General features: G+C 42.5%; 1 protein-coding gene across 1 annotated transcript; it reads right to left on the bottom strand.

Annotated features, from left to right (window-relative positions):
• Positions 1-75833: 75833 nt before the first annotated feature.
• Positions 75834-237391, bottom strand: TDO2 (tryptophan 2,3-dioxygenase). Its single transcript, XM_085641715.1, has 12 exons — positions 237288-237391; positions 236917-237025; positions 225798-225888; positions 201703-201773; positions 190387-190514; positions 148318-148504; positions 140401-140508; positions 118707-118818; positions 116174-116231; positions 90838-90917; positions 87937-88027; positions 75834-76408 (listed from the first exon to the last, which is right to left on the bottom strand). Exons 1-12 carry the CDS (start codon positions 237386-237388, stop codon positions 76249-76251), a joined length of 1296 nt encoding a protein of 431 aa, XP_085497841.1. The 5' UTR covers positions 237389-237391; the 3' UTR covers positions 75834-76248.
• Between the last annotated feature and the right edge of the window lie 8556 nt (positions 237392-245947).

Raw genomic sequence — 245947 nt, 5'->3', positions numbered from 1 at the left:
GGAGGGAAGTCCAACAGAACAGAATTAATTACTACTGAATCCTTTTTACAGCAAGAGTATGCTTTTTAGAATTAGCAACATAGTTGCCAAAAATGTACCTTCACAATTGAGCTAATTTTTGATAAATATCAAAAAGGAAGTTTAAAACAAAATCTTAGCATTCTTCTAGCCAAAATTAGAAAATATTTTAATTGTTACTTATCCTCTCCATAGGAAAGTGCCGGTTTGCCTATGCAGTCAAAACAGCATTTTGTAGTTTTTCACTTTAAGGAATAATTTATTTAATATTTAGATTGTCCACCTTTGATATATTATGCACCCAAGCATATATACTACAGAGCACACATTGGAGGTCTTATCTAATGCATAAAAGTAGACTTTTCACAATTTAGAGCACTTTCTTCTGACTGGTTTTACTACCCTATTTCAAGCTGTCTTAAGCTAGGCCAAAATGCTCAACTTCCTGTACTCACTTACTATGTCGTTACTACCTAAAAATAGGCCAGTTGCGCATAGACAGTTTTTCTCAAGTTATAGCGAGAGATCACATGCAATGTGGGATTGAATGGTAGTGTGTCAGAGAAGCACAATACCAGCAAGAAAAGCAGTCCATACAAATGAACAAATCTAGGAAGACCAAAAAGAAAAGGCAATATTGCTACAGGTTATTTTTTAGTCTTTCATCTAAATGTAATCTCTGTGATGACAGTAAAATTGTATCATTTTATTTTCAAGTAATGTTTGCAAGGATATCTGTTGTCTCTTTGCAGCCTTTTTATGTGTCGAATGTTTGTAAACCCAGGGCTTTAAGTGAGAAGAAAAAATGGGCGGTCTCTCAAAGGGGCATAGCTGATGTAATTAAGCATGTTGCTTAAAAACACGCGAGCTAAAAATCTGTGCTGAGCATAGTGTGCCGCCCGGCTGGTGTTTTGTTGCTTCTGTCATTGCATCCAGATATATAATACAACAAGTAACTTTACACTTACTAGCCAGGACTATTGGCTTTGTCACTGGTTGTTAGATGCATAAGATAGATAAGCAACAACTATTGCTTCATTGTTTATAATATTGAAAATGCTTCATTTCTGAAATGATGAGACTGAAATAACTATAACGAGTCTCTTTGAAGTTGCATCAAAGGCATTGAACGGCGTTACTGCTGCAGAATACGTTTTATTTTCTCTCACATCAAGGGTGAGGGCAAAATTGGAGAGCTCGATAGGGACCCGTCTCAGCACCTGTTTTTTTAGAAATGCCAGTGATGAGCACTGGCAGGACCCGACCCACTTAATGCCCTGAGTTTACCTCTGTTGCTTGCCAGGGGAACTGCAGCATTTTATCCCCATTAACTATAGAGTGCTTCCCTAGCCACAGTGGCAGCAGATCATTTTGCATTTAAAAATTCAGTTACCCTAGAACTTCTTCATAATTTCAGCTTCCAGCTGTTTGTTATGGAATGAGCATAGATTGTATATAGCTTCAACGCAGGTGATTACTATAGTTCAGAAAGCCTGAAAAGGTGCATTTTACAATGGTTTTAGAAGGTAAAGAGTTTTCGATTTTTTTCTTTTGGATTCAGGCATCTGGGGCCATAGTCTAGGGTTAGGTGGGTAAAGATGCCAACAAGGGATTTACTTAAAAAACATAATTTCCGATGCATTTATTATTCATTCATGATGCCTAGAAATGACATCTCAAATCAATTAAAGATTGTTTAACCTATATATAGTAATTAGAAAAAGAAGAAATCAATCTGAGATGTAGGTGTATGTATTTGCAGATTTATATTACACAAGACCGATATTTAAACAAAAATTCATAGGGCTTTAAAACAAGTATCATTGTACATTGACAATGTTTGTTACAATGTATTTAAAGAGTTTTAAATAACGTATGTCGATGTACTTTATGCCCACTTTCTGACATAAAGATAGAGACAGTTTTTTTTAAATACGCGACGCTTAGTAGGTGTTAACAATGTCTAAAAGAAAGTTGAGTTATGGGACAACGTTTCTGTCTCGGTTATTGCACATCTGTGAGACCTTCTTCAGCACTGGATCTTTTAATGAAGATGAAGAAACCCCCTGTAAATATTTTAAAAAGGAACATGACAAACCTAGAAAAAGCTCATCAAGCTTTAACCTTAAAAATGTACATCTGCAGTGAAACGAGCAATGATTGCTCGAAAGAAGGTGAGGATACAAAACCGGTACCGTATTTATAGTTCATTAAAACTGAGTTATCTATAGAACACCTTCACCAGACTACTCCGGCCCAGATCTATTGCATATTGTGTTAATGTGTAAAGAGTGCATTAATGTTTACTATGAGGCGAAAAAGGTTGGTGCTTGGCTGGGACTGACAAGGCACAATTGTCAAAAGTCACATAGTTTAGAGTCCTGAAAGTTCAATACTCTCTGTAAAAATTAAACCAAGGATTACACAATATATTATAGAGGGTACCCTGGAGTATCGCATCTCATTGAGCCAAAAATGATTGGGGTATTTACATAAGATTGGCGGTCCCTGGTCACTCTTAGTGATGTTCAGTGGTATTTAGATGTGTAGGGCAGCGTTTACTTGCTTCAATGGTATCCCATTTAGATATACGGTTATATGTAAATGACATGTATTGGTTAGAGGGTGTTTCATATGGTAGCGTAGATTGCTGATGCTTAATGTCGTAACTCGATCTAATAAAAGCAATACAGATGCTAGCCAAACATTAAATTAACAGTAAACTCAATGCTCATTAGTGAGAAATATCAGCGTCTGTTTGACAATGAATCGCATTGTTTTTTGAAAACCATAATGGTGCATTATGTGCAATCCACCAGTGCTTTAGGATACTTGAAGCTAATAATAGGCCTAAGGATACATGGTGCATAGTTATAGTGGTGTAACCCTGGATCTCATAAGGAGACACCATGTCTTTTAAGAAACAAATGCTAGTGAGACATTGAATTAGCAGAGAACTCAATGTCTGTATTTCAATTATCAATGTCTCATTTCAAATAGAACACGGTTATAAAAACAGGCTGTGATGATACATGGTGGGTATGTTAAGCACAGTGAATCACCAGCGCTTTAAGTCCGTTTAAAGAGAATCAAAGGCATAAAAATATTTAGATGCATCTTTTACTAACTTGGCAGATAGTCACAAAATAAGGTTGGCAAATCTAAAGGAAAGCAAATGTGACAATGCATAAGTATTGCTTCAGGAAGTGTCATATCAAGTGACATTAAAGATTCGGATCATAACTTACTTGTCCAAGAGTCAAAGTGGAAACACCTTTTGCTTTCCCTCAGTGTTGTCCCATGTTTGATTCTGTAGTAGAGCACGGGAACCAAATGGGTTTCTATAGTTACAACACTAACAGTGCTAACTCTAGTCGGACATATTTGAAGTATATTTTTAGTGACATTAGACTGAACCATCAGCAAGATTATTAATGTAATGACGGAGAACCATATTTAAATTGCATAGCAGAGTCCAAAAACAGTCATACCATGTCCGTGGGCCCTTAATAAAAGGGGCTGCCAGGTGTTTGTAACTAGAAGATATGTTGGTAGTCAAACACCAAGGTGTACAGTTGTGAGTTATCTTAAGCATATATAATGGTCATGTTCAGGGATGGCAAGACAAGTTTAACTTCTTCATACAAACTGTGACATAACAAATACAACTTAACATAAATAACATTGTGAGCATGGTAAACAACTTCAGTAAAATGATACGTTCATTCAATCAGTTATACTCTAAGGCCAACAGACATTGTATAGAGACATACTTCATGTTATACATACTCCCAGTTGAAATAACGTCATCTTAAATTGCAAATGAACATTCATTTTTTGCATATCCATATCTCAAGTACATCACTTTTATTTCATTGGTATAAAGATGATATTCCTAGGAGATATAAAGACAATGTCTCTATTTCTATACATTGTATTCAGTGTGAGAAAGGTAGCACAAAGCACGTTTTGACAGTGTGGCTAACGTTTGACATTGCACAGATACATTGAAACCTTTTTTGACACTGTCCATTTTCCAAAACCACAAATTTTCGTTGATCGTTAGAATATGGTCAACTTTAGGGGACCCCAAGGCTTTTAGCGGGCCGAGTCTGTCCGGGTCTGAGCACCTGCAGTTTTTTTCAGGGGGCATCGAAATGGGTCTCTGTCGGGCTCTATTTTCGGGCCTTGCAAAGGTAGTCCGTTTTTTTTTTTTTTTTCCCCTGGACCGCAGTGAGAGCATGCACATCGAAGTGCACATGCTCATTTTCCTCCCTTCTAAGTAGTTGAGGTTACAGCATGACGTCCACGGCACACCGGCATAATGTCATGCAAGGTGAGTATTGTAGGAGGAAGGGAAATCCTTTAAAGAGAGCAATTTTCGCTCTCAGGATTTCCCTTCTCTTTTTTCAGCGCAGGAGCAACGTCGTCATGGTGCCAGCCTTGGGAGTGAAGGCATTGTGGGATGATTAAAAACTGAAGAGGCAGACGACCACAGGCAGCCTGCTCCAGCACGAACTACACCTAATGATTTGTATGCCGTGTTTTCCGAAGGTAGGATCATTGGAGGGGTCAGGGAAATAATTGTTTTCAGCATTTCTCACCTGTGGAGCCGCATCTTGATAGGTAAGTGCATTGGATTATCACCAGTTTGATTACGGTTGTTTTTCACCCCACCCTGTCGCTTATTTACTGTAGTCTTGTTATCTGCACTGTTTAGCTGGATAGGCTGTTCTATGCTTAGTCTTCATTGGATTTGTGCACAATAAGCCAGGACCACCCCTCATTTCTCCTTCTTAATTTTCCCCATATTGGATGCTATGGCGTCAGTATATGCTGCATGTATCCGTCTCTTTTCTTTGTAGAGCTCTCTTTAGCTTCCTCATATGTGTGCTAATGTTTCTTTCTATTCAGCCAGGATCCCTTCCTGAGCGGGAGTTTTTCCATTAGAGGTTTTTACCGGGCTAGGTTTTCTTTTGTCTTTCTAAGGCATCGCTTCTTGTTTTGGTTTTCAGACCCCAGCGATTCGTGCTTTTCTGTATTTGCCCTGAATTGATACCTTATCAGCCCGGCCTTTGACTTCACCACCTGATTACCCACGTGTAGTGTGCTTCCATATGTTTAGGTAGTATCTGAGGGCCTTCGTTCATTTGTTCTATGTATCTAGCTGTGCTGCAGCTAGACAGTACACACACTGTAGCAGGTGGCCCTCATCTTTTCATGTATCGGTCTATTGATTCTTTTATTGTATGAATGTGTTAGTGAGACAGTAGAATGAATGCGACTTTGGTATGCTTGATTGTTTAGTTTGTGTGAGGATGCTTTGATTGACTTGCCGCAATTTATCTTGTTGGGGGAGTCATACATTTGTCCATTTGTTCGTGTCAGGTCTGCACGAGACAGAACATACTTGTGTCATTAAGCTGATTGTGTTGTTTTGATTTTTATGCCTCGTCAGGGGTAGTAAGTGTTACATAAATCAAAATACAATACATCTGACCTTAGCAGGGAGTATGTGTGTGAGAGAAGTGTGCAGGCAGTGTGTACTGGTATCTGTGTGTGAGGCAGCGAACAAGCCCAGTGTATGCAAATCAGGATGGAGTAAGTAGACTGGAGTAGAGTACATACAGCTTTGTATGTACAACAGCAGAAAAACTGTGCGCAGAGTGGAAGTGTGTGTGGCAGCAGAGTGTGTTTCTGTGCAAGAGGAAGACCGCAATAATGTGTGTGTTTTTGGAAGTGGCTATGTGGGATACTCGGGGAGTACATTCAGCTGTGTGGCCTGGTGATCAGAGTGTGTGTGTGTCTGTTTTTTTTAAGTTAGCGAGGCTCGTTCCATATTGTTATATTGGGCCTTCTACCTCTGCCTAGGATATTAATCCAGTGGAGATGTGTACTAAGCAATCACCAATGCCATAATATAAGATAAAATTGAAATAAATAGCTATAAGATAAACAGCTTCTTCATTGAAAGCAGGATGTTCACACAAATAAGAGTGACAAGGGAAGCCAACGAATGGAAAGCAATGGGCGGCTCTGAGCCTCTCTATGTTTCATGGTGAGCCACAGTTTACTTTGCAACAGACTTAGCATGCACTGCCTAGAAGGCTTGACCTAAACACAGCAGGCCACTGATGCATTGCGGTGCCCATAATCTGCAGTCCTCCAGTCCCCTCTGTGCCCTGTTAATGTATGCTATGGATAAAGCAATGGAGTCTGCAGAAAAGTAGAGAAGAAGGGTTTTGATCGGTCTTATTTACTATCAGTCACGAAAATGTAACACTATTGATTCATTAAAAGTTTTTAGGATGTGATACAGGTCCTCCTAACATGGGAATATTGACCTCCTAAAATGTGTGTAGGCTGAACTAGTCAAAATCGGTTGCAATCCACAGTTTGGGAAACACTTATTTAGAGTGCAGTTGCTAAACTAATACATGTCCAAGTGTTTTGAGTGCCATTGTGTGATAAGTCTGGTTATATGTACCAATGCCATCTTAAGGACTTTTGGAGACCCGGGCAAGACATATTGTGGGGCCTCCAGATCAGGAAAACCTTACAACTCCACTGCACAATGAGAGATCCTTTCAGGAGCAGCATAAAATGAAGAGTAACATCTGCCTGCCAAATGACACTTCAATTAAACATTGTTGATCACTGGAGTAAATTTTTGTTGCAGATAAGAGACTAAATATTCTTGTTGCGTGACACAAGGCCTTATCACCTGGACACCAAAATCAGGAGAGGAAGATTTTCTTTTCTTTTTCAGATATACCTGTCCAGCCTTCAAGAAGAAAGTTCTAGATTTTAACATGGCTACTAGTGGCTTATCTGCTTTTGCTCTGAAGCGCAAGTCTATGCAGTCTTCAGTGATTGATTTCCTACCGTCACTGAAGCACCAGCGTCTTACAGGTGAGTCTTGTCCAGCACAACCAACTAGTGATGAGGCTAGTAAAACTCGACAACAGTCTGCCAAGGAAAGTCCACCTTTACAAAGACTTCAACGTGTGCCAGGGAAACAAACAGTCAAACTCCCTGACTGCTGGAACACTAAACATTACTTTAAATAGGAATATAAATGGTTGGATCTTAAGTCAGGCAATATTGGATGTTCTTCCTGCAAAGAGGCTAAATCAACAGTTCTTTCAGTGCACAATAACACCCAGGGCATGCGCATAAGTAAAGTGTGGGCAGATGGCAAGGTTGGTCCTTCCGATGACGAGAAAGCTTTCAGGCAGAAACAGCTCAGGAGGAAGATTATGGAGCATAAGGCGAGCGCTGGTCACTTGGCAGCTGGAGACATTCTTACAGCTCAGCAGAAAAATACATTGGTGGTGACAGTACACAAAAGTAAAGCAAAACATATGTAGAGCACATGCAGGGTATTTGACACTGCCTACTACTTGGCAAAAAAAGATCGCCCTTTCACGGACCACCCTGATCTAATTCTCCTTCAGACAAAGAATGGCAGTGCAATGGGCCGTAATTTGCACAGCAATGTGACTGCAACTGAAATAATAAAACACATGGCACTGGAAATGCAATACAGATTGGTCTGTTATATCAGACAACACAAACCAAAGATCACAGTATTAATTAATGAGAGCACTTCTATTAGCAATTCCTCTACCTTAATCATCTACCGCCGTAGCAAATTTGGAAATTAAAGTACCCCATTGACCATCTATTTCGGCCTTCTGGAGCTGGCAGAAACAAATGCCCTAGGCATAAAGACAGCTCTCCTAAGCTACTTCGAAAAAGTTTGACTTACAAAAAGTCTGCTACATGATATCTTGATTGCGGTATGTTCAGATGGAGCAACAGTAATGTTTTGTAAAAAAAGGAGGAGGAGTAGCATTGCTGAAATCAGAATTTCCACATCTTGTACTGACTTGGCACTGTTTGGCTCACAGACTAGAACTTGCTGTGGCAGATACAGTTGATTAGGTTGCAGGGGTCAATCACTTCAAGATTTTCATGAACTCACGGTATGCCACATACAGCATGTCACCAAAAAAACAGAGAGAGCTAAATCTGGCCGCCAACGAGCTATGTGTACAGCTTCAGAACATAGGGAAAATGTTTGATACTAGATGGGTAGCATCCAGTTACAGGTCTGTGAAAGCTGTTTGGAACTGCTTCCCTGCCTTGTGCAAACATTTTGAGAATGCTTCTAAAGACCCATCCAGACCCATAAGAGACCAGAAGTATGAAGGTCTCTTGAAGAATCTTGCATCCTGTTCTTTTATTTGGAGTAATGTGTGATGCACTTCAAGAGCTCAAAGACTTATCACTCTCCTTACAGAGGAGGGACGGTACAATTGTTAATGCCCACAGACTTTTGGTTAGTCAAGTACGTATATTTAGAGCAATGAAGGTCTCTCCAGGGCAGTTTGCTTCTGCGGCTCAGAGGGCAGTTGACGAGGGCAAATTCGAGAATATTCCTCTTTCCCATGGTAGAAGTAACTCTGTTGCCCATAATCAAAACCCGTTTTACCAAAGTCTGTCTGTAAATATCAATAAACGATGTGCCCTGTATTCTGAGAAAGAACTTATAGCCAGCTTCAGTATGCTAGATGCAGGCAACTTGCCTTCTAGTGATGAATGCATTCTTTATATTGAAACCAGTATCCAGAAGCTGTATTCAGAGTTTCAGCTGCCAGCAAGAGATACTATCCAAGCTTTTAGAATTTTTAAAGATTTTGGTGGAAAGAAAACCCCTGAAGCATTAAAAAAGATAGTAGTTTGCATGGAAACCCTACCAGCAAGTAATACGGATTGCGAGAGAGGTTTCAGCGCAATTAACTTAATTGCTTATCCAATAAGGGCCTTTCTTCTTGTAGAGACCATTTCTTCATGCTTATGGGTGAAACCCAAATGTCCTCCATTTGAAACATTTGACGCAAAGCTGTATGTAAAGAGTTGGCTGGCAAAAGGTAGAAGGTCTGCTTAAGAAAATTGTTGGGAGAAACCCCAGCAAAATACACACAGTGAATATCTTCAAGGGTTTTGGGAAATCCTGCAATAGATTTCTAAGTAATGTAAATCATTTTTACATATTTTTTAAAGTGTTTGTTATTTTTGTGGCTTATACTTAATAAATATACCTTTTTGCCTATTGTATTATCCTTTACTGGATGCGACTTCATGATTTTCTTAAGCACACAATGCTAGTTATTTTGATTTAGACCACGCTCCTACTTGGATAGGCCACACCCCTTTAAGAGATTTGCCATGCCCCTTTTAGAGCATCCCCAGTTTTTTTCCCCACTTAAAGCCCTGGGGGACCCTATTGTGGGGTAGTTATATCTATGACCCACCAGGTATTCTTTCTCAGAGTGTTTGAATTTTACAATGTGTTCAACAATCTGGGCATGTTCAGCTCTGCATCTAATTCTAGATTGATGTTGTGTCATATGTTGTTTTACTGGCTGACTTATCATTCCTATGTAAGAAAGCCCACGCAGATATTCAATGTAGTAAATTACGTTGCTTGTATTACAGGTGAAGAAGTGTTTCATAGAAAACTGCTGACCATTAATGCTAAAGTTTTTCACTGTCTTTGTAGTGCTCCAGGCTACAAAACTATAACATCTACAATGACCTAGGACAGGAGTGAGTTGAAACAGCTGTTGGATGGTGAATGATGTGGGCTCACAATATGCTTGAACCAATCTGTCTCTCAGATAAGGACATCTCTTGAAGGCTAATAACAGTTTCTCACGAAGCGTTGGGTCTCCAGCTAGTAAATTCCAGTGTTTACAAATGAGTTTCTTTATTTTGTTGAAGAGAGTGCTGAAGTTGGAAACACATACCAGTTTTGAATTTTCGGGCTGTTCCCTGATCTCTAATAGGGTTTCTCTATTGTTATACCTTGCCCATTTCAGCGAACTGCTGAGGAGCTTGGATGGATAACCTCGAGATCATAGTCTTTCTTTAAGTTTATACGCTTCTGTGAAAAAGTCATCTTTTTTGTAACAATTCTGTCTTAAACAAAGGAATTGATCAAATGGAAGATTGTCTATGAGTGCTTGTGGGAGGTGATCATTATAATTTAAGAGTGTATTTCTAGCAGTTGGTTTTGTAAATAGCGTGTAATGTAGCTAACTTGCCTCTGTCTTGATGGTTGTATCTAGAAAATTCATGCTTGTGCTGTTGTATTCCATTGTAAATTTTAAATTAGAATTTTGAATATTAATCTGAGAAATATATTACCTGATGTGTCATAGATCTTGCCAAACCCACAATATGGTCTCCCAATGTTGACCGTATTCTAATGATCAAAGAAATACGCTGGATCTTGAAAATTGACAATGTCAAAAAAGGCCTCTACGTATCTATGGAATGGCAGACATTAGCCACAGTGTGAAAACACGCTTTGAGCTACCTTTCTCACACTGTATGCAATGTGTAGAAATAGCTACATTGTCTTTAAATCTACTAAGAATATCATCTTTAGACCAATTAAAAAAAGTGATGTGCTTGAGATATGGATATATAATATAGGAATGTTTGTTTACAATTTAAGATGAAGTTACATCAACTGCGAGAATGTATAACATTAAGCAAATCTATACGATATTTGTTGATCCTACAGTATTACTGATTGACTTAACATATCAATTTTCCAAAGGTTTTCACCATGCTCACAATGTTTTTAATGTCTTAGTTATGACACAATTTGTATGAAGAAGTTAGACTTGTCTTGCCATCTTTGAACACGAACATTATATATGCTTAACCTAACTCACAACTGTACACCTTGATGTCTTATTACTAGCATATCTTCTAATTACAAACACCTGACAGCACTTTCTATTAAGGGCCCGCGGCCACAGTATTTGCTGTCTGTGGGGTCTGCTATGCAATTTAAATATGGTCCTCAGTCATCAAATTAATCTTGCTGATGAATCAGTCTACTCCCCTGCGTGGCTCTAGACGTAGGTGTCACTAAAAATATGCTTCAAATATGGCTGACTATACATAGCACTCGAGTGTGATAACCATATAAACCCATTCGGTTCTCGTGCTCCCCTACACCTACAGTGTCAAACACTTGACAACACTAAGGGAAATTAGACGGTGTTACCGCTTTGACTGTGGGACACGTAAGTTATGATCCGAATCTCTAATATCACTTGATATGGCACTCACTGAAGCAATAAATATGCAGTGTTACATCTGCTGTCCTTTAGATTTACACAACCTTATTTTGGTAATTGTCCGCCAAGTAAGTGAAAGACGCATCTTAATATTTTTACAACATTGATTTTCTTTAAGCTGACATCAAGTGCTGGATTCATGGTGCTTCACGCACCCGTCATGTATTTCCCTCGTTTACAACCAATGTGTTCTAGTGCCAATGAGAGGCTGATATTTGAAATAACGGACATTGTGTTCTCTGTTAATTCAATACCTCACTAGCATATGCACCTCATAAAACATAGCGTTTTCCTATGAGATCCAGGGTTAAGCCACTAGAACTGTATTCCAAGTATCCTTTTGCCATTGATTTGCTTTAGGTAGAATAAAGCGCTAGTGAATTACTGTATTTGGAACATAATACACCATTACGGTTTTTAAAAAGCAATGCAATTAATTTTTAACCATCCGCTAATATTTTAAATTATGGGCTCTGAGTTCACTGTTAATTTAATGTTTGGGTATCATTTGTATCCCAAAAACAGAGCACTTTAATTAAAGTAAACCACAGTAAATGCGGTTTCACTTTCTGCAGCCACAATTAACCATTCCTATGCTATCTGGAAAGGATGTTCAGCTCGGACAACTCCAAACTATGTGTTCATATAAAGCCAATAACTGATTTTGGAGCGTTATCTCTATTCCATAGACAATAGGTACAGTGAAGCACATACTAATGAGCATCTGCAATCTATGCTGCCATACGAAACACCATCTATCCAAATGCGTAGTTTACATAAGACCATATAACTAAAGGGGATACCATTGAAGCAAGTAAACACTACCCTTAGAACTCAAAATGCATTTCCTAATAATAATGTATTATTTTTAGGATTTTTGTCTATATACTGAATTTCCAGCAATAATTGCCCATCGCGTCTAAATACCACTGAACATCGCTAAGTGTGTCCCAGGATCGCAGTTATGCGAGTACCCCATTACTTGTTGGCCCAATGGGATTTGATACTCCAGGATCCCTCCTCGAATATATTAGTGTAAGCCTTAATTTTATTCTTACAGAGAGTATCAAACCTCTCAGGATTCTAAACTGCACGACTTGAGCATTGTGCCTTATCAGTCCCAGACAAACACAAATCTGCTGGCCTCATAGTAAATATTAATGCAATCTTTATGCATTTACACAATATGCAATAGATCTGGGAAGGTAGTCTAAATTCATTTTCTTATTCATTCGCTTGGCTATAGCTCTGAAAATCAAGATGCTATGCACCTTACGCTTTTTCTCCGGCTTCTTTCTAAATGTTGCTCTGATAACTCTTACATGCTGGGCACAATTGTTATCCATCACAAGAAATTGTCACTGTATTTATAGTTCATAAAAATCGAGTAATCTATACTCGATTTTTATGAACTATAAATACAGTGACGATTTTCTATCATCACCGTCTTTTGAAAAATCGTTGCTCGTTTCACTGCAGGTGTATATTTTAATGGTTAAAGTTTGATGAGCTTTTTCTCTGTTTATCATATTCCCTTTGGAAATAGTTACAGTGGGGTCCTTCATTTTCATTAAAAGAAACAGTTCTGATGTCTCCCAAATTGGCAACAACCAAGACTGAAACATTGACGCATATGCCAACTTTTTTTTAGAAATTGTTAACCCCTACTAAGAGTCTTGTTTTAAAAAAAAATCACATAACTGTTTTTAGTTTTATGTCAGAAAGTGGGCATTAAGTACATCAACATATGTTATTTAAGACTTTAAATACATTGTAACAAACATTGTCAATGTACAATTACATAACTGTTTTGAAGCCTTGTAAATATTTGTTTAAATATCTTTCTAGTCTATTATAAATCAAAAAATACATACATCTGCATCTCAGATTGATTTCTTCTTTTCTTATTACTATATATAGGTTAAATAATCTTTAATTGATTTGAGATGTCATTTCTAGGCATCATAAATGAATAATAAATCTATCGGAAAGATTGTTTTTCAGTGAATCCCTTGTTGGCATCTTTACTTACCTAACTGTAGTTACCCAAGCCCATAAGGGTACATTGGGTTGCTCTTTTGTGCTCAGTAGTCTAGGGTTAGACATAAAAAGGCCTGTGTAAGTCACACTTTTCATTTTGTCGTCTTCCTTCTTGTGTTTTTTTCTTGCAGATAGAATTTTAGCCCCAAGTGTGCAGACCTATGAGTTATGCAGTCAATCATAACATTGATATGTGCTCTTATTGCTGCCCAAAAGAGTTGTTTTATGGTCTGTGTTATATGTTCTGATTTCATTATCTTTGCTGGCAACTATGATGTAGCTTATGGGGTACCTTTATGTGTTGAAATTAAGCATGTAAGTAACTCTGCTTAAAGGGTGCTGTTGATAGCTATATGAGAGAATACTAAGCCTTCAGAAGGGGATTTGAAGTACTCTGTTGGGGTGGAATTTGTTTAAAAAGTGCAGATGATAGGTCTAAAAGGTGCAGATGATATGTAACTTTTCACATCAGCCTTTTAGCCTGTTCGGTGAATTCAGAACCCTTTTCCCGGCTAGAAGCATTTTCTAAAGATGTGTCATTGTTTTCCTGATGATTGAATATATTTCCAATTATACATGCATGCATACACTTAATACTCAGGACGTTTTTAACAGATTTGGAAGGCATTCGTATTTATGATACAGTGACATTTTTTGTATACTAATGGAATTATGTATTTTTTTATTTCTAGTAACCACTTTTTATGTAATAAAAAAGAAATAAAGCATCTTTTTAGTGAATCACAATTATTTTGCTACCAGGTCAAGTCTATGTCATATGTTATATTTCTAGTGGGCCAGAGATTTAAGATAAGGCGTTTTTAAACAAGTGAGTGAGTGTCTTTGGAATGAAGAATAAGAAATTGATCTTGTTAAGTCTTTTGCCTGCTATGCCTTTTCCCCCTAGAATGCTAGGTTCTTTTTTGGCTATTTAGGGTAGGTCCCACTTAGCCTTCCATAACTTTACTCCTACCTAAGGTATCCATGCAACATTTGCATCCTTTTTTTCTCCACCATCCTTGGGATTCCCAAGGTACCCAGGGTCTGTTGACTCCCATGAAAGGGACTGAGAAAATAGCAAATATAGCTACATTTTGGGGAAAACAGGAAAAAAGTGCTCTGCAGAAAAGTGTCAGGTTTTTTTCTCCCTAAAATAGCCTCAATGAGAGGTTTGCTGTGCTAAAGTCACAATGTCCCGGCTTTCAGGAAGATGCAGAGCTGAATCAGAAACCTATTTTTCTTACCACAGTCTTGGGATTCTTCAAAGAGGTAGCCCTTCCGAATTTTTGTGATTTCATCCTACTTCCACTGTGTGGTGGAACCCAGGGGGAAGCCCATGGGAAAGCTAAAGATATCTGAAAATTAGACAACATTATGAATTCAGCAAGAGGTCATTTGTGTCCCTGACCTAGCTCTCCCTCATGCTGCCTGCCTTCGTTCCTGCTTAATTTTTGTGCGTCTCTCTCATTCTTTTGCCTCTCTCCCACTCTGCTAAAACTCAGCTCTTTTTCATCTTACATTCTCTTTTAACTACTCTGGTGATTATTTTATTCTCGTCAACTACTCTTGTGCATTTTTAATTCTTGTGCTGGTTTGGCTCTATTGTCATGCTCCCAACTGTTTTGCCGCCTCCTGCCAAACTCCTCTCCCGATCGCTGCTGCCTCCCACTTAGCCCCACCCGCTGCCACCCAACGCCCTTTCCTCATTACAAGACCTACTTAATTAAGGTTGCAGAGGGGCCGCATGCCACAGGCAAGCCTGTTGGCACCAGTCTGACCTAGACTGTGTCCAGCGCCAGCCCACCTACCGGTACAATGTCACTGTCCTATGCATCCTGAACACCACTCGACCCAGCGAACACTGCTGCAATGCCAAATGGCGCTCTATGGTAGGGCAGTTCTCCCGTGCTAGATGCACCTTCTGCACCAGCACAACCACTGTAACACCACAGAGCACCACACTGACCTCTCATCACACCAGAAGTGACCCACCGGCTACACTGCCTACTAAACACATACTCTGTGTGCAAGCATTCCACCGAGTTATGGAACCTCATCGCCCCCTCACCTCGACATTGTCTTCCTCACTGAGACCTGGTTCTGCCCTGCATCAAACCCTGACCTTGCCGCAGCAATCTGATGGACATGGAATCATTCACCAAGACCGCACTTACAAGCCGGGAGGAGGAACAACCATCATCCACAAAGAGACCATACAGTGCTCCACCACCACTGGCAATACCACCACCCCCATGGAACACCTCAAATTCAAGCTCTACACTGATGACTAGACAGCCATAAGAGGCACGCTCGCATGCCAACCCCCAAGCCCACACTCCAGTTTCTGCAACTCCATCGCAGACTTCATTGCGCCTCTAGCCCTGGACTCCAAAAACGACATTTTCCTCGACGACCTCAACTTCCACATCGATGACCCCCAACAACAAACTGACCTAGATTGTCTGCAACCCTACACACACTGCAAGACAGACACAGGACCCCATCTTTACCTCCAGCAACAGCGTCAATTACAGAAACTTTAGAACTCACATGGACCGATCACTCCATCGTCCACTGCAGCATCTCCAGCCCCCACATCACCACCCGCAGGAGGGCCTGTGCCCCCCCACCACAACTGAAGCAAAACATCAGAGACCAGCTGGACGGACACCCTCAAAACCTCCAACCCAGCTGCCACCACCAACCTGGAACAGGGAAGTAAGAACTTCAACATCTGGATCACCAACGTCGCTGACATTGCCCTATCAAGAGCAACAAACCAAGAAGAGCCTTCAAAATGGCCAGCTGGTATACCCAGGAACTCAGAATAGTGAAGTATGCAGCAGACAGCTTGAGAGGAGATGGCTTTACTGCAGGAACACCAAAAGGGTATCCTTCAAGACCTCCATCAACCTCTACCACCGCCTGTTGAGGGCAGCAAAGAAGAGAGCACTAGCTGCACACATTGAAACCAGCACCAACAACAGCAAGTTCTCACAGACCCATGGCCGCACCACATCTTCAGCTCTGGAAACCGAAGGATTGGCCGGGATCTCACCACTATGCTTAATACCTCAATCATCAACGCAACATTTCCCAACACCTAGAAATGCACTGAAGTCTGGCCACTACTCAAGAAACACCTCCGCCAACCCCAGCGAAGTCAAAAACTACAAGCCAATCTCATTGCTTCCATTCACAGCCAAGGCACTGAAAATTATTATCAACAAACAATTCACAGACACTTGGAGCAGAACCATCTACTCAATGTCTCCCAATCCAGTTTCTGCAGCAATCTAGCACTGTGTCCCCCAATTGCAGGCTCTGATGACATCTGTACCCTCCTCGACTGAGGAGAAATAGAAGTTCTGATCCTCCTCAACCTCTCGGCGGCCATCAACACTGTTTCCTGTCACACACTTATCGACAAACTCCACCATGTCTGCATCCAAGGTGATGCACTCCGATGTTATGTTAAAAGATTTATACAGCGCATAGCTGCCCCAGCAACGGGGCGTCTCAGCGCTAGTAATAAAAGAGCACACTGCATAAAGCGACCTATTGTAAGGTGTTGCAGGAAGCAGCTAAGAAGAGAATAAACAGGTCTTCAGCATTTTCCTGAAAGACAAGTGGTTCTGGACACTCCTAATGGACAGACGGATTGGGGCCTTGCTGTGGAAAGAACAGCTTCCCACTCCGACTCTTAACGCGTGGACAGAAGCCAAATTACGATCGAATGAATGCACTGCCTGGAAGGGCATGTACCGGGACACTAGATTAGACAGGATGCAAGGACCCTTGGGGGAAAAAGATCTTATGGGTTTCAAAAACCATGCGCACACGGAGACAATGCAATTTGCAAATAAGACCATAGGTAGGACAATACTTAAGAAGTGAGACCAGCAGCTTGTGGTGTTTAGGATGCGGTGTTTAGAGCCAGCTGAAGACTGCGAATCACAGCCTTGTTGGTTCCCAGATAGAGGATGTTACAGTAGTCTAGCTGGGAAAGGATAGCTGCCTGAATAATTACTTGTCTGTTGTGAGGGTCAAAAATCCAAAATGTGTTTAAGCCCACGCATAAGTCCAAAGCACATGCTTACCACTGATTTTGCCTGTGCTTCAAAAGTTAATGCATTGTTTACCCAGACACCTAATTTTTTGACCACAGACTTACAATGAAGGGGGAGACCAAGTAAGGGAGGCCACCAGTCGTCGCCCGAAGAGTGGATGACTTTCCCTAGAAGGAGAATCTCAGTCTTGCTTGTATTCAATTGTAAACAATTAGCATCCATCCATTCTGCAATAACCAACATACCCCTTTGAAAATTAGCCATATCTCACACGGGGTTCTTAGAGAAGGAGGGCATGATGGATCACCTCTTTCATCAGAAGAACACAGAGGGTCCACCCTCCACCATTCACCTCCAAACCCAAGAACATTGTCTGTGGTGTCTCGCAGGGCCCCTCACCTCAACGCTCTTCAGTGCATATATGACCCACTGGCCAACATCGTCAGATCTCATGATCTCAGCATAATATCCTACACAGATGACCCCCAACTCATCCTCTTACTCACCGAGGACCCAACCACCACCAAGACCAACTTCCACAGATGCATGACAAGTGTCATCAACTGGATGAAGAACAAATGCCTGAAGGTGAAGAATGACAAGACGGAGGTAATGATCTTCAGCAAGAACAGCAACCCATGGAACAACTCCTGCTGGCCATCAGACCTACAACCCACATCCTTCTACCTTTTACTTGCACACATTCCCCACATCTTTTGAGGCAGAAATGGGGGACACTCCTTCTCCTACATGACAGCATGGACCTGGAACAGCCTCCCCATGCAGCTCTGCACCATCACCTCTCTTTCAGAATTCCAAAGACCCCTCAAGCCCTGGCTGTTCGAATGAGCCTTCTGGAACCTGCAAGCGCCTGGATACCATATCTGGTGATTAGCTGCACATTATAAATCCTGATTCATTGATTGTGTAGATGCCTCAAGCTTTTCCCAAAGAAACTAAGTGCTCAAATAAAAACATTTTGAAAATGAGTAGAAAAAAGGCAATTGTTGACAACGTTTTCACTTGTAACTTCTTTTCACAATGGCTGATTAACAAAAACAATATGTTTGGCTTTGCTAAAACTATCTTCCAAATTCCTAAATGTTATCTACAGTGCTTCCGCAATATATCAACAGCTCCTGAGAAACATCTACAGCTCAATACTGAAATCAATCATTGTCAATCAATCATTGTACTTATAAAGCGCGCTACTTACCCGTGAGCGTCTCAAGGCGCTGGGGGTGGGGAGGGGGGGTGCTGCTACTGCTCGAAGGGCCATGTCTTGAGGAGTCTTCTGAAGGTGAGCAGGTCTTGGGTCTGTCGTAGGTGGGTAGGGAGGGTGTTCAAAGTTTTGGCGGCAAGGAAGGAGAAGGATCTGCTGCCGGAGGTCGTTCGTTGGATGCGGGGGACAGTGGCGAGGGCGAGGCTCGCAGGGGGTGTAGAAGCTGAGTCTGCTGTTGAGGTAGGCTGGTCCAGTGTTGTGGAGTGCTTTATGAGCGTGGGTGAGCATCTTGAAGGTGATCCTCTTGTCGATGGGGAGCCAGTGTAGGTCTTTCAGGTGGGGGGGGGTGATGTGGCTGCGGCAAAAGACATTGAGGATCAGTCGGGCGGAGGCGTTTTGGATGCGTTGCAGTCGTCGCAGGTGTTTGGCGGGGATTCCTGCATAGAGTGCTTTGCCGTAGTCCAACCTGCTGCTGATGAGGGCCTGTACCACCGTTCTTCTAGTTTCGGTGGGGATTCACTTGTAGATCCTGCGGAGCATGCGGAGGGTGTTGTAGCAGGAGGAGGAGACTGCGTTGATCTGTTTTGACATGGAGAGGGAGGAGTCGAGGATGATTCCTAGTTTGTGTGCGTGGTCGGTGGGTGTCGGTGCTGTTCCCAGCGTGGTCGCTCACCAGGAGTCATCCCAGGCTGAGGGGGTGGATCTGAGGATGAGGAACTCCATCTTGTCCGAGTTCAGCTTCAGTCGGCTGCCTCTCATCCCTTCGGCGACGGCCTTCATTCCCTCGTGGAGGTTGGTTTTGGCGGTGTGGCCGACTATGAACCAAACACCATACCTCAATCAATCATTCGATTTGTAGAGCACTTCATTTCACCTGTGAGGGTATCCAGGCACTGGCAGGGTCCAGGCGATCAGTCGAAGAACCAGGTCTTCAGCACCTTATTGAACTCCGGAAGGGATTCGGAGAATCATATATGTAGGGGTAGTTGACTCCATGTTTTCGCTGCCAAGTAGGAGAAGGAGAGCCCGCCACTCCTGCATACTCTCAACTAAGCGTGAATAGACACTACTGTTCATCACATATAGCACTTAATTTTATTAATATTTTATATTTTCAACAGCAACAATCACAATGAAGTAAATATATTTTAAAAATAGAAAAGTTTAATTACTTCCAGTACAATACCTCCAGAAAACTAATAAGTTTACATTTTTTGGGGCATTTATATTTTTTGAATATACTTTTAATTATTAAAGATTTTGCCAAGTACAGCTTAAATCTGATAAATAATAATCACTCCCTTAATAAGTATGTCATTTAAAAATATATTCTTTAACTCTGAAGTCACAATCTCCATACATTATTTATACTATAGTTTAAAGTCCCTGCAAAAGAAGCTGTATCTTCAAGGTAAATGAGTACTGCCAAATCAAATCACTTCAGGCCACGCCCTTCATCGGGAGCTTGCTCACGATAATTTCATGATGCGGTATGACCAGTTCCCATCGGTTTTAAACCTGTGGCAGGTCATTGTAAAGTTTCTGCGCGTATCCCGAAATGGTGTAAAATCGAAATGTGTCCGAAATGCATTGGGCCCATTTATGTTAAGGACAACTATATTTATTAACGTATAATCAGGATAGATTCTATGAGATGAATAAGAACATTATTCATGAAAGAAAGATGAAATGAAATAAAATTTCACTTGATTACCTGAATACATATGGCGAATTGATTCTCATTGAGTGCAGATTGGGGATGCTCCCTACTAGTTAGGGATAGCGCTACTACTACATTTTCACTTACCTCATACTCAGGAGGATTTAAAACCTGCACCAACAGTTTGGTTTAAAAGATTAATTGGTATAACAGAGCGTGTGAGTCATACCCACGGGTCAAATTGTGAACCTTTAGAAAGTTGACATTTCTCTGCTCTTAATAATAACAATAATAATAATAATATCATTTATAAAGCGCATGATTACGTCGGATGGTGTGTCCCCACGCTGGACCCTAAATTTTCATTGGAGATAAAATAGTAGAGATTCTTAGAATCAAAAGAGAATGCCATAAACATAGTTAATTACATTTGAAAGTTGTTACTAAAGATCCAGGTTTTCAATTTCTTCCTAATGTCAGTTTCCAAGGGCGAGTCTCTAAGAACCCTGAGAAGGGAGTTCCATAGTTTGGGCACAATATAGGTAAATTATTTAGCTCCCATTCTAGCCCTCCTGACCTTAGGCACACTTGCCAGATTGACAGAGGATCTGAGATTGCGAGTAGGAACATATTTTTGGACTAAAGAATGAAGGTAGCTGGGGCCCTGTTTCTTTAAGATGCAGCGGCAAATGCATAAAGCTTTGAAGTGGATTATTTTCGTAACTGGAAGCCAATGTAACAAATTAAGTGCGCTGGAAGCTGACAATCTTTTTAGGAGATTTAGAATCCGTCTAGCTGCTTCATTCTGAACTCGTTGCAACAATCTGAGACTCCCTTAGGGGGTACCCAAGTAAAGTACATTCCATAGTCCAGCTGGGAGGTGATAAGTACATGAAGTATGGTTTTCCGAGATCTGGTTGGAATTAGATTGAGGATTTGTCTAAGAATCTTAAGGGTGCCAAAGCATTTCCCTGCTGTTTTCCTAATTTGGTCTTCAAAAGTTTACTCCCAGGGTCTTGGCCTTGAGTTTAGTAGCTGGGGCTTCCCCAAAGGCCACTGGCCACCAGGCAGATGTCCAAATAGAGGGAGTTCTTCCGACTAGTAAGATCTCTTTTTTGTTAGCGTTCAGTTTTAGGCATTTGCTGGTCATCCAAGCTGCAACCTCAGATAAACAGGCCTTAAACCTATCGGCTGTTATGGCAGTGGGGTCTGACAAATTTACTATTAGTTGGTTGTCGTCTGCATATGACCACTTGAACCAAATGCCTTTTAATGAAGTCAGTCAGGGGTGGAACTGATCTGACACACAGGATTTAAATGTAACTTGAAAGATTCTGTCCTGTAGGAAGGAGCTAAACCATTTTAGGGCATAATTCTGGCCTCCTGAGACCTATGGATTAGTATGTCATGTGACACTGTGTTAAAGGTTGCACTCGGGTAAAGTAATATCAGAGCCGAAGTCTGACACTTGTCGACATTCTGTTTTAATATTTCTTCCGATAAGAGAAGGGCAGATTCAGTGGAGAATGTGGATTAAAAAAATTATTTAGCAGGGTCTAACTACTCATTGGTTTCCATGAAGCTAGTCAGGCAGTTATTAACATCCTTCTCCAGTACTTGTGCCCCAAATGGAAGAAGGGGAATGGGTCTCATATTATCTAATATGGAAGGGTCCATTATAAGATTTTTCCTGATAGGAATTACCATGGCATGTTTCCAGTATTTGGGTACCATGCCAGAACTTATAGATAGCTTTAGAAGCTCTTGTATTGAGGGGGCTATCACTGAGACACCCAAGTGCAAGATTCTGGGTGGGGCTGAGCCGAGTGGAGAGCCTGATTTGATGGATGCAAAGATATTAACTTCCGCCACAGAAGGAATAGGGAGATCTACTAAATCACTAGATTCTCCTATGCACCTATCTGTGCATTCCTTACTAAAATAATTAGAACAATGACTGCTCTGTGTGCCTTGCAGCCTGTCTCCAATACATGTCTGGGGTGGGTGATCGCTTCACTTTGTTCATTCCCGATAGACAGCCGCAAACACAGGAAGGGTAGATATGACAGAGAGCTCATCTGCATTCTCATAGCTCTTCCTAGGCAGGAAGAGAGGCGGGAGCTGATACTTATACATGGATAGGCAGTGTTCTGTTTCCCACACAAATGGCTGATTACCCTCTACTGAGAGTCAGGAGCCAGGGTTGAGAAGAAAGGGGGACCTATGCACTTAAGCAGCCTGCTTTGAAGTCACCCCAACTTCAAAGACACTGGAAGTACTGGTCCTCTGACCCTACCAAGACAGTACACTACTGAGCCTGTGAAGAACTCTGCCCAGAGTAAAGACTGATGTGTTACAAAGATTGCTACTCTGCTTGACTGCTGCTCTGGAGGAACTGCTTTTCTGATTTTCAGTGCTGCCATGCTGATCTCTGCCCTCCTGAGGACAAGGACCAGACCCATCTCACTTGAACCCAGAGCGACTCCAAGGGCTTGCTCCCTCTTCTGACGTCCCAGGGCTATCAAACACATCATTCAACCCTGCAGCAGCACCTGGACTCCGCCATCTGTGAGACCTGTCAAGTGGTGCCAATCAAGTCATGGGCCCTTGAAAGGTGATTTCTGCTGGGTTGATCCATCAAAACCGATGCATCAACAACTCTGCACCAATTAGAGCCGACGCATCGTTCAGCGCCATCGCTTCAACTGACTATGCAGCTTGACGACAACTGACTACTTGAATCATCGACGGTTCGTTGACCAAGCCTTCATCAACGGAACAGATCAGAACTGATGCTTCGCCTCCCTCCACAGGATTGACAACAAAGCGGCACCTCCTTGACTCCACACATAGAATCTTCAACATCGACTCTTCTTCCATCCAAGATACTTTTTAGCTGGACCTGCGTGAGTCAAGTAGCTGGCAAGCCCTCCACTATGGTTGGGCTGAACTTACCCCGGCCTGGTGCGACTAGATTTCCTTGGTTGGCTCTTTATGACTGTATGCACTATATTACCATGAATTCTTTAGAAATATATAACTTCAGTTCTTGTTATTGGATTTTTGTTGTTTGGTCGTATTTTACTCATAACAATAATGTTTTTTCTAACCCTATGTGGAGTGTTTTTTTGGTGTTTTCATTGTGTTACTGTGTGTGTGTTGTACAAATGCTTTACACATTGCCGCTTTAGATAATCCTGACTGCTCTGTGCCAGGCTACCAGATGGTGCTCACAGGTTATCTTTTAGTGTGTATCTGACTTACCTTGAATAGAATGGTGGTTCCTGCTTGTACAGGGTGCATACTCTGACAACCAAAAACCCCAGTTCTAACAACCGTGGTGGCAATGACTTGGGCACAATCACAAGGGTTGGACATAAAATCCAAATGAAGGAGACCTTTTATCAGTTTGTCTTCCTTCCTCATACAGCCTTTGTATATTCAAACATATGTCAAAGGCAAAAATGTCAGTGATCAAAACAATTTTGTCCTAAGATAGAGGAATCCCAGAAGCATGTTATTAAAACAATTTCTGCAATTCTCAGTGACCATGAAATGGGCTCTATTTATCATAATAACATCCATTTTGGTCTTGACCATGGGATGGGCTATATTTATCATAATAGCATCCATTTTGATATGCCAAATCTCTACAGGCGCGATGGAGTTCACTTTACTGCAGAAGCAAACAGAATCTTCCATAATAACATTAAATAATGCATCTAGTTGTACATCCAAATGTACACTACTCACTATAAACAAATCAGGCTCTTTTTAGAGCCTGCCTGCAACTTCACTATCTGATTGTTTTATGTTCTAACTCCCTTTAAAAAAACAAACCTTGGGTAGTTCCAGGGGAGTACCCTCCCACATATATTTGTCCAACTCCTGCAAGAGTCTTGTGGGCTCATACATCTCATCTGCATTAACTGTGTGCAAAGTACATTATGGAAAGGGACTAGCATTTCTACCGAGATCAATTCCCAGTGTGTATATGTAGTAGGCAGTTGAGATGGAATATAGTCCCAGCTGACAACTCTCTCCACGGCAGCAGGTGAGTGGTTCAGGCTGTCAAGAGGGACTAGTCTCTCCAATGACACTTCTCCCCTAGGCAACACATGTGCATAGTAGAATGTTACCACAGACCGGCCTCTTCCAAGACAACAGATGTGCATATTATGGTGTGGGGAGAGACTTGCCTCTCTATGACAAGCTTGTGTAGTAGGATGTGAACAGTGACTAGCCCCTTGACTTACACGCCTCCCCAGAATGACAAGCATGCATAGTAGGGGGTGCTGAGGGACTAGCCTCTCTACAGACAACTCTCTTGAGTGAAAGGTGTGGGCAGGGACTGGCCTCTCCACTGAGACCCCCTCCAAATGTTGACAGATGTGTACAGTAGGGTGTAGGGATGGGCTGCATTCTCTAATGACACATCTCCCTTAGCTGACAGATGTGCATAGTAGGGTGTAAAGAGAGACTGGCCTTTCCTCTGAGACCTCCTTTTTGGATGATGGGTGTGCATTGTACAGTGTGTAAGTGGACTGGTCTCTTCTCTAGCATCTCTTCCCCTAGGCAAGAGGTGTGCTTAGTAGAATGTGCGGAGGGACTGGCCTCTCTGCTGTGACTCATCTGGAGGGTGGCAGGTGTGCATAGTAGGGTGTGGGGAGAGATTGCCTTCTCCACTGACACCCCTCTCCAAGATGAGAGGCATATGTAATAGGGTATGTGAAGGGACTCCCCTCTCCACCAGTGAGGTGTGCAAATAGACTGACCTCTCAGCTGAGACCCCTCTCCAGGATGACACCACAGGGTGTGGTGAGGGACTGGCCTCTCCTCTGAGACTACACTCCAGGGTGACAATAATGTGCATAGTATGGTTTGAAGAGGGACTGGCCTTTCCACTGACACCACTCCCCAGGGTGATAGGAGTGCTTAGTGGGGTTGTGACAGGGACTGTCCTCCATTGAGATCTCTCTATTTGATGACGTGTGCACATTAGGGTGTGGAGAGCATCTGTTCTCCCCACTGCAAACTGTTTCTTGAACAATGGGTATTCCTAGTAGGATGTGGAGACGAACTGGCTTCTCCACTGAGACCTCTGTCTTGGGTGATGTGTGAGGATAGTAGAATATGAGGAGGGACTCTGGCCTGTCTGCTAAGACCCCACCCCAGGGTTTTCATAGTTGGTTATAGGAAAGGACTGGCCTTCTCACTGAGACCTCTCTCTTGAACGACAGGTGTGCATCGAAGGATGTGGGAAGGGATTGGTCTCTTCTCTGAGAACTCTCCCTAGTATAACATGTACACAGTAGGGTGTAGGGAGGGACTTGCCTCTTCACAGACAACTTTACCTAGGTAATGGCTGTGCATGGTAGGATGTGGGGAGGGACTGGTCTCTCCACTGAAACCCCTCGCTTGGCAAATGGGCATATGTAGTACAGTGTGGAGAGGGACTGGCCTCTGCTGAGACCTCTATTTTGGATGATGGTTGTGCATAGTATGATGTGGGAGGAGGCTAGCTTCTCCACTGCAACCTTTCTCTGGAATGATGGGTGTGCGTATTAAGGTGTGGAAAGGGACTAGCCTCTGTGCCAAGAGCTCTACCCATGCTCACAAATAAACGGAAAAGGGTGTGGGAAGGGACTGGCCTCTCTGCTGATACCTCTCTCTTGGGTGACAGGTGTGTGTAGTGGGGTATGAAAAGGGACTGCCCACTGCACTGACACCCCTCTCTTACATAGTAGGGTGTGAGGAAGGACTAGCCTCTCTGCAGAGACCTTTCGTAAATGATGGGTTTGCATAGTAGGGTATAGGGAGGTACTGGCTGCTCCACTAAGACCTCTCCCGAGTGTTATGACAGACGTAGTAGGGTGTCGAAAGGGACTGCCCTTCCTAGAGTAGCAGGAACGGACTGATCTCTCCTCTATGTGACAGATGTGTATATTAGGGTATTGGGAGGATCCATCCACCTCTTACGTTTTTCACTATCTCGTGAGAGTTCCACTGGATTGCAACACATCATCACACTAGTAATTCCTTGTAGACCTCTCAATTAGTAGAGGTACATGATTAATATATCATGCCCTCATCTATAGTTTTTTTTAATAATCATTCTCACAACACTAACAGTTTTTCCTCCAGTTCAGTAATGCTGGACATTTAATTTCTCTTCCTTCAAATGCTAGCCAGTCAGTGCTCTCATGCCCGTGGACTCCCAGGAGACTCTCAGACCCACAGGACCAATGGGACCCTCTCTGTCCCACAGTAGCAGGACAGCCAACAGAGGGAAAAAAAGACCTATCAACTAATCAAATGGCTCAAGTTTTTTATTTGCTCAACCACTGTACTCTTCAAAGAGTATCACAGATCCAAGCATCGAGATATACAAACCTTTTTTTAACCCTAATTTCTCAGAAACTACTGAACAGATTAACATAAAATCACAAAAGGAATGCTTTCCTGTCAAATTTGGTGTAATTCTGTTCATTAATTTTTGTACTATCACTTTCCCAAAACATTTTTTTTGGATTAGGGCCAGATGCAGCATCCTTCCAAAGTTTGTCAAGGAGATGCAGTTAATTACCTTCTGGAGATTTTACACAGGCTCTTCCTCTGCCAGGAAAGACTAATCTAGAAAAAGGCGAAAAGGTCTGTTCAGGAGGATATCGGAATGGCCAGCTGCATAGTAAAGTAATTAACTTGGCCCTACTTACTAACTCTAAGCATGAATTCCATTAAGACTGGCTCAGTGAAAGAGATCCAATTTCGAAAAATGTATCTTAGATAGGTATAGAGTAAAACTAACTCTGTATTTGTGATGTAGGAAATGATAGGACAATTGGTGTGGGTTGCCTTCCTACCTTGTGCCACTTAAATGTTATGGTTAAGGTATACATTGTCCAAAGACAAAAACATTTTAAACACTACCGATTCAGATTATACACCTCAGTTACAAAACTAAGGGAGTATTTCTTTTAAGATTTCCAGTTGAATTGTAAGTCTTTAGTGGGCATTAACCCATTTACGCTGCATCCCACAAGCCCCAGGTGAAAGGCCTTGCATGCTCAGCCTGCGTACATGTGAACAACCCATGTTTACACGCATTCATTCATAACCTACGCATAGCCTGTTGCCCCAGCAGCACAGGAGAGGATGTTATTTTAAATGGTGGTTATAGCCCAGAAGCATTTTAAATTGAGTAATGCTGAGTGAGGTTCCCTAAGAAGGACTCTACGAAAAGCAAAAATAAATCTGTGGATGCTCATGGGTCAGAATCTCTTTCATTACAGTATGGACATATATTGTTTATTGAAAGAGCTGCAATAGCATTTCCACTAAAGACATCTGCCCAAATCAGAAGTTTCAAGGTACATAAACTGCAGTTAGGATGGGAAAAAAAATTGTATTATGGAAGTGATTGCTCGTGGATGTTTGATGCAGACGCAACATAGCTGCTCATGACTGAACAGTGGCAAATCGGAGAGCAGCCTATTATGACTATGACCATCAAGCACAATATCTGAATTGCCTGCTTACCACCAGAAACTGTGGTGATGGATCCTTGTGATATAGTTTCGGACCTTGTCTAATGGGTTAAAAAGTACAGGTTATCAAAATCTAACTCTCTTATTTTGCAGTTAATTTCAGTCTACACAGTGTTTCATTTTTAATGAGTAATTGGCACCTAAGGCACTGGGTCTGATCTTCAAGATTAGTTCTGATTGAGGGTAAGCGTTTTTTCCTTTCACTGTCTCTCTGCTACCAAGGTCTTTACTTTTTTGTGTGCTGGGCCCACATGTGATCTATATTTATTTTCACATGCTCTATAAATCATTCGACCACAGTTTGTCTTCCAATGGACCTTGCTTGTCACATTAAGGGGGTAGAGACTCTGAAAACCCACTATTGGTTATGCAATGAGGACCAGGAATTGGTACCCAATCTAGAAATTGGTAATCACATTTATGTACACTATTCTCAGAACAAGACTGTAGGTATATACAATAATTAAAGGAAACCTGAGCCTCTTGAAGAAGTTCAATCAGACCAAAATCATACAGACCAGACGTTCTGCTGCCGCTGTGCTAAATAATACAAATAAAACCTATTGTTCTGAAAACAACTCAGGATTCTTTCTGTTATGCAAAAAATATACACAGTCTCTGAGAGGAAACTATTAATAAAATTAGAGACGCAGTCAGATTATGGATTTTAGTAAGTTATTGTATTAAATTCAGACACATCAGTTAAATATTGTTTGGTAATTTTGTCAGAATTTGCATTAGCATTAGTATAAACTACATCTCAATGACAGTTTTTCGAGAAATGCTTCATAATCTATACAATCAATTTAAAGAGTCAAAAATTAACCTAACTCTGGTGTAATGGATTTTAGGGATGCTGCAGTTTGGTAGAAGGACTCCATATGAGGTTCGTTCAGCTAGAATCTCTACCACCAGAAAGGGCGGAGGACAGTTCTCTGAGTTCTCTCAAAGGACAGGGGATCTAATAAATTAACTGGGAAGCCTGCTAGTATGAGTCTCTAAAACTAGGGGCAGCAAATGCTCAGGACAAGAAGAGTAGTCGCTAAGCTATCTAGTTCAGTAAGTCCAATTAGTTCGTAAGATGTTCTCTGCACCTGCTCTGCATCAGAAGTGTCAAGAAGGAAATTAGTCTGTGAAGGTCTCCCCACAAAGTAGAGTGAAGAGTCGACAAGAATGAAGAACGAAAGAGGGACCAAAAAGAAGCCGCCCAACCCTCATAGAGAGTAGTCAATATATTTTAGTCAGTCTCAAGGTGATATCAATATTCGCCTCATTATGGTTTGACATTCCAAATGATGATCATCTGCTCAGAGTCTGTAAAGTAGAAAATAAAGTATATAGTTCTATTCAAGAGTGCATGGAACCGGTTGTTTGTCCTTGGTACACAGGTCATTGTATAATAGTCCATTGATGGATCAATGTTTTCATGGGAAAAGTGTGAAAGCTGTAGTCCCATATGAATGTTCTACAGAAGTATACACAAGTAACAGTTGTCACAAGAATGTCTGTGGGAAAATTGCAAAAGTGTTACATGATAAAGCAGAATTGTCATAATTTCCATGAGTCTGACAAGAAGGTGTAATCTTTGCATTTTAAAGATAAAGCTTTTTAATCAAAATTCAAAATACATAAATATAAGTGTACTTTCAGAAAGAAGCAATATAATTCAATTAATACATTAGTTAAATAGAAAATGAAACATCTAACATTTGTTGCTGATAATGGCCAATTACCACATTCAAAGGCTATACTTGGCAACTATAGGTAAACATATAGATAGAAAATGAGTTTTAAGAAATTTAAGTCACTAGGGTTATGCAGAACATGAGTGTGAAGTTTTGCATTTTTATCTCAAAATTGACAGAATTGCACCTATATTTCGAATGGTCAATGATGTATTACAGGGAGAGTAAAAGAATAGGCTTTTGGCCTTTACAGGTTAGTATTTGTCATGAATTGTCGCATAATAATAATCAAGAGAATGTTTTATGATGCATTAATATGTTAATAATTCATAGTTTTTAGAAATGCAGAAAATTAATGTTGTGATTATTCCTTTTAACAAATTCAAACTTAGAAATTGGTAATCACATTTATGTACACTATTCTCAGAACAAGACTGTAGGTATATACAATAATTAAAGGAAACCTGAGCCTCTTGAAGAAGTACAATCAGACCAAAATCATACAGACCAGACGTTCTGCTTCCGCTGTGCTAAATAATACAAATAAAACCTATTGTTCTGAAAACAACTCAGGATTCTTTCTGTTATGCAAAAAATGTACACAGTCTCTGAGAGGAAACTATTAATAAAATTAGAGACGCAGTCAGATTATGGATTTTAGTAAGTTATTGTATTAAATTCAGACACATCAGTTAAATATTGTTTGGTAATTTTGTCAGAATTTGCATTAGCATTAGTATAAACTACATCTCAATGACAGTTTTTCGAGAAATGCTTCATAATCTATACAATCAATTTAAAGAGTCAAAAATTAACCTAACTCTGGTGTAATGGATTTTAGGGATGCTGCAGTTTGGTATAAGGACTCCATATGAGGTTCGTTCAGCTAGAATCTCTACCACCAGAAAGGGCGGAGGACAGTTCTCTGAGTTCTCTCAAAGGACAGGGGATCTAATAAATTAACTGGGAAGCCTGCTAGTATGAGTCTCTAAAACTAGGGGCAGCAAATGCTCAGGACAAGAAGAGTAGTCGCTAAGCTATCTAGTTCAGTAAGTCCAATTAGTTCGTAAGATGTTCTCTGCACCTGCTCTGCATCAGAAGTGTCACCAAGGAAATTAGTCTGTGAAGGTCTCCCCACAAAGTAGAGTGAAGAGTCGACAAGAATGAAGAACGAAAGAGGGACCAAAAAGAAGCCGCCCAACCCTCATAGAGAGTAGTCAATATATTTTAGTCAGTCTCAAGGTGATATCAATATTCGCCTCATTATGGTTTGACATTCCAAATGATGATCATCTGCTCAGAGTCTGTAAAGTAGAAAATAAAGTATATAGTTCTATTCAAGAGTGCATGGAACCGGTTGTTTGTCCTTGGTACACAGGTCATTGTATAATAGTCCATTGATGCATCAATGTTTTCATGGGAAAAGTGTGAAAGCTGTAGTCCCATATGAATGTTCTACAGAAGTATACACAAGTAACAGTTGTCACAAGAATGTCTGTGGGAAAATTGCAAAAGTGTTACATGATAAAGCAGAATTGTCATAATTTCCATGAGTCTGACAAGAAGGTGTAATCTTTGCATTTTAAAGATAAAGCTTTTTAATCAAAATTCAAAATACATAAATATAAGTGTACTTTCAGAAAGAAGCAATATAATTCAATTAATACATTAGTTAAATAGAAAATGAAACATCTAACATTTGTTGCTGATAATGGCCAATTACCACTTTCAAAGGCTATACTTGGCAACTATAGGTAAAAATATAGATAGAAAATGAGTTTTAAGAAATTTAAGTCACTAGGGTTATGCAGAACATGAGTGTGAAGTTTTGCATTTTTATCTCAAAATTGACAGAATTGCACCTATATTTCGAATGGTCAATGATGTATTACAGGGAGAGTAAAAGAATAGGCTTTTGGCCTTTACAGGTTAGTATTTGTCATGAATTGTCGCATAATAATAATCAAGAGAATGTTTTATGATGCATTAATATGTTAATAATTCATCGTTTTTAGAAATGCAGAAAATTAATGTTGTGATTATTCCTTTTAACAAATTCAAACTTATTTGAATGTAAATTGTTAGAAAGTTAGGCACACTCAGTTTATTTTTGTTTTTAAAGCTCAGCATGATTTGACTGTACTTGTACTATAAGTTTCTTCATGTCTTCATTAACTCTTTCTCAACCTCATGCAAAATGCACGTGTAGTTTATGTATGTTTTCAGTGTCACATCCGGGATATATATCATAAAAGGAGAAATCAGTGTTTACGCAGTATCAATCCCCCCTTTGATGGCCAATGAAGCCATCACATTAACACATTCAACATCTAACAGACTCCGCCTTCTTTGCAAGAAGGATGTCTGAAGCAAGTTTATTTTGCTTCAGCATCGAGCAGGCATAAATCATATCAATGTCCACAGCTGTTAGTCCTCCAGCTGTGTTAATCAATAACCTATTACAGTAGAACATTTTCTAATTTTATTAGAGTTTAGTACTACTCCTACAGAAGGTATTAAAAACACCCAAAATAGTTCTCCCTATTTCACTTGTACTCATACCTCTTTTGATTCTCCCAGATAATTCCCTTGTGGAATCTTCAATTTGTTCCACATGATATATGTTATGGACAACAACACCTACGTAACCAGTTCCATACCATCTACTAGGCAATTTATAGAAAGAAATTACCCCACAAATGTAATAAATTCCAAGGAACACAGGATCTACACCTTCTAAAATATGTCCCCGATTTTTGAGAACCTTAAAGATATATTCACTCACTTTTACCACCAAGATTTAGTTTTGTGTATGAATAATTTCCCTTTATGTTGCCAGTTTAATGCTAAGGCAGCTAGGTTTGCCTCATTTATATTCTTATTTTCTCCAGGCATCAAAGATGATTCTTTTGAAAACTTTGTACATTTATTAGTTGTTGTTAGACCTGGCATCTTTTGGTGTGCTTCCCCTGTCTTTTTGCCTTCTGACCTTCCGGTTTCTACTCTGTTTTTGCTGGTTTAGTGTCTCTGCGCACTTTCTCACTGCTATTCAGTGTTAAAGTGGCAGTGCTCCTGTTGAAAATTGTTATTATGGATTGGTTTCCATGATTGGCATATTTGATTTACTGGTAATCCCCTAGTAAAGTGTACTGAGTGTGCCAGGGCCTGTAAATCGAATGCTGCTAGTGAGCCTGCAGCACTGATTGTGCCATCCACATGAGTAGCCCCGTAAAGGTAACTCATACCTGCCACTACAGGGCCTGCACACTGTTTATAACTTCCTTTGTCGTCCTGGCTAGTGCACTTGCCAGGCCCTAATCTTCCCTTTTATTATGTATAAATCAGCTATAAGGTAGGCACAAGGTACCCTTATGGGCAGGGTGCTGTGTATGTTAAAGGTAGGAGATGTACTGTTGTGTGTGGCATGTCCTGGTAGTCAATTACAATGCATTTCGTTTTTCACTATGGAAAGCCGATCTGTCCCATAGGATAGAATGGGAGATTTACATCTTATAAGCATAACTTCTCATTTGGACAAGATGGGGAAATGGAGTTTCATATGCATGGGCTCAGAATGTAAAAATGCATCATTTAGTAAAGATGATTTTTATTTTCTGTGCTTGAAAATACCACTTTTATAAAGTAGGTATTTTCTTGCTCAGCCATCCTGTGTGCCTCTGCTGAGTTTCTAGATTGGCTGTCTGACTTTGACAGGGGCTGGGGATATGCATTCTCTTCAGACAGCCACTTGGGGGGCGAGGTGTGTCCTGCCTTTGCTGGATGAGCCAGGGCTGGACTGAATAGACCTGGGCTGCATTTAGAGTAGTAAGAGGAGATTTCCTTGCACCTGAATTGGCCTGGTCTGCCTTGAACAATGCTGTCTCCACCTCCTGCTAGGAAGCTGGGCCAGAGAGGGCAGAACTAGTTTGGGCTAAGCACAGACACTCTCTGCCTGAGAGAACAAAGGAATTTTGAGTATAAATAATGGGGCCCAGACCCCAGAACTTTAGAACTCCGTGTAATCAAGGAACCTACCAAGAAGAAGAGCTGGAAGAGCTACCAGGAGGAGTACTGCCCCTTTGCTGTGTTGTTGCTTTGTTGGGTTTGCCTGCAGTTGCTGATTTTGCCTTGGGCAGTGAAAGGACTGGATTGAACTTTCTTTGCTTGTGTTGCTGTGTATCTCCAAGTGCTTGAAGTAGAGCTTGTCTCCTGTACTGAAGTCTCAGGGACCGCAAAGACTTCACTAACCTCTGGGTACCACTTCTGGATCCGCTGTTTCAGTTGCCACCGAGAAGGGAAAAGCAACCAACTCCATGTTCTGAAGGCACTGCCAAATCTCGCACCACAACCCCGGTCTCACTGATGACGACAACCGCTGTTGAGCCCCTGCTTGCACCATGACCTGTGGGCACAGCACTCTGCACCGCCTCACTTCACTTTGTCGCATTAGTCTCATCGACGCCGTCACTGCCTGCTGACTTTAACACCTGTGACCATATCATGGCTAGGAGCACCGCACGTAAGATTCACGACACACCACCTCGTCCGACACAGCAGTCTGGGCCGACCGATGCCATCTTCTGCTAACCGGATCTGTCGCTTGCACAGCAACCTGCCAGCACCACATCGAGCACCTCCTCGCCGCGCACAGTAAACCTTGGTTTCACCGATGCCATCTTAACGATCGTCACTGAGCGGCTGCATGCACCGCGTCATGAGGGCACCAAACCCTGCACCACTTCCATTTTGCAACGCAACTGCGATGGTTGCCCTGACCAACTTGCACTAACGTGTCAGCTGCAAAGAGAAAGAGCGGCTGACGAGTCTGTCAACGCTCTAGCTGGTCCGTACTGACGCGTCGGCCAGAACTGTTAGACTCTGTTGTTTTTAGCATCGCAGTAGCGCCGGATGGAGCTGCCGACTTGGAAGAACTGTGTTTATGAGAAATTTTGGCAATTTTAAAGGCTATCTTGCAAAGTTTATATTTTTGAGTTCTGTATGTTGGATTCTTATAATTTTAGTTTTGTTTTGGATATATAAAATATTGGATATTTTTCTAAACTGGTGTGGTGTCCTTTTGTAGTGTTTTCAAGATATTACTGTTAGTTATGTGCAAATGCTTTACAGACTGCCACTGAGATAAGCCTGACTGGTTGTGTCAAGCTACCAAGGGTGTGAGCAGGGGTTATTTTAGAAGTTAAATTATTTCTGTGTGCATAAGCCATATCTTATGATTGAGTGGGTTTGAAGAAATAAAATACACATCGTCTCAGCTGAGGTAGATTTAAACACTTATTTACAGCATTTTCTGAAAAGATCAAGTCATAGTTTGAATAATAAAACTGTAGTTGGTCAGTTGCTAATTCTGGTTGTAATGTATCATCATTTAAAGCAGTTTAATCTATACTAGTTGATGAAAAAGCTTTAAATGATTTGTTAAACTCACCATTTTCTACAGGCATGTAATGTGGTAAATTCAGAACAATAAATAAAGCAACTAGAATTAAGGAAATGATAGCAAAAACGCTAGTAAGTATGCATTTCCGTCTAAATGAGATTGCATGCTAAGCTCCATGAGCTCTCGAAAAAGAAAGATTATTTTATTTAGAATAATTAGCAGCAATTGGTTTGTAGTAGTTGAGCAATTTGGCACAAACAGCAAAGTACAGTTAAAGTGTTTCTAGTTTGTGGCAAAACAGTGTACAAGCCAGCTTCGTTGATGAATACGTTCAGGATAAATGAAGTCAGTCCCTTCAGTGGCACAAAAATTAGAATTTTCAGTTCAGTAACACAGTTCGATTCAAGAAGGTTTAGCTGGGCTTGGAATTATTATAGCAAAAGGTATGGAAGGCTTGTTCCCAATCATTAGCTGCCAAGTAAGTCAGTTCAGGAGAGGAATATCTTTGACTTGGTACTCTGGCTCTTTTTGATCTCCTTACAGCTGGACCTTCATTATCACTGTCACTGTTCAGACTGGCTCGGGTCCTCAGAAATTACTTGCGGAACTCTTCCTTCAGTCAGATAGCATCTTAGTATATTGTTTCTTCTGGGTCAATGGTTTTCAGGTACACCTCAATGTTTTCTTCCACTAGGCCATTTGCTAGGGTCTGTGTCTCTCATAGTCGACTCTACTCGCTGTGACCCTTCTGTACCAACACTGGTCCACTCTTTCTGACCCCCATCAGGCCAAACGAGTTCTGTAGCATCTGTTTACTGGTCCCCAACAGCTTGACTAACCTGATCCCTCTGTCTCACTGTAACCAACAGTACATCAGGAACAGGTGCTGTTATATCACCAAGGGGTCACAGGTCTCTGCAAGTGTGTGCAGTGTTTACCCAGTTCGAGAGACTTCCGCACTTCACAGAGTTGTAATCAGAGTCACCTGATCAGGTCCTCTCCAACAAGGTTCCAGGCACAACGTTTGTACGTGCTTCTTCGTCATTACCAGGACTGAGGTCATGACACTGTTCGTGTTGTGTTGCAGCTGTAACTTCTCCAATCTTCTGAGACACAAAACCAACCACATCAGCCAAACCTTTGCAATAATCCAATATTACAGCATCTGTGATATTCACTAAAGCATTTATAGGCACATCTGGCTGTCTTATCGCCCTTCCCATGATGACTTCATATGGCGATAATCCTGTTCTCCTTTTTGGAGTACTTCGCAGACTCATGAACACCAATGGCAATGAATCAGGTCATCTCAAAGACATAAAAGCACATATTTTTGCCAATCTTGACTTTATTGTGCCATTCATCTGCTCCACCAGCCCAAAAGCCTCTGGATGGTAACTGCATTGGATTTTCTGCTCAACTTGTAATACAGCACATAACATCTTTATGACCTCATAGTTGAAATGAATTCCTCTATGTGACCCAAGAGAAGTCACTAAGCCAAACCTTGGAATCAATTCTCTTTACAAAAGTTCAGCTACTGTGAGGCAGTCATTTCTTATTGATGCATATGATTCCACTCATCTTAAAAGATGCAAACATGACTCATGGTAACATGTGTTTTCTTCCAGTATTTTGTTATTAACACTCTACGCACCTGTCACACAGATTCTCAGCCATCAACCTAAATCTTGGATTGAACAAAGACTATTTGAATGAACATAGTATTGCATCACATCCTATGTTTGCAGGACCATGATAATGTCTATCCATAGGTGGTAGTAAACTATCAGGTAACACAGGTCTTCAATCAGTTGAAACCCAAACGTTATCCTCATCTCTTTTGGTACACCGAGCTCCAATACAACCTTGTTCTGTGTCTGATACTTCCTCCTGCAAGCTCTTGACTTCCTCCTAGGTATTATTAGCTGTTAACAGTAAGTTGCAATTTATGACATCTGAAGTTTCATTAATGAAATCCACATTAAATGTGTGTTTACTGCACAATGTTTGGCTATTTCGTCAGCGTCATGATTGCCAACGGTCATGTATTCAGTGCCTTGCCTGTGGGCTATGCACTTCACTACAGCATTTTGGGTAGGCAGTTGAAATGACTGCAAAAGGTTCCTCAGACTTTCTCAGTTTTGTATTAGCGAACCAGAGGAAGTCAAAAGCCCACACTGTGAACACAATTGCCCAAACTCATGTACGATGCCACATCAGTACTGACTGTGAAAATTGTCACTCTCAATTGGTCTGAGATGCTACAAGCCATTGTCAAGGCAACCAACTTGGCTACTTGCACCAAAAACACACCTTGCAACCATGATGCTTCCACTACTCCAGCAACAGTACCAACAGCATATCCTGCTCTCAAATTTCCTTCATAAACTCTCAAACAGGAGCCATCCACAAACAACACATGATCTGCTTTGGACAATGGTACATCTTGTAGGTCAGGGTCTAGTGCATAATTCAGTCACACCCAAACCATCATGTTCAACTTCATCAGTTTTGATTTTGTTTCCAGGCAGTGGCAGCACAGTGGCAGGATTGAGTATAGTGCACCTTTCAAGGGTAACATTCTCTGTGCCCAGATTCTGGTCATATTTAGTCAAACTGCTATTGGTGAGGTACTGCATCCAAGTACATGTAAGCAACACCACAACTGAATGGGGCACAAACACAGTCAATGGGTGTCCCATGACAATACTCTAACCCTGTTCAAGACTCACACAAGTAGAAGCAACCACTTTCAGACATCTATGCATCCAGGCAATGCGGTGGCAACAGGGTCAGGTGTGGCTGAAAAATAAGCCACTTGTCTGCGGGTACTGCCATGCATTTGAGCCAAGACAGAGCGCAGCCTTTTCTTTGCTGCAAAACAAACAAAACATTTGTTGTAATCGGACATTCCCAGAGCCGGAGCACTGCAGAGGCTTTTTGTAGCTCTGTGAAGGCGCTCATACAACTGTCATCCCATGGCACCAGATCAGCCACATCTGTATGTGTCAACCTCTGGAGAGGTTTTTCTGTCAAGAAAAGTTAAGAGTCCATTTTCTTGAATAGCCCACCATTCCTAGGAACATGAGAACTTCTTTTTGGGTATCTGTCGGACTCATGTCAAGAATCGTAGAGATAATTTTTTGCAACACTTTCCTTGCTCCCTTCTCGATGCAGGAGATACAGGACTTCTTGTTTGCAGAATTGCAACTTAGTCAGGGATACTTTTTGTCCATTCTCAGCTACTTAGGTCAGTAGCGAAATAGTGTCAGTCTCACAAACCTCTTTTGTATTTAACTCCACCCATAGGTTGTCAATATACTGCACTAAAACTGAGTGGTGATGTTGTAGGGATTCTGCTTATGCACAGAACTATGCGCAGGAAACCAGGACCTCAGAGAATTGTGGTGTACCAGAAACTCCCCTCAAAACCAAGAACCCCTATCCGACTAGCTTAGTGTCCCATTCGTTATCCGAGATTTAGCTCGGCGGTCCCAATGTATAGACAACCCAGAACAAGCGACTTAGATACTCTCAGGAGTGGTTGGAATCCGAAATACCCGTTTGTATATATATATCAGTCCACAACAGAATAACAAAGACACGGTAAAGTTTAAAGAGTTTATTTTATAAACCTTGCGTCCTAAGATGCAGTACTTTGGCTAACACAAGCAGACAAATGGTTAAGATCAGAACCATCAGCATTGTTACAATACCATAGAAAATGAAAGGAGCAATCATAATAATAATGACAGTGGAAAGCGACCACCCTCCTTTCTCTAGCAATTAATAAGTTATTATTAGACTAATAGAAGGTCTCTTAGGCTTGCATGGGGGACCCCATACCTTATAGATCAGCTTAGTGGAATCACATCACAGGATCAGCTAGGCTCTCTCCTGCAACAGCTCTTCGTTTCGAATGTGTGTAAAACATGCTGCTCTGCAAAATTAAAGGACTCGTCTTTCAGGTATTGGCAGCTATGTATGTATGTTATGGCTAAGAAGTGGTACGATCAACCTGAACACAACAACCTGCACCGTCTAGTGACCCAGACTCGTTCTTTACACTGTGTACAGACCAAGGTCACTGCTCACTGTTAAGGATGTTAAACAACAGACTGTTCTCATGTGAAGCAAAGTCGATTCAGCAGTTCTCGAATGAATAACATGTAACAACAGTGTCGCGTGCAAAAGCAGCAAAAGCGGCAAGCTGGCTTTCTAACAGCCGACGAGGTTATGCTAACTTAGCGTTGTACATAGGGAGTGGTTAACCCATACTACAGTGAGGCATCACTAGCGACTCTCAATTCTTTTTAAGTATCTGATTGAAAATTGAGGGACTTTACGTAAACCCTTGTGGGACTTGGCACCATGCCAAGACATGACTGCTGAAACGGACAGCAAAAAGAAATTAACTATTCTCATGCAAAGGTATTGAAAAGGAGGCTTGACACAAGTCAATGACTGAGAATCACTTGGCCTCAAATGGAATCTGAACTAAAATCACAGCTAGATTCGGTACCACAGGATAAAAAGGATATTTATGCTAATGATCTTCTAAGGTCCCATACTATCATATATTTGCCATTGGGGTTCTGTAAACCCATGATGGGTGAGCTACATTGACTTCCCTTTATTTTCTTCAATATGCATTGCTCAATAATTGAGTCAATCACAGGAGTAATCTCAGCAATAGTGTTAAGTGTCAAATTATATTGTGGAATTCCTGGAAACTCAGCATTTGACTTCACTGTCATTTGGTCTATTCTACACCTTTAATAAGTCTGATATCTTTTCCTGTGAAGTCCCATACCTAGAGTCTTGTTATTCAATAGGCAAGTCATTCTTGGTCAGCAATGGGTACATTCCAATATCTGATCTCTGTTGGGCAAGCTGGAAGACAACGTCTTCATCATTTGTGTGGAATTCAATTCCATCTGGTGCACAATAAATGGAGCCGACTTCAGAAGTAGACTGAAGACCTGATTGTTCGAGTAGCTCCACTTCACGCAAGAGCCTGGATACCCCTCGGGCGATTAGGGTGCTCTACAAATCTCTGATTGATGTATTGATTGAACAATTTAGCTTACACAGTAGATCTCATCCCAACAAATTCACTGCACTTGAATCACACATTACAAATCGGTGTCGATACTCAAATGACTGTATTTGTACTGGAACTGCTTTTGAATCAGGGGTGGACAAATGTTTATTTGTAACTCCTGCAACTTGGATTCTTTCTCCAGAGAAGGTTAGGGTGGGAGGGCACCTCTGCTGTTCTTACAGTAGATCGGGTAGTACCAGTGTCAAAAAGGAATGAGACCGGAGTCCCATTTACCTCTCCGTCTACATAGGGACCAATCTTGTCTACTCCTCAGGCAGCACCAAGCATGCAGTCCTGTTGCATCATTCCCTGATTTTCAAAATAATTATTATTTACATTATAAACAGAATTTGTATTAAATCTCTGAACTGACGCATTTTGGTGTGCAATGGGTCTTGTGGAATATTAGGATTTCTTGTTTTTTGTTTCTGTTAAGTCTGAACCATATTATTTCCTTGACATTGCACATGTCCTCCATTCTGAGCCTGATTTTCATTACCCACGTTATTATTTGCAGGATTAAATTGGCCTTCGCGTTTCCATTGCCCGAACTTACCATACACATGACAAGGGTTCATCTTTTTGTATGTGTCAGAACCTATTCTCGGACTAACTGGAACACCTTGATCTCTACCCTGTGACTTGAAATTCTGCTGCTGAAACTCTTTTTTCTTTTTACTTCTTTTTATTGAGTGTAAAAGCCATAGCAGACATGTTAACCAAGGTACACAAAGCAGACACATTTACAAACTCTCCAATCTCATATTATAAATAGACAATCAGTAGAACAAATTACTTAGTCCATTTGTACATGATGAATATGATACACAAGATATACAGAAAACAAAAGATAAAGCCTATAGAATATTGAGTCTCATAGTGAAAATGTACACTAATAAAAAAGCACAAATTCACAATTCATATCCCATTTTACATGGTGTGCAATATCAACATTCTAAATAGCAGCTCAGTATTAACATGTGACCCCTACCTTGATGACCTATATGATTACAGCCTTTCCTTTGAGAAGTGGTACTTCATAATTAGTTTGATTCTACATCCTAATCTCCCTCCTGGGGACTGCCCTCCTTTTAACTGTTACAGTACCATACAGAGGTTCGCAACCACTGATAGGTTTATGCAAAAGATCACTTAAATAAATTACATAATATCATTTGTATGCATGGTTGCAGCATAGCCCTCCCATATCATCTCAAATCTCCGCAATGCCCCTATCCTCTTCGTGTAGGCCTCTTCAAATTTGTAGGTCCTCTCCAGCTGAAGTAGCCATTGAGCCAGTGTAGGGGTTTTCTGAGATCTCCAATTCTGTAATATTAAAGATCTGGCTACTGTTATGGCTAAGGAAACAAAGTTGTCTATATAATGAAAGCTGGCCAACTACATAGTAGAAACCATGTAACGCCAACGATGTACATGGAAGGATATCTATTGGCAGACATTTACTAATAAACCTAAACACCTCCTCCCAAAAGTATTGTACTCTCGGACAAGTAAAAAATATATGTGTCCAATACCCCGCCTCTGTCAAATTACATCTAAAACAGTCATTCTGTGTCGTAGGAAAACAACTATGGAGTTTGTAGGCAGTGTAGTAGGCCACCCATCTAGAAAGGAAGGACATTCTTTGAAAATTGGCCACCCTCAACGCCCTGTGGCCAAACTCACAAACTCGTAGCCCCTCCTGGCTATTGAACCAGCAGTTGGTTTCCTGAGCAATTTTTGGGAGCATTGGTTCTTATTCGTCTCCTGGCGTAATAACCTATACCAATTGCCAATACTGGTTGGATTTACCTCAAAGGCTGCTTTTAAAATTAATTTAACTCTCGCACTGATTCCTCTATAGTTGGTCAGGAGAAAGCCTGTAATCTGCCTGAAATTTAGCCAAAGATCGCGGCTCTGAGATTCAAATTGTCTTGCGAAAGCATCCAACCTCATCAGATTAGCACCATTGTAAAAATCGCCTAGCTTAAAAAAAGTTAGCATAGTATAGGGCTTAACCCCTTTTGCGAGATCTTAAGGCCCCATACCTCACAGTCATAAAGAGAGGAATATGCATACATGATGGAATATTATAGTTTTTATTAAACAACTGCATGCATCTTAAGAATGTATTCACAACCTTGTATCTTGTCTTTTTTGGTAACTTTTCAGTACGCAGGAATGCTGGCAGCTTAATTGCACTCTCCATTAACAAAAGATCAAGTAGAAAATGATCAAAATTCGAAATAGGGGCCTATAGCTGAGTTGTTAAGCTAAGTAACACAGCTTGATAATAAGTAGCTAATTGGAGTAATGCAAGACCCCCTGTTCTACATCCAAGAGTAAAATAGATAGCTTAATCCGAGGTTTTTTCTTAGCCCAGATAAACTCCCAAATCACCTTGTCCACTTCATTAAAATACAAGATTGGAATCTTCAGAGGATGATTTAAAAATAGAAATATGAACAAGGGGAGGACCGACATCTTTATCAAAGAGACTCGTCCTATTTTTGACAAGGGTAAAAGTGCCCATCTTTCTAGCAGACTTTTTATTTTATCAAGTGTTCTACCATAATTCAGATGTAAAAGTTGAAGTTAGTCCACTGTCACGTACAGGCCCAGATATCTAATAGGTTTAAGAGGCAAAAATTTTAACTTTTCCGGCTGCTCTATTCCTGGTGCATTAAATAGAAGCTCAGTTTTAGACTGATTAACCCTGTAACCCCCAGTTCTGTAAATGCCTGGAGTTCTCCCAACTCTCTCTGGATGTTTGATTTCTCGGGGTTCAGGTACAGGATCAAATCGTCGGCAAACAACTTAATTTTTGCCATTCCTACTAGGGGAGCTTGGATTAATACATCAGAACACATTTTTATCGCTAGTGGCTCGATACAAAGTGAAAAGAAATGGGGGGGGGAGGGCATCCCTGCCTAGTACCCTGTCTTATCACCACTTCTCCCGGCTCCTCAGAGTTTATCATTATTTTTGCTGTGGCTCCCCTATAAATTCTCTCTAGCATCTCGATCAAATGGCGTGGAAAGCCAAACTCACCCAAGATGAAGAAGAGGGCCTGCCAATCCACCAGATCGAATGCCTTTTCTGCGTCCATCATTAAAATGGCCACATCATCATTTCTAACAGAAAAGTACTCGATGGCCTGGATCAGATAAAAAGTGTTCACAGCCATGGAATTCCCAGGCAGAAACCCTGTTTGATCTGGGTGTACCAGATATTGCACACAGCCCGCAATTCTATTTGCCCAGATTTTCATAAAAAGCTTGTAGTCTACATTTAGTAGACTTTTTGGGCGATAAGAGCTTGGGTCTTTAGGGTCCTTATTCTTCTTTAAAATTGAGATCACAACTGACTCCTTAAATCTATCTGAAACCGCTGTTCCGGCCCTAATTTGATTGTATAGTGATACCAAGAATGGGGCGAGATCGTCTAAAAACAATTTATACACTTCAGCAGGGATCCCATCGTTGCCACTTGCCTTCTCATTTGCCATTTGTTTATTGATTTCGCTTAATTCTGCAATTGTGATCAGTTCACTCTAAAGCATACAGTCCTCCTCGCAGATCGTAGGTAGCTAGAGTGTCATAAAATAATCTGCAAGAGCTCGAGGGTTAACTATCTGTACTTCTGCATATATCTTACTGAACTGAGACACAAAAATTTTGGAAATTTTGTCTTTATCATTCACCAGGCATCTTGTACTCGGATCTCTAATTTGTGGAATAGACTGCTTGCTCTGATGCGTTTTTGTGGACCAGGCTAAAACAATGTCAATGTGCTGGCTCTCTCTGTAAACCTTCTGTCGAGAAGCTTTACTTCCAACAATTTCCTCGAGCATAAAAAAACTTTTCAGCTCCTCCTTTGCCCTTGATAATTCCTGCTGAAGTGCCTCTTCCTCCGGTTCCCCAGTTGACCTACCCCAGAGTTCTCTCCTAGCCCGCTCTACTGCCTCCTGCAATCCAGCAATCTTGAGTTTCCTTAATTTGTGAAGAGTGACCCTGTATGCCACCACCCGTTCCCTAAATGTGACCTTGAAAACGTCCCACACCATAAAACCTGGTGCCGTATTCACATTTTCCTTAAAAAACCACATTATAAAATACTGGGTTTCGTCCATCCATTTTTGATCCAATAGCAATGTTTTATCAAAGTGCCACCTGTTATTTTTTCTCTTGGAAGCGGGCAAGTATAGTATCAAGAAGACCAGAGAGTGATCTGAGAATGTTTTAGAAAGAATCAAGGATTCACCCCTTACAAGATAATGGCTTTTAAAAAAAGATCAAGACAGGATGCTGTTTTAAATCTTGCTGAGTAGCATGTGACCTTGGTGCCGCCTGGGTGATCTACCCTCCATGGGTCTAATAAGGCAAAATCCTCTTTTATAACTTTTAAAAGTCTATTTGGTTTAGGTTTTAATTGCTTTTTCCCTTGTTAGAGGTATCCAGGCTCATTGACACCTTGCATCTTTGTAGTCAGATTACATCCTCCCTGAGATGAAACTATGTTAATAAAACCTATCTGATTCTGACCTTTTTGTACAGCCCTCATTTTTACCAACATTAATTTCTCCTACAATCTCTTATGTTTCACTTCAATTTCATCACCACAATACTGTGGTATCGCAGTATTTCATCATATGGTCTGTTCTGCTTTCAAATTAAATGCTGTTGAATCATCTTAGAAATCTCAAGTCTCAAACCATGCGCAAATCAGTAAACAAAATGTTCGATAACCTTTTCTGCAACATTTTCCATTCCACTGTACTGTCAACCTGGATTAATCTTTTATAATAGGCATTCACCATTTCCTTGAGTTCCTGTTACATTCTGCCAGTCTCAAACAAATTGATTTCTTTAAGAGAACTGTTAGTTTTCAGGAAATTAATCACTTGATTATATTTTCTCAACACCACTGTGGATGCGGCACCTGTTTTCAAATCTCTAGGTGGTTCTGTTTCAGGTCAGTCTACAGATACCTTATATTCAGTCCATAAATCTCCAGGAACAACAATGTCAAACAGTGTTATGGTTTATTCCCAAAAACATTTTACTGGATTCTCTCTCAGTTTCAGGAAATCATTTGTGAAAGACAAAATATCAGCTCTTGTCCAAGGTGCATGTACGTACCCTCCTCCAGGTATCTTTCTCATGGGCAGCATTCACACTTCTTATTCTCCTCCATTGATCACCACAAAAGGTGACTGCACTCTGACCTTCTTCACTTCCTTTTTTTTAGACCATCTAACTTCACAGTTGTCAAATTCACACTACTTAGTAAGTAATGCCATTAGTTCTTTGATTTGTAATTTTATTTCAGACAATCTCGTATTTGCCCAATCCTTGTCACTCAAATCTATCCTGTAGGATTTCTGCAGTGCTTTGGATTTCTGTACATCAATATCATATTTCTGAGCTCATTCAGTCAGCTTTTCATGAGTCTGTTTTGCACAGCTTGTGATGTTTTTGCTAAAGAATGAAATTCCTCATCCTGGTATGCATTTAATCATGATGGACTAAGTGTTTCTGGTATCATTTCTTCTAATTCTACTTTTAATATAACTACATCCAAAAATCATTCTTTCTCTGGTACTGAGGCGGTTGTAGAACTCTTGGCAGTAAGGGGTGTACTTAATACTTTAAGCCAATCATCTGTTTCTTGAGGAGTAAGTCTTAATCTTTCTATTGGAGCCTTTGACGATGACTCTCCCTTGTTCGAATCCTTTCTCACCTCAGGTGAAGAATGTAATAGGCATACATCAGAATCTGGTGATCCCTTGGACACTGTACTGTCTGTACCAGTGAAATCTGTCAGCGGAGGTTCACCTGTTTCGGATTTGTGATGATCTCTTAATCATCATGTTTGTGGTGTCAGACATGGTCTGATTAAATATCGAATTTGCATCAATTGATTGTGTGACAACCCTTTGGGTTTGTTCCATAAGATCACCAGTAAAATCGCTTATTCTTGTATGGACACTATTCCCCCCTGACCCAAAATTATACCGAGGTACAACAGGCCCACTGGTGAAAGGAACAGACAATAGATCTGGAGCATTTAAATTGTTTGGATTTAATGTAGTTACCATTCCTGTTTCTTCCCTTATAGTAGTGCAAATTTTATGTTTGTTCAAATTTGCAGGTTCAGGAGGTACATTCGGTGCTATATGTATAGTAGGGACATCTGAAATGCCTTTCGGATCCTCCTTTTTTGCCCTTCTGATGGGGCCTCATTATAAGGAGGTGGATGATTCAACAATAGGTTATTGAAGAAATCGTCATCCATTTCACTATCCATTATTTACAAAGTCTGTTTTTTCCGATTCCAATTGTTGCCTTTTCTCTTTTCATTTAGAGCTGATCTCATTTCCTACCTCTATGACAGGGTACATTCTCGCTCCTTTCATAATATCAGCTCTCCAAGCTTTCTGTTGTACATCCCACCTAGCATCTGCATAGGAACGCATATCGTTCCTATACCTTCCCTGATAGTTCTCTTTCTGGTGAGCCACATACTCCCAGGTATTAAGTGCTTCGAATTGTCTAGGAGGTGGTCTCATCTTATGTAATTTTCTTCTTAAATTCTCAATAATTCTCACATTAATTTTCTCATACCTAGGAAACTTTAAGGCTTCATCCTTCTCTGTGATCCTATGCCACTGAGTGAGCCATAGACACAGGTGTAATCTTTGTCCATCATTACTATGTATCCTGGTGTACCCTCAGGTGGTACTTCTCCCAATCTAACAGGTATGGTCACATCTCCCTGAACCAATTTTCGTATCGCCCTAATGAATTTCATTTTTGTTGAAATGTTATTCTCTACAAATAATTCTTCAGTAAACCCAGAAAATTGAATTCTCCACAATTTTTTAATTCAGCAATTGCAACCAATCCCAGCACAGCTTTACACCAATTGACCAATACCAGCGCAGTACATTGTGGCGTAGATTTCACTCCTTGCAGCAGTTCACCCACCTTTGCAATTTTCTCAGTGCGTTTTCCAAGCAATACACAACATTCAAATGCAAGTGTTTTCAACAAAAACCTGCCCGCTCCATTAGGAGAAAATAAAGATCTCCTAATTCAAAGGAAATATAAAATATCTTATTTCTATACCTATCTATGACATTCACTTCAAGTGAGACTTCGACCAGCAGAATCTCAGCCAATCCCTGTGCACTGAGATCAACTTTACCAACCACTTCTCAATAACATTCAAGATAAAGTTCCCTATCCTTTAAATGTTGTAGATGATGTCTCATGACTAACACCACAACACAGCAGACAACTTTACTCACTGAGACCACCACGTAGATGTAACTAAATCTATCTTAATCCATGCCGGAACCGATAAACAACTTCAACTTCTTTGCATCAAGTGCCACAACCAAAGCAGGACTTTAACCATTTCTTTTCATCGCTCAATAACATACAGCCATTTGAAAAGCGCTACAATCTAAGCATAAGCAACAATACGCATCCCTATTAATTCTCACACCTCTTTGCTGCTTCCATGTCACCTTCAGTAATTTGGTACAAAAGGGGATGGTGATGGACGGAGCATCAGAACCAATCAAACACTCACACCCAGTGAACAGATCTGGGTTTGATCCATCACCGTTCTTTAGCCCACTCTGCCACCCCCTCTGTTTTTGCATTTGTCACCCCGAGTGGGAAGGGTATGCTCAGACGTGAGTCCCGTGCTCTCCATGCCACTGGAATCAAGCTATCCTGGCTGACGAGGGCTGAAAGCCCGAAACCGGTCCTAGGATGCTTGTTTCCATTAAAGGGAGGACCTGGCTTGGCAGTTCGGGCTGGACTGTTCCCATGGGGCACAGGGTCAAGACTGATTTGCATATGGCTAGGTTCAAACTGGAATGGCATGGTGAGCAAAAAAACGATGGATTTAGACCCAGATCTCTGTACTGGGGTGAATGTATGACATTGTTCTGCATTCTGTCCATCAATTGTTGTTTTTGCATTTGTCACCCCGAGTGGGAAGGGTATGCTCAGACGTGAGTCCCGTGCTCTCCATGCCACTGGAATCAAGCTATCTTGGCTGATGAGGGCTGAAAGCCCGAAACCGGTCCTAGGATGCTTGTTTCCAGTCCAGGGAGGACCTGGCTTGGCAGTTCGGGCTGGACTGTTCCCATGGGGCACAGGGTCAAGACTGATTTGCATATGGCTAGGTTCAAACTGGAATGGCATGGTGAGCAAAAAAACGATGGATTTAGGCCCAGATCTCTGTACTGGGGTGAATGTATGACATTGTTCTGCATTCTGTCCATCAATTGTTGTTTTTGCATTTGTCACCCCAAGTGGGAAGGGTATGCTCAGACGTGAGTCCTGTGCTCTCCATGCCACTGGAATCAAGCTATCCTGGCTGACGAGGGCTGAAAGCCCGAAACCGGTCCTAGGATGCTTGTTTCCAGTCCAGGGAGGACCTGGCTTGGCAGTTCGGGCTGGACTGTTCCCATGGGGCACAGGGTCAAGACTGATTTGCATATGGCTAGGTTCAAACTGGAATGGCATGGTGAGCAAAAAAACGATGGATTTAGGCCCAGATCTCTGTACTGGGGTGAATGTATGACATTGTTCTGCATTCTGTCCATCAATTGTTGATTTTGCATTTGTCACCCCGAGTGGGAAGGGTATGCTCAGACGTGAGTCCCGTGCTCTCCATGCCACTGGAATCAAGCTATCCTGGCTGACGAGGGCTGAAAGCCCGAAACCGGTCCTAGGATGTTTGTTTCCAGTCCAGGGAGGACCTGGCTTGGCAGTTCGGGCTGGACTGTTCCCATGGGGCACAGGGTCAAGACTGATTTGCATATGGCTAGGTTCAAACTGGAATGGCATGGTGAGCAAAAAAACGATGGATTTAGGCCCAGATCTCTGTACTGGGGTGAATGTATGACATTGTTCTGCATTCTGTCCATCAATTGTTGTTTTTGCATTTGTCACCCCGAGTGGGAAGGGTATGCTCAGACGTGAGTCCCGTGCTCTCCATGCCACTGGAATCAAGCTATCCTGGCTGACGAGGGCTGAAAGCCCGAAACCGGTCCTATGATGCTTGTTTCCAGTCCAGGGAGGACCTGGCTTGGCAGTTCGGGCTGGACTGTTCCCATGGGGCACAGGGTCAAGACTGATTTGCATATGGCTAGGTTCAAACTGGAATGGCATGGTGAGCAAAAAAACGATGGATTTAGGCCCAGATCTCTGTACTGGGGTGAATGTATGACATTGTTCTGCATTCTGTCCATCAATTGTTGATTTTGCATTTGTCACCCCGAGTGGGAAGGGTATGCTCAGACGTGAGTCCTGTGCTCTCCATGCCACTGGAATCAAGCTATCCTGGCTGACGAGGGCTGAAAGCCCGAAACCGGTCCTAGGATGCTTGTTTCCAGTCCAGGGAGGACCTGGCTTGGCAGTTCGGGCTGGACTGTTCCCATGGGGCACAGGGTCAAGACTGATTTGCATATGGCTAGGTTCAAACTGGAATGGCATGGTGAGCAAAAAAACGATGGATTTAGGCCCAGATCTCTGTACTGGGGTGAATGTATGACATTGTTCTGCATTCTGTCCATCAATTGTTGTTTTTGCATTTGTCACCCCGAGTGGGAAGGGTATGCTCAGACGTGAGTCCCGTGCTCTCCATGCCACTGGAATCAAGCTATCCTGGCTGACGAGGGCTAAAAGCCCGAAACCGGTCCTAGGATGCTTGTTTCCAGTCCTGGGAGGACCTGGCTTGGCAGTTCGGGCTGGACTGTTCCCATGGGGCACAGGGTCAAGACTGATTTGCATATGGCTAGGTTCAAACTGGAATGGCATGGTGAGCAAAAAAACAATGGATTTAGGCCCAGATCTCTGTACTGGGGTGAATGTATGATATTGTTCTGCATTCTGTCCATCAATTGTTGTTTTTGCATTTGTCACCCCGAGTGGGAAGGGTATGCTCAGACGTGAGTCCCGAGCTCTCCATGCCACTGGAATCAAGCTATCCTGGCTGACGAGGGCTGAAAGCCCGAAACCGGTCCTAGGATGCTTGTTTCCAGTCCAGGGAGGACCTGGCTTGGCAGTTCGGGCTGGACTGTTCCCATGGGGCACAAGGTCAAGACTGATTTGCAGATGGCTAGGTTCAAACTGGAATGGCATGGTGAGCGAAAAAACGATGGGTTTAGGCCCAGATCTTTGTACTGGGGTGAATGTATGGCATTGTTCTGCATTCTGTCCATCAATTGTTGTTTTTGCACCTTCAGTAATTTGGCACTGTTAGAAATGGGTGTCTTTAGTTGGCAATGGTTTGCACCTTTGTCTAAGTGGGGACCCTTCTTCCTAGTCAGGGTAATGGGGGTACACAACTAAAATAACTCCTGCTCATCCCCATGGTAGCTTGGCACGAGCAGACAAGCTTATCTCAGAGGCAGTGTGTAAAGCATTGGTGCACGCACACAGTAATACAGTGAAAACACTACAATTGGACGCAACACCAGTTTAGAAAAATAACCAAAACTTTATCTTAACCAACAAGACCAAAATAAAACAATAATCCAACATACAATACTGTAAAAATTGTTACTTACAACCTACAATTTGCAAGAGTAGCTGTAAAACACAGTTCTTCCGAGTTGGTAGCTCCGTCCCGGGCTACTGCGATGCTGAAAATGACAGTCTAACAATTCCATCCGACTGCGTCGCTACGGGCCACCTAAAGCGTCAAGAGCCTCGTAGACAGTACCTTTCTCAGTGCGGCCGATCCAGTTGGTATGAATCGGTCGGGGCAACTGTTGCATTTGCAAAGTGAAGTAGAAGCCCTGCAGCATGCGGTGCCCTCATGGTGCGGTGCAGGCAGCGGCTTGGTAACAGACATTCAACGGTGTTGATGAGTCCAGGCGACGGAGCCAGTCGATGTTCTGGTCAGACAGCGACAGTGTCGGTAACTTCCGGGACAAGTGAAGCGAGGCGGTGCAGAGTGCGATGCCCACAGGATGCGGTGCAAGCAATGGCTCTGTGATGGTCGCCCATCAGAGACGGTGAGACCAAGGTTGAGGTTCGAAGTGTGGCGGGACCTTCTGCAGTGCCTTCAGGACATGTGACCAGCGACGGACTCGGTGACAGTCGGCTCCTCTTTCCTTCTGCAGCAACTAAAACCAGCTGTACCAGTGACGGTGCCCACAAGGATGGTGAAGTCTTTGATGTACCTGAGACTTCTTGAACAGGGTGAAAGCTCTACCTCAAGCCTTTGGAGATACTCTGTCAAGCAGGATACAACACAGTTCCACTCCGTCTCAGAACAGCTACTGTAGGCAAACCGCAGGCAGCACACAACAAAGGGGCAGTACTTCTTCTCCAGCTTCTTCCAGCTCTTCTCTGTCATAGAGGGTCCTTTTGAATTCCAAAAGTGATCTAAAGTTCAGGGGTCTGGGACTCAACATATATAGTACATTTCTCTCTGTTCTCTGATGTCCGAGAGGCTCTGTACTTAGTCAAAACCAGTTCTGTCCTCTCTGGTGCTGCTTCCCAGCAGGAGGTGGAGACAGCATGGTCCAAGGTAGACCAGGCCCATTAAGGTGTAAAGGAAACCTCCTCCCCCTACTCTAAATGGAGCTCAGGTCTATTCAGCCCGGCCCTGACTCACACTGGAAAGGCAGGACACACCTCACCTCCCCACCCCAAGTGTCTCTCTCAACAGAATGCACATCCCCAGCCCCTGTCTCTCCAAACCATAGCGTCAATACACAAACCTAGCAGATGCACTCTGGGTGGCTATGAAGGAAAATGCCTACTTTCTAAAAGTGGTATTTTCACACCCAGAATGTAAAAATCATCCTTACTAAAAGATGCATCTTTAGATTCTGTGTTCAGGCATACTAAACTCCAGTTTCCCATCTTGTTCCCACGGGCAGTTATACTTATAAGATGTTATAAGCAAACCCCCCATTCTATCCTATGGGACATATAGCATTTCAATAGTGAAAAACAAAATTAGCAGTATTTCACTATCAGGACATGCCACACACATCAGGGCATGTTCTACATTTCACATACACTGCACCCTGCCCACAGGCGTACCTTGGGCATACCTTAGGTGTGACTCACATGTAAGAAAAGGGAAGGTTAGGACCTGGCAAGGGGGTGCACTAGCCAGATCAACATAACAGTGCACACAGACAGTGCAATGGTAGATCAGAGAACCTTTTGCAAGGCTGCTTGTGTGGGTGGCACAACCAGTGCTGCAAGCCCACTAGCACCATTTGATTTACAGGCCATGGGCACACACAGTGCACTGTACTAGGGTCTTAAGAGTGAATCAAATAAGCCAATTATGGAACCACTAATCCATGACAGCATTTTACTGATGGAGCATGTGCACTTTGCCACTGAACAGCAGTGGTAAAGGGCCCAAAGCATCTGGATCAGCACACAGTAAACCAATAACAAAATGTTGTCCCCCATGTTGTTCTTAGTATTTTACTTACTACTTCCACATCATACTTTACACACACTTACATACAATTTACCCAAACTATAAGCCTTATTTTTAGAAAACATATCTCCTCCTTTATTATAAATACTTTCAAATACAACAATACAGTCTGTTTAAAAATATCAATTCATAAAATCTTTGTATAGAAGAGACCACAAAGGTTATTGTGCTGGATTATCCACTTATATACGTAGTAGTCCTTCATCTTCAACTCAGTTTTACTTTGCTCATGCTTGATTTTGCATTATAAACAAAGAACCACATGTCATTTTGTTTCTAGTACATATATAGTAATGGACAAAAGTATTCAGATGGTACATCTAACTGTAAATCTCCAAAGCAAAGACATAAACATAAATAATGAATATGAATAATAATGAAACAAGACAATAAAAGGAGTAAATCAAATAAGCCAATTATGTAACCAGTAATCCATGACAGCAATTTACACTGTGGCACTGAACAGCAGTGACAAAGTGCCCAAAGCATCTGGACCAGCAAAAACGAAGTCCAACACACAGTAGAAACACAGGAAGCAAAGGCAAAAATACAGAGGAAACCCATGCCAAGGTTGCCAGGTCTAACATTCATTGGTGTGCCATGAGTCCTTCAGCTGAACTATGGAACATTTGGGTTTGCGCAGAACTACTAATGGTGCAAATTCTAGACCGGGAATAAAAAATTATCCCTGTGTTAATGAACAAAACCAGCCAACTTGCTACCAAGATCTAATGGTGCGAAAGCGTTTTGTCCTTTCACTGTCTCTGCTGCCAAGGTCTTTAATTTTTCAGTACTGGGCCGACATGTGATTTCTATTTCTTTCCATATGATCTATAAATCATACGACCAGATTTGTTCCTCCGATGGACCTTTCTTTGTTGCATTAAGGGGTAGAGACTCTAGATACCCAGCATTGTTTATGCAATGAGGACCAGGATTTGGTAACCAATCTACAAATCGGTAATTACATTTATATGCATTATTCCTAGAACAAGACTGTAGATATATGAAATAACTACAAGTAATCTGAACCTCCTGAAGAAGTTTAATCGGGCCAAAATCATACAGACCGGAAGTTCTGCTACCACTGTGTTAAATAATGAAAATAACACCTGTTGTTCTGAAAATAACCTAGGATTCTTTCAGTTCTGCATCAAGACCAGCAAAACATGCACACATTCTTTGAGAGGAAAACATTAATAAAATTAGAGACTCAGTCAAATTATGAATTTTAGTAAATTATTGTATTAAATTCAGATGCATCAATTAAATATCATTGTTTAGGTAATTTAGTCAGAATTTGACATAAAAGTAGTAAAACTACATTTCAATTACAGATTTTAGAGAAATGCTTCATAATAAATACAATAAATTTAATGAATCAAAATTTAAACCAATTCTGTTGTAAGGGATTTTAGGGAAGCTGTAGTCTGGTATAAGAAGCCCATAGGAGGTTTACTAAACTAGAATTTCTGCCACCAGCAAGAAAAGAGGACAGTTCTCCGAGTCCTGGCAATAGACAATGGGATCTAATCAATTGGAAGGGAAAATGGGAGTACAAGCAAGCCTGCTAGTATGAGTCCATAAAGCAGCAGGAACAGCAACTGCTTGGGAGAAGAAGAGCAGTGGCTAAGCTATCTAGTTTGGTAAGTCTGCATAGTTCGTAAGGAGATGTTCTCTGCACCTGCTCTGCATCAGAAGTGATGCCAAGGAAGAAGAAGCCACCCAACCCTCCAAGAGCATTGTCAAAATATTTTTGTAGGTCCGGATATGACGTCAATAATCATCTCATTATGGTACGACAATCCAAAGGATGATCATCCAAACATGGTGTGTAAAGTAGCAAATAAAATATATAGTTCTATTCACGGATGCATGGGAACCGGTTGGCACACAGGTCATTGTACAATACTCCATTGATCCATCAACTTTCTCATGGGAAATATTTGAAAATTGCAGTCCCATATGACTGTTTCTCATAATTATACAAAAGTAAGAATTGACACAAGAATGTCCATGGGAAAGGAAAAAAAGTGTTAAATTAGAAAAACGAATTGTCATCATTTCCATGAGTCTGAGAAGAAAGTGTAAGCTTTGCATTTTAAAGTTAAAGCTTTCAAATAAAAATTCACATTACATATATACGTGTACTTTCAGAAATAAGCAATATAATTCAATTAATACATTAGTTAAATAGTAAATGGAAAGTAAGCGATCATTGCTGATTATGGCCCATCCCCATAGTCAAAGTCTATATGGGGCAACTATAGGTAAAGACATTGGCGGTTCGCACAGGTAACGCTGTGGGGCCGGGTGGGGGGTAGTGGATTGTGACATACCATGGAAAAGTGGAGAGTAAAGAAATAAATTGGCGATGCTGCGACCGCAAGGTAAGTGCTTTTATTTATTTATTTCTTTACTCTCCAGTTCCTGTCGTATGTCAAACTCCGCAACCCCCACCCAACCCTGCCTCGTCGCCCTACAGTGTTACCTGTGCAAGCCGCCACTAGGTAAACAAATAGAGGGAAAATGTGTTTTAAGAAATGTAAGTCACTACAGCTATAAAGAACATGTGTGTGAAATTTTACATTTTTATCTCAAAATTGTACAGATTTGCATCAATATTTCGAACCGTCAATGGTGCCTTACAATGAGAGTGAAATAATAGGTTTTTGGCCTTCACGTGTTAATATTTGTTATGATTTTTCGCCTTTACACGTTAATATTTGTCATGAATTTTCAAACAATAATCAAAAGAATGCTTTTGTGGACATTATTACTTTGATAATTCATAGTTTTTATACATATAGAAAATACATTTTCGTGAGTAATTTGTTTTAATAAATTCAAACTTATATCAATGTAAACTGTTAGAGAAGTTAGGCACACTCGGTGTATTTTCATTTTTAACTCTCAGCACCCTTTTGCGGTGCTGGTACGGCAAGTTTCTTCATGTCTTCATGAACTCTTTTTCAACCTCCTGTAAGGTGCACATGTAGTTCATGTATGTTTTCATTGTCACATCCAGGATATATATCATAAAAGGAGATATTTGCATTAAAGCTGTATTACTTCCGAGAATTCTGTGTGAACTGTTATCATTTCAGTTTTATGTATGCAGATGTGCACAGCAGCTCAAGGAACCTTGATGGGATTCACCAGGACAAAGGAGAAAATGATGGACTACACCAATCCCCATTGTACACTTCTACTGCTCCTCCGCAAATGCACATTTTACATTTTTTATTCGAGGTGAGTGGACTCAATCATGAGAGACTGTATATAATTGCTAGTGAGGACCACCTGAGGGGAAGATGAAAAGGTGCATGTACTCCATAATCTAAAATTAGGTGATCCAAAATGACAGACATGTCATAACCTTCACTTGGAGATGGAATTCACCCATAATGATTTGCGCAGAGTCAGCCCTTAACCTACAACAAAAAAGTGTAGTCTGCTGCAGAGCAACTTAATCAAAATCACAGTAGAGTGCTTGTCAGAAGTGTGTGAAATGCTGAGCAGGGAATCTTAACAGTTTGGACTGAAATGGTGAAATAGGGAACAGAGTGGTACATGGTGACTGAGCTGGGACCTTTTGACTCTACAGCATCATAATCCTAAGCTTTTCTATAGCTTTCCTTTGCATAAGGAAATAATTGACTGTTAGCAGAGGGGCAGCTGACAACAGCGGAAGATGAAAGGCACCCATCCTCCTTGATGATAGCTACCTTTTTCTTAAAGGGTACTTCCGTGAAGAACCCTACTTTGTGCAGGAGATGTGGCCCAGTTTTTTCTTTATTATTGATGATGGTGCAGGTTTGGCCTCCTGGCAATTAAATGTGATTAGTCTCTTTCTGGGTTGGCATTGTGCTGACATGGGTGGTTTTCTGGCCTAATGTAGAGGATTCTTGAGGATATTTCTGTCCGTGATGGAGAGCTTTCCATTATTTGGGGGATGAACATGTAGGAGTGGTGGTGCACACTTCGAAAGTCAGACCGCCTTCCTTGTTTTGTTGATATCTCTACACATTGATTTGCATATAGTCAGCCCATATCTTCAGAAGACTAGTGGTCTGCTGCAGAACATCTGAATCAAATTCATAGTGGAGTACTTGACAAAAGCATCTGAAATGTTATGTTATGGGGTATTAGTAAAGCGCACGTACACCAAAAGGTCTCTTGGTGCTAAGGTAGCGAAGGCAGTGACTAGTGATATAGTTTGGCAAAAGCTTGTCTAAACAGCTAGGTTTTTAGGAGTTTCCTAAATCCGGCATAACTGGTTGAAGATCTAATATCATGGGAAAGGTGAAGGGAGCAATTAAGGAAAACCTAAACCCTCCCCGCCTTTTTCTTTTGCTTCTTGAAACAGGAAGTAAATTTAGGCGTGCTGATGTAAGGTGGCGATGGGGGGTGTAGCTTTGAATTCTGGAGGACACAAAGGCCGGGATTTTGCTGTGAATAGATTTCAAAAGAAAACAAGCTGTTTTAAAAACGGTTCTCTGGGCTACAGGAAGCCAGTATAGCTTTTCCATCAGAGACTTTGTGTGGCGGTGTCTGGGTAGACCAAAAACCAGACGGGCTACCTGATTCTGAGCTAGTTGTAACCTGCGGTTTAGGCCAATCCGGAGTCCCACATAAAGAGCGTTACCAGAATCAATCCAGGCCATCACTAAGGCAATGATTATTTGGATGACGGCTTTTTTTGTAAAGTTGATCCTAATTTTCCTAATTCTCAGGAGTTGGAGAAGGCAAGAGGAAGTCACTCCTCCTATCTGATGTTTCAAGGAAAGGTGCTCATCAATGAGGATTCCAAGACTTTTCATAGCCTTCTTGGGCGTAGGGGGAATGCCATCTCAGAGGGCTAAAAGGAGGGATTCCATTGATGAGGTTTGTTCTTGGTAACATCAATTTCTGTTTTATTGGAGTTTATCTTCAACTGGTGACTCTTCATCCAGTCCGAATGAATTGCATAGTATTTTGAAAGAATTCCTTAAATTCCATTGTGTTGTCAATGGTAAAAATCAGCTGCATATCATCAGCATAGTTGTACGTTTTCACAATATACAAGCAGAAATGAGTCTGCTTAGCATGGAAACATACCAGGTTTGAACGAAATGATGAAAGTGGTCGAAAGTGACTTACTCAGAACCTTTTGACCTACTCTGAAACCTTTTTGTAGCCTTTGATCGCATAAGGAAGTAGTTAAAGATTAGTTGAAGGGTGGCTGACAACAATAGAAGATGAAAGGTGTAATAGTGTTTTTAATAATTAGCAAATAATGGATAATGTCACTTTGTTTAAGTTAGCCTGATTAGGCCTTAAATAGCTTGAACTAACATTCATTAACATTTGCAGAAAGAAAGTGCACTTTTATTTTATGGGAACAAGCAGCCTCCAAAAACACATTTTCATCATGGAATTCTTAGAGCAGCATATTCCTCTTGCATATTGACACATGTTGTGGAGGCATCATACATTTGTAATGTAACTTCAGCACATATAGCAGAAGTAATTGTTATTACAAGAGCATGATGCATGGCCAATTAAGTGAGTGTTACGATCCATATAGATAGCCAATATGGTTTTGGTATGGTCCAGGATTTTGACCTACTGTGTTTCCAGCAGGGTTTCATGACATCTGCTCGCACTCCAATAAAAAATGACCCACAGAGTTTTTAATTTATTTGAAGCTTTAAAGTATCAAAATAAAATTGCTGCTGTGAAATGTGCTGCACTCAAGAGTGGAGAAGACATGGTATCATTGGGCAATAACTTCAAAGATGAATTTGCAAAATGCCCGGCTTTTGGTTTCTGGTATATTAGAACTAGATGATAATTCCGAAAACGAAGTGGAAAAGCTATATAGACCTTTTGTGAGTGTCAGTTAAACTGTAAAGGAACTTGTAAATTTGCAAAATGAGACATCACAGCAAGAAATGAAATATCGGGAAAGGAAGGATGTTTTCAAGATAAAGATCGTTTGTGGATATCAACTGATGGGAAAATTCTGTTGACAGATTCAATGCTACTGCAAATAGCAAGATACATGCACGAATCTACACGTATGGGATGTGGTGGTATGTTAGGTATATTCAGGAAGTATTGGTTCAATCCTCATGTTAGATCAATTGAAAACCTCTGTCAAACATGCGTAACCTCTCAGCCATTCAATGTTGGTAGGAAAAACCAAATAACTATGAGTAATGTGGAAAAATCAGAAGGTCCATTCCTTCGGCTTCTGCTGGGCAGGTAAACACAGGTAGGCTTTCCAGCACCACGTCGTGTCACTGCGGATAGAGCATAGTGGGGATGCTAGCCTTACCTGCACCTTCGCACCACCACCTGGAAGGTGACTATAATCCCCAGACTGCCCTAGAAGGAGGGGCCGCACCCGGTCACTGGATCGACGCAACTAAAGTGCACTGCTTTACCATGCTGCATGGACCCCAGTCTTACCTGCACCTTTGCATCACCGCCTACAATCCTCAGACTACCTTATTTAGGCCTTAATAGTGATTTTTCTTGTCTAGTACGACTTTAAAGTAATGGGCTCCTGGGAAAAATGGGAAAGGCCAAGTTACTTAAGCACATCAAAGCTAAGAATGCTACATTGGGTGGGTTTATTGAGTGAGCAGTAGAGGTAATAGACAAAGGGGCAGGTGTACAACCATTTTTTGCACTCGCAAACAGGAATTCGGCCCGTTTGCGACAATTAGTCTGCCCCATGTACAAACCCTATTTTGCGAGTCGGTAACCTATTAACGACTCGCAAAATATGGTTTGGAACTCACTATCTGGAAGGGGCGTGCCAAGGGTGTCCCTTCCTGATAGCGAGTCTAACTGCAATGTATGATTGTTTTGCGACTGCATTTGCGGTTGCAAAACACTCGCAGTTTACCTCCTACTTGAAGAAGGTGGTAAGCCACTCGCAAATGTGAAGGGGTCCCCAGGGGACCCGTTCCCATTTGTGAGTATGTGCGAAAATATTTTTTCAGAGTACCACTCTTAAAAAATTAAACAGAAACGTTTCATTTTCCTATAAAGAAAACGGGCTTCATTTAAAAAATAAAAAAAATCTGCTTTATTTAAAAAGCAGTCACAGACTGACCCCAGCAGGCCACCATCCCTGGGAGTGCTAGCCATTCCTAATGGGGTCGCAAATAGCACCTGCCTCACGAATATTAATGAGGCAGGCAATTTGCGGCCCCATTAAGCATTGCTAACAGTGTCTGTGACACTGTTGTACATTACATTTTGCTTGATCCCTCTTGCTAATCCCACTGATTTACCCGTCCCTGTTGGGATGTCTCAAAGCAATGGTCCAGATAGTCCTGAGGCTTCCAGTCACCTACCCAGGACTGTCTACCACCCACTTTATTAACTTTGCATCTTGTGGACCTTTACTCACCAGTAAAGCGCAACAAATGCAATAGACAAACTATAACAATGCCTACTATGGAGGACCTTATGACATTGCGCCCATACACTCATCTCTGCGCTACTCATTACCCCTCAGAGGGCCGGACCCTGACTATAAAGCCCTCCTTTTCAGGATGTCAGATCTCCGCAACTCAGTCCTAGCTTCTCCCGTGCTTGAGCACCTGTCGGTTATCAAAAGGAAACTGTGTGACTTTGCGGGCCTGGACATGGTGCTTTTGTTAGGGAGCAAACCAATTGTGCCAGGAAACCTTCTGCTGTAATTCTAAATCTCCCATTACGTCCACTTTGACTTTATCAAATGAATGTATTACCAATTGCAATGTGCCTATTAGCGAGCCCACTGTGTCATCTATTAATGATTCAACCCCAGTAGGCTCTAGTAGTGCCCATGTTAGGCCAATGTCGCCATACTTGTGTTCACTAACAAGCTCAAGTTGCTGAATTGCAAAGTAGCCGACTGGCAGCTAAAGTACAAATGGGTCGATTTTATATAGCTGCTTTTTACATTTTTATTTTACCGGAGACCTGGGCCTCTAGCGATTTGTTTTGAGACAGTTATAACTGTTTTCTATCCCTGTTATTCCATCAGGAATGGCAGGGCTAGGGCCGGGCTAGCGGTTTAAGATCACCCTTGACTCTCTTAATCTTGCCTAGCTCCACGAACAGTAGACTGATCCAGGCATTCAGTATTAAGTGGCCCAATTCTCCGAGTTTTGTTTTAATTAACTTTTACAATGATCATTTTTCTACCGACGTTAACCCCAATTGTGTATATTTTTTTTAATTCATTGATAAGTTGGAATCCAGTCCTGCCTACTCAGATTTTGGCTTGAAAATCATTTTGGCAGGAGTTTTGAAGGCCAATCTTGTTACCGAAGCGACAGGACCAGCCAAGTAAGGTTCACAGTCCTTCAGTTATCAACTCCTAGCGACTTCTACTGGCCCAAGAGAACACTGAGGCCTGATGCTGCTTCCCTGTCTGCTCAAAAATGACCTTTGTAACACATTTGAATGGGCTGCGAAAGGGATTCTTATGACCACCACTTTTGATGGAGGTGCAGGTCTGTCAATCATTGACTATATATTTACTAGTAGGAACTTGTTAGATTACATTAAGGATGGGGTGGTCATCCCCAACCCTTTCAGTGATCACAACCCACTGTATATTATGTTGGCATGCACGGTAACCTTGTCCTCAGGCTACTGCAGTGGGATGTTCCAACCTATGTCTGAGAAATGAGGTGCTGAGCCTTGTTTGGAGGTCTGCAAACCTGGATGATGTTCAGTGCTCCGGTCTTGTGAGAGTGAACTCACATAAAATGCTTCAAACCTTCAAAGAAAGGACCGGGAATCACCCCGTGAGTGCCAGTCCTTTCTTTGAGGCTTGAAGCAATTTTTTATTTTTGTTATTTATCAATGACTTGGATTTGAACTTATTTATTAAGTGAAAGTACATTGTAGCTGCTGGTGGGCGGAGCATCCATGTCCTCCATTACACAGACATTGTTGTTCTATTATCCAGAACACCCAACAGTCTTCAGCAACTTATAGATATTTTTGTAAATTTTATGGACAACCTAAGCCTGGGTACAGACTCTACTATGTCTTATGTTATGGCTTGTAGCCCCAAAAATATGAAGCTGCAAACATTAGCATTGAGGAGGCTCCCATTTCCAAAACACATGAATTATTGTATCTAGGGGTAACATTTTACTCCCAGGGAACTTGGGGCCTGTGCTTGAAGCAGAGGAGGCTTACATTTTGTAACTCAATTGGTTCCCTTTGTATTCGTGCCTCTAAATTTGCCTATTGCACCCATGGTGGAGGTTGATAAACAGAAGTGCCTACTAGTTTTAACATATGGAGCTGGCTTGTGGGGCTACAAGAGAAGCAGGTTCCTGCAGGGAGAGAAGAACAGAGTATACAGATGAATCCTTGGCATTTTGTGGGGGTTCATCTATGTACTCAGTACATGAGGAACTTGGTATATCCTATGCAGCTGATGAAATTAGTTTGGCACCACTGATGTTATGGTGTTCAATTTTGAAAAACTCTGAATCCTGCCTAAATAAGGTTATATTGGACTGTCTGTCGTGTGACAGGGGCCTTTGTATCCCTTTGTTTTCTTATATCAAGGACATCTGTATCAAGTTAGGCAGACCCAATATATTTCTTCAGCCATCTAATATTTCAAGCAGTGATAAAACCTGTGTTTAGTCCAGATTGAGGGACCTTAAAAGGAGGGGAAAAGAATTAATGGAGCTGAAGAATCTGGCCAATAGGGAGTATCTGTTGGATCTAAACTGCACTATGGCTGGAAACATATCTGGAGTGGTTGCCAAAATCATAGGACAGAACTCTTGACTAAATTCAGGCTTTGGACTGATAAGGAGTCAGCTTTCATTCCCCCTATGTCAGTATGATCCGAATTTTATTCTGGTATGCCCTTGCTACAGACACTATTTTGCAGTAGATTTTAACGTATTTTTATTAAAAGGTTTTTAATTCCACTCTTTAAATGTGCTTTGATTAACAAGCATGCATTGGCCCTCTTATTCCTACAAAGGCTCCCCTCTCTGGAAGTTTGTCTAGGTCTGGCCACCTTTCTGAAGTGTTCCCTTTAGTGCAGACAATATTGCCACAATGGTCTTGAATTCAAACTTGTTGTTAGTTGGGCTATTCTTGTCGATATGATGTATATTTTTATCATCTTGTTTGCACTCTGTTTGATGATTTGGGGTTTTAGGCTTCAAATCAGATTCTAGCAAGAAGCCATTGGATGCTGTTTTGTAGTTTGCAATATTTCCTTGATTTACAATAGTTTTAAATATTTTATGTGCATGTGCTTTTATGGTTTTGTATCTATGAGCTGAATAAAGTAAGAAGGTCCATTCACAAGGCTACATGTAGATGTTGTAAAATGACAGTTTGCAGTGGTCTAAGATCCATCTTAGTGGTCATTTGTTTGCTCAGTAGATGGGGTAAAGCATACCAGACCAGGCATTGTGATGCCCTCACTGGAGCCAAGCTATTTCTGAGGAAGTTGATTCCTAGATTAGGCCTGCCAGCTCCTTTAGAAGCAGATTGGGGAACTTATTTCAATGATGAGATTACAAGAGTCCTATGCATGACACTGAAAACAACCCAAAAGTTCCATTGTAGTTACCATCCTGAAGCATCAGGGGTAGGGGAGAGTGCAAATAGTATAATGAAATCAAAATTGACTGTGTGCTATTCGATGTAGTTGAAATGGCTGGATGCTGTTCCTGTAGTTATATTCTTGTTACACTCGCATGATAACCACCCCAAATAAAGGCACAGGATTAACACCACGTCAGATGTTAATGGGTAGAGCCATGAGGGTTACTGTTATTTCTTCAGCTGCTTAGCTGAAGTGGTACGCTCTATCAGCAGGTGAAAATAAGTGCAGCTTCAGCAAACAATGAACCCTGCCATGACGTGGAGCCTGGACACTGGGTTGCGGTAAAGGAGCAAATTTGACCTGCCTAGAGCCTCAGAGAAAGGGGCGCAATCAGGTCATATTGATTGACGATCACTGCTGTGCTTTCATTTGTCCCAAATGTCACAATGACAGATTATTGACTACAGACAAAGAAGTAGTTATACAAGCTGCTGATTAACAGAGTGAACCCAAGCTTGCTACATGGATTCAGAGGGGGGAAAAAGAGTTCAATAAGAAAAACAAAAAAATCTAAATCAAGAAAATAAAACCTTTAAAAAACAAAAATCAAATACAAGAGCAGATCAAAATATTTTAGTCACAAAATGTGCAAATGAAGATGAAAATGTGGCAAGTGAAGCAAAAGGAACTTAATACAAGTTGAGTAATCTGAAGATGTGAATTAAATAATGAGAGCTTTGTAAAGATCCAATGGTCTAAAGAGAAACAAAGGGAAATCAGCTGAAGCAGTGACAGATCTGAATGACAGAGTGTGAAATGTCTGAAGTCAGAAGATAAACTAGATTAAGAGTGCTAAACAAGACGTCCACAGCTCTTGAATGGACATATCTGACAAAGATTGAACCAGATGAAATAAACATTGTTCTGTGACATAGTCCGTTTTTGTTTGAACAATCTTCATGAATTGGAATCTGAACGAAGAATGAAGGTAATTGAATGTTTTAAAAGAAAAGTTTAGATTTTTTCCATTTTTGAAATGGGTCTGCTTAACTCTCCTAGATATAAACTTTCAATTTGCCCCCATATTAAGAGTGTGTCCTCATCTTAGAGGACTAATTTTGCACCCACTTAGATATTCCATAGAAAGTAGTTTTGTACCTGCGCAGCCCTTTGTGAACAATTAATTTACTTCTTGCACAGGATGTTGTCCTGCAATGAGCTGTTTATCATTCCTGTATGATTTTGTGACTATCTGACCTGCTGAATTATATGGCCGTATCAATTTAATGTCCTGCTTAAATGTCTGAAGAATTATTTTACTAATGCACACAAGATTTGCCTGCATTTGTTGTTATTTTTGTTAAATGCTGCATTATATTGATTCTAACATTTTGGGAGAATTTTTTAATTTTGGCCTTTTTGTTTTTAGACCACCAAGGTTTTATTAAGAGACTGTTTTTATAGAAGGAAGATGGCCTCTTGTAAAGAAGAATTTTGTCAGCCTTAAAAAATATTTTTGTTTTAATAGTTTGCAATTGGAATCTTCGTGAGCTTATACGACCCTGTAAGACATGCTTTAATATGTATAAATAATACACAATACTAGAGGTAATAGATTAGATTTTAGAAATAGATTTGATGGAAACTTTGGGGAAAATAATTATGCAAATCTTAATGAGTATAATAACAAATGTAATGTTTCTAAATGTTATATCTGCACACACCTGCCTACTTCTGTTTCTGAAGAAGCACTCTAAGTTCAGTTTATCTTTTCTTACTGGTTATCATGTATTAATTTATTTTTCCTTATTATGTAGCAGGAATTTCTGGAAGATTACAAAGTAGATTAGAATTGGTTCTATAAAAAAAATTGCCTTAAATTGTAAAATTGAATTATTCTACTAAATATAATAATCCCATTATATTTTGTAATTGAAAAACATCACAAATGAGGAGTGTGTGTCAACTGACTAATGCAGAACTTAATTTTCTTAGAGAATAATATGAGAGAAGAGTGAACATGCGTATGAGTGATGTTGAAGGAATGGGGTTTCGTACAAAAGGAGGGATTATAATCAAGAATTCACAGGTGCTGTTCAGGCTTTTTCAAGAGAAGAAAGGAGTTGTATGTATGATGTATGCAAGACGTGGTAGATGGAATACTTCAGTTATGACTGGAATAAGTGTACATAGTTATGTTTATATCATTGCTTTAAATTGTATGTTAGGTAAAAGCTCTTTTTAGATGCATTTAACACATCTGTGATAAAACAGCTTATTTTATTATTCTGAGAAACTGTGTTGGATCTTGATGTTTAGCTCTGTGTTCCCTAAAATCGGTCATGTACATAACTTGAATGAAATGAGTAAAGTGACTTATAAAAGAGTGAACAATGGGTTTGGTCAAGTGCTTATAGCTGTGTTTAGTGTATTTATTCCTCCTATTAGCGTGGTTTGAATAATGTGAAAATTACAAAATGTTGCCTATTTTAATGGTGTGTTTGGCTACTAATACTGCAGGTGTAGTAACTAAAATGAATGAAGTAATGATTACCATTTGTGCAATTGTGATCCAAAATGGATTAGCTTTAGGTATGCTTTTGTTAAAGGAAGGTAGGGCATGTCATGTGATTAGGGTTCATCATTGTTGTACATTTGTCCCTTTTTATAGCATGGCCATTAATAAATATATTGATAGTATAACTAACACTGCGAAAGAAGTTCATTCTGTGGGAGAAACTGGTGCTTGGGAAACTGTAGTTTAGTAAGATTGCTTGAGAACTTGGTAAGGTGGGTGAATGCTTTTGAAGTATCTGTTTTGGTAAAACAATTCTAATCCACTACTAATTATCTTTTTTAGTACAATGGGCCTAGTAGTAATTCAAAACTTTTAGAAGGTATTTTTTGTAAGAGAGTTTTATAGTAATGTTGTGACAAGAAGAAGATGATGATCAGACAAAGCGAGGAAGAGGAAATCGAACTTGAAGACCGTAAAGCAGAGATGTTTGATGAATTGAAGGTCTTGCAGAAAAAGAAACTGAAGGATTTGAAAATGATTAATGAAGTATAGTGTAGTGTAGTGTAGTATGATGTTTCAAAAATTATCAGAGGAGGGAGTTGTGGGAACTAGCAAATAATACTTATTTTAGATGCATTTAAGTTACACTGAACGGGCCTCAAACAGCTTTCATTGGCATTCCTCCACATTTGCAGAAAGAAAGTGCACTTTTATTTTATGTACACAAGCATTCTCCAAGTGCATTTTTTTCTCTGCGTACTTTTCATTTAATAAAATCTGTGAAATAGAAGTCTTACTCATGTTAATGTTCATTTTATAAAACATGAATTGTATTATGCTGGCTTCCCCATGAGGAAACTAGGTCAAGGTGTTCTTGTATTTGTAATTGTCGAGGTCCTTTTCCTAGGCTTGAATGAAAGAGCCTTTCATTCACTCAAAGGCTTATTCAGTATTCATTAATATCCTGTAACGTCGTTTTTTTTACATATTTGCCTTATTGAATGTATCTAATATGTTTGAATGCTTATTGACCTATGTGTGTAACAATGCTAGTCCAACCCTGTCAGGCCATTAGAAGTAACTAAATGTGTGTGCCTTACTTTGCCTAAAACCCTGTAAAAGATTGCTTTTGGTGTGTGCCAAAGCTTTGTGTACTAGCATAGAGAGCAGACTCTGTCAGGCTATCTATTAATTTATACTTTGACTTTCTATGCTTTTTTTTACTGTGGCAGCTTATCTATAATTTGGTTATGTCTGATATTTGCTTTACAGATGCTATTTTCTTGCATATTTTAATTTTGATTCAGATTGATTGAATTTTTAATTGCCGATTTCCCATGATTTAACTATTAACTGGTTGCCTTCTGTAATGATGTTAATTTTGAATAAACTTTTATTGCTTTGAATTGAATACGTGTTATTTAATTGCATAGGGCTTAGTGTCCGATTAAGAGTACGGTGGTCCATAGGACCATGGTGGCAGTGCGACCACAGCCACACTGCGGGTCTGCCTGCAGTATTATGAGTGTGGCAGTTGGACCACCACAAGACTGCCACCTCTTCTGGGATCAAAGATTCTGTGCCGAGGAGGTGGTGCTAATAGGGGCAGCAATATGCAGGCAGTGCCACTGCAGCACCACAGAGCATATTACGAGTTGCCTGTTCACCACCCATTTCATGTTGGTGAGCCCGCTAAGAAAAGGGTGGCAAAGAGACAACAGCCCCATGTCGCTCCTGGTGGTACATGTGGGGGGGCACGACATGTGCCCCCCCCTGGATTTGGATTTGCTCTCCCTGTTCCTGCATGGTGTGGTATGCATGCAACACCGTGCAGGAACACTCTGCAGGTGTTGTCTTGGTGGCACGATGCATGTTAGGCTCTCCTATGAGCCTAACAGCCCACAACCTTTAGACCACCGCAGCCTTGGCCACCCGACCAGATTCAAACTCCTAATCAGGCAGGCGGGTGCACCATTGCTTTGGCGGTCCTCCAGCAGTCAGTGCAATGGCAGCGCTGCTCGAGTACCACCATAGTCATAATCAGGTCACTAGTCTTTTAAACACTCAGACAGCCCTGATCCTACTCCTCTACCCTACTTAATTATTTTAATTTGAGCATCGACAAATGCATCCACCCCTCCCCCCATAAGGGTGTTTGCCCTTTTGCTATAGGGGTAAAGATGCCTACTTTGTTACTGAAGGTGTGGCCCAGTGATATTTTTTATTATTGACGATGGTACAGGTTGGTCTTACAGCAATAAAAAGTTATTAGGTTCTTCCTGAATTAGCATTGTGCTATCATGGGTGGCCTTCAAGGTCTACCTGTAAGGATTCTTGAGGATATTTTTGTAAGTGATGGAGAGCTTTCTGCTTTTTTATGAAACACCATGTCTGAGCAGTCGGTGCGGCCCATGCAGGTAAGAGCGGTGGGGCGGTTGCGGCCCATGTAGGTAAGAGCGTTGGGTGGTGGGTCCGGGTTGGAGAGATGTGACAGACGACCACCATAAATAATTAATTTTCCCTTGTGGTCGTATGTCAAATTCCGCGCCCCCCCCACTGGGCTTCACAGCTCTTACCTTAACGGGCCACAGTTGTGAGTGGTGGTGCACATTTTGAAAGTCACAGACTTCCTTTCTTGTTTTCTCAGTATCTCTTCACATTGATTTGCATATAGGCAGCCCTTACCTCCAACAGAATAGTGTTCTCTGCTGCAGAGAAAGTGAATCAAAATCACAGTACTTGTCAGGTGCATGTGAAATGAGGCTACTTAGCAAAGAATCACCAGGTTGGACTGACGAAATAGTGAGCAGGGCGATACAAGGTGACTGTCGAGTACCTTGCAACTCTACAGCGACATAATCTTACGCTTTTCTGTATCATTCAACTGCTTAACCGAGTATCTGAAAATTAGTTGACTGGTCGCTGATAACAATGGAAGATGAAGGATATCCACCACCCTTGTAGACAGATACTTTTTCTTTTAAGGTTGTTTGCCCGTTTGTTGCAGGAGTGAAGAAGCCTAATGTGTTTCGGGAGGTGTGGCCTAGTTTTTATTTTCTTGAGAGTAATGCTGTGGATTGATGTCCTTGCAATAAAATCTGATTAGTTTTATCCTTGGTTGGCATAGTGTTGGCATGGTTGCTTTTAAGGCCTATTTTCGAGTATTCGTGAGGATATTTGTGCCAGTGATGGTGGCTTTCCACTATTTTAGGGTACATTGTGTCTGAGTGGCGGTATACTCTTCAAAGGTTACACACTGGCTTCCTTGTTTGTTGGTGTCTCTTCCTTTTCATCAATGAAATAGTCTTCAGAAGGAACAGGAGTGAATGGTAGGCAGTACACAATTCTAAGAACACATGGGGGTCTCCGTGTCTCATTAGTAGCCGTTTTGCTATTCCTTCACTCTCTTTTGTTGATGTTTTTAGTGTTACATTTTAGTGTTCTTACTGGTGTAAGTGTGTACCTGGAGGAGATGCCATACATTTTGTAAGCAAGGGCCCTCTGATTCTTTAGGGATTCATAAGATAGGAAGGTAAAGATTGTTAAGGGAGCATAATATGCTAACAGAGGGATCTTCTGTGTGGTGACTGTGATTTCATGACAAAAGCAAATGTTGGATCACCCACTCCATCTCGCTCTGAGAACAGTCTCCAGGAAAGGTAATCTTTTAGTATGAATCAACCAATAGCAAGGAGCTCTTATTAAGCTTAGTCTCAGCTGATAAGTCTGGCATTTTCAATTATAATGCAGACCTACTGGCTCTGGTGATGCTTGTCAAAATACCTTAAAAATATGTGAATGTACACATCTGTCAGTACATACTCAGAGATGAAAACTATTGTCCTGATTTATATTTAGGCGGGTAGCCCACCATTCTGCCCTGCAGCAAACAGTATTCTTTTTTTCTATTAAAAAAGAAATTCCCAAAATTAATGCTCCCCCCAACATGGAAAGTTTCTCCCCTGGCATGGGCACTAATAGCATGGTTTTACTGTTCCAAAATCTGGTGGTAAGAAACAGTTAAAAATGGCTATATGTCGGCCCATCTAAATTGGGTTGCTGGACAAGCAGCCATCTCTCTGATGACACTTACTCCCCGGGGCCATTGGAGAAGTTTGGCCACAGTGGAGACAGAGTAGTCTCTGCTGTGGCCAAACTTATGGTCTGCCCAAAATTATATTTGGTGGGCGGGCCAAAATATTGGCTGTCAGGAAACTTTATCATTGTTGCGATAGAGTACCCTTTCTGCAAATATATGTTATTTGCTTCGATTCTGGTGTGTGCATCATGGCCAACTGCACACATTCTCTGTATACACAATAAGTTGTTATTCAGCCCACTAGAAGCCTGCAATATTATGTTGATAGCTAGGCTCGTGGAGCTGTGGAGGGTGTGTGTTCTAGGATCTAGTGCTTATGGTTTTCGTGCTGCTGATGTCCACTGGCCATGTCCTCACCTTCTTGTGTTGAAAATGTAAGCTATGGATGATGTTGCTGTCCTTGCTTCTGGCTGGGCTATGTAGTGGCAGAGGATGAACAAGAATGGTGAAGAGATCCAAAACATGCCTCCTTTTGAATTTCTTGATTGTGACATGAAAAGATCAAAGTAGGTAAGTATTTAAAATACTTTTATTGCCAACAAGACAGGAAATATGCTAGACCCAACCATACAGCTCCTCGTCCCAACCGTTCTGCCGCACCACCATTCTAGAGTTCCCAACACACAGACCTCCTTTGGTGCCACGAGAGACACGAGTAATTAAAGAAGTACAATCCAACACATCTTACCACTTATACAATGAAACATATTAAAAGAAAACAGAAAGGAACAAAACATCATATACACATATCAATGCATAACATAATCAGGAAACTTGTTGGGTAATCTTGTCAACCTAGAAGAAGGAACACGATTAATAATATCATGACATATCACACTCTGATTGGCATGAGTCACAGTTTTCCTAGGAGATTCAAAATGGAGTGACCTGGCAACTGAAACTTTGTTTTTGTTCCACCATTTACCATCTTCCAATTTCACTGCACCTTTGTTGACTTTCCCAACAGTGTTGAGACCAGAAAACTTGAATTCACCCTTAGGTAAGATCCGCAGACTTTTAATCCTAACAAGATCACCAACCTTAACTCTCAGTTGTCTAGTTCCTGGCTAAACATATTTATTCTGAACTTCTACTCTTTTCATCCCAACTTCCTTCACCTACCTTTCTGGTAACTCAAACATACCCATCCACCCTCAGTAAAATGAACGGAGAAACCTCAGTGTCAGAATTGGGAGGGGTGTGCACCGCCCACAACAAACTTTTCAGTTAATTTTTGCAGTTCAATCCACTGGCTTTAGACAATTGTATATTTTCTTTGATCACTCTATTAAACCTCTCAATGAGACAATTGATTCTAGGATGGTAAAGCGAGGTTTTAGTGTGCTTAACTCCCATAAATTCCAAAAACTTCTCAAATTGTAAAGAGGTGAACTGACATCCAGTGTCCAAAACTATTTCCTCAGGAACAACTTTTCTTGCAAAAAGACACTCAAGAAATTCTATCACACAAACAGCGGTGGGAACTTTCACAAATTTTACCTCACGCCAACGACTATAATAATTCATCAGGACTATTCCATACTCAGGAACACCTTTAACATTTAACGTCAAAGGACCAATAATGTCAATGGCTACTTTGGACCAGGCCTTAGAAGGAATGTCTACAGCTTCAACAGGACTAGGCACTGTTACTTGAGATTTATCACTAACAGCACAGGGCATGCAGTCCCTCACAAAGTGTTCAACTTGCCGATCTAAAACAGGCCACCTAAAATGTTCTCAAATTCTTTTTTTTTATGGCACGCATGCCAATGTGACCTTCATGGACTAACCTAAGAACCTTTTCTCTCATGCCCACAGGAACCACAAGTGAAGAAGAACGATAAAGAAGGCCATTAACAACAGTTAATTCATCGAAAACTTGTTTATATTTGTTCATATCATCATCTCGTGAATACTCTCTCGTCCAACCTGTGAACACAAAACTCCTAAGTCTCTTAAAGTCCAGATCTGCTTCATAAGCATCTCTCCATTCACTTTCCAAAATGGCACCATTAAGATGAGATAAAGCATAACCAAAAATCCCAGAATCAGACTTCTTATCTTCATGGTCACACAAATCATCTAAACATCAGGGCAACCTGGACAATCCGCCAAAATGTTTTTTTTCCAGGAACGTACTCAGCATTAAATTTGTGCACTAAAAGTCTGTCTTGCCACTTGGCAATCCAAGGAGTTGCTTGGTCTCCCCCTTTGGTGATGAAAAGCTAGACCAAAGGCTTATGATCCACTCTTACTGTAAATTTGGAGCCCCATAAATATTGTTTAAAAGGAACAATGTCCCACCAGCTGGCTAAAGCTTCTCGTTCGACCACAGAGTACGTTGCATCAGCACATTTAAGGCCCCTGGAAGCGAAAGCTACCACCTCATCCTTGCCATTTCTATGCTGTATGATAACGGCACCCAAAACGTTCTGACTGGCATCAGTCATAATAATGGTATGATCATTAATGTCAAAGGGTTTGAGAGGAATAGCATGTGCAATTTCCTTTTTGATCTATTTAAATTCCTCTGCGCACTCAACACCCCACTTGAAAACTACATTCTTTTAAAGAAGATTCCTCATGTGATAAGTTTTGGCAGAACAGTTGGGGACAAATCTTGCGTAAAACTCAATGAGTCTCATGAAGGATCTCAAATGATCCTTATCACCAGGTGCACTAAATTCTTCAATAGCCTTAACTAAACTGGTTTTAGGTTCTACACCATTGGCAGACAGTTTGTACCCTAAATATTCAACAGAACTCACATTTAACCTGCATTTCTCAAGACTTAGAGTAACACCCTTGTTTTGTAAGATGGAAAAAACAGTATGCAATCTTTCATTGTGTTGCTTTTGATCAGAACCATACACTAACACATCATCTTGGAACACCATCACCCCAGAAATGCCTTTGAACATACTTTCCACAATCCAGATGCAGGTGCAGATGCGAGTCCGAAAGGCATACATTTATATTGGAATAAACCTTCCGGGTGATGAACGCAGTGAAGTGCCTACACTCAGGGTGCAAATTGATTTGATGATAAGCGGAAGTCAAAACTAGTAGACTGAACCACTTACCATCCTTCAGAGTAGAAGTCATCTCTATTATGTTGGGCGAAGGGTGTTTATCAATCCAAATTTGGCAATTCAAATCACGAGGTCAACACAGATGCACAACTACCCATTGGCTTTTCTGGCTAACACAATGGGAAAAACCCAATCAGAAGATTGAATGGGTTCTATGACATCGCTAGAACACAATTTGTCCAATTCTTTTTTAAAGCATCACGCATGGCCAGAGCTACTTTGTGCACCACTAGTTTTGCACCGTCCAGCAATCTAATCTTGTGCTTGAACCCTTTGAATAGGCCTAAACTGTCCTTAAAAATGTCAGGGTATATTGATTCCCATGCTTCTTCCTTGATGGTTTGTTCACAGACAAAATCTTTCTTCAATGCAAGCTGGTGAGGGTCATTGGGGTCCAGTACAAACCCAAATTACCTTGGTCAGGCCGCCCCAGCAAACAAGTATCATCGTTGGCTACATACAAAATACCTTGTGATTTACTGCTTTTAAAACATAAATCGGTATAGAATTCACCTAAAACCTCGATGGTTTTACCACCATAACCAACAGGTCGTATTGATGAGTGCTTGAAAGAAAACCCTTGTGACAGAAATAAATCCTCCCATATCTTATAACTAATGAGTGTAAATGGGGATCCAGAATCAGCCAACATATTGATGTCTAGACCGTTAACATTCAGTAGACACAATGGTCGCCTTGTTTCTTGTGTAATAGCAGTAATTGCATCAGCACATTGAACATGTTCTTGAGATTCAGTTATCATGCAAATTTGGTCTTCTTCACTTGAAGACTACTCTCCTGTAGGTTGGTCAACATTGAGAACTTTCTTGGATGATGAGTCTTTATTGAATGATGACCTACCAGCAGATTTACAAACATTGGCAAAATGTACTCTTTTGAAACATTTGGCACAAGTTTTATCAATGGCAGGAAAGAATCTGGCATTCCCCAGATGAGAAGAACTACCACATCGGTAGCATTCCCAACGCTTGTTTGAGGGTCTGATACTTGTTCTGACATTTCCACTGGGTATTTCTTGGCAAGGCTTGTCTTTAAGCGTTTTGTATTTGCTTTTGACAGTTAAAACATCTTGAGTTGAAGATTTGGCTCTGGAAATTGACATTTGTTCCAGATACGAAGTAGTGCTTTCAATCCTGGTGGCTATCTCCAAAGCTTTTTGTAAAGTCCATTCTGGTTTGGACAGAAGTGCTTCTTGAACTTTCTTATTATTGTTTTTCTCCACTAGTTGAACTCTGATCATCTTTTCTTCAAATGTGTTGTACTCTTAAGAAACAGCTAAAATACGTAAAACACCAACATAGCTGGGAGCAGACTCCCCTGGAAACTGTGCCCTTTTGTAAAATGTGTGCCTTTCTAAAGTAACATTTTTACAAGCTTTAAATCTGGTATCTAGGGATTTAATGGCTGTAGCATATTCATCCTCAATTTCGTCACCATCGCCTTCAATGGACATAACTAAAATTTTAGGAATGTGTTTTAAAATACTACGACCTTCTGATCCTAAACAATGTCTTAGAATGGCAAACTTCTTTTTGTGGGTATATGATTCGCCGTCAAAGGCATCAAGGTATGCCTAAAAACTTTCCTTCCATTTTTCCCAATCTGATTCAGGGGAAGCAGGGTTAGGAGTGAATGCAGCAGGAGGCATGATAACTTGATGCATGGTATAATCTAGACAATAACTAATGGAATGTACAATGTAGACTTTTATAATAAATAGGAACACTGGAAAAAGGATGCTATATACTGCATGAAAATGTGGTGTGCATGTCACCGAAATGAAATTGGGACACACTAGTATGACACCTCTGTGTTAAATGAAGGAAACACAGCAATAGATGACATGCAAAATGTTCTCATAATAATGGTGTATGTGTCACCGAGTTGAAATAAGGACATGTTGTTTTGAGGGTGTGTGTGTCACCGCTGTGTAGGATGAAGGCAAATTAACTAAATGGCAAATTCCAGTCAAAATGCAAGGTTAATGGTGCAGTAATGCAAGTAAAAACAGATGAGACGGAGTCAGGCACAAAGTCGAAGAAAATCGGCTTTTAAAATGACCGTTGCGTGCGTATGTATGCACGTTGTCTTGGAGTGGGGCAGGCAAAGTCAGGCAGAAACAAAATGGCGGCTACGTTGCGTGCGCACGTTAAAGGAGAGCAGGACAGGAAAGGTCAGGCGAGACGCGACGGAGCTTGCGTATGGACTGCAATCACGGTGATTTTTATAAAAATGGTCCACAGTACCTTAAGGGAAGAGCTTGGCTCTGAAGGCGTGTTACAGGCGCTGAAATCCACTTACTTGGCCAGTGGAAACGGAAAAGCACACTGCTGTGAAGAAACAGGGTTCTGGCAAGTCACGCGTGGGAGTCTTGCTGTCAGGAAACTCTTCGCGGGTGAAAAGATGCAAGTAGGTAAGTATTTAAAATACTTTTATTGCCAACAAGACAGGAAATATGCTAGACCCATCCGTCCAGCTCCTCGTCCCAACCGTTCTCCCGCACCACGATTATAGAGTTCCCAACACACTGAACTCCACAGGTGCCATGAGAGACACGAGTAATTAAAGAAGTACAACCCAACATGACACTGTAACATTTAGGCCATAGAATCACCAGTTTCTCCTACCTCTACTTTCGCCTACAGCCTCACCCCCCCGTGCTACTGCTTTTTGCCTTTGTCAGTGCTGGAAAGTAGAGGGCTGTTGCAAGAGAAGAGACCTGTGGCATCCATTGTAAACACTGAGGGTGCTGTGGAAGGAGGGGTCACTGCCTTTCTGACCAATGATGCACTGAGGCTGCAGGAGAGTAAATAGGTAGCATGAGGGGTGCCCACCATTCACAAGCGATGCCCTGAGGTTACTGGAGGTGATGTGGGCAATACCATTCACCAATGGTGCTCAAAGGCGTGAACAGTGGGTGGTCCAAACTATTTCTCTACTGCAAACATTACATGTTCAAATAATAGCTTTACTACCCATTTGTCAATATCCATTCTAACCTTGGAAGGAAATAATATTGAACCCCAAAAATGAATGTCTTTTTGATTTGAATTCATCAATGCAGATTGTTAATATTTTCTTACTTTTGAGTATATCACATTCAATCGAATGTTTAATTGATAATTTGGTTTATTTTAGTGTGCGCATTTCAAACATCAATAGGAATCCTAGAAAATGTTTCATTTTCTTTATTATTTTATGTAGATTTGTTACTCGTTTTGTGCCTATATAGTGCAATAAACATGTTGTGTTTATATTGGAACTGAAAAATGTTATCCAGTCATTTCTTCTACAGGTTTGTACAATATACATCTTATTTACACTAGTATTTCTTTCCGTTAATTTCTATTGACTAAATAATAGTAAATAACTTTCTTTTACATGTAATGTACAGTAACATAGTTGTAAATAATGAATCAAAATGTAATTACAAGATTTTTACATAAATAGATAGCGATATGATATGCAGAAGTGAAACCATACTGAAGTAGTAGTGCTACTTTGAATCCATATATATATGTGATATTTAATCAGAATCCTCACTGCTGCTGCTGAAGTAGGAGCTGTCGCAGCATTCAGCTGTGTAGAGAAATTTATGAATTGACGGGTTCAACTTTGGTATCCAATGTCTTGGCACCAAAAACGTTGAGAGATTAAATAAATCCACGAACACCTTGTACCTGTCACTGAATGAAAAGGAAAAATGTTAGCAGTTGCGTTAAATGAAATTAACACATCCAACTCTTTAAATATTTATGTGCTATATTTAACTGAAGGTAAATAAACATGTTGCAAGCTCACCCCTTCTGTCATGAGTTAATCTTCCTATTTACCACACACTGTCCGATCTAGCCCAGGCACTATTTTTTATTAACTCTTACATGATCAAGCAAAATGAAAACACAAATTTGGAAATTACACATTGCACACATTAGATAGAAAACATCATGGAAAATGAAGTTTAGAGTAGTAGAAGAGTGCTTTTACAATAAGAGATAAGTATTCAGGCAAAGTTATACATTTTGATATAATACATGAAAGAGAAAGCATGGCCTAGTGTTGTTGAAGAGTGCTGTGGGTAAATAACGTGGAGTAGAAAATATGGTGGTATTATTATTAAACAATGTGCAACAAGTTTGTAGTTTTAGGGAATGATCCTAGAAGTGATATAGACTATGAACATGTCAAAACAAATTTTAGATCTTGAAAATAGAAGAATGTGTAGATTCCTAGAATGTATTAATTTTGCAGTAATCAAGCAGACCTAGGCATAAGTACTGCATTATGATAATAGTACATGACTATTAATACTGATTGATGAAAGTTATTATGAATTTATATCATTTTAGTAATACTCGAAAATGCATTAGATGAAATGAATGTGGTCAAGTTAAAGGCTTCGTGTTTGAACATGTCTAGCTTTAACCTTTACTCCAAATTTTAACATTGGCACAGTGACTATGAATATGGTTGCCTTTTCATATTACAAAGTACACATTCTGTGTTCTCTGCATAATTCCAATCCCATGGGAATGGAAGACCATGAACTGAGTTACCTACAACGCTGTGTGTTGCTATTATGTTTATATTTGACAGCCGATATGCACTTGTGAATATTTCTGTTCTCATGGCACACATGGGAAACTTTGCTGATGTTTTTATTCTTTAGATGATTTAATGTGCGTCATGAACTGACTGTGGTCTTTCAATGGTGGAGAGACACCACTTGACTCGAACGCTTCATTATGAACTTATAAATGAACAAACCCTGGAACAGGGGCAACGCATTCAAATTCTTTTTCTTATGAAATGCATCACACTCAGCTGTTTTTTTTTTTGCTCATGGGCGTATTTTGTTTTGTACGCTGACTGAACTTCAAGGATTTTAATTATTTTCACCTTTGGATTTATGGCTCAATGCTTCAGTTGGTAGCAGAAGGACTGAAACTCTTTTTTGCCAAACTTGAACTAGAACTTTTCCCCTTTACTTAGCTTTATGGACAATGCCCCTAAGAGACTTTACATTTCTTTTTCCCAGGTCAGAGTAGGTTATTGCTGTTAGTGGGAGAACCATCCTTTAAGTGGCAGAACGTTGTGACTCTGTAAGTTGATTATGGCTATTGCTGCACAAATGCGGACTGCTCTTATAAAAACTGTTATATCTCTAACTGAAATGCTAAAGAGGTTGTTTATACTAATGAATTTTGATCCTTTCATACAATAATTTCAAATTCTAAGTTTGATTGAGACCTTCCTTTGTGTCTATGTTTCTTCATTGAAACTGTGCATTTGGTGGGAGTTGGTCTTCCGCGAGTACGACATGATGTTTGGGGATTTCTAGAATCACCCCTCCTATCATCAGAAAAAGATTAATCGAGAGAGATTTATGCATTGGGGAATGGATCAACAGCCTAGAAAAATAAAAGTAAATGAGAAATTACTCTAATCATAGAAGGGGGCAGTGCGGTTAGGGTAAACGGAGGATAATAAATATATGCTTCCATGCAGGAGATAATATAGTGAACAGAGTGAAATATAAAATTCTCCAAAAGTCAGCTAGAGTCCATTATTTGAGGAGGGCATTCTATCATTGCTAAACGTTATACTAGAATTATTTAGTAAAGCTAGTTTTTGGACTATATATAAATATATTATTAGGCTTTTTTTTAAATAATGCAACTTTGTAAAACAAAATAGCACATTGTATTACAAACATTTTACTTCACATTAGTGCCTTAATAGACAGAAGACTATGCTAGCTTAAGGGAATTTGGAAGACTTGACAAGTTGTGACAAGCATAGGGGTAGCAGGAAGAACCCTTGTATCAACCGTTATCTGTTTGTAACTAAATCTATTTCTGAATTTGTCTTTGTGGTCACAGAGAATACCCACTGCTGGCCTGCTGAGGGTGATCAGATAAACCATCATCTTGCTTCATTAGGTTGATAGTGATAGAGAACAGGACCTTCTTTAATGCAGAGTGCAAGGCATCATTATTCTAGAAAATCTGTTTGTGTGTGATGTGTTCTATAAATTTCATTCACTCAGAATGAAAATCCCAAAAATAACCTTCTCTACTGATTAAATTCCTAAAATGGAAGCTGATCAGGAGCCGTGGCCAACCCAAATCAATGACCTCATATTTTCTTGGTAGTTAAGTCATTGGGAAAGTCACGGGATCACTTAATCAGCTTATCAAAGGATGCACTTTTTATTGGATGCCCTCACTCCTGCCTCCCTATCAAACAACCTTTGATGTAAGGATAACTTAAAATGGTATAAAGGTAGCTCTTCATCTCCCACATTGCATGGTAGATGATATGACAATTTTCCTTCCCGGATCTGCCCTAAACCTTGAAACAATTAGACCTCCAACACACTTAGATATATTTTAAGACATTAGAATACATCGCATTGTCTATAACAGCTTGCTTAAGATGTAATTTACTTTAAGGCTCTAACCCAAAGTTTTCTATAGTCTACTTGATCCTGTATCAATTGGTAGTGCTCTTTATTCCAAGAGTTGTGGCTAGTCATACATTGATATTCATTTTAGAAAGACAGCTTTCATTGTTTAATTGTGTTATAATTTTTCTTCCACTCCCACCATCTACAGGGATCAATCCTTGATTTCAACCATGCTACCCAATGCTGTGTCATAGATTACTTTGAGACTAGGATCAACTGAGCCCGGCAATATTCAGCTTCTACATGTGGTGGGAGTACAGGTATAGCAATGGTTGATTAACCCGACTAACATAACAACTGTGTTCTATACACACCTAAACTAATTGCTATTACACACACACCGTGCATCACTAACTGATTTTTTGATCTATCTGCTCAGTAAAGTAATTTGTTCCTCTGGAGATGGAGGTAGGATAAATTGAAAAACTAAAATCCACTCTAGTGTGTTTTCCATTAGTGAGTTTCAGTAATGCTGATGATGGTGTTTATCTATAATGTTTCCTGTTTGACAGCTACAAAACAAAACTAGATGCACCTTCTCTGGATCTCTTACCTTTACCTTTTCATGGACAAAAATATCAGCATTCTTCTGTCATATCATGCGTCCTAGTAGAAGAGCTATTGAGCACCACTTTAACTGTTTTTTTTCAAATGCTGTGCTGCATTGTGTTAACATGGATTATTGTTCAAGTGAGAGTAAGGGCACACATATTGCTATATAGTACAGCCACTGTTTCCTTGCAGCATCTATGACATTCTGCTCCATACAAATCAAACTATCCCCCTACCTCTCCCACACACACAAACACTTGGTGGTCTTCATTATTTATTATTGTTTCTATATAAGTAATTGATCATGTAAATTTGTATATTCACACAATGGCACATTTTCATTGAGCTGCATGTTTTTGTCCTTTACTCTGGCTTACGTACTTTAAACGATATTGAAAATGGTTACTGCACACAATAGAAATGTACAGCTTATAAGTGGCAAACACTTTTGACAGCTCAAGACATATGAGGCTGCCTATGTAGTGTGTGCTTGCTAGTGGTTAATAAAATACATTTCAGCGCAGTCACTGTAGTAGATTCACATACTATGACAGTTAGAAACAGAGACTCCAAATGAACTATAAACAAGATTTTATATAAAGTCCTGATTCCCAAAAGCCTCTAGGAAAAATCTGAAATGTATTGGTGTATGCTATTGCCTATGTTTGGAATCTATTTATAACTTTTCTGAATTTAGCTGAGAATTCAGTGATTCTGTGACTCATAGATTACTAGTTCTTCCATTCATAACACTTTCTTCATAGGGTAGCATATCAGATGTACATTTCTCCGTACATAAATGTGAAATGAGAATGGATTTGTCCATGAAAGCATTTTCACCTCTTAAATCAGTTTTCTTTACAACCCTATCCATTTTAGGGTTATTACCTCTCCATTTCTACAGTTCTCAAAATGCATTCATTCCATCACTTGACAGAATTTCATCTATATATTCATTCAAAGAGCAGAATAAGCAGCACTCACATGGATTGTGCCGAAAGTTATTTATTTAATTATTGTGAAAAAAATAATTGCTGTTGAATTTTGACCCTCTCAGGTCTTGGTCACAAAGTGTTTGCCACACCGTAATGAGAACGTGTGGCCTCTTATTTTTATCCCAATAATTTAATAGAAAACTTTGGCCACAACCCCTTTTTGCACCCCTTATTCTTGTTCTTTGGATATTGGAGGTGAAGCCAATCTCGAACAGCCGCCAGCTGAACAAGCGCGCTACATATTTAACAAATGTTAAGGTGATGTTATATTTAGATATGGTAATAAACTCTTCCCTTATGTTAAACCTTCCCTTCCACCCGCCAGGAATTCATTAAAAACAACAAAGGTTAAAGTGGTGTTATAGTTACATCTTGAAATAAGATGAACACTAATGTTTAAAAACAAAAAAAGCCCTGAAATTCATCAGTTTCACCTCACTGAGCTAACTATAACTTGCGCCCTGAAATACTCTGCTTATGACCTCATATATTACATCAGTCATGGCATGTTAAATTACATTACTGATGACATCTCAAATGACATGATTGATAGCACCATATTCATATACCGCATAGAGCTACTGAGTCTACACATGTGGATGCGTTCCATTAAATAGTGTAAGCCCTAGAGGTAAGTGTGGTTGTGCATCTTGAAAGTTATATGGTTCACCATTTACAAATATCTAAAGTTTGGGCTGCAAGTAGAATTCTATGTTAAGGTAAAGGCTGAGTGCACCTAATGTTGGTTGCAGATGCATGTTATAAATTAACTTGTGCCTTAAAGCCAAAGTCTGTTGCAAAAAATCGGAGAGAAAGGCTAAAGCTTTTGTTGACCATAGATAGATTATTCACAAGTGACTAGAAGATGGATTTTATGCATTTAGAATCAAGATATTTTTGTACATCATATATGTATGTTTTCTGTTATCAATGTATGTTTGTTGATTTAATTGTTGTTTTTTCTGTATCCCTATTTCTAATAAAAACGTTTTGGAATATAAAATGACTACTCTTTTGATACACACGTTGATTGTATATGTTGTTTTTATAAATATTTTCTTTTCCTTTTTCTTTTTGAACTAATGTGAGATATCCCATTGAGTGCCATCAGATGACACTATGATTAAGATAGCATTACTTTGATTGATCCATTTTGAAAGAATCCCTTGTTGGCAAGTTTACCTGTTTAGTTTATTACCCAAGCCCACACGGGTTGTTTGAATTGCCCATTACCTTGTCACGCTTTTGTCATGTCCTTACTACAACCATTCTGTCCCTCTTCCTGCCTCTGAATACATGAATACATGTCTGTGTTGGGTGACAGCTGGGCTGTGTGCACCAAGCTGATGAGCCTCCCTGAGGTAGAATGGGAGGGAGTAGCTGACTCTTGCACCTGAATAGGACTGTGCCTATCCCCACACAAAGAGCTGCATACCCCTGTATTGAAACTGGAGACAGGCTAGGGAAGGCAGGGACATTGTGATCTTCAAAGGCCTCTTTGTAGCCCCCCCCCACTTCAAAGGCACATTTGTATACAAATACTGTCCCCTTGATACCATCAAATCAGAACTTTGCTGGAACCAAGGATATTCTGCCTGGAAGAATAGCTGATGTGCGGTAGGAAGGACTGCCACTTTATACCTGCATTGCTGTGTTGGCCTGCTGCCAGCTGATTGCTGTGCTCTAGGAGGGACTGAAAATATTCTACCTGCTCTGCTGTGTTGGCCTGCTGCCTGCTGCTTCTTGCTTGGGAGTGAGAGGGGCTGGACCTGCACTCTGCATCTTTAAACCCAAGTTTCTATAACAGCTTGTTGGCTTGCCTCCTGTTCTATGAAGTCTCAGGGTCACAACAGACTTCTTGCAACTCAGCTGGTGCTGCTGGGCTTCGCCATCTGTGAGTCCTACCCACACCTGAGGTACACCCTCATAGTCCTGGGCCTTAGAAGTCAGTTCTGCAGCAGTGACCCCTTTGCACTGAATGGAACTGATGCAGTGCCCTCAGATGCAGTGCTGATTCGATGACAAGAGGGTCTCAACTAAAAGGTTTGACGACGAGGCAGCACCGATCCAAAGACACTGCTGTGAGGTTCAACTCCAATGCAGTGACGACCCTTCAACACTGACTGCGTGGCTCGACTCTGACGGTGCCCTGACCTTTCGACACCGGTTGCAAGTCTTGACTCAGACTCATCAATCCGACTGCGTGAAGTGGAACTGAGGCAAGGAGTCTTCAACGCTTGCTCTGTATGAGGTACTTTTTCAGCAGGCCCTGCGTGGGTCCTATAGAAGCCTGCCCTCCATCGCGGTCGGCTTGAACTATGTATTTACCCCAATGTAGCACAACCTCAAGTAACCTTTTATCGCTATTGACTTCTAAGCACTGTTTTGGGATTTATTCTTTAAATATTCATATCTCAACTTCTACTGATTGGATTTTTGTCAGTTTGGTCTTGTTTTAGTGGTGTTTTCACCTGGGTTACTGTAATTTAAGTATTACACATATACTTTACATATTGCCTCTTAGGTGAAGCATGACTGCTCTGTGCCAAGTTACCAGAGAGTGAGCACAGATTAATTTAGGTTTTGTATCTGACTTACTCTGGATAGAATTGTGGCTCCTGCTTGGACAGGGTGTATATTCTGCCATCCAGAAACCTCAATTTCTAACAGGGAGTTTAAGGCCTGGCAAGAGGGTTAAAATGCAGTATGAAACTACATTCAGGCTGCAATTGAAAGCCGGGGACACGTTTTAAAGTGCTACCAAAGTGGATGGCACAATAAGTGCTGCTTTAGGGGACCTGATGTGGTATTGGTCAACTTTTAGAACAATGTTTTAATTATACCCGTAGCTCCATGGTTCATACTTTAGGTGCTGTACTGGAAGCTTTCATACATCCAATCCATTCCTATTTTATTGTGATCTGGGCCGGGGATTTTAACATTCAGGGTTGCCCTTTACCTGCATCCCAGGTTTGTGGATAATCTAGCTGTGATGGAGATGATTTGTTGCATTTCTGTCACAATGACTATGGGAAAATATGGAATTCACTTACACTATCCTGCTTATGTTTGGGAGCAAAAGTTGTTGGAATAGGGTACGGATCCCCTCTTTTACTGTTACAGCTGTTTGCACCATAATTGATCATGTGCTGGTGTCTATGGCTGCTAGTAATACATTTAGTACCCCTTGTATTATTCCATCTATACTTAGCGACCATAATGCAATTGTAATACCTTTTTCGTTTTGGGGCAATAAAGGTGTAGACTCATTACAGCTACTGAAATCACCACAACTAGGCCAAATGAGTTCCGTATTAAATGGGCAGGAGTGGAACTTATCAGCTTTCTAGAGAAAATTCTTAAGAGGAATTTAACTGAGGTCAGCTATTGCCTGGGGAGGTGGTAACCCAGGAACATATGCTTAAATGTTTTAGAAAGCATCCTCAGATGTGTTAATATACTCCTGACAAGAAGCTCCAGACACGCACCAGCTAAACTTGGGGGGTGGTTCTATCCACTATGTACTCGGACCGCTCAACAGCTGAGAGAGGCTTTACAGCGCTCACCTAGAGATACCATGGTAATCAAGACTCTCCACAATAACTACACGCAGGCAATTACCAAGAAGAGGCATGGTCCAATATGAGACTAGCTGTCAAAACAAAGGATAGTAAGCTATTTTGGAATACGATTAATGCCCCCTTCCTGAAATCTGATAAGATCCCAGAACTTTATTCCTTTGTAGCCTGCGATCCATGGGTGGAACATTTTCCAATATTTTTAATGATACTATAATCGTGGGCAGAGAAATGGGGACTGACCGAACCTGCAGTTGGCATCCAATCCCACTTAAAATCCATATTGATAAAGTTATTTGTGCTATAAATTCTAGTGTTAGTGAAGGGCCGCAGGACCGGATGGGGTCCCAGTAGATGTTTTTACGGCACCCAAAGAACTATGGGGACCCATTTTAACGAGGGTTTTCAGTGCAGCTGCTGAAAGTATAATTCCCCAGTCCTGGTCTTTGTCAATAATCATCCCCTTTTTAAAAAAGGTGACAAATCAGGTCCTAAATGCTACTGTCCCATTTCCTTCCTAGACTCTTTTGTAAAACTGATGAGCAGGGTTTTGTTACATAGGCTGGAAGAATGGGCCTATTCTTTTCCCAGCCCAATATGGGATCAGAAGGAGACTGGGAACAATGGAACAAGGCGTCAATTTAGACCTGTAATAGGGAAATATACCAGGGCTAAGCCGGGGTCTCTGTACCTCTGCTTTGTAGATGTTAGCAGTGCGTTTGACCTAGTTAATCATTCCATCCAATTATCAACCCTGAATAGCCTTGGTGCTCCCATGGCGATTATTTGTTTCTTGGCTCGCCTTTATGAGAAATTATGGAGCAATGCCCGCTGTTATCCATCAGGTGAATGCACACCTGATTTCATTGTAGGAAAGTGTATTGGACAGGGATGCGTATTAGCTCCTTTATTGTTTTCCCTTTTTATTAATAGAGTGGATGAAACCTTGCAGGCGCTTCCGGCTGATGTACCCCTCATTACAGGATCCCCTTTTCCAGTGTAGTTATACGCCAATGATGCTGTATTAATATTTAGAACCCCCAATGGATTGCACAAATTGATGGTAGCCTTCGGGGAGTATATGGTATCCAAAAAATGATAATCATCAACAAATCAAAGACTTTTACAATGATATGTGGGAAACAACTAACTAAATGTAGACCCTTCTATATCAATGGCTCCCTATTCAACAAAGTGAATACATTTTGCTTTCTGGGGGTCCAGTTTACTAGTAATGGCATATGGCGCAACAGATTGGAAATGCTAAATTTAAAAAGAGCTTGAATTGTGAGGGGATATTACATTTTTCATCTAAACTTGGTCAGCCCCCGTTAAAGAAATGACTGAGATTTACAAGGCTAAAGTAGTACCTGCTGCTATATTTGGGGCTTGTCTGTGGGGGTACACAACTAGAAAATCTTCTTCAAATCAAAGAAAACACCTTTTTAAAATGGCTGCTGTGTTTGCTTGCATCAGCCCAATCCCTAATTGTGCATAATGAGGTGGGGTTGTTTTATATGGAGGATCTTATTTTACTGAAACCATTGTTTATCTGGCTCTCCATCTGGAGGAAAGAAGACACTACCTTTACCAAACTGATTATATTGATTGTCTAAAATTGGATTATACCTTTTGCATCTCATGGCAGGCCTATATAGAGTGCAAGTTTAAGTCTGCATTAACTAAGAGTCACATTAAAGCTACTATCAGTCTGTATAGGCCTGAACCTAGACTTCCTGTAGAGTCAACGAAGATGATGGTTGCTATGTACATGTTCATGGAGGGAAGGGAGAGGTGTCAGGAGTATTTGATGTTTGTTATGTCCTTACTAGATTTAGAAGTGGTAAAGTACACCAATCGGTTGCATTCCCGAAGATGAATGCCTTTGCCTTTGAAAAAACACCTTGTCCTTGTGATGGAATGGGTAAGCAAAGTGCCCAGACCTTAATTTTATTCTGTAAGTGTTATAAGGAGCTGCGGTGTCAATATTTAAAACCTATTTTTAATATGCAGAATACTAGAAACTTTACTTATGCTCTGACATTTCTGCTTGCACTAAACAATCAATGTGTGTGTTTTAGTGTTGCCCCCAATTATTTTAAAAGTTATCCACCTAAGCAAAAGTATTGTGTTGATTCTGTCGAGGGTATATGATTGTTATGTGATGGCATCTTAAAAGATTGAACAATTTTATAAATGACAATGCTTTTATTTGTATGTACTTTAATGGCAGTTTTTACTTACCGAATAAAGTTCTTAGTTTGAATTAAAGTGCTGCAGGCCCACTGGTAGCATTTCATTTACAGGCCCTGGGTATATTTTATACCACACTTATAAGTAAATTAAAGATGCCAATTCGATGCATGCCAATCAAACCATGTTTAGGCGTCATGGGTACAAGCACTTTAGCACTGGTTAGCAGGGGCAAAGTGTACAGAGTCCTCAGACCAACAAAAAATAATTTCAGCAAAAATTGGAGGTAAGTAGGCAAAACGCTTGTAGGACGACCACCCTAAGGCTGACAAGTCTAAAATAATAGTTCTAGCAGAGAACCTGATTTGGTGGCATCCACAAGTGCCAAGTGTTATAGTTAACTCAGTAAACTGTAACTGGTAAATTATTATTATTTTTTTTACTTTACATTCTATCTTATTTCAATGCCTAACTATAATGTCACTATACCTTTGGTGCTGTGCAATGTGGTGGGTTGGCCTCTGACCAGACCATGTGCCCAATCACCTGCTGTGCATGGCCTTTGTCTGTGCACAGTAGAAGGTTAGGCACACAGCCTTGCCTCCATCCACGCCTTGCACCCAACCCCTGTGGGCTGCCACCCCACTGCTGTGCATGGCAGAAGGATATGCACAGCACAGGTTGGCCATACGTTCTTGCCTATGCCCAGACCCTGCCCCATCTCTCTGCAGATGTCTAGTCCCCCACAGATACTAAACACACATTTGTGTTTTTTCTTTTCTTTTCAAAATTTTTCTAGCACAGCAGTGCTCCTACGGTACCCACTTTTTAAGCATCACCTCCATGGTTCTGCAGTATCATGCAAGTTTTCTCAGTAAAGCTTGCATGGTACAGCTGTGCCATGGGCATTGAAGCTTGAGCTCCAACTCCCATAATAGTACCATGGTACCTCACAGTCACAGCCACACAAGGTTCGCTTGAGTACCACAGTATCTGCAGCACAATTCTTTTTTAATTTGGCCCTTGTGGTAGTCCCTCTGGGTCCCTCACTCTTCAAGTGGCTGGTGGTCAGGATGCCCCAGCTCTGCCACCTTACACTACTTTTTAATAACATTTTCAGGAAAAGGGGACTGAATCCCCAAGTCCTGTAATGGCAGAAATTTTGAGCCAGCCGATCATATCATTCCAAAATGGCCGATGGGAGAAAAGGATCCATCAACCAATCAGAGGGCCCTATTTTAAAAAAAATGTTGAACACAGGACTCTCTCACAACCAACCATCTCGATATACCAAACTTTCCAATCTCTTTAAGCCCACCCCAAGCACCTCTGATAATGATTTAGACTACTTACTGAGCTATGTGAAAACATAAGCACCTGTGACAGAGAGAAAGGATTTTAATGAAATCAGGTTGTTTGGTGCTTACCTCACAGTAGAGCGTAAATAGTGGTAACCGGATGAGCCTCCAGTGCCTGTCTTGCTACCAATCATGCGGTGGACCATACACACATGGTTATCTAGAGGAATTAGCAGCATATATGAAAATAGATTGATAACACTATAGGCACTGTTAAAGGTGTCATTATGAAAAATAATAACAAGTGTAATGCATGGTAATAAGGCACACTACCAGAGTATTGACAGACTTTACATCTAGGTGACATAAGCAAAACCATGCACATGTAAACACATACCTACACATATATATTGTTAATATATTACATATCTGAATTTTGTCAGCTTACATGACTTGTGACTTCTTTTTTAAAAAATCATTAAATTCTCTATTGCAGAAAAGTGGTAAGAAATAAGGGCGTTCAATTTTACAGAGTATCATTGCTAACAACATATTTTTCCCAGTAAGAGTGGTCATGGATTCTGCACTTACTGTCTAGTTCAAACCCTTTCCTCCTGACTATATCTATGCATGTGCTGGTCATTCACTGTGGGTCAGCAAACTCCTACAGAACTGTGTGCATGCTTACTGCTCTCTACGTTTAGCATCAGGCTGCCTACTACCCGACAGACAGGTAGAGGTGGCTGGCAATTGTCATGTTAAGATTTTTAAATGGCAAGGGAACTCTATTGAATCACACAGCATATTTTGGTTAAGTTAAGATAAATAATTTATCTTTAAGTAACATTGTTCTTTGTATCCAGTTGCAACCTTGAGAAAGTCTGCTAGGAAGAAACACATGTTGGCTGCTATGATATATGACATTTACCATCAAAGGATAAATTAACTCATGTTAAATGTCTAAGAAAGTTTTAATTTGTGGAGTTTTTCTGGTTGTGCTAATAATTGTTAAGAGTGCTCTAATAAATATGGATCTTATTGTATGAAAGCTTTCCTGAATGTCTAACGTTTGGTGACATTATGACCATCCAAAAAAAGGTTACGGAACCCTTTGTAAAATGTATTTTTGAAAGACTAGCACAAGATGCCAAGCCTCTCCTAAGAATATGCGATCATGGTGTCTGCATCTGTGTGGTTTATCCCAATAGGGTTTTTTTTCTTTGAAATTAGAGTAACTTGCTTCATTGAGTGCTTCACCTAGGCTCTGGTGCTTTCTACAGCTGTAGTTTAGGCAAATTGAAAATTTGTTGATTTCCAGCAATTTTCTAAGTCAGAAAGTAAACTGTTGATCCAAATGAACCACCGACCTTTAACCACAGAGTTTGACTAAGGGGCCTATTACGAGTCTGGTGGTTCTCGGACCAGTAGACTTGTGGTGCCGTGGCACTGGTCCGACTGCACAAATAAAACTCAGGCAGTCAGACTGCCTGCTCTGCAAGGGAACTGCCATTCCCTGGTGTAGCAGTGGTGGTGAGAGTCCGCAATATGCTTGGCGGGACCACCATGGTCCCTCCAAGCATATTACAAGTTTTCTTACAGTCCGGCTTTTCATGGCAGTTCCACAGCCATGAAAAGCCTTGTGGAGAGGAAACAAAGGGGGGGGCCCCTTGTGCCTCAAAACTATGCCGATGCACACAGGGGAGCACAACATGTGCCCCCCTGTGTGCATGCACATAGGTTCCTGCACAGCATGGACTTAAGAATCAATGCCATGCAGGAACCTCGTAGTGCTGTCCCATTGCGGTGCCTCTTTTAATGGCGTTGCCGTCTTTAACATAGGCACAGCCATGGGACCGCCACCCCACCTGCCTGGATAGCTACTGTGTAGTCATAATAGGGCGGGCGGCACGAGTTTCATTGGAGCTGTGGCACAGCGGTTTGCACTGCTGCGCCACTGCTCTGAAGAAAACTCGTAATTGGGGGCTTAGAGTGTTTTAGAGCACCCATAGAATACCATTTAATTTTGATTTATTACATGTTTGTGCAGTTTTTCTACATGGCCTGTAAATATTAGGCTATATTCAAATATGTTTTGGCTTGCATGTTACAGCACTTGTACTACATATATTTTCCTTAAGGACTGCCTTGTTGCTTAGGCTGGCTATCATGGTTGATTCTAGTATTCCACAAAGAAACTAGTTTCAGAGTCAGCTTTGTGTCACAGCTTTCCTCAAGACTGTGATATGTCACCCCCAGGTTAACAATTCAATTTGCTACACTCAGTTGCTAGGGTATTGCCAGAAATCCACCCTCATTATCTAAAGTCAAATTTGGGCTGCTGCAGATTTAGCTGCAAATCAGTGTTGTTCAAACATACGTGCTGGTAAACATTTATTTAACATGGCATGACTTTTCTGAAATTAGAGCTTAAGAGGTGAAATGACAAGAAGTAAAATTAAGTACTTATTAAAAATATATTTGCTCAAAGCGAAATACTGAGATTAGTCATGAGGGATCATCTTGATTCAGGTTCTTTAGGAAGGAGGAAATTACCAAGATGTTGGCCCGGTGATCATAGATATTCGGCATATGATGAATAGAGGATTTGTTTAAATGAAAGTAAGAAATTGCAACAGAATCAAGTTTACTACCACATATAGAAAATCAAGGCCATTGTTAAGTAGGAAGAGTGTATGTTGCTCATCTCTCTCTAAAAACACAGGGGTGTGTATGCAATCTTCAGTTTAGCAAAAGCCCACCAGGGTTTGTTTTGTAGGATGAGAGAATCATTTAAATGCACCAGCAGAAAATGGTGTGCCGAAAAGGGTAGCAAACAGGCATTGACTAAAAAATGCTGTGCAAGCATGACACCAAATAAATAAAATATAGATTATTTCATCAACATGCTGGTAATAAGCCCCCAGTTACCAAAACACTATTGGGCTGCAAATGCTCATTACACAATATGTTTGGGATGTAATATTTCATGATTAATGGAATGGCTTGACAATCAAAAAAAGATAAACTTACATCTCCATTTAGTCAGGAGAGCATCAATGTCCATAAGAGATGTTAGAAGCTGGAATGGAACCTGAAATCTGGGCTCCTCCCTGAAACAAAATGAAAATGGGATGCTTACACTTGTGAAAATGCTGCATTTATGAGGGCAGTGATTTATAATTAGAGCACGTATCAATATGTTTTTCAGTCTAAACACATCTTGGAACTGCACCAAACTGAAGACTTTGTAAAATGCTAATGATATGAGTCTGCATGGATCCCACTGGACCGACAAGATTCTAAGCTTATCATAGTCTCTCTGTAATTGGTCACTTTTTATTCATATACAGTGAATAAACAATTAACACTATCATTACGGATAGCATACCCCATTCATATCATGTGTTACTGTGTACTATTTCCCAAAACATTTTTCTGATTTGTTGGTCTTTCAGTGGGAATTTGTTACGTACTTCACTGCAGTTTCTGCATTTTACGTACAAAGCTTCTCTTATAATGTCAAGGTAAGTTTTCAGAGCAGTATAGCAGTGACATACTGCTAACAATTTTCAATTGTGATGGAAACAGCTCCTCTGTATTAATTCCTTCACGCTCTGCACTGGTGAATGGATGGTGGAAATTGTAAACGTCGAATATGTTAAGTAAGTCTGGCTTCTTGTTACCTTGGCTTTTCCTCATGATTGCTGCAGGTAGCTACATACAATGGGAAGATTATATTACTATATATTCTGTACATCTAACAACCATAGTCAAAAAGACGTTCAGTTCCACTCCATGTATAGTTAGAATATCAAAATGTGGACAGCTCCTTTGAAGACAAAGGAGTAGCACTGGGCCATATATCCTGATGTACGGCCACTGCATCTACATTGCAATGCCATAACCTATAGCATCTGATTTCATTACGTTCAGAGGTTAGCATTATCCATTAAGTCTTTTAATGCCACTCCCACATCAGCTTGTTTAAAGAATGCATATCACCATAACAACAGAATGAGAACAACACCCACTATATAAGCCCATAACTCTGAATCTTCCCCCACTTTTAAATGCTGCCCCAGCAAAGATAAGTAATCTTTTAGTGTGTATATTGTTAAAAGAATGATTGTGTTGGATGGAGTCTTCGAATTTACAGAAGTGTGTGAAAGGTAGAATGATGGTTCGAATATAAAGATGAAGTGGGACAAAAGGTCTTATTGAATTAAATCGTAGAGTTCTTACCTTTCAACATATAGGCAACGCAGTGTATTAACAGTCAGCAATTAATAGGTTTCGCTTTAATTTGTTGTTAAAAGATGACCCTTTTCAGGATAGAAGTCATCCAATTTTAGGTGGATCAGACGTATAGATAGTTTGGTGCTCCTATCTCCTGTAGAAACAAGTGTAACAGCACATGCTTGTGTAATAACGCCAAACGCCAGTAGAAACAAGGCAGAGGGTTAGCCGTGTGCTAACATGTATGATGTTTGGCCAGCCATCTTAGTTTGGGCGATAACCAATAGAAAATAACGGAAATGTGTAGGCGTACAGCATTCCGACAATGAAGAGCCCTTTAAATGGAGAGAATATTTAAAAAAATGACAGTGTTAAAAGAATTTGTGCTTCAGACAAGGGGCTATCTTAGCTGCTTAGAAGGTATTTAAGATGTTTTGATTGGTTAAGGTAGTGTGGTGTAAGGATGTTAGATGAAGGGAAGAGTGAGACAGTGATTCCCAAAGGTGTTCCGTCTCAGCGGATTTTGAGGAGGTATATATAGAGTGAAATGAGGGAGATTATAATTAGTCTAATGAATAAGGAAATACATGTGGACTCATCAGAGGATGAGAGTTGGAATGTTGCTGATGAGGGACGGGTTAAGAGAAGTAAGTGCCTTAAAGAAATGAAACAAATAGGGACAATTCCATTGCCATAAAAACATCTGATTATCTTTAATGCTTGTACAGAGTCTGTAGTCATTAAAGATGACCAGGATAAAGAAGCCCAAAGCGTCAAAAAGGAGAAAGGGGGCTTGTACAGAACAAAAATGAAAGGTGTTCTTAGCGGCATGCATGGAGATACCTTTGGTGGCAGATTGAAGGAGAATGTGGAAGGAGATGTTGTGTATGGGAAATATCAGGAATTTGATTAATTGGGGAAGCGCTCTACAGGTGGGGGATTACCTGTCCTTCTTTTTTGCTTGTGCCAGGAGGTATTGCTGCCATCAGCAGCAGCTGCAGAGGGGAGGAGCTCAACCCCTAGTGCCAGCTCTAGACCCGCAGGGCAGGAAGTGCTATACTGTTGAGGCCTACCTGTCCCTCTTTTCCTTGTGCCAAGAGACACTGCTACCATCAGCCGCACCTGGAGGAGGTAGGAGCTCAACCCCCAAGTGCTTTAGTACCAGCTCTGGACCCCGAGCATGGTAAGCGCTGTACTGCTGGGGACTACCTGTCACATTTTTTTTTTTTTTTGGGTGGTTTTTTTTTTTTTTTAACTTTGTTTATTGAATTTTTACCAAAACATTACAATCATACAATAACCATAAGCGATATTCAGTGGCATTTCAAGTTCGAAATCATCACAGCAGCACATCCATTGCGTGTCCGGGGGGCACATGAACAGCAACACATAAAGTAGCATGAGTCTTGGCGCAGGGACAGGGGGCATGAACAGCTGGCAGTAGAGCAATACACAAGTTAAGCGTTCAATGTAGACGTGGGGGGCCCGCGGGTGGAGCTCCCCCATGCATTATACCTCACCCAAGGCGTGACCGCTACCCATATATCACGTGTAACAGGCCTGCAAACCAATCAACCTGGCATGGGGATCGTGGAAGAGGGATCAGAGTGGCTGCCCAGGGAGAAGGGGAAGCCAGGGGACATGGGAACACAACCCTCACCCCCACAGTTCTGCAACAGTTCATCCGTCACCTTGCACAGGATGTGCGTCAAGAGCACCAGAAGTAGTGTCGTCATGGGCCAGAGGGGGAGCGTCCTCCGTCAGGGCTCCCGGGTATTGCAGCAGGTAACATTGTAATGGTCCCCAAACATCAGCCGGACGGGATCGAGCAGGGAGCAGGTCGGAGTATGTCAGTATCTGCTCTTGGCAGTAGACAAGGTCTTTGAGCCATTCCTTAAATTTCGGGGCCCTCCCCCTACCCCACCGGCATGCTATACGCCGTTTCGCCAACAGCAACGCCATTGTGACAAACTTGCGGCTCGCTCGCGGAATATGTTTGGTATAACCCAATAGCGCCTGCACCGGTTCGGGCTCAAGGGGCAGGTCCACCATCCGCGAAACGGCAGAGTACACTTGGGTCCAGTAGGTCTGAATTGCAGGGCAATCCCAGGATAAGTGTAGAAAGTCTGCATGAGGGGCACGACACCTCCCGCAGTTATCCGAGTTCTGCAGCTGAAATTTGTACTTGGTGACCGGTGTGCAGTACAGGCGGTTCAGGAACTTAAAGTGAATGACACGGTGTCTACTGCTCGCAGAAATCTGCTCTGTCTGTATGCAACAATACGACCACCTGTCATCCCCCAGCTCCAGCCCCAACTCCCGCTCCCACTCCCCACGGGCCCGTGAAGTGTCAAGTGCAGTGTCAGAGCGAACTGTGTGGTACAGTATGGAGACCAAGTGGGAGGGCGAGGACGCCTGTAGGACTCTATGCAATGGACCAGTGATTTCGGGCTCCGCCGGAAATGTCTGCAATATGGACCGCATTCCATGCCTCAGTCTCATGTAGGTGAAAAGCTCCAGAGGGATAGGCGTGTACCCGTCGAAGAAGTGTTCCCGGTCGCGGAAGCGCCCAGCAGAGAATAGATCTCCCCACCTCTGAATCCCCAATTTGCGAATCAAATCTTGGAACAATCTCTCTTGTAGAAGGGGCAGCAGCGGGTGGTAGGCAATGGGGAGAAGGGGCGAGTACAGGAACGAGCTCGCCACTCGCTTAGATATCTCCAGCCACGCCCTCACTGTTCCCTGCAAGGCGTTATAATTCGTGGTATTATGAGGGAGAGTACTATGCAGCAGGCCGCGCAGGGGCAGAGGAGCCGCCAGCCAGTCCTCCGCAGCGAGTTGGGGCATAAATGCAACGGGGTGGAACCAGTAAAACGCATAGTGCGCTTGAGCGCAATAATAATATAACTCCAGGTCCGGTACATCCAAACCCCCCCGCGAGTAGGGAGAGGTCATCACAGCCCACTTCAGCCTAGGTCTCTTCCCACCCCACACAAGCCGAATCAATTCCGAGCGTAAGCGAGTGAAAAAATGCCGGCCCGGGGGGAAGGGAATGTTCATAAACAAATATAAAAGTCGAGGGAGCACTACCATCTTAATCAAGGCGGCACGTCCTGCCATCGAGAGGGGGAGCGTAATCCAGCGGTCCACACAGGAGGAGACGTGTGTCAACGCCGTACCATAATTTGATCGCATCAGTTCCTCCCTATCACGAGAAATCTTAATGCCGAGATATTTTACGTCAGACTCACACCATTCTATGGGATAGTCAAGTGAGAACGTCCGACATCCATCCGTCAGATGGAGGATCTGAGACTTTGACCAATTGATTCGCACGCCCGACATCTCTCCGTACGTTATGAATTCCCGGAGTAGCGGGTTCAGGTTATTTTGGGGGTCACGCACATACAAAGTAATGTCATCTGCGTAAAGCGACAGCAGAAGCTGCCGCTGCTCGCAAAACAGTGCCCTGTGTTGATGACTCTGTCGCAACCGCGAGGCGAGGGGCTCCAGCGCCAGCGCAAACAAGAGAGGGGATAAGGGGCACCCCTGCCTGGTCCCACGGGCGATTCCAAAGGGCTCCGATGTCCTACCGTTGATTAAGACCCTGGCACAGGGGCCACCGTAGAGGATAGCTATCCAGCCCAGGAAAACCAGGGGAAAACCCATACTAGTCAGCACCGCTACCAGGTAATCCCACTCTAGGGAGTCGAACGCTTTCGTCGCGTCCAAAAAGACTGCCACCATCTGGAGGCTGGGGGCCACATTCTGTAAAGTTGCAAACAGCGTGCGCAGGTTGTGCGACGTTGCCCTGCCTGGTATGAAGCCCGACTGATCCGGGAGTACTAGTCCCTCCATAAGGAGCGTCAACCGGTTAGCCAGAGTTTTAAAGAGGATCTTTGCGTCACAGTTAAGGAGGGACAGAGGCCGGTAGGAGTCAGGGGAGGTCGCCGGTTTGCCCGGCTTCAAGAGGGAGGTAATCAAGGCCTCTCTCATGGTAGGGGGAAGTTTTCCCAGCGTGTGGGCTTCTTCAAACACCACTTTCAAAATCGGGGCAAGGATATCTATGTACGATTTATAAAACTCGATCGGGAGCCCGTCGAGTCCCGGGGCCTTCCCCGAGGCCATTTGCCTGATGGCCTCACGAATTTCATCAATCCCAAGCGGTGCCATGAGGAACTTCCTCTGTGCATCAGAGAGCCATCCCAATGTGATCTCACCCAAATAGGGACCCAACTCCGGCGGTTTAGTGTGAACGGAGGAGTATAGTTCAGTATAATGAGCAACGAATGCTTGCATGATAGACCGGGTGTCCCTGTGGAGCTCCCCCGAGCTACCCTGGATCTCGAGGACTTGGTTGTTAAAACGAGGCGGCCGGATTGCCCAAGCCAGGTATTTACCCGGGCGCTCCCCCTCCCCGTAGCTGCGAGCCTGAAAGTATTTCCCCCTGAACCGAACCTCTCTGTCCGCAGTTTCTTTATAGTCGGACAATAGTTCGCGGAATCGGGCCTGCGCCCCAGCATCAGTGTGAAACGTGGGGGCAGTCTCCAAGTCTTTAAGGTCAGTCTCGAGTTTACGAAGGGTACTACGCAGAACCCTGAGGACCCCCACCCCTTTCGAGATGCACAGTCCTCTAATTGTGACTTTAAAAGCCTCCCACACCACTGCAACACTGTCCACCGTGCCACCGTTGCGCTGGAAGAAGCTCTCAATATCCTGTGCAATTTCGGACCGGAAGACGTCGTCCAGCAGGGCAGTTGGCTGCAGTCTCCACGACATCGGAGAGCCAGCGAGGTCAGTCAATTCAACGCTCAGCAGGACCGGGGCATGATCGGAGTATGTACGAGCAAGGTGTTTTACCCAGCCTATCGTGGGAGCAAGCCCCGGGGAAACTAGGATATAGTCCAGTCTCGCCCACGTGGAGTGCGCGGCAGTCCAGTGCGTGCCCTCCCTTGTCGCCGGGTGCCTAGAACGCCACGTGTCCAGCAAATGACGCTCAGTAAGGAGGTCATGCACATATGCCTGCGAGCGGGAGTAGTGGTGTGGGCCAGGATTCGCCCTATCCCTCTCGGGGTCAACAGCTATGTTAAAGTCACCTCCCCACACTAGGTAAGTGGAACCGATACGTAAAATCTCTCCCCATAGCGTTTGAAGGCAAGACGGATCATCTGTGTTGGGACCATAATAGCACGCCAAAGTGAGCGTGTCCACGCCCATGCGCCCCCAAACAACACAATACCTGCCCTCCCGATCAATCCGTTCACCCATTTGCACAAAAGGGGTATGTTTCCTAATGAGGATGGCCACCCCACGCGAATAGGTGGAGTAAGATGAGAAGGTACGGTGCACAGCCCAACGCGACGCAAACAACACAGGCCTGGAGGGGTCCAGGTGCATCTCCTGAAGAAAGGCTACCCCTATGTGATGCCTATCCAGGTATGCCAGGACATGTCTACGCTTTCTGTGGTCTCCCAAGCCCCTCACATTCCAGGTCAAAAAGTTAAGCTGCCCAGTAGAGTCCCTACGTGTCTGCGGATCACTCATGGAAAAGAAGAAGACTCAAACACAGCAATACAATGCAACCACCGCCCCCCGAACAATGTGAAGAAGACAATGCCAACATCGCCACATACCATTCAAAACTAGCATACACACCAAATCCCCAACTCCCCCCCCACCCCCCACCCACAGCAGCATCCCAAACATGCTATCTGGACAGTCCCCCTCCCCCCCACCCCGAAGCAAATCCCCTCTATAGCAAGTGCCATCTGGGAGCAACATGTAAACTTAAAGTCAAGTGGGTAATACCCTTGGGAGGACAGTCTAGGTGAATACACAGTAACCCCTCGAGCCAGAAGAGTGCGCCCAGCCCGAGGGCCGGACCCTCTCCATGGACAAAAGGGCGCCCAGCGAAACAATAGAGTCCTGAGAGTCTAATGCAAGCTAAAGAAGTGTTGAACTCCGCTAACATCCCCTCACAGTGAACACAGCTAGGTCCATGGGTCCCCATGTCAAGTCCCACAATGGCAGACACGCGCAACACCTTACCAGCTGACAAGCAACAGTCTCAGAGTCGACAGGACAACGATCCAGCACCGTCATCCTGGTGCCGGCGAAGAGGGGCAGTCCTGGTCACGTTTCTTGAGTCGCTTCAAGAACTCCTCCGCCTGTTGGGGTTTAGTGCAAAAAATGTGTTTCCCTTGATGAGTGATGCGCAGGCGGGCCGGGTAAAGAAGCGCATAGTCAATTTGTGCAGCTCGCAGTTTGTGCTTGACCTGGACGAATTTCTTCCGCTCCTCCTGAACCACCGGGGTGAAGTCCGGGAATATAGTGAAGGCTGTGCCGCCGTAGGATAGGGTCTTCTTCTCCCTCGCCGTCCGAAGCGCGACATCTCGATCACGGAAGTTCAGCAAGCGTGCGATAATAGGGCGGGGGGAGCCCCCGGCGGCGGTCTCAGGGCCAGAGATCTGTGTGCCCTTTCGACGATGAACTGAGGAGATAGGGAGTCCGTGCCCACCACCTCTCGCAGGAGACCCTCCACATAGTCCTCCATCTTGCCCGTGTGGGTCGATTCTGGAATGCCAATTAAACGGATATTGTTCCTCCGACTGCGCGCTTCCAATTCCTCATTTTTGGCTGCTATTACGTGGAGGACTTTGTCCATGCGCGCCACAGTGGCAGACAGTTCCGTTGTGCGATCTTCGGTGTCTGAGATACGCCTCTCCGTCTCTGTGAGGCGTTCGCCATGGCTGTCAACCTTATGCACAATCGAGTCCATGCGGGATTGCATGGAATCCATTTTGTCCACTATGGTCGCTAGACTTTGCCGCATATCCAGCAGTATGGACTTGACATCCTTCCCCGGTGGGGCCTCCACCGACGTCGACCCCCCCGCAGCGGCCTCCGGCTGCGACCTGGTCTGCTTCTTGGGCTCGAAAGTGAGGCGAGGCTGACGACTGTCCGGCTTCCCCATGGCGGCGCTGTCAAGCTGCCCACAGCAGGATCGAGGGCGCGTCCGGACCGCGAGTCCGGCCACGAGGGCAAAAAGCAAAGGGGTAGTGCGGCAGTGCAGGGGAGGGGGGAAACCTCCAGACCGTGCAGCGGGTCACAGGATCAACCACAGGCACCCAGTTCGACCCCCTCCACCTGCTACGTGGGACCCCGCTGGAGACCAGCCTCCGCACCCGGGACCGATCACGATCACCCAAGCGTAACCCTCACCTCCGCAGCAGGTAGCACCACACCTTGAGCGTCCGGGGCGACCCCTGCGCGGATCGCCAGCAGGGAAGAGCCAGGCAGGCGGGGGTAAGAAGGATCCAAGGCGAGCCCCACACGTAGGTCCCGCAACCGTGACTCGCCAGTCAGGGGGAGACAGCACGCACCGCCGTCCAGCGCCCCCAGGCCAATGGCTCCCTGCTCAGTCCCGTCTCTCCCCAGCGCGGGCTCCACAACGTAGGCTCCGGCGCAGGAGGGCCAGCAATCAGTGCACCAGGCAGGCAGTCCCTCCGGGCCCCGCACCTCCGCCGATCCGCCGATCCGTCGGTCAGTCAATCGCCCCCAGTGGGCAGGCAGCCAGGCACCAGCGGGGGGGGCGAGAGATCCGCACAAACCGGGGCGAGCGAGGCAGCACCACGCCGCAGCAAGGATCAGTTGAGGGCCGGGAAGGCAGCCGCCGCGGCCATGACCTCAGCCGGACACGCCCCTCACCAGCGCCAGCGCCCGCCGGGCACCCCGCTGCCACCTAGGTCATCCCCTCGCCCCCGGCCAGGGGTATCCAGTGTGGGCCACAGCGACCCCCGCAGGCACGCCGCAGGGCCGCCGCCCGCAGCCTCGGATCCGGAGGCGAGGCCTGTCGCCCACGTGGGAAGCACCGGCCTCACGCTACGGCAGCCTCCCGGTCTCGGCTCCAATGGGACGTCCGCCACAGCCGGCGCAGCTCGCAGCGGCTCCCCAGTCCGATATTGCCGGGCCACCAAGGATGAAACAGCGCTCAGGCTGCGGTAGGGATGTCGGGCCGTCCACACAGGTCCGTGCAGGCAGCAAAAGACGACTGTCAGGAAGGATTATGAAGGATTTCGTCGCTGGGCTGCGGGAGCTTCACCCGAAGGCAGCCATTCCGCTGTGCGCCACCTAGCGCCTCGACTACCTGTCACACTTTTCTTTGTGCCGGGAGGTATCGCCGCCATCATCCGCACATGCAGGGTGGAGGAACTCAACCTCCAAGCACTTTTAGTGACAGCACACTTGGTCTCAGGATCGTAGGCTTCTTTCATGAGCTTTTCTCAAACCGGAGATCAGCAGTAAACAGGGGGCAGAAGGTTTCCTCCTGGCCTGTTTCAGTGTCTTGATCATATTACAGGCGTATTTCATTTGTCTGTATTTCAGTCTGTCTCTGTATTGTTTATACTGAAGAGGTTCCTGAGGGCAGCTGCAGGTTTACAGTGCCACCGCTAATCAAGTGCAGAGGGGCCATGCTTCAGTAAGTTTTCTATGATCGTATGCTACTAGTTTCGTAGGACGCATCAATCTGGTAGTTTGAATTGCTTACTGGGTCCCTTTTAAGGAGCAATTCCCTCTGGCCATGACCACTAGCTTGTTTTGCTTTTCCTTGCTTAAAGGGTTGTTCCAAGTCATTGCCTTCCTCCTCATTCAGGCCTCTCATGATCATGGTCATTGCATATCCATCACGGTGAAAGGGAAGGCATCTGGTGCCTGCTTGCCCCTGCCCTCCAATGAAGTGTACCTCAATAGATTGCATATTAGCGAGCGCAGTGGTGGCTATAAGCATGGAAATTGCCCTCACAGAGAGGAGACTGTCCCTAAACTCTTGTAATATTATTGTTCCCTTGGATGAAGCTCACCTGAATCTGTTTATCACTTGTTCAAAGTCAAATCTCCTCAGCTGGTATTGGCAGATAATCCCACCACTGGAGAGCATAAGGAGTCTGTTAAGGTTAACAAATCTAAGAGGGGTCAGCGGTGTGGATTCCCCAAAGCTGTCACTCAGACAGACTTCTCTATAGACAAGATGCCTGCAGCGGTTCAAGGTGGTTTAGCTTTCAATGTCCTCAGAGATAGGCACCTCAATATTTCCACCTGACTTTGGTAGGAAAGAGTTGCCAATCAATTACTACACAGATAAAATCAAGGTTCTGATTCGGTCTTAGCTCACTCCAGTTCTCACTCGTTTGGGAGTTCTTGAAACCCAGCTCATATCCATTTTGGTGCAAAAGTCTCAGGCCCGCTCAATCCTCCAGACGTTAATTTGCCCAACCCCATTGCTCTACTCCTACAACTGAATTTAACGCTGACAGGAGCGCCTTCTTTTGCCCTTCCTGCACCTGGATTGGCCCTGGTCATCAGCATACCAGTCTCCAGTTCTGTGGTGGGGTGTGTAGAGGAACACTTAGCTTACCCAGACCTGTCCCCTAACTGCACTATAACTATCATAAACCTCCCCCTATCTGTATGCCCTTATGTGTTGGTTTTGACTGGCTTATTCCTCTACAAAAACACTTTGAGGAGTCATATGGGGATTTGCACAACAAAGTACTGGATTGGATAGTCCAGAAAAGAGATTTTTCTCTTGCAGACAAAATTCTTTTTACTCAAAGGATCGGCTGGATAGGCCCTGGCCCTATCACCTCTAAAGGGGACTGTGTTATTATCAATTTTAGATCCCTGCTTCAAAAACAGGCAATATTGACCAAGAACCCTAGTCATTTTATCCCAGAAAGCTCCATAGTCCCTGTAACCCTTGAGTTTTTCTATAAGCCACACCCTGTACTGTCCCACTCCCATATCGCTTTGCCCCAGACCACCCATGTTGGTTTAATGCAGACTGTTTAATGGTTAACTGCTGTTTGTGAAAGGCTCTGATGGAGCGACTGAGAGATGCTATGGTGGTCAGCGAGGCAAGGCAGGACTATAAGTGGATACTCACAGATAGGAAGAATCTCTTGAATAAAAAGGACTGGGAAGAGCTGGAGCTAGCAGCTTCTCAGAATTCCAGCAAGGCTAACAGGTTCCCCCAGCGGGATACCCCTCCTAATCAGCTCCTTGTCCAAAACATTTGTGGTCAGGAGTGAGTTAAGCAATTCTCTACAATCTATCAGCTTCCCTCAGATAAGGTGTGTAATGAAAGGCTGAATGTACAGTTAGCATGCTTCCCTGCCCTCCAGATCTCACTTCCGGAAGTGGAGGTAGCGATCAGGCAGAGTAGTAGTGGTAAAACCCTGGGGCCCAATTAGATTCCCTTTGGAACTACCAAAATGTAACCCTGAGTTCTGGGGCCGTGCTCACTAATATATTTAATTATTCATTGTGCAGCATGGTTACTAATTCCTGGGCTTCTCTATAATTCTACCAATATTTAAAAAGGGAGACGAAAATGTTACAGGCCAAAATCCCTAATTGATAGGTCAGTGAAAATCCTAGGGAGGGTTAATTTTAATCATCTGCAGTCTTGGGTTAGTGATAATAACATTCTGTGCCCCTGTCAATATAATTTCTGTCTGGGGCTAGGTACATTGGAGCACGTCCGGAACTTGTATCTAATGATGAGCAAATGCACCATTGCCAGATGCTGCCCGATGTAGCTGGCCTTTATGGTCCTTTTTTCTGCATTTGACTGTGTGCACAGAGCCAAGCTGTGGTTGATTCTCATAAATTTAGGGTTAAAAGCCCCCTTGGTTAATTTTCTGTATTCCCTACATGAAACTGTGGGGTACCGTCGAGCTGGTGAAGTTTCTGTGTTTTTCTATTAGTGAGTGGGGTGCGTCAGGGATGCGTTTTGCCACCTCTGCTATTTATTATTTATATGAATTAACTAAGCACCCACTTGTCTCTGTCTACCAAGGAAGTACAAAAAAGTAATAACGCATTCATCCCAGCTTTATTATACACCAATTATGCTTTTTTGTTGTTGTGGCCCAGGAAGGAGAAATCTGTCATCCTTAAAGTTGTTAGATCACTCCTAATGCTTCGTACAGAATTTTAGTTATCTCGGCATCACTTTTGATTCCTCTAATACCAGGCAATGCCATGCGAAGTCAGCATGCATGAAACTGAAGAGGGCGGCCTAGTCTCTGTTTAACGTCACTGGAAGGGAAGGTAGGGGCGCTATTTGTACCATATCAAGATGTTCACTCTTCAGTGTGTCCCTACAGCTACTTATGGCGCAGGGACTTGGGGGCATCATAATGCCTCCCCCACCCAGGTGAAGGAAAACAGAATTCTAAGGTGGTTACTCAATCTTCCGCCAGCTAGCCCCATTTTGTTTTACACTCTGAACTCAATCTAGAATATGTCTCTGACAGAATTAAATTGGCACCTCTCTTGCTCTGGGGAAGCGTATGGTCAAATACTGAAGTGGGCTTCAACAGAGAAGTTGTTTTAGATCGTCTCAGCCTGGACAATGGTCTCTAAATCCCCTGGTTGAATTTTGTTAGAAAGTTCTTCACTGATATTTGCCTCCCTGAGATATTTACTGCCCCGTACATTTTGAGCTAATGCGACTGGGGGCAGGATAAGTCTTGTCACGCAGAGTTCAGTTTGTCCTGCAGAGTGGAGGAGGTTTTTAACAAGCACTCTGTGTACAGCTACTTTATCACACTTCCCGTAGGAGACATGGCATTTTATCAAACTTTGGAGCTCTCACAATGGGAGAGGTCACTGCTTTTTAGATTTAGGATAGGGACTTATTGGTGCCTGTTGTGATTTTCTGAAGAGACAAATGTGTGGGGCAGTAATTTACCTCCATGCTCCTGTGATGGAACGACAAAGCTATCTTTATTGCACTTCATGTTTTTCAGGAAATGTTATTGTTAATCTTTTTAACTGTCTTAGGCACATTCTGAAATCACTTGTTCGTACAAAGTGTAGGGAGACCTTTACGCACCTTCATATGTTAGGTAGCTCTGACATTTGTTTCAGAGATTCCTGCTTTCTTAAAATGTCTATACGCGATAGGAAATCGATAGAGGGTTAATTCCTAAAGATTTTTATGATGCTGTTTTAAAATTTCTCTGATTAGTTTTTAGACAATACTTTTTGCCCAACCAATGCACTTTATTATTGCTGTTTATTTTGTACTGATGTTATTATTTTTGTTAACATATGTGTATCAATGCCCTAAGCTGTGATTTGTGCTTTTACGATTTGTATTCGAAAATCGAATAAAGACTTTTGACTTGACTTGATTAATATTTGTTAGATCTACAGAATGATGATGATGATGCCTTTGCAGGTGAGGATGAGTAATTGGACAAGCCTTCAAAAACTGAAGAAGTTGTTATGACACAACTAGGTGAGCATACACTTTCAACATATAACATTAGACATCCACTTAGCGCAGATTGGTTCCCTTTAGAACAAGTAGGAAGGTGTATAAAGGAGTGGATTAGGAAAAATTTGGACACAGAAGTATGGACTGAGATGAGAGCAGAATGCTCAAGGCCAACGATAGGGGAAAATCTATGTTATACACCCAATTTTGATGCAGACCAAATTTATTTTATATTCAAGTTGGGAGGAGACCCCAGAAAGGGTCTAGAGTGATCCTTGAAGCAATGTCAGGACAAGTTGTTAGATATGCTCGGGCCACTGGCAGGGATTCTTGATATGGCAGAGGAAGCATATTTAAGGAAAATTCTAGTGAATACAGAGCTATTGAGAGGTTAGAGTCCGAGTGTGATTTGTATCTTTGGGGACGCAAATGCAGTCCTTATTGCTGAGAGGCGTAAGGTCATTTTGATGAAGATAAATCCAAAGTTGGGAGACAAGGTAGGAAGAGGATGTAAAAGGCTAATTGTTTCCAGAGGGTTTGGTGAAAAGCATGAAGTACGTCTCCACCTTTACCACCCTTGATAAGGTGCAAAGCAATATGCAAAGTGTATTCGGAAGTGGTGTATTTGGCAGGGCAGGCAGCCGGAAACTTACTGTTGACCGAGGGTAGACAGGGTCCCATTACTGTAGCCAGACAAGTGGAAACAGTAGAGTTTTCCAGACCTCAAAAGGATTTTTCCTGAGCAGAGGAAGATCAGGGAGAAGCAGGATTAGTAATGGAAGAGTATCAGGCCCTGGAGGAGCACAAGGTCAGAATGGGGATAAATTCTCCTTCTTCCTCAACCATGGTAGGGGGAAGATTGAAGTTTTTTGTGGAGAAATGGCAAACGATTACATGACATCCATGGATATTAGAGGCGGCTCAGGGTTACAAATTGGAATTCGTGGAGAATCCCATCCAAGAAGTATAGCAACAGAAATTGAGTCTGGAGAAGGATTTAGTGGAGGTTGTACACTGTGAGATAAAGCAGATGTAGGAGAAGGGTGTCATATTAAAGGTGAAAGAATGTTGCAGAGGTTTTGTAAGCAACATCTTATTGGAAAAGAAGGACAAGTGTTGGCATCCAATGATAAATTTAAGGATGTTGAAGAGGTTTGTTGTGTTCAGGCATTTCAAGATGGAAGGAATACATTTGTTAAGGGACATTCCACAGGAGAAAGATTGGTTAGTATAACTGGATTTGAAGGATGCATATTTTACAATCTCTATGAGTCGAGGAAGTCAGAAGTATCTGCAGTTCTGTTGAAACCAGCATCTTTACCAGTTTCAGGTAAATCCTTTCGGTCTATCTTCAGCCCCATGGTGCATCTCCAAAATATTGAAACCTGTTGTGGCTTACTTCAGGGAAAGAGGAATACGTCTGGTCATATACCTAGATGAAATACTTTCGTATTGCAATATTTTGGGGGGTTTTAAAAGTGACAAAGGCATGCAGATAAGTCATATACAGTAAGATGTACATGAACAAAAAATAGCAACAGTAATGCTGAATAAAGGAACATTCAACCCAAGGACACAGAACAGAAGTCTCCATGCACAGCATACACAGTAATTGAGTGAAGAGAAAAAGTGGGTTGAGAAAGCTGCCTATGGTAGGTGGAAGAATCTGAGGGGGTGAATCAGAGGTAGACCTCCCCGTCCATAACCCAGTAGGAGACCACCCTCCAACCCTGGCACATCAAAAACCTGATACAGGTGCGGTGTGTGACCTGTTGAACAGGAATGGAAAGAGAAAGAGAATTGAGGTACTCCATGGAGAAGTGTGACGTGGGAGCACCAGTAGCGCCCAGGGGGTAGTATGGCAATGCCCTGGTTGCTTCCTAATGGTAGGAGCCACTTCTGTACTCTAACAAAACAAACTCACAGTGTGTGTATGCCTGCCGGCATTAGCTGAGGAATCGGCACACAGATCCTGTTGTCCCACTGCTTGGGTCCAATCACCACCGTAGGAAGAAGGCCCATACCTCCTTGAAGTTATGCATTTGGTCATTCAATTTGTATATGGTCTTCTCATAAGAGGCCATATCATGTATATCAGACGGTCATGTGTTAAAAGACAGGCTTGGCAATCTTCCAATGACAGAGGATCCCCACTATCGCTCTGACAAAGTTGTGAACAACCATCGCTCCTCTGGGTTAGACAATTTCAGGAGAATCAACAAGTCATGAACAAAGCCAGACAGCTGGGCAGCCACACTGAGCTCGCTCTTCAGCAGATCCCAGACAGAACTCCAATAACGCATGAGCGCAGTGCAGTCCCACAGGGCATGCACTATATAGCAGTCTGGCCCTGCACACCACCAATACTTAGAGCCTGCCTGCATGTGGGCCCTGTGAATTTTCATCATCATCCAATGCCATTAATGAAGGATCTTCAAATAATTAAATTTCAAAACAATATACTTTTGATGTCTCAAGAGAAGGAATTATTGGAGGCACAAGTGAGGATTTTAAGGAATGTTTGGAAGGTTTGGGGTTTTTTGATAAAAGAAGAGAAGTCAATGGTAGTGCATTCAAATGTGCTGAAACTTCTGGGCTTTCAGATAGACACTCTGCAAACAATGCTTATGTAACCAGCGAGGAAGGTGAATTTGATCAAGAAGGAAATAAGACGTGTTGAAGAAGGAGAGTTTGACCTTAAGGGGTTTGGCATGAATGATTGGATTATTGTCCTCTTATATTCAGGCCATTTTGCCAGACCTCTTGAATTATTGGGCTCTGTGAATGGTGAAGGGAGATGCTTTTATGAGAGGTTTATGGTATGGGGACAGGATCATTTTGATGTTGGAAGCGAGAGAGGAGTGGTGGTGGCAAAATCATTTAGAGTCTTTGAATGGCAGGGCAATATTTGACTGTGCTCCAGATTATGTCATGGAAACAAATGTGAGTTTGCAAGTTTGGGGAGCTCATTTGGGAGGTCAGGAAACTGGTGTATGTTGATTGCTGTAGGAGAAGAACTTGCATATAAATTGTTTGGAACTGAAAGCAGGACTTTTTGCATTGAGCAACTTCAAGAGTGTTTTGCAAGGAAGACCAGTGTTGTTGCGCATGGACAATGTTTAGGCTGTTTTGTACATACATTGTTTAGAGGGGAACAAGCTCTAAAGATTTGACAGATTTGACAAAGGAGCTGTGATTTTTTTGTCTGGAGCACAGGATTTCTTTGAAGGCGGAGTGTTTACCTGGGAAGGAGAATTATATAGCGGACTGGAATTCATGTTTCTAAAGGGATTTAAGCGATTGGAAGTTGAATTTCAAGTATTTCAGGAACTTCGGATCTGGGGACCAATGAAGCTGGATTTGTTTGCAAGCAGGTTAACAGCCCAGTTGAAAGAATATTGCAGCTGGTTACCTATCCAGGAGCAGTAGCAGTAGATGCATTCCAGCAAAAATGATTAGAGAAAGGGCTTATACTTTTCCTCCATTTGTGATGTTACAGAGGGTTCTGCTGAAGGTGAAGCAGGAGAAATGTCAGTTGGAACTAGTATTCCTTTTTGGACATATCAGGCATGGTTTACAGGGATGTTAGACCTGCCTGCGAGATTCGTTTGATGCTAAAGGCACAGGGTGTTCTTCTTATCAGAGAAGACAGTCAGAAGCACCCCTTAATAGTGAGCGTAGTGTTGATCCTTCTTGTTTGGAAGGCTTCGGGAGATCTGGAGATTATGAAGGACTTTCGAAAGGGGCCGTTGAGCTTCTCAGGGAGTCCAGGACACCAGAAACGAGGCATAGATAATAAGGGAATTTGGAAAGCAAGTTGAGAAAGGTTTGAAGTACAGAATTGTTAGAGGTCCACAATTTGCTGCGGAACATGTATTAAATCAAGGAAAGTTGATAGGAAGAGATATTTTGGTGTGTAGCGCAATTAAATGTATGAGGTTAAGGAGACCTCTGACATCTAGATCTGAATTGTAGCCATGAAGCAGAAAAGCAGTTGTTGATTTCTTATGTACAGCCATTTAGGGCAGTGAAGACTGTGACAATAGTGAGATGGTTGGATTATGTAAAGAGAGAGACATCTGTGGATGTGGAATTCTTTGAGGCCCATTCAGTAAGGGGTGCTACGAATTGTAAAGCGATGTTATCCGGAGCATTGTTATGGGATCCTTTGAGGGCAGCTGATTGGTCAGGAACTGAAGTGTTTGTGAGGCATTATTTCATGCCCTTGGGGCGTGTTTCGAGGGAAGCTTTGAAAAGCTTTTAACATACATAATGCTAGCCTCTGATCTTGTAATGAAATAGCGATTCACCATAGAGTATGAAAAGAGTTTCTAAACTCCATTATTGATACAGAGGCAAGCATTATCCTCATGGTATGTGGCTGAAGGGGGATTGCTTTAGTTGTTTTAAAGTTGTTTTAGTGTAAAAACAAAAACTTTAGAAAGGAAATGGAAGAATAGGAAGAAAGTATGTTAATGTTGTTGTTATTTGTTTTGGAAAGAGAAGCACATTAATGTTGGAGCATCACAACTAAACAGAATCAGAGCCTGGGGAGAAACATTCACCTCCTACTGCTGTCCATGTTTGTCAGTTACCTCTGTGGCCAGGTACACAATATTAACCATCAAACAAGGAAAGCAGGAGCTGTGAGAGGAGAGAGAGTCTGCCTAGAGTGGTGGAGTGTTTTAAAGGTCACAGGGCACACTTATAATAGACTGCCCAGCAAACTATACTGATCATTAAGGACTCTCTCCCTTGTTATTGATCCTCACCTCTGTATCGCTCCAATAATGCTGAAAAAACTCTTTAATGGCCTGTGTAGACTGCTGCAGTGGGCTAAATGTCAATATTAAATTAGTGCTGATTTTATTTCGACTAAAGCTTTTTCATCTGAAACATTTAATGTAAGGCAATTTCACAATTATGAATTATAACCATACTTGATTATATGCTCAGTCTTTGGATTAATATGTGGAAAAATGCACGCAAAATTTAAATTTTACTCAATTCGACTTCAAATAAAATTCCCAACTATGTTAGAAAACTATTTTGGAATGTAGCTTAGGGTGAAATATATAAAAAAATCTGAGATTTGTTTCTTTTTCATTAAAATGTGTCAAATATATTCTCACCGGATGAGCCTTACTTTTAATTAAACTTAGATAAGATTGAAGAGTTGATCAATTATCCTGATTCTGCCAATTGTGACCCCCCTCTGGCATCCCCTCTGGGGTATTCCTCTCACTCATCTTATACCCTAAGCAAACTACAGCAAATGAGAATAATATGCAGACTGTGCATATTTTGCCACATCTTTGAAGTAAGTAGAAATTGTTCTCTGGTCCTGATTTTGCAACATTCTATTTAAGGTGATGTTTAAAGTCCATTGTGCTTTCTTTACATTGTTTCCTTCACCAGAGAGCAATTATGTGCTTATTACAATCTTAGGGTGCTCTAGTTGGAAGTAATACTGCTCATGATAGTTTCCACTTTTAAAAGGTTCACAAACTCTGGATCACTCTTCTTCTTTGTCTGCATTTAGAGCCATATGTACTAAAGCATTTTCCCAAAGACACTGAATGGATAAAAAAAAATGTTCATACATCTGGCCCAAACTCTAGACACTTGGCTCTTGAGAAATCATTTGCCTTGAAGCAAAGCACTTCTTTTAATATGCCTTATCCTTCCTATTAGTTCCTAACCTCATGATACCTGCAAGCAAATTAAAACACTAGTAGTACCCTTTAACATAAAGAAAAAATTAAATCAAAATATATTGAAATGATTTTATCAACAAATGTGTTGTAGTCAGTGAGCAAACACAGGTAATTTACAAGTGTATCTAGGCTAAGTAATAGGTGTGTGTGAGAAAACACAGCTAATTTAAGAGTGTATCTAGTTGAAGTGATAGGTGTGTGGGGATACAGCATGGAGGACAAGTGCACCCATTTGCAGGTTGTTACTCTCCACTGCTACTTAAGAGAGACATTTCCTGTTTTGTTGTTGATAGAAATTGGATCTCTAGTTGGCAGAGGTATGCACACTGTCCAAGTAGGGACCACAATTGTAGTCAGAGTAAGTCAGTTATACACCCTAAATTAACCTGTGCTCACCCTCTGGTAGCTTGGCACAAAGCTATGGCCTCAGAGGCAGCGGAGATGTGTCGGCATTGAGCGGAGATGAGTTGGTTCCGACCGGTGCAACGGGGACGATGCATGGAGTTTGCAGAAAACAACCAAAAATCACAATTCCAAGTTCCCAGGACTGGATGGGCACTACTTGGTAGGGCAGGAGTCACAGTTGGCAGAACCTAGAAGCTGTATCAGGGTTGTTGGTAGTCTTTGATATCCCTGAGACTTCAGGACAGGAGGCAAGCTAGCAAGCCCTTGGAGTCACTTGATTCTGGGGATGTTGAGATACCAGTCAAGTCCTTCTCATTCCCAGGCAAGGAGGGCTGCAGGGCAGGCACAGCAAAGCAGGAGTCCAGCAGAGTGACAGTTCTTTCAGCAGCACAGCAGAAAGAACTGGTAGAATGTCCTCAGGTCCAGTACATATACCCAGTTTTGCCTTTGAAGTGGAGAAGACTCAAAGAAAGGCCTTTGAAGTGCACAAAGTCCCTTCCCTTCCTGCCCTGGCTCCAGACTCACTACAGAGGGTTTAGAGCTCTGAGTGGGGACAGGTGCAGCACAATTCAGGTACAAGTGTTGGCTCTTCCCTCCCATCCTGCCCAGGAAGGACACTCAACCTGGTGATTACCCATCTGGGGCACCTATGCTCTCTTTATGTGTGGCTGTCTATTGGAAATGCAAAAAGCCCAGCTGTCACCCACCTCAGATGTGTATTCAGAGACAAGGAGAGGCACAGAATGGTTAAAGTAAGAGAATGCCAACTTTCTAAAAGTGTCAGTTTTAGACTTGCAACGTAAAATCCAACTTTACCATACGTTGTGATTTAAAATTGTGGGCATAGAGACACCAAACCTGACATATCTATATTTTCCTAATTGGATATTACACTTATAAAATGTAATAAGGTAATCTCAATGTTAACCTATGGGAGGGATAGGCCTTGCAATAGTGAAAAACAAATATAAGTGTTTTTCATTACCTGGACATGTAAAACTTAAAAGTACATGTCCAACTTTTTTAATACACTGCACCCTGTCCTTGAGGCTGTCCAGGGCCTACCTTAGGGGTGACTTATATGTATTAAAAATACAATTTTGTCCTGGCAAGAGTTAACTTTCCAGGTCAAAATGGCAGTTTAAAATACACACCTAGGCTCTGCAATGGAAGGTCAGAGACAGGTTTAAAGGGCTGCTTGAGTGGGTGGCACAATCAGTGCTAAACGACCACTTGTAGTATTTAATGTACAGGCCTACTGGATTTAGGTGTATTAAAGTTTGGCGTGCTTCCTTCGTGACTAGCTTGTGGCATTGATGTTTTGTGACACATATGGAATGTGAAATCAAAGGAAAACAAGAGGGGGACTACAAATAGTGAGTTAGTAATCCTAAAATGAAGGTCCTTAATGAAAGCAAAAGTAAATTCAGTGGATGCTATAGATGTGTGAGCATGGACATGCTGTGGATTTCAGGGGGTGTTTTGCAAGAGATAAAGATTGCAGGAAATGTGGGAAGAGAGGACACTTAGCAAGACTGTGCACAGATCTCTCAAAAAACAGGGTGGCATTTGTGGATGAAGACAGTGGTACACCAGACATAGTTCTCTGTGTTGAGAGTGGGGAAAATGTAAAGATACAAGGATCAAGGGCAGTGTTTACGTTAAGTGGGGTACCTCTGGCAATGATGGTTTATCCGGGGTCTATGTACACTATTATTCCCAGAAATAGTTTTGAAGAAAAGTGGCCTAACACTAAATTATTCAACAGTGATATTATGCCTCAGGGGTATGAGGGAGAAACAATACTTATTGAGGGGTTTGCCAAGACACATTTTGAAATTAAAGGTAGGAAAGCAGTGGGCAAGATGTATGTGTCACCTGAGGGTCCAGCCATTTTGGGTTGGGTCCAACAACATGATTTGCATGTGGGTCTTGATCCCAGATCAAAGGAACAAGTATTTATAGTGCAAACGTTTGATGTTTTAAAAATTATTTTAGTCAATTAAGATAATGTATTCAGTAACAAGTTGGGAAAACTCAAGGGTATGTTCATGAAATTAAAGTGAAAGAGGATGCTAAACCCATTAGACATCGTGTATGGAAAATTCCTATTGCTATTTGCAATGAAGTAAACGAGATGCCAAAGCATATGCCAAAGGAAAGGATTATTGAGTCTATGGAGGAGTCCGAATGTTTCTCTCTGGTCAAGATCACACAAAAAAGGATAGTAAATTGAGGTTTTGTGTTGACCGTAGATCGTTGAACCAAAACATAGTAGTGGGCAGTTTTTCATTGCCCAATATTTCAGAGATGGTGTTATTAATTTATAAAGCAACATTTTTCACAATGCTGGTTCAAAAATCAGCATAATATCAAATTGCTTTACATCTAAAATCAAAACAATATTATGCTTTTGTTACTATGGAAGGTGTTTGCAAATTTAGAAGACTTCTCTTTGGCTTGGCATCTGCTACCAGAGTTTTTCAACAAATGCATAATTTATTTAGTGATGTTGAAAACGTAAATCATTTCCAAGATGATATTTTGATTACAGGGGTGAGTGAAGCAGATCATAACAGTACATTGGTTAAAGTACTCAAAGTGTTAAGTGATGCAGGGCTTACAGTGAGGAAAGATACGTGGAGATTTTTGTGGACAGAAATAGATTATTTGGGTTACACTATCTCAGAATGGGGAGTTGAACCCAAAGAGGACTTGCTGAAATCGATTAGATTAGCTGCCACTCCCACAGGAAAAGATCAGTTAAAATCATTTGTGGGATAGGTAGATTATTATGCCAAATTTGTCAGTGATTTTGCTGACAAAACTGAGCCTCTTAGAGAAATATTGAGGAAGGGTAAGCAATTTGAGTGGGGAACTAAACAGGACAGAGCAATTACAAAAATGAAGGATGAGATAGTAAATGGAGGTATCTTAACCCCATTTGAGCCAGAGAAAGACTTTTTTTTCAGAGTTGATGCCTGCGCCCACTATATTGGTGCTCTCCTGTCTCAGGTGAAAGATGGAAGGGAAAAACCAGTGGCATTTGCTTCATACATACTCAATAAGTCGGAACGCAACTATGCTGTCATTGAAAGGGAGGCCTTGGCTGTAGCATGCGGTGTTCATTATTTTCACACATACCTTTGGGGGGGTCATTTCACATTGAAGGCAGATTACAAACCTTTGGTTAAGATTCTGAGCCTGGGAGGGGCACACAAAATGTCTTCTTGTTTAATGTGTTTTGCGGCAAAGTTACAGGATTACAAGTATAAAATAGAATATGTCACAGGGTGAAGAAATGTGCAGGCCAACTGCTTCTCTAGAATGCCACTTAATGGGGAGATGTAGATTTGGATAGTGAGGATGATGTGGTGTGTGCAGTGGCAAGTATAGAAAATGCACTGGAAGAGGGATTCAAATCTATAACCAAGGTAAGTGGCAGAGAGCAGCCAATGAAGATGATGTCTTTACAGAGTTGGTGAGCAGCATTGGAGTTGATTGGAGTCGAGAGGATGATGTAGGACCTGTTTTAAGAAGTTACGTCAAGTTACAAGAAGAGCTTAGCATTGGAGCTATAGCCAGTTTAGTCCTAAGAGGTGAGAGATATGTGCCTCAGGAAGGCGTGAGGAAGAAGCTGTTTCTGTTGGCACATGAAGGTCATTTAGGACAGACATCTACTAAGAAATGTCTCATTGACAAGTATTGGTGGTCTGGAATGGATAAGGATGTAAAGGTTTGGGTAGACAATTGTTTGTTATGTAGAGAAAGTGAGAAAAGATTAGAGATTGGAGCACAAGGTATGGGTTCTTTGAGGAGGAATGAAAGAGGTAGTGCTTGGGAAAAGGTTTGTTTAGATTTTATAGGTCCCATGGGTTTTTTGTCTGACAATATAAGTTTGCCATGGTGTTAGAGGATATTTATTCAAGATGGGTAATTGTAGAAGTTTTACAGAACATCACAACTGAAAATGTAATTAGGAATTTGAGACTTGCTATTATGAGAGAAGGTTGTCCGGGAGTGTTGATAACCGACAATGTTACACAATGGATGTCTCACACTATGCAAAGTTTCTTGAAGCGGAATGGTATAAGACATGTATGCACTTCTCTTTACCATCCTCAAGGAAACGGTATGGCTGAGCGCATGAATCGGTTACTTAAGGGTACCATACTGATGACAGTACAAGGTAAACAAGATGTTAAAAAGAGTGTGGAAGATGTAGTTTGGACATGTACTCCTGCTGTAAATGGAGAGAAAGGGGAGACTCCTTTCAAAAGGATGAGAGGTAGAGAGGCACAAACAAAGTTGTCTCCTCAATGGCTAATAGAAAGTAAAATGCATAAGGAAAAAAGAAAAGTAAACAAAAATAGTAGAAAGGATGGAAGAAGGAGATTTAGTTTAAAATAAATTTGGAAGGAAGGAAGATGAGGTTCATAACTTTTCCAAACCCATGTGATGTTGAAAAATGGACAAAAATGGAACAAAAGAAGAGTAGCATTATCTTGTAAAAAAGAATCAATTACATTTTTTGTGGAAGATGAAGATGCAGAGGTGCAATATGATGCGTTTATGTTATTGGAAGATGTGGTAACTAGTGGTAGGAAAGGAGGAACGGGTAGATATTTGGGTAGAATGAGGAATGCGGGTGGTCGAAGGGTAGTAATAAGGGGTCTGATAAAACTAAACACCTGGTAAGATCTCCAGGTAGACATAATCGATTGCACCATATGCCAGTTAAGTTTGCTGACTACATAATTAAATAGTAGTTATATTATATGTCAGGTTGTTTGGATCAGATATGGAATTTCTGCACAATTGATAGTACTGCCTTGTATGGGCTAACCCTATTTGTACTCCTATTTCAATAGTGTGTCACTTGTTTTTTCACCTGACTTTTGTTCTATTGTAATTTGTTTGTTCTGTAAAGAAAGGAGATATGTTATAATTTATGTGTATTAAAGTTTGGTGTGCTTCCTTCGTGACCACCTCGTGGCATTGATGTGGTGTTTCATACGTGGAATGTATGGCCTGTGCATTTAGTGTGACCTGAGCAACCATCAATGTGGACGGCAGTTGATGAAATAAGCAGGCGGAGGAACCTCGTTCATTCGATGGGGGAATAACCTTCTACATGAAATGTCAATTGGAGTGTGTACGTTATTCACTATACCAATGTTATCATGTTTTAGAGAAAGAGCACATGCACTTTAGCACTTTTAGCAGTGAGAAAAGTGCCAAGAATACCGAGGCCAACAAAAATGAAGTCAGCAAAACAGGAGGTCAGAAGGCAAAAACATTAGAGCAAACCACACCAAGGATGCCAGATCTGACAGCTGTTGTAAAAGGGGGCCGTTATTTATTCTTCTTTTCTGAGGTCCTTTATATAGCATATTTAGTATAGCTCAGTTACAACTTTGACCTTGGCACATGATTTACTTATCCGAGGATAAGCTGGGAGGCCCAGTCATTTTACGCTTTGGTTGTGGGCTTCCACGATGGATGCTAATAGAGCAATGTCCATATTATATAGTTACTAAGTAGCATATACTTTGAAGCCTAGTTTAACACCTTACAGTAATGCATTCCTAATAATTAGAGGATGCCCTTGGCTTTGATACACAATTTAATGCCCAGTTTCACCTTTTCATTGCAAATGACCGATTTACGTCCGGTGTGAATGTAGAGGTAATCTGTACAAAAAGTGCAAATGTAGGCTTACCTATAAAAGTAGATCATCAGAGCTCCCTTCAGGGCATTGTAGGACAGCCGTCTGTCTCCTGAAACACAATACATTTTTACAGTGTGTCCCATTAACTTGGTAACATTATGATTTTTTGGGGGGAATCAGAAAGGTTTTCAGTCTTCATGGAAATCAGTAATAATGTAAGCAAGGCTAACCTATTCCAAATAATTTTGAAACTGCTTGCATCCAGCTATCATAGCTTAATTCATACAGTTATTTGAGACCACCGATGAGCCTTGTACATGAACCTAAGGTATGTGATATGCTGATGGAGTAAAGATTTACTGAGTCTAATAGGCAATGGTGAACCTCATTAGCCTTATACATAATCTTCTCTGCAGCTAATCTAATGCTTGTACAGTGAACATATGCAAATCCCAGGTATTGTGTATTCAGTAACAAGTAAGAGCTGTAGATTTCCAGTTAATTAAGTAGAATTGATACTGAACTTATCTTATTTCTTGGTACCTCTAATTTTGTCTGGGGAGATTCAGTGACTTCCCCACTATTCCTCTGTGTTGTAAAATGGCCCAGTCAGAATTTGAACCAAGTCTACTAGATCCTACAAGCAACCTAGCCACAAAGGCACTATATCAATTTAGTCACACATACACCCTAATAAACATCATAATCAGGGCACTCTTTAACTTGAATTGCATTCAATATTTTGAGTGCCTTATGGGTTTTGCAAGATGAAGAATATCCCACATCACATTGCACAATAACCCATAGAACAATATTGTATCACAGTGAGAAACGTTTTGGCCAACGTCAGGTAGGTGAATAATGTATTGGGTTTTTTTCTATTCTGGAGTTCACCATGTCCAGGCCTTACATTTTTTAAAGTGGATCCATATTTAGGAACAAAATATTATAGCCAAGCACAGGCCGATAATAGAATCAGTAAGTTAGATCATGTTAACTATGATACATCACTTCTTACTTATGAGAAAGTGTCTGTTTCAAGATTTATATTGTAGAGGATTCCACTTTACTATGGAGAAACCCACTCATTGCTGCATCAAATCCCAATATTTTCTGCTGCTCCAGCAAATGTAACCTTTTTGATTTGGGAATCAAAATAATGAACATGGTTATTTCTTAATAATTTTTCTCAGCTGTGAAAACATAAATGTGGAATATGCTCATGTGGCTTTTGATAAATTGAACGCACTATTGTGAAGCTCTATCTAAGAACAGTGAAACACAACAGACATCATAAGCGGACAAGAACATCCACTAGCATTTCATTTATTAAACTGCACTAAGAATACCAATCTTTAAAATTTAGAGGGTATGGCGCATTCCGCCATGATAGGGACGTGAACTGGTTCTGAGTGAACTGGTTCTAAGACAGTAGAAAGCCAAAGCCATTCTTAAACTGGGAACAAAATCAATGTGTGGGACTTTATGTAGAACCAGAATTGCATCTGTTTCTAGGCTCACCTGCCTCTCATTTTTTAAGTCTCCTCTCCAGATTGTCGAGATGCTGTTGTCTAAATTTATCTGTATATTTTAATACTTAGAAGATAGCTGCTGTTGCGATTTGCATATTTTTTGAAAATCTAATGATTCATGTTTTTATGATAAAATGTTCTGCTTTGTGTTCTTAAATTTGACATTTTTCATGCATAAAGAATGTTAATATGAAAGTTATTTGCTACAGATGGTTGCTTAGTCTCCAGTACATGATTATTTTCAACATTATATGGATTGCACCAGTGCTTAGTTTGTGCCAGTGGTTTCTGGTGCTCGGCACTGGCGCTTGTCAGCACTGGCCTAATTTTGAGATGAGCACAATTGTGTTTATTAAGTCAATATACTTAAAATGAATAATAGTAGCCTCTCATGCCATTATTATTGCTGTGTTTTGCCTGAAATAGTCTGAATTGTCACACTTGTAGGAGTGCGATGGTTAGGTGTTATGTTGGTACTGTCAGTGGCAGTAGGCTGCAGCGGCCTTCTGAGACGGGCCCTGGCACTTCATGTTTTAAAAATTAAGCACTGGATTGCTCTTCGCTAGGTTGCTATGTTACAACTATAACTATTGGTAAGTACCTTTATTTATTTGAATGAAAATTATGTATTGCTTTCCTTCAGAAGGTGTAGCTCACTAAGGATTGTTATATTAATCAGATGTTTTTGATAACTTTCGCGCTGTACACACTTGTTGAATTTTCAATATGGCTAGGTGTTGTGAATGCAATAATAGTGTAAATTAATATAAAGCAAGAAGAAAGTAGGTGAAATGTTGGAGTGCTGATGTTAAATGTTTTCAGGCTGACAACAGAATACAATGGTTGCTTCTTGTGGACATAATGATATCTGTACATGCTTCCGCATTTAACTGTGAACATTATACAAAGCAGACACAGGGATTTTACTCGTAGGGTCCCAAAATGTGATTAAGTTTGTGGTTAATACAGTGTGTGGTTTGTTTCTTTCTTTATGAATGTCTGCGTCCTATTTTAAAAATCTGAACTTTTTTAACTTTGTCTGCTGAATGTACCTTTTCCAAGAAGATGTTCATGACGTTTCTCGTCAAATAGTGCTGTGAAAACTTCTTTTTGTTTTTGGATCTCTGCCATCATTTCTTCTTTCTCTTCTGACTCTGGTTTGTCCTTTGGCAAAATAAATAAGAAATGGTTATGCTCACATTTCTAATTCTGAATTATCAACTTGAGATCTAGTCAGTAACAGTTCTCAAATAGAAGCAGGGACAAAGATTTAAATCCCCATGCTGATGTATGCCATGGCTCTGCCTTTTGTTCGATACTTTGTTAGTTATGATATACATTTGGGAGTGAATCATTTGTACAGATTTGGGAAAAGTTCATATTTTAAGTGCCAACTAAAGGATCACTCAGCATCACAGAATCTAGGTCTAATCATTGGTGGCAAGATACACGGTTCGTTTGTGGGAAATGGGATCTTGTCAAAATTCTTCCTATATACACCACCCTGTCTGCAGTCATGCACGAGTCCATGGTGCAAATTCACTCCTGAATTGTCAGCGGCTTAGGACTAATCCACCTTACTTCGAGATATTTTTCTGGCAAGTTCGTAGGTGATGAAAATACTTTGCCTCTATAAAGTATGTCTCAGTAACCATTTCCACCCTTAGCAAATCTCCCCATGCTAAGAAGTTGTTCTTCTTGATGTGTAAAGGCTCACTGTTGGAAATGAGATTCCTGGTTGGCTGAGGCATGTACCCTGGCCAGGCAGGATTCACTACTCTTGTCAGGGTAACCTAGATACACAATAAAAGATAACCCGTGCTCACCCTATGGTAGCTTGGCACAGAACAGTCAGGCTTATCTAAAGAAGAAATGTGTAAAGTATTTGTGCAACACACACAGAAACACAATGAATACACCACAAAAAAACTCCACACAAGTTTAGAAAAATAGAGAATATTTATCTGAGTAAAACAAGACCAAAACAAAAAAAATCAAAACAATAGAAGTCGAGATATGAATTAGTAAAGATTAAATGCAAAAATAGTGCTTAGACGCCCGTAGTGGTCAAAAGGTTACTTGAGGTCACAAGGGACTGGTGTAAATCCAAAGTTCAAACCGACTACAATGGAGGGCATGCTGGCTACAGGACCCACGTAGGGCCGACTGAGAAAGTAACTTGGATGGAGCAAAGAATCGGCAATTGGGGGCCCGATGCATCAAACTTTTCCACGCAGCTGGGTTGCTGCATCGTCATCGAGCTTCGCTGAACTGAAGGTAATGCGTCGTCATCGAGCCATGCAGAGCATCGTCATCGGGCCATGCAGAGCATCGTCATCGGGCCGCGCAGGCTGTAGAACCGCTGTCGTCGAACAGTCTCTGCATTGGCGTCGAAGGGCGATGCGTTGATTGTGATCTGAGCAGTGGTGGCTATGCGTCGATTTTGATGAAAGCAGATGCAGAACCCATTTCTGAGGCCCAGAACATGGAGGGGGCACCTCAGGCAAAGGTAGGACTCATAGAAGGCAGAGTCCAGCAGCCCCAGCAGAATTGCATGAAGTCTTTGGTATCCCCGAGACTTCAGAAAACAGGAGTCATGCCAGCAAGCCCTTGGAGATCACTTGAAGTGAAGGCAGAGTTCAGCTCTCCTTCAGCAGTCAGGGAGCATCACGCAGCAGGGCAACAAGCAGAAAAACAGTCCTTCCAGAAAACAAGTCCAGTTGAGTCATTTGAGCAGCACAGCAGTCCTTCTAGCAGAGGTTTAGTTCAGGTTCCAGAAGTGTTTGATTTCAAGGGGTCAGAATTACAGTACTTATAACTAAAAATATCTTTGATGTTGGGTAACTTCAAAGCAACTCTCTTAAGTGCACAAGGATCCCTTTCAACCAAGGCTGCTAGGCTATCTGTGGGGGTAAGTCAGTGCTTGGTGTGTGAACAGGACACTACTTATTGAAGTGTAAGTGTTAGCCCCTCCCATACCTCCCTGCCCAGGAAGACCCATCAGAATGCAGATGAATGCGGATGAGTGCTCATAATACAGATGAGCCTCACCTTCCAGTGTTTGTGGCTGTCTAGAGGGAATGTTCAAAGTGTAGCTGTCACCCAGTCTAGATCAATCAATCAATCAATCATAGCATTTGTAAAGCGCACTACATACCCGAGAGGGTCTCAAGGCGCTAAGGGGGGGGAGTGCTGCTACTGTTCAAAGAGCCAGGTTTTGAGAAGTCTTCTGAAGGTCAGAAGGTCTTGGGTCTGCCGTAGGTGGATGGGGAGGGTGTTCCATGTCTTGACAGTGAGGTGGGACAATGATCTGCCACCGGTGGTCATTCTTCAGATGCGGGGGACAGTGGCGAGGACGCGGTCTGCGGAGCGGAGCAGGCGGGTGGGGGTGTGGAAGCTGAGTCGGCTGTTGAGGTACGCTGCTCTGGTTTTGTGGAGTGCCTTGTATGCGTGGGTGAGGAGCTTGAAGGTTATCCTCTTGTTGACAGGGAGCCAGTGCAGGTCTCTCAGGTGGGGTGTGATGTGGCTGCGGTGAGGGATGTTAAGTGGAGGCATTCTGGATGCGTTGGAGCTGTTTCAGGAGTTTGGCCGAGGCTCCTGCGTAGAGGGCGTTTCCGTAGTCCAGTCTGCTACTGACGAGGGCCTGGGTGACCGTCCTTCTTGTTTCGGTGGGGATCCACTTGTAGATACTGTGGAGCATGCGGAGGGTGTTGAAGCAGGAGGAAGAGACGACGTTGACCTGCTTCGTCATGAGAGGATGGAGTCGAGGATGACCCCTAGGTTGCGTGCGTAGTCGGTGGGTGTAGGGGCTGTTCCTAGGGCAGTCGGCCCCCAGGAGCCATCCCAGGCCGAGTGGGTGGATCCGAGGATGAGGACCTCCATCTTGTCCGAGTTCAGCTTCAGTCGGCTGTTCCTCATCCAGTCGGCAACGGCCTTCATTCCTTTGTGGAGGTTGGATTTGGCGGTGTGGGGGTCTTTGGTGAGGGAGAGGATCAGCTGGGTATCGTCAGCATAGGAGATGATGTTGAGGTCGTGCAGTCGGGCGACGTGGGCGAGTGGTGCCATGTAGATGTTGAACAGCGTTGGGCTGAGTGATGAGCCCTGGGGTATGCCGCAGATGATCTTGTTGGCTTCGGAGCGGAAGGGGGGAGGCGGACGCTCTGTGTTCTGCCAGAGAGGAGGGAGGTGGTCCAGTCCAGGGCCTTTTCTTGGATTCCGGCGTTGTAGAGGCATGTTCGTAGTGTGCGGTGGCAGACCGTGTCAAAGACGGCTGACAGGTCCAGGAGGATGAGGGCCGCGTTGTTTTCGTTGTCTAGCAGGGTCCTGATGTCATCAGTGGCGGCGAGGAGGGCAGTTTTGGTGCTGTGATTGCTGTGGAACCAGGACTGGGAAGGGTCTAGGATGCTGTTCTCCTCGAGGAAACTGGTCAGTTGATTGTTGATGGCCTTCTCGATGACCTTCGCTGGGAACGGGAGCAGGGAGATGGGTCGGAAGTTCTTGAGGTCCTTGGGGTCCGCCTTGGATTTCTTGAGTAAGGCCTTGATCTCTGCGTGCTTCCAGCTCTCCAGGAGGGTCGCTGTCTCGAATGAGATGTTGATGGCATTCCGGAGATGGGGTGCGATGGTGGTGCTGGCTTTGTTGAAGATGTGGTGTGGGCATGTGGGTGATGTGTATTGGAGACAGGCTGTCAGACACACAGAGCAGTAAATACAGAGAAATGTCCACTTTCTAAAAGTTGCATTTCTTAAACAGTAATGTTAAATCCACATTCACCAGTAAGGAGGATTTATCATTACCATTCCAAACATATGAAACATTAAAAAGCTACTCCTCTCTGATCAGGAATCACAGCCTAAAAGTGCATTAAGGAATTACCAATGCTGGCCTATGAGGGGGGTTGGCCTCACAGTGGTGAAAAACAAAATAGGCTGTTTGTCACTGCCAGGCAATGGAAAACATAAAAGTACATGTCCTACCTTTTACTTCCAAAGCACCCTGCCCCTCGGGTTACTTAGGGCCTACCTTAGGGATGATTTATATGTAATAAAAGGGGAGTTTAAGGCTTGGAAAAAAGTTTTTAATGCCAAGTCGAAGTGGCAGTAAAGCACAAGTTACTTACTTGTGTAACGATATATCTGTAAGAGACATTAGTTAGTGATAGATTCCTTACCTTAGAATATTCCCAGGCATCAGACTGGATCCGGAAAGTTTTTGTCAGCAGTCAGTAGGCATCGTCGTATGGCTCTGCGCATGTCGCTGGCATCGTAGCCACTGAGATGACGTCGTCACAGCTACTTAGACACCCCCACGCGCGCTGACGTCAGTTCTGTACTCAACTTTCCCACGCCAGAAGCACTGAGCCATGCCAGAGACTGACTACTGGTGCAATAGAACTTGGGCCCTGAAAGGGATGACCTGAACCCTAGAGAACAGTTCGCAGAACGGGGAGGATGGGCGGGCGGTAAGGAATCTATCACTAACTAATGTCTCTTACAGATATATCGTTACACAAGTAAGTAATTTGTGCATCTGAAAGAGACACGTTAGTGATAGATTCCTTACCTTAGAATACATACCCAAGCAATACCAACCCTGGTGGTGGGTCTGCGAAGTGAGATTACACCAGAAAGTCACGGAGAACTGAACGGCCAAAGAAGCAGTCTCTCCGGACCTGACTGTCAAGGCAATAGTGCTTAGTGAAAGAATGCAACGAGGCTCAAGTGACCGCCTAACAGATGTCTTGCATGGGGACATCGCGTCCCAATGCTGTAGTAGCTGCTCTCGCCCTGGTAGAATAGGTGCGCAGTCCAACCGAAGGTTCCTTTTTAGCCAGAGAGTAACAAGCTTTAATGCCCAAGACAACCCATTGGGAGATAGTGCGCTTGCGTGTTCTCTTCAGTGGCGAATAGATCTAAGCAAGGTTCTCCCCACTGCTGAAAGAGATCTTGCACCACCTCCGAGAGAAGATGCCATTTGTGATCCAACATGCACCTTCGGCTGAGTTTGTCCGCCCTGGCGTTCAGGGTACCTGCCAGGTGTTGAACCACCAAGGAAATTCCTTGACGTTCCAGCCAGGTCCGGAGACGTAGAGCCTCGTGACATACGGTCCATGACCCCAACCCGCCCTGCTTGTTGCAGTACCACATGGTGGTGGTGTTGTTTGTGAACACCTGCACTACTCTCTCCTTGACAGGGGGAAGAAATGCTTTGAGTGCAAGTAGGATCCCCCATTAGCTCCAAAAGGTTGATATGGAGCTTGGACTCCACCGGAGACCAGAGGCCTCTGATCTCTGCCTCTCCCATGTGGCCGCCCCATCCCAGGAGGGATGCGTCCGTCACCACTATGTGCTCCAGTTGGGGAAGGGAGAGGGATCTGCCGCTGACCCAACGTTGGTTCGTGAGCCACCACTGCAAGTCCTGTGCAGTGCCCTCCGAGATCTGGATGTAGTCAGACAGGTTCCCCCGATGCTTCGTCCACTGGAACTTCAGGTTCCACTGCAGAGCCCGAATATGCCATCTGGCATGATCGATCAGCAGGATGCAGGAGGCTATGAGGCCCAGCAGCCTCAGTGTCTTCCTGAACAAAACCCAGGACCAGGGCCGAAAGATCAGAATCATAGCCCGAATGTCACGGACTCGCTGTTCGGGAGGATAAACCCGAAACTGCGACGTTTCCAGAACTGCTCCGATGAAGAGGAGCTTCTGAGAGGGAATCAGGTGCGACTTCAGCCGTAGTCTGGAGGTGGGAGATGACTGCCTGGGGCGAGCCCGCCTTCAACAGCCAGTCGTCGAGGTAGGGGAAGACTGAAACCCCTGATCTGCGCAAATGAGCTGCGACCACCGCCATGACTTTCATGAATACCCGAGGGGTGCTGGTAAGGCCAAAAGGGAGCACGGTGAACTGAAAGTGCTCGTGGCCACCTGAACCATAGGTAACGCTGATGGGCTGGCAGGATGGGCATATGAATATAAGCACCCTGCAAGTCCAACGCTACCAGCCAGTCTTGCGGGTCTAGAGCAGACAAGACCTGAGCGGGCGTGAGCATCTTGGACTTCTCCTTTCGGAGGAAGCGATTGACGTTCCGGAGGTCTAAGATAGGGCGCAGACCTTTGTCCTTCTTCGGAACCAAGATGTAGTGGAAATAACAACCACGACCTACTTCTGGCGTCGGAACACGCTTGATGGCCCCCTTGGCCAAGAGGGCCGTAACTTCCTGCTGGAGAAGTGCCAAGTGTTCCTCCGACATGCGGTGGTACTTAGGTGGCATGGCTGGAGAGGTAGATTTGAAGGGGAGGGAATAGCCCCTGCGGACTATTTACAGAACCCACCTGTCTGAGGTTATGGAGTGCCAGTGGGGAAGGTGATGGCGAATCCTGCCACCCACTGGCATCAGGTGGGCCTGAAACACTGGACTAGGAAGGTTGAGAGGCGGCAGCGGCAGGGGAGGTGGTGGACTGACCCATCCGCTGTCCTCGGGACCCACCATGGCAGGTCCCACGTCCGCGGCTGCACTGAGACTGTGGTTGCACAGCCTTGCGGGTCTGAAAGGAATGCGCCTGGGTGCCCTGACCTTGACCTCGAAAGGACCAAAAAGTAGACCCAGAGGGAGTACGCGTGGTGGCAAGACCCAAGGACTGGGCCGTAGCCCAAGAGTCCTTAAAGCGTTCTAGGGTGCTATCCGCCTTATCACCAAAGAGTCGTGTACCATCAAAGGGCATGTCCAACAGGGTGTTCTGGACATCCCCAGAAAAGCCAGTAGTTCGGAGCCAAGCATAACGAAGGAGCGCCACGGTTGCGAAAAGTGCCCAACCGAGAGAATCGGCCGTGTCAAGTCACAACGAATAGTACATTTTGCAGCATCTCTTCCTTCGGTAATGGATTGGGAGTCAACCGCCTGTGCTTCCACAGGGCACTGAGGCAGCACCTGTGACACAGTGTACAACACAGAATGGGAATAGTGGCCTAGCAGGCATGCAGTATTCACGGCCCGCAACCCAGAATTGGCAGATGTGAAAATCTTTTTCCCAAATTGCTCCTGTTTCCTAAATTACTGTCAGGAGGAGCAGAAGGGAATGCACTCAAGGCAGAAGCATGGACAACCAGACTCTCAGGCGTCGGGTGTTGTGTGAGAAAACTGGGATCGCCCGGCGCCGATGGCGGTGCGCCACACCCTTGTCTACAGGGACTCCTGTTTTAGGTTTAATCCAGATGTCCAACAGTAAATCATTAAGCGCTTCATTGAAGGGCAGTAACAGTTCCGCACAGGAGGACTGCGGCTGCAGGACCTCAGTTAGGAGATTGGTCCTGATAGGTACAGAAGGAAACTCAACTGCCCGATGCAAAACCACGGAAACAATTCCAACCTCCTCTGTGGCCACGGAAGAAAGGGACAGAGTACCAGGGTGTGGAGAGAAATCCAGATCCGCTGGACCCTCCACATCGCCTTCCCACTCAGACTCATCCTTGCATTGAGCTGCGAGAGGGTCCTCAGACCCCTCCCAGTATTCCCCTTCCTCCACCGGTTGCTGAAGAGGCCGATAAGGACGAGGTGCCCTGGGAAACGGGATAAACTCTCCTCCAAGAAATTGAATGGGAGGGTAAGATACCAGTTCCGGGTCGACGCCGGCGCCGAGGTCGGATCCGGCGGCGGCGTGAGTCCCGGGCCGAGGCCGGAGCTGAGGCTGGAGCCGGTGGCGCCGGAGGGTATGGTGCCGGCTTAGCCAAGGCCAGAGGCGGCGGCACGGAGGCAAACCCTTCCGACGGATCCGCGGGGCCCGAAGGTGCTCCGGAGGGAGCCGGCAGGGCGAACAAATGGGGCACTGCTTTTCTGAGTGCCCCTTTCAATATTAATGCTCTCTTCATTCTGTCAACCTTATTAAAGGACCATAACATAAATACCTTCCTGCAGAACTTATAGAAATCATAGGAGAGCAATAGTTTTGATGTGTGCTACCTGTCTCAACAGTGCGAATATTTTTTTTCCATTGCAATATACTTGAACTTAGATTGTGCAATACAGAGTTTAGGATACATTTGTAGAATCTGCCGGTGTCTGCAGTTATCCATAAACCCATGTATTTAGAGAAATCTATTTCCACTCTAGGGCCTCATTACGAGTACCTGGAATAATCCCCATCATTTCCCCATCCTGTAATTACTAATACCAGTAAATCTGGTAATTCCAATACAGGGTACATATAGGGAATGTTTTAGGAATAACATGGGGGAATCAGTTTCTGTGCTGATTCTGCATGCTTTTCCCCTGTGATTCATGCACAAATTTCACCAAGCCTCAGCAGTGGAAATCTCAGTGTGAAACAAAAAAATGTGTAATCCCTGTGGGGCTGGTAACATCTGGTACTAACCCCATTGTTGCCATTTGGGTACTAGAAATGGGGCATTAAGTAGAATTTCCAATCCAAGTATTAGTTGCCACTTTCAAACAGGAAACACCGGAGACTTTAACCAAGAACTGCAAAATCTGGAATATCTGCTATATATTTAAAATGCAAACTATAGTCTGTGCATCAAATTTGTTGGATCAGGCTACAAACAACACAATATCATCTCCATGCAGTGATAGTCTTTAATCCCAATCATTACACCATCTCCAGCCCAGATCAGAGAATCTTTTCTTTTCCAGCAGTTCAAAAGTTATATAGTTAGGCAAACAGTATTGGGGATTGCAGACATCCCTTCCTGGTCCTTTTGGATACTGCAAACATTCTTAATTGGCTTCTATTTGCATATATCTTTATCTAATGTGGCACCATACAGTAATTTTAACCAGGATAGAAATTTTAATCTAAAATTTATTTTCTTTAGTATTACAAATAGGAAAAGCCTTCCACCAAATCATTGGCCTTATCTGCAACTAGGGACATCAAGGCAATTGGCTTTTCAGCCCTCTCTGCGTATGACAGGTTATCAAAAACACACACACGCTTTTGTTTGCTCTCTGAGGCATAGGTCGACCAGAACGCTAATCAGAAGCAGTCCATTCAACAGTATCTTGGTCAAAATATTACATTTGCAGTTCAGTAGAGAGAGCAGTATGTGAATTAGAGCTATTGAGACAGTTCAAGATCCTTTGAGCAGCATTCCTTCCAGCTTGATTTCTAAAAACATGTACTTCTTTATAGCTACCATTATGCTAGTCAGTTCCTTATAAAATTCAGTTGGTCACTCACCTAACTGACAATCCATGGTTGCTAATTTGAGATGTCATCAGTGATGTCACTGACCATGTCATGAATGATGTAATATGTGACGTCATCAGCAGTGCATTGCGGGGGCGCGAGTTATAGTTAGCTGAACTAACTATAACAGAGGAATTTCTCTGGTTTTGTATGAGTGAAATGTCCAACTAACTATCACATCCCTGAAACCTATGGTTTTTTTAGTGAATTTCAAAGGTTTTTTAAATGCTAATTTCTAACTATAACGTCTGTAAAACCTATGTTTTTTTCAGTGAATTTGAAAGGTTTTTTAAATATTAAACTACTATTCTGCTATTTGTCATTAGTACTGTTTTTTCTAAATTGCGGGACAGTGATGTCGGGAGAGGGAGTGTGAAGGGGGTACCTCGCAGAGAAAGAGCTGCGGTATATTTCCAGTCTTGGCTTCAGAGATACAACTGCGTGCCCGAGAACTCACACACAAAGAGGTGGTTCGCAGAGGGAGAGTTGCGGGCCCGAAAGGTTGTTGGGGGCTATGCTTCAGAGAGCTGTGGTCTAACTCGCACAGAAAGAGCAACGGGCCGACGGACCTGTTAGCAGACACACAGCTTCGAGCTAATGGGCTGGCTCGCAGAGGTAGAGCTGTGGGCCCGACGGTTCGCAGACACAGAGCTGCAAGCCGATTGACTAGCTTCTAAAGGCATAGCTGCTAGCTGGTGATGTGGGGACAGGGAGCGTGAAAGGGGTATCTCGCACAGTTAGAGCTCCGGTATGTTTTCAGAGTTGCCTTGCAGAGGTAGAACTATGGACTTGTTGTCTTGCAGACAGAGAGATGTGAGCTGACGTGGACTGAATCATAAAATGGCTGCAAACATTTCCTAGTTTCAACAGTTCGCACCCAGGTTTGCAGAGGGAGAGCTGCGGCTCATGGGCTTGACTCGCAGAGGGAGAGCTACGGGTCATCCGCTCGCAAAGACAAAGCAGCGTACTGGCTCACAGAGGTAGAGAGCTGCGAGCCGACGCAGCAGCATACTGGCTCGCAGAGGTAGAGAGCTGCGAGCCGACAGACTGGCTTCTAAAGGCATATCTGCGAGCTGGTGATGTGGGGAGAGGGAGCGTGAAAGGGGTATCTCGCACAGACAGAGCTCCGGTATATTAAATTGCCCCCGGGACCATTGTTTTATTTTCACTCAATGTGAGGCACAAGATGGCTGCTAACACTTCCTGGTTTGAAGTCTTAGCAGCCAATCGGAGGCAAGCTCGTGCTTGGGAGTTAGGCTCCGCCCAGATAGATAGATATTTTTTTCCTTTAATGTCTCAAAAACTACTGAATGGATTTACACCATTTCAACCAAAGCGTGCTTTCTGGACCACGATCTTTCTCTGTGCCAAATTTGGCGTAATTCCGTTCAGCAGTTTGACATATAGCCTTGTCTAAAGTTTCCCTTGGAAATTACATCAATAAAACACGTTTTGGGACCCCCCTTTTTTCTCAGCGCCCCCTTGACGAATCACCCCCAAACTTTCAAGATAGGAGCTGATCTGAAAAGAGGAACTTTTTCGAAAATTTCGTAAAGATTTGTCAAACGACGCCAAAGTTATAAGCACATCAAAAAACGCTTTTTCTATGGAAACTAGGTTCTAACTATAACTATAGTAGATTATTTATATATATATATATATATATATATTCACTTAAAAAACCATAGGTTTCACACAAGTTATAGTTAGCTGTACATTTCACTCGTAAAAAACCAATGAAATTCCACGTTATAGTTAGATCAGGTAACTATAACTCGCGCGCCCGCAATCCACTGCTCATGACGTCACATATTACATCACTCATGACATGGTCAGTGGCATCACTCATGAGATCACTGATGACATTATCCTTTTGATAGAGTGGCGGTCGCGCAAGTTATAGTTACCTGATCTAACTATAACGTGGAATTTCATTGGTTTTTTACGAGTGAAATGTACAGCTAACTATAACTTGTGTGAAACCTATGTTTTTTTAAGTGAATTTGCAAGGTTTTTTAAATGCTAATTCCTAACTATAACGTGTGTGAAACCTATGGTTTTTTCAGTAAATTTGTACGTTTTTTTAAATGCTAAGTTATGTATTTATTTTTAATTTTGCGCACACAGTGCGCTCCGCGCACCGTGCGCGCACTGTGGGCACTCGGTGCGCTTCGCGCACCGAGCGCCCACGTTGCGCATTTCGTACCGTGCACGCCTCGCCATTTTTTACAAAATATCAATTGTTTTTTTCTCCCTTGGGGGTCCTTAGATTTATATATTAAATGTGATTGTTAATTCTTTTTATTTTTTTTATTTTTTTTTACTGTTCGCGTACGGTAAGCTTACCGTACGCGCACTCCGCGATTTTTAAAAAAAAATTATTACATTTATTTTTCATACTTTTTGGTCCTTCATGTACCCCCTGACGAACGCTAGGGGGTCTGCAACTCTCTTCGTTGCCCCCTTTTCGTGTTATCGACCTTTGTTTTTCAGTGCGAGAGACAGAAAATGGCAGCCGATACTTTCTGATTTTGACCGATTCGAATGTTTACAGTCATGTAACCACCAATCAGAATTGAGCTCGCGCACGGCACCGTACGCGTACGGTAAGCTTACCGTAAGCGCACGGAGCGCGCTAACAGATATATATATTGATTTAAATGCTATTTTCTCAGGACCTACTGAACAGATTTACACCAGACCTGCAAAAGGCACATCCCTGACATGAGGACTACCTCTCTGCCCAATTTCAAGTAATTCTGTTCAGCCGTTCGGGCTGTAGCTCGAACTAAAGGTCCTATGGGAAAATGCATGGGGAAAACGCGTTTTGAGACCCCCCCTTTTTTCTCAGCCCCCGCTTGACGAATCCCCCCGAGACTTTCAGGGTAGGAGCGGAGCGTAGCGCCCCATTAGTTTTGAAAAATTCGCGAGGATTCGTCAACCGGCGCCAAAGTTATTCCAAATAGAATTTTCAGATTTCCTATGGAAACACGGTCCTAACTATAACTATCTACTGGCGACCGCCAGTAGATAATATATATATATATATATATATATATATATATATATATATTACATCATTTATGTTGTATTGTATTTGTTCCAGGATAAGGTGCTGCATAGCTACTCACTTATAAGTTCCAAAAGACAAGACCTATTGGCTATGCCAATGCTTGTTTTCGATGTAGAGCCAGTACCCGGGAGCGACTGCACTTCTGACAAGAGCAGAAATTATACAGCTCGACTTATTTTACTTATATTGGAGCTTTATTTTTGCAGTTCGAAGTCACACAGTTTAAAGGAAGAGTTTAAATTGTAGTTTATGTGGAATTAAGCTGTTGATCTGGTGAATTAAAAGTAATCTTGGTGTGTTGCATTCTGTTATTTCAGGTTGAGATGGGTAGACAGACAAAATGAATGATTGAATGAATACTTTCTTGTATAGCGCATGGCTACCCTAGAGCATCCCAGCGCTGTAAGACCTAAAGGACATTAAAGAACATTATTAAACAAAAATGTCTTTAGTTGCTTCCTGAAAGCGATATGATTTGATTCATGCCTGATGTTGTCAGGGAGTTTATTCTATCCTTTAGCCGCTTGGACAGAGAGTAGGCGGCCGCCCATCCGGGCCAGCTTCACCCTGGGAACTACGAGCAGATTTCGTTGGTTGGATTTAAGAGATCTAACCGATTGATGGCGACGAAACAGGGGATCCAAAATGGAAGGGCCCATATTGTGGATGGATTTATGTGCCAGACACATAGTCTTAAACACAATCCTTTCCTGAATTGGTAGCCAATGGAGCAAACGAATTGAGGCCTTTGCTGAACATCGTTTGGGAACTTTCATAAGCAAGCGAGCTGCGCAATTCTGCACAGCTTGCAGAGTTTTTATAGTAGCTGCTAGGGTCTCCAAATAGATAGCATTAGCATAATCCAGTCGCGAAAGAATCAGCGACTGGACCAATACACGTCTAGCTTCAAAAGGAAGAAGGTCTAGGACTTTTTTAAGAACTCTCATCAACCCATAGCAGGTCGCGGCCACCTTATTAGCCTGATGTTGGAAGTTCAGGGCGGAGTCCAACCAGACACCCAAGCTTTTTATTTTGGTCTTAGGCTTCGGAGGGGGTCCCAGACAGTGCGGCCACCAGGGGTCCAAGTTAATAGGGGCTTTATAGCCCAACAGCATAATGTCCGTTTTGGCTCCATTTAACTTTAAACAAGATGAGGTCATCCATTCAAGGACTTTGGTGAGACACGGGGTCAGGTTGTTGACCACCTGATGTAAAGCATCGTCCCTCACCAAAGAAACAACCAGCTGCGTGTCATCGGTGTAGGTGATAAGCTGAATTCCCCAAGGAAGCACCACCTCAGCCAGAGGTCTCATATAAATGTTAAACAGCGTGGGGCTGAGTGATGATCCCTGGGGAACACCGTGACTCAGTTGCAGCTGGCTCGATAACACCTGATCCTCAAAAACGGAGAAGTATCTATCCGATAAAAAGGAATGAAGCCAATTAAGAGCTAATCCGGAGACCCCTGCAAGACGAAGCCGATGCAACAAGAGAGAGTGGTTTACAGTGTCGAAGGCTGCGCAGAGGTCCAATAGGACCACCGCAGCGCAGCCTCCCGCATCCACAATACCCCTAGTCGCCTCCACTACCGCCACCAGCGCAGTTTCTGTTCCTTGCTTGGCTCTGAATCCAGTCTGGGTTGAATGTAATGAGCCCGAAGACTCAACAAATAAGGAAAGAGCCTGGTTGACATGTTTTTCAGCTATTTTGCTAAGACTCGGGAGCAGCGAAATAGGCCTATAATTAGCCAGATCTTCCGGGTCTAAATTAGGTTTTTTTAATAGGGACCTTTGCCCTCTTCCAGTTGGGGGGTACTGCTCCTGAGGCCAGAGACGCGTTGATGACCTGCATTATCACCGGGCATACTGTTTCCGAAACCTGCTTAAGAACCGTCGGGGGAGCAACATCCTGAGGGGAGCCCTTTTTAGATTGTTAAGGAGCCTTTCAACAGTAGCAAGATCTAACAGCGGAAAGGCTTTGAGATCTCCAGATGAATTAGGAGCTACCACCTCCGACCTTTCGTGACCACTCTCCATTTCTTCTAGAGTATGTGGGGTTGTCGCAAAGCTAGAGTAGATGTTAGACACTTTAGACGCAAAGAAAACGGCTAGTGCCTCACAGTGTTTCTGAGGGTCCGGAGCAGGATTGGTAACCCTAGGAGTAACAACCAGAGATTGAAAGATTTTAAAAATCTCTCTAGGAGCATTGGCTGCTTCTGAGATTTTACCCTGGTAATATGCTGCTTGGGTGGATTTCAGTAAATTTTTGTAGGATCTGAGGGAAGCTTTATATTCAGTTTTTGCAACAGGTGCAAAGTCCTTTCTCCACTTCCTTTCTGCTCGTTTGCACGACTGCTGTTGTTTATTGTGACCCTTCCGATGGCGCATCTCTTTTTTTGGGAGGGTGGCATCTAGGGTGAAATTAAGCCAGTTGTCAAAGGCTTCATTAGCAGCCACTGGATCCTCATGGGGAGTAGGTGGGCAACTCTTCAGGGCTGCCTCCCAATCCCTGACCGGTAATCTAGACCAAATTCGGCCAACTTTCTTTGAAAGAGTAACTCTGTGATTTTGTGTTTCTGGCGACCACACGAAGGAGAGTAGGGCGTGGTCTGACCAGGGAACAAAGTGGGGCTTATCACACACAATGTTCGTAAGATTAGTGAAACAATGATCTAGTAGGTGCCCGGATACATGTGTGGGGCTTGTCACAATTTGTTCCAAGTGTACTAGTCCCAAGGTATCGAGCAGACATTGCGATGCAACTGCATCGCCTTCATCAAGGTGGATGTTGAGGTCGCCCAGGATGGAAAAGTTGGGGGTACTGCTGATGGAAAGAGAAATCTTATCCACAAGGTTATGACAGAAATTATGGTAATCACCCGGAGGTCTATACACCAAGATCCCTGAAAAGGGCCACGTGGGCGAGAAGGAAATGGAGAAACCAAGACTCTCACACTCTATAAGTGGACTTTCATAGGTTCTGCATCTAAAGGAGTTCTTATAAATAATTGCTAAACCTCCTCCCCGCCCTGTCAGGTGATCCTGTCTGATGATCGAATAATTGGGCGGGAGCGCCTGGACTATATCCGGGTCTGCTGAATCGGTCAGCCACGTCTCAGTTAGAAAGAGTATATCTGGGTCTCGTTCCTCTAGGATCAAATGGATCTCCATGGCGTGCCTCGGAAAAGATCTACAATTTAACAGGGCGAATGTAAAACCGATATTAATAGCTTTCCCTGACTTAAAAGGCTTACAATAGGGACAGAAGGAAAATATGTCCTCTGGTAAGACCTCTATCGGGCATATGGGCCTCGCATCACCTCTAAGAGCCCTTAGCAGCTCACCATTGTAAACGAGGGTTTTGGGATGGGGGGATTCCATTACTCTAGCCCTAAGCCCCGTCCTGGTCCGGCCTGGCACGGACGGGCACAGACGGGCTTTCCTTAGGCGCTCCTTCGGCGCTCAAGGCGTGTCCGCAAACGCGTACGCTAGCGCGTAGATGGACCGTATCAATTTATGCGCTTTCTCGCAGCGTGTCCAGCCCTACCTCCCAGCAACTAGCGCGTCAACCTCGTCCTCCCCAAGATGGCCGCTGTAATGGATCGGCCCCTCTAGGTCCCGGCAACAGAGTGCCCAGCGTCTCGAGGACACTAAGAGGTCCCCGAAGGGTGCGGCGCTATGTGGATGTAGACCGTCACTCGTACGAGCGTGATGTGCAATAGGCAGGTAATTTTTTATTTTTAAATAGAAGTAAAAACAAACAATTTACGTGAGTTAAAATAGCTAACTAGCTCCCGGCTTCCGCCTCAGGAGCAAATAACGTCCCTAGGTCTTACCAGGCTGCTCTGTGCCTCTCAATTTATGTGCTTTCTCGCAGCGTGTCCAGCCCTACCTCCCAGCAACTAGCGCGTCAACCTCGTCCTCCCCAAGATGGCCGCTGTATTGGTAAAATGATACCTTTCGGGTCCTAAACCTTCATCCCCTAAGCCTTCATCCCCTAAAATAGGTGTTTATGATCCACAAGTGCGAGTTTTGATTCAAACACTTTACAACTGTTTAATTGAGGGCTAATGCACTAAATAAATGAACATTTCTTCACTTTTACTTCTATTCATGGAGTAACTTGCATGAAAATTCACATGCTAAGACATAGGATAGATCAATCTGGAAATCATTTCCATGCCCATCACAGAACTTTAAAACAATTTCTTTTACAATTACAATTGATTTGCTTTTATATTAGTTGTTTCTTTGACAAGAAAAGGCAAAACCTTTTTATGATCATGTCTAAAGCTTGTGGTAATATTACACATAGACCAAAGGACATAAATACACATCAGTCATTTTCATTGTTAGCAAAGAGGACCATTATTTGTTGATATAGTCTATATAGATGTTTAACCTTGTACTAGTAAGAGAAATAGTGGGTATTCCGAATTTCGGAGTAGGAAATGCATGGGGCAATGCTCCAAATATTTTGAAGCATCGTTTGTTTTAAAAAATGAAATAAATAGATGCTTGCCGTTCAGGCCACATTATTTTGCTGACAGAAATATTTAACTCTCCAAAATGTAGGCCATGTGTTCGATGTGAATTTAGCTTGAGAAATTAAAATAGGATGGCGATTTTAAAGCTGACTTTTGAGATGTGCAGTAGTATACCATGTTACAGTGAAATGATTGGAAAGGAAATGTGAAAAAATAGACTCATTATTGGGCATGCGTTACGTAAGTTAGGACTGATGTTTTAATGATTGCTAAGGCAACTCGCTGTGAAAATATGTATTTAGCATTCTGAGACATTATTGTACAGTGAATCTAAGAAGGAGAGATGTATAGCCCCTAAATGATCTGTAGGTCTGGGTTAAAAAACCTTCTTTGGAATCAGTATTTACTCTATCCTTTTTTACTTGTTTTCTTGTTTCTGACGTCTTGTGTTCTATGAGACTCCTGAATGATACATTGCTGGTTTAAGGGGGTGGAAGTTGTATTAACCAATCTAGGAGCCATTAAATGGTTGATCACATATAAGGAAGTAACAACATCCTCGCGTGGTGCAATGAAATAGCCTTAGAAATTTGAGAAGTAAGAAGCTAGGTTAAGCACATATGCAGTGCCTGAACATGTCACTTTTAAGTAATACACGCGTTGCCCACCTCAAATGGCCAGCCGCTTAAAAGACCATAGACAATAAGGATGAACACAAGGTATGAGAGGCAACACAAGAGTGAATTAGCTAATACAGTGTGATACTAGACAAATTTTATAATACACACAGGACTTGTAAGATTTTCAAGTTTTTTTCTTTATTTCATTGATGTTGTCACATTCACAGCCAACGCGTTTCGCCCAAACATGGGCTTCTTCAAGGCTGTTGAAGATCATACAAAAGGTCATATCAGATTTATTAATATTAAAAACATGTTTAGTCGACAAACAACAATGTTCCTATCTTAACGAAGGATAGAGACGTGAGCCCCACATCAAAGTTTTTGATGTTAGTAAAGCCAAGGACCTACTAATAAAGAGTAATATAATAGCGTGACACGGAAAAGTCAGAGTGACTTTAAAAGTTTTGAACAATAAAGCCCTAGATGCTTTGTCACCGAAAAATAGTGTAAGTAAGAAACAGGAATACACCAATGTGAGAAAGAGTACTCAAAAGGGAGACCGAGAAACAGAACTATATCAGTTTAGAAATGTCGCTTACCAAAGAATCAAACTGTCAAACTGAGTGGCGCAAAGATATTCAGTCACAACAATGCAGAGAGTTCACGACGTATAAAATCTAAAAATCGTAAAAAGAGACATAAGTAATGCCCAAAAGTTGATAGAATTACAGAAATTGCAAGTTGAAGAATACTGGTTTAAGTCAGTCCACAGTTACTGACCTTTAAAAACTAGCGTGTCGTCTATATAGTAGAATATGCTGTAATATCCACCAATAAAAACCTCCTGTTTTCAAAGTATCTTTAGCCAGAGTTGTCTGAAATGTGATTTAGAATATTAATACTCAAGATATTAAAAAGAGAAAAAAATGTGCACATAAAGTCACCAAGTCGCTAAGAAACGCACATGCAACATCAATACTCAATGTCCTTACCGAAATATGATGAAAGGCCGGTAGACAAACGTAAAAGATGAAAAGTAATTCAAAGACAATAGTTTTCCAGAACAGTCCAATCTGTAATTGTTCCGATTGTGAGAAAACCAGATAGACACCGAAGTAAGATTCCATAAGAAACAGAGAGAAAACATTTTGTTTGTGTAGACATTATACACGCACATGTAAGCCGCAACAGTCATGAACACTTCGCCACCCAATCCTGCATACTATCGAAAAAAAACAAAGTGTATTAAAACAGGAATTAGCCCAAACGAGAGCATAGTAATGCTGCTAATTGAGAAAAAAAGTGTATATAGAAAAAACTAAAAATAATAATATACCTAAAACGCTAAGGACAGCGGACCACTGAAACGTACAACCCAATGTTAAGCACTTGCCCATACGTGAATTATACGCTAGTGCAATCCTATAGCATAATTAAGTTCCAAGCCCCAAGAGGCCACTCAAATCACAAATGCAATGACTTTCTGTGCATCCTAGACATATAATCCCTGACAATCTTGCGCCAATTTGTTGGCGTTAAAGTACCCACTGCTGAGTCCAAAGAGCCCCAGCATAAACACCTATTCACCTTACTTTATAGAGAACGTGCGTCCAATTCTGTATGCTGGAGTCATCTGCACAGGTACGAACACCGTCGTGTAGGAGCGGTGACCGATTGGTTTAAAAGGCGCCCATATTTATATGTATATTAATGGCGTCCTGAGAAAATCCCCGGAAACGGGGAATGACGTCAATGCGCCAGTGCGTATTCTGCCCCAATGTCCTCCATCTTGGACTAGTTCCGATTCCTATAGTTATTCAGAGCGTTACAAACGACACAAGTCGTCAGATGGCATGGTTGCTCATGTATCCTCTAATAAAAGAAAATCTCGTCCTTGTCTCAGTACTCTATCGGTATAGATGCATTAAAAGTGTGAGAATTTTTTTTTTTTTCCCTCCAAGTGACAATTTCAATGAAGAACAAAAACTCTGATACGGAGTTGCACATTAATAATTAAACTGTAAACAAATCCAAGAGGTGTGCACAAGCACAGGGCGCCTAAAATTATTCATTCGCACATGTACGGCGCAAAAATGAGACACACGTAATTGTGGGCAATGTACATAGATAAGTTAAGAAATCAGTCTAAAAGAGTCAGCCATATTGGAATGGTTCCGAGTGACCGGGCAGTTGTACGACTTGTTTCTACCACATAAGGCGATGAGTATTACACCCCATAACAACCTGTCTAATAGTAAAAGTCAGGTTGAAAAACATCAAGGAGCAGTGAAAAAAATATAGTCAGAGAGTAAAAATTGAGAACCAGAAACACCTGTATACTATATAACCGGAACTCAAAAGGAAAGCCAAAGCAAAAAATGTAGATGATTGAAAGACGTAGACTAAAATAACTGAGTATCAGAAAACAAACAGTCAAACCACGTAACAAAAGGTCCAGTGTCCATAAATACAAACCATATGAATTCCAAACAGGAAAAGGCCAAAATCGTGTGTGAGTGAAGAAGACATACTAAGTCCAAGTTTGCCAACTTCAAGATAAGCGACTATCAATTATTTCAGATTTAAATCTACAGTGCTACATGTGTAGCATATCCAAGAGACATTCCCACACATTGTTAGACATAACAAAAACAATGTGTAAGCGATGACAACCACCGCGACAATCAGTATTAAATTCAGAAAGGTTGAAGTATAGGAGACATGTAAGATCAAAAGGAAATGTGAACATGGTGTGCAGAATGTACCAGTTTGTTACAACAAATTAGTACAATGCTTGATAGACGTAATATAGATATAGGGCCAGATCACAGACAAATATTACATGCAATGTAACAGTAGTATGCATAGTATGCTAGTTCGTTGGAATAGATCAGTACAATGCTTGATGGACATAATATAGGCATGGGCAAGAGGGCCAAAACACAGACAATGTACATAAGATGTTCCATTGGTATTGCGTATAATAATAACACCAGCATATGAGCAAAAGGTACAGAGTTCGAATGCGAGAATAGCGTTTATTACCCATGTGCTGTATGTATGCAAATATATGTGGATGTGAAAGCTTAAGCCAACTAATGAAGCATATATATTAGGAATAGAAACGGAACTCACACATCGCTTGCTGTAATTTCCAAATAACTAGAAAACACTTTTCCATATTTACCTGCCTCCTCCTCACGCCCACTTTCTACTTCTCAGTTGTTGTTCTAGGCATTATCTAAAGTTGAATGTATACATGCTCTTACATGTAAATCACTCCATGTTCTCTATGTGCTATAGAAACATATCTAATAAAATAAAGATACCAAAGCATTCTGCTCCCTAGTGACTTGGGCTCGCTTATCGTACACCAGGAATCCAGTATAAAAGCAAAGGCCTAAATAACATTTTATAATCCAGATATTTGTTTTCCTGTGTGTCTGTAACCTTGTGAGGAATAATGAGATGGGTAAGCATATGAGAACATACAGTTTAGTTTCACTTCCCTCTTATTTTAAAATAAGTGAATATTTCTGAAATGCCCAAAATGTTAGTAAAGTCGAGGATCCAAACATGGTATAACAGCTTTGTAAACAACTGGTGCTTTGTGCCGTGTCTCAGCATTCAAGGTAATAACATAAGGGGTGGTGGTAGGTCTCTTGTTAGCATGTTGATACTGTGCTTACTCACTCAAAGATTAGCAGAGCTGACCGAATGCAGCATGTGCCAGCTTCACATTTAGATGCCACTGCAAAGCTGTAGGGAAAACCAACTTGTAGGGGGTCTATAATACTGACTGGAGAAGGTTTCTGGGGTGCAATCGATACTATTTAATTTCCTTGTCCACCAAATATACCATCCTGAGGAGAAGGTATCTAATCTGGAGGTTGGGGGTTGATTTGGTACGATTGACATAAATCACCAAATGTATAGCTTTGAATCTGCATGGATCAGAACGAGTTCCAAAGGAATGCTTATTCTACAGGTGGGGAAGGGGGTTGTGCCAAGGGCGTGTTGGCTCCCACCATGTCTAATGTTAGTGATCTGGGAGGGTAACAGTTTGCTAGGATGTTTGTTGTGTTTACTGTCAAGGGACTGCTGATATCCTTACTGCACTCTGTGGATGGCAACATTCTTCAGGCTTGCAAGGAGTATAGTATCGGCAAATAGTTGCAGAGGAGGGATGCCGTGTGACCCGTAAGTTACTAGTAAATCTTGGGAATTTAATGTGAATCTAAAATAATATCACTAAGGAGGATTATTAACTTTGGTTGTCATATAATGCAAACTCAACACATACACAATCTTGTTTTCCATTCCCAATATTTTTAGTTAGTGTGAGCATCTACAATGACACTTACCAAGACTGCTTGAAAATCCACCTCTATTCCTTTAAATATATTAACTTGAAGTTTTCCCCAAAAATTGAACCCTTTCTCTTCCAGTCCAGGAGTTCTTTCAAGCCACGCCTTAGCAAAAACAAAAAATGGTATTAGTGATTTTTGTCTAAATCACTAAGGCATACAAATTTGTGCACACGAAATGAAATAAAGTGGGGTTACCTTTTATGCAGTACACGTAAAGAAACAACAAACTCATCTAAGCAGTGTGCTGCCTGAAAATGCATTAACTGAATAAAAAAAAATGTTGTCTATTTCTGTGCAGCCAATGTAAGATCGATACACATTACCAGATCTATCGCTGATCAATGCATGGCAATCAAGAAATAAACGATGAAATGAACAAAAAAATCTTCCGTCTCTGGATAACTGGCTTTAAACTATTGTTGTGCCAGCTTAACGAACCAATATAAAGTAGAGCTGCGGTCGGTTTGCACATGATGTCTGCATGTCCACATGTTACAACTATGTCTGAATACAAGTTTATTTAGCTGCCAAAAAGAGGAAGATTTAAGAACTATTAGACAAATGTTTTGGTTTAATAAAGGAGTAAACTACAGTATTCAGATGTGTCCAGCCGACATGCATGTCAGGATCCATGTTCTGAAGGCAACCGAAATGTATCTAACATTTATAAAACAATTGGTACCTAGCAAACCCATGAAAACGTCTTTTTCGTGCCAAACTTTGTAAGAGGACATGAAGAAAAATAGCATTACAAGTGCTGAAACAAGTGGAGAAAGGAGCAGGTAAGTTCTAAGTGAAACCACATTGAGACAAACTGAAAAAAACAAGTGTTAAAGGATTGACTGGAGAGGACAGGAGGTACACCAACCAATTAAAAAAGAGGTATAGCCTTTTAAGTTATGAACTGATCTTTTGGCTTGTAGGTTATTTTAGATCCAATTACCGATTTGTGCAAGTGCAAGTGATACAGACCTATTTGGGTTTTTGAACTCTAGTCTGATGTTATGTTCTTGGTCAAATACAGCTCTTCTCTACGTTTGTTTTTGCAGTTTGATGCATACAAATCAGTTCAACCGACAGTGCTGAAACAGTGGCTATTTTAGGGATGCTCCATCAGATTCAAGCCTCTTTTAAGGAACACTGCATGCCAGGTCTTGGATATCATTCAGAGGCAGGTACACGTCTGTTTGCTGGATTGTAAACCTTCTGCCAAGATTGCGTTGCTCTTCACAGGGACTGCCCAGCACCCTTAAATGAACAAGTTTGGCCAAAATCCGAATGTCCCACTGTTTCAAGGTTTTTAGCGTTCTCTCTGTGAAAAAGGGCAGGTCCCTAATGGATAGTGGAGGTTTTTAAATACAATTTAAGGCATGTGAGCCAAATAATTACGCAAAAAAGAACAACAAATATTCTTATTTACATATTCTCCACTTCCACTCTGGCCACCTGTACTGTGCCGTATATTTAGTTAAATGAACAAGTGAAAAGCTTTGTGTCTTGTGGCCTGATTACAAGTCTGATGGAGCAATATCCATGGGTGGGATATGGCTCTTACCGCCTAGGTGTTCCTGTATCTGGATTTTCTGGGCGTGGGATAACTAGACACTGTTTTATTGACTCGTAATTCCAGGTAGTAAAATCTCATTAGTCTTTGGCGGCCAGAACAGCCAAGCCTTGTAGGCCACTATGACCACGATCAGTAACATCGGAGAACTTAAACTTAAACTCTTGCTGCTATTGCGATTTTGCACGATTAAGGAGCCGTGTTCAATGCTTCTGGGGGGTAATTAAATGTTAAGCTGCTAGAAACCGATTTTATTCTGTTGCCTTGTAATTTTAATCGCCACTTTTAATCCTCACTTTGCACTTAATTAAGGGGGCTGAACAGCGCACGGCGATAGACTAGGTCAGCGCACACGTCTTCAGACGCTGGCATGCTTGCTCGGCATTAAAAAAAGGGCTGATGACGCAACCACGCAGCGGACACGCTACTGGCGCACAAAAGGCGCGCCTAGGGCAAGCCCTTCTGCGCCTGTCCGTGCCCGACCGGGCCCAGGGGCCAGAACCCCTGCCGGTTTTCAGAGGGCTAAGCATGTCTACACCAGGGAGGAGCTCAACTCTTATAAAGGAAGGCTTAACAGTGAGTGCACACACTCTATGCCAATTGATAGCTTTACTAAGCACTGTCGCACCTGTCACTTTAAATTGTGCCCCGTGCCTGAGCCCCCCTCAGACCTGTTTACTAAGGAAGACATTAAAATGTTTCTAGTAAACTGCCATTCAATGTCCAAATACTCATTGGAAATCTTCCTCTTATTAGAAGAAGAAAGCGTAGATGTCCTTTTTTTTAACAGAAACTTGGTTAAACAAAGATGCTGACCCAGTAATTGTCCAAACCCTGCCACCGGGCTATGCCATACAAAGACTGGACTGGGACTCAGGGAGAGGAGGTGGACTCACCATTATCTATAAGGACAAATGTAATTGCCGCACTGCTTTAAACCACCTACCTGACTGTAAAAGCATTTTTTTTTTAATTAGGTATCTCCCATGTGAGGACCTTCTCAGGGATCCTGGTTTATCGTCCCCCTGGCCCGTCAGATACATTTTGCAAGGACCTTCCCGATATTGTAGGCAATTTAGCTAGTTCCCTTCCCAATTTCACCTTATTAGGGGATTTTAACTTTCATTTTGATGATTCCTTACTCCCTTCCCTATTGGAATTAGTAAAGGGTTGGAGATGCTTCAATTTATTCAGTTGGTGAGCAGTCAAGGACCCTTAGCCAGTGCCTTGGTCGGACCATTATCTTATTCCATTTCTATGGACATCAATCCAGTTGTGAGAACTAGCAAACAAGTACGGGTTTGGTCAAAACTGCCTATAAAATCTGTAGTCACTACCCTGGATGATACCAAGTCCTACCTTAAAACTAATCCAGCAACAGCAAATGATGATTTAGATAGCTGGTTAACAAGGTCTCTTGATATTATTCTTCCTAAGAAACGGAGCGACAATAAAGTTGGAGCTGATCTAAATGCCTGGTATACTCCTAAACTACGGGAGATCAGACAGTCCAGCAAAAAGCTGGAAAAAAACAGGAGAAAATTTCCCTCAGCAACTAACAAAATTAAATATAGAGATGCTATAAAGATTTATAAAATGGAAATAAAAGCTGCCAAAGCTCTCTACTACGAAAAGAAAATCACTTTGGCGGCCAATTGCCCACACAGAATCTTTCGGATCGCAAAATCACTTTCAACTCCTCCTCCGCCCCCCATTGCTCATGTGGACATCCCTTTACACTGCAATCTAATTGCGGAATTCTTTTCAGATAAAATACAAAGTATTTATGAATCCTTTCCTCTGTCAACAGCCTCACAAACTTTATCCCCATTGGATGTGACAGCCCCAGATGAAGATTGCCTGCTGGAGGTCATCCCCCCCTTGAGCCTGACCTCCCTTCAAGGGCTTCTTGGTAATCTTAAATCGGGAGCACCATCAGATGTTGCCCCCCCCCCCTAACATTTTAAATTTAATTTCATATACTGTATCCCCAGTTATTCTAAATTTGATAAATGCTTCATTGGCATCGTGACTAGTGCCATACCAATGGAAACAAGCTATGGTTAGAGTACTTCTTAAAAAGCCCAACCTAGATCCTGAAGTGCTGGCAAACTATCTCCCTATCTCACTTTTACCAGGAATCGGAAAATTAGCTGAGAAGCACGTAAACTACATCCTGTCATCATTTCTGGAAAACCACAATTGTCTTCATCCTTCACAGACTGGGTTTAGACCACAGCAAGGCACAGAAACTGCACTTTTAACAGTGGTGGAAGAATTAAGACAAATTTTGGATGGAGGGGGTTGTGCTGCTCTTGTATTGCTAGATCTCAGCGCAGCCTTCGACACAGTGAACCACCATCTGTTAATCCAAAGATTTAGGAAGGCAGGAGTTGCAGGAACAGCGCTAAAATGGTTACAGTCCGTTTTAGAGGACTGATCGTTTGTGGTCTTCGAAGAAGAAACCACCTCCAAGGGAATGCCCCTTAGGTGTGGGGTTCCCCAGGGATCTTCCCTGAACCCCACTCTATTCAATATCTATATGAGTTCCCTAGCTGAAGTAGTAACACCTTTTGGCATTCAGATCATCACCTATGCTGATGATACCCGGTTGGTGGTTTCTCGTAATCAACAGGAAGCCTCAGGCTCAGGACTAGCCTTATGCCTTGAAAAGGTGTCGAGTTGGATGGATAGCTCCTGCCTAAAACTCAACTGAGCTAAGACTGAACTGATGCTCTTGGGCAACTCAACTACATTGAGCATTGACTAATTTTGGCCTAGCTGTCTAGAGACTCCTCCAGTCTCAAAAGAACAAATTAAAAGTCTAGGTGTATGGCTGGAAAGCAATCTTGATTTTAAAGAGCAAGCACGTACGGTTGCAGCCTGCTGCTTTGGGATTTTAAGAATGCTAAAAAGGATCCTTCCCTTGCTACCCTTCACCGCGAGAAGACTGCTGGTCCAGGCATTGATTTTGTCGCGCCTGGACTATGCAAATGCACTATATTTGGGAGCTCCACTTACCACTACCAAAAAATAGCAGGTAGTGCAAATGCAAAACTGTGCAGCACGTGTGCCTATGAATACTTCCAAGCACCTGTCAGCTAAGTCTGCACTTGCATCGCTGCACTGTCTACCTATCCAAGAGAGAATCTAGTTCAAGGCTTTGTGTATCACACACAAAGTTCTCTCAGGAAAAGGCCCTCCCAGCATCAGCTCCATTATTCAACCTTATCGCTCTTTAAGGTCTTTGGTCAGATAATAAACAATTAGCGGCAGTCCCAAAAAGAAGAAGAACACGTAGCGGAGGCCGCAGTTTTTCGTACAATGCCACTAAACTATGGAATCTTCTGCCTCTTGGTATCCGTATCGAGCCTAACTACCTCTCCTTCCTATAGCAACTAAAAACTTACCTGTTCCCCTGATTCTGCCTGTGGTTGAAGCTGCACCGCTTTAGCGCTGGGATGCCCCCGGGTAGCTATGTGCTCTAGAAATGCCTCTTCATTCATTCATTCACTCCACCCCAGCTTTTTTTTACAGCACGTGGGGTGCATTCCGTGCTTCCACTGCCAGGACTAATCTTCCTCTTCCCTCACCTATTCTTCCAACCCCCCTCCCTCCACTTTACACAAAAGCAGGTGCTCCCATTTACCATTTGCTTTAAGAAGGTGGTAAATGGGAGTGTTAAACCCTAGAGAACTGGGAATTCCATGCAGTTTTATACTTGGTAAATATGGGTCTGCACAGTTATTCTTCATTCTATGGTGTTTAAGTTATAGTAGGAGCGATTATATGTAAAGATACCAACAGTAACTCTGGCCGACTAGAATCTCTGCATATGTACTTCTAGCTCTTAAACTGGGGCATATTTGTGTGTGGATTTTAGGGAACACCATCTACACCGAGATCAACAAACAACTCACAAGGAGGCTGCAGACCATTCAGAACTCAGCGGCCAGAATCACTCTCAACCCCCATGCCACACACACCTCACCTCAAGGAGCTACACTGTCTCCCCATACAGAAACTAGCACAATTCAAACTCCTCACCCACACTTTCAAAGCACTACATAACTCTGTCCCAGTATACTTCAGCAATCGCATCTGCTTTCCCAAACCCTGCAGACACCTCACCTCGGCCGCACACCTATGCATTCGGTTACCCATATCTGGCGGCTGAGCCTTCTTCTACATCACTCTTACACATCCAAGCCTCCCACTCACTTCTTGAATTACACAAGAAGCTGACGACCTGGCTTTTCAAGTAATCACATAAGGCCCTAGATTAGGCTAGTTTGACACCCGCTCAGTGCCAAGATACCCTCCCATGAGAGCTTGCTTTACAAATCTACTGATAACATAACAGAATACATTTCAGCCTTTAACATCTTGAAAATTAAAAAACAGAACATGGGCAGGTGATTAAATTCTCATTGTGGCATTTGTGAGCCTGCTCCGACAAATTAATATTTGCAGGTTAGTCAACGATTTGAGAATCAATTACTGGGAAGTGCACCTAGGTCTAGATATGTAACAGTCTTTGAAGTGCAGTTTTAAACAGTGCACATTATTTCTGAGGGCACAATGATGAACCACCAGGAAACATCCGTAATTTAACCAATTGGCATAAATAGAGTATGAGTTTGGCACTGCTGATTTAAGCAAGCTTAGGTAATGTGACCAGTGAGTGACTACCGGCATTAATCAATTCGACAGAAAGGGGGGTTGGATGAGAAATGCAGAATACATAGGGCCAGATGTACTAACATTTTGTGGTGCAACCATGTTGCAAAATGCTAGTAGATATTTACAAAGCCATGCAATGGGCAATTTGTGCCGACTTGCGGGGCTTTGTAAAAATAACGTAACGCAACGCAGCAGCTTGTGCTGTATTGCATTACATTTAATTCTGGGAGGTGTGCCATAGGTAGAACATGGGCATTCCCATGCATCCACCCTTGAATATCATGCAATCCCAGATTTACAAAGGTTTGTAAAACCTGGGATTGCGTGAAATTGCTACACCTCCCAGAGTTTGGCGGAGCCATGAGAAAAATACTTTTTTCTCCTCGCTATTTCTTCTTTGCATGTTTGCTGCAATCTGCAGCACCCTTAGAAACAGGAAAATGCCTCTAAAGATTGTTTTTGTGTAGGAAGGTATTGCTTCCTGCATAAAAAAACAATTCTCCTTGTAATGCAGGCAACTTAACTTCGTGGTGCAAGGGTGCCTGCATTGGTGCTAAGCTGCCTGAAGTGCGCCAGCGCAAAGAAAGAGCAGAAGTGCGCCATATCTTAGTAGATATAGTGTATTTCTGATCTTACCCTTTCACGCAACACATCACAGCACAGCAAGTTGCTTACTATAATGCGTTTCCTGTATAGTTAGTAAATTGAGTGCTTAATTTGTAAAATATTAAGTGCCAGGGCTCTGACCAGGAGGCCACTGCAGCTTGCACCACCCATCGCCCCTTTCATCTCTGCCAAAACAACTACTAAACATCTCTCTTGCATGTTAATATGACAGTTCAGATAATTCCAGGTCCCCAAAGCTAAAGGAATGGCTAGGGAGGCAGGTGTTAGTAATATTATAATGTATATTGTTTTCCTAAATAACTGTGATACTGCTCATCTCTAAATTACATGAGCAGCGCCACCTTGTGGCAGACTGCCCTAAGTGTGGTGTTGACAATTAGGTGCCGCTGCTGAGCACCGGAAACCAATTAAGTGCTGGTGCTCAGCACCGGAAAGCTCCGGCTCAAATTAAGCACTGAGTAAATCTGGCCCATAATTTAGAAGAGTGAGTGAATAGTTGGAACACAATAACAACAAAGGTGGTATGTGAAGTGCTTTAAAAGTAAAATCCACAGATTTGGATCCTAATGGCCGTTTTAGATTCCCTTGCCTTAGTTTGCTGAAATGACCACATGCTTTAAATGAGGTCGCTGATATCGATTCACTCCCATTATTTGTATGTTTATTAGAAGTAATTTTGGACAGGCTAACTCCACTAGACCACCAACAGACGCCAATCAAAATAAAATATCTCAAACACTCCAGGAGTCGCCAAAATATGTATTGCTATAAAAAGCCGAGAGTGAATGACATTTCTCTTGTTACACATTGTGCGTATCTCAGAACACTTTAGTCCAGTGCACTGTCCCCTTCTCTTGTAGTACAGTTGTTTGCCTTTCCGGCACTGTTCCCTTCTTTTGCATCCCTGAGAATGATTTTGAAAATCTGAGTCAAATCGTTAATGAGCATTTAGAACACTTTCTAATAGCGCTTGATATTAGGAGATGGCATTCATATAAATGAGCACAATTTAAAACTTTTTGGTCACTCATAATTACCTCTACAAGCTGCAAAAGAGTTTGCTCCTCCTCAGATTTAAGCAACAGCTCGTTTTCTTTCCCTTTGAAATTATCGCGGTAGTGGCGTCTATTGTAAGGCACTCTCAGACTCTCTGGCACCCCAATCTTATTCTCTAAGAGACGAAACTGCAGGCTCTGAAATCCAGAGGCGGGTGTCAAGTATTCCCTATGGAGCAAAAAAATAAATAACAATGCATGTATATGTATTTTACTTTCATTTGACATTTTCGTGTGCCGTAATAAGGTGATCTTAGAAGCAGGGGCATAACACAGGGCCCCGCAGCCCGCACAGTGCAGGTGGGCCCCTAAGCTCCAGGGGCCACCTCAGCACAGCACTCAGGCTGGAGAGCTCCTGATTGAGCCCGGTGGGGGCCCCTCTACGTACTTTGCAGGGAGGCCCCCTCAATTTTCATTGCGCCAGTGATTAGAATTCTAGAGTTTCTAAAATTGTTGCATAACTAGTGTTCAAAATGGTGGTGGCTGGGTAATTAGTGAATTTTCTTCGCTATCTACTGGGCTACTGGCTAAATGGTAGAGACCATGCACTGTGTGGCTGGCGGTCGATGCAAACAGCAGGAAAACTTCACTAGTTTCGCTGCTGCTGGCTAAATAGTAGAGATTCTGCACTGTTTGGCTGGCGGCCATACACATAGCAGAAAAAAGTCACAATATACCTGCCCGCTGGCTAAACAGTAGAGATTTTTCACAGTTTGGCCAGCAGCGAGGCAAATTTAACATTTACCTGGCCACTGACGAAATAAGAGGTTGTCTACCATTTAGTCTGCAGTCAAGCAAACAAAAAATCTTTACTCATTAACAAGCTGCTGGCAAAACAGCAGACATGTACAATTATGCCAATAGCCACGCAAATAGCAACTACATGTAATTATTTATTTGGCTTCTGGTTAAGTAGCAGAAATTCTATAATATTTGACCAGTAGCCTGGCAAGTAGCAAAGAAATAGCTGTATTTACCCAGCAGCTGGCTAAATAGAGGAATGGATGTACTGTCTTGCAAATAACTTAAATAGAAACTTCATTATTCACCTGGTGGCTGTCTAAATAGTAGACAGTGAGCACAACTTGACCAGGCGCCATTCAAATAGTGGAGGAACTTCACTATTTACCTGGCTGTTCCCTAAACACCTTAAATTTTGTTTAGTTATGCCTTTTGCAAATTTCAACAGGTACGTACACCAGGTAGTACTGCAAACGAGGACTGAATACATTTGCTATCAATCTCCTAATGAAAGTTAGGGTCCTGATATATTATTTCATTAGCAAAAAGGGGTTGCAAATTCCTCACATACTTTTTGTGAATGGAATAGTGGTTTGCAAACCGACCAATATACTCTGTGACTGTTCACAAAATACCAATTCTCAGGGGGTTGTGGAAAGACCTGCCTAAGTAATATTCATTGGGCAGGTGCCAATTTGTGACCCGCTGTAATCACAGGGTTGGTGGGCCACAACAGACAGCACACTGCCATCTCTATGACTGCATTCCAAAATGGAAAACTTTCTTTACAAAGCAGCCTGTATTCCTTAAAGAGACCAGTGCTTTTGGTTTTGGAAAACATCTCCGACCTTAGGCTGCCAACATCATTTCCAAAGGGAAAGTGGTACCAAGAGGACCCCTTCCTCATTTCAAATTAATTACCACCCCAACTTGAGGGGGATTATTAACTGGTTGGTAAGAGCAATTGCAGTCACAAACTATCAATAAATTCCTTTACAAATTGGAAAGAGGAAGGAGGAAACTCCTTTCATGAATTCTCCTATTTGAAACTTGGAAACAATTGCAGAAGGCCTTTTGCTAGTTTTTTTCCAATTCATTAAAAGTGGTTTTGTACATAATGATAGGCACTTTTGTAGTCAGAAATACTGTGATTTTGCAACATGGGGTCCTTAGGGCTAAAACTGGCTTAGATGCAGGTACTAACTTATAGATCTAAACGGTCCTAATTGTTTTAAAGTTTCCAAGGTAATTTGACAGATATGGCACAGCATGTCACTCCATTACGCCAGTAACCAAGACATAGCAACTTGGGAGACCCTTTATGAAGCTGCCCTGTGCTCCATAAGTGGTCCTACCCACAGAGGTGACTAGTGATAAGGATTAAATCTTTGCAAGACTAGATGAAGCTATTACTCTTCTAAAGCTATGCACTAATTCTTACTCACAAAGCCGTGGAAATGTACCAGGGCCAGATATCCTGAGGGACCTTCCCCTGTCAAATTTAGAGTTGTCCGCAGGACCTGTTGGCAACTCGCTACATTGACAGGAATTGCTCTCATGTCGGTTCATGTCAATGCATGTCATGTTTGAAGGACAGTATTGTCAGACATGATGGCCAGCCAACAAAAGTTAAAAAAACGTTTTGCTTTTCTTAAACAAACTCCCAATTTAAATAAAATATCTAATGGCCCCACATGCAGGGAGTTTTCTCCCAGGGTTACGGGGTAATTTGTTTTCCTGTTCCTTACAGCCAGGTTTCACTCTAAATATGGTAGACAGTATAAATTCCTTCCTTTGACGGCCCCTACTCTGTAGGGACATCAGAGGGAGCATTCCATCAAGGAGCCAAAGCACAGGAATGGGACAATAAGTAATTGATCTGAATTTCATTGGAATAGGAATTAATTTTCACACTAAATCAGAGAAAGACTTATAGCCAGCAAAGACACAGAAATAAATAAACTCACAGAGATTTGTATTTATTTCCTTTATTACAAATAATGTAAGAAATAAGACACTCGGTAACCAAGTACATTTTATTACCTTGATTCTTGTGGCCTTCGGATTAATCATTTCACAATTCCACTTTAATAATAATTTGCCAGACAGGAGATGTGGATCCAGTATAGAGGTTTCATAATTGATATGGGGTGTTTCTCTTTCAAATATAATTTTCTGGCTGTAGCTCAGACACAGCCTTTGTGCTAGGTGATGGCTGTCACAACAGTAGCAATAGTGCTTGCTCCAAGCAGAAGTATCCAAAAAAAGGACACAATGAAGCATGGCATCTTATCACCTGGCTATCATCAACTTTTCTAAGCAGACATCAGGCAGAGACAACAGGGCAGCTGACCATAGAACCTTTGACCCCTCTGACCTACCCCTTATTCCTATCTTCTACCCCATTCATAGGCCTGGGCGGTAAATTTCGTTCCGCTCGCGGAATTTGCGATATTTTGACATTTTCGCGTTCCGCGGAGAGCGCAAAAATGTCAAAACTTTCACAACCTGCCGCAAAACGAAAGTATTTTTCTTGTTCGTGCTTTAAAAATGCATTCTCGCGCGCGCGATCACGACTTACCGGGTCCCTGCGTTCGCCGACGAGTTTTCCTATCCGTTCGCGCGCGCCACAAGATGTTGGATTGTTGGTAGCTGGTCGCGATATCCCGCGAGAGCTTGCGATCGCGAACACATTGCGATCGCGTACAGGAAATAAGCATCGCGAGCAAGATGGCCGCACCCATTAGCGACCGCATGGGCAAGTTGGAGATATATTTCCCCGCGAGCATGCAAAAACACATCGCGAATGGGCGGGAAAAGCAATCTCCGCATCTTCGCGAAAGTTTCACATGCTCGTGGAGATTTTGCGCAATTTCGCGATAATTTGCAAAAGTCAATTTCGCAAATTCCGCCCACCCTTACCCATTTGGTCACTCAGGAAGAATCAATAAGCACCCATTTGCTAAAAAAGACCTCACAGAATGTTTTGAGCAACATTTTCCTGATTCTCCATCACTTCAGTTCTGAAGGGATGGATTAGAAGGATTAGAATAGGCAGGGCCAGGAACAGGGCAAAGAGGGCCAGAGAGGTCAGAACCAAGGAAACCAGGACCTGATGTTCCAAGTGGAGCAGGAGGACTAGGTCCTGGGGTACTAGTACTATAACTAGGCTGGTGAGGATCAAGGGAATCAGGACAACCAGAGCCATGAGGACTAATTGGACCAGACCAAGACCAGAATGACCATGGTCACACTGAGAGGATCTAATAAGGAGGACCAGGGCCAGTGGACATAGTAATACATGTACCACAAGGACCAGGGCAAGGAGAATCAGGATGACCCAAATCAGGAAGACTAGGAGTGCCAGCCCTAAGATAATCAAGGCTACGCAGTATCAGGAGGCCCAGGAAGAACTAATAGAAGCATGAGCTCAGGATCACAAGAAGGCTCTCATGAGCAGACATAAATGTAGGAATATGGGGACTGAGTCTATCCGTACAATCAAAGTATGCTGTCCCAATTCCTGGCTAGCTCACAGTGCCCCATCCAGACCCAAAACCATGACAGGGTACTAGATGGTATCTGCAACCTCTGAACATGTCCACTCTGATTCCCCAAGGAAATCGTGGCAACAAATCTACCCTTTGATTTTATAGGCATGCCCAGAGAGAGACACAAGAAATGTGCAAATTGGCTTTTCAAATATTTATTGAAGCTATAGCATTCTTGTGTAAAAATAGGAGCCCCGATTATTACCAGGAGAAAACCAAGCATTGGTACCAGAATTACAAGAATGGTGAATAACATGAACAATTCAGCCATCATGACAATATTTTGCGATTATATGATTATATAATAAGGCATACATAAAAAATCCTACCTACACTATCAAGAGCATAGTTGGAATACCCTCTGCCAGATATCTTGGGATGGTCACCCCCCCCCATACCTGTGTAAGATGCATCAGGCAGCCAGTCTGGGCCGCTGTCGGCAGTATACAGACTGGAATCAGCAGAACTGCATCTTAGTCACAGCGTCCAAGATGATCCATGGAAATGTTCTTCTGGTGCAGAAAGCTCAGAATAGGTTTATATAATAATGAACACTTGCAATCGTACTATGTCAGAAGTGCAGTGTTAATGTGTGTTTGTTTGTCTTTGCAACTCAGAGCTGTCTCCAGCTGGACAACTAAAAACAAGAGTATTGTGCTTTGAACAGATTGTACTAGATACTTGATAATAAGCCTACCAGGAAATTTACTGCCTGCAGAACCATTTTTAAGTATGATATCATGTATGTACAAAGCATGTGGAAAGTTACAGTTTGAAAAACATATGAAGTGTAAATGTGTAACTAAAATCGCCATTTTGTGCACACAGCTTTGGCAACAAATGATGGACAGAATGCTGAATGAATTGAACATTTACCCACAGTCCAGAGATCTGTGTTAAATCCATCATTTAAAAAAATAATATTTTTACAGAGTTTTATATAGCGCAAACTTGACCCGAATCGGGTATCAGAGCGCTTTACATAGCACCAGTTGCATTACATGAGGACTCATTCATTTCTGTTAGGCACGGGGAGATTAAATGATTTGCCCAGAATCACAGGATGTTCAGTGTCATTGCCGAGACTCAAACCCAGTTCCCCAGATTCAAGGTCGACTGCCCTAGCTGTTAGGCCAACTCCTCTCTCCTCTCCCTGATGGACGGAATGCTGAATGAATCAAATTTTTACCCACAGTCAAGAAATCTTGGTTTAATCCATTGTTCTTTTGCTCACTACGCCACCCCAGTTTTGGACCCAGCCATATGCAATTTAGTCTTGACCCTGCTCCTCATGGGAACAGTCCATCCCGAACTGCCAAGTCGAGTCCTCTCTGGACCGGAAACAGGCCTTCAGGGGCCAGTTTCAGGGTACCACCCCTCATGAGCCTGGCTAGCTTGAATCCAGTCAGTTTAAGCACAATCGTTCACAGAGAACTCATTTCCAACAATGAATAATTATTTTTTGCAAATATATCACTTTTTACAATGACTTTGTTAAGCCTAACAAAAAATAGTTTGACAATATGTTTAGATTAATTTACACATTGTAGCACTTAACAAAAAGAAGGTAGCCCCAAGAATAGATCACCAACACTCACTTCATACAAATTTTCTTTGGAAAAAAGTAGAAGAAAACTCACATAACACACAAATATTGGTACTATATTCACATATATGAAACAGTAAACATGTGACTCAACGTAACCCCAGTGAAGTGACCATAACCAACAAGTAATAAACAAGAGGTGACTGTATAAAAACGTAGGCTGCTCGTGTGTAAGGGTAGTGTTAGACTACATTTTTAACATTTCCTGTTTTCGATTTTCTTTTGTTAATTTGCGCCGCTTTTCCCTGTTTTTATTTACCCTCTTCCTTGCACCATAAATTGGCTCCATCACCGCTGCTTAGCGGGCTATCCCCAGCGCGTTAGGCGCCCGGAATTGTGTTCTTTTAACAGGCGCCATCTTGGATAGGGAAGGCTGCTAGTTTATCTCGGCGTCCCAGCGCTCCTGTTCACAGGTGGTTCCCGAGCACAGGCAATCTCATAGGAAGCCTTTATAAGGGGCCCTCTAGGTTGGTCAGGCATCCTAAGGCTGCTCGTGTGTAAGGGTAGTGTTAGACTACATTTTTAACATTTCCTGTTTTCGATTTTCTTTTGTTAATTTGCGCCGCTTTTCCCTGTTTTTATTTACCCTCTTCCTTGCACCATAAATTGGCTCCATCACCGCTGCTTAGCGGGCTATCCCCAGCGCGTTAGGCGCCCGGAATTGTGTTCTTTTAACAGGCGCCATCTTGGATAGGGAAGGCTGCTAGTTTATCTCGGCGTCCCAGCGCTCCTGTTCACAGGTGGTTCCCGAGCACAGGCAATCTCATAGGAAGCCTTTATAAGGGGCCCTCTAGGTTGGTCAGGCATCCTAAGGCTGCTCGTGTGTAAGGGTAGTGTTAGACTACATTTTTAACATTTCCTGTTTTCGATTTTCTTTTGTTAATTTGCGCCGCTTTTCCCTGTTTTTATTTACCCTCTTCCTTGCACCATAAATTGGCTCCATCACCGCTGCTTAGCGGGCTATCCCCAGCGCGTTAGGCGCCCGGAATTGTGTTCTTTTAACAGGCGCCATCTTGGATAGGGAAGGCTGCTAGTTTATCTCGGCGTCCCAGCGCTCCTGTTCACAGGTGGTTCCCGAGCACAGGCAATCTCATAGGAAGCCTTTATAAGGGGCCCTCTAGGTTGGTCAGGCATCCTAAGGCTGCTCGTGTGTAAGGGTAGTGTTAGACTACATTTTTAACATTTCCTGTTTTCGATTTTCTTTTGTTAATTTGCGCCGCTTTTCCCTGTTTTTATTTACCCTCTTCCTTGCACCATAAATTGGCTCCATCACCGCTGCTTAGCGGGCTATCCCCAGCGCGTTAGGCGCCCGGAATTGTGTTCTTTTAACAGGCGCCATCTTGGATAGGGAAGGCTGCTAGTTTATCTCGGCGTCCCAGCGCTCCTGTTCACAGGTGGTTCCCGAGCATAGCCCTATATATTCCCGCCATGCTGACGCGCAGCGTGATCGCGCAGCGTGTTCGCCGTAATCCCGCCGGAGTCACGCCAGAGTCCAGCCCGTCTGCGCCCGTCCGCGCTGAGGACGGGCTGGACGGTGGAGGAGTAGATGACTGCGTGCGGGTGAAATCGAGGTCAGTATATACGAGGCAAGATCTTGCATCATTAAAACCGTCTACACTCCCCTGCCATCATAGGTATGCTCCTGAGGGATTTTTGAGGTCCCCATCCTGTCCCTGTTCTGGTTCCCCTGTTCTGCGAGTATCTCCATCAGCTGAGGCCCTGAGGCCCAATTACGACTCTAGGGCTAGGACTAACACGGGTTTCCTTTTGAATGCGAGGTCCTTGGTCAAAAACAACCTAGCTTTTAAGGATTTCGTGTCGTCCAGAGCCCCGGACTGGGTTTTCATAACTGAGACCTGGGCAAAGGATTCCTCAGGTCCCGATCTCGTGGAGGCGGTTCCAGATGGCTATATTTTAGTCAGAATGGATAGAACGGGCCGGATGGGGGGAGGGATTGGTATTTTGCACAGGGACCATCTGTCCTGTCACATCATTCCCCTAGATGATCATCAGGAGTCCTTTCAGGCTCTCCAATTTTCTATTAATGGGGCTTATGGAGTGCCGTTTAAGGGCCTCCTGATTTACAGACCCCCAGGGAGCAAAGTAGACTTCTGTAGTCAAATGCTGGAGGTCCTAGAACCACACTTCGGTTGTGACCATCTCACCGTTCTGGGGGATGTAAATTTTCATCTAGAAAAGGTTGATCTGCCCGAAACCCAGTCTCTTTTGGATACTTTCTCGGGGTGCGGATTGACACAGCTAGTCAGAGGCCCCACACATTCGGCTGGCCATACGCTCGATGGGGTTTTCTCCAACGACATGCGGTTGGTCACCGAATTGCCTATCCCCCTTTCCTGGTCAGACCACTATGCAATTCCTCTGGTCCTTACTACCTCTCTGTCCAGTAATAGGGGCAATATGCCTTCCAAGTTTGAACGAAGACGTAACTTAAAAAAGTTATCTAATAATCTACTTGCTCCCAAGCTTGCAGGGCTCTTGATCACCCCGGGGGAGGAGGTAACATCGGCGGTGGAAAGGCTGGAGAACGGGGTTACTATAGCCCTGGACGAACTTGCACCGGCCATCTTGTGCTATTCGGCCAGAAGAACTCCATCCGCCCCTTGGTTCTCGGAACCACTCAGATTACTTAGGCAGGGATTACGGCGACAGGAGCGTCGTTGGCGGTCCAGTGGGTACGTGTGTGAGAGGGACAGACATAAAACTATGTTGAGGTTATATAAGAAGGAGGTTATAAAAACAAAACAGGAATATTTTACCTCTCTTACTGCCTCACTTTCCTCACCTAAAGATCTTTTTAAAATCGTGGACACGCTTACCTCACTAAAGATGCCAGACCCGGTGGTGAGCTCACAACAGCTGTGCAATGATATTGCACAATTTTTCAACACCAAGATTGTGGATATTTATTCAGCTCTGGAGCAACAAAGGGTGACTCTATCTATCCCCTTAGACTGTGTCTCGCCATCTTTATCTGAGGAGGTGCCCTCTGGAAGTCTGTCCAGTTTTCCCTCTCTTTCCCTACTGGATCTTGAGGGCCTCCTGACCAAGGTTAGGTCGGGTTCCCCCTTAGACCCCTGCCCCCTCAAACTTCTCAAACAGTGTAAAGACTGTCTTCTTCCACCCTTATTGGGTGTGATGAATGGGGCTATTAAGGAAGGGACTTTCCCCCTTCAGTGGAAGAAGGCGGTGGTCAAGCCTCTTTTAAAGAAACCCTCTCTTGACCCGGGTGTGCTTAAGAACTTCCGCCCTATCTCGTTGCTTCCAGCTCCTGCCAAGATGCTGGAAATCCATCTAAATAAGCATCTGGTTGATTTTCTGGAAGCCCATGATAAGCTGGACCACTCGCAGCACGGCTTTAGGGGAGAACACAGTACCGAGTCTGCCCTTACTATCGTGCTTGACACCATTCGCACTAGGGTTGATAAGGGACTGACTACTCTCCTCATCCTCTTGGATCTCTCGGCTGCTTTTGATACCCTGTCTCCCTCAGTATTAACATCAAGGCTGAGGGAGATCGGGGTCAAGGGCACAGCACTTAGTCTGCTGACATCCTTTCTCAATCAGAGGGAACAGAGGGTAAAGCTGGGGGATTTTCTGTCTCCATCCCTTCCTGTGCTTTGTGGGGTCCCTCAGGGGTCGGCTTTAAGTCCTGTGGAAATATGGATTTTTATGATCAGTTATGTCCCCTATCTTGGACCCCAACGGTTTCATGTATAAATCACAAGTACATGTATGTTCCCTCCAGTTCCAGTTATGAAGACGCAAACACATGTGCGTCCACCGTCAACATGTCCTCTTTCAGATCCGCCATGAATGGGCCGGATATTCTATTCCTAAGTATGAAAGGCCACCGGTTTTATATGGTTCATTTATCCCATTTTACAGTCCAGGCGAGTAGGCCCTGATTCTGCCATTAAGCCTTTTTCCTGCCTTCTGCCTCTGAAAGCTCCAGTCTGAGCTCGCATCTGTATCCATGAACTTTGTCCTACTCCCTGCGCGGCTAACGGTGCCTGACTCGGCCTGTCGGCCTATCTGCCTGCCAAAAACTGTATTTCACCTTCAAGATTATCTGCTCTGCTCCGCTCCTCATCCGATGCATTCCTGTCTAGTAGTTTAGGTAAACATTCCTCCAGCTACCGTGCAAAGGGGCCAGGCCTCGCTGCCCTCATGCAAGTAATTCATAGCCCTGTTTCCATGGAATATTCCTACCCCCTCGCATCTAGTGTAGACACTTAGACGCTTGTACACGCACTAAGAGTCAGTATAGTCAGTATAGAATAAGATTCTATCCTAAGAGACCTCTCTTTTTGGATAACACAGTTCTTTAAACATAGGATATTAGATATGATTTGGGATTAGGTTGACATAACCCCAGACTTCTGTCTCCACATGTAGAGCTAAATGTCAAGTCCCCTTCACCCTCTAGTTACACGTCAATCACACGTCATGCTGCTGCGCGCGCATCTCTGCCAAGTATTTTTGCTGACATTGCGAAATTCTTTCATGGAACCACCCATTTATGACATCATATCTAATGACGTTCTTTAGTTACGCCTAGTTACACCCATTTTAGTTACGCATGTATGATTTTATCTCTGTTATCAACTGTTACGCCTCCTGCATCTGTTTCACTATAATGCCTCTTCTATAAATATGATTATCTGTCAATAAAGTATGGTCCTTCACTTCCTGAACCTTCGTGGTGATGGAATATGGAGTCCATCAATTCGAATTGATTTCGGAATAAAGCCCGTTCCGAACCTCTAATACCACGGATTCTGCCTCTTATTTTACTGAGCTATTGTTATAGATTTTCCGCATCAAATTAAGTACCGGTAATTCAATTATTTACCACATATATGGCGCCCGAACAGGGACACTTTCTCATCTCACGCGCCGGAGGTGCGTTGCAGGCCCGGTCTCCTGCCACAGCTGGACGGACAACAACGCGTACCCACAGGATTTCCTGTATCTCCCTCCTGCCGAGCGGGGGTAACTGAGGCTGCGATCAACACCCAGACGAGGCGGTGAGAAGTGCGAAGTATCCCGACCAGAGCCTAGCTGAGAGAGCAAGATCCGAGGTATACAGAGGCCCACCAGGTTCCGAAGTTCCGAAGTTTCGAGTCGAGTCCAGTCCGGTCCGAGTCCAGTTCAGTTCAGTTCCGAGGCCTTCCGTTCCGAGCTACCCGGTGAGTACCATTGTCGGGGAGGCGTTCTGACGTGCACATAGGTTGTGCCGGTCAAGACGGGTTTGGGTACACAAATCCGGTCTGCACTGTTTCAGCAGTGTATCTGTACTGTTCAGCAGTATATCAAGTATGTCTAGTATATAATTCAGAATTACCTAGTTAGTGCCGAGTATTATGCTTAGTGACTAGTTCCCTAAATGGCCATCATTGTTGTTCATTAAATGTTAAATGTTAAAATGTTTTAAATACGTTCTGCATATTGTGGTATGAATGACTGTTCATTATTGTGTTTTGTTGTATTAAAACGTGTTCAGAATTAGGTATCAGATCAGTTCTCAATATGCCGCTCTTTTCGAAATTAAGACAGATCAAAACTAGAAAAGGGGTACTCGAAGAAGCTGTTCCCATTCCTCCTAGGGACACTCCAGGGTACTTCATGTATCATAAACATGGCCTAGACGCCATATTATTTCTTGATTTATGGGTAGACTACACCAAGGAATTACCAGAAAGTCAGAGGTGGCCCGCAGCTGGGACCTGGGATGCAGATTGCATCATGAAAGTAGAGGAAGAATTATGGAAAAAGAAAGCTAGACAATCACAGAAAGATGCCATTGAATTATGGCGTAAAGAATCGTATAGACGTACAGAAAAAGCACGTAGACAGGAAGAGAAGAGTAAGGAGAATTCAGATAAAGTCCGAGAAAATCTATTAATTGAAGAAGGTACCCGAGCAAAAGCAGAACAAGTAGACAGACAAAGAAATGCCCTTATGAATGGTATGTATCCTCTTCTGGCCGAAGGGTTACCTAAGGCTACTCTGGAGATACCCAAAGACTTGCCACCCCCATTGTTTCCGATAAAAGCACATCCCAAAGGGCATCCCAGAACCGCAGAAGATGTTTTTCTTTCTTCTTATTTAGACGAAGCAGCTCCCGGGTATGCTAGTACCGCGCCACATAGACCGCCTGCCGAGGGGGTTCAACGCCAAGACCCTCCTCCGTCTGTACCTCCGCTACAACAAACGCCGACACAAGTTCCGGCAAGCACATCTGTTTCTACAGCTGTACCCACACCTATGGTTGCTATATCACGTTCAACGAATCCTTTCACACCCATCACCCCAGGCGGCGCTACAGGAGGTACAACAAACATTTTTTCCACGCCACCCAGAGTAAACAAACTTTCCTTTCAAGAATTAGCCCACCAACGTACGCCCAAACTAGTAACTCCCGACACGCTTAAGGAACTTCTAGTAGATTGTAGATATGACCCTGTGCCCGGCAAAAAGGATGAAATGCTGCTGGCATCATTACGTATCCGACGAGCTGCAATATATTTAGGGAGGCTACCAGGAATGACTACACATTTAGAAAATATATATCACTTTGTCCAGTCAGGGCGAGACTCTGAAAGTATTAATAGAGCCATGGAGTACCAGAAAGTGGAGATACAGGGAGAACTGTTACGTTTCCTCATAAATTGTGTGGTCAGAAATCAAGACCGACCAGGAGTAAATCCGGAAGAAATGCAAATTCTTACCACATGGAGTCGGAATATATCAGAAGGGAGACATGATAAACGATTAAGTATAATAGCTATGTGCCGAAAAATACGCAAAGAAATAGAACGAATACACGAAGAAAGATTAGCAGTAGACCAGCCTGAACAAACTGAAGAGGAGGAAGAATTAGAACTGCCCACAGGACAGTTAGAAACAGTGGCCTATGTAGGTAGAGGAAGATCTTGCAATAATACTAGATGCTTTACTGATCCGATACGTCCGATACGTCCAGATAATAACAGAAATTTCCAAACACCTATAATAAATATAAGGTCCCCCGAACATGCGTTCCAAGCCGCTGACAAATTACTCCGAGAACGAAGGGGTTATCATATACTCGATTCTATGGACGAACAAGAATTAGCCAGGTCAGCCGTTCACTGGGTTGACAGTCCCGGAAAATATAGTGATGATACACTAGCACACACGTTTTTGAACCTCAACCCAGATGAACAGCGTTTAGCTGGTATCTATATGATTCAACAACTCCTCGTATTATATGAAAGCCAACACTCTGATCCTGGTCCCTTACCTGATATATTGACTGAATTACTCACGAATGAATGGAGAGGTTCAGGTACTGAGTTAATTAGAGAAATACTAGAATCCAGAAAGCAGTACATTCTTTTTGTATGCCCCGAACATGTCTCACTGCCCATCAAGGAAAGAACGACGTATTATATGGATAGACAGAATCCCTTACGCGAAGTGCACCCGATAAAAGGTGATGACAATCGGTTTAAACGTGTGTTTGTATACACACCCATATCCAAAATGGAACTATTAGAAATGAAGAAAGTGGTACCCAGTCATGACAAAGACCCAGCGGGTTTCCACCGTGAAATTAAAGACATGTTGCTCATGGGAGAGTATACCTATCCCGACATTATGAAAATATTAAAGGTATTAATGCCTGCGGGCATTTACGAAAAACTCAAGGAAAAGGATTGGGAGGTGGGAGACCAAAAGATAGATTGGACAGCATTAGAAAACGAAGAAACAGCTCGAGGTCCAGGTTTAGGGCTTGGGGAAAAGACCAAAATACTACCAGGTTTACTAGTACAGGTACTGCCACGTTTATTAACTACGAAAAAGGAAGACTGGGGTGCAATCTCAGCCTGTAAACAAAAGCAAGATGAAGACACTAGTGATTTTTATGCCCGATTCGAAAAATGTTTTGGTATAAATAGTGGAATAAAAGCAAGTAGCGAATCTTATCCACATCTGTTTGTGACCAAATTAGTTGAAAATGCCCTGCCCCAAGTTAAGAATAGAGTATTGAAATTCGAGAGTACCTGGCAAGGTAACACTCCGTCACAAATGTTACAAATGCTACAGTACCATCACAATAGAATTAGAGAGGAACAAGAACATGAACAAAGACGCATGAAAGACACGAAAATGAAAATGCTAGTTTCCCAGACAGTTCCAGCTGACGGTCATAAAAAGGGTATGACACAGTCCAGTGTTTCAGCAGGTTCTGTAAAGGGGACATGCAACTATTGTAAACAGCCAGGTCATTATGTACACGATTGTCCAGTTTTAAAACATAATATCGCCATAGGTAATACAAAAGAAAGACCACGGCCATTTAGACAGGATCAGAACCAACAAGGAGCCCCGCAGCATGCACAAGCCATGCCAGCTCCGCAGCAGTCTATGCCAGCTCCACCACCGCAGCCTATTGCTGCCACACAGACAACGACACAACAGATGTACCAGACCGCACAGTATGACTATCCTGATTATCAACGATACTCATGAAACAGCCTAGAGAGGGAAGTTGGCTTACCCCTTATTGAGGTCCCTGTAGATCAAGAAGGACCTTATGTACACAGTGAACTATTAGGCCAGGATAGAAAATTTTTACTTGATACAGGGGCAAGCCGAACAACCATAAAACGTAGTGAAGTTCCAGGGGCACCCCTCTCAGGCTCACAGAATATTTCCCTTGGTTTTTCAGGAAAACCTATCATTAATGAGGTATCACAGCCTCTTCCCCTTACGATTGGTCCTTTGACACGAACTACAGATTTATTGCTTACTAAATCATGTCCAGAAAACCTGTTAGGTATAAAAACATTGAAAGCTCTAGGAGCTATAATATGTTGTTCTCCGGAAGGAGTAAGATTGTTTTTACGTGATTTCAAAGGGCACTATGTGTCCCGAGACATGGATCACCGACTGCAGACTTTACCCGCACATTTATGGGCACAAGGCCCTACAGATGTTGGTTGCATGAACATTACACCGTATCGAGTCACACTAAAGACAGGAGTGGTACTACCACGTATGCGACAATACAAGTTACCACCAGATGCTGTATCGGCTTTACTGCAAATCATTGACGAGCTTATTACCCAAGGAGTGGTTGTGGAAACAGACTCCAATGTATGTAATTCCCCGATAATTCCGATTCTTAAACGAACTGATCCAAAAGCCCCGCCAGTATATCGATTGGTTATTGATCTGCGCGAATTAAATAAATGTATTGTACCACAATACCCCGTAGTTCCAGACATTTCTTCATTACTGACAGCCATTGATTCCGAAGCAACGTTCTTTACTGTAATTGATCTCAAGAATGCCTTTTTCAGCGTCCCAATAGATCCGGAAAGCCAATACTTGTTCGGATTTAGTTTAAATGGACGAAGCTTTAAATTCACATGCGCACCTCAAGGATTCACAGAAAGCCCCAGCATCTATAGCCAAGCACTGAAACGAGAACTTGACAGTATACACATGCCAGTCAACACTGCCCTGCTTCAATATGTCGATGATCTGCTGATCACCGCTAGAAGCGAACCTGAATGTGAAAAAGCCTCACTGACGGTTTTACAATTTTTGGCCGAAAAGGGGCACAAGGTGTCCCCTTCTAAGCTGCAATTCTGTGTCCAGCGAGTTGTTTACCTTGGGCACTCGCTGTCCAAGGAGGGAAGGCAGCTTACACCCGATCGCATCCAGTTAATTGCTAACATGCCAATACCCAAGACACAAAAGGAGGTGCGGGCTTTTATAGGCCTCACTTCATATTGTAGGCAGTGGATCCCTCAGTATGCATTTCTAGCAAAACCACTCATTCAGTTGACAACACAGGAGGCGGCCACATCGACTGTCCTCCCTTGGACTCAAGAACATACACACGCCTTTGAAAGCTTAAAGAAAGCTTTATGCCAAGCACCTGTTTTAGCAACACCATGTTACAATAAACAGTTTACACTCTTTGTTACAGAACGCGAAGGTACTGCCTTGTCAGTACTCACACAGGAGCAAGCAGGAGCACACAAACCATGTGCTTATTTTTCTAGTACATTAGATCCCGTAGCTCAGGCTCTTCCTGCGTGCCTGAAATCAGTGGCAGCGACAGCTTTAGCAATCAGACAAAGCGATGCCATAGTGTTAGGACATCAATTGACAGTACAAGTACCACACGCAGTAGAGGTTCTCTTGAACCGCACGCAAACACAACACTTGACTATAGCGAGACTCACCGGTTACGAACTGACATTGTTTCAGCCACACATAGAAATCAGACGTTGTAGTACATTGAATCCTGCCACACTTTTGCCAGTAAATGGAACAGACCCACTAGCACATGATTGTATTGAAATTATTACTATCACAACGAAACCCAGACAAGACTTGACAGACGTCCCATTGTCAGATCCAGACCTGACGCTGTATGTAGATGGTTCATGTATGAGAACAAGTACAGGAGAGCTAGTGGCCGCGTATGCAGTCACAACAGACACTGAAGTCATTGAAACAAATCGTATTAATACCTTGTCAGCTCAAGCAGCAGAGCTCATCGCTCTGACACAAGCCTGTATTCAAGCCACAAATAAGAAAGTCAACATATACACTGATTCACGTTATGCATTCGGAGTTGTACATGACTTCGGCGTGCTGTGGCGAGAGAGAGGTTATTTAACTTCTCACGGTGCCCACATTCAGCACGGACCCCTCATTCATGCCTTATTAGATGCAATACATCTACCCGCTGCAATATCAATTATGAAATGTAAAGCTCACACGAAAGTTACTGATATCATTTCCCAAGGCAATGATCTAGCTGACAGAACAGCTAAACAGACTGCTCAAACTCACACATCTGACATGACAAAGACAATAGTTCCGACACCAACACATTGCATGATGGTTAAGGATCCCGCTCTTGACGTAATTGACATACAGACACATGCTACACCAGAAGAAATAAAGAAATGGACTGAATTAGGAGGGATCCAAACCGATCAGGGATGGATGACGAAGGAAAAATCTATATGGTTTCTTCCCGACTCAATGGTTCAAGTTATCATTAATACAATACATAGTCCAGCGCACCTAGGAGAAAAAGCTATGCTAGACAGCATTCAACACATTTGGTTCAACAAACATTTACGAGCAGCAGCTAAACAAAAAGTTCGTACCTGTATGATCTGTTGTCAGTTTAACCCAGGTAAAAGCATTCCCGTAGAACAGGGTGGATTTCAGCCTCCTGATCCCCCTTTTGAAGTCCTCCAGATGGATTATATCCAGATGGAACGATGTCGAGGATTCAAATACGTTCTTGTAGTTGTTTGTGCTCTTTCCCGTTGGACAGAGGCATACCCGGTTTCAGATTACACTGCCCCGACTACTGCTAAACAGTTAGTTCGAGAATTCTTCCCACGGTACGGTTTACCACGTGCTGTCTACTCAGATAACGGCCAGCCGTTCTCATCCGAACTAATGAAACACGTTTCACTTTTGTTAGGCTATCAATGGAGATTTCACTGTGTCCGACACCCCGAGGCAGCAGGTCTCGTGGAACGACATAATCAAACTCTGAAAATTAGATTGTCCAAAATATGTAGACAGAAAGGTGTCGATTGGGTAGTAGCCTTACCAGTTGCACTCTTTTACATGAGAATGGTAGCGCACTCTCGAACAGGGCTATCCCCGTATGAGGTGATCTTCGGTAGACCACCAAATATGTGGGGGACGCCTATACCTCGTAAAATAACTGACGTTGACTGTAATATGCTGACAGATTACCTGGCTTCCTTGATGTCTGCACTACAATCTTGTCGTTCACAGGTAGCTGCAGCCTTTCCCGACAACACCGAGGTGAAACCCCATGACGTAGTTCCCGGGGACCTGGTGTTAGTGAGGAATTTTGACCGGAAGTCTCAGCTGGATCCTAGGTGGAAATCGCCTCAACTAGTACTGCTCACCACGAGGACAGCCGTGAAGATCGAAGGTCGCAAAGGCTGGATACATTCGAGTCATATCAAGAAATTTTATGGACTACCATCCGATATAGAGACTAAACCCTGTATTTCCTCAAAGACAGACTCAAAGCTCCCTTTGGTTGAGCAAACGAACTCAGAACTATATAGACTAAAATTGAGGTCCAGTCAGTCAGACAATTTGATTGTTTAAGTCCTCTCCAAGGTGAATCGGTCGAATTTGTCTCTGACATGTATCCTCTGGACCGGAATAGAGAAAGAAATAATCAAATGCAGTTGAAAAAACATGCGTACTGTAAATCACTGCGTAGTCATTGTACAGTAACGTTATTAATTTTGTTTTTCTTATGTCTTTTAATAATCGCTGCAAGTATATTGTTGCACATATATTATCCTATTTCTAAACATGTTTACAATGTTACTGCTGAACATTCTTTTAGTGAATTACCCCCGCATGAGTTGTCATATAGATTTGCGCTGCGCAATAACACTTTTATTAGTATGTTACATCATTCCCATCAGGCTAGCAATGCTACAAATTGTTGGATATGTGGCCGACTCCCTCCCTATCAGAACTATAAGGGAATTCTGCCTCTCTTTCCATATCCGTTCACACACAATGGCTCCTGTGGAGCATGGTTTAGTTTAATTAATTCCTTAGATTCAAACTCAGTAGCTTATCAAGACAACTGGGTATGGGGAAACCTGAACTTAGTTTTGCTTAAAGTCTGCTACCCTAACAAGGAGGGACTTCCCAAAAGAACAGGAACTGATCTAGAAAATGAAGTATATGGATTAGGTAATTTCACGCTTAATCTCATGATCCTGAATGTTGAATCCGAAGCTGCACCAATTTTGCCTGCTATGTCAGTATTTCCAGTTAAAGGTGAATTATGTGTAAGAAAGAATGGTTCCATACACATGGGCCATAGTAAATGCACCACTGTAATAAAATTCAGTGATCAAGGCAAGTCTACATTTAGAGCTTCTTGTCATTCCTACTTTATATGTGGCCAGACCGCATATATACGCCTACCTTTAGATTGGGATGGTACCTGTTACATAGCATTCCTTCTGCCACCTGTTTTCTTAGCTCCTCCTGATTATCATAGAAATACTCATTTAGTACACAATAGACAGCAGAGAGATCTCCCAATCGTCGATTACACTGAAACAGCATGGGAAAAATACACAGATTTCAATAAAGGTTTCTTTCCTTATATAGGTACAGTCACTAATAGTAAGTTGATACGTAGATTAACCAGAACCCTTGAAGCAGTAGTGAACGAAACTATTTCCGCCTTAGGCAATTTAACAGAAGAGCAGTCTGCTATGCGGATTGTTGTACTTCAGAATCGTCTTGTCCTTGACGTCATCCTGGCCGATAGGGGCGGAGCTTGTAGGGTCATCGGATCAAGTTGTTGCATTTTCATACCAGAAAATTCACCGTCAGTATATAAAGCCATAACCCGCCTTCATAAGATTGTAAGCCAGATACACCAGAGTCCAGGCACCTGGACTTGGTCCGGTTGGTTCTGGGGCGTGTTGTCGGCCTGGGGATGGAGAATGCTCTCCTTCCTAGGTATTGGCTTTCTCATACTATTCAGTTGCTGCTTATGTCTACAATGTGGGCCCGCGATTTGTGGTCTATGTGCCACCTCGTGTATCCCACATCCAAGTTTTCGTTCAAGATCCCGGAAGAAGAAAGAAGAACAAATGATGTTATATGAACAGATCGATGGATTGATGAAGATTGATATCTCCTAAGGGCAAGTAGGGGACAAGGAGGGAATGTGGAAATATGGATTTTTATGATCAGTTATGTCCCCTATCTTGGACCCCAACGGTTTCATGTATAAATCACAAGTACATGTATGTTCCCTCCAGTTCCAGTTATGAAGACGCAAACACATGTGCGTCCACCGTCAACATGTCCTCTTTCAGATCCGCCATGAATGGGCCGGATATTCTATTCCTAAGTATGAAAGGCCACCGGCTTTATATGGTTCATTTATCCCATTTTACAGTCCAGGCGAGTAGGCCCTGATTCTGCCATTAAGCCTTTTTCCTGCCTTCTGCCTCTGAAAGCTCCAGTCTGAGCTCGCATCTGTATCCATGAACTTTGTCCTACTCCCTGCGCGGCTAACGGTGCCTGACTCGGCCTGTCGGCCTATCTGCCTGCCAAAAACTGTATTTCACCTTCAAGATTATCTGCTCTGCTCCGCTCCTCATCCGATGCATTCCTGTCTAGTAGTTTAGGTAAACATTCCTCCAGCTACCGTGCAAAGGGGCCAGGCCTCGCTGCCCTCATGCAAGTAATTCATAGCCCTGTTTCCATGGAATATTCCTACCCCCTCGCATCTAGTGTAGACACTTAGACGCTTGTACACGCACTAACAGTCAGTATAGTCAGTATAGAATAAGATTCTATCCTAAGAGACCTCTCTTTTTGGATAACACAGTTCTTTAAACATAGGATATTAGATATGATTTGGGATTAGGTTGACATAACCCCAGACTTCTGTCTCCACATGTAGAGCTAAATGTCAAGTCCCCTTCACCCTCTAGTTACACGTCAATCACACGTCATGCTGCTGCGCGCGCATCTCTGCCAAGTATTTTTGCTGACATTGCGAAATTCTTTCATGGAACCACCCATTTATGACATCATATCTAATGACGTTCTTTAGTTACGCCTAGTTACACCCATTTTAGTTACGCATGTATGATTTTATCTCTGTTATCAACTGTTACGCCTCCTGCATCTGTTTCACTATAATGCCTCTTCTATAAATATGATTATCTGTCAATAAAGTATGGTCCTTCACTTCCTGAACCTTCGTGGTGATGGAATATGGAGTCCATCAATTCGAATTGATTTCGGAATAAAGCCCGTTCCGAACCTCTAATACCACGGATTCTGCCTCTTATTTTACTGAGCTATTGTTATAGATTTTCCGCATCAAATTAAGTACCGGTAATTAAATTATTTACCACAGTCCGACCCTTTTTAACATCTATGTTACCCCACTGGCCAGGCTTATTAGATCTTTTGGGATGGAGGTAATCTCTTATGCTGACGACACACAGATTCTGCTGTCCTTTACCCAACCCACTATCCTGGCTGCCTCCAATTTTAAAAACTGTTTGAAGGCAGTCGCTCAATGGATGGTGGGTAACTCATTGAAATTCAATGGGGATAAAACAGAGTTTCTGGTGTTCGGGGGAAAGGAGGATTTCTGGTCAACTGATTGGTGGCCGCCCTCTATGGGGGTGTGCCCTACTCCGTCGACCCTGGCCAAAAATCTGGGTGTTTTGATCGATCCCCTTTTGAGGATGGATCAACAGGTAAGCAGGACCATCTCCACCTGTTGGGGACTGATAAACATCTTAAGGAGGATCAGGCACTATCTGTCTTTCCAGGCCAGGAAACATACTGTCCTGGCATTGATTGGGTCCAGACTTGATTATTGCAATGCTCTTTATTTGGGCATCAATAAGGGCTTGGTGTCTCGTCTACAGATGGTGCAGAATGCTGCCGCTAGACTGGTCCTGGACCTGCCTAAACGGGCCAAGACCCATCAAGCAAGAAGGACCTTACATTGGCTCCCTATTGAGTCCAGGATATCCTTTAAATCCCTGACTTTGATTTATAGAGCCTTGGCAACTAATCGGTCTGGGGGTATGAAGGATTTGCTGGTCCCATACATTCCCCCCAGAACCCTCCGGTCGTCAAATAAACTTCTGCTTTCAGTGCCCAGGATACGTAAGGCTAGGTGGGGAGGTAGAGCCTTCTCAACTCTTGCTCCCAGGCAGTGGAATTCCCTGCCTCTGGAGATAAGATCTCTTCCCTCGGCTCTGGCTTTTAGGAAGGCCCTTAAGACCTGGCTTTTTGCCAGGGCCTACGCTTAGATACGATCTGCCTCTTTTTCGAACTGTTTTGTTTAGGCGCCTTGATGCCTTCGGGCTAAGTAGCGCGATTACAAGTTTCCATTCCATTCATTCATAGGTTATTGTCATATCTAAGGAAGCCCTTTTGAAAATTTAAAGTCATCTTTTTAGGGCCAGAAATGAAATGTGTTCCGGTATTTTCAGAATTATCCTTTATTACTTGTCGACAAAATTTTGACTCCAATCTGGATGTCGGAGCCTCTTCAGGACAGAAAACTCTGGAGACTTAAAGCACTTGGGCTCAAGTGTATGGAGCCAAAATTACTGGTTCTATGATTCACAAAGGTCCTTTTTATTGAACTCGTAGAACAAGGATGCACCACCAGATTTACGAAAAATCTATGGGATGGTAGTAGGATAGTTTCCCAGTAGGTATAGATAACTCCTCTAGCGACTTAGTGGAACCGTCCTAATGCCCAAATGAATTCCTATAGATCGTGTCAGGGATCCAAGGAAGGATGAGTAGAAAGGCAGACCGCTGATCCGGCTGCCTACACTTCAGTTCCAGATCTGATATTCGGACCAGCCTCAACTTGTCCACGATAGTTCTCTCACGCGTTAGCACGGATGGACGGAATGCTGAATGAATCAAACATTCAGCCCTAGTCAAGAGATCTGGTTTAAATTCATCAGTCTTTTGCTCACTACGCCACCCAAGTTTGGACTGAGCCATATGCAATTTAGTCTTGACCCTGCTCATTATGGGAACAGTCTAGCCCAAACTGCCATCATTTGTTTCTTTTTCTTTTTTTTGCCCTTAGTGGGAGGGCTATGCCCAGACGTGGGACCCATGCTCACAGCGCCACTTGATCCAACCTAGCCTGGCTGATGAGGGGTGATGCCCGCAAACTGGTCCCAGAATGCTTGTTTCCTTTCCAAGGAGGAACTGGCTTGGCAGTTTGGGTGGGACTGTTCCCATGAGGAGCAAGGTCAAGACTGATTTGCATACACCGGGGTCCAAACTTGGGTGGCGTGGTGAGCAAAAGAACAATGGATTAAACCCAAATCTTTGTGACTGGGGGTGAATGTTTGCATTGTTCAGCATTCTGGCCATCATTTGTTTCTTTTGCTTTTGTTGCCCTAAGTGGGAAGGGGATACCCAGATGTGGGGGTCCCGTGCTCACTGCACCACTGGATTCTAACTAGCCTGGCTGATGAGGGGTGATGCCCAAAAACCAGTCTCCGGATGCTTGTTTCCAGTCCAGGGAAGACCTGGCTTGGCAGTTTGGGCTGGACTGTTCCCATGAGGAGCAGGGTCAAGACTGATTTGCATACACCGGGGTCCAAACTTGGGTGGCGTGGTGAGCAAAAGAACAATGGATTAAACCCAAATCTTTGTGACTGGGGGTGAATGTTTGCATTGTTCAGCATTCTGGCCATCATTTGTTTCTTTTGCTTTTGTTGCCCTAAGTGGGAAGGGGATACCCAGACGTGGGGGTCCCGTGCTCACTGCACCACTGGATTCTAACTAGCCTGGCTGATGAGGGGTGATGCCCAAAAACCAGTCTCCGGATGCTTGTTTCCAGTCCAGGGAAGACCTGGCTTGGCAGTTTGGGCTGGACTGTTCCCATGAGGAGCAGGGTCAAGACTGATTTGCATATGGCCTAGTCTAAACTGGGGTGGCGGGGTGAACAAATGAAAGATGGATTAAACCCAGATCTTTGTGACTGGGGTGAATGTTTGCATTGTTCAGCATTCTATCCGTCATTTGTTTCTCCTTGGCTGGAGGGACACTTTCTCATAAAACTAAACTTAAAAACTAGTCTTTAAAATCAAGCTTAATAATATATATTAATATATATATATATATATCAACTTAATCTAAAATTATTATAAAATGCTGTTTAATAATAAAAGCAAATGAAAAGCCTTAAAATGTTTAACAAATGGCAATACAAAAATTTCCAATTTAAAATATCGAATACATTTTTTTTTAATTACAACATGATGGCGAATTACAAACTGGAGGCTCTTGAAAAGTTTACATGTTTGTGAGTCAGTGGGATCCTGAATGTTTCCCGCTGCCTCAGACAATGTTACCACAGGAGCCCGGGCTGCAAGTTCCAAAGAACAAACCAGTGGCATACCCGGTGCGGAAAATTTCTCATCACCCCCGGCATGACAAAATGGCAAAAATATGTGTTTAAAACATATATTTTTGCCATTCTGTCACCCTGCTCAGTGATGACACCCGGGGCAGCCCTCACCCACTGCACCCCCTTCCTATGCCACTGGAACACTGGTCATATCGAGCCCAATCAGCAGCCACTGATAGAGTGCCAGCCGGCAGTGTATCCGCCATGATCCAGAAATCCAGGAGTCGAAGCATCAAAGAGAGGCTCATAATATGCATCATGTAGAAAAGGTACTCTCAAAGGGCAACACTAAAGAGGAGTCCTCTTTGGACACACTTGCAGATCCATATCCATAGATTGGACCAATTGCATTCCAAGACACAAATCCAGTGCCCACTTGAAAGTGCACAGCAGACAGCGGAACATGGGCTGCACTCAATTAACCATACAGGTCGGAAGGACAAGGACCAATTGTCATTTAAGTCTTGCAACAAAGGAGCACCAAAGTATTGCATCATACGTTCATACCACAGAAAGACTGGTGGCAACTCCATCCCCATTTGGCCTCGAGGTGGAACAACCATTGCGGAGAAAGGAAAATAGACCAAAATTCCAGTAATGAGGAATAACACCGCTGGTATGCCACCAAAAATACTTGAAATCAGAGAGTGTATAAAGGATGGAATCATTTCAAATATAGTCTGAAATGTGGTGACAATTCTAGGTCCAATTACCTTAAAAAAACTATACTACTCCCACAGTATTTGAAGAATTCAATATACCGTCCACAAGCTCACCAAAATGTTGAAGGAGGTTTCTGTGCAGTAGTGATTGTATTTCAGCAAAAGACCTTTCTCTAGCGGAGGACAACACAATGTCCTTCTGATACAGTAAGGTTTTCAGTCTGCTCAGCATATCAAAGTTAACATTGAAAAAAGCTATTGAAGTCCGTACTGTTGCTGCTCTAACTGTATGTGCAGGCAAAAATAATACATTGTTTCAGCAGGTCACGACCCTAGAAACCACCACCACGTATGGTATCCCCGTTTTTATCCCACAACAACCATGGTAGTTCAGAACCAATAACTCCCATTCGAAAGCAATTTGAAAACCAGCCGAATCAAAACAGCTGGGGCAACTTTCAAATAGCACTGTAAGTAACAAATGGTCAAATGAAGTTTCACATTTGTTTCCACTGAGAAATACTGTTGTTACCCTATTCACCCACATAGTCAAAAGGCAGAACCCATGTCTCATGCAAAAATCTCCCTCCTAATGCCTCATATCGGCCTACTTTTAAATGTTTCAAACAAGATATGAAATGAAGCGTAGAAAGAGATAGTAAAATAAATGTGTATATTAACCGCACAGCAGGTGATGTTATAGCTACTGTGAAGGGCAATTTCTCTAAATACTCAATACTCAGCATTGTATAAGTCATACCTTTTTTTGCATTCTTTTTGGCGAGCATATGAAGTTATATGGCAAAAATAAATATGTTGTATTCAGGTATTTCCAGGGCACATGATTCAATCTTAGAATTAACAACGTCCAACTCAATTTCATCATAGAGCTAAGCTGACTTTGCCTGAGTTGTAACAAGGACATGTCACTTTGTGTTATATTGAATGCAGATGACACAATAATATTCAGAGAATAAATGCAAGTTGATATGTCGTCATGCTATTTTATACTACAGCTAAAGCCTTTTCCAAATTAGCCCTGTCAATTTCACGTATATGCTTAGCAGCTTACTTCTGGGAAGCTTTCCAAGGTCAATTGTAGATGGCATATAAAAAAGCATTTAGACCACAGAGATCTAGAGCCTAACAAGAAATCTTTTAAGTCCTTGTCATCAGAGAGGAGAGAAAATTGTTCCTTAACTGCAGATAATGTAGAATGCTGCAAACATTGCTGGCATAGTTTTCCGATGCTATAGTTCATGACTACTCCTGAGTGTCGTGTCTGCACATAACGTGGGTCTGGTCTGCTTGCGTTAAAACCATTTGTAGCATTTAAAAAACAGCCTTTAGTGTCCATTGGCCACAATAACCAACCCCGGAACGATGTAATTGTATGTATCATATTGTTGAGCTGTTCCTGTAAGTGTTGCTAATTATCAAAATGTGCAATTGAAGGAATGTTTGGTACTCATGTCTTTAATTTTAGTAAAAAACACAAGCAGGTTGTATGCTGCACTGTTTTGTGAAAGAAAATAATTTGTCTAGGTATATGATAAGCTCTAAATAAACCTTCAATTCCCTGCTATTGCCAATAGTGGGCTCCCCAATCTGATTTCAAATAGATGTTGTCTTTCCAAAATTAATATCCTTGTATTAATAATTGAGAAATAAAAGAATCTGAATAAATTAATTTGTGTAGGTTAGCATATTTGTCTTCTCCGGGAAAGGGGTAGTTTATAATAATAAGAGACATGGTCTAAGGGGTTGTTGTTAGAAAAATATGCAAACTTTTGCAGGTATCTTTTCGAAGTACCCTTTGGAGGGGTTGGGCAATGTTCCCATTGTGTGTAATTTAAAACTGCAAGTGGAGTACTAGCTCTATGTAAATAATTGTGTGCATAATGATGATAACAAAACATTTCACCATAGTTAGCAGAATTCAGATACATATCAGCGTCAAATACTGTATAAAATTCCAGCTCAGAAAGTATTGATTTAACTGTCGTCACATTCCAATTGTCAAGCAGAGTTCCAGGGGTAATAACATCCTTTATACTTATTTTGAATATATACAAATTTTGTAGAGTTTCTGCTGGACCAAAAATATCAAATGGGACCTTATCCCACACAATGCCATCCAGGATGGGAAATGCAGAAATGTTCATAAGGGGTGGGTCTCTTCCTCCTTTATGGGAAGAAGAATGAGGCTTCAATACCTCAGTTAGCGGCTCAATAGATAATGTCCATTTAGGAACAGAAAGAAAACTGTCAAAAATACAATGCAAATGAAGGGGAAAATCAATAAAAGGCCTATCCACCAATAAGACCAAGGTGAAATCATGTAAGTCTGTTTCACCCAAAAAAGTAATGCATGAATTCCATGCAATGATGTGTGTGACGTATCCGGAGAAAAGTCATTATTGACTGCAAAGCAGTCAGAGGCAGTATGTGCAAAAACAGGGACCTCACGGGGCAAAATTGAACTTTTAGGTACCTCCAATGTGGTTGATAATAAACAACTTTGTTGTTAGGTTAAATCTTCGAAAACTGTGGATTCACATATGGGGTGGTTACGGTATTAGTAGTTGTAAATGGAAGCAGTGGAACTTCAGTAACAGACTTCCCCAGATGGGGAGCAACTCTTTCTGTGTTATTTGATGACTGTAAAGGGATTTCCTGCATGGTAGTGAGAGGAGTCAGGTAACTACCCAGGAGCCTTTGAGGCCTACTGTGTAGGACTGGCCACATGGTGTGGTTTGATGAGGTCTATGGACACAAATCGTTTGTTTTTAAAACCATCAAGGGAGGACAAAGGTACTGTTCTGGTGCCTTGAATTGCCAGGACTGGCAGGGGTGCTCTGTATGATGGCCCAAACTCCTTCTTATTAACAACCTTTTCCCAAACTAAATCCCCAGTCTTTGATATCCAGCCAGGAGTTGCTGGTTGCACCTTTACTTCTTCATGGCAGAATGTTTGGTTAAGTTGTTTAGGTGCTCATCTTGGAATTCCTGCAATTCCGTAAAGACGGCAACATGTTTATTGATGTCAAAAGGCATATCAGCCACCACTGTACCAGGATTCCCATGGTCTGGAAGAAACATCTGGATGCCGAACAGCATTTCATATGGAGTTCAGTCATCCAAGGATCTCTTAGGTAGATTATTTAAAGCTTTCTGGACTCCACACAGATGATGGATCCAACTACGAACTGAACCTAATACTCTAGCTGTTTAAGTGCGGCTTTTCCTTTCCACAATCAAATTCCCCTCAGCATGATAGGGAGAGGAATAACCCTGGGCGTAGTGGGTGTAGCGGGGCTCAGCGGAGGTCCACGGAGTTGCAAACAAACTCTGTGGAACTCCGCTACACTACATCACACGCCTCCACCTCCCTATATTAACAAGTAATTCTACATTACTTAAAGTAAATTAAAACCACATACCTGTACTGCGGAGTCCCCGGGCTGCCCTTCTCCTCTCCCTCACCGTCTGGATAATTCTTGAGAAAACCTAGCGCGTGCGCATTTCTCGCAAGAAATGCACATGCGCAGGTGAGTGCGTATGCAAAGTTATCTCAAGGATTATCCAGACAGCGAGGAAGAGGAGGAGGGCAGCCCGGGGACGCCGCAGTACAGGTAAGTGGTTTTAATTTACTTTTAAGTAATGTAGAATTACTTGTTAATATAGGGTGAGGTGGAGGCGGGGGCTGGCCAACTCCACTCCACTGCGGAATGTGCAGAGATTTGCCTTCTCCTCGTTCTCTGCTGAATGCTGAGGAGGCAAATCTCCGTACACTCCGCGGGCAGAGCGGACGTCACCGCCCCGGCTTAGAGAGGAATAATGCACAGTCACACCCAGGGTGCCCATGGTATCCAGGTAAACCCTTGAGGCAAACACTGGTCCCTGGTCTGAGTGGAATGCAGCTGCTGCATATTTTGCAATAAAGACTTGCAGATCTTTAATAGCAGTCTGAGCGTCAGCCAATCAGTGTGGCGAAACCAATAGAAATATAGAACATAAACCCACTGCTTAAAGAATGTATTTAAAGGAACCGTCTGTGTGTAGAGGTCTGCAGTGGCTCAGAAATACACAAGCCACTGGTTTGTTTGAGATAGGAGAGGTGTCTGTGGTGGGTGTGCTACGGTGGAATTTTTAATTAGTTGACAAATGCCACAAGACCATGCCTCCAATAGCATTGCTATAGTAATTAAACTGTAGCCGTCACATCTGCATTGGCAGATGCCAACCCCTCATGAGCAGTTAGGATTAATTATAGACTTTAATCTGAATTTGTTATTACTCGATCCCCCAATCCGGCAATACGAGCAACAGGCCTGATTTAGGCACTAAAGAGGTAGGAGTATTTTGCTGGAAATTTCTGTGGTAATGGAGAGCCAGTGCGCGAAGCAGTGACAGCTACCATGATGTCTACATCCACTCTCGTATGGGAACAAGTAATTGCAGCTACCACGGCAGTTTGCACTGCTGCCTTTGAGGCTTCATCAGCGAGTGAATGCGCCTCAACGTGTATTCCAAAATGTTGGTGACTCAATGTATGAATGACATGAGCCCTTGCCAAGCATTTTTTTAAATGTGCCACCTTTCCTCAATGCAATTTATGCTTGATAGTGTTTCCTTTTGAGTTTCGAAATCCATTCAGGCACCAATAGTTCAAGTGCTCATTGAAAGATTGGACACAATAATACAAATCATACACAATAAGTGTGGTGAATTCAGGATCTGTATCCTCTATTGCCAAAATAAGAAATTGAAGTTCAGCCAAGTGAACGGTGAAATCCCCTAAGGATTTCGTAAATGTTTTTTTGAGGGTGGAATTCCCCATTCTGCATGTATCCACATACTTTTGGCAAGCGGTGGAGTATTGCTGTTTAGTTCCAACAGCAGGGTGGGGTGAACCATCAGTAGTAAATATAAATTCATACTGTTCAAAAGGCAAAACATCACTGGGCAGCCGTTATTCTTGTTCATACTGGATGAATTCATGGGTTTGAACTATAGGGTCAAAGACATAGTCTACGTCAATAGCTGTTAAGAAGGTGGCCCACTGTATCCATCTTGGATGTAAGCCTTTCACATGTGGAACCCTGGCCTTGGTGACAACCTCTAAGTTACCACAATTATGTGTTTCCTCTGAGCCAACAATATTTTATTTATAACAGCCTTCTAAACTGCAGACAATATTTTTCCTGGAGGTGCAAAACGCACTTCAGTATTGGATTATAAATCTGATTTATATATAATTGGTACTGTATCACCTTCATTCAGAGTAAGATATGCGTACTCTGTAGCCCTTTCAATTATGCATCATATTTTGGGCATTCAAGCATGTCTGTTTGCAGTGTTCTAGGAATCTGTGTATATTCTGCTGTCTAATGTGTGGTTGAGAAGTCTGGACGTATTAAGTCATAAAATGGTTTCACCCATTGGGCATAATCCGGTATGAATGTTCTTCCAAAATTGAGAAAGCCCAATAGTGATGGTAACTTTTTTATTGAGTTTGGTGTTTGAAAGAGTGTGCACTTCTCTAGGAAATGGGGTGCCAGGCTTTTTCCTCCATTTGATAACTCGTATCCCAAGAACAAGACACTCAGCTAGACAATTTCGTTTTTTTGGAAGATGAATTTGCAGCCTTGTTCAGCAAATCCCACAACTATATGATATACTTTGGCTAAGTGTTCATTCAAGGTCCTTAAGGTAAATGTCATCAACATAGGACAATGCTTCTGTTTCAGTTTCTTGTAAAATTGGTGCTACATGGCAGAAAACAGATCAGGGCTGTTACCATATCCTTGACGAAGTTGACAGAATCTTTTCTGTGATCCCAATGTGGTGAATGCGGTTATATTTCCATGCTTTCAGGTGCTACAGTTCTGCAAAAGAGCCCACTGGAAAAGTCTACAATTGTTTTGTATTTTTTACACTTTATGCTGTTCATTACTTCCACACTGTGTGTGTTTTGCACCACAAATGTGTGTGTGACTGTTTAGATGTCGGTAGTCTAAGACTAAGTGATACAAATGGCCAGGTTTCACTACGGGGAACAAAGGATTGTTCATTTGTGAGATACACGGCTCATTGATGCCTTGATATTCTGACTATCTTAGGATTTCTCTAAGTGGAGCTTTAGCTTCTTGCGTAATAGGATATTGGGGTTGCATTTGCAGGCTGGACCATATAGGAATTATGTGGTAAGGTAATTCTTTATCACATTGCTGTATAATGCCGGTGGTTGTGCAAGAGCCAGCTCCGTAGCATACACTTGTTTTACTGCTCAAGGGAAGAGGACAGAGAAAAATGGTGTTACTACATGTTCGCCTTGTGGGACTTTTCTAACAAACTCAGGTGGCCAATGCTTTTCAGCCAAGAGAATGTCATATGTCAGTGTTAGATTTCCCCCAAAAATGTATTTTATGGTATGAGGGATGTCAACTTCAATTTGGATTTCCAAATTAAATAATCAATCTGGAGAGCTAATCCGTTGATCTGGTGTTTCCACTTTAATGAAATCATTAGTTATTCTTGCCACCAGAAACTCTTGAAGAGTTTAACGGACTATTGTGAATTCTGCTGCGCTGTCTAGCAAGATCAGTGCCCACTCCTTGTTCTGAAGAAGTATCCTCAATATATGGAGCATATTTAAAAGAACAACCTTCTTTTTAGACTTGAAGTTTTTATTAAATTTTGATGATGACGTCAGACAAGCATTGTGAGTCCTTTCTTGCTTTCACATTCTCCTCTAGTCTGTGCTCCGATTGGGCTCCTCTGTCCAAATGTTTGTCGGGTGAGCCCTTTAAGGAATAAGAAGGACGAGCATCAATGTACTGATCCCTATCAGGTTGTTTAGGTATTTCATGGTTCCGTAATTTATAGTGCTTTTAGGAGGACTCAGGTTAAGGAGAGCCACCCTGTGACTTTCTTTTTTTAATGTTGTTGTTTATCAAAGTGTTTTTTAGAATACTCAGTTGCCTGTTTCAAGTTATCCTTTTCAGAATTACCCTTAAGTTGTGGTTTGTTTGGTCTGGCTCCCAAATTATTTTGGCCTGTAGATGTATGGGTTTCAGCAATACTTTTTAGTAGTTATCACTCCTTATCGGCTAATGGAACCTGTCTGAGGCATTGGCGTACTGCCAAGGCTGCTGCTTCCCCTTTATTGTTACTTAAAATAATTGAGGCAACCATGGCATAGTTGCCAATAAGTGTTGCCTCAAGTCCAGGGCTGGGGCAGCCCTGTATTCATTCTGAATCTGTTTTAGCACTTCAGACAAAAGAGCTATAACATGTGTTATGGTATATATTACAGCAAACAAATGATGGACAGAATGCTGACAATGCAAACATTCTCCCCCAGTCAAAAGATGTGGGTTAAATCCATCTTTCTATTGCCCACTATACCACCACAGTTTGAGCCAGCCATATGCAAATCAGTCTTGACCCTGTGCCCCATGGGAAACAGCCCAGACCGAACTGCCAGGCCTGGTCCTCCCTGGACCGGAAACAAGCATCCTGGGACTGGTCAAGCTATCCTGGCTGATGAGGGCTGAAAGCCCGTAACCGGTCCTAGGATGCTTGTTTCCAGTCCAGGGAGGACCTGGCCTGGCAGTTTGGGCTAGACTGTTCCCATGGGACACAGGGTCAAGACTGATTTGTAGATGGCTGGGTCCAAACTGGAATGGCATGGTGAGCAAAAAAACAATGGATTTAGGCCCAGATCTCTGTACTGGGGTGAATGTATGACATTGTTCTGCATTCTGACCAGCAATTTCTCTTTTTGCGTTTGTCACCCCGAGTGGGAAAGGTATGCCCAGATGTGGGTCCCGTGCTCTCCATGCCACTGGAGTCAAGCTATCCTGGTTGATAAGGGCTGAAAGCCCGAAACCGGTCCTAGGATGCTTGTTTCCAGTCCAGAGAGGACCTAGCCTGGAAGTTTGGGCTGGACTGTTCCCATGGGGCACAGGTTCAAGACTGATTTGCATATGGCTGGGTCCAAACTGGAATGCCATGGTGAGCAAAAAACTATGGATTTAGGCCCAGATCTCTGTACTGGGGTGAATGTATGACATTGTTCTGCATTCTGTCCATCAATTGTTCTTTTTATGGTATACATTACAGCAAAAACTGTGCCCCATGTGGAACATTCATCAAACAGGGAACCATTTCTAATGTTAGGCACATTGTGAGATTTCTGTTTGCTTTGGGGTTCTGTATAGGGAAACACTGCTTCAAGCTGGTTTGGTTTTTTGTGTAATCAGAAAAGATTTTTCTCCCATCTGGTGGGGACCCTACCCATTATTGTGTTAATAGTCACTGGACTAATTCACTGAGGTTGCTGTGATTGATCGCATAACAAATCGTATTAGTCTTCTGTATAGTCAGTCAGTCAAAAATCTTTGTTACATTTTGTTTCCATAGCAGAAAAAGCTAATTCATATAAAACAAGTACCTATGATGAATAAGCAAGAGATTCAGGATCCATACTTAAACGAATTCTAGAAATTCATATGTTAAACTTTTCTAGCAGTGTTGGATTTAACTTGACATTCTTTTAGAATTAAAAAAAATTAAAAAGAGTATTTCATTAAAGAAATACATGAATAAAATTAACATTCACAATAAAACAGTACTATACCCACGAGCCTGGACTAACATAAAATCTCAACCAGAAGAATTGTAAATACCTGACATAGTAAATATAGTATAAATTAATGACACCAATTAAAAGTCCATTATAACTATATAGTTTGTCATAAGACATAGTTATCATGGGTTTTCCTACCAGCTTATCTGCTTTTGTCTGGCAACAAATGGGATCGCCTGCATTTCAGTCAAGCCCAAAGGTATGACACATCAATGGGCCATCAAGCTGTTGAATAAATGATAGTTCTGGACAACACTGTCTTAAATTATATCTGCGCAAAAGCGGAATGATAAACCTTTTTCCTTTATGTGCAATAAAATGTGCAGTAGAGTAATAAGTGTAAATATGATTGTGTCGACACGCTGTTGTAGGGACACAAGCTAAGATCACTTAGAGAATGAGAATTTGCAGGGAAGCCACGCATCATTGGGATATACTTTAGATGGAATCTTTTCAAGATAAAACGGTGCTGCATTCTGGATGACAACTAAGTAGGAGTGGGCACCCTGTTTGTGGGGGCGGTCCTTGATAGAGAATAAAAGTAGCTTTATTCCTGTTTGCCTGCCATCTGTTTGCTTGCTAAGAAAATCTCCTTAAGCCTTGGCTTTGTAATTGAATTGAATTGAATAGCTTTATTTGAGATTTCAGGAAAATCATAAAAGCACACAATATAGCAGATAATAAAAATGCTTATCAGTGAAATACGACAATTCAAATGCTTAAAAACCATCTCAAAACCACTAAATACATTAAGAAAAACATTGGAAATCAGTGTAAGAATAAATAACAGACTAATTATACACAGCATAAAACATCAGGGTCACAAAAAATCACTACCCCTGAATCACTCCAGATAAAGAAATGAGTCAAATAAAGAAAAATAAGAAGAAAAAGGCAGGCCTCACATGTGTAAAGTTCATAGTTAGGCAGAGTGGGTAAATACATCGGTGCCTAAGATGGTTATAGATTGGACGAACATGATGATATGAAAGAAGTTAGGAATGGAGATATCATCACAAATACAGGGCGAGAGTTCTGAAATTTTGTAGCAAGATCCTTTGGGCAGCAGGAGCCGATGAATAAGATTAAATCTAAAATAAGTTAATAATCTGCGATGAAAGCTCGACATCTCCAAAGCCAGATAAGGCTCTCCTCCAAGAACTGATTTTATCATTACAAAATGACAAACCATAATGCTTTAAGCGGGCCCTTGCCTCTTGGTCTGCAACAACCATGTCATGAAAAGCCTGTTTAACCATTTGTATGTCCCTCCTAACTATAGCTCACGGGTGCATAAACTCAGGGCAACCCAATGACTTAAAGATACGTCTTACATAGGCTTGCCATCCAGGGCCAAGCAGTCTTATATATTGTTCCTATCCAGAGATAAGTTCTCCTTGAGCCAAATAGACAGCCAAAGTAGCAAAGGGTGAAGTAAAGTAATATCTGAGATATACCCTATGCCCACTTATTCATGCAGTATCTCAGAAGCTGTGCTAGCTGGTACTTTGAGAAAGCTTCTCAATAATGAATTTTTAACCACCTGAAGCTGGGATGCGGGAACATGTCCCCAAATTTGCAACCATAACATGCCAACTGCACACACTTGGCCCTTAAGTCTTTAATCATAGCCTCCACGTTAGTGTGGCCCAAATATTTAGCCAAAAGGCCAACCCCACTGACTGCTGCTTTAAATCTGGAAGACATTTTCTTTACAAGGGGTTGCCAGGAAAGTTGGGAATCAAAACGTATCTCCAGATAAGCAAAATGATCAACTCTGGTGATAAGATAAGAACAAATATCAACCCTGGTGATAAGATGGCCCTTCACTACCAAATGGTTGGTTATGGTGCTCTTATGGCCCACCATCATAACTTGAGACTTCGCATGGTTGGTCATGAGATCAAGGAAATCCTTGTATGTAACAAAAATATCTAATTAACGCTGTAGGCCATTGGCTGTATGGTTCATAAGGACAGCATCATCTGCATATAAAAGAACAGGCAGATGTCGCATGCCCATAGTTGGCTTGTCAGCCCCCAAATCAACAGGGCTAAAGCCAAACCATTGATATACAAAGTAAAGAGGATGATTCCAGGATGCATCCCTGATGCACCCCTCTCTTCAACTCTAGGGGCAGGGTATGTTCCCCTTCTGCCCATATCTAAGGGATGCAGATAGTCCCTTGTGGATAAAAACCTTGAAGGAAAGCAGATGTGGATCAACCCCCATGGATCCAAGCACAGCCCAGAGCTTAGATCTATTAACTCTGTCAAAGGCTGAGCTTAGGTCCACAAAGGCCAAATGGACTGCCCCCTACTTTGCCCTAGTGTACTTGGAGATCAACAGGTACAAATTCAGTGTTCGGTCCACTGTGCTTCTCCCTACCCTAAATCCATAATGTACTTCATAGAGAATGTTCTTATCAGATGCCGAAGTGGACAAGCGATCCAGCAGGACCTTGCCTAGCACTTTAACCTTGCGAGCCACCAATGAACTGGGGAAATAACAAGCAGGTTCAGCTCTATTACCACTCTTAAAAATCAGAATTATAACAGAATATTTCCAAATAGCAGGGATCCCCCCTCTTATAGCTGCATTAAAATGCTTGAGTCAGCAGGGGGCCCAAATATCTACTTGTGTCTTAAATAGTCACCCAGAATGACATCAAACCCTGGGGCCTTGCCCTCTGGCAGGGGCAGGTTAGCTTTCTTAACTTCCTAGCGGTGCAGGCAAAGACCTGCAGTCTCCCAAAACCCAGGGATATCCTGATGACCAGATTCTAATTCATGGATCACTTCAAAGTGTCAGTCAGTCAGTCAAAAAAACTTTATTTGGTTTATCACAACCATAAAGCATACAACAAATAATTTAAAAACAGTCAAGTTTAAAAGAATGGTATTTCCAAAAATGTAATGCATTGATAAAATGTTTACAACTTTTATAAAGTTTCCAGTCCTGTTTCAACCTCAGTTATTTATTTCAAGTCCGCTTTTAGTAGAAGATTGTCGATCAGTGTGAATAACTTTACCCCACGGCAAATTAAAATGTTTACAGCTAGTTACAGCCTGCCTTCAGATGCGGATGTTTAATTTATTTAAGATCACTTTAAAGGACTTTCTTCTTTCTTCTTTTACTGTAGGGCAGGCGCACATCAGGTGGCATATGGATTCTGTGTGGTGTCCACATAAGTGGCAATATTCGGCATGATGTTTGCTTTTCCAGGTTGGAATCAAGTCCTTCGAGTTACAATATCCTAGTCGGTACAGCATAAACCTCTTTTTAAATGTTAGTCGAAAATGTGCTGTTAAATAAGCTTGTGGTTTTAGCTTTGTGTATGAATTTATTACCGACCAGGCATGTCGACGTTTAGTCAATCTTGTTTTGTCTTCCAAAAAAGTTAATTTCTTAGCCGTGGCATTGCATAATCTGTTAAATGCTGTTCTTTCCATCTTACTGTCCCAAACTTCTTGGATGTCTAATACTTTCAAGGCTCTGCTCAGATGTTCGCCCCATGGGTTTGGTATTTTCTGATCAAACTGGGCCTTTATTTCAGTCCAGCATAGGTAATTCAGAGATCCGGATTCTGACCCTCGGAATTTCCAACACAGTTTTGCGAAGATAGATTTTCTTTGATATTCCTGATTCTGAAGGCCAAATTCCAAGCGTATCTGTGCTGGTGACGTGGCTATGGGAAGGTTAAAAACTGCTTACTATACTTTTGTCTGCAGCTCATTTAAAATATCAATTTCCTGACTGTGCCATATTTCTAGGCCATATGCCAGTGTTGGAAGTAGTTGTGCTGCCATTATTTTCAGAAGGTGATTGTGAGAGGGGCAGCGCACTTTCTTATACAGCTGTTCGTAAGCGAAAAGGAATGAGTGGTCTTTTGCTTTTATATCTGTTTTCTGATCCATAAAGGACATGCTTCGGCCCAATTTGATGGCCAGGTATTTATATGAACTGATCTCCTTAATTTGTTCGCCCTTTCCGTGCCATTTATATTTTCCAGGCCTGGAGCCTGCTAGATGCACCACCTTAGTTTTCTTCTTATTTAATTTCAACCCTAGTTGATCAAAGTAATCTGTCAGGTTGTTGATAACTCTTTGCAACCCAATTGGGGTTTGGCTCCCAACCACTATATCGTCCGCGTATTGCAGGGACTGAATTGGCTCATTTGCCAATTTGGGAGGATGGCCATTTACTTTTAACAGGTGGTTGATTAGATCAGCTAGATAGAGGTTAAATAGACTCGGTGAGAGGACACAGCCTTGTTTTAGTCCGTTGTTTATGTTTACCTTGAAAGATATTCTGCTGCCGTCTCCAAGCTTCACCCTAGCCCAGGTTTCACTATATAGGGCTATTATGATGTCAATTTTTGTGGTAATCCCCCTGCTTTCAGTTTCATCCAAAGGCAATCTTGTGGCACTTTGTCAAAAGCTGGTTTTAGGTCGATGTAACATGCAAAGAATCCAGCTGTTTTGCTTGTTGCTTTTTCAATTTGGATCGTCAATGCTGCCAGGTTCGTGATGGTGCCCATACCCTGCCTGAAGCCTGTTTGATATTTCGTGATTATTCTCTTTTCCTCCACCCACATCTGCAATTGTTGTAAAATACATGATGCGAAAAGTTTGCTTCAACATCAATCAAGGCAATGAGCCTGTAATTTCCAGGCTCAGTACGACTTCCGTTTTGATAGATTGGATGAAATAGGTTCCCTCTCCGGGAATTTGGCATCTTGTTTTCTCAATATAGTTGATTAAAAGGTGGCGTGAGGTAGTTTGCCCAAAAATCAGGATCTTGCTTAAAAAATGCGTTTGGGAGACCCTTCAGCCCTGCAGCGCCTTCAGTTTTCAATTTTGTTATCACTACTTTTAGTTGTTTAGTTGTTATTAGGGTATTTAAGTCGTGAATAATGAGTTTCAGTTGGTCCCCTTCCAATTGTACTTTTTTCTGTTTGGGGGGACCTATTGAAATTGCATTTTGCTTTGCGTCCTCCAATATGTTCAAGTCTGTTTCTGCCCACGTATGAGTACCATTTTGTGTGTTATTATACAATTTGTCAATATGTTGTGTCCAAACTGAATCGCTTATTCCTGCATTTTGGTGCGTTCCTATTCCTTTTGTTAGGTTATTTATTAACCCCCAGAATTCACTACTGTTTGGCAATTTGCTTGCACAGAGCACTTTTGCCCAAAGGTTTTCAGTATGCCCCTTTTTTGCCTCCCTGCACATATCCTTGTATTCCCTTCTCATTTTTTTGGTCTCACTGTTGCCTGTAACTATTCCTATTCTTGCTGCTACGGCCTTGGCTCTTACCTCCTTTGCAATTTTCCTCTTCAGGTTGCGCAGCTGTATATTGTTATATGGTTCGTTTCTGGCGCCATTGGTCAATTGGCGTGCTGGGATTACTGGAAATTTGGTTAACAATGTCGTTCCTAGGTTCTCCCAATCTTGTGAACATACTGAGGGGAGGGCAAATCATGGACTGCATGTACCATGCACACTCAGCGGAGCACTAATCGTGAATTGCATGTAACATGATGCAAAAGAGCACATTTTTCTGGGATATGATGTAGTGTGCGGGCATACTCTTTTCCCTACCCAAACTGATTTTCATGACCTCCTCTACCATTTAAAAAATTGAGAGTATAGATCGAGCCAGAGAGTGCAGCCCCAGCCGGAGAGTACGGCCCAGGTGCGGAGAGTACGGCCCGGGTGAGGATATTCCGGCCTGACTGCAGACGTAAAGATGTGAAGCCAACCTTCACGCAGGGATGAAAGAGGTAGCTGAATGGATGAAGAACAGCCGCCTGAAACTGAACTCGGACAAGACGGAAGTCCTCATCCTGGGGTCCTCACCCTCCGCCTGGGACGACTCATGGTGGCCCCCCGCCCTAGGCAGTGCACCCAAACCAACAGACCACGCACGCAACCTGGGCTTCATCCTGGACTCCTCCCTCTCCATGACCAGCAAGTCAACGCCGTCTCCTCGTCGTGCTTCAACATCCTGCGCATGCTACGCAAGATCTTCCGGTGGATCCCCACTGAGACCAGGAAGACGGTCACCCAGGCCCTCGTCACCAGCCGTCTGGACTACGGCAACTCCCTCTACACCGGAACCGCCGCCAAACTCCAGAAGAGACTCCAGCGGATCCAGAACGCCTCAGCACGACTCATCCTGGACATCCCCCGTCGCAGCCACATCTCCGGACACCTGAGAGACCTGCACTGGCTCCCGGTCAACAAGAGAATCACCTTCCGACTCCTCACCCACGCACACAAAGCCCTACACAACCAAGGCCCAGGATACCTCAACAACCGCCTCAACTTCTACGCACCCAAACGCCAGCTTCGATCGACCGGCCACGCCCTTGCCGCCGTCCCCCGCATCCAAAGAGCCACCACAGGGGGACGGTCCTTCTCCTACCTCGCCGCCAAAACTTGGAACTCCCTCCCGACCCACCTCCGCCTGACCCAGGACCACCTCGCCTTCAGGAAGCAGCTCAAGAACTGGCTGTTCGAGTAATAGCGGACCTCCCTCCCCCAGCGCCTTGAGACCCTCTGGGTGAGTAGTGCGCTATACAAATGCTTGATTGATTGATTGATTGACTCGTAAATGACCTCTGTGAATACCAAAAGTTGAAAAGTTAAAATTTTGTCTCAGATTGCCTTTGTGAATCGGGTCCGGTGTGTTTTAGAGAGGTGCATGGATGGACTTTGGTAAAGTTTGTCCGAAAGGTACTTTGTATAAGTGGTTCCGGCTAGGTCTTTGCAGTTGGGATCTGGGTGGTACATAGAAGAAGAAGTGAGTTATATTGCAGAAGGTCTGGATGGGGCTATGTAGAGGTTTCTAGGTGAGAGCTTTGCAGTTTGAATGTTTGTGGAAATGTAAACTTTAAGTACAGGACCATCTGTACAGAAGGGTCATGATACCACTGTGCAGAAGAATTATTGATGCCACTTTGATGAGAGACCTGGATGGGGCTTGCCTCCCCAGTCAGCTTCCCAATGCTGATGATTTGGTAAGCTTCCTAACCATTAGCTTGATCCACCCTCTTGGAAAGTATGGGGGGCCTGCCTCCTAAATATTTTGCTCAGGGGGGCTTGGCCTAACAAAGTTTGAAGACCACTGATCACCATGGTCTTCAGTCTCTGGTAAGATAAATCAATAACTACACCGCAACATAGAATATTGAGCAGTAAAGGAAAAGAAAACAATTAAATTTGCATAACACACTGATGGAAGGTCTTAAAAAAACAAGGCAAACTGGCATTGGGCATTTCACTAGGAAACTGGAAGGGTGGGGGGCAGTTTTTGTTGCAGTGCGGCAGTTTTGAAAGCACCCCTGCAGAGCTCCATGTATATTCAGTAGTTTTCAGGCAACAATAAAAGTGTCAAGATAACTCTGGTGATTAATGTATCTTCTGGTGAGAGAGCAGAGATGTGTCTAGTGTCAGTTTTGACTCGTCTAAGGTAGCGCATAGGATGAATATGCCTGCTGCAAGGGACATGTACAATGCACATCACAGAACAGTATTTCATGTGCAGAGTTTAGTGGGTTACTGCGTTTGTCAGAAACTCTTTTGTTACTGTCCAGGTCATAAGTTAAAATCAGAATCTAGCACAATGTGCTATGAAGTGTCGTCAACAAGCTGTGTGCAAACTACATGGTACAAGTTAGAAAGTGTTTTTTTTTCAAGGCTTTCATTACCCTAATGTTGCTAAAAAGAGTTTGTTGGGTAGAAATAAATTCTTATTAGTAACGTCAACCATAGCCACTGTGGCATGCTCTGAAAACTGGGTTTTGCTTCTCTTCACCAAGCACTCTTTAAAAATGCCTACCAGTATGGACGACATGTATCCTACACTTTGCATTTCCCATTGTCTTTGTAATATTTTATATACACTGATTTATACACATACTATTCACTGTCTCTGTATTTGTCTCTGATGTAAAGTGCTCCGACATCCTACACTGGTATGAGAGGCACTATGAAACAAATAAAATACATGTGAGAGAGGGGCTATGAAGAGATGAGAGGCACTGTTGGAGGGTGATAGTGAGGGAATCCTGGTGCATTGTTAGGTCATCATTTCCTATGCTTTAACAGTTAATGTAAGTGAACATATATCGAAATATGTCTTGTGGAATGTGCCATTTCTGTCCAAATGTTCTTGGGGGGAACCCCCAAACCCGCCCTGTAGCACTCAGGCTCCCTTGCTGCACTCACTATTCAGACCATGGGGGCTGGTCTGACAAAATTTGCCAGGGCTGCTTTGAGTTCCCAGTCCGGCCCTGCAAAAAACAACATAGCAAATAGCTCGTTTTATTTAAAAGCATGTTTTTAATTACTCCCAGAACATTTGATTGCTACAAAATAATTGACAAATTATCCAAGGTAACTACTTTAGGGAATATAATAAAATGCTTTTGCACTCTGCTCGTTGTCAAAGCAAAGTACTACTGATGATATAACGTGTTTTTTCTTATTTTGGTAGGATAACATCTCTTCCTATGTGATGTACACTCAGCTTGGCTTAGCATAGAGCGACTAAAAACCTAATATGTAGCTGAGATACCTTATCTAAATAATGCCATCAAGATGTACATCATTTGTCTTCATGAACAATATCAGTAGTAAAAGACAGCTGCATGGTTCCTTCAAAACAAATAACTGTAAACTATGAAATAATGTCTTGACAGGGCATTCAATGGACACTGCTTATTATAAGCAACACACTCATGTGTTAAGAAAAAAAACTATTCAAAGGTACATACCTGAAATCGAAAAAGTCTAAAGCTGTCATTGTTTCCAAAACTGTAAACTGCTCCACCAGAAGTTTCAAGATTATTGAGATGCGATGCATTCGAGAAACAACCTTCAGCATGTTCCTCTCATCTCTCATCTTATTAGAGGAAAAAAATACTGTGAGACAAGTTGTGAAACTGGCAATGTGGCATGCCAACAGTCTTTTAAAGCTGCAAACTGACATGTGTTCAATGTGCGGATGGTTTACCCACAAATTTAAATGAACCAAATCTCCATTACTTTCTACTCACATCCCCTTTCCGTTCCTTACATGGTTATGCATTTTAATCTATTGAAACAGACAAACCACTGCTAATAAAACAAACTCCTCTCTGTCCAATTGTGTTTATTTAGGACCACAGTTTTCCATAAATATCCTGGGATAGGAGTTTCTGTTTATCGCTTTGTCACCTTTTGCAGTGGCGGCTCGCCGAAGGAGTGCTGCGGGGTGGTGAGGCGGTGGGGTAGGGGCAGGGTGGGGGGTAGTAAACTCCGGCATACAGCGGTACGGCGTTAAGTAAATAAATAAAACAGTTAAGATTGTGCGAGCTGCAACGCCAAATCGGCGTTGCAGTAACTGCATCCAAATTGTCTGCAGGACTTGTTCAAGGCTGCTTCCTGATGGTCCTAGTGTTTGACCCTCCCTGGCCAGCTTGAGGCTGGGGTTGTGATTTATGTCTTGGATGTTGCTGTGGGCATCAGATGATGGATGTGGATTTTGCCACCAGGCTAGGAGGGCTGGGTGTGGGCCTTCTTAAACATGCACCCTCCTGGTCTAGGGGTTGGGTGTGTTTGGTTCACAGTGCAGAAAAAAACCTTTGTTGAAGACACTTGCATGTCCCCCTTTTTCTAAGGTGTTGGATACGCAAGGGATTTCAACTATCGTCCTTGGTGACTTGAAGGATATGGTCCTATTTCTCTGTTTGTTGCTCTTGTTTGGGGTTTGTTTGTCCCAGTTGCCATGCTGTTCTTAATTGGGGCCATGTGGTACTGTTATGGTCCTTGTTCTGCCCTTCACTGACTCCCTGCTTGGTTTGGGGCTGACATTAATGTGTTGTTCTTGACAGAACTGCTGACATTTTTTGATGGATATGGATGCCCCTTCCGGGCAGCTGTGGTCCGTGCAGGTAACAGTGGTGGGGCTGAGTGGGAGGGGTTTCGAGAGACGATGCAGAGGGAAAATTAAATAAATAATTTTCCCTCGTTATCTTCCGTCTGAATCACCCCCCAACCCGGCTCCAACGTCCCATCGCTGTTACCTGCACGGACACTGGAAAACAACAGTAATGCGGCAGAATAGATCGAAAAGGAAATCATTTCTAGAGTGAAAATTATTTAGTCACTCACAAGGACTTCAATTAATGTCCAATTGCTTATTCTACTATAGGAATCACCTCCCAAATGTAGCCCAAACAAATATTTTTATATATATTTTTTTGAATAGGACAATTCAAACAATTATATATACACACATTATATATACAAAAAACAACAACAATACATATATCTGTACATGAACATCATTACTTATTACCCTAACGGATGCAGAGAAATCCTAAACAATGATTATTAATGGCAATCTGTAAAAAGAGAGAGAAGAAAGCCCTAAAGATAGCATACAACCAAGGTGAAATTTTTAACCCTCTGTCTGAATTGGGATGTGCAATACTTTCTTTTCAATACATTTAAACTTCTGCAGGGCTTCTCCAGATTGTGGAGTCGACGCGTTTGGGCCTCATCAGGACTGTGGCTGCTTCCAGGACCCTGAGGTGGGGTGGAAAGGTGCTGGGTACAGGCCTCACACATTTTTTCATGGTTTTCAGGATTTGACAGGATGTCCAGTTCCCTTACAGGACTTGGCCTTGTGTGCTTTGTGTACATTGCATGTTGGCCCAGTGATTGTGGGATAGCGATTTCCAGCTCCCCGTTCCGGGTTATGGTTCTTTTGCCCCCTGGTACATGTTATATTTAGCGTGGTAGTTTATGGTGGCTGACGGTGTGCCTGGCAGACTGCTGGGTCTGCCAATTGGTTGTAATTCTAGGAATGCTATTCCCCACCTTTTGCTTCATTTTTAAGTATAGTGGGACTTGGAAGCTGTTCTTCGACCTGTGTACGCTGCTTTCCATTTTCATGGGCCGAGGTCTTTGCTTCTCAGTCAATCCAGTGGTATTTTCTGCTCTTCACATTCTTCTTTTTCTGTGATGACTTCCTGCATCTCGTGCCTCCTTTGGCCCAAGGGCTATTGTTTGTTGGGCGTATCATATTTCTCTATATGGGTTTTTCCATTTCGGCTTGGCCTTTCTGTTCCATTTCCATGGGAGTGTTTGGTTTTGGACTTCTACTTGTGCTTCCTGTAATTGATTGGTTTGGCCTAGGGAATCTGATCGAGAGTCCTATTGAGAGGACTTTCTGTGTGGCAGCCAGTCTCTCTCTGTTAGACTTGGGGCTTGATGCTTAGGCTGCTTCTCTGTTGTTTGCCATGTGGTCTGCACTTGGATTTGCTCTGCCCAGTCGACTGCTAGGGGCATGGTTTTGCATTCTTGAGTGGAGTTTTGGCCTGTACCTACATATTTGTTTGGAGTATGTGGGATTTTGGTGGTAGTCTGCCCTGCCCTTCTCCTTCTCACATCTTGCCTTGCCACCGTTCTGTTCCTGCACATGCTTTAATGTGTTATGGGGTTTCCTGTTCCTCCTTGCTCCTGCTGCTCCCTCCTCCTCTGCTGGATGTGTGAGAGCATGAGCTGAACTTGTTAATGGCTTAAACTAAGTTCACTGCTTCAGATTCTCTGAACTTTCCTCGTGGTGGCTGTTCCGCAGTGTCAACAGGCAGACATTGTTGAATAGTGTCTATGTCTGTCACCATCAGGGATGTCTATGTGGCATGCTGAACCTTGGCCTTTGTGTGGGGAGTGATGCCCCTAGTGTCTTCTTGCCCTGTGTCGCTGACTTGCATGTGACAATTATCCCTGCTTCTGGCTTTCATCATTGGTTTGTGTTTAATACCTACCTTGTTTGGTGTAGTTTTGTGACCCCATTCTTGGTGTGCTGCTATGAATGTTTCTTTCACTCTTCTGGTGTCCCCCCAAGGAACATGGGATTGAGTCTGTTTAGGGGGCCCTTGTCTTCTCACCTGGGATGCCTCATGAGTTTCTTGTTCAGCACTCCTAGCCCTAAGCCCCTGTTGTGGGGTGCAGGTGTCATTGAAGGTCTCTCTTTTCCCTTGTTTTTGCTTGGGCCGAGGTGTGCATGTCCTTGTGGTATGCTGCTGCTATGGTGTTTGTTGGCTGTGGTTTCCTTGACTGACAGCTGTCTTTGGCTTCCTTGCCTCTCCTGTAACCTCATGGCAGTGAACTATTGTGGGCGTCCCCTATTCATAGGTTCCTAACGATCTGCACACACTGGTTGTGCCCACTGTCTTTTGGATTTCTAATGTTAGTTACCTTGGTTAGAAGTCGACTAAGGCAGGCTGTGGTAGAGATGGCCCTTGGTAAAGTTGAATTCTTTGTGATTTTTAGGTATAAAGTGAGGGTGTCTCTGTCTAGGAGCGATACACCTCATGATGTAAGGACAGGTATGAGGAAACCAAATGGAAAAAATGAAATCACCTGTAAGTAATCTCATGAAATTATTCATCCCCAATCCCAGTGCCAGGTTTACTATTATGCACTAAGGGCAGAAACTTAGGTACAACATACACCGAGGGTGCCCAATTTAAATCTGACTTTGTTTTATTTTACGCTTGAGTGATATTTGTGTATTCTTTCGTTCAGAAATATTTCACATAGCGCTTTATGTTACATTATAGCATTTTGGCTTTAGATTGTTAAATGAAGATGCTTGAGAAGCTGTTGATTAATGATGAGTGATATAAAAATGACTATACTACATCTTTTAATTACAAATTAACATATATCATATTTGTGTTTTCCTTCATGGGGTGCAGCTCTGTATGTTGTCAAGGCCACAGTGATTGCGATGAGAAATATGAGATTTAGAGACCCGTGAAAAAGAGGTTCAGTGAAAAAGAGGGCCAGTGACTGACTTAAGGACCAAAATCTCACCCATAAATAGGACTAGCAAGATGATTAGAACAGACCTTGAAAATAATTCTGTTATACATGAGTAGGTGTAATCTTCTATAATATCAGTAAATTCACATAGCACGAAAATCCTTCAAATACACTCTTATTCAACGTTGCATAATTATACACAGTGCGTGGCAAATATTTACTGCTAGTGGACAGGAAGAACATAAATCACCGTTTGCTGCACTTGTGTTGTTTATGCTATAAATGTAGTGCAAAATGAGGATGCACTTTGCCCTAAAATATACTGCCAACTTGTGGTTTTGCATATTTTTGGGGGAGTTTTATATAGCGCGAACTCGACCCGAAGGTATCAGAGCGATTTGCATGAGCATTAGTTGGGTTAAAGATGGACACATTCATTTTGTTAGGCACTGGGCGATTTAGTGATTTGCCCAGAATCATAGGATTCTGAGCGTCCCTACGGAGCCTCGAACCTTGTTCCCTAGCTCCAAAGTCAGCCGCCCTAGCCATTAAGCCACACCCTCTACCCTTGAATTTATGAGTCATTTTGGTTAATTATTCTGAAATTTCACGTAATTGAGCAAACGCAAACAATATGTTTCGCACATCCCTAGTTTAGACTGCCAGATTGCTTAGTGAACAGACGTGTGTCTCACAGGTGTTTGTAAGAGGTATGTGGGACAGTGTTAAGCATTGTCTTATATCTTAACATTTGAAATTGATTCGAAGGCTTGGCTCTCCTACATCAGCCAGAAGAGTGTGGATAGGATGAGTTTGAACTGCGCGGTACGAAGTTCAAATTGGTATGTGCAGCCAGACATATCAACTATGAGGCTGTGATTGTATTGAAGGTCCTGCCGTCCCAGGGCCGGCTTTAGGGCAGTGTGACAGGTGCGGCCGCACAGGGCACTGACCTGTGGAGGGGGGCACAGGGGGGCACTGTGACCTCAGGAGGGTGCTGTGTTTAGAAATATCTTATGATATGAGAGATGAGGGGCATTTTTGCAGGTGGTAGTGAGCGAATCTGAGGAGGAGGTCAAGGGATGTGGGGGTGCCAAAAGTGATTGTCGCGCTGGGCGCCACCAGCGCTAAAGCCGGCCTTGTGCCGTCCTCAGCGGGAGATACAAACGAAACGGGACGATCGGTGGCATCCTCTTCATAGATGGCAGATACTCGGGCCACATAAATATGGATTTGTGATACAATTGGGACCAGTTTTAATATATAGGACACACGTAAAAGAAGTGCTATACAAGTTGAGAAAAAAGATTTGTAGGGTTACACAGAATATTGATGCTTACAAGGGGAAATATCCTTGCAGTGTTTGCCGGGACGGAAGTAGAACCGGCTTGGAGATATAAACAAGAGACATTCTAGGAATACAGCCCTGATGAAGTCGCAAACGACGAAACACACGTTGGCTGGCTGGGCAAAGGAGGAAGAAAATTAAAGACCAAGAATGTATAAAAAAATGGTGTCATAAAATTTGACTTTCTTGACAAAGTTGAGTGTGTGGTCAGGAAATGTATTATTGTAATTTTTTCATTTGTAAGCAAAATTGTGTGTGTTCTGGAAGGAAGTAGATGAAAAGGTTCAAAAGTGAAGTACTAGTCACTTTTGACCCATTAGGCCAGAAGCAGTACCCTTTTCAGCATACACAGACCCTCACCCAACAAGGTGGCATGCTTCATCAACGGGTCATGCTCCATGGTGGGTAGAAGGTGCAATATTGAATGGGCTCCTTAAGGAGCACTTCGATAGAAATCTTTTTTTCATCATGTTTTCCAAATGGATCCCAGGAGACTGCCCCTTTCCAGTCGTCAGAGTAAGAGAGTAGTAGATTGGGATCAAAATTAAAATTGACTATGGATAATCAGAAGCAAATAATTAATTGATCTTAGAATAAATCCATGACAAGATTTAAAAGGAACAAGTGGACTCCTAAGATTGAAGTTATCTGTCAGTCTATAAGTTGGTCTCCCCTTTTAGCCCTGAAGGGGCCTGTGGAAATTCTTCAGGACCTAAAGTACCCCATTCTACCTTGAGTGAGTGACAAAATACAAGTAGTCGCCATTCAGAATTTGCAAATTGATCATTTGTGGTGGCCTAAAATGAAAAGATACCATAAACAAATATTGGAGATAACATGTATAACTCATGGTTTAAACATTCAAAGCTACACAAATTACCATTACAACTATCATTGATGGTGCTTATAAAGTAATTCATGCATCATGTGAGTGAGCACAGTAAACTAGTCACAGTAAAATGTGCTGGTGTCCCCCTCACTCTTGAGTGTATGTATCATATGCAAAATAACAGTTATTAGACTTTAGTCAAAGAAGATTGCTTACCCCAATTGTAGCCGGTAAGAACCACCTGGGGTGCGGGGCCCCAGTATACCCCCTTCTCTCTGTTTCGAGTGACTGACCGTTAAAGCAATCAGATGCTTCTCTCATCTACCTACTTGTTCAAAAGGAGCATGTACATGTCCACACCTAAGGCATTATTTCCTGTAGCTTTCTGTGATCATAAAAACAATAGCTCCCCACTTATCTGCAGGCGTGGCTTATTGTTTTATTGTTCGATAGAACATTTAAGACATGTTGGGCTTCCTGTTAGATATAATGGATGATATCTTTTCGTTTCAAGTTAATGAGTTCTTGTAGCATGTTCTAATGCTTGAATCTCAGCTGAGGTCAAAGCATTGAGGGGAATAAAATAAGAGAGATTGGGTAGATCACTGATGGCGGTCTCCTATTTAATTTCCTGGTAAAAATGCTTTTAATTGGATTTTCCTGGAACAAACAGCCAAATCACAATGAGGATTAAATAAAATTATTCTGGGTGTTGGGAGAAACTGTGCTCCATGTTAAGAATGCTCCTTTCAATGTATGACAAGGGTCACTCCGACAAATTCACATCTAAGTTGTTTTGCTGGTGCTGGGGGATGCTTCTTTACCCTTCATCCTGATCATCATAAGTGGTTCCTACGTTTATTTTACATGTGGGGTTTCTGTTGTTCTTTGCCTTCCTCTTGCTCTGGCCCTGCCTCTTCCCTATCAGGTTGATACAAATGACGGTACTGTTGTCTGTGTGGGAAGCCCCCAAAATTAAGTGGGCAAAGTGGAGAGGGTCAGAAGAATCCAGGACCTGTTGAGTGATAAAAGCCCCATGACAGGCCCATGTGTTTGTCCCTCCACTCAATCAATCTCGAGGTCCATTTTTGTGATCATTGTGTTTTCTTCTCCATATTCATTAGTTTCTGGGAGTGGTTGGTGGAACTGGTAATTCTCGGAAGTGTATGGGTAAACGTTCTCAAGTCGGAACTTCTTAATGCCTTTCTGTAATTTAGTTATCTTAGATTATGTGAGAAATTCTTTGTTCCCATTCTTCTTTTTAATAATCTTTTCTAACTTTTTCTTCTAGACAGACAAATGAACTGCAGTCTTCTGCTTATTTTCTAATCTCCAATATTTACAAAGGGGAACATCTGAGAAACTTCCGGCTGTATTTATGATTAGGATTAACCAGTCATAGATGCATTTCCATTCTATCTGTGACCATTCTTTTCTGAATAGGAGGTCTTCCAAAAATATAAAGGGTTCGTTTGTCGATTAAGCCATTTTATTCTATTTTGTCCCTTAAATATTGCATCGCATAGCCAAGTGCAGGTTTGGCTTGATTTTCAAGAAGTTAGGTGTTAGAGGGATCACTGTTGTCATCCAAAAAATGATGGGGTGGCAAGGATGGGAGCTACCATTTCCTTGAGAATGCGTGACAGACCGATTCTGTTCTTCTCGTTCCCTTGGTATTTATAGTTTTCATTTTTTTCAGTCCTTTGTAATTGAAATGTATCAATGTGCTGGAATTTAAGAACTTGCACAGTTTCTAGTGCATGGGGATGGAGTAGGGTATGAAGTGGTAATTAAATAGTTTCAGGTGTATTGCCTGGCACCATGGATGCCAAGAAGGACGTTATCTTTGTTATGACAGAGTTTACCAAGAGATGCCTGAGCATCATCCAATTCATAAGCAGTGCAATATCAACTATGTACAGGTACTGCTCTCTCCATCTCACTCAAAGATGCTGTGAACGGACAGATCACAGTGGCAGAGTGATGCATTTACTTGGAGAAAAGGCAGACAGAGTGCCAAAGGGCACCTCAAGAAACAACACTGGCTTCCCATCCAGAAGAGATGCCAGTTCAAAAGCCCTGCACAATGAAGGACCATCATACAACAACAAACACATGACCTCCCACCAACCAACTGGAAACCTACGATCCACCTCCCTCTTCCTTGCAGTCACCCCCCTGATCCACCGAAGTAGCAGCGGAGTACCTTCCTTCTCACACTTGGTGGCTAAAGCTTGGAACAACCTTCCCCTACACTTCAGGACTGCACTATCACTCTGGCAATTCAGGAATGCAGGAAGGGACTCAAAATCTGACTATTCGAATGAATAGATCACTACAAGGCAGTTAGCATCTCCAGCGCCTTGAGACCCTCACCGGTGATATGTTGCGCTTTACAAATCCGGTTCATTGAGAGGTAGAGCTGAGGTTTGGGTTATTTACTTCACAACAAGCAGGATGAGAGGTTTCTATCTGATTATGGCAGAGGGAGGGCGAGGTCTTCCAGCCAGATGCAGATGTGTGGAGGCAGGCTTGCATCATATGGTATCTTCATGGCCGATGACAGCAACTTTCTGGGATTAAGTGTTAACAATTCAAAAGAGTAGACACTGAACAGGACAGCGCTATTATGACCTGAATCATGGCACGAAAATCCTGGTAACAGTTTGCTTGACCCTGCTTTAGGATTAGACAAGGAAGGAGTAGCAATGGCATGGAGCTCAGTTAATGTCCCACTGATTATCCAATGTGTGCAAATGATTAAATAACATGCAGAGATGAGGGTATTGTCCTCAGTGTCGAAATGCAAAAGGGACAAGGCACAACAGACACTACCCGATCATGGAAGAAGATCATACAATCCTTCACTAACAGGGCAAATGATGGGAAACAGCACTGACCCTTCCTCACTCAGACTGCATACACAGGTAGACTTTAAGCTCCGCAAGAAACACAGATCACCCAGTGCTTAATTTGTAAAATATGAAGTCCAGGTGCTCAAATGTTTGTCGGAGGCCACACCCATGTTTCCCGGCTCGACCCACTTCCTTCACTAGCTCCACCCACTTCCTCTATTGGCTCCACCCACACCCTCAACTAGCAACCAAGCCATAAACCGTGAAAATGTCACACATGTCCTCAGTCCAGAACGCATGGAAATGTTACACATAAGCACCCATGCCAAAAACCATGGAAATGTCACACATAAGCAAGCACCCAAGCCATAAACCGTGGAAATGTCACACTTAAGCCCTCAGCCCGAAAAGCATGGAAATGTAACACATAAGCACCCAGGCCAGAAAGCATGCCATAATCCATGGCAATGTCACACATAACCATCCAGGCCAAGGCTAGGCCAAAAACCGTGGAAATGTCACACATAAACATCCATGATCCAGGCCATAAACCATGGAAATGTCACATATAGGCATCCAGCTGGGGTGTGTTGTTGACGTCCAGCCACAGTGAACCAGTGCTTAATTTGTAAAAACATAAGTGCCAGGACCTTTTTGGGAGGCCATTGCAGCTTGCACATGCATTGTTCCTCCCTGGCAGCACTGCTAATAGCAGTACCAACACAACTACTACACTTCACTCACCTAGAAGTGTGACAATTCAGACTATTTCAAGTCACTCAAAGCTATACAAATGGTGTGAGCAGTAGATATAAGTCATATATAATGTATATTAAATTATTAACCATCTGTTGCAGTGCTTAACTCAAAATTAGACAGATAGCCCCACCAGGTGCCAGACTTTCATAGGTACCGGAATACAGGTGTTGAGAATTAAGTGCTGGTACCGAGCACCAGAAAACACCAGCTGAAATTAAGCTCTGGGTGCTGCCCTTACTGCACTGCTTAATTTGTACCAGTTGTTGCAGGTGGTGGTAACAAGCCCTCGTTTTTGAAGAACTGGACTTATTGTTCAACATCAGACTAACTTTGACTCAGAGCAGGAGAGTGAAAGGTGAAAAAGATTGAATGGCGGAAGAGAAGGGTGGGGAAACAGAGACACAGGGAGAAAGCCGGCTTGAAAAAGAACACACAAGAGAGAAAGTAGTACAGAGTGAAGAAAGAGCTATGATGAGGTGGAATCAAGACAAGACAGCCTTCGTAGTTTGCAACACTGGCATTCAGAAGTTCTCCCAATGGTCTTGAAAGACAAACTTTGGGCCCCTGCATTTCTTTATTTCACACATTAACTAACTGGCTTTCATAGAGCATGCCTTGTCAGCCATGTTGTAATGGCACAGAGACCTGCAACAAGGCCTTATCCTCACACTTTCAGGTTCCCATCATCAGCTGAGCATGGTATGAGAATACAAGAGGGTTGAATAGGTCAAGGGCCTCGTGCTCAATTTTTAAGGTCATTAATGAGACACTTCTCCTGGCATATAAACGATATTTACAGTTCTTCTGAAGCGGGAAAAAAATCTGGGCATCGCTGGTCAGTCGGGCAAAGAGGGCTCCTGGCTGAAAGCATTCCTAGTGGGCAACGCTTCAATGTGTTTCTGGAATTGATCGAAGTTTGGCGAGGCATGAAATATGTGAGGCCTCGAAGTATAAGTGAAATTAGAGTCACTCTTGCGCCTGTCTCATGCCATCAGATAAATAAATAACATTAGCCTCTATGTTTGGCATTCGCTGTGTTCATCCACTTTATAGAACTGATCAACTAAAACTGGAGTGAGGTTTAAAACAGAGTTCCTAAAGACTACGCTACTTATTCATATATGGTGCCCGTTATCAGGAATGCGATTCCCTCCCCGCGCCCCACTCCTCCCAAAGTTGTCGATAGCAGGGGTGTAGGTATTCTAAAAATCGTTCAATTAGCATTAGGCTGGGGCGAAGAGGGGCTCACTGGCAGCTTTGCTACAACAACCCACGCCCCCTTCAAAAACACTGTGCGAAAAGCAATAATGAAATTTGAGATGGTGAAAGAGAGCTAATAATGAATGAGAACAGACCTATGCCTGCCACAACCAAAATGAATAAAAGTAAGTCAAAGTTTTAGCATAAACAGGTTTAAGGTGTGATCCAGTGGTCACAAACCAATAAAGACTACAACATGCACGTGTGCTTGCACTGTACTCACATGTCCATTTTGAAATATCTCCCGGACAGAGTCTAATTCCCACAATATCTGCTTGAACCATAATTCATATGCTGCAATAATAAAATATTTCAATTGTGAGTTAATCATAAAAACATACATTTAACATTTGCATATATCTGCTGAAATTCATAGACTTAAAAAGACTGCAGTCATTTATTTCTGACATGAAATAGCTAATACAGTATATAAAAAGTGTATATTATATATTAGAACGTTGGAATGTGGAGCACTCCATTGTAGACAATGGAGTGCTCCGTGCTTCTACGGGCCGGTAAAGGCCCGCAGAGCAACATTCCAATGTTTTACAAAAGCCTCGCGAAGCTCGAGGGGATTTAAATCTCCTCGAGCTTCGAGAAGCCTTTGTTTAATTTGTTAGAACATTCTGCCCTCTAGTGACAGAATGTTCTAATAGCCTTATGGCCCTTCGTAGCAGGGCTATACCGCTATTTAAGTCCCGCTGCTTTTGTTAAAGTCCCTCGCCTTCGGCTCGGGCCTTTAACGCTGCAGCGGGCCTTTAATAGCCAGTATAGCCCGCTACGGCGGGCTATAACGCTATAGTATAAGAGTGCTATCATTTGAATTAACATCTATGGGCTCAATTCATAAACTGCAGTTTATAGTCCATAAGTAGCAGTGTAGTAGAACTGTTCACATACTGTTATAGGCCACGGCCACCCCTATCTTCTCTGTGCAGAAATCTCTCCCATGGTAGCAGAGATTTCCACCCACATAATCCACACATGTAAGTACATTACTTTGTAGCAGCAGATGTGGGGAGGATTGGAGGGAGTGTTTGGAAAGCAGATAATAATTGCTCAAAAATAGGTGGGGGTTGTGGAAATTTAAGGAACATTTTGGGAGGGAAAAGTTAATACAACACACACCCCCAACAAAAGAATAAGACTGTTGCAATGCAAAAACACACTTCTAAAGTTACTAGATCCAGAAACGTGCCAAAACAGAGTTAAATGTACTCCAGCCTTGGAATAAATCAAACACAACATATGGCCAACGACTGATACTGCTGCAACAGAGTTTCATGGAAAACAAAAAAGGCAGGGAATTAACCTAATACCCCGTAGACAATATTGTTAACTTAATTTACCACTGTGTAGTTATACTTTGGACCTAAGGCCCGATTATGACTTTGGAAGTAAGACTGCCGGACTGCTATTGAGGCAGTCGGGAGTACGTCGCCAAGCAGCTGGCATCCCTACCACAACATTATGAGTTGACAGCTGGGCTGGTAGTGTTGCGGCAGCATAACCATGGCAGCGGCATGCTTTGCCTCATAGAAAGCCTGCAGCACATGCCATGGCTGTGGCATAGCCACTTGCACATCGGTGCACTGTGTACCATGCACCATGTCATGCATGGCATACAGTGCATGCACGACAGTGCGAGAAGAGGGGGGGTACAACATGTGCCCCGATGCACACCTCCCAATGGGCTACAATGCCCTGTGTCCTGTTTGGGGCCCCTTTTGCTGACTTTTTTCATGGTTGGGTCCCTGCTATAAAAAGGTTGGCGGTAAGGCAGGTCGTTATCTGCATGGCGGTGTCGGAATCAGCACTACCGCCAAAGACTGCCGCTTTTCCCACTGCTGCCCCCGTTGGGATCCAGGATCCTGGCAGTTGTGGCCGTCTTGCGTCGGGCTGGTGGTGGTTGAAGTGCCAACCTTGTAGTCGGGCTGTCGGAGCACCACGGAGGCAGCACTCTTGGGACCACCCTACTCGTAATCAGGCCTCTAGTTACCATAGGAAAAGCATTTTTTTGTGTGAAATTATAAAATTTGGGTGGCATTTGATAAATCTTAAAAAACTTTCCTAAAAAACAATACATTCACCTCAGTTCCCTGCCTGGAAAGTTTTGGGAGCCCCAAAACACAATTTCACTATGCACTTTTCATAGATATTTTTTAACACTGCTGCAGCCCAAATGGCTGAACTGAATTGTACCAAATTAGCAGAAGAATAGATCTTTACTTTGAAAGCATGCGTGATTCGTTGTAATCCTTTCAGTAGTTCTTGAAAAATTAAGGTTCAAAATGATTGTATATTTGACACCACTGTACATTCACAGAGGATTTTTAGAACCTTTGCGAAGAACCTGTTAAGATTTATCGATCTGCAAACTCAAACTACGTGATCTGATTAGCTTGCCCAACCTGAAGAAAAGTCACAGCCACTGTTTTCAGACTCAGTCCTGTGTACTAGGAAAACAAAATGTATAAGGGGCAGGGAAGGGGTACCCTGCCAATTTGGGCCTTTTGGGGGTCCCTGGGATCAAAGTAAAATTTGTGGAATCACCAAGATGGCCAGATATGACCCCATAAAAAGTTACAGGGGTACAGTGGATTCATGGCATCATGAAGAAAAGGAGAGACCGAGGCTTTGGGCATTGCTCAGCCACAAAGTCCATACACTTGGTTGGTATAGTAATGTATGGTTATAATTTATTACTTTACATTACATAAACCATAGAAATTCAAAGACAAAATCAAGGGTTAGACCAACCTCATTTATAGGTCTGGCAATAATATCTTACTCTACATTAAAACCTTACAAATACACTGAAGAACAAATGTTAAAGTAACATTATAGTTAGATGAAAATGTCTCTTAAAATAAAAAGTTTTAAACTAAAATAATACTGAAATTCACCAGTTCACTGCATCTCTCATGATATGTTGTAGGACATCACAAATAACATCATTGATGATCTCTGAAATGACATAATTGATGGCAAAATTGTGCATCGTGGTTTCTTTTTTTATTGTGTTGATAGTGAACAAGTGGGAGAGGCATGGCGCAGCGGCCAGAGAAGCTGACTCCGGAGCTCCGGCTCACAGTTCAATCCCTGGCGGTAGCTCAGCTCAGCATCATGTGACTCACTTAATCTCCCCTATGCCCCCCAGCACCTTGAAACCTTAAGGGGTGACATGTTGGCGCTTTTCAATTATGGATAATTATTATCATTGGCTCCCCTCCAAGGGCTTGTTCATGCCCTGGGGACCACCACCTCCCTGGTGATCATGTTAAAAAAATGGGGGGCCTTGTGGAGCCCCCCAGGGACCACCATCTCCCCGGGGCTATAAACAAAATTGCTCCCTGGGGACCACCTCCTCCCTGGGGCAGTTATTATTTTTAAAGGAAGAGGTGGGCCATGCACCCCCCTCCTGGGCTATATACAGTCTTTGGGACCATCTACCAGGGTTGGCCCTTGCACATCAAAAGAGGGGGGCCACACAGCCCCCGTCCTGGTGATTTATTTGGTCTTGAGGACCGCCACCCCCCAGGGCCGACTCCTGCTATGTCTAGGGTTGGCCACCCCCGGGACATAGCTGTTTGCTTTTGCTTGGCAAGAGCTGACAGCTCCCACCAAACAGAAGCAAAAACTCCACTTCTAGCAAGTGGGAGCCATCAAAGTGCTCCTGCTTGTTGGAAGCAGAGTTTTCAAACTCTTCCTGACCACAGACATGCTGACAGGGAAAGAGATGAAACTATTGTTCTTGCACACAGGGAGCTGCATTTCCAGCAGCTCCCTGTGTGCAATAGCAATGCCTGCTCTCGCAGGAGGCGGGGAGCTGGGTGGGACTGTCGGGACCTTGAGGCTACCCTCCGGTTCCCAAGATGCACACTGGGTACCCAGGGTTGGCTCCAGTGCACCCAGGTAAACATGGCCGGGCCTTGGGGGATGGGGTCTCGGTTACCGAAGTCAGGATGGGGAGGGGGGTTGCATATTCACTGAAAAAAAAGGTTACTGGGATGTTATAGTTAGGCTCAAATTTCACTCGCACAAATCCAGTGAAATTTAACTTATGCACTTACAGTGCACTGCTTATAACCTCACATATTGCATTACTCATGATATTGTTATTGACATTACTGATGACATCACTGGTGACATCTCAAATGACATCACTGATGACATTATCCACAGAACCACCCACACCCCCACACAACCTCTCACACATCCACTGACCTACCCATACAACCACTCACACATCCACTTACTCATCCACAGAGCCACTCACATACCCACTTGCTCACAGACATAGCCACTCACACAGCCACTCACTTACCCATATGCCTACTGGCATAGCCACCCACTCACCTATACACTCATTCACACTGCCACTTACTCACCTACACAGCTACCCCCACTCCCACTTATTCACTCATGCAGCCACTGATATACCCAGTCACTCTCCCATACAGCCTCTCAATAGAGCCTCTCACACACCCACACAACCACCTACATAGCCGTTCACACATCCACACAAGCACTCACATGTCTACACATTCACCCATACAACCACTCATAGAGTCAGTATCCAATACAGCCACTCATACATGCATGCTCAGTTAACTAAACACCAACTCAAACAGGCACTAACTCACCCATATAGCCACTTACACACCCAGTCACTCACACAGCCATTCAGACACCCATACAGCCACTCACACATCCACTCACCCACACATTTAGCCACTCACTCGCCCATCCAGCTACTCACACCCCCCTTATTCACCCATTCAGCTACTCACACAACCATTCACACACCCACTCACACACAGATACACATAGACTCACAGCCACTCACATAATACATGTTAGAAATAGTATCACTCATTAGTAGTACACAAAGTAAATAAATGTAACTTTTGTGGTAACTTAATATATATGTTTAACAATCAGAAACGTTTAAAAAAAACACTCAGAATCCCTAGATAATGTCATCGGAGATGCCATCAGTAATGTAATTTGAGATGTCATTGGTGATGTTATATCCCAATGGGAATGTTATCCCCATGGGAAAGTTCCCAATGGGAAAGTTTTTACTCATAAAAATCTGTTGTAGGAGTCACCATTCCCTTGTATGAGGGGTGGAGCGATGTAAGTCTACATCTATGTGTAAATCTCCACTCTGAAATGAATTAATACAGATTTGTAACTATACACATCTTTTCATCAATGTGAATTTGGCCCTTAGGGTTTTTGACCTGCCAAATAGAGAACCTATTTACGTAATTATAGGCAGCATACTCTTCATTCTGTTCACTGATAGTTTTCTACAGATTTCTTTAGACAGTTAAATAAACGAGAAGGGACCTATTGTGTGAAAAGATACGTTTTACATTGTGTACAGAAAATAGGGAGAGATAGATGGTACGAAGAGGGGAGAGTAGGCTTAAGGTTTTGGCAGTGAGATAGCAAAAAGATTGTGTTAGATCTGGGGGTCTCTAGTTGGCAGAGGTATTCACCTTAGACCAAATAGGGACCCTTGCTTCTAGTCAGGGTACAAGGACACACACGGTAGATAACCCCTGCTCACCCTCTAGGTAGCTTGGCTCGAGCAGACAGGCTTATCCCCAAGGCAATGTGTAAGGTATTTGCACGTAGACACCACAATGATCCCCCCCTCCGCACACCACAAACTTAGACCACACAGGTGAGTTATATCAAAAATAATATATCTTTATATAGTTTCCGCAGTTGAAATCAAGCATCACAGGTTTACACAATATTCGCTTTCTTGGTTGGTCGGGATCGTAAGACGATAGTCTCTAGTCTCTTGTGTGATTCGATACTCACTGAGAATGAATCAGTTTGTAGGCTCTTGATGTTTCGGCAGCTACGTTGCTCCGGCGGTGTCGCTGCACTCGTTGTAAAAGCGCTCCTCGGGCTGTTCGGTGCAAGGTTTCCACAGCTCCCTCGACGAGCCCCCAGTGACGATGTCGACGTCACCGGAGTCAGCCACTCACAGCGCGGCTTCGTGGAGCAGGGAAGTACGACTCTCGATCTGCTTCAGGCCTCCGGGTCGCGGCAAGGCACGTGCCGATGAGCACGTCGATCTTCTTGATGCGGCAACCGGGGTCAGTGCGGCACTCTCCAGCAAGACAGAGAGCAGCCAGCCCACTTCACAGGCAGATGTTGAGAAGCTTGGTAGAACAGTCCACGGTCCCTGCGGCACACAGCAGCGCAGGGGGGACACAGCAGAGTCTTGAGTTCTTGGCAACCTTTCTATCCCTGGGTTGCGAAACAGGAGGCCAGCTCTTCTCAGGCCCTTGGAGATTCAGTTGAAGACACAGCACACAGCAAAGTCTTGTTTGGTCAAGTGGGTAGGGTCAGCACACAGCAAGACCCCTTCTCCTCCTCAGCTTCAGTTGTACAGCGGAACAGGTCAGCCTTTAGAGCACACAGCACGGCAATCTTCCTTTAGTTCTTCAGTGGTCCGTCTTTCAGCAGAGGTTCCTCTCGATGGTCGAATCTGAAAATCTGTTGTCAGGGGTCGTGTACTTATACCCCTAAAAGGCTTTGAAGTCTTTGTGCAAGTGGGTCCTGAGCCCGGTCTGATCCAGTTCTGGGTGTTGCTGGAGCACTTTGTTTTCCTGGCCTCTACATTCTTTTCAGAGTGAGGGGCAGAGTCGTCAGCCGCCCAGCAGGAGGTGGAGCCAGCAGAGTGGCAGGCAGGCACAGCCCTATTCAATACCAGGTGCTATCTCCTCCCTCCACTCTTCTTGCAAATGTCGCTATTCAGCAGAGGGCTGACTCAGCCAACCTCCCGGGGGATCCCCAGCCCCTGTCACTCTCAAGCCAGACAGTCAATCCACAAGCACGCCCAGGCACACAGAAGGGTCAGACAAGAGAACAGCTACTCTCTAAAAAGTACTATTCTCCAACTCAGGATTTAAAAACAACCTCTCCTAAAAGATGTGTTATTAAATGCTGAGCTCAGGGATATCAAACACTCATGTCTTATCTTGTTCCTATGAGAAGATAGGCGGATAGCCATTGGCACCAGCCTCCCCCATGTTAGCCTATGGAACAAGATAACCTTGCAGCAGTGAACACACAAAATGGCCGTTGTTCACTACCAGAACATGTTACCTGCACTAGTACATGCTCTACCTTCTACATACACTGCACCCTGCCCAGTGGGGTACCTTGGGCCTTCCATAGGGATGACTGACGTGTATAAAAAGGGAAGGGTTAGGCCCGGTCAGTGTGGACACTGGCCAGGAGGACATGGCAGTCCGGGGACTGCAGGCAGGCCTGCGGCGGCAGGCCTGAGACACGGTTTTAGAGCTACACAGGTGGGTGGCGCAATCAGCGCTGCAGACCCACTAGTAGCATCGGTCATCACCAGCCCTGGCACACACAGTGCACTTTACTAGGGACTTCATGGTGATACAGATATGCCAATCAGGTATATCCAATCAATACGATATTTTACACAGGGAGCACTTATACTCTGGCACTGATTAGCAGTGGCAGAGTGTCCAAAGCATCTAAACCAGCAAGACGAAATCCATCACAGCATCAAAAATCCAGGTAGCAGAGGCAAAAGATAGGGGAAAAACCCACGCCAAGGATGTCAGGTCTAACAGATTGGCACTCTAATCTTGCATGTTTGATATCCAGAAAGCTTAGGAGGTTGGTCAATGCTGAACACAAGAGTCAGGTAGGATGAATGTTGCAACTTTTGCATTTTCACAGGTCCAAGCTAATGAAGTGCAGAGTCACTAAAACAGATGCTATTTCTCAGTTGGTATCCAGTGGAAAAACTGTATGTAAATGGGAATAGCGAATGTTTTTTAAGACAAGAGCAAGGTGTACATCAACATGGATGATTTGAAGACTGTAGTTGTGAGGGGGTGAATACCCACTTGAAATAAAAATCACTGTCCTTCTTGGGGTGAACCCTTGAAGTCACTGAATTAACCTGGACTCAACCTTTGGTATCTATTGAAAAGAGCAGACAGTCTTAACTTAAAGGCAATGGGCCCGATTCACAGAACTAACTTAAGACAAAATCCTAAACTTACTACCATTTTGGTATTCACAGATGGCACTTACTCATTTTGGTATTCACAGAAGGCACTTACTAATTTCGGTATTCACAGAAGTTAGGAGTCCTAACTTTAGGACTCCTAAATGCCTTCTGTGAATACCGAAAGTCTTAAAATTAGGATTTTTCTCAGTTTAGTAGTAGTATAGTTAGGACTCCTAACTTTAGGACTCCTAAATGCCTTCTGTGAATACCGAAAGTCTTAAAATTAGGATTTTTCTCAATTTAGTAGTCCTAAATTTAGGACTCCTAACTTTAGGACTCCTAAATGCCTTCTGTGAATACCGAAAGCCTTAAAATTAGGATTTTTCTCAGTTTAGGAGTCCTGTAGCTTGAATATGGGGTCTACCTTATGACACTTGCAGTACAAGAGGGAAAAGGGGCTGATGTGCTCTTCTCCTGTCACATATAGTCGGCCCATTCCTCTACTATTCTTGCACAGGTCCAGAAAGCGTTCTGAGGAGGGTACTCTGGGTGCATATTTATGCCTTTCAATCAGCATGTGGGTGCGAGTGACTCCTGGCCCCTTCCTAAACAATAGGGTAAATGTTCCTAGTGACAATCCTACCCATGTTTCAAGCACTCCCTGTGTGCCCTACTACAAACAAATCCAAGATAGTAAACTCCTCTCACCTTGTGCAGAGCTTGTGTGCCCACCCCAGTGGCGTGGCCAGCAAAATTAGCAGCCCTCTCCTCTGTGGTCACTCATAACATTCTGGAAGTAGCTCCTCTCCCTCTGGCTGGGGAGCCAGGGAAGGACTTGCCCAAATTTAAGCTAACATTTGTGTGTGACAGGGTAAGTGTTAGAAATGGGATTTCTGGTTGGCTAGTGCATGCGCCTAAGCCAGGCAGAAACCACCACTCTAGTCTAGGCAAGGGAATTACACGCTGATGATAACCCCTGCTCACCCCCTTGGTGGCTTGGCACGAGCAGTCAGGCTTATCCCAGAGGCAATGTGTAAAGCGTTTGCGCAACACACACACACAACAGCCACACACTAGGCACACTACAAAAGAAACTCCACACAATGTTATATAAAAAATAGCCTTTGTATTATCCAAAACTCATTAGAATACTTATCACACAATACACACTGTGCCAACAATTTACAGGGGACTATATACAGGACCAGGCCAATTAGGCCTTGGTCAGAACCATCAGAATACAGGTAGTAAATATAAAACACAGCCAGTAATTACTGGTACCATAATGACCTAAACATTATCACATTAGCATTAGACACCATCCTAAAATATCACAGCATGGCATTAGGCATAAACAACTAGGCCCAAACCTCATTAGCATAAACACGTTCTCCTGCGGTGCAGCTGAGTGCAAAACTGGGCCCTGGCACTAATTGTGCCATCTGAGCCCCACTCCGGGACTCTTAAAAACAATTGCCCCCAACGTTGGAGCGGCCCGCTCTCCTGCGGGACCGCTCAGGAAACCAGGCACCGTCAGTGTGCAAAGCAAAGTCCTCACTCACCGGGAGATTATGGGGTTCCACTGGTTTCCACCCTCCGGCAGACTTCCTTGGCAACACGCAGGGCTCCCACCTTCCTCTCTCTCTCCCAGTCACGGAGGCTGGGTGGGCTCCCGCCCTCCTGTTGGCATCACGCTGCCTACGTCATGCTGCCTACTCTTCTGCCCCGCCCACAACCAGGCAAGGCCGCCTGGCTTCCGGGTCCCTTGGGGAGGCGGCAGCTCTCTCTTTCTTCTCGGGCTGCGGCGGTGATCTCCTTGCGGGCAAAGTGCGGGGTGGACTCCCGCCGTAACAGCAAACACCACAGTGGGGTGGGCAAGCACTAAGTAAGCCACAATGCGGGGTGGGCACCCGCTATTCAAATCAGCTGCGAAGCGGGGTGGGCTCCCGCAAAGCACACAATGCGGGGTGGGCACCCGTTGCCATAAAGAGGCCACAATGCGGGGTGGGCTTCCGCTGGAGAAGCACAGATGAGGGGTGGGCACCCGGTAAACAAGGAAACTATGCGGGGTGGGCTCACGCCTCATTAGCAGCATGGGGGAATCCCTACGCAAGGGATTCCCTCTTCCACGATGGGCAGCTCAGCGCTGCAAAGCCCCAGCACTCTCCCCGTCCTGGGAGAGATAGATAGCGCTCACGAGGCGCTAGGTTCACAAAGTTCCAGGGGGACACAGCTGGGCCCAGCAGGCCAGCACACACGGCCCTCCAGCAGGGAGGCAGTACCTCGTGGCATTTCCTCCTGGAGCTCAGCAACAACAAGGCCCCCAGAAAGCACAGGAACACACTTCCATGGGTTCACAGCCCCTACATTTATACTACATTTCTCCTTCATCTGCAAAGCACAGGGCTTGAGGGGAACCAGTCCCAACTGGTTCTGGGGTTTTTTGGAGCACTCTGTTTACAGGGCTCCTCTTCCCCGTTGTCAGGTGGGGGCTTGGTGATCAGACACACCACAGGGGGCGGAGCCAGAATTGTACAGGCTAGGAACAGACCTATTCAGGGACCAGGAACTTCTCCTTCCACTCTTCCAAATGCAGATGTCACATTCAGCCTAGCGCTGACTCACACTGCCCCTCCTAGAGCAACACACACCTCACCAGCCCCTGTCACTCAAAAGCCAGACATGCAATTCACATCAGGCAGTCAGACACATAGCACACAGAAATGCCAACTTCTAAAAGTGGCATTTCTAGAATATTTATAATAAATCTGCACATACCATTGCATAGCATTTATTATTACTATTTCAAACATACCAAACTTGACCACGCTGCTCCTCTCATATCAGGAATTACCACTGAAACACTCATCATTGAATCCCCAATGTATTCCTCTGGGAGGGCAGCCCCATAGCAGTGAGAAACCAAAATGACGGTTTGTCACTACCAGGACAAATCACACACTTAAGGTACATGTACTACCTTTCACCTACAATGCACCCTGCCCATAGGGCTAGCTAGGGCCTACCTTAGGGGTGACTGACATGTAGTAAAAAGGGGGTTCACTGACATGGCACATACTTTAGGTGCCACGTCACAGCGACAGTAACACTGCGCACACAGGTCCTGCAATGGCAGAGGCCTGGGATAGGTTTGAAATGCTACTTTGGTGGGTGGCACAATCAGCGCTGCAAGCCCACCAGTAGCATTTAATTCACCAGGTGTAGACCAATCTTACCATGTTGATCACAGAGAGCACACACACTTTACACTGGACAGCAGTGCTAAAGTGCCCAGAGTCCTACAACCACCAACACCATGTAAAAAAAAAGGCTAGGAGAAAGGCAAAAGGTTTAGGGATGACCCTGCAAAAAGGGCCAAGTCCAACAGTAAGCCTCTTTGAAGTTAAATATGTTATTGGGCACAGCCCAGATGTTCATAATGCCAGAGGAGCAGAACATCTTCCAACACCCAAAGCCTTAGTCTCAGTCCAGGGAGGAAGTTCATACCTCATCAAGGGAGCATTCATCGGTCTTGGGTGACAGTTGGGCTCATACACCTAGACCTCCAAAGGCTTTGGGCAAGGAAAGGGTAACTTTCTAAAACCTACCCTTTCCTAAATGTATATTACACATCCAACTTCACCAGTGAATTGGGCTTGCAATAAATATTTCAAAAAGCTGGAGATAACAATATTAAATGTCATATTGTATTTTAATGTATTCTTACGGAAAAGCCAGCCCTGGTACAATGAATGTTGCTTTTTAAGCCTTTTCACTGTAAGGACATAGTTAACATTATTTTTTTTAATGCCATGCATCCTGCCTTCCTGGTAGTATGCCTACTTAGGGGTGAGTTCTTAATGTTTAAATGGAAGGTTTAGGTCTGTCAAGAATTTTTTTTTTAACAGGTCGATTTACACCTTAATAGTCAGGTTACAGATGGAAAACCTGTTGTCATGTCTCCACTGTTACTGTAGTAAGTGACACAATGAGTAGTGACATTTAAAAACAAGCTCTGGGTACGTTTTTACACCAATACTGGGGACCTATAGTTAAGTTAAATATGTCAATTAGGGGCATGCAAATTTCATCATGTTGAAAGAGGGAGCACAGGCACTTTACCACTGGTTGGTAGGGATAAAGTGTATAGAGTTCTACAGCCAACAAAAAATAGCCAAAGCAAAACTCTGGGAGGTAAAGCTTGAAAAAGATGGAGATTCCAGCAAAGACGATGTAGGAGATATTTATGTAAATGAAGAATAACAGAATTATAGTAATCCTGAAGCGATAAAATAATATATCAAACAACTGTTTTGCAAAAATCTATTTGAAGAAAAGTTCAAATCTTTTAAAGAGTTTTTATGAGAAAGAAGTAAGTAGAAACACATGTACAAATATGATTCTGAATGTATAAACATATTATAAGCTAATAAAACAGGTGGAGGTGCAGAACCTATTTCAGAAGGCCACCAGCTTGAGGAGGTGCCGGGGACACACTTCAGTTTGGGGCTAGTTAAGACATAGAGAGCTGTGGTTCATCCAATATGCAGTAGCACATAATCAAGCCTTTGAACTGGGACTGGAGAGACTGAATGTCTCCACTCAGTCTCCAAATGAGTAGTGTGTCATCCGCATATGAGAAGAAAGCCAAATCAAACGAGTGGACTTGAAGATGCAAGTGGGGCCATAAAGATATTTAAAAGTGTTGGGCTGCGGGTGAAGCCATTCAGAACATCACAAAGGATGAGTTTAAAAATAAGTTGAGATGAAGGAGGAGTAGTTGACTAAATATGGTTGTATAATAGGATAAAGACCAGTTAAGGACATGGTCTCATACCCTGGCCTTTGAAAGACAGGATTCCAGGATAGTGTGGGGGACTGTGCCAAATACATCTGAAAGATGAAATAGAACACATTTTGCTACTCCATTGAACTCAAGTTGCACATAGATTTCATAGAGACCAGTAAAAAATAATAACAATGGAAATAGTGAATTCCCAATTTACTGGAACAAAAAAGCAACTTCTGAAATATCTTCAAGGTAAGTGTAGCTTTACTATTATAACCTCCTCTGTGATATTTCTGGAAATAAAAATATGATCATGATGGATCTGCAAGTAGATAGCTTGACTGCAGTATTATGCAGTATGCCATATAGTCCTTTCCTAAGGAGAGGTGCTACCCAAGTACTGCAGATGTATACATGTATTAGGTGTGTACCTGAACCTTAATTTCCTTGCTTCACTGTCTTTTTCTTATTCTTTTTATTTGTTACTACTTGGAATTTTGTTAGAGACATCCATCCTCCTGATGGACAGAAGAGATCATACCATATCGGGCAACAGCCGTAGCGCACCAACAAGGTTTAAGACTTAAAGTTATTTTATGATTTTCAAATCCTCCTGATTTTAATCAAGGTTTGAATTACCTATTTGATTGTTCATCATCACTTACTTTTACACCATACCGGCTCTTGCCTCATACCCTCAGGGTGCTATCTCCTGCTTCCTGGTCCGTCACAGCATTCCCAATTGCTGATTGTGCAGAAGGAGCTCAGAGTCCTTCTCCTCTTTACATTAGCTGCCGCCATCTTAGATCGGCGGTGGTCTGGTTGTTCTCTTCCCATCATACAAAAAACAATCCTGGCTTTGAGGCACAGCGGACATGTGCAGCGGGCGTGCCAGAGGCAAGCCCGTCTGTGCCACAACATCACCAGGATCCAGGAACTCTGCATATTGGCTCCCAGATCTAACCACATCACACAGGATTTGCTAAACCAGCAATGAGATAAATAGACTCAGGCCCTCAGGTCAGTTTTGCTTCTTTCAGTCTTCACATTACCCAGAGGGACCATTCTCTTTCCTGAAATGTAAATTTGCTTGTACCTCTCACCTTGTACCTTCTCCCACTAGAAACAATGGCAGTCTCCCTCCCTCCAACACACAACCTAACACCTCAAGTAGCTCACCCACAGATAGCTGTGACTCTTCTAAGGCACAATTCTCAAACTCTTCAATGCTGAATAGCCTCTATTTTAATGCCAAGTCCATCCATAAACATGCTATAGAAATATGTGATTTACTCACACATCAGCTCCCAGACATACTTATTATCACGGAAACCTGAATCCATTCTTCTTCTCTCCCCTAGATTCCTATTGCATTCCCGGACAAATAGAAACTGGTCGGATTGGACAGGGAAGTAAGGCCGGGGGAGGGGGAGTAGCCATTGCTTTTCAGGACACTCTCAAAGTAACACTACTTGACTCTGCTAACGGACTAGGCAGACATAGCAATATTTAATGTCGAACCCCCACAGGGTGACATATGGAAAGGAGCCATAGGATGTCATCCTACGGCCCTAAAAAAGATTTTAGCCTCAAATTAGTAGATCTAATAGCTCCTCATGTGATATCCATGCCAAGCGTTCTTCTAATCGGAGAGTTCTACTATCATGCTGAGTAAGTATCCGACCCAGACATCACTAACCTACTGTCTAATCTTAAAATGCTTGATCTGCATTTGACAAAAAGAAGTCCCACACACTCAGCTGGCCACAATCTAGACCTCCTGTTCTCCAACTCCCAGCTCATAGACATTGACTCACCTGGACAGATCATTTTCAAATTACATTTAAAATCTCCTTTAAATATGTCCCTTCGAAATCTAAATCAGGAAAAAAGGATGAAAACAAGAGGCTGGAAGCAGCTGACTGCAGCAAGTGTTCAAGCTTCTTTTAAGACCGCCGATCTGAATAATATACCTGACATTAACTTATCCTGGGACTGGTTTCTAGAATCCTTTTCTGGTGCACTTCACACAGTTGCCCCCTACAGAACCCATACTACTAAACTGTTATGACCCAATGCCCCCAGTACACTGAAGAACTAAAAACCGACAAATCAAATTCTAAGAAACGGTCACGTATATGGTGGCTCTCTAAAGACGCCCTCGATAAACACCAATACAAAAAAGCATTAAGTGCATATCATGCAAGAATTAAAACAGCCCAAAGTCTCCAAACTATAAGCAGAATTGGCCAAGCAGAAAACTCTGCCACAGAGCCATTTAAGGTCTTAAAGGAGCACTCAAACCCCCATGCTTGCAGCCCATCCACAGTAGCCTCCCAAACACTCTGTGACACCTTAGCCGTCCATTTTGAAACTAAAATTGGTAACATCTATCACACCTTTCATAATAACACTACAGCTCTGATATATATTGATCCTGACAACTTTGCAAGCTATAACCGTCAGGCAATTCTCGAGAGGTTTGAACCCATTACACACACTCAACTACTAGACCTTTTAGCCAAAACTATATTCGGCTCCCTGGCTGATCTATGTCCCCCTCACATCACACCTTTGTTATCTACCTCTCTCACATCATCAATGACATACTTATGCAACCTATCTCTATCCTCAGCTACAGTGAATGGAAAATCGCCTATGTCACAGCTATTTTTAAAAAACTGCATGCTAATCCCATGGACCCGGTAAACTACCGTCCTATCTCTTTCCTGCCCTCGATAAGCAAGTTGCTGGAATCCCTTGTTAATAGACTACTCTCTACTTACTTAGAGACTCAAGTCCTGCTGGACTCATCCCAATCAGGCTCTCGTCCATCCCATAGTACAGAAACCACCCTTGTAGTGGTAGTTGACTCACTCAGCCTTTCTCTGGACATAAGCATGCCAGCTATGCTGGTCCTTCTTGATTTGTCAACGGCATTACGATACAGTGTCACATCCCATTCTGATACAATAACTTCATGAGATAGGAATCCACAGCTCCGCACTAAACTGACTAAACTGGCTAACAGACTTTCTTAAGGACAGGACTCAAAAAATTACACTTAGTCCTTTTCAATCTAAGAACTCTGTCCCTGGGCAGGGAGTTCCTCAGGGCTCGTCCCTTAGCCCTACACTTTTCAATATTTACATCTCTTCCCTTGGTCAGCTGGTCAAGTACTGAGGCTTTGAAATACTCTCATATGCAGATGACAAATTGTTTGTCATGTCTTTCGGACAAGATACTGAAAATGTTAAACAATGCTTTACAGCATGCATGAGAAAAATTGCTATGTGGATGTCTCTGAATTGCTTTCAGTTAAATTGGGACAAGAATGAGATTGCACTGTTTGGCAAAGCACAGTTCCTCTGGACAACAGATTGGTGGCCCTCCGAGCTCAGTCCAGCTCCTTCTCCCAAAAGTACTGGAAGAAACTTAGGTATTTTGTTGGATAATAAATTATCAATGAAAGATCAGATGACAGCTACCAGTGGCACGTGCTTTGGAGTAATGTGCCTCCTTAAGAGGGTATTCCAGTGGCTCCCCATCACCTCTCGGGAGACCCTCGTCCAGGTGCTGATTGTCAGCCGCCTAGACTATGGGACTATTCTGATCGTGGCATCTATTGAATTCCTCCACTCAAAATTGCAAGTGGTACAACATACTGCTGCCCAACTAGTTAACAAACAGTCATTTGGCACACCTTCAGCCCCCATGCTCAAAGCCCTTCACTGGCTCCCCGTAAAGAAAAAAGAGCAATTTTTAAACTTCTCTTCCTGACCTATAAGGCCTGTTCAGGCAAAGGACCCAAATACCTACAGTATAAATTGATTCTCTATCTCCCCCAAAGAAAGCTCAGATCAAGGAGTCAACTCTGTCTTCACCCCTTATGTATTTGACCATCTAGATATGGTGGTTGGCCCTTTTCGTATCGTGCTCCCCATCATTAGAATAAGCTCCCCCTTCATATTTGGGCATGCACAGAGTTCTCAAATTATAAAAGACATCTTAAAACTTGGCTGTTTTAATGTGCGCTTCGTCGCCCGTCTTACTACAGCGCTGAGATGCCCTTTCGGGGGCGAGTCATGGTGCTATATCAAGTATCCTTTAATATTTTATTATTAATATTCCTACATTTTTTTAGGTTAGTATCACCACATAACACATTTATTGATGTTATCATCAAATGCTGAAAATGTGTGCATTCCCATAAAATCAACATTCGTTTGTGGTAGAAACAAGCTAGTTAACCTTCGGTCAAATTGAGGTTCTCTATCATAGTACTTTCAAAGGGTTTGTGGCATTTCTGTATGGATTGCTCAAAACACGCACCTCACAGATTGTAGTCTTTGTACCATAGCTTCTTTGGGAGACTGGTATAAATGTTGTTGCAATAATCCAGACAAGCTAGGATGGAAGCCTGTGTCAGTTCAACACTGTGATCAGTTTGGAGTAGTGAAATAATTTTTCGAATAAGGGAAAGTTCCAAGTTGGTGCCCTTAAATACTGTGTTGACTTGAGAACAAAATTAAAAGTTCACAGTTTTTTTTGTTGCATATTTATATAGCGCGAACTCGACCCGAAGGTATTGGAGCGCTTTATATAGCACCGTATTACATTACACATTCAGGCACGGGGAGATTAAGTGATTTCCCCAGAATTACATGATGTGGACGCGACCTCGAGGCTCGAACCCTGGTTTCCTACACCAGAGGCAGCAGCGCAGCAGACGGACCGCATCCTCTCCCCAACAGTTCATGAGTATGCCCAGATTCCTCACTTTCGGAGAGGTTAAAGGGCTTTCTTCAATATAATAATTTAAGAGTATCAACCGCCTGCTCTCTCTATAATTAAATATTTTTCTACTAACCTAAACGGACCACTTCTTACCTTTACTTCCTTTAATTGTCTCTACCTCTCACTTTCTCCTTCTTCCACTCTTCTCTTATGTTACCTATCTCTATCCTCAGCTACAGTGTTTTGAGAATGGAAAAATGCCTATGTCACAGCTATTTTTAAAAAACTGCATGCTAATCCCATAGACCTGGCAAACTACCGTCCTATCTCTCTTCTGCCCTCAATAAGCAAGTTGGTGGAATCCCTTGTCAATAGACAACTCTCTACTTACTGTATTTGTATTTGTTCTATTTTTGATTTTGATATTCATCTTTTCTGATTTTCCTCTACTTTTGCTACTTTCTTTTCTTTGTTTATTTCATTTACATTTGCTGTTGCACAATGTTTTTCTATACTTTTGATATTATGTTATCTTGAATCTTTCATCAAATTTCTAAATATTGATTGAATGGAATGCTGCCAAAAGGAATTTTTAGTAGTTGAAATTATTGGACATTTTTATAGTGTCAACTTGGGAACATAAGAGATACAGACACTGATTCACAAAGGTAAGAATGGTACAGAAATAAATATGTAATTATTAAAAGCTTCTTTACTACTTTTTGACTACTCACATGCCATGAGGCATCATATGATTCAAATGAAACGTGAACTTTTACTCATTATAGCAACACTACCAACTTTGTTTCTGCTAGCTCTCGGTCCATTTGCATTAGATACTATCTCATACTTAGATATTTGCTTAGAGTTTCTACTGTCTGTGAAAAAACCTTGTTCCCTATTTGTTTCTGTAAAGAAGCATTGGCTCAAAAATAGCATATATTAACTTAAAATACTGCCCACTTTCATTTTATATCCATTTCTTATCGTTATTCCCTCTGACAAGATGTGCCATATTGGTTGTGACATATTTGACATCATTAAATAGAAGATTCAGCATTTCAGTGCTGCATGCAAAATAGGAGTTGATTTCTGGGCACAGGTCATTATTTAAACAATAAAGTTATGAAGCATTCTACAGTTGTGAAAGTAAAGATGTTTGTATTGTTTGGAGGATAGAAAATATGATCAACAGTAATTATCTGTACAGGGTTTTATTTTATTGTATTTATTTTGGCGGTTTTGTATAGTGTAAACAAGACCCTTGCGGGTATCAGAGCGCTTTACATGGCAAATATATTGAGATATACATATAAGTACAGTGAATTATGTGAATTCAGTTGAGGTAAAAATTAAAGACTAGCATATAATTTCAAGAGTGTATAAAAAAGGTTCAGGTGAATTTAGCCAAGAGAATCGATTTCACTTCTATTTTAAAAAAGGCTGCGGACGGGTTAAGTCTCGTTTCTGGGGGCAAGGCGTTCCAAATCCTGGGAGCCATTCCTGAGAAGGTACGGTTGTACGTTTTCTTCTTGGAGAAACGTTGTGGTTTAACTAGCAGATTGTTAAAGCTCCAAGTAGATCTGTTTCCACCTGATAGTACTAGTTTCTCCGCTAGGTAACTCGGGGTTTTGTGATGCAATGCCTTGTGTGTCATACCGGTGATTTTCAAATGGATTCGGGCCTCAAAAGGTAGCCAGTTGAGGGTACGCAGGTCAGGGGTAATGTGGCAGTTTCTTTTGGAGCCTGTGATGAGTCTAGTGGCTGTATTGATTGAGGCTCTTAGAGGTGCGGTTGTTGATCTGGGCAGGCCGCAGAGAGCAACATTCCCATATTCATTTTACAAAGAGCGGATGGGCGGATATGCTATATCGATCTGCACATCATCATATGTACATATGTCATAGAGATTGTAATGTATCAATTTTTAAACATTCAATATTGGGTGCTAATACCATGCTAAGTACTTATCCACCTGAAGTATTATACTTTTTGAGACCACAATGTAGTCCCAAAATTAAATCCACATCATAGGCACTGTAGCACACCAGAACAAAGTCACTATCACAGTTCTCTAGATACGTTGATCCTGATCAATATAACAACATTTGGTTCAATATAATTGTGTCCATTCAACTGTGCCAAATAGCACAGAGAGCTTCAAACAATGGTCCAATTCCACGTTGAGATGTCAATAATTAAACTTTATTCCAAATTCACATAGCAGCCGTCCCAGCCCAAAACATTAGGATGTCATCTATATATCGTCCTAAATACAGTACATTTTCCATAAGGGCACTAGGACCCTTTCTCCAAAGATGAATCAGTTCGAAGAGGCCCATGTAGAGGTTAGCAAATGAAGGCGAAAATTTCGCCCCCATTGCTACACCTCTGATTTGGCGATACCAATCTCCATTCTCCATTATGTACAAAGATGTTGTTATTTAGGACCATCTCAATAAGTTCCAACAACATCATAGAATGTTCTTATAGCTGGATTGATCTGGTGTCTAAAAAATGTTGTACCGCATTTAGACCCAGATTCCCTTGATAAATGATGTGTCCTTGATAAATGATGGTAGAGGCTGTAAAAAAGTGTCAATATATTCGGAGAGCCTCTCTGTGGGAGACCCAATACCTGAGATAATGGGTCTCCCAGGGGAAAAGGCCCCCCCCTTATGTATTTTGGGCAAGCAATATATACAAAGGTCACCTTAATTCATCTGTAAGAATGATGGACATCCTAATTAGGGATGCAGAATTAAAATGTAGCAAACTTTTAGTAGAAATTGCAAGTCTAGAAAAAGAAATACAAGATCTCAACTTACCAGAAGTCACAGAACGGAATTTAGTGATTCTTAAGGAAGAATTACGCAAACACCAGTTATATTTGAAAGACAAAAAGTACCAGGAGATTGGGAGAGATTAAAGAGATTATCAGAACGGAAGAGTCTATACTTCTGCAAAAATGTTTGATAACATCAAGACTGGTAACAATACAGAATCATTAGAACATATCTCTCAGACAACTGAAACAGCCAGCATTTCAGACACTTCCAGCAGCCTCTGACCCGTTTTCTTTAGAATTACAACGGTTCAGAAAAGGGAACAAACAGGCATTCAAAAGAGATATGGACCTCAAAAGACAAGGAGGGGTAAATCCAGAACCGGGCGAGAAAGAAAAAGTAGGTGTCACTACCAGATCAGTGGCACACAACCAGAAGAGTTAAATTATACAAATGATGTTGAACACTCAGATGCATTGTCAATCTATCAAGTCATGTTTTGAATGATCCTGAAATAAATGTATTAAGCAAGGGACTGAGTTTTTGTCTGAGTGCAACACCAAAATGTACATCTTTACATATAAATTGTTTTAAATTTGTCAGAAAAGCGAAACAAATTATTAAAACTTGTGGTCAATTGGGTGAGAGTATTGAATTTATGCCCTCAATCAGAGATATTAAGGATGTTCAGTTGTTACTATTTGTTACTATCACTAGAGGAACAGGGAGACACTCCCACATTACAAACTTTAGCAGCAGATCTTCATTTAGATACAAAAATCGAGGTTCACTCCTCAATTGTCAGGACTAAGTTTGATTGACAAATTCCAACAAAATGTTTTTTGTGATTTGTATAAATTAGAGGACAAAGTTTGTACCAAAAGTTCTTATTGTGAACAGACTATCTCTATAGAAGAAAGAAAGGCACTCCCTTGTCATCTGGGAGGCTGACAAGGGAGGAAATGTGGTGTTAATGGATAAATCGAACTACATGGCTGAGATAGACAGACAATTGGCGGATACAACAACATACATTCATTTAGACAGCAATCCATTACATACAACAAAAGAAATAGTACGTAATAAATTGATGTATTGGAAGGACAGGTGTCTTTTTTCAGACACGGAATTCAGATATCTGTACAATGACACTCCAACTATCCCCTGTATATATTGCTTGCCCAAAATACATAAGGGGGGGGCCTTTCCCCCTGGGAGACCCATTATCTCGGTTATTGGGTCTCCCACGGAGAGGCTCTCCGAATACATTGACACTTTTTTACAGCCTCTGGTGGTTAATCTACCGTCATTTATCAAGGACACATCTGAGGTGCTGAACAAAATCTCAGATGTGGAGTGGGTAGAGGGTCACTATCTAGTAACCCTTGATGTATGTTCCCTTTACACGAGTATACCAGGGAATCTGGGTCTAAATGCGGTAGAACATTTTTTTAGACACCAGACCAATCCAGCTATCCGAACATACTATGATGTTGTTGGAACTTATTGAGATGGTCCTAAATAACAACATCTTTGTACATAATTGAGATTGGTATCGCCAAATCAGAGGTGTGGCAATGGGGGCGAATTTTTTTTCCCCCTTTTGCTAACCTCTACATGATAGATTCCCATATTCCACTCTGGGAATTACTAGAGGTTGAATTGCCTGTTTAAAGTCATTTGCGGGTACGAAGGGTTTCAGTTTTCTCAGGGTGTTCATCTGGAAATTTGCTCCTTTAGTTGCAGCGCTGATGTGCTTCTGCATATTTATCTTATTGTCCAGGGTTATCACTAGTGATTTAGCGGAATCAGTGATGAGAGGTTGACCATCGAGTGCTGTTGGTTGCTTCATGCACTCGCGGATGATGGTTGTTTGGTTGGGGGGAGCGATTAAGAGAAATTCTGTTTTTAGAGTGTTTAGTTTTAAATGGTTCTTTGCCAGCCAGGTCTGTGTTTTTTGGAGCATTCAATTCAGGGACTTGATGTCTTCAAGTGAGTGGACATTACTGTAGAGTTGTGTGTCGTTGGCGTACATGTGATATTGGATATTTCAGGAGTTGAGGAGCTCAGTGAGTGGTTCCATAAACAGATTGAAGAGTGTCGGGGAGAGGGAGGATCCCTGGGGTGCTCCCAAAGTGACTGGGGAGGCGTTAGATAGAGATTGGTTGATCTTGAATCCTTGTGTTCTGTTTTGGAGGAAGGTAGTGACCCAGTTTAACACTGTACCTGATAGACACATTCTATGTTTCAAGAGGTCTAGTAAGTTGTTGTGTTTGACTGTATTGAAGGCTGAGTATAAATCAAGCAGGATTAGCAAACAGGCTTTGTTTTGATCCAATATTTGTAATGCGGCATCTATTATGTGGGTCATGGCTGATTCGGTACTGTGCCCTGATCGAAAGCCTGATTTAAATTGATCGAGTAGGTTGAAGAGGTCTATGTGGTTACTGAGCTGCGTGTGGACACATCTTTCTAGTAGTTTGGCCAGGTTCGAGATTAGGCGATAGTTCTACAGGTCTGACGGGTCCGCCAATGGTTTCTTTAAGATGGGGGATACCTGACCAGCTTTGAGGATATCTGGGATGGTTCCTTGCAGAAGAGAGGTATTAATAATCCTAGTCCACAGGGGCACTAGCAGTGGAGTGAAGGCTGCTGGTAGAGGGTCTGTGAAGTGATTGGAGGGATTCAGAGCCGTGTGCGTTTTTAAGATAGTTTCTTTGCTGCAGAAGTCGAAGGCGGTCCAGGAGGTGTTGTTTTTGAGGTCGAGCTTTGCAGAGCAGGTAATCAGGGTCCCTGTTGTGGTCAGTGAGTAGTTCATGTGTGGGTCGGTATGGGATAATAGATCGTTAAGTAGGTGTGCCTTTAAGTTTTCAGTTTTTGTTGTGAAAAAGGAGGCAAGTTCTTCTCAATTAGGGAGTGTTTAAGGATTAGATTAGGGGGAGTGGGAGACACCCTTAGATTGAGCTTTGATTATTTTGAACTGTCTTTTGGGACGATTCTTGGCTCGGTCTAATTGTTTACAAATGAAGTCAGCTTTTGATCGTCCAATCTTTCTGTAATAGGCATTTCTCGTGCTTCTTAGTAATTTGAGGTGGGCAGCGGATAGAGCGGCTCTCGTTGTCATTTGTAGTGACTCTTTTCAATTGTAGAGGTCCTAGGTTGTCTAGTACCCTGTTCATAGAGTGAAAGTAGTGATTGGTCAAATCATGAACATCCTTTAATCCATGTGTTAGACATCTGATTTAGTACAGTACTAGATAATATAACTGCTTTTTTGCAGTACCGGCTCCTGGAGGAAGTGCTGCGGGGTGGTGGGGCAGGGTGGTGGAGGGGCAGGGTGGCATACGGCCGAACCGAGGTAAGTAGATAAATAAATAAATAAAATGAATTACATTGCGCGCTCTGCATCGCCATTTGGCGTTGCAGCGTGCGCAATGTAATTCGTTTTATTTATTTATTTATGTCCTTACCTCAGTTCGGCCGTATGCCGGAGTTTACTACACCCCACCCTGCCCCTCCCCCGCTCCGCCCAGCGGCACTCCTTCAAGGAGCCGCTACTGCTTTTTTGACTTAGGTGGTGATTACGAGTGCTAAATTGGGTAGTGTGCTATTCATCATACTAGAAAAAAACGATTCTCCAGAGTTAGAATTTTAACGAGTGCTATAAATAAAAACTATCACAAACGTATTCCTCAAAAATGGGGCATAACATGCAGATCTTATTAGCATGTCTGATATATACAAGGCCATTTTCCTAATTTGTCCAGGGTTGACAGACTGAAGTGTATTTGGGGGAATCCTGAATTAAACTCACTTGTTATTCTGCCTCATCTGCAGACATGTTTGCAAAGGTCATTATTTACCATAGTACTTGTAATCAAGGACTGCTAGTGATCATATTTTCCTGCTACACACATACATTCTTATATACTTTGTCAATGCACACTACATTTATATTGAATATGTGAACCAAAGAGCTTTACCTTGATGAGTGACAATGAAAAGATGCTCATCATGGATTTTGTTTCCTTTTTTTTCACTCTGCAACTCTTGAGCATCCAGGACCTTGTCAAGCTTTGGAGAAATGATAGAGAATGTTTTAAAATGTGACACCTTGGTGAATATAATCCTAAAACGTTTTTAGTGGCAGGATTCAGCTGACACACCAGTTCTCAATTACTTGATGGGTTAATTTAGCTTATATTAGTTCCATCAATACCTAAAGTGATTGGCAGCTTTCCAAATGCCAAACTAGCTTGTTTTTTTATATATATAGAAATGTTTCAGTGAGCCAATATACAGAATAAACAATAGGGAATTATTTAAGGCTTAACTGTAAGGGAGTTGTAGTACAGTACATTTTAAGTCTGCACCCATACCTTTATGAATGACATCAATATGGCAATACATTTAACATGATGAATATCAATAATGAAGAATTAGCAATTGTTCCAAAAGAATAGGAAAACACAAAAACCATCCATGCACAAAATAGACAGTCTGAAGAACAATAACATATTGGGCTCGATTCACAGTAACAGTCTGAGATAAAATCCTAAACTTACTACTCATGGTATTCACAGAATGCACTTACGACTGTCCTAAGTTTACGTCTGCACTCGGGCCGGAATTTCCGCACCCGGAGCGGAAACTCCGCACCCGGAGTGGAAGCTCCTCACCCGGGGTGGAATTTCCACCATCGGGCCGGAATCTCCACTGCTGGGCCGGAATACCCACAATGCATCACATATAGTCAATTAACACCAGATTGTGGATATTCCGGCCCGAAGTCCGGCCCGATGGTGGGAAGTCCACTCCGGGTGTGGAGCTTCAGCTCCGGGTGAGGAGCTTCCGCTCCGGTTGCGGAAATTCCGGCCTGAGTGCGGACATAAACTTAGGACAGTTGTAAGTGCATTCTGTGAATACCATGACTATTAAGTTTAGGATTTTGTCTCAGACTGGTTCTGTGAATAGGGCCCATTGTGTATATTTCACTACACTATTTACAAAACGTGTAGTTGATATACTTTCTTGACCACTTTGAAACCTTGATTAAAAGTTCCTGGATTAGCTGTTCTTACTTTTTCCCTAGTTTTCTAGTATCGCACTTTCAAGAGCATAAGCTGACCCATTAACTCAACTCTTAATGCTGACAAAAAGCATTCCTTGATGCAATCGCACTGCCACTCATCATTGCCAATAAAATGCATACTTCTGACATTACTGTGGTGATGGTTGACATACAGTCTATTACCTCTTATGTCCTTATATGTCCACTTCTCTTTTGTTTGTGGAAATGTTTGCCATGTATGCACCCTGTCCTATGTTTTGTTATGGTGGTGAAGTGTGTGTTTGGTACAATGAGTAAGTTCACACATTATTTTTCACAATGTAAAATGCTGCAATACTTTGACAGTTCATATCCAAAGTACGATGTGTATATGTAAATGAAAGCATGTATATTAAATCAGCTACACTACTGAAAACCATTTGCTCAAGTGCACTGAACTTTGTCTTAATGTTAGTAAAGAATCGCCAACATAATAGCAACAGTGGCAAACTATGTATTTGTAATTTTTTGGTGTCTTTATCAGCACAAAAATATGAAATAAACTAAAGAGAAAATGTTCATGATGGTAAAAACAAAACACATTTTAGGTAATTTTCGGTTTGTTAAAAGCATTTTTATTCATTATTAAAGATTGAATGAGATATGTAATACAATTGGAACAACAAATACATTAGCATAATAAGTAAATTTTAAATGTATCACTAGCAAATAACCCTATTTTAATCATTAAATCCTAATAACAGTTAATTTTCTATAATAGTATTAGGGAAGAAAAGGTAAAAACAAATACAGCCATGAAGCACTAATCCACCACATTTTCATATGTGATAAAATAATCAACGGTATGCTAAATACATAGAGATGAAACCACATTAAATAGTTTATTTCATAATGCTGAATGTAATGTAATAATAAAAGGTAATAGAGTTGATTTTGGAAGGCACATATCTAAGTTGATTTATGTCAGTATAGCAGTATTTTTACCCTTTGACGTTTTCCTTAAGTCATTAAGGGCCAGATGTAGTTTTGTTTCGATCACAAAAAAACAGTAAAGATTTGCGACAAGTCATTTTGGGACCAGAAACATATTTCCAATGAGAACCCATTCCTTTTTGTGCTCTGGTTGTCACCCTAAATTGGGAACCAGTAACTTCTCAAAAATTAACAACTGGAGTTCCGGTCACAAACCACTGATATGTATGGCAACAATTTGCAATTTGGAAGGGACACCCACAACATGCCCCTTCCAAACTGTAAATCAGTAATTATTCAGAAACCCATTTTATGAGTTGGTAAAAGTTTACTGACTCCTAATATGGGTTTTATACATATGAAATGCCAGGTTTGCTGTCTCAGACACTCACAATTTGTAACGTTTAGTGTTTGCGAACACAAGATAGGTTAGTGCACTCAGCCTCTATTCATTTTATTTCTTTATTTATCTGTTTTTTTCATAGTGGTGCTGCTTCACACAATAGTACTACACTGAAAACAAAAAAATATATACATTGTAATTCATTAAATAGATGGTGCAACCTTCAGGAAATGAAAATGTTAATTCCGGTCAGAGAACACAGTGTATTGTTGAGGGAAGTAAATGTTTGCATTAGGTTTGGGGGAGGGGTGTGATTTCGTGGAATGCAAGTTGTAGAGGAGACAGTTAGTTCAAGTATATTTTAAAAGGATTCATTTTCAAGTGCTTTCCAATGGAGGGAAGCGTGGGTAGATACTTTTTCTCATCTGTGGGTGTGGTGAGCACCAAATGTTGATTGTTGCTCCAGGGAAGGACTGTTTCATAGTTTAAAAGGTCCTGAATTTAGTAGGATTGAGGTTTTACTCATCAGTCCTCTTAACACCAGCTATGGTAAGTAAATTGGTCATCTATGGAGGTTTATGCAAGGAGGATTGCAGTGTAAGTAGGGAAGCTGACTGTCATTGAGGTTTTCATTCAGTGAAATGTTTTGTTATGTACTAGTGTGTCGCGTTGTGTAAAGTTATATGTATTTGCAAAGCGCACTATTGCACTATTACCTACAAGGATATCCTGGAGCTGAGAATATATGTGTGTACCTAACCCTGCCTATGGCAGGTTGGTTAATTGAAAAATCGAGGTCTTCTGCTTCTTGCAGAATTGAAGATGAGATGAAGAGTCTCTGATGTGGAGTGGAAGGTCACTTCAAGTTTTAGGAGAGATGTAGGAGAATGCTCATCTTCCTGATCTGGTTCTGTACATGCATGGGATGTATGCAAGTATGAGGACCTGCGGAGCAGAGGTGTCTGGGTGTTTGGTGGAAGAAGATACAACTGTTCAAGTATGTGGAGTCTGAGCTCTGTGGTGCCTTGAATGTGTGGCTGTGAGGAATTTGAATTAAGCGTATTTGTGTATTGAGAGCCAATGCAATTCCCTGAGGTGTGGTGTGTTTTGAGTTGTGTGTGTGAGATTGAGGATGAGTCTGGCTTCTGAGTTCTGAGTGCTTTGTAGTCTTCGGGGGAGTTGCTTGGGAGCCATTTGAAGATATTCCTTAGCATCTGGGTTTTGGACTTTTTAATGGAAACGCGAACACTGTTTGAAAAATATAGTTTAATGTGAAATAACATGTCCATTTATTATTTCTTTAAAACACAGTATGATAAAAGCATTTATATGTTATGAATTTGAAAAGAATAAATGAAAAATGCCGTGGAACGAAATGCCTAATGGTATGTTTTAAGTCTGTATTGTGATTACAATTGTGAAGACTAATGATACTTAAATGCCAATAAAGAAATTTCCACATTTGAACTTTTGCATTAGCTTATGTCTATAATAAACTAAAGAGAGACTCTCAAAAGTTAATATGTACAGTTTTTGCAGCCTATCTTTAACCCAAATAGTTTAACATAGGTGGTTCACATTAGAGGGGGGTTAATGTCAAGATATTTATTCTTTATATTTTAAAAATAATGTGATTTAGCTGGATGAGTGTTCTTCCTTTAATCCTCTAGGCTTAGGCAATATACTAGCCAGTTTTAACAACCTTAATCTTCAGCTCTTCTATATTTGTGTTAAATTCCTGTTTGTATAGTGAACCCTTAATCTTCTTGAGATCTTCCATCTCATCTGCCCAATAGCTCAGTTTAGCCCCTTGCAAACTTTTCTTTTTGCCCAGGCTCTCAAACACTGTCTTTCACCACTGTCAGCAAGGAGAAGTGTTTCTAGGGTGTTGTACCAAAAAAACGTTTTTGGTATTTTTTTCTTTAATATGGTCATCATCTTGCAATCACTACTTATAAGGTTGAATTTGAAGGCAATTAGTAGACATGCATCACCTGTTGCAACTTATGTCAATCCATGGGACAGAGAGATCAACACTTTATACCTGGAAATATTTTTTCTTATAACATAAATGATGTTAGTTATACAGACATTTTTATATTTTATTGCATTCCATTGAAGACAAACAATGGGCCGTTCCCCTGGCTCTTGATTTTTCAGGACGAGGAAGGATTTCTAGGAAGAAAGTACAATTTGTGCTCAAGAATCCTAACCCAAGCATTGTGTAATGATTACCAGTACAGTGTTCTGAGGTAAGTGGTAAGGCCTTTACTAATAGGCATCTCACCCACAAGCAGCAGCAGTACAACTAAATGTCAGCTCAAGAATCTCTTCATCAGATTCTAGAATGAATGGGAAGGGAAGATTTCCAATACATCATGTGCCTCCTGCCATTTGGAAACAAGCTAAAAAACAGTTAAAACACTCAATGATCAGAATACACTTCTACAATGCAAATAATGAAACAGTTGGAAAAGTACAAATTCCATTTATACCCTATTAATCATTAGTTAAGAGAGAGGGACATTCTTCAGCGATACGCTCAAGAGGAAAACTACCCAATGCGAATAAATGAAAACTATTTACAGCGGAAAATCTAACCAAAATGCCACACATATAAAGTGCAATAATAGGCAAACAGAGGGTAAAGAATGAATGACGTACCTCTTACATAGGATGAAAATATGCCAAGACAAACACAGTAAAGACAGGGCTATGAGTGATCTTCACTCATAGCCCTGGAGAATGGGAAGTCTTCTGATAACTCATTTCCATCCCTCTCTGTCACTTCCACCCACATTTCCCTGCTGATTGGCATACTTAACTTACTTACAAGTCACTAGTATATGGTATCAAAATGGACTGCAGCACATATTGTGTCACTACTAAAGTGACAATGCAAAGGATGTCTCCAGGGCTGCCCCTTCATCTTAGGTAGGCAGTTTTAATGCTGTCAATTTGACAGGGCAAAATAAACCTTTAACCAGGCTTAAACCTTCCTTTTTAATACCTTTAATATATCTAACTCACCCCTATAGGAGGCTCCTAGGGCAAGGTGCACTGTATTTGAAAAGCAGGGCATATATGTGCTGAAAGATGTCCAAAGCAGTCTTCACAGTGGTAATGCTGACTCTCCCATAGAAAGGCACTGGGTTACATTATAAACCTTATAATACATTACATGTGCTTTGGAAAAGCTAGAAAAACTGTTATTCAACTAGTCATTGTATTAGTAATTTAAAAGCCAACCTACTGGTCAAGTCGGATTTTATATTGAAATTTTGCCACTTTAAGAATGTTGGAATGTTCCTGCCTGAACCAAATGTGCCTTTCTGTCAGTGTCACCCGACAATTATTGGCTCTCTTGTGGTGAGATTTGGTGAGAAGTGGATTACTTCCAAACTATGGACAAAGGGCATGGGTGTGGGGAGAGGTTTTTCTACATGAGCAGGATGACCTGGGGAGCGGTGCCCAGCTCATTCCTGATCTTCAAGGGTAGTATACTCTGCCACTGGCAGATGTAGCTCACACACAGGACTTTTACCTTTTGTCCTCATAGCCAGCCTGTCTTCAATCGGAGTGAGAGGGGGGCTGTCCTAGAACTGTTTTGAGGTCACCACAAGGGAGGAGCTGTTACATTATTTTATTTTGTAATTCATTTTATAATAAACCTCGGTTAGATCATTAGATTCATTAAAAAAACTCACAAGAGACAACAAACATTTCCATTCCTGATTCTGTATCATACATTGTTTATACATCTTCCCTGCTCACACGTGGTCCATAACATATTCGAAGTCCCTATAGATTTTGAAACGTATATCATGGAGAAAAGTTGCCTTTCTCTCACTGTTGTCCATTCCCCATCCCCTAATGGGTTTCATACATTTGCCCATATGCTTAAATATATTGCTCTACTGACACTGTCTTGCCTCCCATTGTGGAAGCACTATTACATCCCCAGCCTATCAATATCCTTGTTTCATTAAAGAGGCTTGATCATCTCAGACAGTGCTGCCTTTCTGTATAACATGGCTGCGAGTAAAGCTGTTTAATACACTCAAGACTTTTTGGAGAATCCTTGTAAAATCAATCTGTTAGACCTGTTAGCCTTATGGTGATCTTACCCCCCACATTTGTTGCATTTACCCTCCACTTTTTGCTGAAATTTATTTTTGTTGCACTTTACCACCACTAACCTGTGCTAAAGTGCTTGTGCACAATCCCTAAAACATGTTAACATTGGCAGTTGGACTTTGTTTATTCCTCCCAGACAGAGGAACTAGGTGTGCATTGATGGACCACCGACTGGCAGAATAGAGGAGGGGGAGTTGATCACAGCCTCACTTGCAACAGAATGGTCTGTGCACAGTCTTTACACAAATAACTTGTCAACCCTGCATTGTTCATGCAGCCAGCTGGAACCATGGCAGTGGATTCAGTAAACTTCAAGCACTTCAAAGAGAATTCTCTCGAAACTTCCTCTACTTCAAAGAAGGCACCAGGTTTAAAAATAGGACCCTCAGACCCACTCTTCACTTCATTTTCTGGACCTATGGAAGGACTCTCAGAAAATTGCCTGATGCTTTGGCCTGCTGTGCACGCCACAAGACTGCTTTGCTGCACCTGCACGGACTGCTTTGCTGCATGAAGCCTGCCTTAAACCCTCAGGGGCCTGCCCTTCTACTTGAACCCTGTTTTAGCACTTGAATGAAGGAATATCAGACTGACTACAAGGGATAGTGGGCTGGCTTCCTGATCAGAGCCTCAGGAAAAGAAAAGGCTCCAATCACATTGAACCTGCACCTGAACTCAGCCTGAGTGAGACCTAGCCCTCCCAAGTGATGCCCCTTCAGTCCTGGACCCTTGGTGGTAAAGATAAACGTGCCCAGAGATACAAATCCAAAACTTGGGACTTGATAATGTTTTGGCTTAAAACTGCTCTGACAACTGAGAGAACATCGGGTCCAACCTGCTCGTCCATCCACCCAAAGTGCATCGTCATTCGGCGACTTAGCAGCAGCTCCCGGTTTGATGTTTTCCACTGCAGCAAATCCTATTCAGTGCTCCTTTGCCAAAGGGATTCCCTGCTACGATCTCCTACCTCATCCTCTGGAGATTTTCAACTTCCCAAAAAAGACTTAGGGCTTGATTACAAGTATGCTAGTTGATAGGACCGCCGTACTCGCAGTGGAGTGTCGGGAACCAACTCACTGGTTGTGCAACCACCGCATTTTGGGTACAGCGTTACCACCTCCACAAGACCACTGCAACTGCCATGGATATGAGAGGCTCCAATATGGTTGACGGTGCTGCTACAGTACCGCCACAACAAAAACCCAACACTGGGTCTTGGCTCAAATCAGTAAGGCTAAGCCTTAACTATACAAAACAAACACAATTGCCAATACTGATAATACTTCCAACAATACTTCAAAGGTACATAGCAATGAAGTCCATGAAAACCTATTTGTTATTTAAATTCTTTCAAATTTATTCCAGACAATTTTAGTAGACTTTAAATTTTCTACTAAATCTTTTCAAACTATTTATCATTTTTTTTAAAAGACATATAAGAACATTACAATACCTTCTGTACACTAGACGTGAACAACTCTCAATTCCCACATTCTATACTTCAGACAATTCTCATTCCCCATTCAAACCCATTTATACCCCATAGAGAACTCCAGCCAAACATACACGAAACCTGGCTGCCTAAAATTGTTTACTAATCTTTTTCAGTGCCAGGTATCTAAAACCCAAACAACCAAAAGCTCCAAAAATTATCTTTCAAGTGCACTTTTCACCTAAACAAACATTTTTTGTAATTAAACATCAATTTTACAGTGCACAAAAGCAAGTATGGTCTACAATGGTTTGTTTGGCACACACACAAAACAAAAAAGGCCGACGCGTTTCAAACCCATTTCTTAAGGGGTTCTCTTCAGGACCACAGTGGCTCTTAAAGTCATAAATGAATCCACAATTCTTTTCACAAAAACTAGTATACAAAACTGCGAGTTTTTCCAAACTTCTAGAATGAAACGAAGCACGAGTTCTTAAATACGCGTCAAGACGCGAATACGGAAGCTAGGGCATTCTTTCCGCTGCATTTGATTTCCGAAAGGCATTCGTTTCAAATGATTCAGTTCGCACTTGTAGCTTCTTTTATATGCAATGGCGTCACTTCATTAACCGATCCACCATATAGTTCGCAGAACGCGGTTGTCTACAGTACCGCCAAGCATATTTGGAGTTTCCTAGCCGCCAAGTTTTTATGGTGGTGAGGCCACCATGACAATTGTGGCAGTGAGGGAACAGGATCTCCAATTTCCTCATGGTCTTGGGGTGCCTTCAGTGGGGCAAATGTTCCGCCTTCCTTTGTGCATTTACCCCTGTTTCAGCACATAATGGACTTTAAAGTCCATGCTTTTCTGGAACATATTGTGGCGGTCCCACAGCATTGCCTTTCTAAGGCTCTTCTGTGAGTCTTTGAAAGGCAGCACTGTGGGCCAGCGGCTGCAGGACCGCCTGTCCGAATTACAACTTGTAATCCGGCTGGTGGCCGGTGGTGGAGTATGGCAGTGTGGGAGTGGGGCAGTGGTGTGTTGCCCCGCTCCCCCACCGCCAAACTCATAATCAGGCTCTAAGTCCGAAAGCAGAAATCTTCACCATGACATTGTCCAGCGGCTACCAGAAGACTACGCTCCCTCCTCAGACTTCGCCTGCAGCCTTGCCCCACTGAACCTTACCTTCCCAGAAACATTAATTTATAGAAATTTGTCTAAGTTCGAAAGTAAGCGCCGGCCGGGCCCAGTACACTTTTTGTATCCAAATCACATTTCATTGTGGTCAGCCATATTTTTTTACTTTCACCCATTCTTGTGTGAATAGGGTACCATGGTTGGCGCTTCGATCTTTTAGGTGCTAGTTTTTACCTTAAACTTTAAAGATTCATAACTCTGGTTCTGCTGATTGGATTTTTGTCATTTTGGTGTCTAATAATTAAGTACATTTTACCGTATTGTTCTCAATTGGTATGAATTTTTCTTGTGTTGTGTTTTCACTTTATTACTGTTTTGTTTGCTTCATAAATTCTTTACACTTCCCCTCTAATTTAAGGCCTTGTGTACCGAATGATGTTCAGCGTTTTCAGATAGTGAAATGCATGGGCCAAGAAGATCCAATAAATGCACTAATATGATTTTTTTCATGGTTTATTTCCGTCCAGATTACAAAGAGCGGGTGTAAGTGCCTGTTAAGGGCTTCTTGCAGGTGATATCTTTCTGAAGTGTTTACACAAGTTCAATTTTCTGATGGTACATTTCTGCTTGCAACAATTCTAAATGTATGTTATAGTTGCATTTTTTTCACGTAAGTGGATGCAATGGATTTACGTGGCCATTTTGATACTACTTTTTACTATAGTTACCACCCTACTCCAAATTAAAGATTTTGAGTAAACACGCAGTCTACACACTCATTTCACAGAACTGGAAATCTTGTGTAGGTCAAGTTAAATTATATAATTGTAGAGAAATGGGGGAACCATTTCTTTGTGGTGTTTTAACTCTTTGTTAAGCAAAGATCAGAAATCCGATAAACTGCCTTTTTCCAGTGAGCAGGTTTGACATATTCAATGAAATTTAGCTACAAATTAAATTGAAGTCAAGAGAATATTTCATTTGACTACACACAATTATTTGTGAACGAGTTCTAATGATGCTGTGTATTTCTAATTAAAATTACTAACAAAATGAGCCCAAATCTATTGAGCCAGATGCCAGAACCATACTGATTCCAAAATGAGATCTATTGGCATTTCCCTTTCACAGTGACACTTTTTATAGAGTATCTTATGGCTCTAATATTTAGGAGGGGCACCGCTAACAGAAATGCGGCACGTGCAGTTGCACAGGGGCACCGGAGTTTGAGGGGCCAACTGGACCACAATTATAGCTGGATCTTCCAAGCCATTATTGGGTAAGAGCCCGTTTCCCCTTCACACGTCAAGCCCCTGAGAATCTCGCTCAGCATCTGGATTTAGGGGCAACTCACCACAATTACATCCGTAACTGATTGAGCATGCGTCGGAATGACACATCATGAGTGAAAGGTGTCAGAGTTCGCTCTAGAGATACAGGCATTGACGTATATGTGCACCAAAATGTCTAATTATCAGTGTGGCCTAAAAATGTGTAAATGTGTAAAAATGTGTAATTGTATAATATTTACTCATTAACTTTAGTTTTAGTATCGCCAGAATAGTACAATAGTTCCAATTTCCTTTTCAGATATCACATAGATGATATTTGGGGTGAAAAAACGACCTATCTATTATGTTTACGTTTATGTTTAGGCGTTATATATGCGGTGAAAATAGGAATGTAATGAAGGAATACGTTGCAAACAAAACCAGATGTGCATCGCATAAGGAGAGTCGCCTTCTGTGAAGCAGAAAGAGTGCAGCAGATGATTTGCAATGTGAATACAGTGTCCCCTGATTGCGAATGTGCATCATTAATCGAATTATTCACAGTACAGTGCCACTGTTTGACTTGTTCTGTGTGCCTGTTTTTGGGGTGGGGGTGCGGGCAGTGACTGCTGCAGTCAATCACCAGAAAACTAGAAAACGCTGAAAGAGAAGACATGCGACATGTTCGTGCTCACAGCTGCTCCCCACCCCCCTCCCCGGCTGGTCCTCTGCACTTACTTGCAGATAGTCTCCATAGATGCATCCGCCTTTGCTTGCTTTGTTTATCCCTTCCTGCGACGAATCTTCGCCTTCTTTGTCCTCGAGAGTCAGTTTATTGAAGGTAAATCTAGAGGCAGGAGAGATAGAACACGAGTCAGAGAAAAGGATATGGATGGTGAGGGCGCCGCCGTGTCTGAAGTTAAGTTGTGCCTCCGGGTACCTTGCACAGTCCTCATTAGTTCACAGGAAATGAAGTCGAGTGCTCAGACTTCGTCTAATAGCTAGGCAATCAAACAGCGGCATGTTAAAATGCCACAGCAGTCATCTTCAGCAGTGTCATGCCAGGCACAAGTGAGGCAGTATTCGAAATGGCAAAGTACATTACTCACTGGTGTTTGTTCCCCAAAAAAGGACAGCCGCTCATAATGGCTGTGGTCTGTGTTGATCTGATATCAGTGGTTCCCCTAGAATATCCCCTCCGGTTTTTCATTGCTTTACAGGTGGAAAGGCTTTTATGAAATGGCTTTCCAGGGCCCACCAATCACGATGTGTTTGCTGTCCCTGCCCACCGTCTAATCAGTCGGTTTTTTTTGTTTGCTGTTTGATCCGATCAGTGAACTAACCAATGTTTACTGATGGTAGAGGACGTGAGTGCTCGATGTTTTGTGTAATAGGGCCGCCACGTTCCACTTGCAATACATCCTCACCGGTGATACGTTTTTTTTTATTTGTGTTACATTTTTGTTAATATATTTCTTATAATTGAGATGTTATTATTGAATTTAATCTCTGTCAGTCTTTCTTTAGTTTATAACTCTAGTACGAGGTCATATGCATATTACATAAAACCTTTTATGGTTGATTTATCCCTCTCTTTGATGACGTCAGACGCCAGTAGAATTTCATTAACACATTAAAAAGCTTTAAGAACTGTAAAACCTTTAGAGCATATATTTTCCTCAGCTATATATAAACTCAAGATATATCAGACACTTCTCCTATGTCATATTCAAATACAGGATTTTATTTTCTTCCATAATATTCCATAATTCTGGACACACTGCGCAAAGGGATAACACTTTGTTTTCCGAGGTGTGACATCCTATATTCATTCATCCATGATTTTGAAAACTAACCTTTAATAGTTAATTCTATTTACTTGAAGTTTTAATTATTATTCATATACAATGTGAGATGTATTCTGCATCTTGGCCCTTACACACTACTAACTATAGTCTCACCTGCCTCACTGCTACCAATGACCTTCTTTTTGTTTCCCTGATCCAGTGATTTACGAGTTTGCTTTCTCTGGACTGCCTTGGAAGGGAATACTTCAGAGGCAAACCACAAGAGTCAAGACCCAAAGCAATAAAAACATGGTTATGAGAAAGGAGCAACCACAATGTGCCAGCAGGGATGACTTGATGGCATACAGGGTTATGGAACAAGAACACAAGGAGATCGCTTCAGAAGCAAGGTCAGAAGGAATGAGACACAGAGCAATGAAAAAGGATCAAAGGGGACAAGGTGCGGAAGTAACAAGAGGATGATAGTCAGAGGAGAGATAGGGGCAACACAGGGAGCAGACAAAATTATCCAGGACGCAGGCAACAATAGGAGGGTTACAAGGAAGGGACCAGGGAGGCCATTCCAGCAACTTGCTTATGGCCTATGGGGCATGGCATGGGGGGTATGTATCTGAAGATTAAAAGGGGTAAGAGGCAAGGCAACAGAAAGATGGCCATGGGGAAGGGATGAGGACGTGGGTCCAGATGGCAAAGGGCATTAAAGAAGGATCATTAGCAATAGGCAGTGAGTGAGGAGTTCTAAATACCTGGAAGTAGAAGAATGGAGAGGTGTCCCAACCAATGTTCCCTCTAATTTTTTTCCTCTATGTGCAACAGAGTAAAGTCTCTGTGCGCTGCAGCCAAGACTATCTGCGCCAAGAACCCAACCGCACCTGTAGACCAGGGCTTTAAGTGGGGTGAAAAAACTAGGGTTCTTTCAAAGGGTCGGGACTGATGCAATTAAGGGCATGGCTTAAAAGCAATTAAGCTAAAAATCTGTACTTAGCATAGTGTGCCACCTGACTGATAGTTGCATCTTCTGTCATTAAATCCAGATATATAATACAAGTAATGTTACACCTACAAGAAGCCAGAACTATTGGCTTTGTCAATGGTTGTGTGTTGCATAAAGATGTATATAATATTGAAAATGCTTCTGCTCTTGTGGTAGAGGTTGTGGCTTAATGCTCGAGCTGCCGACTTAGGAGATGGGTTTTGAGTCTCGGGTCAGCTTCACATCCTGTGAGTCTGGGAAAAACAATTAATCTTCCCATGCATACCCCCAAAAACCCAATATTAACAATAAATCATGTAAAGCTCTCCAATACTTTTGGGTTGAGTTCGCACTATATAAAACTTGCTGCATTTCTTTTCTAAATGCCTAGCTGATGGTTTGCATTTTGAAAGAATTTATGTTAAATGCAGTCCATGACGGACGTGTGATTAACATTAATTATTTAAAAAGGCCCACAATCAGCTGCATTAAGAAAAGAATTGCAGCAAGTCTACACACACAGCGTGTGCTTTCAGGATCCTCTGAAAGTACACATTTTGCCTTTAAACTTGATGCATTTATTTTCCTACAGCGCAGCTGCAAGGCTGATTGTGGTTCTTTTGAAAGTATTTATGTTAATCACAGCACCCGTCAAGGACTGCATTCAACATAAATACTTTCAAAAGGCAAATAATCAGCCCCACAACTGCCCTCTATTTAGAAAAGAAATGTTTCAAGTTTAAAAGCACGAACGTGTGCTTTCAGATGATTCTGAATGCACACCTCGTATTTGTAGACTTGCAACAACAAATAAATATATACTTTTATTTGATTTCTTAAAATCATAAAAGGGTGGAACATACCACCATGAGATATACAATGTAACACCATTAAACTAGATTCAAATTACAGCACACCTCGTATTTGTAGACTTGCAACAACAAATAAATATATACTTTCATTTGATTTCTTAAAATCATAAAAGGGTGGAACATACCACCATGAGATGTACAATGTAACACCGTTAAACTAGATTCAAATTACAGTAAAGCTTTTTTTTTAAATAAATAATGACCCACACGTAATGTAAATAATACCAAGGTCCAAAGTTTTGTGATAAGATACCTCAACCAGAGGTCTTTAAAATTAGTTATAAATGTGTCTATGCCACCTGCTTCAGGTAAAATTCTTATGCTAAAAGAGGAAAGAGAAGAGAAGAAAAGAATGGATTAAAAGATCTGGGGAGGGCTCAACCTGACTGCATGATGGAATACTGGACATCTGTCCTTCTTTTCAAGTTCTTTTGTAGCTAAGTCCTTCTTTTCAGGTTCTTTTGCTGCTATGTTCCACAATACGATTGCTAGACAATTGAACAGAGGAGCCACTGAGACATTTTATTACTGCCGCTCTGCAAGTCCCTATTTGTTCTTCTCTCAGGATTGGCCGTAAATGGGTCTTCCTCGTATTTTGTAGAGCTGGACAGATACATAGTAGGTGTGATAGAGACTCTACTCCATTACCACAGAGATGGCAGTCCGTGGTCGACCAGGTCCATAGCCATTTTGGAGTAAGATCTTTTTTCGTGAAAGACCCCAATTTCAATAGGGTCAAATTCTGCTTGTAGTGATCTGTGAAGCCTTCTTGTAGATATGGTTGCGGTTTCACCTGTTTGTAAGTGGGCATTACCATCCATGCCTTATACTAGCCAATAAGGCTTTATCTGTTTGCAGCGATAGTTGTTTGATTGCTTTATTGATGGTTTGTTTGAATGCAGAGTATGGTATCGGTGTGTACCAGGCTTCCTCAAGCTTTAATGTTGAAAGAGCTTGTTTTAAAATTTGAAAAATTGACTTGTTCTGCCTTGATTGTTTTTCAACCTCCTCCCAGCAATGATGGGCTAACATGTTTTCTTCAGCTTTCCTCATACTCCAGTAGTATTTGGCCATGGGCCCCTTGTCTAGCCGGTATCTGTTTTTTTAGACCGTATTCCAGGTGTATCTGGGCCTGGGAGATGTGACGTGGGATTGTGAACAATTTCTGGAAATCTGGATTGGGCTGTGTTTAAGGTTATTGAGTCCTTGGTGTTTAGCATTTCCGAACCGTACGTAATAGACAGCAAAAATGTAGCTGCTATGACCTCAAGTAGGTGATTTGTTGAACTACTGCTTAGTTTTTCCTGCAGAGTTTTAAAGGCAAATAGTAGTTGTTTTGCTTTGGTTTGCCCATGGTCTTGATGCTGTTTTGTAGCTGAGTTGACGAGTAAACCCTCAATATTTGTATACGTCCACCTATGATAAGATGCTGGAATTTATCCTCCGAACAAATTTGGGGTGTTTTTTTATGGATACTGGAGAAACATAAGCGTTCGATTTTTAAAAATGTATTATTAGTTGTTCTTTTGAGGTATATAGTGCTAATTGAGAGATCAGCCACTGCAAACCAAGAGGTGTTTGGGAGAGCAGCACGATGTCATCCGCGTATTGCAGGCTAACTATCGGGGTATTTCCCAACTTGGGGGGGTCGCCCTGGGCTAGACAAAGGTAGCTCTCTAAGTCGGCGGTGTAGATGTTGCATTAGTTGGGCGCCAAGACGCATCCCTGCTTTAGCCCGTTAGGGTTGAGCTGAGAGCAGGAGAGCACACGTAGAGGATTCATTCTCTTACGGTGATCGAGTGGATGCGATACCCCTCGATTTGCCTGCAGCCCATGTTGATTTATCTACGGCTGTACACAGGCAGTAACTCAATTGATAAGGGATTGATTTCACCTTGGCTAAGTGGCCATCACTCTCACCCATATACCGCTGGGCGACTTAGGACCCCTTTTTCTTTGACGACATCCCGCGTCTCAGAAACCTGCCAACCCAGGCAGTAACAGTGCCCTTCCACTTAATCACCTTTCACCCACGTCCTGAGGAAGACCCCATTTTGTCAGGTCCTGAAGAAAACCTACACGAACCAGGGGGTCGAAACGTCGACATAACCTACCTACCAGTAACATCGACAGTGCATGCTGCGCTGTGATTTTCAGTCTACATGGCAACTTATATGCACAGTGTATTATATCCAGTGATTAGTTTCATGTACAACATGTGGCATTAAGAGAAAAATGCCTGTCAATTTGATTGTCAATGAAATTATATATTGTCCTTTTCACATGTTCTTCTAATTTCACACTAATTCACTGAATCTTCCTTTCCCACCTTTCTCTTTTTGGGCATACTTGACCTATCCCGTGAAGTGTTATTTGCTGAAATGTTCAAGCTGTATACATGAAATTGGATGTTCAGTGTGATTAAATAACACTTGAACTCTTTTTTTGCTTTAATTTTTGTTAACTTAATGTTCGTCTTGTATTGTTTATGTTGTGCTGGGACCACGTTTTACTATATTAGCCCGTTAGTTGTCAAGAGTTTCTTAGTTAAGCTCCGGCCGTCCCCTTTTTTTATTTGAAGGCAAGTTTGCTAGTACAGGTTGACGATTGTTCCCAGTAAATTCGAAGGGGCTCCCCAGGCTTTCATTTTGCCCATAGGTCCGATTTTGGCACTTTGTCGAAAGCTGCTTTGAGATCTACAAAGCATGCATAGAGGACTCCCAGGCCTCTCTGGTGTCTTGATCTGCTTCTGGGAATGTTAATAGTGAGCAGCATGTTTCCATTATGGAGTCGATGTTGTTTTCGTTCCAAGTTAACCGTTTTAAATTATAGAGTTGCGTTGGTAATGTAAGGGGCTTGGCTCGCTCTGACCCATTTGAAGTGATGGTTAGTGTGAAGGTCTGCGGGTAGTGGTCCCTTTTGACTCGTTCCTGTATTTTGAAATTCCGTTATGTGGGGAAATAGATCAGGGTAAGCTGGGGTAAAATCAATTGTTGAGCCTGTTTTCCTTGTGACCCTCGTAAATGCTGCAGGACTGTCCAATGAACCTCGGCCATTTAACGTGTGCAAGAAGAGGTTGTCCAGTTCTGCTGCGCATTTCTTTCCAAAGGTATCTTGTCTACTTGTGTTGCCTTGTCTTGGCTGTATGAAGCTTGCTAGGTTTCGCTCCTGTCCTTGAAATATGTTCATGTGAGAATCCCCCCTTATTATTATCTTTCCACTTGGATAGGTGAGTTTTAGCATTTTGATTACAGAGATTAATTGCTTGATTCTTTGCCCCTTCTGCTTTCCTGCTGGATGGATATAGATGGTCTGGATTAGCAGGCACATTGAGGGCTGAAGATCTAGTTTAGTGCATTGCATTTAGGGGTAGTCGAGGTCGAGGGTTGAGTCTTTATCAGTAGATATGAAAGTCGATAGGCCACCTTTTGCCCTTCCGTACTGTGCCTCCTTTTTTGCTGGAATGAGGTTTTCTTTGCAGCCTACTAATGGGGAATATTTTATCTGCCAAGTTTCTTGGAGTAAGAGTATATCGTACTGTTGGATGAATTCTACAAAGTCGGCTTCTTTCAGCTTTGTGCCTAAGCCGTTTATGTTCCAGGAGCAGATCCTGCAACCCTGCACTTTCCCGGAGAGTGAGCGTGGTTTGCTACATACTTCTCCTCATTGCTGTCTTAGCGATGTCACTTCTCGGTGTGCTATTGTGATGGTAATTTTTCTGAGTATGTGTCCCTCCTCTACCTTAGTACTGGTCTGGTCTGGGCCTTTTGCTCCTTTTAGGGCGCCCTGTGTTTGTGTCGGCTGTTGTAACTGGCTTGGATACTGAGGGGGCTCCACATTCTTTAGCTCTCTGCCCAAATTAAGGAACTCTTCCCTGTGATGCAAAATCTGTTCTGTGAAACTATGATCAGTCCAGGTTGCAATTGTGGATTCTGGGCCTGTTTGGTTTAGATTCGATTTAAACCCAATTCTGTCCAGATCGCAGGATTTTATATGACTCGGGGATCGGAGTACTTCTAATAATTTTAATATAGCCCTTCTATTCAAAATATACTGTGCTCCCCTCGAGCTCTAATGCGGAATTAGCTCTATTTGTTTACTTGTATTTGGCCGTGCAGAGTCTGTATATTGTTTTTTGCCTGATTACTTGTGTTTGTAGACTTGCATAATTTCTTAGACAACCCCAATAGCTCTTGCATTGAAGAGACTTATTGACTTTGCCAATGCTTGTTATAATTATTAACACTGTCTTGGTATAGGTTGCACCCCGCTAGTACAAGTTTAGCACCCAAATAAGGAGAAAAGCCACCTTTGCAAAGGGCCTTCCACATGCGTTTTTAATAACTTTTGAACCATTTCAGCTTAATAATATTTGTTGTTAAAATCTGCAGAGTATGCAACAGATGATGGATTATGTGGAAAATGTGGCAAATCATAATTATGTGAAAAAATGCATTTAAGGTGCTTCTTAAGCAAAACTCGACTGTGAAACACTATAATAGACATCTTGTGCAATCAGGCATTTTTGTGTTGATGTGGGTTAGATTTTAGTGCTCTCATGGGAATAGTGTTTCCTGGAGAGATGTGCGCTGTTTTGAAATCTTAGCAACAGCAGCCACATAGTTTCGAACCACAGTGAGAAAAAGCACACAATCAGCCTTCAAGAAAAACTCAATGGAAATGAGCTGATTTCCTCTAACACAAGAAACAGCCCATGTTTTATTTGATGCTTTGCACTTAATCCAAGAGAAATGGGACATAAGACTTTCTGAACAGCCATGCTTGGATGGAGTGAAATGCCAGAAGAAAGAAAATCAAAAAAACATGCAGTGGCTGGGGAGCGAGACAGGGCAATCAATGATGGATGGAGGGGGCAAGCAGGGAGGGGCAAGCAACAAGGGGACATTAACAGCAAAAAAAATAAGCCAGGGTTTTGTGTATCACAAAGTTATAGAATCTGCTAATGGAGCAGTGAAGAAATGCTTTAAATTAAATATACATTTCCAACAGAAAGTGTCTGTTAGAAATGGGGGTCTCTAGCTGGCAGAGGTAGGTACCTTTGTCCAAATAGGGAATCCTGCTTCTAGTCAGAGTAAGGGGGATACACACTTTAGATAACCCCTGCTCACCCCCTTGGTAGCTTGGCATGAGCAGACAGGCTTATCCCAAAGGCAATGTGTAAAGTATTTGTACCAAAACTCACAGTAACACAGTGAAAACACCACAAAAGGACACCACACCAGTTTAGAAAAATAAAATATCTTTATCTAAACTAAACAAGACCAAAACGACAAAACCCAACATACACAGTTAAAAATGACTTTCAAAAGGTTTCAAGAACTTGTACCATAGAAAACTATGGCTGCGTGACTTTTCACCAAAGCACCTGTAGTTGCGTCAAAGTTCACCAAGCCAAAAAGTTGCAGCATAGAAAAACAAAGAGATGCGACACTCCTGAGACCCTGAAGAGGCGATGCGACAGTCCCGCTGCACACAGAGGAAGGGTTGTGTCGCTTTTGGTCTGTATGGGGAGTGATGCATCGTTTCTTCATGCCAGTTCCGGCCCGCAGGTGATGTGTGGGAAGAACTTGCCGCACAGGTACGATGCATGGAAATGCGGGATGTGTTGGTGATCGAGGCAGCGGCGTTATGCGGCGCTTCATCTGTCCTCTTCAACCGCAATCCCTCAAAGCATCTATTCTTGCAGCGATGACAGGCGCTGCATCGGTTTTCGCAGCTGGGCAATGATGTGTGGAAATTCTTCTCGAGTCGTGAAGATGTGTCAGAAAAACAGCCGCAAGAAGAGCGATGCATCGATTTCTGTAGTTCTTTGAGTTTCTTCTCTCTTCCAGCTCTCAAACATCAGCAACAACCTCCAGAGGCCCAAAATTGGCACAGGCACCTCTCGGCAGGCTAGAACTCACAGCAGCAGAGTTCAGGGAAGCTGGGGGGGGGAAGTCTTTGTGTCCCTGAGACTTCTGAACAGGAGGCCAGCTCACTTCAGGCCCTTGGAGATCTCCTTCAAGCAAGGGACACAGCACACAGCAGAGTCCTTCTCCTTTCCTTGGCAGAAACAGCAACTGCAGACACACAGCAAGGGCAGTACTTCTCCTCAG

Source organism: Triturus cristatus, chromosome 2_2 (genome assembly GCF_964204655.1).
Source record: "Triturus cristatus chromosome 2_2, aTriCri1.1, whole genome shotgun sequence".
NCBI classification, from domain to species: Eukaryota; Metazoa; Chordata; class Amphibia; order Caudata; family Salamandridae; genus Triturus; species Triturus cristatus.
This window is presented reverse-complemented; position numbering and strand designations above follow the sequence as displayed.

What these genes read in the sequence shown, in the direction of transcription:
- TDO2 (XM_085641715.1), bottom strand. Translation starts at nt 237,388, where the DNA reads ATGAAAAACCGGAGGGGATATTCTAGGGGAACCACTGATATCAGATCA. An exon ending in TCTATGGAGACTATCTGCAA is followed by an intron (nt 225,889 to 236,916) that starts GTAAGTGCAGAG and finishes ATTTCTCCAAAG; the next exon opens with CTTGACAAGGTCCTGGATGC. An exon ending in TTAGACTTTTTCGATTTCAG is followed by an intron (nt 148,505 to 190,386) that starts GTATGTACCTTT and finishes TTTGCTCCATAG; the next exon opens with GGAATACTTGACACCCGCCT.